Source organism: Panthera leo, chromosome C2 (genome assembly GCF_018350215.1).
Source record: "Panthera leo isolate Ple1 chromosome C2, P.leo_Ple1_pat1.1, whole genome shotgun sequence".
Taxonomy (NCBI): Eukaryota; Metazoa; Chordata; class Mammalia; order Carnivora; family Felidae; genus Panthera; species Panthera leo.
The window spans coordinates 132,209,021-132,484,825 of NC_056687.1; the positions used below are offsets into that span (position 1 = coordinate 132,209,021).

The window sequence follows — 275,805 nt, forward strand, 5'->3', positions numbered from 1 at the left end:
CCATGCAATATGTACTCTGGCGTCTTGCTGCTTTGAATCATCATGATTGAATTTCGACTTTCATCCATATTGCCACGTGAGAAAGACATTAATCAAATAACCACCTAATTAAGCCATTAATTACAACAGCATTGAGTTGAACAAAGGATAAGTACAAGTTAAGATAAATCACCTTGTTTGTTGACAATTCAACCAATATCACACACGGTGGGGGGTGCTATATAGGGTGATGATTGAGTTGGTAGAAAATAAATGTTATTAAAGGGTATCTTAAGGAATCCTATGTCCTATTTTACGTCCCTAATTTTTAAGAAATCGGTCCAGATGACTCTGGAAACTGTTCTTCCATGGCCCTTTACGCTTCCCCCACCTTTACACATTGTGGAGAAAACGTCTCCCTAAGGCGCATGCGCCGCTCCTGCCTAGCGCTGCCAGCAACAGCCGCCGTAGGCATTGTCACACCCCCGCAAACCAAGGGGAGGTGTGCCACCCGGACTCCACTCTGCTTTCGCCTGCCCAATCCCCGGAGCCTTGGCGATCACGTGCGCGCTGCCGCCGCGCAGGCCAGGCCCCGCCTATCACCCACGTACTCCCGCGAGCCCGGCCTCGGCCTCCCCATCTCCCGAGAAACTCCCAAGGGTCAGGGTGCGCCTGCGCAGTGGAACCGGTGGGCGGGACGGGGGAAATGCGGTGGCCGAGAAGTGGGGTGGCCGTACAGGCTGGGAGCCGGCGCGGCGTTGAGGCGGCTCGGTGTGCCCGCGGACCCGGGCTGGGAAGACCCGCTCTCCTCCCTCAGTCACTGAAAATAAACTTTGCTGCTCTTTTGGCGGCGTTCTCGAGTCCGCCTCCCGGCCTGTGCGGAGGTCGGCCAGGAGCCTTCGTTCGTCAGGTTTTCCCTCCCTCCCTCCGCCGGTGCCGGGCCTTGGCGCCATGGACGCCACGGCGCTGGAGCGGGACGCCGTGCAGTTCGCCCGGCTGGCGGTGCAGCGCGACCACGAAGGTCGCTACTCCGAGGCTGTGTTTTACTACAAGGTAGAGCGGGGGGATTGCTGCACTGTTTATGAAGCTAGGGGGTGGGTCCAGGTGCCGCGGCGGCCAGGCCCACTGAGCTTTGCTTTTCCCTCTTCCTGCTCTGTTGCCCTCCTTTGCAGGGGAGAGGCCACCCGGGCTCCTGCCACCGTGGGCGGGTTTGGTCGCGGCTTGGGAGCCACCACTTCTCTGGTTACAGTCTTGGATGGCCAGTGTCCACCGTTGAGCTACGTATGGCAGCAGTAGTTAGGCATGGGTTGTTAAGTAGCCAGCTAATTCTCGCTGTCATTTGGCTCTGATTTATGGCTAAGTGGGAAGTGGTCTTTGATAAACACTGAAATAATGCATGTTCGTTGAAGAAAATAAAGTTTTAAAGAAGAATAACACGTCTCTTACCGGAGCATTTATCTTTGTGCTTGTTTGTCTACGCGTATGCACGTACACACGTTTAAAAAAAAGGGAGTATAGTTGACGTGGAACGTTACATGAGTTTCAGGTGAACAACACAGTGATTCAGCTTCTCTGTACAAGACAAACTTGGATTGTACTGTTCATAGTATTTTAGCCTGTTCTTTGTATTTGAGCTTTAAAAAAGTCATTAAAGTTGCTTGTTTAATCTTATTAACGACAGATGCGTAGTATTCCATTGTGTGGATGTGCCATAATTTATTTACAGACTAATGGACATTTAGGTTCATTCTGATTTTTCAGCATCGTAAGTATTGGTGCGACTAATCTCCTTATAACTAACGCTTTACACATTTCTTGGCAGTTTATTCCTAAATTACCGGGGGCGGAATAATTAAAGAATATGACCTTCTACAGCCCACTCTCTGCTCTCCGGTCCTGAGGATTTGCAAATACACTCCTCCAGCTCTTAGCCATGGCCTCTGCTTCCTAGTGGAGGTAGCTGTATCCTCGTGATACAGTCATCTTTTTTTTTTTTTTTTTTTTTTTAAAGAAACAATGTCGGACTTTGATCATACCAGTAGTAGTAATTTTTTTTTTTATATATAAACGTGTTTGCTATCAGTAATGTGTGGTTTGCTTTTCTCAGATTATTATTTTATTGCCTTCATTTAATCCATAGTTAGAGACTTTTGGTGTGTTTCAGAATCATTCCTTTTGGACTTTTTTTTTTTGAACAATTTTGCGAAGGTGGTATGTGTTTAAAATTCAATGTGTTTTACTTTTGTGAAATAACTGACAGATATTCATAGGTTAAAATAGTGCCATATGAAACAGCTTTGTCTAAAGCAAAAGAAAATACTACATCAGTGCCTCTTATTTTGCTGTAAGATTGCATGCATGAAGAATTTTTTATCCTTGAGAAAGTCAGAAAAGTGGTTGTGCTTCTAGGAACTGTTTATGTAAACTTTACCAGATATTTAGCATTTTCTGTCTTCATACTGTTGTGTGAGGGATTCCTTAATTGTCATTTTCAAATATAGATTAAATGAATAAAAACTGATACCAGCAAGTTTTTAGTTGGCTTTATTTCTTTTAAGGCAGATAGTTATTTGAAAATCAGTATTTACATGCAAGATAATTGGAGGTATGAAATATATATTTATACATATATAACATCAGTTTGAGATAAACTATGTTGTATTTAGATAATAATAGTACATAAAATATTTAATGTTTACATGTAAAATTTTCTTTCTCCTATGAAATGTTTGAGTCACAGAATCTGAGGAAATCATCTTCCTTACCCCCCCCCCCACAGCCTTTCAATAAATTTTCATATGGATCAAAACCATACTCTTCTTACTGATTTTGTTAAGTTCAGTGAAACAACCCCTGCTCCACTAACTGTATTCAGAAAGTTTTGTTCAGTAGATAGCTGGCTTCTTTGGATCCAGACAATTTGGCAACAACCTCTGCAAAGTGCACATGCTTAGGTTATTGCTAGGAAGGTGTTGCGTGGAGAAATCTCTTTATGGTCCTTCTCGCCATAGCATTTGTAACCTGTTATCCTAAAATGATAATGGGGAGAACTAGCCGCAGCATAACTGGCTATGGGAGTATTAAAAGAACTGGAAGATGAATGCAGATTTTCTTAATTAAAATACATTGATTCCGTACAACTGAAATCTGCTTTAAAATAGATTTAAAAGGGCACCTAGGGCACCTAGGTGGCTCAGTCGAGAGTCCGACTCTTGATTTGGGGTCAGGTCACGATCTCAGTGTTCCTGAGTTCCAGCTCTGCATAGTGCTGCTCGGGATTCTTTCTCTCAATCTGTCCCTCCAGCTGGCATGATCTCTCTCTCTGTCTCAAAATAAAGTTTAAAAAAAATGTGTCACCCTTTGGCAGTATTTTACATGGAAAAAAAGATTTTCCACTGTGAGATATTTAACCTTTATAATTCCCCCCCCCCCTTTTTTTTTTAATTTTTAATCTCAACATTCAACAAGGGGCTCAAACTTAGAACCTTGAGATCAGGAGTCACATACTCTACTGACTGAGCCAGCAAGGCACCCTAAGCTTTATAATTTCTTACAATCTTTTTTTGACACTTAATATTTTTAGTTATCATTAACCTATTATTAGTATGAACCAGTAATAACCAGTATTATTATTATTATATACTTATTCTAATGCTTTTCAGGCCTAATTCATATTTTCAAGGTATATAATTTTAAGTCTGACCTATTGCATAAAAAAGGAAAGCAGAAAACATAGAAGTACAGCTATCCTGAGAAAATGTTTATAATCTCATATTTGAGTTCATAAATTTTTAACAGTATGAAAAAATTGAGAACTGAAGAAAAGGTATCGGGGGGTTATATAAAACCCACTTACTACTGTCTTAAAGACCTTATTTTGTCATTTATAGAAAGCAGTAGTGAGTTAGAAAGTGGTAGAGAAAATTCAAATTGTAATTCATTTATTAGATTCCTTTGATTTTTTATTTTTTTTATTTTTATTTTTTTTAGGAAGCTGCACAAGCCTTAATTTATGCTGAGATGGCAGGATCAAGCCTAGAACATATTCAAGAAAAAATAAATGAGTATCTGGAAAGAGTTCAGGCTTTGCATTCAGCAGGTTAGTAAAGGACTACTAAATGTCATTTTTTTCCTTCTCTCATCACATCCTTTCCCCCTATGTTTCTCTCTTTTTTAAATTTTTATTATTTAAGTATAGTTGACATATGTAGTGTTTTATTAGCCCCCTATGTTTCTCTTTCCTTTTCATTTTCATCATTGCGTCTTGATCTTCACTCTTGCTGCTCATTTCTTTTTTGGTAGTCATGTCTTTATAAGTCATAATATGGAAATAAGTGATAGATCTGTGAATAGGAAACTTAGGGATAATATAGTCCAGTCTCCTCTAATTTCTCAGGAGTACAGAGGTACTGAATTACCTATATTTAAATTGTATCAGTGGCAGAGTCAGGATTAGGACCCTGTTAAAGTCTACTTTTTAAATATCTGTCACATGCCCTCTCCTGATACTAAGATTAAATGACTTCAGTTGACCCTTGAACAAACAGGGGTTTGAACTGTGTAGGTCCACTTACACACAGACTTTTTTTATGGTACTGTGAATATATTTTCTTCCTTATGATTTTCTTAATAACATCTTCTTTTGTCTAGCTTACTTTATTGTAAGAATATTGTATATAACACATATTTAAAATATGTGTTTATCAACTTGTAAGGCTTCCAGTGAGCAGTAGGCTATTAGTAGTTAAGTTTTGGGGGAGTCAAAAGTTACATGTGGATTTCTGTCAGTGCCCCTAACCTCTTCATTGTTCAGGGGTTATGTCTCCAGTGTTGACTTCAGCAGCGTGTTCATAATCTCTTCTATATCAGTATCCTCAACCTCAAGACCTTAACTAAACTCTTTTTTTAAGCCATATCTTGGAAACCAACATGTAAGTTGATACCTGGAACAACTTGTATTTACTTTTATAGTAAACAGCATGGCAAATGCTGTGACACAAGCACACAGGCTTACTGATCACAGTTTTGTTAGAGGTATGTGGCTGCTGTCAAAATCTGCTGTTGACATGGTAGAAAAGGAAGTGATAACCTACTGATATTTAGCCTTAAAAATGGATTCATCTCACTAAGAGCTCTTCTTACCCCTTTTCTTCTGTGACCCTATAATAAAACCACAAGCAGCTTAGAGGAGTCTTTATTCAGCATTCCGTGTTGGACTTTGTGCTGTTTTCCATCACTTGTTCTCAGTAGATCAGAGCAGTTATTAGCACATGGTTAGGAAAAAGTAGATCCCATCATTGGATTTCTTGTTAGGATAATCCTCTTAAGGACGAGGTAGTTTAGTTTAAGACAGTGCCCAGAAATTGCATGTATTGAAAAGTCAACTGCCTGTGTATTAGGGCCTCAATTAATACAAAGTTCTGCTGATTCATGTATCCAAAATAACATGAAATTCAAAGTAACTCTGTCTTCCCAGCCAAATGAGTTTATAAATAAGATATTTTTAAATGTGATATTCAGGCATGGATTGTGACAACTCTAATCTCTTGAGAAGTAAAGGTTTGCCAGTGAAACAGAAGTAAAGTTCAAAAGGATTTTTAAATAGCATACCTTAATAGTTTCGCTAGCTTTTTGACCCTCTTTGTTCAACAAATGAAGTATAATTTGTAGAGAATCCAATGGATTAATTATTATTTTAAGCAAAAGAATACCTTTTCAGGTGAACATTTCAGACAATGTGTAAAACAAATTTTGCTGACAGGGGACTCTTGAGGGATAAGTTGATTTCTGGGTGGGGAAGGGTAACACAGTTTGAAATTCACCAGTATAGTATAAAGAGCTCAAGATTTAGAATTAAAAGATCTAAATTGTAGCTTGTAGCTGCAAAACCTTAGGCTAGATCAGTCCATCTCAACTGGGAACAGTTTTGTACCTCAGAGGATTTTGGGCAGTGTCTGGAGAGATTTTTGGGGTTTTAGAATAGGGAGAGGTGGGAAGTATACTATGGCAACTAGTTGGGTAAAGGCCAGAGATCTTACTAAAGATCCTCCGATGCAGAGGACAGTCTACAGCAAAGAATTATCCAGGTGAAAATGTCAGTCATGTGTGACTGAGAAACTTTGGGCTAGATGTTTTAACATTTTTGAACTTTGGTGTCTTCATTTTGTAAATGGGATGAGTATATGCTTCAGAGAGGTGTTAAAGTCCTAAAAAGTTGCCACCATACCTTTAAGAGAGAAAATGTGAAGCTTTTTTTTTTTTTTTTTAAATAACAGCTTTATTGAGCTGTAATTCACTTACCATAAGATTCACCTTTTTAGAGTATACAATTCAGTGGTTTTTTAGTATATTTCCAGAGTTGTGGAGCCATCACTGCTAACTGTAGAACATTTTTGTTGCCCCAAAAGAAACCTCTTATCCATTAGCAGTCACCCCCTCTCCATTCCTCCCACCCACTGTCCTCTAGCAGCCACTACACTAACCTATTTTGTATCTCCCTGGAGTTGCCTATTCTGGACATTTCCTGTAAATAGAATCATCCAGTATGTGGCCTTTTGTGTCTGACTTCTTTCCTTTAGCATTAATGTTTTCAGGGTTTATCCATGTTGTAGTATGTGTCAACACTTCATTCCTTTTTATGGCTAAATAATAAAGCCATTGTGTCAATATACCATATGTTGTTTATCGATTCGTCAGTTGATGGACATTGTCTTGCTTCTACCTTTTGGCTGTTGTGAAAAATACTGTTTGGAACGTACGTGTGTGTGTTTTTGTGTGGACATAGGTTGTTAGTTCTCTTTGATATATACCCAGGAGTGAAGTTGCTGGGTCATGTGGTAGTTTTATGTCTAACTTTTTGAGGAACTGCTGAACTGTTTTCCGAAGTAGCAACACCATTTATTTCCACCAGCAATGTATGAGGCTTCCATTTCCTTCACATTCTTACCAACATTTATTATTTTCTGTCTTTCTTAATTTTAGCCACCCAAGTGGGTATAAATAAATGTGGCATCTTGGGTTTTGATATGCATTTCCCTGCTGACTAATGTTGAGCATCTTCTCATGGGCCAGTTGGCCATTTGAATGTCTTTGGAGAAAGGGTTGTACAGATCTTTTGCCTATTATGTAAATCAGGGCTTTCCAGAGAAACGGAAGCAATAGGATATAAAGATATTTAGTATAAGGAATTGAATCATAACAGAGCCTCATTATGGAGGCTAAGAAATCCCATCATGTGCAGTCTGCAAGCAAGAAAGACCTAAGAAAGCCAGTGGTATAGTTTTGTCCGAGTCAAAAAGCCTGAGAGGCAGGGGAGTTGATTGTGTAAGTCCCAGTCCCTGGGGCAGGAAAAGACTTAAAAAAAAAAAAAAAGAGAGAGAGAGAGAGAGAGAGAGAGACAGAGAGAAAGCCATCATTTGGAGAGGGTAAATTCTCCCTTCCTCTGCCTTTTTATTCTTTTCAGCTCCTCAGGGGATTAGTTGATGCCCACCCACAATGGGGAAGACAGTCTCCTTTTACTACCAATTCAAAGGTTAATTTCATTTAGAATCACTCTCTTAGATGTACCTAGAAACCAAGTCTAGACAAGTATCTAGGCACCCAGTAGAGTTGATACAAATTGATAAGATTAATCATCACACTCATTTTTAAAATTGGAGTTGTCTTTTTATTATTTAGTTGTAAGAGATTTTTTACATTCTTGAAATAAGTCCCTTATAAACCTTTATATTAAAAACAAACAAATACTTATTTCAAAGAGCAGTAAAAATATATGATTATTTAACCTGGACTCAGATGAATAGGAAACAACAGGAACTTTATCATCAGGGCCTAAGATACTGTGCCACACAATTATTGTCTGTACTGCAAAACATTGTTTTAATTTCCTTAAATAAAATAGAGTTTCTTTAGAATCAACATTTTCCAAATTTTTTTGTTTTGTCTTTGGGGCAGGGCAGGGGTATGTGAGGAGTACTCCAGGTGTTTTATTTTTTAAAGGAAGAAAGTGCTGGCAAGGATAAATTCAGGGGAAATTTTTTTTTTTTTTGTAAATAATACATTTTTGATATTTTTGGTCTCTGGCATGTATTGTGTGATGAATTACAAAGGTAGGGATTTTTTTCTTTTTAGGCCTTAAAATTCAGATTGAAAGGGGAGAAATTAGTCAGTTTTTAGGGATCATTATTTGACCTTGTTTTTAAAATGAAAAATTACAAAGTTTTGATAAAAAATGTCTTAAATGTATTAAAGTGGTGTGTTTCCTGGATATATATAAATACACATAAATGTAATATTTCATCTATATGGCCCTTTTCCTATCCTAGTTCAGTCAAAGAGTGCAGATCCTTTGAAATCAAAACATCAGTTGGACTTAGAGCGTGCTCATTTCCTTGTTACACAAGCTTTTGATGAAGATGAAAAAGGCAATGTGGAAGATGCCATAGAATTGTATACCGAAGCTGTAGATCTCTGTCTGAAAACCGTATGTATAGCTACTAGTTAAATTTGGTGGGATTAAGCGAAGAGATTTCTTCTGTTACTGGTGAATTTTATTTAACCATTCCTTTAAGAAAAAAATTACTGTATCGTTAAGAAATATAATTAAGTCACTCCTCATTAAAAGATGATGAAGAGTAGATAATTAATGATGGATTTTTAACATTTTGTTAAAAAATGGAGCTTTAAGATTGAATCGTTAGGCAATGTTGTTGTTGTTTTTAATTTTAGGTGTTATTTTTTAACCTGTTTAAACCCATGTACCTAAAATTATTACAGGAAGAATTCACCAGCACAAATCCATGAATTTAGAATAAACCTCCCCCCATTTTTTTTTTAATTTCATACATTAAAAAATAAGTGGTTTGGGAGAGCTTTGTTGTGTTGCAATGTAAAATCTATATGCTGAGGGGCTTTTACTGCTTCCTGTGGACCCTGTTTGGGACAGTTAGCTTTAAGGGACATCTAGGGCATGAGAGAGAGCAGTGTAGTGTATTTGATAGGAAGATGAGGTGGAATGATAGAGAGTGGTGTTCTCAGTATTGTCAGAGGACTGGCTTTTTGTCCAGGGAAACCATCTTGCCTGATTCTGTAGGAACCTGAGACTGGGGGTGAGTGTTGGTCTCCTGAGGCTCCTGCTGCTCAGCTTTCCATGACACCATGTTTGTACAGTTGTGGCTCATTTACCACATGACGTGGTCTTAAAGTTTACCTCAGTGACAAGTTTTCAGTGCTGTTTTAAATGACACCTTTAAGGATGAAAACAAATGGTCATCTTGGTTTATTCTCTCATTATTTGAAGAAATATATTGCGTTGTAAATTATCTGCTTAGAAATATGGATCAAACAAAGAAAAAAATTATGCTTCAGAATGTCTGTCTCTCTTTCTCTTAAGTCTTATGAAACTGCTGATAAAACTCTGCAAAATAAACTGAAACAGTTGGCTCGACAGGCACTAGATAGGTGAGTTTTGGTCACTCAAGTTCTTATCCATGGATGGCAGTGTACTGTGTTACTTAAATTTGACAGATGTCTCTAAATGTGTTGTAGAGTTCATAGTGACAAACGTCCATCTTTAACCTGAGGTCTAGAGCAAGTCGACCTTCTTCCTCTGGGTGAATTTATTTCTTTTTATTCCCTGCTTTCAACTCAAGAAATAACAAATCAGTCAAGACACTTCTTATTTAGTGTTTGCTATGTGTAAAACAAAATGATTATGATATTGATATGATTATGATATTGAAGTGGAAGACTTCCTTCTGTTGTGTCGTATCAGATTTCCAGAGAGCCTTCCAGAACTACTATTAAAGTTAGAGAAATTGACATTGAGCTGGCCTGCATCCATCTACATACCCCCAAATTATCTAGTATCTGTAGCTCTTTCAACTCTTTGCTCAGATGTCAACTTTCCAACAAGGCTTTGCCCTAACCATTTCATTTAAGATGGAATCTCCTCCAGTACTTTCATCTTGCTTACTCTAACTTTTTCCCACAGACCTTACCACTTTCTAAAGTATATGACATTTACCAGTTTTATCATGTTTATTATGAATGTCTGTGCCCCTTTGAACGCCAACCCTCCATGTAAACTGTGAGTGCAGAGAATTTTGTCTGTTTTGTTCAATGCCGTAGCCACCTAGCTGAGTGCCAGACATATAGTATGTGCTCAGTGGTATTTGAGAATGAATAGATTTGCGCAAGAGAACCATACCTCTTAAAAAAGAGTGTTAGAGATGAAGGTAAAGGATGGAAATTACATTTATGTATGAATAAAATTACCTCTTTTTGAGGATCTTACTAGGTAGCTATACCACCCCCAGCCCTTCTTTTTTTTTTTATTGAGGTATAAGAGTCATCCTTCTTTTTTGTTGCCATCTAACATTTAGTTTTTCTCTCCAGATTCATGAGGGTATGAGCACTTGACACATAGTTATCTTCTCCATTTTCACTTCACTAGTCAGAATCATAGGTGATGTTTATTACCCATGTGGATAACCCATCCGGTATCCTCTGAGTGCACCCTAAACACAGAGGGGTGGGTCGGTCATTGGCTTCTTTGAGGGTCTGTTCAAAATTATGGGTCCTCTTCCTAAGAAAAATGTACATAAAATTTTTTTCATGTACATTTCATGTAATTTCAGAGTGTTCACAAGATTCCTGAAGCTCCTATGTGGACCTCAAGTTAAGAACTTCTGTTTGAACCTTTGACAAAACAAAGCCACAATTTCCTTGGATATCATGTGACACATTCCATGATCAACTCTTGCCCTGGTCTCATCTCCTCCTGCCTCTCATTTGTACTTTTCACAGGGGCGTCATCCATTCTTTTGAAGTTATCTTTAACTTGTTATGCTATTTCATACTCCTGCACATCTGCACGTGCTCTTCTCTCTACTTAGAATGCTCCCTCACTCCCCAGGTGGACTTCTGTGGCTCACACATCCAGTTCAGAAAAACCTCCCCTGACTCACCCTCATTTCTTGGTCATTAAGTTAATGTCTTCTGCTGTGCGTTCACTCGCATGTAATACTTCTAGCATCTGTCACTTTTGATGCAGTTGTCTTTCTTTCCCCACAAAATTCTGAACACCTTAAGAGAAGAGATTGCATTTTATACATTCTTATATCCCCCTTACTTTGCATAGTATCTGACATGCAATAAGTGCTCAATTAATGTTCTCAGTAATGTTATCAATTAATGTTTATCAGTAGCGAAATACTGAATCTTACTTTGGGAAGTAGCTTAAGTAGTGAACTGTTGACTGGTATGTATGAATCTTACTAGTTTTACATTAGGAATGCTTGACTGGTTCTTGAAGTAAATTTTATTTTCTGGAAAGCTTAAAAACTAGAACAGTTTTTCTGTACCTTTTTCTATTATAGAGCAGAAGCATTGAGTGAGCCTTTAACAAAACCATTATGTAAAATCAAGTCAACAAATATCAAACCAAAGCCACCTCCAACGAGAGCACATTTTCCACTAGGGACTAGTCCCTTCCTTGAAAGACCTCAGCCCTTTATAAGTCCACAGTCATGTGATGCACAAGGACAGAGATATACAGCAGAAGAAATAGAAGTTCTCAGGTAAATCAGTTTATGATTCATTGTAATGAATAATTTTGTTAACATAATCAACACAGGTAATTTTTATCAGGTTCGCTGAGTTGTATTCACATCTTTGTTATGGTGTGTTGTGCTTTTATTCAGGTATAAATTATATTGCCATATAGCCATAACTTGAAATATTTAAAATTTGTTCTCATATATTTTAGTGTTAGCATTTCTAATAGGTCTTTCTGAAAATCCTAATGTACTTGAAAATCGAACACTGAGGGGCACCTGGGTGGCTCAGTCGGTTAAGCGGCCGACTTCGGCTCAGGTCATGATCTCGTGGTCCGTGAGTTCGAGCCCCGCGTCGGGCTCTGTGCTCCCAGCTCAGAGCCTGGAGCCTGTTTCAGATTCTGTGTCTCCCTCTCTCTGACCCTCCCCCGTTCATGCTCTGTCTCTCTCTGTCTCAAAAATAAATAAACGTTAAAAAAAAAAAAAATTTAAAATCGAACACTGAAAAGGTTAAACAATAAAATAGAGCTATGGTAGACCACTCATACTCTATGCAACTGGTAACCAGAGCCCATTAGGGAAAACAGTTGTCACCATGAAATAGTTTAGACCTGGGTCAGCAAAGGGAATGGTCTTTAAAGGGTTATAAAAAAGAAAACGAAGAAAAAACAGAATATGTGACAGAGACCTCATTGCAAAGCCAAAATGATGTACTGTCTGGTTCTTTACAGAAAACATTTGCCAATCCCTGGTTTAGGAAGCCAACTCAGAGTCTGGAAGCAGCTTCAGGGGATATTAAAAATGCAAAACAACAAAGTTGTGGAAATCCTTGTGATTGTGTTGTGAGCCAGTGTAGATGGGCTAAAGCCAGTGTGGCTTTTCTTCAGTTGGAGGAGATCCAAAGTGCTCATAACTGTGCAAGTCATGTAGTCTCACTTTTAATTTCCTAAAATTGAACTGAAAGGCTTCCTTCATTTGCAACAGCCACCAGAAGGCAGTTTTCTTTTTTTTCTTACTGAAGATTTTCATTCTTCTACTAATGTGACTCATTTAGCCTAGAACAATTGCACATGAACCAATACAACACACAGGACAAGGAAGGGTGGTTTTGGAGTTGAGAGACCGTAAGTAACAGTCCGACACTGAGGCCACTCAGCATCCATATGCTCCTTTCTACACACATTTGAATTTCATGCTACAACAAAACAACTCTACCATTTCTACCTAACAGAATTCAGCTATCCTTTATACAGGTGAAAAGTTCTCATCCTCTCAAAATGAGAATACACAGTCATTGTATCCATTGCTCACTGTATTATTAACCAGTCCTCAAGGTCAGTCACAGTCTCACTGAATATTATTACCTAAAGACTAAATTGTGAAGCTACCCTGAAACTACTTCTAAATAAAATGAGGGAAAGAAACAGAAGAAGAGAATAGTTGTTACATACAAATAAACATATACATAAAATATGCAAAGCTGCTACAAACCACATTTCTTTAATTCGTCAACGACCATAGCTTCCTTCTTGCACTACCCATTGCTCATGCTCATAACCAGAAAATCTGAAGGACATATTTTTCAGAATTGTAAATGCCACGTTTTTTAAGTTCCAAAATAACTAAGTGATCACTTTCTCCCTTTGGGCTTAGGATAGAAGCCTAAGTTTTGTGTCCTGGTGTCAGGGATACTTTTGATACCTTTAGTATAGGCTTATCTTGAGACCATGGTTTAGTTGTGAAAGGTGTTAGTTTTAAAAGGATAACTCTCACTGAATTGAACTGAATCAGTTATTTTTTGGTATTCAACTATTTTGTGAAAATGATATTAAAATAAAGATATCAACAGTATGAGATTGTCACTTTAATTTTATTACAGCACCATACCTTGTCATATAATTTTAAGGCGTTTAAATGAGATTGGTAGTTAAGATAAACTTGAACAATTAGATTTTTTTTCTTGTGCTTTATAGGACAACATCAAAAATAAATGGTATAGAATATGTTCCTTTCATGAGTATTGATCTGAGGGAACGTTTTGCCTATCCAATGCCTTTTTGGTAAGTAAGTACTGTTGTAATTTCTACTTCCAAGATCATTTTAATTTTTCTGTAGTTTTTCCATACTCTGAAATCCAACTTAATTCACAGCCTTGAAATTATAATTTGTAATAAAAATTTGGAAGAGAGGTACAGCTGTGAGAAAAAGGTAAGGCAACATAGCAAGAGTATCTCTGTTGTCATTTGCCTGGCAATGGGTACGTACGAATCTCCTTTTGCCTACCATTACACTAGCACAGTACCTGGCACAGAGTAAGCCCTCAGTAAATGTTTGTCAAATTGGTGTTTGAATCACAACAACAAAGTCAGTAAAGAAATTGAATGGAAAAGTTACAGAATGACAGTGTCATTGTTTACTGAAATCCAGTTCAAGAAAGGGTTAATTTTGAAAGTGTTGGTTAGCACAGCCTTCCAGCACTGTGGCAGCTTATATTAAGAGCCTTAAAAATGTTATTTGGTTCATGACTCCTGGCTTCTACTAATCCTAAGGAAATAAAGATTTGGCTAAATATGTGTATAATAAGAGCATTCATCAAAACATCTGTGATAGCAAAATATTATTGAAACAAACTATCCAAAAATATGGAAATGCTTAAATTAATGGCTCATCTATGTTATAGTAAATGTTTATGCTACCAATAAAAAACGCATCTTTGAAAGATGTAGGGAAAACGCTTGCAGTATAGTAAATTAAAAAAAAAAATTTGGATGTTGTATGTGTATTTTTCCTTTTTATGTATTTATAGAGATGTAGAAAAAAGATATAAAGGTACACATCCAGTATTTACAGTGGTTATCTTGATGGGAAAATTGGGTGATTTAATTTTTTAAAATTTTTCAAAATTTTTGCAATGAGCTTGTTATACTTACCAGAAAAAAATCAGAGTTGATTATTATATACAGAATATGTAAAAGGCTCTATAAAGAACAAAAGGGCTCTTTCTCATTTTCTAGTGTTTTGTTATTCTTAGATGGGCAAAAGTTAGATATCTCCAAGCCAATGGGTTATCAACCTAATTTTTTGCACTCAACCATGTGATGCTGGTTACTGATTAGAGTCTGACACATTTTTGTATCTGAGAGGTTCTATAGTATTGATCGATGTTAAGGGCACACAAATTCTAGAGCCAGACTATCCAGTTTCATATCCTGTATGATGCTGGGCAAGTTGTTAAATCTGTCTCAAATTTTAAAATAATAGTAGAATCTGCCTCATAGTGTTACTGTAATTAGTCAATAAAATACAAAGCACTTACTGCTGCTTGTTATATTGTTAATATAATAAGGGTTAACTGGTAGAAAAATAATTACTTTGTTAAATGCTAAATTATATTACAAAATTTGGTTGTACATTTCAGACACTTCAAAGTGTTTACAATACACAAGAAAACAAAAAATGTATCCCTTTGAACAATAATTTCACTTCAGGAAACCATTTCTGAAAAGTGTTTATGGATGTAGTAAAAAATTTATATAAAAGATATTCATCAATATTGTAATTGTGAACGTGTGAATCAGTTATTCTAATATATTCTTAAATGGTTATGTCCAAGTAGAGATGTAAACTTGCAGTTCCAGTTTTTGTGTAACAAGTTAAGATAAATCATGTTTTTAGTACTCACGCAACAGAAAGTCTTTAAGACAAATACTATACAACGATGAACAACATGTTTTCAAGAAATTAAATAACATGGGAAAATGCTTATAATTGAGACACTAAAATGTAACACCATGCAAATTCCCTTAATTTAGGCATAACACTGGTCACAGTTGGAATTTTACATGTTTTGTATAAGATTACTTGCTTAATGCCAGGCTTCCACAGTGGATTATAAATTTCATAAGGACAGAGAACATGTCTACTTTAATTAAGTTATGCTCCAGTAATCAGCAGAAAAAGTAACAGTAAATATTTCAAAATTCACAGGTAACAGACTAATGAAGAAGGGCTCCACAATTTGTAAATCTTTGGCTAGAAAGGTTGAGTGATTAAAGTTATAAGAAAACATTGAATTTGATAACTGTGGGGACTTTTGAGAGATCGGATATTAAGGAATCTTGGATTTACTCTGTATTCTCATATGGCAGGTTAATACAAAGTAATTAAACTATGGATTTGAATTAACTTTATATTTTCCCCTAAAATTTTGTGATGGCTGTCTTTAAATTCTTCTTAATCCATTCAGCTCATTTTTCATTAACAATCAGCTACTGTTAACTACTCAGGTACCAAAATGTTACCTAGAACACCAGTGGTTCTATGAGACGATCATCAAAAAGTTTGAGAAGTGTTATATATGATAGTCTAAGAAATTTACATAAACCTTGGTTTATTAAACATTTACAGATGTCCTCTAATGAAAACAAACAATGTAGGAGTTTGTAGATCACACCTGATCACAGAACCTCCTTTTGCCTAGTATCAACACTTTCTGCAAAAAAGCATATTATATTTGCTTCAGTTTGCATATCATAAACTTTGTATTATCCTAGAAATCTTAAGAAACCTGAAGACTGTTACCCTTCTTCTAGAAGAGGTTTAAGGAAAGGTGTTTTTTATTTTGTGCTATACATTAATTTTAGAAAAATTCTACACAGTGTATTCCCAACGCACAGTGAGTTAGAGGGTAATGGATAAGAATGGTGGCTTTGGCACCAGAGACCTGGATTCAAATACCACTTCTGCCACGTTTTAGCTGTATGACCGTGGCAAGTTAATCACTTTAAGCCTTTTACAAAATTACTTGCTTTAATGGAATTGTTTTAAAGGTTAAATGAATAGCATATGTAAAATACTTTAGCATGATGCCTAACACATGGTTATTACTTAGTAATTAGCTACTCTAAACATTAGCCTTGCAGAGAAGAGTTTGTCGAGCCATGGTAAGGATCTGTAGCTTCCTAGGTCCCTTTGATTTGAATCAGTTTGTATTGTAATTAATGGCTCCATTTTATTGAAACTGAATTCCTTGAATATAACAATGCTACATTAAACTTTTAAATTATATTCTTAAAGCAGTATTTTAGGATGGTACAAGCATAGCTATGATCATTATACCTCCCCCCTAAAAAATCTCTAGGAACTTTAATTTTGTTTTTGTGTTATTTTTAAAGATTAATTTTGTTATTAGTAGTAGTATTTAATTTTTATTATTACCTCAGTGATAGATGGGGCAAGCTACCGTTATCACCTAAACAAAAAGCTACATTTTCCAAATGGGTACGACCAGAAGACCTCACCAACAATCCTACAATGATTTATACTGTATCCAGTTTTAGCATAAAGCAGGTAAATATTTTATATAATTTTATATGAAAGCTAAGATTTTGAAGTAATTTAAATGTAGATTTGGGTCTTTTCTTAGTTTTTATTATATACTGAGGTGCATGAGTATAATTGGAAAGATTATTCTGCACACTTTGACTTAGACATACTGGGATAATATAAGTAAGTGTTTTGAGCAGTTACAGATTTTTATATAGACCCTGTTTATCAATATGTTCTTACAGATGAGAAAGTTGAAGATCTGAACATCACCTTTGATAAGAGAATATATATTTTTTAAAAAGGGAGATATTAGGCTCATTAAAAACACTTCAGTGGTAGAACAACAATATGGCTTTATTGCAAGCTTTATTAATAAAAGTTTTGCATTGACGTACAGATATCTTCCAATTGGTATAAAAACAATGGTCCTAAAATATTATGATTCAAGAATCTTTTCATGTGCATGTTCACTTTAATTGGTAATATGATAATAAACCATTTTTTAAAATACCTTTAAATTATCATTAAAAATGTGTGGATTTGGTGAAGTATGCTTTTATCCACGTAAGAAATACATCATTCATATGTATTCTAAATTAACTTTATTGAAATACCTTAGTTTTTCTAGGATTCGTTTGAAGAAAATTTGTGTGAGTTGGCAGCATAGCATTTCTATTTATTATTTTAGTATTCAAGCAACAGGATACTCCGTATAAAAAGTTGGTGCTTAGGTGCAGTGATTAAATAATGTTGAAATTACATGAATGAACGAATTGATATATTAATAATTCTTATTAACAGACAATAGTATCAGATTGTTCCTTTGTGGCATCACTGGCTATCAGTGCAGCTTATGAAAGACGATTTAATAAGAAGTTGATTACCAGGTAAAATTTTGTATTTGTCCCTTTAGCCCTTTTCATGTAATTGTTTCTGAACTAGAAATTAATAGCTTAGGTCTTATCTGCATAGAAAGTGAAGAAGGCATTTCACTTAGAATATGTTACCTTGTGTGTTAAGCAGATGATTTGTGAATGTGGAAAGGTTCCCTAAAATAGTCTAAGAACATATGCATGTGTGTTAAATATATATATATATGAAATAAGTATATTTTGAAGTAAATGAAATTGGTAAATTGGTAAAATAAAATTATGTCATATGTATAATTATACTCTATGGTAGCCACTAGCCACATGTGGATATTGAATACTTGAAATGGCCTAGTCTGAATCAAAACGGGTTGTTAAGTGTAAAATGCATCAGATTTTGAAAACTAAGCACAAAAAAATATAAAATTGGAAAATATCTCAAATTTTTATAGTAATAACACATTGAAATCGTATTTTGGATAAGTTCAGTTAAATAAAATATATTAAAATCTCACCTTTTTAACTTAATATCCTACTGAAAAATATAAAATATTTCTGTTGGCTAGAACTGCTTTAGAGTGTCCTGAAATGTTGCCAAAATACTTTTTTTCTCAATTTTTAAAAGTTTTATTAGCTTAAAATCATTCATTGTAAAAATTAAGCGTTATAATTTTTTCATGCAGCTTGTCCTGAGTGATTTTTGTGTAAGTCTTGAGATTACAAAGATGAATTAAATACAGACCTTAGTTTCAAGCTGTTTACCATCTTGGATAAATAGATCATATAAATAATTAATATGTAGTGTAAAAGAAAATTGATACTGATACAAGTATCTTATTGGATAATTTTGTGTAACTTTATCTCTGTCAGAGTTGTAGTTAAGTAGTTCTGGTTAACTGAAATGGTCTTTTCTTGAGCCAGTGGTAGAAGATTATTTTAACTGGCTTAAAATATATCCACTTAATAGAAAATTTATTAGAGTACATAATTAAAAGCTTAGTATTTTTCAGAGTATTGTGAAATTTATTCCCTGTTGTGTGATCTCATAAGATACTTTCTTTGTATTAAATAAGCATGAAATTCTTTTTCTAGGCCTATTATAGAAAAATATTCTCAAGTTTATTTTTATAAAATTGCCAAGACATCTGTCTAAATAAAATATAATATCCTGCTTAGTAGTTTATATTGAATATTAATTTGGTATTTCAATATTTATTTTCCTTACAAAAGCATAATTTATCCTCAGAATAAGGATGGTGAGCCAGAATACAATCCATGTGGAAAGTATATGGTAAAACTTCACCTCAATGGTGTCCCAAGAAAGGTGAATAATGTCTCTCCCCATCCCCAACCCCTTCTCTCTCTCCCTCCCTCCCCCACCTTTGAATATTGAGTAGAATCATTAAGAAATGTTAATTTGTATAAACATTTAAAAAGATTTTGAGTCTGGTTTTATGCATATTACTACCGATAACATCATATGTTAATAATTAAAACTAAAAATCAAGAAACCATTTTAAAAATGGTTTTGGGAAATTTATAGAAAGTTTCAGAAAGTAACAATGAGCTAATGACTACCAATGCTTAAACTTTAATCTGATAGTTTTTAATTGATTAAAAAAGAAAAGGAAATCAGACAAAACTAAATCTGTTAGGTCACCAGAGTTTATATGTATAGTCATAACTTCAGATCTAAGAAGTCTTTAGAATTATGTTTTCCTTTATGAAATATATACGCAGTTTTAAATTACACTAGTTTCTTTAGGGACTGTGAACCTTTGTGATGGCCTGGCATTGTTGGGATTCTCTAGCTCTTGTCTACTCTGAAGTCTGTGGATCAACATTAGCATTTCCTGGGAACTTACTAGAATTGCAGAATTTTAGGCCTCACCTTGAACCTACTGAATGAGAATCTGCATTTAAACAGTCCTTTCAGTTTGAGAAGCTGAGTTGTTGTTCAGTGGCTCAGTAATACTCAAATTTTGGTGTGTATAGAAGTAGGTGCAGGGCTTGTTAAAACAGATTTTTGGGCCCCACCCCCAGAGTTTCTGGTTCAGAAGTTGTGAGTGGGGCCATAATTTGCATTTCTAACAAGTTCTCAGGTGACACGGATGCTGCTGAGAACATCCTTTGAGAACTGCTGCTCTAGCTGATTACTTAAAATTATTGAGAATGGTTTTTCTGAACTGTAATCTTTAATTCCTTGTTTAAAGAATCTTTGAAAATGTAGTTGCATGATTCTCTTATTAGTGTTAGATCGAAATTCTTCCTATCCTTGTTTCCCAAATCACTTTATAATGTGAACTAGAAACTGTATTTGTGGTGATCTCTTCCCCTATTTAAATATATTTTTTAGCCATAATATTCTACTTTTACAACTGAACATGAGTCTTTTTCTAGGTTTAGGTTAAAGTTACAGATAGTAATAATATTTTTACCTTAATAGTGAAGCCCTTTTGTAATTATTTTAGATATAATGTACATTTCTAGAATCTGTAATAATTTTGATGGTAGATCCATTTAACCAGTTGGCTCAAAGGTATCACCTGATAGGGAGATTAGCCTGTAAAATTGAATAAAGACATATATGTATAACATTTTATAATTGACCAAATTCTAGAAATCTGAATCTATCATGATCTTTATAATAGTCATGTTGTGCCTTTGTTTCATCTGTATGAAAGGTATTTTTTTCCTTGATAGGAAGGATTTTAAGATATTTTGTACCACCTAAGGAAATTAATGTTCTCTTTCTCCAGGTGATAATTGATGATCAATTACCTGTTGATCATAAGGGAGAATTGCTCTGTTCTTATTCTAACAACAAAAGTGAATTATGGGTTTCTCTCATAGAGAAAGCATATATGAAGGTCATGGGAGGATATGATTTCCCAGGATCCAATTCAGTAAGTAACAGGATGATCCAGACAGACTTACACTATCCAGTATGACTATTTTGAGAGATTATGGAGGATATGTTTGTTTAAAGGAAAATAAAACAATATTAACTCCTGAAAAATGCTGATCCAATTCCCCTATTAAGGAAGTACTTATTTTCTTTTACAAGGATAGAGCGTTATAAAGACTCAGTATTCAGGGAAGCTTAAAATATATGTCTCCTGTTCTGTTGGGATACAAGACCAGTTAGATACAGTGTACCTTTCCAAAGAAGTCTCTTCAGATCAAAGGATGTGTCATATTGTCATCCTTACATATATATATATATATATATACACACACACACATATATATACATACATATATATACGTATGCATATATGTACGTATATATATACGTATATATATATGTATGTATATATACATATATATACGTATGTATATATGTATGTGTATATATATATATATATATATATATATATATATATTTTATAAATTCACATTCAAGGAGTTTCTTGTTTCTTAATTTTTCCCAATCCTAACACTACTTAGCCTATAAAACAAGGTGTGTGCCAGTGTCCTTTAGTTGTATGAGGTAAACTGGGCTTAGATTAGTCATATTAGTATAACTTTGAATTACGGCACTAACCAGCCTGGAGCCTTAAAAACGGTATTTAAGCATTCTTAGCCTCTTTGCTTGTCTAAAATAGGAGGATAACACCCACCTCTCAGAATTGTAAAGACTAAATGAAATAATGTATGCAAATCATCCATTGTTCATAGCTGGTTAGTTTCCCTGCCTGGTACAGGCCTCCTTCACTCTCTGGTTCTTACAATGTTAGGCAGAGAATGTATAGGTGATAGGTAAATGAAATAGGATGTTAAAATTTTTTCTCAGCCTGCATGCTCAATTGTTCTGTCCTTCAAATATTTTCAGTTTAGCTTTCCAATTCAGTGCCTTTTAATTTACCCAGCGTAGCCTAGAAAATGAGAATATATGTAAATCATTAGAAAAGTGACTCTCACAAGTGAGTCACTTTAGTGAGTACTAAATGGTGAATGACAGTCACCATCATTATTAAAGCAGCTTTTTCCTGTTACATGTTTTTGAGTTTTCATCATACTTACCGGTAAAATAATTCTTGCATTCAGGGAAAGCAACAGAGATTATAAGAAATAGATAAACTTGTGCTTAAATCCAAGTAGGAATTTGAGTTAAACAAGAAATTTATTAGTGGTAGAAAACAGCTTGCTACCCTCTGATTTATTCTATCGAAATCATTATATCAAATTAGTGGGATTTAAGAGTCTGGCAACAACATAGACACTCCTGAAAATGTGTTTATGTTACAGAATATTGATCTTCATGCACTGACTGGGTGGATACCAGAAAGGATCGCAATGCATTCAGATAGCCAAACTTTCAGTAAGGATAATTCTTTCAGAATGCTTTATCAAAGGTAAACATACTCATATTCTCTCTCTCTCTCTCTCCCTCTCCCTCTCCCTCTCCCTCTCCCTCTCCCTCTCTCCCCCTCCCTTCCCCCCCCCCTTTTTTTGGTAGTAAAAGAGGCTATTTTAAAACTTTATGCCTTATTTATAGAAGAGATATTGCAGAAGAAACATTATTAATTACTTAGAGAAATTGTGATTTTATTTATTTTGTTTTTGGTTTAAGTAATCTCGACACCCCGCATGGGGCTTGAACTCAACAACCCTGAGATCAAGAGTCGCATGCTCCACCAACTGAGCCAGCTAGGCACCCCGGGAAATTGTGTTTCTCAAATAGAGTTCACTTTATGTACTTGCTACGGCCAGCCCTCAGTTATCCTCACTGATGGTTACAATTAATCCAGATTATAAATAATCCCAAAACATTTGAATCTGGAATATGTCATATGGACAACTTGTTTTGTACTTCCTAAGTACCTACAATTTGAGGGAAGGTGGAAAAAGAGAAGTCTGAGAATATAAAGAGGAAGGTAGCTTAAGCCTTAAAAGAATGATCCACATGTAGGGACTGGAAAATTGTCTATACAATACACATTCATTAGTGAAACTAGAAAACTTCAAAGATCTCACAAAATGTATTTCACATCTTCAACTTTATTTGTAAATCATTTGAAAACTTAGCATTTACTTTCCTTCACTGATAAGTTTCTACCTAATAATTGACTAAAACTGGAGGAGAGTGGGGCAGTATGATAACTTATCTGCTACATTGTAAAATACAAATGTACTTCCTGTTCTTTGAAGGGTGTCGGGAATAGCCCATTTTAGAAAAGATTTCAAATTTGTGGAAATTTTCATGTAAACCTTTAGACTAAAGGAAAGATAGTGTGATCTGCGGTTACAGAAATGTTTTCTTTAATTATTTCTCTGTCGGGGTCATTCCAGATTTCACAAAGGGGACGTCCTCATCACTGCATCAACTGGAATGATGACGGAAGCTGAAGGAGAGAAGTGGGGTCTGGTTCCCACACACGCATATGCTGTTTTGGATATTAGAGAGTTCAAGGTTTTGCTTTACATTTTTTCCTCCTTTCTCTTACTTAATAGTAAGACATTGCAAGGATCCCTGATAGTATAATAGACTTTTGAATACTGACAAGTCAAGGTTTGGATGAAGTTTTAAAAATCATTCTGCCTATGTTCCATTAAATAATTTGACCTCACCATTGGAAATTATGAAATCAAAAGATGGGAAATGTAATGACAAGGACAGATACTGATGACAAACAGACCTGCTGTATGCCTCTTTTTATTCATAAAAGTAAAGGGTTGAGATAAATACACAGCCCTCAAGGTTCCGGGCTATACTCTGGCATTGGGGTCAGTCATAGTGTTAGGCTGTAGAGCATGGTAGATTTCAGTAAGTATTTGTGAAAGGACAGAAAATAAGAGAGTGTCTGTGAATAAGAAACATACCATTGGTTTTGCAAATGTTTCTCTTCCTAGTTGCCCTCACGTATTTCAGACCCTGGCCCTGTGCTCTGGTGTTGGAATGGTTGACTTCATTACTTCTCAGGTTATTGATTAGTTATTTTCAACTGAAAAATAGGTCTGTTCTATGGATTAGAAAATACAAAGATTATTACAGGAGGATTCATTTTCCCTGATGTTATATAGTACCTGAGCTATGCAGTCACTGGAAAGTTTAACTAGCCATGTGTTCCACTTTCCCCTGTTTCAACTTACAGAAGGAAGTAGTTATCAATCAGTAATGACAGTGTTCCACTGTGTATTTATTAGATTGATCTTCTTAGATGACACAGGCAATTATATGCAATTATATGAATTATGAAGGCAATAGGGACCTGCTGCAACATTGTTTTTCAAGTCTTTATAGTCTCAAGGCTTTCTAAATCAGCCACTCTTGTATCCCTAACCATACTGTGTAGAATTATGTATTCCTTTAAAAGCATAACATTTGATGACTTAAAGCAAAAAAATTAAAAATATATGAAATTGAATAAGTTGAGAGCTTTGTGTTTTAGAAATGTGATTTTCCACAAACATCAGTCAAAACATTAGGAATAACAGTTGCTGTTATTTAGTACTATGTGTATGTTATTTTATTGTTAAAACATCCTGATAGGTGATCAGTAGTGAGGTAATAGTAAGATAATTAAATTTAGATAATGAAAGTCAATATGGAAGTTTAATCTTGAATTTGAGGAAATTTTCTGGGAAGATTATATCATTTACAAGGCTATTTTTCTGATTGTTCAGAGGAAACTAGACAAATAACATGCTTATGAGAGAAATAGGCATCTGTGGTTTGACCTGAAAACAAAACATTTAAAAATTTGCTGAATGTCAGTAAAGAATTTCAAATAATAGCCTTTTTAAAAAATCAGAAGCATTATTCACATAGTATCAGTTCCACATGGCAGTTATTTCGTAGAGATTAAGGCATTTTAGAGCCTGTGTAGATGGAGTAAACTGTGGCCCCAAGACAGGTTTATTCACTCTGTTCATATGTGTGCTTTATGGTCATATCTTAATTCTGTGCAAATCCCTGATCAAGAGCGGTATTACCCACCTTGAGCAGACATCTCACCTTGTGGAGTTGACCCTACTCTCCTTTTGCTTACATGAACTCTTTGTAGTCAGTGTTGATCTTTATCTAAAGGCTTCTTCATGTGTTAAAATTTTTAGGGGTTTTCTCTAGTATCTTTGATTGGTTATACATTTGGTGAGTTTCCTGGGTTCATCATTTTCATGTTATTTTTGCTGTCTATATTTTGAGATCATTCCTTAGTTCTGACTTGTATTTGAAAATATTTCCAGGGGTGCCTGGGTGGCTCTATCAGTTAAGCGTCCAACTCTTAATCTCGGCTCAGGTCACAATCTCGTGACCTTGAACTTGAGCCCTGCATTGGGCTCTACGCTGACAGCGCGGAGCCTGCTTGAAATTCTCTCTCCCTCTCTCTCTGCCCCTACCCTACTCGTGTTCTCCCTCCTCTCTCTCTCTCTCAAAATAAACTTAAAAAAAAATATTTCCAAAAATATTTCTCTCACTGAGGCATTAATTTCTAGAACCTCTGTTGTGCAGGTAGACCTAATCTTAAACTAAAGCTACTGCCAATCTTCTATCATTTGTGAGTTTCTTCATTAAATAAGATTTTATTAACACTTGTGTGAAAATGTTATCCTTTTTGTCTCTAACCAGCTTGAGTTTTCTAAGATCTTTTCTAAGATCTAAGACTTTAGTCTCAGCAGTCCTTTGGGTCATTTTTTTGGTCTTCCTCCTTAAGGTGATATTCCATAGTCTACCATGAAGATACATCTCGGTCTCAGGCTGCTGTCTCTAAGTGCAGCAAGTCTCACCAAGGGATTTCTGAATCCATCCACGATGTTGCATTTGCTGCCACGTGGAAATAACTTTGAAAATGGGACGTTTCATCATAAACCAGATCCAGATCCTTTTTTAGTCTAACATTTCTTCCCCTATTCAGGGCCTCTGACTTGTAGGCTCTCTTTTCAAACAAAATCTACAGCTGTATCTTAGTGTCCTTGAATGTCAGTGATTGCTCAGACCTGCCCCAGAAAAGCTTAGCAGCAATTTCCTCTCTTTTATATTCCTTTTTAAAGAAGTGTTAGACTTCTGGGGCACTTGTGGCTCCGTTGAACGTCTGACTCTTGATTTCCAGCTTGGGTCATGATCTTATGGTTTACGGGATTGAGCGCTAGGTCCAGCTCTGCACTGGTAGCGCTTGGGTACTGTTTGGGATTCTCGCTCTTCCTCGCTCTGGCCCTCCCCCCACTTGTGCACTCACGCGCTCTCTCTCAAAAACTTAAAGTGATAGAGTTCTGAAATAAGGCACATTTCCTGTTTATGTAGAACTAGGTTTAATGAAAAAATAGTAGTAAATTAGAGTTAAATATCTGTGTGGCAGGGGCAAGAGTGGACAAGTGGTAAAAAAAAACACTGAGAAAAGGAATTTGAAGATTCCTGAGAGGAATGAGTCTTATGTCTAGAAATCACATCTATCCCAGGCTATGATTTGCCACATTTAAAAATAAGAGATGAATGTGTTTTTCAAAAACGTCCCCCAAACGGTTTATGACTTCATTAGAAAATTAATACGATTTCCTAATTTGACTGCCTGAAATAAGACAAATACTCTTCTGGATTTACAAGCTCTTTGGATTTTCTGAGTCCATGTAATCAGTTCTGTAGACATACCCAGTACTTGTTGAGCACTTACCATAACCTTAACGCTCAGTTTTATAAGCTCAGTGGAGACTTTTGAAAAGGACAATAGTGTTACCATTTCAGGGAGTGTACAATCTCACTGGGGAGTCAAGGCTGGTACATTTGCACAAGTAGGAAGCAAGATACAATGGGAAATTATTTGTTTTAAACTAAAGTAATACGGAGTGTTAGCACTAAAATGTTTAAAGAAAAGGTAGTAATTAATTGAGAAGAAAACTGATTGCTAAATATTTTGCATACATTACTTCATTTAATCTTCACAAGAGTGTTCTAGGAAACATTGTAGTTTTTATTTTATGTGTGAATAAACAAATGCTCAGAGAGTAAATGATCCCCACCCAAGGCCCATAAAACTGATAGAGCTGGTGTTCGGTCCCATTTCATTCTGACTCCAAAGTCCATGTTCTTTTCTTCTTCACTGCTTCAGTCTGCACTGACAGAGGGTCAGTGGAGGAAAAAGCTAAGGAGGACCTGACAGGATCTGAAGGGAGGGTGGTCACAAGGGATCAGAAAGGGCCTTCTGGGGAAGGGAGACAGCATGGTAAATCCCTTTCGAGGTAAAACTGAATAAGGATTATTTGTGGGAATTTTGAGAGGAAAGACTAAGTTAGAGCCAAAGATACATGGGGTATGAATACTGGAAAATAAAGTGGGGCCAGAGCAGAGTAGGCTTTGAAAGGATGGGAAAGTCTTGATGCTCTAAGGCAGCACCATGCAAAAGAGCCTCCTACCGTGATGGAAATATTGTGTATCTGGGCTGCGCATTAACCGCTAGCTGCACGTGGTCCTTGAACACTTGGAATGCGGCTTGTGTGACTAAGGAGCTGATTTTTAAATTTAAAAAAATTTTAATTATCACCTGTGGTTAGTGACTACCATACGGACAGCATAGCCCTCAGGAATAGGTAGCCATTTACAGTTGTTGTTTTTTTTTTTAATTTTTTTTTTTTTTAACGTTTTATTTCTTTTTGAGACAGGGAGAGACAGAGCATGAACAGGGGAGGGTCAGAGAGAGGGAGACACAGAATCTGAAACAGGCTCCAGGCTCTGAGCTGTCAGCACAGAGCCCGACGCGGGGCTCGAACTCACGGACCGCGAGATCGTGACCTGAGCTGAAGTCAGCCGCTTAACCGACTGAGCCACCCAGGCGCCCCAGCCGTTTACAGTTTTTGATCAGATGTGTGACCTTGTGAAAGTGTTGATTAAAGAATATTTCAAGTGGATTTGGAAGGAAAAGTGTTCAAATATAATTAATTAAAAATAGGGTAAAACTCTTTTGCCACTTTATCTCTTTTTTATTATTATTTTATTATTCTGCTTTTTTATTAATAGGGGCTGCGATTTATCCAACTGAAAAATCCTTGGAGTCATTTACGTTGGAAAGGAAGATACAGTGAAAATGATGTAAAAAACTGGACCCCAGAGTTACAAAAATATTTAAACTTTGATCCTCGAACAGCTCAGAAAATAGACAATGGTAAGTATCTTTTTAATTTTAATACCATTTGATCTTTAAATAACACGGTTTCATAATATGAAAGGTATTTATTCAAGTCATTTATCATTAAGATATTTTATGGATTAACAGACATCTAATTTTCAGGAATATTTTGGATTTCATGGGATGATCTCTGCCAGTATTATGATGTGATTTATCTGAGTTGGAATCCAGGTCTTTTTAAAGAATCAACATGTATTCACAGGTAACTTTTTTGCACATTTCAGAATATGCTTTATGGTAGTCTCTACTTTTTTCATATATAAGGATTCATTTATGAAGGATTAAGTTATATATATATTATATCATTTATGAAGACCAGCATTCTTTTTGCCATGCCCACAGATGACTGCCACGTGATTATTTTGTTTATGTATTTCTCAGTTATGCCAAAATATTTTTAAACAATAAAACAAAAATCCTGATAACTTAGTTGTATTAGAGACACAAAGCTTTTAAAAATAGTGTTCTACTTTAGCTCAATGAGAAATTAATTACTACTTTCTTTGTTGACTTTATCTTTTAGTACTTGGGATGCTAAGCAAGGACCTGTGAAAGATGCCTATAGCCTGGCTAATAATCCCCAGTACAGACTGGAGGTGCAGTGTCCACAAGGGGGCGCTGCAGTTTGGGTTTTGCTCAGCAGACACATAACAGACAAGGTACTGATCCCTTCCTTATATATCTATCCCATACAGAAACTTTAAAGAATGTAATTAGGCCATGTGAACAAGATATGTAATTTGATCACCAACCTGTTTCATTTATGTAAGTGGCTTGAAAATAGTGTAGTATTAGGTAAATGTTTTCCTCTAAGGAAATTTATATACTTACAATCTTGTTCAGAAATCATCTTTGAAGAAAAATGGGAGTTTATGCTTTTCAGTGAGGGTTTTGAGGTTGATTATATATGCTTTAGGTCTTAAGAGTATTAACATTAAAATACTCTGAAGGGAGTTTGGAGATGTTAAATCATTAGGCCTGATTCTGTAAAGGGAAACTACCATAATCTTAATAGCCTTAGTCTTGTTTAATGTATTACTTTATACAGTGTAGTCATCCTTGAAATGAATTTAATTCAGAAAACATTTTTTATAGCACTAAGTAGCTTAAATGCTCTTAAAATTTGAATTTTCTTCCCACTTACGAGCATTGTGAGCCCGTTTTCCTAACTACATTGGATTCTTTGTACTTTTAGGATGATTTCGCCAATAATCGAGAATTTATCACAATGGTTGTATACAAGACTGATGGGAAAAAAGTTTATTACCCAGGTATGTTTGGTAGACAAACATTCAGACAAACAACTGAAATTTTATTTACCTGATTAAATTTAAAATGATACGCTTTATGTAGATAATATGCAGAAATAATAATGCTGATAGACTAACAAAAACCACTCATACAGACGAGGTGGTATTTATACTACTTTTGTGTTTTGTTTTGATGTGTTTTTAATTTAGAGACCTCAGGAATTTGGGATTCCTATATTATATGTTGCTGTCAGAGTTTTATTTCTAAAACTAATATCTTTTTCTCTGATCAAAAATTCTGTGGTTTTTCCCTGAACTCCTGGATAAAATCTAAGCTCTTTGGCATGGTTTATAAGCCTTTTGATATTCTGACCTTAACCTTCCTGTCACCTTTTATGTCATGCCGCAGCTTTTCACAGTACCCTCAGTGAGGTACTGGCTACTCCTGAACATACCATGCCCTTGTTTCCCCTCTTTTCATACAGTTTCTTCTCCTAAGGATCTCTCTCCTCCGTGTCCTCTACCCATTTTTTTTCCTTTTACCCTAGTTTGTGTAATGAACATGGTTAATATCCAGCTTATATGTTACTTCTCTGTGATAACCTTTCTGCCAGGCAAAGTGAATCTTTCCCTCTGCAGGACTCCTGAAGCATTTAACATGCTGTATTGAAACCACTTTGCTTTCACATTTAAAAAAAGTTTATCACATATTAAATGATAGGAACTGTTAGTTTATGTTCTTGTTGGAGAAACAGATAATAAGAAAAATACCAGATAGTGATATGTGTGTAAAGAAATAAATGGGGTCATGTGTTAGTGACTGGTTGGTTGCTTTGGTTAGGTGGCCATGGAGGGCCTCTTTGGGAAAGGATAAGAGGAACCCTAAATGACAAAAGGAATCAGTCATGTAAAGAAATCGAGGGAAAAGCATTACAGGCAGAGGGAAGAACAAATACAAGGACTCTGAAATGAGAAAAAGAAACAGAAAAAAGACCAGTAGGCCAAGGGTGGTGTGATATCAAGAAGTCAAAAAGATATGCAGGCTCAGATCACATGATGTTCTGTAAGCCACAAGGATTTGGATTTCATTCTCAGTGTGTTGGGAAATCTTTGGAGGGCCTTGATCAGGAAAATGACTTGATAGAAACTTTTTTTTAAAGAACATTCTCTGTAGAATATATTGGAGGGGGCAAAAAAAATAGAAGCAGAGAAACAAATTACATGATTTTGTATGAGAAATAATGGTGGTTTGAACTTAGTAGAGAAAGAGTGGACAGATTTGGGTTTCAGTAGGATTATCAGGACTTGAGTTGATGTAAGGGGCAAAGAGGAATCAAGACTGATTCCTGTTTTTTGGCTTAATTCATAAAAAGCTGCTGTAACATTTACTGAGATGGGTAAGAGTTGGTGGGGGTGGGGAGGGACCAGTTTTGTTGTGGAGTAAAATCAAAAGTAAATTTTGTGGTTTTGTTACATTTAAGATATCTATTAGATATGCAAGTGTATAAACTAAGTAAGCAATTGGATTTGGGGGAAGAGTTCTGGGATAAAGTCCTGCCATTTGAAGACAGGACTGTATACACTACCAATGGAGAGAGTTGTAGGTACAGAGATGAACACTCGGAACCTGACCCTGGGATTCAAACATCTTAAAGTTGAGCAGAGGAAGGTTACTGCAAAAAATTAGAACAAAATACCTTATGAAATAGAATAAGGTTTCACATGACCCAAGGAGAGAGAATATTTCATGAGGGAAAGAATGAGCAACTGCATCTGTTGCTATTTTAGAGGTCAGGAAATTTAGGTTAGAGAAGAAACAAATGGACATAGCATCTTGGCAGTCATTGTTGACCTTAACAAGAACAGAGTTGGTGGATAGGTGGACTTATAAGCCCAGTTAGAAGTGAATTGAGGAGAGGCTGGGAGGTAAGGAAGCAATTATTGACAGTTCTTTTAAAAAGGGCAAAGAAATGGGCATTACTGGGAGAGATGAGATGGAAAGTGGTTTTGTTAAGTCTTAATTTAATCAGAGGAAAATGATACTCGTACCCATTACCCTGTGAAGGTCATGAGGCAGGCACTGATTCCTATCAGTCAATATCCCTAGATATCCTGGAATGGACAAGACAGTATGTCTAAGAATTAAAGTTAAACTAGCCAGATTTTCTATTCATATGTTGGCCACTATACAACCAAAAAAACAAATACTGTGGCTATATATTCTTAGCATTAAGATGTTTATATATAGGCTTTCGACTTTCAAAAATATTTTTGTTACTCTTTTTATTTGGATTCTTTTTGTTTTTTTTAAAACAATGCTCCCTCTTACATATAATGATACTGCCTTTTCAGAAAAGAGTACTTTCTGGTTTATAATTTTATTTTCATCACAACACGCTGAAGAAAATTTTTAAAATACTCTCAAATTGTTTCTCATTTCACAGAAGAGTAAACTGAGACATAGAAAGGTTAAAAACCTTGTCCAAGATCACAGATAGGCCCTTTTTCTCTTCACACTAGATCACACCACTGTGAGCATTAGAGACTTTGCCTGTTACAGATAGATAGTAAAATGTTAGTTATTTCAATAGATTACATTATAAATATTCAGTGTTCCTAAATAAGCTAAGTGATATAGCATTGATTTTAAATGACATGTAGTAATTGACATGCATGAAATGATTTTATTGCATTGGCCCTGATTGAGGAGACATCAGAGAATATATTGGGTAACATTGTTTGTAATAGAAAAATACTGTAAATAATCTGTCAGACTGAATAACTAGATGGGGGTATAAATAAGTTATTCATATAATGGAATATCATGCAGGCAGTTTTAAAAGGAATAAACCGTATCTGTGTAGAACAATATGAATCTTAAAAACATGTTGAGTGCAAAATGAAAGCTTAAAATAAGACCTATGCTGTCCTTTTTTTAGATATATGCCCACAGAAATAACATTCACTCATTCATTCATTTTTAGGGATGTGTGTGTGTTAGCGTCTGAAAAGCCCACTAAATCCATCAGAGTGGAACAGAATAGGACTAAGGGTGGTGTTTAAAAGGGACTTTGTTTTATAAAGAATCTAGTATGACAAAAAGTGTTATTCAGTTATGAATGGTGGGGAATATATCTGTTGGTGGGAAGTATATTTTTATATAGTTCTTCGCATCTTAAAACATTTCCTCAAAACAAAACAAAGCAAAGCCAATCTTGACTTTAAAATCCCGTTAGAGAAAAATGCTACATAAGGTTTACTAGGGATTATTTTATACCTCATTGAATGTATTCCAAAATATTCCTTTTACTTACTAGAAATTATTTAAAGTTTTAAAGTGTTTAATTACAAAGTTTTAAGTTGAAATTTAAATTCTCTAGTCGCATTATATTTTAAAGATTGAATCAGTTGGGGGGGGGTCCATCCATTTAATTTTTTTCCTATCATGAATTATAAAACTTAAATTTAAAAACTACAGAAACTAAAGCATAAACCTACTTTTCTGTAGGTGACCCACCTCCATATATTGATGGCATTCGAATTAACAGCCCTCATTATTTGACTAAGATAAAGCTGACCACGCCTGGGACCCATACCTTTACATTAGTGGTTTCTCAGTATGAAAAACAGAATACAATCCATTACACTGTCCGGGTGAGTAAACCAACATACAGTGACAGAACACGATAATATAAGGTACATAATATGCTTGGCTTCATAAGTGGGATTAGCTATAGAAGAAGTTTATATCTGAAAATTGATTGTCCTCTATAAATTTGTGTGTTTATCTGTATATCAGTTCAGTATTAAATTATGCTTCCTGCAGAAAGTAATGCTTTTGAAAAGTAATGTTTTTATTTTGAGTGAACATTTTAGTTTTCAGAATAATAATTTAGTCCTAAGGTAATGTGGTATGTTGGACTAATAAGTTCTATTTCAGATCAAGCAGTTAAAAACTTCTTTAACCTCTATAATACTTTCATTGAGTTAAAAAACACAACTTTGAACTTAGTGAAAGGAAATCAATTGCTTATAAACATACTGTTCTCATGTAGCTGGGAAGGTTATTTTAATTTTGTTCTGCATAGGCTGTTTTCCCATACATCAGTAAGGGAGCTCAATTTGAATAGATTTTTAGAGACATTGGGGAACTGCTTCTACCCCTTTATTCTTCAGATGCAGAAACTGAGGCCTAGCGAAATTGTCCTGAGTCAAACACACAGAAAGCCAGGACAAGAACCCCAGCTGTTCAGTTCCCAGTTCATTAAACCGGACTTGATAACTAGGCTGTGTACAGAATCATGGCTTTTATGTATGCCAACTAAGTTTTCAGTCTTCCAATATATTCTTTTATCACTTTGGTATTTTTATAAGTATACACTATCAGTACAATAAACTTTTTTATTTTTTTCAATCACTTTTTTTTTTTAATCTAGGTATATTCAGCCTGCAGCTTTACTTTTTCAAAGATTCCTTCACCGTACACCTTATCAAAACAGGTAAGAGAATTCTTTCTCTGGGTCATAATCTCAGAAAAATCTTAGAATTCCCTTGCCTTTTTCTCCTTTTCTCACTTTATCTTTCACATTTAACAATTAAACATTCTGGACTTGACAGTAACACAAGGGAAATGTAAGTAGCCTGCAGTCTGGGTTGGAATACGAGATCTTCAGTGAACAACATTCAGTGATTCTGTGGGAAGAACTAAAGTTCAAAGAAAGAAGATTATGTAGACTTTGGTCATTAGGGAAGGGTTCATCATGTAGACAAACCTTTAAAGTAGAATTTGAGACGACTACTACTGCAAAAAAAAATTTGGTTTTGCAGGGTGTGCTAGATGTGTAGCAGAAGATTCGAGGGAGAATTCGTGGCTCCCTTGTCAAATGTTAATTGACCATACATTTTTGGGATTGTTTTGATAACTGTAGCTTTATAGCATAGCTTGAAAGCAGAAAGTTTGATATCTCCTGCTTTTTCTTCCTTGGGATTTCTTTGGCAATTCAGGGTCTTTTGTGGTTTCATGTAAATTTTAGGAGTGTTTTTTTTTACTTGTCATTAGAGTCCTGATAGGGATTGCATTGAATTTATCGATGGCTTTTGGTGGTGTTGACATTTTAACAATATTCTTTCAGTTCATGAACATAGAATACCTTTCCATTTATTGTGTCATCTTCAATTTCTTTTATTAGAATATAGTAGTTTTCAGATGAGAGATCTTTCACCTCCTTAAATTTATTCCTAGGGATCTTATTGTTTTTGATGTTACTGTAAATGGGATCAGTTTCTTTTTCAGAAAATTTGTTAAAAGAAATGTTACTGATCTTCTGTATGTTAATTTTGTATCCCGCAGCTTTACTGAATTTGTTGATTAAATCTGACAGGTTTTTGGTTGAGTCTTTAGGGTTTTCTATATATAAAATGTCATGTGCAAAGAGAGACAATTTTACTTCTTCCCTCCAATTCTAATACATTTTCTTTTTCTTGCTTGATTGCTCTAGCTAGGACTTCCAGAATTATGTTGAATAGCAGTGGTGAGAGTGAACATCCTTGTCTTGTTCTCCTGATCTTAAAGGAGAAGTTTTCAGTTTTTCACCATAGAGTATATGTTAATTGTGAGCTTGTCATATATGGCCTTTATTATGTTGAGATATGTTCCATCCATGGCTCATTTCTTAGAGAAGAGTTTATATCATGAACAGATACTGAATTTTCTCAAATGCTTTTTCTGCATCTGTTGAGATGATTAGAAGATTGTTTTCTTTTGTTCTATCTTTTATTGATGTATCACATTGACTGATTAGCATATGCTGAACCATCCTTGCATCCCTGGGAATAAATCCCACGTAATTGTGGTGAATGATCGTTTTAATGTGCAGTGGAATTCAATTTGCTAAATATTTTGTTGAAAACATTTATATCTGTGGGCGCCTGGATGTCTCAGTGGAGCATCCAACTCTTAATCTCGGCTCAAGTCATGATCTCACTGGTTCATGAGTTCGAGCCCCATCTCAGGCTCTGTGCTGGCAGCATGGGGCCTGCTTTGGATTCTCTCTTTCTCCCTCTCTGTCTGTGCCTCCCCTATTTGTTCTCCTTCAAAATTAATAAACTTAAAAAAAAAAAGAAAATGTTTATATCTGTATTCATCAGGGATATATTGGCCTATAGATTTCTTTTTTTTTTGAGAGAAAGAGAGAGAAGAGAGAGATAGCACATGAGCAGGGGAGGGGCAGAGACACACACACACACACAAACATACAGAATCCAAAGTAGGCTTCAGGCTCTGAGCCATCAGCACAGAGCCCCACACGGGGCTCGAACTCCTGAGCCATGAGATCATGGCCTGAGCCCAAGTCAGACGTTCAACTGACTGAGCCACCCAGGCGCCCCAGGCCTGTAGATTTCTTTTCCAGTAGTGTCCTTTTCTGTTGTTGGTATCCCGATAATGCTGGCCTTGTAAAATGAGTTTGGGAGCGCTCTTCGATTTTTTTGGAAGAGCTTGAGAAGCATTGGTGTTAATTCTTTTTTACATGTTTGGTAAAATTCACCCGTGAAGTCATCTAGTCCTGGGTTTTTTTTCATCAGGAGATCTTCAGATTACAGATTGTCTCCTTACTAGTAGTTGGTCTATTCAGATTTTCCATTTCTTCTAGGTTGTCTAGTTTGTTAGCATATAGGTGTCCTGTTATGAGCCTTTGAATTTCTATGTTACCAGTTGCAGTGTAGCCTTTTTCATTTATAATTTTATTGACTTGGGTCCTTTTTCTTGCTTAGTCTAAGGGTTTGTTAGTTTTATCTTTTCAAGGAACCAACTCTGTTCATCTTTTTTTTTTTTTTCCTGTTTTCTATTTCATTTATTTCTGCTCTGATCTTTATTATTTCCTTCTGCTAACTTTGGGCTCAGCTTGTTCTTTTTCTGGTTCCTTAAGGCATAGAGTAAGGTTATTTGGGATTTTCCTTGCTTCTTTTTTCTGTTGCTGTTTATATATTTATTTTGAGAGAGAGGGAAAGTGCATGAGTTCAGTAGCAGCAGAGAGGGAATCCCAAGCAGGTTCTTTGCTGTCAGTGCAGAGCCTGATGTGGGGCTTGATCCCGCTAACAGATCACAACCCTAGCCAAAATCAAGAGTCAGGTGCTTAACTGACTGAGCTACCCAGGTGCCCCATTCTGTGTCTTTTTATTGGGAATTTTAATGCTTATGTTTACATTAATGATAGGTAAGGACTTACTGTTGCCATTTTATTGTTTTCTGGTTGTTTTATAGATCCATTCTTTCTTGTTTCTTATCCTGTTGTCTTTTTGTGTGTGTTTTGAAGTCTTTTGGTATAAAATAAGTATGCTCTGACTTTATTGGGTTCTTTTGTGTAATTACTACAGGATTTTTCCTTACTATTACCATGAGGCATACATAAAGTGTATTAAACTTATAATACTTTATTTTAAACTGATAATAACTTAATGACCTCAGTGGAATTCATGTTTTATACTTTTACTTCTCTTCCTCTTCACATTTTAGGTTATTGCTGTTACAGTTTACATGTTTTTAATATTGCATAACTAATAACAGATTATTGTAGTTATTATTTTTACTACATTCAGGGTTTTTTAACTTTTAAACTGCAGTGCTAAGTGAATTATGCATCAACTATTACCATATTCCAGACTCTAACTATGACTATATATTTACTATTACCAGTGAGATTTACACTATCTTTTTATGTTTTTATGATATTAATTAGCATTCTTTTACTTCCACTTAATGAACTCCCTTTAGCATTTCTTATAAGGCAGATCTAGGGGTAATGAACTCCCCCAGCTTTTGTTTAGGAAACCCTTTTATCCCTCCATTTCTAAAGGATAGCTTCACCAGGTATACAATTCTTGGTTGATTGCTACCTTCTTTTAGTATTTGAAATATGTCATCCTGTTCTGTCCTAGCCTGAAAAAGTATCTGTTGAGAAATATGCTAATAATCTTATAGGAAGTCCTTGTACGTAATCTCTCTTTTCGTTTGCTGCTCTTAAAACTGTCTTTGACTTTTGACAGTTTTAATAATGTGTTTGGTGTAGCCCAGTTTGGGTTTAGCTGTCGAATCCTTGGGCCTCATGGACCTGGATATTCCTCTCTCTCCCCAGGGTTTGGGAAAGGTTTGCTCTAAATATACTTTCTCTGCCTTTCTCTCTCTTCTCTTTCTAGAATTTGTGTAATGAAAATATTGTTTCTTTTCATTGTGTCCTATAATTCCTATAGGCTTTCTTCACTCTTTTTCATTCTTTTTTTGTTTTGTTCTTCTGGGTAGTTTTCGATGTCCTGTGCTCCAGATCGTTGATTCTTTCTTCAGCACTATTGAGTCTACCTTTAAAACTCTCTATTGATTTCTTCAATTATTGTATATTTCAACTCTAGGATTTGTTTGGGTGTTTTTTTTTTGGTTTTTTTTTGGATGATTGCTATTTCCTTATCAAACTTGTTCATTCATTGTTTTCTTAATTTTGTTTTCTTATAGTTCATTAAACATCCTTAAAGATTATTCTCCATTCTTTGACAATTCATAGATTTCCATTTTCTTAGGGTTATTGGAGAATTATTAGTTTTTTTAGTGATGTCATATTTACCTGCATTTTTGTGATCCTTGGTTTCTTAATGTTTGTGAATTTTCGCATTTGAGTAATCAGGCTCCTCTAGAAGACTTTACAGCTTTGTTTGGGCAAGAACAGTTTTCCACCAGTTAGTTTAGTTTGGGTTTCTGGGTGTGTCTGTTGGTATTGGCCTTGGGCAGATTGGGGCCTGCTATGATTGCCTGTTTTTGGGCAAGGCAGCTGTTAGAACTCTGAGGACAGGGAGGGTGGTTGTGCTACTAGCTGAGAACAGTTGGGTAGGACTGCTGGCTTGGTCCCTACCCAAATGAGGCTGTGGATCTGGCTTCACAGCTGCTTACATTCTCTGGTCAGGCTTACGTACTACTTGGGACTACTATAGTCAGTAGTAGATTGTAATAGCAGTGAATTAGTTTCCCTGCTTTGGCTGGGCAACAGGACAGGACCCAGGCATTGTGCAGTTCATCGTGCGGGGACCCAAATCAGGCCAGAATGTGCACTGAATTTCCTAGTCCGGAGAGGCCACCAGTGTTGCTCTGCAGACAGGGCAAGCCACAAGCTGTGCTTTGCTCGAGTGCCACTGTGAGCAGGCGTGTTGGGTTTGGCGGCTTCCCATGTGCTCTGGTTAGATTCCTTAGACAGCCTGAAGGTTGTATTCCGTGATGAACGGGGCTACAAATTCCTCGCCTGGTGGGCTCAGCAGGAGATGCAGCTCTTTGTCGTCTTAACACAAGCCCACCTATACACCACGTTCCATAACCAAATCAGGCCACAGGCTTCGCTCTGAAAACTATCAGTTCTTGGCTAAAGCGCCACTAGAGCGCACAGCATCCAGTAGTTGTCACCAGCCCTTCTGATCAGATTGGGCTGGAAGGCACTCTACAGTAGTTGGAGCTGTGATTCAGCTCCTTGGGTGGGTATGGGCAAACCAGGCTCTAGGGCTGGCAAAACTCGTTCGAGTGTCCAGATCAGGCAGATCTGCACCCCGCCAAGTTCCCTGGTCAGAGTGTACCCTGGACTTGGTTCTGCATGAGCCGATTACTACTTGGACACCGCAGGTATGAATTCAGTCTGCCAAGGTCCATGCGCTGGTTGTTGCGAGCTCCAACCCCTCCGCTGCCGCAGATTGCCCTGCAGTCCTCATGGTGGAAGGTCAGAGTAATTCATAATGCTGGGGGATGCTGGTTGGCCACTGGCGTAATCGGACTCAGGGGAGACCTGTCCACATGGTGCGGTGCTGGCCTAGAGACAATGGGGTCCACAAGTATTATTTCTCTTCGCCTTCTAAGGCAGTTTGTCCTGGTCTCTGTGGTGCACGGAGGTCCTTCAGCCTCACCCCCATGTTTAGGATTCTCTCAGTGGTGTCCTATTCTTGAATAGCTGTTTGTTGTCCTTATGAGTGGGAGCAAAGGAGGAGGAACCTTTGTTGCCATCTTGGTGACCTCATTCCCTTTCTAAAGTCTTTAAAGTAGAATTAGAGAATGAGAAGTTTTATTAATACAAAAACTTTGTTTTATTAGATTAATGGAAAGTGGAGTGGTCAGAGTGCTGGAGGATGTGGAAATTTCCAGGAAACTCACAAAAATAACCCCATCTACCAGTTCCATATAGAAAAGACTGGGCCATTACTGATTGAGCTAAGAGGACCAAGGTTTGTGATTAACGTTCTTAACTTAATATCTTCTTAAAAATGAGTTTAGTGGAACACAGTAAGGTTTTGAAACAGACTTATGCATATACATGCACTTGATTAATGAAAAAGATGGCATTGCAGAGGAGTGGGGGAAGGATGGTCTGTTGAGTAAATGTGCTGAAATAATTGAGTATCCGTGTGCCAAAAAGGTCATTAGACAGCTTTCTCACATCAAATCTATGTTAATGACTACAGGACAAAGATTTATAAGTATGCTACATTAGTAAAAAAGAAAAAAAAAATCAAGTTTAAAAAAAATAAGAACTCAAATAGGCATGACGTAAGAGGAACAGTCCCAAATGGCTAATAAACCATTATAAGAACCAACCATTTGTAACAACCCACGTGTTCATCATGGCATTGAAGATTATAGAATAGTCCTAGAGTCCTGCATGACAATGAAAATAAATTACAACTACCCAGAATAAGATGGAGAAGTCTTAAAAACAATGCTGAGCAGAAGCCACACATAACAAAACGTCAGCTGATTCCACTTCTGTGAAGTCAGGCAAAACTAAACTATTATCTAAAGATGCACACTTAGGTTATCAAACTGTATAAAAGCAAGAAAGGAGGAGGTTGGAGATTGGGTGAGATAGGTGAAGGGGATTCAGAGGCACAAACTTCCAGTTATAAAATAAGTCAGAAGGATGAAAAGTACAACATAGAGAATACGGTCAATAATATTGTTATGTGGTGACTACAGTTACCCTGGTGAGCATGACGCAGAGAACTGTCTTGTATTCCTGAAATTGATATGTCAACCAAACTTTTTTTTAAAAAAGCAAGGAAGTGTTAAATGTTTGCTTTATGGGGACGGGATTTGTAAGGAAAGGAGTGTACAGGGACTTCTGTGGTGCAGAGAGGGTTGTATTGATTTAGGTAGTGGCAACCCGTGTGTGTATTCATTTATAGGTTATTTAGGTTATTCTGTGTACGTTGTGTTCTGTTTTTTCTTTTAATTTTTTTTTTTTAATGTTTATTTTGGAGACAGAGAGAGACAGAGCATGAACGGGGGAGGGGCAGAGAGAGAGGGAGACACAGAATTGGAAGCAGGCTCTGAGCCATCAGCCCAGAGCCTGACGCAGGGCTCTAACTCAGACCACGAGATGGTGGCCTGAGCTGAAGTCGGACGCTTAACCGACTGAGCCTCCCAGGCGCCCCTGTTTTTTCAACTTAAAAAGGTTTAAAGCACACAGAATAAGAATAGTACATATTTCTAAATAAAACAATTTTTGCCTTTTTTACAAACTACTTCAAAAACAATCCTTTCGATGTGGTTAAGCTATTTTTCTACAGTTTGATAGGTGAAATAATGTATTTAGTTGCCCTTTTGTATTTGTCAATAGAGTAAAAGTGTTTGACAGTGTGCATTTTTTCCTTTGCCTATTCACGTCTTTTGCCCATTTTTTCTCTTGGAATTGTCATGTTTTTCTTAATTGTAAGCATGAATAAGGATCTTTGGCACATATTTGCAACAAATATTTTTCCCAGATTGTGTTTTGTTTTGTTTTTTTTGCATAGAGAAAAATTTCCATTTTAAAGTAATCAGACCTGTCTTTTCTGGTTTATTTTGCTATGGGCAGGAAATCTCACCCCAATAGCAAATTTTTACATTTTTCTAGTTCTTTTATGGTTTACTGTTAACATCCACATAGAATGTATATTTGGTGTGAATACAATTTGACAGGGTTTTTTTTCCCTAAATTTGTCACTTCATCACCATCTCAATCCTGTCTTTACTGATTTAGAATGTCATGTTTACTATATGCTTATTACTTTTGTAAATTTAGGTTTTATTTCAGGGCTTTCCCTCTCCTTCCACTTTTTCTGCATACAAAGACAGTATTTTACCACTGAAATTCCACAGTATTCTCTTGAGAGCCTGTGGTAAAAACAGTTTCTTCTAAAGTAAGTTTAATATTAATCTCCATACCTTCAATTTAAAAATATAAATGGTATTTTGTATAATTAAGAGTAAAAATAGTATGCATTTCAGAGTGTTGCCTGCTCCTAAAGCTTTAGAAAGCATATGCTTGATTTAATAGTATATCTGTACTTTATTTTTAGGTATGTGTTTGATACTACTTAATAACAGTAATTGGTTTTTGTTGTTGTTGTTGGCAGGCAATATAGTGTTGGATTTGAGGTTGTAACAGTTTCCATGGTGGGAGACCCTGGTCCCCATGGCTTTCAGAGGAAATCTAGTGGTGACTATAGGTAATGTCGGCATTTTGATTGCATCTAATTTGTACTTTACTTTCTGTGGCTTCATCTTCTGTAAACTTTGTTCTCATTTTCCTTGCATACAGGTGTGGGTTTTGCTACCTGGAATTAGAAAATATACCTGCCGGGATCTACAATATCATTCCTAGTACTTTTTTGCCTAAACAAGAAGGACCTTTTTTCTTGGACTTCAATAGTGTTATCCCCATCAAGACAACACAACTTCAATGATGCAGATTTCAGCATTTACTGGATTTTATACTTACCGAACATCAACTCTTCGAATGAAGACAGAAACCCTCAGAACAGAATTAAATCTCTAAAAATGTCACAGTGGGATCTGGTGCTTGGGTCACAGTGTTTAGAAATGTATGTAGTCAGAATTACCCTAAATCACTTAGAAGTCCTAGTTCCACGGTTTTGTGTGTACAAGGAGTTGGTTTGCATTGAGGGGCCACATCTTATAAAAGCACGTGCTGATGATTAAAGGTTCGACTCTGCACTGTGAGATGCCTTTGCTGAAAGAGCTGTGACCAGATAGCAACAGGACATATCCGCTCACATGGTGGAACAGTAGGCTGACATAGATCCTGAAATATTTATATTTGTCTTTTGGCAGAGCATGTCGTAAGTTAAACTTGTGTTGTGACTCTACATCTTGGGCAACGAATTACCAAATGAATCATGTCGCCATAACAGATTTTAATTCTGTACTATGACTTTCAGTGTTTGTGGCCCAGATGTTATGAAAGAATAAAGCTTTAAGAAATATTTTAACTTAGTTAACAATGAAGGTCGTTGAACTTAGGTACCTGTCTCCCATTAATTCATGTGAAGAGAACTGAGATAAATTCATTATTGGAATGCTTATTTTTTATCAGGCTGACTGAAGGTAGTAATCTTAAAAACTGCTCTTACGGTGACACTGAAGAAAATACGATGGAAAATTTAATATATGGTAACTGTGGTTGCATTTAGAGCAACTGCCAAGGTACTACTGCCGTGTATAAATTCCCAGTTTACATAAAAATCCATCAGAGCAGAATGATGCTCAAGGTTTTAAACATCTGAAAATAAGGTGGAATTTTTCATTGTCTCTGCTTTATAATTATCACAACTTATTTTGTATTTCTACTTCCTTTAATTGAAATAAAATCTTTATACTTATGGAAACTGCATAGTTTAACCTAGAGAAATTATTAAAGGACTTCATCTAGTACGTTCCATCTAAATGAAAATTCATACTTCAACAAATCTGTTTCGTATTCAGGACAGTGATTCCACTTTGGTAACTATTTTGTGCTTTCAATTTTAGATGGATTAATTTTCTGTAGCCCTTTAAAAAGAAAAATTTGTAGCATGAAGTGTATTTTAAACACATGACTGGAACCTTTTGTATTCAATACAGTAAAACCTTCGTTTGCAAGCATAATTCATTCCAGAAACATGCTTGTAATCCAAAGCACTTGTACATCAAAGTGAATTTCTCCATAAGAAATAATGGAAACTCAGTTGATTCATTCCACAACCCAAATAAATTCGTATAAAAATGATTATAACACTGTAATATAATACAAAATATAAAGAAAAAAATCTGCACTTACCTTTGAAAACCTTCATGGCTGGTGTGACAGAGATGAGAGGAGGGTGATTGTGTAGGACGACTTTCGCTATAATGGAATCACTGCTATCTATTGGCTCAATGGAAACTTTTTCTTTTTGTGTGACTTTAACAACCTATCCAATGACATTTGCTTTTGTCTCCTTTTGACGATTTCGTGGAAATGTGACATTGTGTTGTCGTTAAACAGATTCATTGCTCACACTGCTACAGCCTTATTCAAGTGGTGCTTTTCTACAAAATTTTGCACTGTTTTCCACATTTTACACATCTCCCTAATTTAATTTGAAGTGAGGGATTCCTCTTCTCAGCAGACGAGATGCAGACGTAGACTTCTTATAAAATCTTGCAATTTCGGCCACTTGCATACCTTGCTTCTACTTCTCGATGACTCCTTAACTTCCGCCGTAATGATCTCCTCCGCCTTACTGCTTTTCTTTTCAACCTTTTTCCGCATTCGGGCCATTGTATATGCTCACACGGATATGGACTACAGTATTAATAAACTCTTGTCATATACTGTAATGTTACTGGCAATAAGGAAAGGTTCTACATCCGCAGGCAGCCTGACCTAGAATGAAGCAAAGCATTCCTAAGTTTACTCTTGTATGGAAAAGCAAAGGACTGTCCGCAGGTGCTTTGAAGTGACAAAAAATACACTAGGGCCAGTTATAGGCACCTCCCAACATTCTGAAAAATCATTGATTTCTGCTGAACACTATGGCCTGAGACTGAGTATGGGAGACGATCACCCACAATCCCACAGAGAGAACGAACCACCGCTGGCTCAGTTGTGATCATGTGACATTCAGCATCGCATACTACTATTGCAAGACCTGGCTCGTGTATCAACTTAAAATTAGAAATCTTTGCTCGTCTTGCAGAACATTCACAGAACAAGTTACCGCAATCCAAGATTTTACTGTATATTGTACAGGGTGGAAAATGAAATAAGACCGAATCCCTGCCTTCAAAATTCTAATAGAGGCCTACGTATGAGCAATACACTATTGAATTCTATAATAGAGCTCCACGCATGGTGCTACAGACATAGCAGACCAGGTGTGGCTGGACCAACACAGAAAACAGATCCTCAACTAGATGCACATGACAATCACCTGGTGGAGCTTTTAAAAGCTCAATACCCAAGTATACCCCAAATTAATAATACTGGTCTCTAGGGTTAAGACCAGGGAGTTTTTAAGCTTCCCAGGAGACTCAAGCGCAGCCGACTGAGACGCATTCCTCCAACACCGTCACCTTGTCTACTTTTCCCCGATGCCGTGTCTCCTTACTGCTCAGCTTTAGTAGCAGCCAAAGTAGAATTCTAACTCAAACCTTGGTAATCGGGACTTCAATTATTAGGACCCAGGACCTTAACTGGAAATGAGGACCGATGGTCACTGCGTTCCATGCCCCTCCTTGAAGCAGGCTGCTTAGAATGGAAGATTTAGGCAACATCGGGGTTTGTTCTTTGAAGACACAGAAAGGTAAACATTTTCTGAAGCCATTTTTATTACACTCAAGGAATTAAGACAAGTACAAAATAACCTTGGAATTAGGATACTGGATCAGTCATTAAAAAAGGAGAAAACACTATAGTATGAAGAGATTTACAAATGACTAAAATAGACAAGCTGTGTCAGAATTCACAGACAACTTGAAATGGGTTTGCTTTTTTTTTTCCTTTTAGAAATGCTAACTTTTCTTAACAAAAAAGGACAAATAAAATACAGTGCTCTAAATACGTGTAACTGTGAAAACATTAAAGAAAAGCAGTCTTAACACTTACTACTATTAGCATAACAGACTTCATTGCTTCTATTTAACAGCCTGTGCCAACACATGCCTACTCCCTTTCCTATCTTTAAGGAACAATTCCCTCTAAGAAATACTAATGCAGCATAACCCTTAAATAATTTATGTTTAAAGTCACAACCTACAGAGAAATTGACACCTTGTCAATCTAGATATAACAATGGCAACCATTCTTCACATGCACTTCTCTTAAGAATCAAGTCCCTTGGCTGGCAGGATAAGGTTTATGCTACAGACTCTTCTCTCCCACAGCCACAAATCACCTTCTATGGTATGTCCCTGCTACTCTCCATCCCTCCCATCCCCACATTGGCATTCACCTTTCCCACCCCAAAAAGTGCAGTTCGTGGTAACCTTTATAGAAAATGGTTCTAATGGGTATCCCAGCATATATGCTTTTTTAAAAGCCCCTTCTGAATACCAGAGGTGGTGAAAAGGAATCGTGTTCTTGGATTTTTTTTTTTTTTTTTTTAAGCCTTTGCTGGGTCAAAAAGGTGTTTTCTGAAGATGTTTTGTTCTTGTGTTTTTTCATTTAGATCCCTCCCCTGGGATGTAAAGGAGAGAACATCTCCCATTTTCCCAAATTGAGGGTAAGAGAGAGGAAAGAGGAGCAAGCTGTTGACCCCAGGTTGGCTCAGCTTCCCAGTCCCTTTCCTGGCTCTGGTTCTTTCACAGGAACTAGTTATTGCTTCCACAACACGGTCACAGGTAATATTCCACAAAGGCCGTGACCCTGGTCACAGTCCACCGCAACAACGCCTCTGCTCTGAAAAACAAACCAGCCCAAGAGCTCTTTCCCAGAAGAAAACTCTTCAGCCCTCACGGTCACAACTTCATTAGTGCAGTGTAGAGTAAACGCTTAAGATTTGGCATGTATTAAATGATTATTGGCACAATGTTCTCCATACAGCTCCATGTATAAATACGGATATGCCCTTGGGCCCCGGCTGCGGATGGGTCAGCCAATCTGCACCGTTTTTATGTCAGCAATAATCCCGTCTCTTCCCTTTGAGCACTGGAGGGAGAGCTGCTTCATCCTGTTCTCCAAGGCCTGGCCCTCGCGGGCGCTGCTGCTTTGGCTCTTGCCACTGCTGTTGCCGAGACCTCGATTGTTGTTGGCTTTGTCGCTTGTTTTATTCTCTGCCCCTTCTGCCCTGTCTCCTACAGAAATGCAAAGATTATTGAGTGAGTACTGACAGTTCTAAGAGTCACCTGGGCCCGAGCCAACTCCGCCCTCTGGGATCTCCCAGCGCTGCCCAGCCGTGCCTGTCACAGAGCGTTCTCCATCGTGGGATTACTGCTCAAGGCATCTTATATATTCCTTAGCTTTAGAGATGATCTGTCACGTTCATCTAACAGCTGGAAAACAAACCTCTCCGGCCTGTGTTCGTCAAGGGGACGGCTATGATGACAGACCCAGAACCCAACGTGTACTCTAAGAAGAGCTCAGGAGCGGAGCCGGGAGCCCCCAGGACGGCAGCTGGCGTCTCAGGGATCGATACCGACCGCGTAACAGCACATTCACAGGGCCCCGTACCACAGCGCCGGGGGTCCTGAGAGCCGGCAGAGGTCTAGAACGGTGCAGGGGTCTGGCCGCCCAGGCAGTGAGTCGTCTGGCACGGGCACTACCGGCGAGAGCGCGGTAACTCACCTCGTTCTACCTCACATTCTGGGGAGGAGGCCCCGCTGCATTCGCTGCGAGGGCCCAGCACCGGGAACATCATCCCGAACTCTGACAGAGACACGGGGCTGGGCAGATCCAGGCTGCCAGGCCTTACAACCGCAGGGAATTGGTCGGGCATCTCCGACGGGCTCGCTGGTCCTGAACTGAAGCTGGACACAGAATGGGTTTCCGAGTCATCTTCAGACACAAAGTTGCTGCAGCTGTCGTCTTCAAAGGCCTCGGAGGCCACTAGGATGAGAGAGAACACCGCTCAGGGCTCTGCCCGACAGCCGCCTGGTTCCCTCAACACCTCCAGAAGTGGCCCCTGCTGGCCAGCAGCGCCACACGGCAAGGGGCCTGCAAGATCCTTGCCGCCTCGCGCACCCGCCGGAGCCTGCGTGACCGGACTATAAAACAACTTGAAGGGAAGCGGCTGGATCCCATGGATAGTCCGTGTCCTTGCAACAACTTTCTAGCTCCTGCCCTAGAAGTCAGCGTCTGCTACCTGAAGACACGACCTAAAAGTGGAAGATGAATTCAGCCACAGATCAGGGGCTTTTCTCCACCCCGGGCCCCCTCACAGAGCCACACGGACACGGGAAGGCAGCTGGCGCCGTGTGATGCGTACTGAACAAAGCCAGTCAGACTTAGCAGCTTTCATCTTCCACACGGTAGAAGCAGGAGCTGCTAGAAGCAACAGTCCCGTGTGGAGTGTCTGTTGGGGTTTTGTGATCTTCCAGGTAACGTGCATAAAAGACACACTCGGGGCCTAACTAGCTGGGTCACCATTTGCTGCAAAAGGATAAAACTCCTTTACAATGAATGCTCTGTGGCTGGTGCCTCGCTTGTTTTGTGGATCAGAATAACCAAGGCCCAGAGGACAGGTCATTCTTGTGGTTTGAAAGCCACTTCAACCTTTAACTGTTTTCCCCTCAGCCTGCACACGAGCCTGCTTATTAGAGCTTTCGTGTTCGTCTTCCCTCCTCCCTCATCTTTAAAAACAGCCTCGGTAGCGTCCCCTAGAGGACTACCATAAACGAGAAGTACTGTAACGCTGAGGACAGAAAACAGGCTCCCATCTGAATTCAGATCCTGCCTCCGCTACTTGCTGTGTAGTCTTGGTCAGGTTACTTAACCTCTCTGAGCTTCATCTTCCTCTCCATATGAAAGGATGAGTATTAGAGTACCTCACACATCACTGACCCTCAAATTTTAGTTTCCTTTACCTTCCTTTGGGCCTGGCATTTAAACATTTGTTAACTGGATTTAAAAATTCCTGAGGAAGGAAAACTTTGGAGAGCACCAAGAGGAATGATTCCACAGACAAGGAAAGACAGACAGTGTTCAAAGACAATCTGGAAAGGTTTTCTTAATTCACACAGGGAAAACTGGACCATTTTCTTACACCATACACAAAAACACAAAATGGATTCAAGACCTACACGTGAGATCTGAAACCATAAAAATACTAGAAGAGACCACAGGCACTAATGTCTGACATTGGCCATAGCAACACTTTTCTAGATAGGTCTCCTGAGGCAAGGAAGATAAAAGCAAAAATAAGCTATTGGGTTTACTTCAAAATTAAAGCTTCTGCACAACGAAATAAACTATCAACAATACTAAATGGCAACCTAATGAATGGGGGAAGATACCTGCAAATCACATATCTGGTAAAGGGTTAGTATCCAAAAATGAAGAACTGATACAACTCAACACCCAACAGACAAATAATCCATTTTAAAAATGGGCAGAAGACATGAACAGACATTTCTCCAAAGAAAACACACAGATGGCCAACAGGCACACGAAAAGACGCTCAACGTCATTCGACATCAGGGAAATGCAAATCAAAAGGACAATGAAGTATCGCCTCATCCATGTCAGAAGGGCTAAAATCAAAAACTCAAGAAACAAGTGTTGGCAAGGAGGAGAAAAAGTGCACTGCTGGTGGGACTATAAACTGGTGCAGCCACTGTGGAAAACAGTATAGAGCTTCCTCAAAAGGTTAAAAATAGAACTACCCTATGGTCCAGCAATTGTACTACTAGGTATTTACCCAAAGGACACAGAAATAGGGATTTGAACAGATACACGCACCCTGATATTTACGGCATTATCAACAATACCCAAATTGTAGAAAGAGCCCAGGCGTCCGTGGACTGATGAATGGACAAAGAAGATGCGCACACGCACGCAACGGAGTACTGAAATCTTGCCCCTCGCAACGTGGATGGAGGTCGAGAATATAACACTAAGCAAAAGACGTCAGACCATATGATTTCAGTCATACGTGGAATTTAAGAAACAAAACAAATAAGCAATGGAAAAAAAAAAAAAACAAAAGAGAGAGAGCCAAACCAAGAAACAGACTCAACTATAGAGAACTGATGGTTACCAGAGGGGAGGTTGGGGGGGGGTGCTGGGGATTAAAGAGTACATTTATCATGATGAAAAATAAATGGGGGGAGGGGCACAGCAAACGTCTGTATCAGTTTCCCAAGGAGTGGCCCTGGGGAAAAAAGGTCTCCACAGTTAGACACCAGTGAGAGCCACCGTTCTCAGACTGCTTACTGGGTGCCAGCCTCCCGTCTACACAGTGGGTAGCAGACACTCATAGTCCCCATTTTACAGGTAAAGAAACAGACATGGCTAAGCCCTTGCCCACATCATGGACTACGGGGAAGCCAGGATTTGAATCAAATCTGATTGCACGGTCCCTATTCATAGGCAACTCCTCTTTCCTGCAGTACTTCTCAGAGCCCTGAATGTCCTGATAGGTACTCCGAACGTCAGGGGTGAAAGTGTAACATTTTCTGAACTTAGGCACCACAGAATCCTGACTCCGAGGAACACTCAGTAGCACCCTGATGAACACAGTGTTCCACAAGATGTGGGAAGCCACCAGAAAGAGCCCTGAGGCGTGCCCAACTCTCAGGCCCTTCCACGATCGGCGAGATGGGCCTGGAAGGAGACCACACAGGCTGCGTCATCTCCCAGGCGCACACGAGCCCCCAGCTCACCCGAAACGGCGTCTGGCTCAGGCTTGCTCCCCGACAGGTCCTCCACAGACGTGCTGCTGCCCTCGGCCCCCACACCGCAGCCCCGAGGCCCCATGGCGCTGGAGCGCCGCCGCTCGTGGATCTCGTCCGAGATCATCTCCAGGTTCTTCAGGGCCGTCTTGTACTCGCCCTTCGCCAGAGCCAGTTTGGCCTGCAGGTCGTCCACGGTCTTCTTCAGTTGCTGGTCAGGAGAACAGAAGGCTCAGTAAGTGGAGGCAACCCCTACCGGCCTCAGGATCGAGGTCAAGGTTCAAGCACACTCTGCCCAGCACTCACTCCACTCCCCCGACCTCCCTGAGACATGACTGCTGAGCTGATTTTCTCTTATCCGGCTCTCCACACGCCAGCCCCAGCTCCCATCCGGGTGACAGACTCAAGCCAATAACCAGAAACTACCGCTGGCAGAATAAACCCCATCGGAGAAACATCAGTGGGTGGCAAACACACATTCCAGCCCTTGTACTGTGGTTTTTCACCCTGGAGTTTGCATCTGAATCCCCTGGAGGCCTTTTTAAAACTCTGCCGGCCGGGCTCCACCTGCAGTTTCTAATTCGGTAGACCTGGGGTGGGGCTCTGGAATCCGCACCTCCTCGGGGATGCTGAGGCCCCTGGCCCCCGGAGCCACTGAGAGCCAGCACCCCAGCACGAGACAGCAAGCGGCTGAACGGCAGATTTACAGGACTTCAGAGGCCACTCCCTGAAGACCCGACGAAGACCATTCAGACGAGGACTGAACGCTCAGTCAAGGACGTGTCTCTCCCCACCCTCCTCTTGTGGCAAATGCGCCATTTGAAAGCTCACTACCACAAAAGTGGGACTTCGAGGGCAGAAAAATCCCATCAACGACAAAGCCAGAGAAGGCCACACCTACCTCAAGCTGCACGTAGTACTTTGCCTTGAGTTCAAAATAAGGCCTGTGGAAGACACAAAGGAGAACCGTAAGAGTAACAGAATAAGATGGCCACAGTAGACAGCACAGGGCGGATAAGAGGCATTAGCTATGGCTGGCAGGCCACCCGCCCGGGATTTAGCAAACCCTGACAAGGCCATCAGATGAAGAGAACGCACCCAGCTCTGGAGCCAGGGAGATACATGAGCCAGTCACTGCTGCTGGACTCACCCGGGGCTGAGCTGACAGAAGGCCCGCCTCAAGATCTGCGGAACCCACACATGGGAACGCTTATCCTGAGCCTTTGTACCCTGGCTCGCTTTCCTCTCTAGGAGGCTGTTCAGGGCCACACAGGGTGTGCCCAGCAGCTGAGGCAGCCCAGATGTCCTCTCCTAAGGAGGACGTCGGCTCCCCCGAGAATGAAGGCTAGATGGGGCGGGGGAGGGGACTGCCTCAACACATTCCCTTCTCTGCTGAGGTCACTCGGGGAAGAGAAAAGTGTCATCCCTCCCTCACCGAAATGAGGGGGTCTCAGACCGGTCCTCTTGAATTCTGTCCAGGACCGGAGGTATCAGATGGTCACAGACCTGGCCAGGTCATGGGCAAGAGAGAGGACAAATGCCAACATTCTACTAGTCCTCCGGCTCTGGGTCAAAAGACCCTGGCTATTTTTAGGAACTTGGGTGTCTGAGCATTAAGAGTAGACCAGCGCTTTTTTCTCCAGCTGTTCACCCGCTACAAAGCTCTTTTGCTTAGAGACCCAGCAACTGTGAATGAAGCAGGGAGCATGTCCCCAAGATGATTACTATTTAAAAATATATAGAAGGCAAAACTAAAAGGCAACTGACGGAATGGGAGAAGATATTTGCAAATGACATATCAGATAAAGGGTTAGTATCCGAAATCTATAAAGAACGCGTCAAACTCAACAACCTCCCCCACCCCCCAAAAAAAAAAATCCAGTGAAGAAATGGGCTAAAGACATGAATAGACACTTCTCCAAAGAAGACATCCAGATGGCCAACCGACACATGAGAAAATGCTCCACATCACTCATCATCAGGGAAATATAAATCAAAACAACAATGAGATACCACCTCACACCTGTCAGAATGGCTAACCTTAACCACTCAGGCCACAACAGATGTTGGAGAGGATGCGGAGAAAGAGGATCTATCTCCTTTGCATTGTTGCTGGGAATGCAAGCTGGTGCAGCTACTCAGGAAAACAGTACGGAGGTTCCTCAAAAAACTAAAAATAGAACTACCCTATGACCCAGCAATTGCACTAGTAGGCATTTATCCACGGGATACAGGAATGCTGTTTCAAAGGGGCACATGCACCCCATGTTTATAGCAGCCCATCGACAATAGCCAAACTATGGAAAGAGCCCAGATGTCCATTGATGGATGAATGGATAAAGAAGATGTGGTATATATATACAATGGAGTATCACTCGGCCATCAAAAAGAATGAGGGGCGCCTGGGTGGCTCAGTCGGTTAAACGTCCGACTTCGGCTCAGGTCACGATCTCATGGTCCGTGAGTTCGAGCCCCACGTCGGGCTCTGGGCTGATGGCTCAGAGCCTGGAGCCTGCTTCCGATTCTGTGTCTCCCTCTCTCTCTGCCCCTCCCCCGTTCATGCTCTGTCTCTCTCTGTCTCTGTCTCAAAAATAAATAAAACGTTAAAAAAAAAAAAAAAAAAGAATGAAATCTTGCCATTTGCAACTACGTGGATGGAACTAGGGGGTATTATGCTAAGTGAAATAAGTCAGAGAAAGACAAATATCATATGACTTCACTCATATGAGGACTTTAAGAGACAAAACAGATGAACATAAGGGAAGGAAAGCAAAAATAATATAAAAACAGGGAGGGGGACAAAAGCATAAGAGACTCTTAAATATGGAGAACAGAGGGTTATTGGAGGGAATGGGTGCGGGGGATGGGCTAAATGGGTAAAGGACATTAAGGAATCTTCTCCTGAAATCATTGTTGCACTCTATGCTAACTTGGATATAAATTAAAAAAATAAAAGTTAAAAATAATAAAAATTAAAAATAAAAATACATAGGAGGAATAGTGAAAAAAGTTTGCAAAAACCCCCATCAAAACGAGTCTCGGGTCATCTCATCAGCTCTTGGTCCACACAGCTCCTCCCCAGTACGCTGACAGGTAAAATGAAGGACAGGGCTCGTCCACACTGGCTGCCCCAGAGCCAAGGGCACAATCAGGGTTTCCCAAAGGCCAGCCCCAAGCCCCAGCCAATGAACCACGCAATAGTTTGCTTCTGAAATTGCTTTTTCTTTGTCTCCTGGGTCGGTCGTGCCTGGAGCAGCACTTCCTGCCTCTGGGGGTTATACAGAACTTGGGGGGCAGACACAGCCCGGGGCGGGAGGCTCTGATGAGGCGGGTCCCTGAGAACACGAAAGGAGAAGAAGCTGCACGAGGAGGACAATCACACACAGCGCTGGGGACCCACGTGGCCAGACTCACTTGGACTTGTTGATGGCTCTCTTGAGTTTCTTCTCCAGCTGCCGCATGCGGCCCATGGCCGCGTTGTACCTGGCCGCGGTCTCCTTGTGCACCAGCTCGCTCCGCGTCTTGGTCTGCTCCGCCTCCATGACCTTCAAACAACAGCAGATGTCAGCTGACCAGACTGTCCCCTGTTGGAGTATTACTTACATCATTCTTAAAAAATATTCCTCGAGGGATTTAGTGGACTAAGATTAAACTAAATTCCAAACAGGAGAGGATCACATTTCTCATCGATCTGTTCCGGCAAAGTCCTATCAGGTGAGATTAAACAGCCAAAACTGGCTGTGGCAATGACTGAGAAAGAAAACAAGGAGAAAGAAAAATCAGAGAAAACTGAAACATTCTGTGAGTCAACCGATGTCCACTTTCTCCTGCTCCTCCCTCCTGGCACTAAGTAGCCACCATGGACTCCTGGGTTCCTGCCTCGGGACAGGGGCTGACGGGCTCGCAAATGGGCCAACAGCACCGGCAGAGACGTCAAGGGACGGTCACGCCTAGCACAACCAGGCATGACCGCATCAGAATAGCAAGGCAATCGCAATCTCAGCTTGTTGGCCCTTTCCCAAATATCCTGCATTAGCCAATGGACACACCAGAACCCAGGATCCAGAGGAGTCAAACGTTACATTTAAACAAATTAGTACCAAGTCATTCATATCAAGAGTTTGAGGTTCACAGACATTCGTGACCAGGAGGAGACCAGTCAGCATCCTGGCAGGAAATTCTGGAGGAAACATTGTGTTGAGCCTGTTGATAAAAATGAGTTTTAAAACCAACAATCAGGAGCCGTCGATGGCCAAAAACAAGGAGGCTGAAAGCGCATTCCCTAACACACAGAAATGTTAGTTCTTACCGAAAGAAAAGCATCAGAAGGAGGCCTGCCTTGAGGAGAGAGGATGAAGGAAATGAAAGGCAGCTGAGGCCACAGGCCCAGCTCACCAGTTCTATCCCATCTTCCTGTTAGAGCTCACACACGTGTCATAAAGTCAACCGGTTGGCTGGGTGGCTCAGTCAGTAAAGCTACCGACTTTGGCTCAGGTCATGATCTCATGGTTCGTGGGTTTGAGCCCCACATCGGGCTCTGTGCTGACAGCTCAGAGCCTGGAGCCTGCTTCGGATTCTGTGTCTCCTTCTCTTTCTGCCCCTCTCCCACTCATGCTCGCTCGCGCTCACTCTCTCTCAAAAATAAATCCTTAAAAAATTTTTCACTTAAAAAATTAAAACTAATTAAAGCCAACTGGAGGCAGGGGCGAGGTCAGGCTACAGGCCCATACTTATTTTTACTTGAAGAGCATCAGAGTGGAGCCCAGAGGGCCCTCAGGTCATGGGTCCACTCCCTCGGACCCCAGCAGGACAATTTTAGGGAGGCACCACCATGCCTTTAACTTGAGGCTGCTGACGCCCTACTATCCCCTCCAGTCAATAGCCAGGCAGCCCTGAGAGCGTTTGTTTATGCACTTACTCATAAGAAGGATTTTAGGGGCGCCTGCGTGGCTCAGCTAAGTGTCCGATTCTTGATTTTGGCTCAGGTCATGACCTCACAGCCCATGAGTTCGAGCCCCGCATCCAGCTTTGTGCTGACAGTGTGGAGCCTACTTGGAATTCTCTCTGTCCTCCCCGCCCCTCTCTCTCTGCCCTCACCCTGCTCGTGCTCACTCACTCTGTCTCTCTCAAATGAATAAACTTAAAAAAAAAAAAAAAAAAAAAAAAAAAAGATTGTTTAAAGTGTCAGAAAAAATTATGAAAGACTCAAATGAGCATAAAAAAAACTGGGTGTCCTGTCTAGTGTATCCTTCCAGGTTATCCTGGGTTTTATGGTCTCGGAGGTATTTTACAACCCTGTACACGTTGTAGAAACTAATAGTAATACAAATGATTCTTCTCCCTAGAAATGAAGATGAATTATGTCCCAGTAGAGATGGATCTGATTATTGATTGCCCGTAAATATTGACCAGTTTTGTATGTTTGTAAATTCATTTCAACATTCCTGATGTGTGTGTGTGCATGTGTGTGTGTGTGTGTGTGTGTGTGTGTGTGTAATTCTCCTTTGAAATAACTGTAACATCTCATTAGTGTCCTCCTTAATGAGGGAGTTAAAATTTTGAACACTTTATATTTACCAGTTATGCTTTTCTTTTTTAAAAATATACATACCTTAGCAAAAGGCTTCAATGCTTGAGATACTTTTAAACAACAGAATTAAAACCATGTCAAAGCAGGGAAGTATGAGGAACTGAGCTAAGCGGGCAGGAGGGGACATGCTCCCTAAAATGACTTCTCAACCAAGCCCAAGGGGCTAAGAAACCCCTTTTCCTTGGCTTCAAACACCAAAGATTTCACAATTTTGAAACGAAGTGCACAAAAACTTGGCCACTTAGGGAAACCGCAGTAACTCTTCAGCCTTGTCTTAAATGGTAAGTGCTAAGGATTTACCGGTGTAACCTTCACCGCAAACCCCAAGTTTATCAGGCAGATGAAGACTTGTACTGGTGGAGAACTGTCCCATTACAACAGGAGGCGATACAGCGTTCCCTTCAAGGACCGGGCAAAAGCATTTTAAATAGACCGATTCACAATAGCTGTGATTTGTGGCTACAGAACAAGAAGGGTCCCCACCAGAAGCAGGATCCACACCAGCTGCACACAGGCCCTCGTCTATCTCAGCCCCTGGTCTGCAAAAAGAAGCCAAGTCTGTCTGAAATTAAACACTCAGAAAGCTCCGAGGACTTGGAGCCAGTGAAGACTGAGGAAGAGACGTGTCACGGTCCCCCGCTTCACCCCTACCAGGCCATGTCTGCCGTATCCCATCCCGATCTGCACTCCCACAGAAAAACCACCCCCAGCTCCTGGAGGAGACCCCCAACCCCCCGAACTCCTCCTTCCACCTCCAGGGAGAAAGACACCATGCATGTTGCCTTGGCTGCATGGTAACCAAGGAGCACCCCCATCTGAAGCCCAGCATCAGGCACGAGAGGTCTGCAATGGCAGGGAAAGAGAGGGCAGGGCAGCATGGGAACAGGGGCTCCGCTAGGAAGGCTGAAGCCACAGGAAACAGGGTGAGCCACGAAATAAAGCAACAACTAAGTCCCTTGGCACCCCAGGGCAGTCACGGGCCGGGCCGAGCAACCCAATGGGCAGGTGCAACTCAGAACTGGGGTGCACACCGCCATCACCCTGGGCCTCCTGGGGCCACCCCTGCCCTCCTCCAAGCCTGGGATCGATAGCTATTGGGTCCTGACTCTAACCTCTGCACAGAGCTGCCCCCACGTCTGCGCCGTGCTCTTGCGTTTTTGCCACCTTCCCACTCAATTTGGAGCCACACACGGCGCTCATGCACCTGCCGTGCGCACGGGGCACGCTGCAGACCAAACCTCGGGCTGACAGCCCAGCAGGGATAGATCTGCCCGGCAGCAGCGGCCTCCGTTCAAGGCAGCAGGGGGTCTGGGCTGTCAGGACGGCCACGGCAGCTCGGAGGTGGCACTCGAGAGAGGTCTTCAGGGCGGGCAGCTGGGGTCAAGGCTATGAAGGGAGGAAGCAGGGCTGGCTGAAACGGGGTCAGCACGGACAGCCCTCCCCTGCCTCGCACACGTCCCCCAAGCCCCATCTGCCACCCCCACTGGGATGTGCGTGAGGACTCAACAAAGGAAGACAGGCAGTGCTGGGCTTCCCACCTCCTCTCCTGGAGCTGGAAGGCTCTGGAAGAAAGGAACTGTTCAACAGGAACAGTCTTGGACTCCCTCAGGGTAGTTGAGAACTCTCTCCCCAGAGAGGACCCAGTCCTGGAGGTGACCCTCTGGCTGTGTCCACTTCTGGGTGTGTCCATCTCAGGGTCTGTCCCAAATGCTCAAGAACCGACCGTCCACCGGGGCCCAACGGCAAGGCTTGGGGCCTGGTGGCCCCGAGTGGCTAGAACCAGCACCGAAGGGTCCGCTCCAGGATAGGCATGGGCAGGCAAGTGGGCAGGGGGCCCTGGGGAGAGCATGCAGGCCAGCAGCCGCCTGTGCTCAGGATCTGGGGAAAGACACAGGTCTCTGCCCCTCCTCCTAGGTCAGCAGGACAGAGAGAAGCATGGGGTCCGAGAGTGCCTGACTGGCCCCCTCCTGAAAGCCCAGGGCAGGCAGGCAGCTGGGTCCGAACGGTCTAAGGGACCCTGCTCACAGCTGCTCAAACAGCTGCGGCCATCCTGCCCGGATCCCGAGCAGGTGTGCCACACACCGAGCTGGTGTGCCAGCTGCACTGGGCCCAGCCTCCCCCTGACCCCACGCCTGCAGAACCACCCGCACCGGCCAGAAGACCTCTACCTGGCCTGGCTCCTCGTGGCCTCGCGTTCCCCCTTTCTCAACTCCTCTTCAAGCCCCAAAGCGTTCCACCCTCGCTCCACCACCCCTGACGTCCCAGAGCCAAGATCAGGGTCCTCCCAGGGAGGGCGGTTGCGGGTTCTCAGAACCTCGGTCAGCTCCTCGGGCTGTTTTCTGATTCTGCTGCCTCCCTGGGCAAGGGGGCCCACGGAGATGGCTTCTCACCACCATGCGGGAGGCAGCCCAGGGCAGCTGGCCTCACCGGCTTCGCGTGTGCCACCCCAGGCCTTGGATCCCCGCTGCCAGGCAGTCTCCACGCACCCAGACCTGGGGCGAGATGCTGGCCCTGTGCCCTTTCCTCCCCGGAGGCCACCTGCTGCCTGCTCACCCACAGTTAATGCCTCCCCATTTCCAAGTCACAGCCCCTTGCCCGATCTGCTCTCTTTCAATAGCTATCAATCGGAAAAGCCAATTCTGGGGTACCTGGGTGGCTCAGTCAGTTGAGCGTCCGACTTCGGCTCAGGTCATGATCTCACAGTTTGCGGGTTTGAGCCCCGCGTCGGGCACTGTGCTGACAGCTCGGAGCCTGGAGCCTGGAGCCTGCTTTGGATTCCGTGTCTCCTTCTTTCTCTGCCCCTGCCCCACTCACACTCTCTCTCAAAAATAAACATTAAAAAAAATTTTTTTTTTTTTTTTTAAAGAAAAGCCAATTCCTCTCCCCTCAGATGCTGGGCCTCCTCTCCCATTTGATGAAAAGCTATCCCCTTGCCAAAAAGGCTGTTTCAAGGCCAAAATGGCCGAGGCTGTAGGGGCCTCTGCTGCCCAAGGCCCCAAGTGGTGAGCAGCAGGGACCCTAGGCCGTGTGTCCTCTGGAAAGCCACTTACATACAGGTATGGCCTGCTCAGCCACGCCGCCTCACCCACTGTGGCTTTTAAGGCCCTTCTTGACCCCAACACCGAGTGGAGAACTGTCCCTTTGTCCCTGTCTGGCATTACATGTGGCCTAACAGAGAAACCGGGACTCCTGGCGTTGCTCAGGGTCTCCTAGAATGGCTTCAGCCATGGCTTTAGGTGTAACTGCCCCATGTCACCATAAGAAGTCTGAAGGGAGCAAAGGGGACACACTGATGGGCTTGGGCAAGGAACAAGGGCACTCACTCCAGCATTTCTCCAATTGCCTGGGGTGAGGGAATTACGCAGCCCAAACCACTGCCACTTTCTCAAGACGGCGGACCTTTCTGAGCTCTCTGACTAGACCATTAAGTGGCACTGCCCTCGGAAGAAGAGGGTGAGATAAAGCTAGCTCCTTCTGAAGGAATGGGCTTCCTGGAGCATCCGGAAGTCAGACAAGGCAGGAAACAGTCTGCACTCGTCACTGTCTTCACCACCCAACATGCAGCAGGTTGGGTGTGCCAGCCCCATGAGGTCTGGGCTAAATCCAGACAGAGACCCACAGCCAGGCAGAAAGTGAGGGTCTGCACCCCACCCCCATCAAATTCCGCATGCCCCGTTCCAGGTTAAGGTTCTCAGCAACGCAGGGCCTTGGTTGGGGAAGGCTCTGCCACCAGAGCCTTGTCTCTTGCTGGTTTCAGTTTCGAACTTTGCTTCTCTCTCAGTGGTTCAAACCTGTGCAACCGTGAAGGAACCTGGGAAAACAGAATGGCGGCTCCAGGGGGGAAATCCCGGCCTGTGACCCGGAGCACCTGCTAATCTGCAGTAGTCATCCCCACCGCCTAGAAACCTCCAGTGGCCTCAGGGAGGGCACACATCAGATGACCCTTCCCAGGCCCTTAGGAGCCCGTGTGACCTCACTACCTTCTTAGCCCCACAAGTTATGCACTGCCCAACCCCAAGAAGCATCATTCTCAAAGACGATGGCATAAACGGTGCTCCCAAGAGTTGTGCAACGTAGAGGTCCTGGGGACACCTCTCCTTGACCAGCCGCTCACCATCCATGCTAGGGCCCTGGGACTTACAAAATGTATGCTTCTGTTGTTGTTGTTTTAAGCATACACTTGATTTGTTCCTTTCTAAAGAACAGATTAAATAGCTTCTGAAACGATTTATTAAGGCTGATTGTGAGCTCCAGTTGGGGGGGGAGGGAGGGCAAAAAGGAAACGGCTCTTTTGCTAATTTCTTAGAAGAAGCTACCCCCCCCTTTTTTTTCTTTAAGTGTTTATGTTTTGAGAGAGAGAGAGAGAGAAAGAACAAGATGGGGAGGGGCAGGGAGAGGGGGACAGAGGATCCAAAGTGGACTCCATGCTGACAGCAGAAGCCCGACACGGGGCCGGAACTCACAAACCGGAAGATCATGACCTGAGCCGAAGTCAAACGCTTAACTGACTGAGCCACCAACCCCCCCCCCCCCACCGGCTCCCTTCTTTTTGTTTTGGTCCTTTCCACATCTGTCAGCCTGTGGCTTGTAAACTTCCAAGATTTCCAACTTCTACTTGGGTTTTTGACGGGCTGACCCAGAAAAGCTAGCTCGGCCTGTGTTTGGCTCTCTGGGCATCATGTCCACGAGGGGGCAGGAGGCCCAAAGCCACACAAAGCCAGGCCCGTATCTCAGGCTTCAGAGGGAGGCGGTACAGTCGACGCTGATTTGACTGGAAGTCATTTATTTGCGTGTCAGGCTTTCTATTTAGGGAAGCACAAGGCCATCTTTAATTATCAGATCCCCTGGGACTTGAACTGTGGCAGGTGACATTGAAAAAGGAGAGGCTGTGGCACCAACTCCTGACTTTCCTAGCCCCACAGGTGGCAAGGCCAGGGGGAGTTGCGGCTACCCTCCCCCACTGCCTCCTCTCCAACACCCCTCTGTCTAAGGCCTTAGCTGCAGCCGCCAAAGCCACATGTCAGCTCACCCACCCATCCTGCGGCAAGCCAAGTCAGCCTGGGGGGGCGGGGGGTATCGAGAACACTCGGTGCGACTCCTAGAAAACCCAGTGGAGTTAGGTGAAGGTATCAAGTCCTGCTGAACCGAGCAGCTGTCTCGATTCTGAGCAGTGTGGTCAGAGCGCAGGTCATGTGAGCTGGTAAAGACCCGAACAATAATGGCTACAAAACCTAGGAGTCAAATTGGGGTCAAGATCATACACGGCCCACTTCCTGCTCCCGTGCTGCCTCCTCGAATCCCAGCCGAGCCCAAAGGCCAAGCCGGAGTGGCCACTGGATTCTGGTTTCATCTACCATGGCCCCCACCCTCCCGCCAACGTTATAGACACGTGCAGGCACGCGCGCATACACACACACACACACACACACACACACACACACACACACAGTCCAGGCCCCACGTGGTTTGGGGCCGTTAATCAAGGTTTTCCACCTTGGATTCTAAATTCAACCATTCTCCTGGAACTTAGTGGGAACAGACCCCGGAAAACAACTTGGTTCCTCTGGGAAGGCCAATCCACAGTCAAGACCTTCAGAGAGAGGATCCGAACCAGACAAACTCAAGTGACCAGGGAAGGAACAGCTGTACCCATTACTGGGAGACTCACTCCAAGTATGCCTTAGTACCAGGCCAGCAGAGACCCCAGGGAGAGACAGCCTGTGACTTTCAGAGAGTGTTTTTAGGCACCAAGCCTCTGCTGGGAGAAGCAGGGCACAAAGAGCTCGTCAGAACCAGTCTGGGTCGCGGGGCGCCTGGGTGGCTCAGTCGGTTAAGTGTCCGACTTCAGCTCAGGTCACGATCTTGTGGTCCGTGAGTTCGAGCCCCACGTCGGGCTCTGGGCTGATGGCTCAGAGCCTGGAGCCTACTTCGGGTTCTGTGTCTCCCTCTCTCTCTGCCCCTCCCCCGTTCATGCTCTCTCTCTGTCTCAAAAATAAATAAACGTTAAAATAAATAAATAAATAAAAGAACCAGTCTGGATTGCATGGACGAGCAGTGTGAAGGATGCTCCCACCCCCCACCCACAAAGGGGAGGCACTGACGCAGATGCCCCCCCCCACACCCACCTGCAGACACAGACACATGCGCACGAAACACGCCCCCCCCCCCCCCCCCCGGCACACATGGCTGTGACTCATACCCTCTGAGTGGCATGATTCAGCATCTCCTGCCAGGCTGAGTCGAACTGCCGCTTGTCATCCTCCAGCAGCCGCTGTTCAGCCAGGGAGATGGTTTCCTTGGCGGCTCGGAGCACCTCTGTGGCCCTCTGGAAGTCCTGCGTGGCTTTCTGAGCTTCTAGCTGGGCCTGTGCAAGAAAGAACCCTCATGAGGCCTCAGGAAACGGCAGGGGCTCCCTCTGGCCTGTCACACCCTCCAAAAGATGAGCTTCCTGAGGGTCTGGGGCTGCCCTGTCCATCTCTGCCTTCCCACGTGGGGACAAGCCGGGCACCTGCAGGGCCTCGCAAATGCTGGATAAGGGGACAGGCAGCACATAGAGGAGCAGACGATTTCCAGAGTCCAGGAACCAAGAGATCAGATACGGATGCCGGGTCAGTCAGCTGGAGACGGCAAACCAGCCCCTCACGAGCCAGGTGAGGCCGGCTGTGGCCTTTCATACAGCAGCTCTCATTTGCTAAGGATGCCCCACGGCAGACACAGCAGTTCCCAGCACCATCCCTGCCCAGATCCGTGGCTCCCTGCCAACAGGTCAGAGCCAGAGGGGCCCAGGGGATTGCAGTCCAACGGCCTCCTTCATTCTACAGGTGGTAACTGTGGCTCTGAGAGACCCGGCCAAGCCACCCGACACGGGCGAGCAGCAGAGCTGTGACCCCAGTTACTCAAAGTCCCACTAAGTGCTGTCACTCTGCCAGACAGGCTCTCGCCCAATTCGCACTCACCAACAGCGACGGGCAGAGGGAAGGACGGACACAAATCGTAGCGGGCTGTATGTTAGAGCACCACCAGCCGCACGTGCCTGTTGAGCACCTCAAAGGTCCTTAATCCACGCTGAGTGCAAAGCACCCCAGACTTTATTTTAAAGGTATTTTTCTGTACTATTTTTTTTTTTAAGTTTATTTGAGAGAGAGAGAGAGAGAGAGAGAGAGAGAGAGAGAGAGAGAGAGCGCGCAGGGGAGGGGCAGAAAGAGAGGGAGAGAGGACCCCAAGCAGGCTCTGCACTGTCAGCACAGAGCCTGACACAGAGCTTGAACCCACGAACCGTGAGATCATGACCTGAGCTGAGACCAACCAAGAGTCAGACGCTTAACCAACTGAGCCACCCAGGCGCCCCTAAAGCACCCCAAATTTTAAAGACTTAGTACCAAAAAAGAATTGTTAACCATCTCCGTATTCAGAATGACTACATGATGAAATGATGGTATTTCGGATATCGTTGGTTGAATAGACTGTCTTAATTAATTTTACCTGTGTCTTTCGACTTTTTTTTTTTTTTTTTTTTTTTTAATGAAACTACCGGATAATTTAAAATTACATTGTTGGCTCACTTTCTATTTCTTTTGGACAGTAAACACTTCTCCCCCAAGAGTGGCCCATGAGATTGCATCAGGAACCAGCAACAAAACCCTCCGGCCACCACTCTGAATTTCCCAGCAGAGCACAAGCACACGCTGGCCCGTTGCAGCCGCCTACCCACCACCTATGGTTAACCAGATCAGTTCCACAAACCCCGGGGACATCCACGGGGTAGTCCCTGGGGCTCAGGAGCAAGAGGAACAACCATCCCCATCCATCCCCAGAGTGAGTCTCACATGACTTAGAGGAAGTCTTCGGGAACCACAGGGCGAAGACGGTTAAGGGGAACAAGACAGACCCTGGAACACAGCAGCCCCCGAGGCACGGAACAGCTCTGTGACCCTGTGGGTGCCGCTCTCCACCCTTCAGCAAACGGTGGAGGTGGACTCGTGCTGTGCACCACACCCAGCCTGACCTTCCAGGATGACAATCTGGTCGGGGAATAGAAACAGGCACGGAGCGGACATCCAGAAACCGTCTTCAAGAGCTGCGCACGAAGACTGCTACTGGAGGGAGGGAGATACAGACAGTACCGGGGTGTGAAGAGGAAACTGGTTCCGGGAGAGGGAATCCAGGGCTCCTTCCGAAAAGAGAATGAGCAGGAACGGAGGACTGGAGGACAAGATGACCTGAAAAATTTAGCCTTGGTGGGGGGGCCAGGAGGAAGGAGCCTCAAGAGACACGGTATCTGCAGGAGACCTTGACAAAGATGAGGATCAAAATTTCAAAATGGAAGGGCACACGTATCTCGAGGAGCCCTGGGTGACGTATGGGATTGCTGAATCACAATATCGTACTCCTGAAACTAATATAGCCCTGTATGTTAACTCCGCTAGAATTAAAATTAAAATACGTACGTTGCTATCAAAAACGACACAGGAGCACCTGGGTGGCTCAGTCGGTTGAGCGTCTGACTCTTGATTTCACTCAGATCATGATCTCCGGGGTCGGTGGGGTAGAGCCCCGTGTTGGGCTACATGGGCTTCTCTCTCTCCGTCTCTCTCTGCCCCTCCCCTCCACCACTCACATGCGCTCTCTCAAAATACGTAAGCAAACTTAAAAAAAAAAAAAAAAGTTTCAAAAAACATGAAGAGCATGGGCCTGAGCGAACGCCCGGCTAATGCTTCAACCAGTAGCCCAGGGGCCTGCCTGCTGTGACCACTGCGTGGCCCCAGGCCACACGGCCACACAGGCGTGCCTCAGCCACACATGGGGACAAGGGGCCTGCGTCCTACAGAACTGACCAACTGAGCACGCGTGGATGCTCTCGGCACATGACACGTCACTCCAGACCCCAGGCCTCTAGGCCAGTCCATGGAAGTCCCATGAGAGGACAGCCCCGGTGGCTCTCCCACCCCCTTCTGCCTAGGTGCACTGAGGGACAAGCGGGGAGGCACTGGGACCTGGCACTTCAAAGCTACCCCCAACCTGCCCCACAGACCACCTATGTGCTTTGAACCACACCAAGAGACCATCAATCCCACAGGATTCTAACAGTTCCCTAGGTGGGATTTGTACTTGTGTTTGTTTTTTCCAAGGAAATGTTAGTATTTCTCTTTTTTAATTTTTTTTAAAATGTTTATTTATTTTTGAGACAGAGAGAGACAGAGCATGAACGGGGGAGGGTCAGAGAGAGAGGGAGACACAGAATCCGAAACAGGCTCCCGGCTCTGAGCTGTCAGCAAGGAGCCCAACGCGGGGCTCGAACTCACGGACCGCGAGATCATGACCTGAGCCAAAGTCGACGCTTAACCGACTGAGCCACCCAGGCGTCCCGGAAATGTTAGTATTTCAATTCAGCACCATTTAAGGGTAAATTCTCTTCCCCGCCACCCCCCCCCCACCCCCGGTCTCCCCATTTGAATTATGAAGCTTTTCTTTCTTCCAGCAAACAAAAGAGCGAGCTGAAATGTGGCTGCTGTATCACAGACCCGCACCCTTTACGCCTGCTATCTTGCATCTGATGAGTTCGAAATAAGGGAACCGGATCTCTACAAGGAAGGAAAAAAGGAGGCCCGTCTGAAGGGGCCTTTAGAAGAACATGCTTTCTGTCAAGTCTGTGAGTTTCTGAATTTTCCTCAAGGCTCTTTCTCCCACGTGGTGGTATCGGAAATGTGCTGGCCTTGTCATATCAAAGATCTAGTCAGAGGCTTCAGTCAACACTTGACCCACAGAAACCGAATGGCATCTCTCCATCTCTTCCCTACCTACTCATTTATTCAAGTAAATGGTGGGCGGCTCTTCAGGACCACAGTCTGTTCTCTCCATCTTCCCTGGTGAGAGAGCCTTTGTGTCTTACGGCGAGGCAATGTGCCAGCTAAAGACCTTACTTCCCAGCTGTCAAGTTAGCTAGGACTCCTGTTACTAACTTCTAGCTAATGAGATATAAATGGACACTCTTGGAGCCTTCCAAGAGGGCTTCTTTGTCTTTCCATTTGTGTTATCAACACAATGGCTGGTGCTTCAACTGCCATTTTGGATTATGAGGCAACTCTCCTAAGGATACAAGAAAAGTAAGTTAGGTCCCTGCCCTGGATTGCCTACCTCCTAACTTTTTAAATGACAGAAAAAAATATAATAAAGGCTCATGTTTAAGCCAGTTTTCTGCTACATTTGGTTAAATCTAAACCCAAGTGATCACATGTTCCCTTCTATACAGCTGGGCTATTCTGTAAACATGACAGAAGGGACTACAGCAACTAGCATAGACTGGCCAAATCTCCCTCAACAGCTTTCTGGCTGCTCACAGCCCATTTTACTACTAATAAGCCCGAGGAACCAAACTTTTGGGGATTCCTAAAGAATCCCAAAGTTCATAGCTTCTTTGTAAGGCATTTCATAAAACATTTTCTAAAACCACATTCACAGGCAGGTGCACACGCAAGGCGGGGAACATTCTATCGTACCCTTGCTAGTAGGATATACTCCATTCAGTGCTGCTGAGATACGTCTTGGAACCTGATTTCTGGAGACAGGGGGCCCACACCAAATCAGGGGTTCGAAGTCAGTCAGGAAAACAGACACGTTCAGTACAAACTCCAATCCAAGACAGATCATGACCGTAACAGAGGTGGAAAGCGCTATGGGAACACAGGGAAGAAAGAGAGAATGATTTATCAAAGGTTTCCTAAGGAAGATTCATCCAGGGAGAGGGTGAGACACCAGGCCAGGTCATGGAAATACAGGAGGCACCCATGAGTTTACACACATACCTACCTGGGGAGGGCTTACCTCCGAGACAGCTCGTCACAAGGGGACACGTGACCACCAAAATCAGAAACTGACTTAGCAATCCCACCAAGAGCTGACTATCTGGTTCTCACCAATGTATGAAAGAGGACACCCAGAAATCTTTGGCACGACCAACACCAACAAGTTTTATCTTCAAACTCTAAAAAAGAAAAAAAAGGCCCTTTCAAGCTCTAGTTACAAATATATTACTCCCCGGTGTATACAAATCAGGCAGTGGGTCTCATGACAGAGGAACCCAGTTAGCAAACTGGCTGAGGCTCTACTTAGAAGAGCACCGACGAGGAAAATGTTGGGGGAGCTGGGTTTTCACTGTCAGACGCAACATAGGAAAATTTGAAATATCTTCATGACTCAGGGATACTAATGACTTTCATGGAAACAGCTCACTGGAAAGAATTTTAAAAGGCTGCTTACGAATGAATTTGACAGTGACCTTCATTAGACTCTGGCCTGGGGCCAGCTGTGACTATGAAGCACTCACACGTATGGTCCCCTGTGTCATCAACAAGGCGGGGCGGGGGTGGGGGGCATGAGGGAAGAGGTCCACCGTGGTTGAGGCTGTTGGGAGAAGAGAGAGGCTGCACTGGACTTCCACCCCGGCCCATATTTGCTCTCAGGAAGGAACAAGGGTATCTGGACATTCACGTGGTTGCAACAAAGGTTCAGAGTAGGAGGAAGTTTACAGACCACCCGGTTCAAGACCTTCATTTTCACTTTTCAAAAGACAGCCCAGAAATGCAAGGCAACTTGCTGAATGTCACACAGCTGTTGAGTGCTTGGCCAGAGCCAGGAAACCAGAGCCTCTGACCCCTAAACAGGGCTGTTTCTCTTCCGCCAGGCAGTATCTGCCAAGGTGTAGACCTCTGGCAAGGACACAATCATTGGAGAGTTGGACAGCCTACCTGTAACTAATACACAGCAAGAAGAGCTGCTCAGGGGGCCAAAGATGAGACGGGAATTCAAGCTGTCGTGTGGGACTGCTGCCTCCCACTATGGCTCATGCAGGTGTCACTAACACACCAGCCAGTCAGCTAAGGAAACCGGAAAGATGAAGGAGTCTTGTCACATGGCTTCCCAAAGCCATACTCCAGCTGGGGATGGCCTTAAGTCACAGAGGAAGCCCCCACGATGAGACCAGTCTTGTACCCGACCACTGGCAAACCCCTAAGGGTGGATATAGATGGTTATAGGTCAGTAATCATAGTTACTGTTTGGGCATTTCTGAGTCCGATAACGTATGAAAGGTGTTCTGAGTACAGTGCCTCATTTCAATCTCAAAATTATGCGATGAGGGTAGTCCAATGATCATCCCTATTTTATAAAGGAGACCAAGGCGCAGAAAGGTTGAATAAATTGCTCCACATCACCAAGGGTGAGGTCAAGGTTCAAACCCTGAGCCTCCATTCCAGATTTCTATTAAATACCACCTGCTGGGGCTACAAACTCCTCACAAAGAGGTCAAGCTAAGTTGGGTCTTACTCCTTCACCCTAATCAAGGCCACACTGGCCACTGCTACACAGATCAAAGAAGGTAGGGGGGTTACCGGGAGAAACCAGGCCAACCACCAAGGGGAGCACGCTGTTCCCCCCCGCCCCCCCGCCAAGAGCAGGCAGGGAACAGGCTGCTTCGTCAGAGCAGAGCGTTCACAGTGTGGAGCCAGCGTGCCGACCGCGGGGTCTGGGAGCTGATCCTGAATGCTGGGTTTAACTTCTCCTGCGGCCCAACGCTATTCCCCTATCTGCTGTTGGGAACAACTTGGGTCCCACTCACAGGGAAGCTGGGGGGGGCGGGGATGGAAGAGACACAGGGAAGTGTGGGCCCTCCTGGAAGGGCAAGTTACAGAGCAACGAGGTTTCCAGAGGCCGCTGGATACTTGGGCATGAAATGGAAGCGGGGGGCACGCCCACTTCCATCTAAACAAGGTCAGAAAGACATCAGCCTGCAGGGGGGAAGCAGAGGCTGCCTGAGAATGAGGTCAGCACCGACCCTTCAGCTGACATGAGCCGCAGGTCACTGGGGAAAGAGAGGCCTGGCCTATTCCTGCCGGGTCGGTGCTCTGACTGGGCTGGCCCCGAGCCCCACAGGCGCCAGGGTACGGTCGCTGCACTGAGCAACCACCAGGAGGACACCCTCTGTCCCGGCCTTTTGTCTTTTTTTTTTTTTTTTTACACTTGATACAATTTTGCCCTTGCCCTTTAGAGTGAATGTTGTATGTGCCGCTGAAAAGAACCCATCTTCCAGCTAGAAGCTCGTGAAGAAAAGTCCCGGATTCCTCTCCAGGCCACCTGAGGAAATCAAAACGTTCGAAAGCAGGATCAAAAACCGGGCTGGCCTCAGGGAGGGAGGCATGTCTGGGATGAACATCAAAGGGGACAACAGACAGCGACAACAGCGGCATCCGTTCTCGGTTCGATTCAAGCTCTAGTTTTTTGCGTCTATCCCGAGCAATCCCACTCATCAGCAGCTGACAGTCTGAGTCTTTCCATTCAGAAATTTTCCTCTCCTTCTTCTCCCTTTTCAAACTTCTGGGGGGGGGGGGGGGGGGCACCTGGGTGGCTCAGTCCATGAAGCATCTGACTCTTGATTTCAGCTCAGGTCATGGTTCGTGGGTTCGAGCTCTGTGTCAGCACAGAGCCTGTTGGGATTCTCGCTCTCCTTCTCTCTCTGCCCCTCCCCTGCTTCTTTGCACGAGTGCATGCTCTCTCTCAAAATAAATAAACTTTAAAAAAAGTCAAAAACAAACAAACAAAAAACCAAAAAACAACTTCTGTCGGAGCAAAAACTACTGTCTGGCCAGAGGTGGGTGCCGGGCATTTTGACGAGGCCATTCAGCCCCTGAGGATGTTTTGGATACAAACATTTTAATCAGAGTTATCCCAGAGTAGACACATTTTCATTTGAAAGCATTTTCTAGAAAAAATGCCATTAAGCCCATTTAGGTCCTTGATCATTTTTCAAACCCAGTGTTCCTAATTTTTTTCATTTTTCTTTAGTCGAAGTTATTTTAATTAGGATCAGTTCTTTCCTATTTCAAATCCATAGGTTCGATCCACTGAATAGTTTCATCCATATCAACCTTTACTAAATGCAGCTTGTGCCATGGAGCTTTTCATCAGTTCTACCCAGTTCAGTTTTCCTGGATCGATTTTGTACACATCTAAGAATCAGTTGAGCATACGGGACAACAATTCTCACTCAGTCCCAACTGTTATCAGGTACAGGTTGAGCCATTATCAGTTAACAGCAAATTGCCTAATACAGGATATAGTAAACGAAACGATAGAGATTCTAAGTTAAGTGAAAGGTCCATGGTATGTATATCTGAAACCCATGAGGAAGCTGTGCGCAGTTCCGGGAGATATAATGGAGGGCCTGAAGCCATTTCAGGGGACAGGCCCCAAAGCTCTTTAACAGATCCCGGGTCAGAGGAGACTCAGGGGATCAGAAAAATCAAGGTCAAATAGTTTTGCTCTGTCCTGGAGACGAGCTGTTTAATAATAAAAATTAAAAAACTATTACCTGCTTCAAAATAGTACAGGTAGGGGCGCCTGGGTGGCTCAGTCAGTTAAGCGGCCGACTTCAGCTCAGGTCATGATCTCGTGGTCCATGAGTTCGAGCCCCACGTCGGGCTCTGTGCTGACAGCTCAGAGCCTGGAGCCTGTTTCGGATTCTGTGTCTCCCTCTCTCTCTGACCCTCCCCCATCCATGCTCTCTTTCTCAAAAATAAATAAACGTTGAAAAAATAAAAAAATAAAAAAATAATAATAAAACAGCATCTGCATTCCTGCTTTAGATTATAAATAATCATACATTTAAAAACCATAATATGGGGCGCCTGGCTGGCTCAGTTGGTTAAGCCTCTGACTTCAGCTCAGGTCATGATCTTGCAATTCATGAGTTCCAGCCCTGTGTTGGGCTCTGTGCAGACAATTCAGTCTGGAGCCTGCTTCGGATTCTGTCTCCCTCTCTCTCTGCCCTCCCCTGCTCTCACTCTGTCTCTCTCTCTCTAAGAAACATGACAAAAAAAATTAAAAACCCATAATGAACCTGGAGGCTACGATGTGACTAGATCTTGGGTATGGGAAGGCCCAGCCAACCCAATAGTGTGCGGTGACTTAGTTTCCGGCCGGATGATCCCCTACTCCCCGTGGTCACGCAGGGCCTCACGCTGACCAGAGGTGAGTCGAACTCAAGGGTTTCAGTTGGGGGCTTTGGGGAGGTTCCTCCAGGATTGAGCCCACCTTGTCTCCTCTTCTGTGCTGGGCATCAGCCCGCAACTCACCTCTGGACGCAAGCATACACATCCCAATCAGACCAAAGGGCTTCCGGATCCACTCGTGTGCCCCTTGTCCCTCTGCTTTAGGGTGGCACCATTGTCGTCCTACCGAATCTCCCCAGTTCAGCCAAAAGCTCCCGGCAGGAGGAAGGCACATGCCTTGTACTTCCCCAGGCCACCAGGGGCTACTTAGTCCAATTCGGCATGTCAGAGCTGGTCGGCCAGCGGGAGGTCTCTGACCCCTTCACATACTCCTACCCCATTCAACTACCAGCGGATTACGAAACCTGCTAACCATGAGCGGCACCTCCCTGCAGGACCCCAAACCAAATCCTTTCTGTGGGTGCAGGGACACGACAGGTGCCTAGCCGTCCCCACCCCAGCTAGCAAGGCAACATCCGTGTTCCTCTACGGGCTTCCTCTTGCTCTCGCACACATGCTGGCTGGGCTGGAGCAGTGTCCGCTGGCTACAGAATTACAAACCGTCGAGGTCTGGGGCCAGGCTTGAGGCAGAGGCCCGAGGCAGAAGCCGGCAGCAAGGCCCAAAGTCAAGGTCCACGTGACCCAACACGGTCCCAGGAGCCACCATCACACCTTGATCCCTGGTCCACAAACCACCGAGTCTTCAGGCTCAAGGAAATGGAAACGGTGTAAACCAATCCTTTTGCTTTATCGAAGAAAATTCAAGAGCCTAACAAGTTAAAATGGCCTGCTCGAGGGCGTAAGTCACATACCCCATCTCTTAAATTCTTCAAACGCGGAGGGTTTCCCCAAATTCAGCATGGCTGCACCTTCCTCTCTGCAAGTCCACTCAAATGTATTTCCCTCCCCACCTCGGCCCCCCACACTGTCATTCCCAGGACCCAGGAAGCATCAGCATCACCCCATCCCAAGGCCAGATACACACACACACACACACACACACACACACACACACACACACACCAATCAGGGGAGCCATGTCCTCCTTCCCAGGGAAACACGACGCAGACCCGCGCCACAAAAGGCCACGACACGTGGCCTGATCACTGCCCTGCATTCTGAGGGAGTGAAGAATGCTGTCTGTGCTGCAGCGCGGGGGCTGGGGGCGAACCAGAACCCCGCACATGGAGAGAAACCTCGTACTCTGTAACTACATGACAGTCTTTCTCCCGCCAGTCAGCTGCTGCCGTGTATCCTGTGAGGATGGAGAGGCCGAGAGGTGGGCGTAGGAAGAACTGGGGTGTCAGAACTGGGGACAGCATCTCCCTCCCTTCGGCCACAGCAGGGGAGCCAAGGGCTAGAAGCCATGAGGTGCCCCTGGGGCAAAGCTCTGATCCCCTACTTCTCTCCTCTTCCCCTCCGGTGGAGAAGCCAGGTGGCTGGTCACCCTCACCCCTCCCCACCTCCACCCCCGCTCGCCCCCCCCCCCCCCCCCCCCCCCCCCCCCCCCCCCCCCCGCCCCAAGGCATAGCTCTCTCTACCAGCACGTGCACACACAGCTGCTGGCACTTCCAGGGGACTTCCCTCTAGAGATATAGTGCCTCAAACAGCAAAGGGGACAAATGGGCCCCCCCTGCAACTCTCCAACCCCCAGGGACCCCAGCTCTTAACAGACCACGGTAGCGACAAAAGAAACGCTCCAAAGCCCTGCACAGAGCTGGCGCTGATTCAACAGGACAGCTGGGCCTCCGTGAGGCAGCACACTACGTCCAAAGAACTGGGAGCAACGGGGTCAAATCCTAGCACCCACAATGGCCATTGTCTTGCGTCTACAACCTTGAACAAGTAAGTCATCAGAATCCTAAGACGGGAATGCCAAGCCGCCTGTTAACTCCCAGGGAGCTGTGTTTTCAGTATTGAGGATACACAATCACAGCAGGACTCACAAGGTCATTCTGGAATGCAGTGTCCGGCTTAAACAGGTGCAAACAGTCACTCAGCAGGCGAGCTGACCACCGAGCTGTTTCACTTTTGCCGTCATTTTTATTGCGCATGTTTGCGAGTTTCCCAAAATAAAAAGTTCACAAAATTGCTTCTCGGTGCCCTTCTCAGTCAGCTATCACTTTGCTATTTATCTACTCCATAGTTCTTTCTATCCACTCAAAACTATGTCACTGGGTTGAGCAATAGCAGAACGCAAGGGCAAGGGGAGGCCCATACTGTCCAGTCAAAACAGAACAGCTGTTCCAGGACAGGTGCTTTAAACTAATAGTGAGAAAAACTTTTGATACAGCTGGGGAAATCTGAAAAAGGACTGGGTACTGGAGAATATTACAAGAACTTTAATTTTCTTTGGTAAGAAAATGTGATCTTTTACAAGTTTTTATCTATTAGAGATAAAATACTGAAGTATTTACGGTAGAAGTAATAGGATATCTGTGACGTTGTAAAATACGAAAACAGGGGTGTCTGGGTGGCTCAGTTGGTTAAGCGCCTGAGTCTTGATTTTGGCTCAGGTCAGGATCTCATGGGTAAGTCTGAGCCCCACAGAGGGCTCTGCGCTGACAGTGCAGAACCTGCTTGGGATTCTCCCTCTCTCTGTGCCCCTCCCCTGCTTGCTCTTTCCCTCAAAAATAAAAATAAATAAGAAGGAGGAGGAGGAGGAGGAGGAGGAGGAGGAGGAGGAGGAGGAGGAGGAGGAGGAGGAGAAAAGAAGAAGAAAACAGGAGAGTGGAGAAGATATGATTGGCAAGATGTTAGTTTCTGGGGATGCATACAGGGGGTTCACTGACTACTCTCTCCCTTTTGTATATACTTGAAACATTTCATAATAAAAAATGGTGAAGAAATTTTTTTTTTTAACGTTTATTTATTTTTGAGACAGAGAGAGACAGAGCATGAACAGGGGAGGGGCAGAGAGAGAGGGAGACACAGAATCTGAAACAGGCTCCAGGCTCTGAGCTGTCAGCACAGAGCCCAACGCGGGGCTCGAACTCGCGGACCGTGAGATCGTGACCTGAGCCAAAGTCGGACGCTTACCTGACAGAGCCACCCAGGCACCCCGAAGAAATGTTTTTTGAAGGCTTGCCTATTTACCCGCCACAGAATCACAAAACTCAAGAAAACACTACTCACTGAAAGGATAGAGAAACCAAAGACATCTGTCAAAGGTTGTCCTCACTAAAGGCAAAATTTAAGCAAAAGAATAAATAAAACCACAAAAGAGTCAGTAAGACTGCCAAGGAGGGAAAGTTAAAGAGTCAGAATGCTGTCCAAGTGGAGACAAGTTTCCAAGACTGAAAGGGCTCCTGATCCCTCAAAGCCCATCCTGCCCATGTGCAACGTTTAAGTTGCATCAAAATGTGGGGATCCAACACTGGCCCCCCAACATCCTGCTAGTGGCCAAACCACTTGAGTGATCCAGAAGTTCTCATCTCTCTGTCTCTTCTGCTATGACTTGAAGGCCTCAGCTCTTTCTCCGACTCTGGCAGAGACAGAGAAGAAAAAAAATACATATACCCACTGGCAACAAAGCACACATAAGGCGGGCTGAAACCGAACTGCAGGCATCTGGCTAAGTCCTGTCCCTCCCTGCGTCTCTACTGCCCTGGGAGAGGAAGGACAAAGGAGCTGGGGCAGGGGTGTTTATTCAATCCTGCTGTGTGCCAGCTGTCCCCCATCACGGAATCTATCCTACAGCCCCTGCTGGTTAAGTCCTGTTGTACCCATTTCACATCCAAAGAAACGGAGGTTAAGAAAACTGGCCCAAGGTCATGTGCTAGAAAGAAAGGACAGGAAACTCAAACCCAAGCCCTCTGACTCCAGTGGCCCAGAGAGGAAAAGCATAAACACAGAGCCCTGGATTACTCACTTCTCCAGCAGGGACACTTCCAAAACTGATTCCCTAGATCCGGATGAGAAATCACAGGACCCCGGGGGCCACCCTCAGTCCGGTAAACAATCTCCACCACACCATCTGCACACCAACTTTGCCGAGCACTGTGGCCAAGATGTTTTCTCTGTAGAGCATCCAGAGGCTTGACGAGCCCTGCCCAAGCTCCCCTCCCCTCAAAGCTCTGCACCAAGGAACAAACGTGCCCTAAGGGAACCTCAGCAGATGTTGTCCAGCATCGGCTCTTACCCAGATTATTTTACAAGCTTTCCAACTCGTCTCCTAGCTTCCAATCTCATATAGCCGTTGAAACTCTGCATGGCATCCACGTAGTCTCACACAATAGCACTTAGGACACCTGGTCATCTGTCCAAAGTGTCTATCTGATGATGTCACTCCCTGCCTAACACTCTCCCCACCCCAACACCACCAGCCACAGCCCAGGTTCTCACTTCCCATCCACCCAGTGATGCCCGACCACTCACCATTCCTTCAACACTCCTCGTTCTTGTATGTCCCATGCCTTCCGCCAGCAACACATGCCCTTCGTCCTTGTCTCTACCTAGGGAACTCCTATTCATCCTTTAAAACCCATCTCAAATACCCCATCTTCTGTGAATTCTCTTTTCACTGCAGCTGGCTGGACTCATTTGTTAAACAATCATATCTTCTTTCTTATGACACTTCATAGGCAAAAAAAAAAAAAAAAAAGTCCTTGTCATCCTTCAGCCTCTTCCTTGCAGTGAACAGTCCTATTCTTCTAGGACTTACAGGTTTCCCTCTTTTCTCAACCTCCACTGATTAATTTCCCAACACTTGATGGAGAAGTCATTCAGGTTGACCCGCACTGCCCAAAAGCAGCTGGGTACGTGAAAGTTTGCACAATGAAACCTTCCTGAGGGCAGGAAGTATGGTTTATACCTTACCACTCACAAAGACCAGCACAGAGATGAACACACATCCCCACCCAAAGCTGCTCTCCCAGGCACTCTGGTTATACTGTCCACCCCTGGCTCCTGTATCCCATTTTGCTAAGGAGGGCCATGATCCCACTCTGCTGACATAGGCAGGAAGACTAATTAGCAGCCTACAGTTGACTGGTTCGGGAGACACCCACCATTCCCAAAACAATAAAGACTCCAACTCCTTCGAATCACATTCGGATCACTAAGAAACTAACCTAAGGTGATACGGACAATAAAGGACAGAGTGACATCATTAAGCGCACCACAGGGAGGCTAACCCTCTGGATTCCAGAGCCATCCAGAGCTCCCCTCGTCCTCCTCGCCCTCCGCCCGCTGGCTACACATGCCACATGCCAAGCTTTCACAAGCTACCTGTGCTCCGCTTGTCTCCATTTGGAGGCTGCTTTCTAAAACGACTAAAATAGGGGTGCCTGCGTGGCTCAGTAGGTTAAGGGTCCAACTCTTGATTTCAGCTCAGGTCGTGATTTCGCAGTCATCGTACTGCACCCAGAGTCGGGCTCTGCCCTGAGCACAGAACCTGCTTGGGATTCTCTCTCTCCCTCTCTGCCTCTCCCCCACTGGAGCATTTTTGTTCTCTCTCAAAAACAAGTAACATTTAAAAATAAATAAAATAAATGGGTTCAAAGTCATGAACATTCCTCCTGCCTCGGAGACAAGAAATAATGAATGGGAGTAACTGTTGACGGCCCCTTCCCTGCCAGCTGGGATCCGTAAAAAGAAGTCCTCAACTGGGGAGCCTCCTTGTATCAGCCAGCACTGGTCTCCCATGAGCCACCGGTCCACAGCTGCTGGGCCTCACTCCTGCAAGGCTGCCATGAACAAGGCAGAGGACACCCCCATTCTAGACAAAGTGACTTCCTTTAACACTAACTCACTTGGCAACCTGGAACAGATGACTGGAAAGAAGGTTCTCAAAGTTTTCTATTCTTGGTCTGGAAGCCTGGGAGAAACCCACCGAGGGGGACTGAAGGGAGATGAGGGAAGAGAGGTAACAGTAGGACAGCTCAACCCCAGGGCCACTGCCACGGGCTGAGTGATGAGAGACACCTGGTCAATGCCACAGACCCAGAATCCTTGGAGTCGGTGCTATAGCAGAAAAGGCCCAGGACCCACAGAGTGTCCCTTCTGCACAATGCATGGAATTTCTATGACCTCTGCAGCACCATCACCAGTGGTGACCCGGGGAGCCTCTGAAGAACAGGGACTGTGTCACTGAATTTTTAAATTCCCCAAACCTAGCCCTAGTGGCCCGTGGCTGCAGTTGTTCAATAAATACGTGTTTCATTAAGGTACCAGGTTGGGTACCAATGATAAGCCCCAGACAATTCCCTTGTGGTCAATCTTTTAATACGCCTCGTGATTCTTTTTCTTCTGTGGCTCACACACTCAGATTAATGTCTCTCTGGGTGCAATTCTCCTTGGAAATGCCCATTTACATGATGTGAAAACTCACCTGAATAATGGCCTAACTGTATATACTAAATTGTGCTAAATTGTGTGGTGTGAATGCTATTCTCTCAAGATCAAAATAATTCCCCCTTCCACTCCACCTTGCCTCCTCCAAGCTAAAAAGATACGTAACCCAGGTCCCAGTGGGTCTCCAGAAAATTTGTTCCTGGGTGAAATTTTACCCCCTCTGAATCCATAGGACCAAGTTTCTATACTCATATCAGCAGTTTGCCACATCACAAGATAGTAGAAAAGCACTTTGAAAACTGCCCAGTATTTGAACACATGGATGACACGTCTCTTGAATTATTTTGCTCTTCATTTGGGTCTTCTCGAAATTACAAACTCCCAGAAGGCAGTGACCACGTTCTGTACCTCTGTGAGTCACTATGACCAGAATAATGAAGAATCTGCACTTAGAGACTATTCCAAACCCTTCTTGAGCCAAAGACCTTGGCTGCCTCTTCCCACCTTCTCTGAGTTTCGGGCTTCCCTGGATCATCTGGCACTATTCGTTGCCAGGTACACTTAAGTACGGCCAGGGGAACAACCAATTCACTGAAATGTCAACCCCCCTCCCCTCCAGCCCATCTTCTGTCTCTGGGTCAGCATGACTTGGCTTAATTTTAACTTCTACCTGCAGTAAGATCTCCAAAAGAATTCAAGGTCAGGGGGATGCAGATGAAAAGGAGGGCTTAACATAAACTGGAGTTAGCACAACACAGCTCCCTGCTTGGCTCAGTAAATGGAAAAGCTGGGGGTCTCCTGCAGTACAAGGCAAAGACGTCAACGAGGTTAAGGCCAGCAAACCCCAGCAGGAGCTGACGGTCAGAAAGTGACGGGGACACAAGAGCACAGGCATCCAGGGCCCCCCTGGCTGCTAGAGCGGTGCCACTTTGAGTCACCTAGGAATCTGAAAAAGACAGGAACGGCCTTGTGACAGGGCCGCAGCGGCAGCTGGGTCCCCAGCTCAGGGCAGCGCTAGCTGGCGTGGCGGGGGTGTTCAAGTGAGCCGGGTCTCCCGGCAAACCCTCTCCTTTCCACCTGCGATTGCCAAGCAAAGCTGCTCTGAGCACTGGGGCTGTCTCCCAGCTCTAAGGGGTCAGAAACAAATTGCAGCCAATAAAACTAAGAAAAAGGATAAGACACCCCGTGGAAGAATCCAAACGTCCCAGGGCCAAGACGATTATGCCTTCAGCCTGTGTAACTCAATTCCAAGCATTCCTTTCGTCAGGCATTCGTTTCACCTTCACTGTGCACCGCACACTGTGAAGGTCTGCAAAGGATAACAAGCAATTTCTGTCTTCGGGGAACTCAGGTTTCCAGGGCAGGGTTCACAGCCCTGGGCGTAGAGGTGAGGAACGCAGACTTGGAACCCAGATTGCCTGGGTCAAATCCCGGCCAGGCCGCTCATTGGCTGGGTGACCCCAAGCACTTCAATTCTCTGTGCCTCAGTTTCCTCATCTGCAAAATGCAGGGGACGACAGAAGCTAGCTCATGGTGTGGCTCGGAGGAACGCGTTAACACACGCCAACTGCTCAGAACAGGCACGCGGTAAGCCTTCCAGAAGTGTCAGCGGTTACATAGGCGAGCGGCATGAGCACTATTAGCTCATAGTTATTAACCCACAGGACGTGGGTGACCTTTAAGGGAAGCTGGTGAATACCTTGAAACTATGTTTGTAATTCATGCCCCCGTGCGCACAGGTTTTCCGAGGATAACACCCGTAGCCTTCATCGAATTCTCGAGATCAGACAAGATCGGGCGCGTTCAGGGTGGTATGGCCGTAGACTTCATCGAATTCTCAAGAAGCAAAGCTGAAGGAAAGCTTAGTGAAGGAGGGGACTGCAGGACAACTGCAGCAGTTACCTGTGCCCTCATGTTAACTAGGCAAAGGATAAAAGCCAAGTAGAGCTGCCCAAGAGAACTTTCTGCAATGACAGAAATGTTCTCTATGTGTGCTGCCCCCAAAATAGTAGCCATCGGCCTCATGTGGCTTCTGGGCATCTGAAATGTGGCTAAGGAGACTGAAGAACTGAACTTTCAGTTTTATTAACTGGCCTTTAAGTAGTCACATGTGGCTAACGGCTGCCATTCTGCACATCACAGAGCCAGTCAGCTTGGGGTGGAAGACACCACAGGCAGAGAACAGAATACGCAACAATGCAAAACGCTGGATCATGTGCTCCAACCGTAGGATGGACCCAGCAGCGGGGGCGGGGGGCTGAGGGTGTACATGGGGGCGCAGCACCGAGAACACAGGTGCCAGTGCACGAGCCAGACTGAAAAGCCCTGTGTCCGCACTCAGATCCGGGCCTGACACTGGACACAGGAATGCTGTACTGGTCAAGGTTTTCCAGAGAAACAGAACCAAAAGGACGTGCCCACCAACGTCCGTGCTGCTTCCCTTTACTGCACTTCAAGAACACTGAGGTTTTTACAAACTGAAGGTCTGTAGCAACCTTGTGTCCCGCAAGCCCATCGGCGCCACTTTTCGACAGCTCCTGTTCACGAGTCTGTCACGTTTTGGTGATTCCCGTAATATTTCAGACGTTTTCATTATTATTATATTGGGTTGCTGCAATGTCACGCTAGAACTCGAATGGATGAGGACGTGCTTTGCAGGGATGAGCAACGAAAGTGGTTCCTTGAGATGGGAACTACTCCCGGTGAAAATGCCGTGAACATCGTTCAAATGACAATGAAGGATTTAGAGTATCGCGTAAACTTAGTTGACGAAGCAACAGCAGGGTGTGGGAAGACTGACTCCCAACTTTTTTTTTTTTAATTTTTTTTTTAACATTTATTTATTTTTGAGACAGAGAGAGACAGAGCATGAACGGGGGAGGGGCAGAGAGAGAGGGAGACACAGAATTGGAAGCAGGCTCCAGGCTCCGAGCCATCAGCCCAGAGCCTGACACGGGGCACGAACCCACGGACCGCGAGATCGTGACCTGAGCGGAAGTTGGACGCTCAACCGACTGAGTCACCCAGGCGCCCCCTGACTCCCAACTTTGAAAGAAATTCTACTGAGGGTAAAATGTTATCAAACAGCATCACACGCTGCAGAGAAATCATTCGCGAAAGGGAAAATCAACTGAAAAGGCAGACTTCACTGTTGCCTGAAGAAAGTGCCCCAGCCACCCCAACCTGCACCAACTACCGTCTGATCATTCACCAAGACGAACCCTCCACCGGCAAAAAGATTACAACTCACTGAAAGCTCAGATGACGGTTAACACGTTTCTTTCAAGCAATAAAATATTTTTAAATTAAGGCCTTTTGTTTTAAGAGAGCAAGCAAGCACATGAGCAGGAGAGAAGGGCAGAGAGAGAGAGAGAGAGAGAGAGAGAGAGAGAGAGAGAGAGAGAGAGAGAGGTGGGGGGGGAGGGGGAGAGGAAGGGAGGGGCAGTGAGAACCCCAAGCAGACTCCACGCTAAGTGCGTAGCCTGACACAGGGCTTCATCCCGTGACCCCGGGATCACGAACTGAGCTGAAATCAAGAGTTGGATGCTCAACCTACTGACTGGGCGATTAAATTAAGGCATGTGCTTTTTTTTTTTTTTAGACATAATGCTATTGCACTTTTAATACGCTACGGTACAAGATAAACAAAGTTTATGTATGCACAGTGGAAAAAAAAAAAATCACTTGACTTGCTTTACTGTGCCACTGCAGTGGTCTGGAACCAAGCCCGCCATATCCCCAAGGTATGTCTGTTTGTAAAGAAAAAGGTTTTAGGGAATCAACTCACGTAACCATGGGGCTGGCAAGTCCAAATCTGCAGGGTGGGACAACAGGCTGAGCACTCAGACAACAGCCACTACTTCAATCAAGTCCAGAGACCATCTGCTACAGAACTCTCTCTTGCTTGGGGCAGGTCGCTCTTTTGTTCCATTCAGGCCTTCAACTGATTGGACGAGCACCTTCCCCGTCCCCCTCCATTATGGAGGGCAATCTGCTTTACTTCAATCCCACCAGTTTGAATGCAAATCTCATCCAATAAACACCCTCACAGAAACGTTCAGAATGATGTTTGACCACGTACCTCGGTGCTGGTGTGGCCCAGCCAAGGTGACACACAAAAGCAACCATCCCGCCCGTACACCAAACTTTTTGGGAACTATCAGCAGAACTGACTCTGGCAAGATTCAGTTGGGAGGCAGCGGGGTGGGGGTGGGGGGGGGAGGTAGGGGAGGGGTACCAGGAGGCAGGGACACCAACTGAAAGGCTATTTCAATCACCCCCGCAAGAGACAGCAGGGCTTCTACCAAAGAAGCGTCAATAGGAAATGAGTCATTTAATTCGTATTTGTTAAAAGAAAGTAGGAATGGATTCTGTGACTTGACAAAACACATACACGCACACAGTTACACCTTCGTGGGAAGCTACTACGATTTCCTCCTAGGTCTCCGACACAATATAAAGGACAGGAAGTCTCTCCACATACCACGAAGGGAGGGAAGTGACATAGCAGAGGAAAACAGGGCGTAACATTTCCCTACTCCAGAGAGTCCTTGGTCTGCTCTGGGGGTCACACCTGCTCACCTCTAACTCCTTCCGACCCAGAGTCTTTCTACAAGACAGACAGGTAAACCGCAGCACAGACGTGGCACAATTGGTTGGCTGCCTCCCAATATCTATCCTCCCCTCCACCCTAACGTACAACTAAAAAACCACCCTAAGCCAAGCCTCCCTTGCAGCTACCCATGACTATGTGACTGGGTTCTGGAAGTAAAATGGAAGCAGAGTGTTGTCTGAGAATTCCAAGTAGACTCTTTAAAAGAGAAGAAGCATATGTCCCTTCCCCACTCCTCTTTCACCCCTTCTGTTCTGAAATGCAGATGTGACGGCTGGAGCTCCCAGAGCTACCCTGGACCATGATGTGGCTTGGAGGCTGGGACTCACACAGGACTGAGCAACACGTAAGTCGCTAGGTCTCAGATGACCATGGGGTCAGAGCACCAACCTAGACTGCCTCCTTCGGGTCCTCCTTTTAAGCAGGAGAAAGTATCCTAATGTGTGTAGACTACTGTTTTTGAGTCCTTGGTTACTTGCAACCAAATGCAACTCCTAGTTGACATAAGAGGAGGCCATTATTTTGTGCATAAGGCAATGTAAATTTCAGGACTTCAGGCTGTGGAGCTTTATATCTTCTTACGGCCTGAGGTGTTGGGATAAGCCAGAAGAGGAATCTACATAAACTCAATACAGCGCCCTCTTCTCATGATTTCCTTCCAACTGTTCTCAAAAGAACCCACTAGAGATGCCTTCAATCACCTTGGTTGAGTGCCCAGGCCGGTGTGAAAACACACTTCCCAGTCTCCTCTGTGTAAAGACAACCTTCTCTTAGTTGGCCTCAGCCTGAGATCAAGAGACTTAAATTCAAAGAATAAGAGAAGCTTAGAGGAGATCGATACACCATGACTTTTAGAAATAAAAAAGGCCCACCATCTTCTCTGCGGTACGATGTTTTGCCACAGGAATGTGCTGAGGCTGGTAACGAATTGAAGAACAAATGGTCTCCTCCTTACTTCCATTCAACCTACTTCCTCCAAGGGAAACATACAAAGCAAGGCTTCCTGAACATAGCAGATCATTGCCCTAAGTGAACCAAAGAGGCACTCCTTCCCCTGTGAGAATGTAAGCGCCTCGGCGCCTAGCAAAGCTTTCAAATGAAAAATTAACACACAAACATGAATAAACGATCAAACTAACAAAGACACTTGAGCATGGGGAAGGGGAGACAGTTCAAGGGAGGCAGATGCCAGTTGGTGCCTGGATAAGTCGAGGGAAAGAGTGGCTGAGGGGCCCACATTTGGGAAGATCCTTCAGAAGAGACCTAGTTTGTGTGGCCCGTTCACAGAGCCCTTCAGAATTCTGTCTGGAGCTGACCAGCTCTCAGCAATCAAGCTGGTAAGGCTGAGGGGGGCCGTGATCGTAGACTCAGCCACTTTTCTTAGAAACCCATTGCTTCCTGGGAACACTAGGCTTAGGAGAGCAGAACTTCAGTGTGAGATGCTGTGTGCTCTCAGTTGTCCTGGATGCTCCTACACGTTCCCTTGTGCCCGCCCAAGGCTACAGGCTAAGGAATGGCACAGCAGGGACCAGAATCCCTCCACAGCAACACATGCCATGAATTCAGGGACCTGAGGTGGGGCAGGGCTGACTCCAAAAACCACCTTATCCATCTGGCTGATGACACAGCTCCCATTCTTTGGAGGGCTGCTAGGTCTAACACATACAAACAGAGGACTCCCAGTGAAATTTTATTTCAGGTACACAACAAATAATTTTTTTTAGTTACGTAAGTCCCAAATATCACATGAGATAGAGGTATCTTTTATCTTTTTTAATTTACTTTTTAATTTACATCCAATTATTAGCATACAATGCAGCAATGGTTTCAGGAGTGGATTCCTTAAGCCCCTTACCCATTTAGCTCATCCCCCTCCCACAACCCCTCCAGCAACCCTCTGTTTATCCTCCATGTTTAAGAGTCTCTTATGTTTGGTCCCCCTCCCTGTTTTTATATTATTTTTGCTTCCCTTCCCTTATGCTCATCTGTCTTGTATCTTAAATTCTTCATATGAGTGAAGTCATATGATATTTGTCTTTCTCTAATTTCACTTAGCATAATACCCTCCAGTTCCATCCACATAGTTGCAAATGGCAAGATTTCATTCTTTTTGATTGCCAAGTAATACTCCATTGTATATATATATACCACATCTTCTTTATCCATTCATCCGTCGATGGACATTTGAACTCTTTCCATACTTTGGCTATTGTCGATAGGGCTGCTATAAACATGGGGGTGCATGTGCCCCTTCAAAACAGCACACCTGTATCCCTCAGATAAATACCTAGTGCAATTGTGGGGTCATAGGGTAGTTCCATTTTTAATTTTTTGAGGAATCTCCACACTGTTTTCCCAAGTAGCTGCACCAGTTTGCATTCCCACCAGCAGTGCAAAGGGTCCCTCTTTATCCGCATCCTGTTAACATCTGTTAATTTTAGCCATTCTGACAAGTGTGAGGTGGTATCTCATTGTGGTTTTGATTTGTATTTCCTGGATGGCAAGTGATGTTGAGCATTTTTTCATGTGTCCGTTAGCCATCTGGATGGCTTCTTTGGGGGAGAAGTGTCTATTCATGTCTTTTGCCCATTTCTTCACTGGATTATTTGTTTTTTGGGTGTTGAGTTTGATAAGACAGAGGTATCTTTTTTTTTTTTTTTTTAATGTTTATTTATCTTTGAGACAGAGAGAGACAGAGCATGAATGGGGGAGGGTCAGAGAGAGGGAGACACAGAATCTGAAACGGGCTCCAGGCTCTGAGCTGTCAGCACAGAGCCTGACGCGGGGCTCGAACTCACGGACCGCGAGATCATGACCTGAGCCGAAGTCGGCCGCCCAACTGACTGAGCCACCCAGGCGCCCCCGGAGGTATCTTTTAAAAAACTATCTGAAATTCATATCAACCGAAAATCCTATATTCTGTCTGCTGCCTCCACCTCTGGTTTACATTCCATGAAAACATTCCACCATGCGGAAATGAACACACACTCCCCTCCTGGGAATGGATGTGGTTCCTTCACACATGTCAAGAAGCTTCTGCTGTGCCACAGACCCTGAGCTGGGAATCTGCAGTCCCACACACAGGAAGCAGAGTGTCCCAACACAGGGGAATGCTTCTAAAGCAGAGCTACTCAAATGTCCAGAGTCCGTAAATCCCTAAGCCTTATCACTCATCTACTTTTTTTTTTTTTTTTTTAGGTTCAGGTATTTACATTGCTTTAATTTTAATTTATCATTTTGAGTGTTTCTTTTTTAAGTTAGTTAACATACAGTGTAATACAAGTTTCAGGAGTAGATTTCAGTGATTTATCACTTTCATATAACACCCAGTGCTCAACTCATCACAAGTGCTCTCCTTAATGCCCATTATACATCTAGCCCATCCCCTACCACCTCTCTCCGTCAACCCTCAGTTTGTTCTGTCCTTAAAAGTCTCTTGTGGTTTGTTTCCCTCTCTTCTCTACCCGACCCACCCTTCCCCTATGTTCATCTGTTTTGTTTCTTAAAGTCCACATACGAGTGAAATCATATGGTATTTGTCTTTTTCTGATTGACTGTTTTCTCTCTTCTGCTTCTTAGTGTGAATAAGGCCATCGATTCTTCAGGGTAGATTTTCACAGAAGGAAAGGAGGAGAATATGAAGTCACACTGGGAGGGCTTGGAGGGGGACTGGAGGAGAAAGGAAGGAAAGCAGGGTGGGCAGACGGTATCTGCAAGGTGAGGAAAGGGAACGGAAAGGTGAGCCAAAAGCGATCAAGAGAAACACCACCATCTGTCCGGGACCAAACCTTGTTACCTGACAGCATAAAAAGGCCCACCCCCATTTACAAAACAAAAATATGTCCCATAGTCTGATTTTCTTCAGCTGAGACATCGGTCGTCCTGCCACTCGTTCCAGAGTGGTTTACAGAGAGGGGAGGGAAGGGTCGGTCCGTGTTAACGCAACAATTTTATTGAAGATGGAAAGAAAGAAGAGAAACATCCAAGGAGCCTCACGGTTTTGGATACGGTACAAAACTCCACACCTCCCACTACCTTCGAGCCGCGGTGACAAACCACCTGTGTCAGCTTCAGGCAGCACATTGCCCGCCAAGCAGCACTTACTGGGCATCAGCCATGACCCCATGAAAGGCAAAGGGGACAAGGAAGAGGCAATTGGCCCTGACGACACTCCCAACTGACAAGGTAATGGGGGGTAATACTGCTGGGCTGAGACTCTGTTGCGACCAGACCCGCACTGGTAGCTTCCTGACACCTGCCAGGCAGGAAAGGGTCAAAGCAAGCGGCCCACTGCACCACCAGAGGAGAAAACCCCAGGATCAGCAACACGCCCTGCTGCAGCCCCAACACAGCCAGCCAAGCACGAGGCGCAGTGACTCCAGGGAGGTGAGCCCTGCCGACGTAAGCCTCAAGACCTACTCTATGTCAGGAGGCTTCGACCTGGGTCACTTCGACCCTCTCACTGACCCCATCTGTGATCAAGCACCTAGGCTTCCCAAATGCACCTGCTTCTTCCCCAGAAATTCCAAGCAAGACTGCAAAGCAGGATGCAGTCTTACAGGCAAGGGAGAGTTAACAGTCCATTCTCCTCTCTGGCTGTAAATCACCAGGAGCTCTGCCTTGGGGCAGGTGCCCCATCACTCACCGCCTGCCCTTACCCTGGGCCGCAGGGATGACGCAGTTCCCAGAAACTGGCCTGTGCCCCCCCACAGTGGGAACGTGATCAGGGCCATGGGGAAGGACGTCAGTGACCCAGACCTCCTCACCCGAGTCCTACGTGGGAGCTGCCGCCCAGCGGAAATGAAAGGTGACCGGGAAGAAGGGAGGCATGACGAGGTCGCGCCCGAGTTGCAGGAGAAGCAGGAGGGCGTGCCACAAGGGGAAGGAGTTTCAAAGGGCCCCAAATTGCTTGGAAGAAGAGCCTCACAGTTACCCCCTGAGCAGAAAAGGCAGGGACACTGCCTTGAGTAACTCGACTTCGCTAAACCTCAGTTTCCCGCTCTGCAAAACCTACAAAAGTACCTCCCTCCTGCATGTGAAGTATGTAGAAAAGTGCTCGGTACTCAGAGTGCCAAAGTTCCTCTCCTCTCCCTCCTTCCCTCCATCCTGAAGCTCTGACTCAGTTCTTTCCACGCACACGCTTCCAGTAAACTGTCCAGAGTCGACTCCCAGCTCCCCCCCTCCAAGCCATCCTGCATCCTCGCCCATGACATCCCCACCGCGGCCCCCGTCGTGGCTTAACATTCAGGAGGGTGAGCGCACCCCCTTCTCCCAAAGCTGGATCCCCACGGTCAACTTCCTACTGGCATTCAGGCTATTCAGGTCAAAACCTCGGAGTTCCCAGTGACTCATTCTTGACCGCCGGTTAACCACTCCGTCTGTTAAAGCTGGCCTTCGTATTCTCTCAGACTAAGCCATGACACCAGAAGGGTTTACGCACGGACGCAAGTAATGGTCTTTGGGCTCTCAGACCAGGTCCCTCACCTGTAATATGGGGACAAACAGGAAAGATAAATGCTCTCTCCTACACAGAGCAGTACACATGGTGCCTGGCACATAGTTAGATCTCTAAAGATGATGCCGCTCTTAACGGAAGACACAATATTTGGCTTCAATGTCTAATCACCGTCTCAAAGAATAGAACCCCGCCCGTAAGAGCCCACTGTGGCTGCTCTGAGGTGTCTCAACCCAGAGTGGAGGCCGGGCTGAGGCTGTCTGGTACTCGCTCAGCTGGCCGTCATTCCTTCCCTTTCTGGCTCTTCAGCTCCCAGAAAGCTTCCTTTCCACAGCTCTGGAGCTGACGCACTTACCCCAGGTTACGTCCACACTGACTTCTCCCTCAGATCTCAGCTCTTTTGTCTTTTCTACCCACACTCTTGCACTTTGGGGCTCAGGTGCACCTTTCTGCCCAGGCTTCCACCTCCAGCCCCTAAGTGACCTCACCACCCCCTGGCTTCTTCCACACAATGTCTACCTCTGTGCCCTGTGGTTCAGTTGTCTAACCCACGAGCCTCACCCACTGGACTCTTTACTCAGCGAATACAAATGATTCTCGTTATTCACACGAGCCTCACCCACTGGACTCTTTACTCAGCGAATACAAATGATTCTCGTTATTCACGGATCCCATATTTGCAAATGTGTCTACTCACTACAACTTGTTACCCCAAATCAACATTTATGGTATCTCCAGGGTCCAGACCCACCGAGAGAAGCAAAACATTTAGTTATTCAACATGCATGTTCCCAGCTGAGGTCCAACAAGGCAACACTCTGCCTCCTTGTTTCAACTCTCATGTTGTAAACAACTGTCCATCTCTGTCTTGGAGCCACATTCCTCACATTTTTGTGCTTTTTGTTCGATTCAGCTGTTTAAGTTGGCCCCCAAGCCTAGTGCTGAAGTGCTGTCTAGTGCCCCTAAGTGCAAGAAGGCTCTGACATGCCTTATGTAAGGAGAAAATACATGTTTTACATAAGCTTCATTCAGGTGTGAGTTAGTGCTGTTGGCCATGAGTCTACTGTTAATGAATCAACAATACAGTGCATCTAGAAAAAGAAAGAGGAAATTTGCAGATTCCTACAAGAGGCTGTTCCAGTGAGTGCTAAAGTCACGTCCATAGCGCATGAGGAAGCTACGGACAAGTTTAAATTTGTGGACTCTGTTTGGTATCAATGCATGGGAGGTCTTGACCAATTTAAAAAGCACTGTGTGATGCTCAAAGCCAAGTAAATTTACAATCGTGTCACCCAGGGTCGGAAAAATGTTTGACCCTCCTTGGCTAGTGTTTTGTTATAAAGAAGTACTGTATATAATTATTTTTAAGAAATATATATATTAAGTAAGGTGCCTTTAAAGACAAACATACATAAAACAAGGCTACGTATGGGTCAGTTGATGAAAATGTGACCTGAGGCTCTCAGGAACTTGACCCTGTATTTCACCTACAAGCAATACCTCAATAGGATGCCTCTCTAATTCAGCATGGGTAGCAACTTTTTAAGTTTATTTTGAGAGCGAAAGAGCATGCAAATGAGCAGGGGAGGGAAGTGAGAGAATCCCAAACAGGCTCCATGCTGTCAGCACAGAGCCCAATAATCCCACAAACTGTGAGATCATGACCTGAGCTGAAACCAAGTCAGACCTCTGACTGAGCCACCCAGGCATCCGGGTAGGGGCTTTGGAGAACATAACTATTGTGAATAAGAACAATGGACTGTAATTACCTATGCCATAAAAATCATCTTATTTGTATGTGTTGACAGGGCTCCTGGATGATACAGACCACATTTTATGCTCCACAATGGCCAGCACAGACAAAGGGGAGATGCTCAGAAAACACTTTCAGAAACCTTTAACTTGCCAACCCACTAGGCCACTATAATCCATGGACTTACTCTATGTCTCAGATGGAGGGGGGAACAACCCCACACTTTAAATCAGATCAGTAACAGAGATTCCACTTTTGCCCCCAAACACCCCACCCCACCCCACATGCTTTTATAAGACTAAAAGGGGAATGCCAGCTCCACAGAGTTAGGATCTTTGTCCCATTCTTGACAAGTGGCTACAACAGTGTTCTACAATTAGTAGGAACCCAGTAAGTATTTGTTGAATGAAAGAAAATAAATTAGAAGGGGAAAAAAAAAAACAAAAACCAACAAGAGAGCAAGAACCCATACTTGACATATCTTCGAGTTTGTGTCCCAAGTTTGTGGAACCTGGCCCTCTACTTCTCTACTTACAGAAGGTCTTCTGCCAACAAAATCAGCATCTAGAATTCCCCAACCAAAAAAAGAGACTACAATGCTCTGTTCCTCTATGACTAACGTAAGAATTCAAGGCATTATTTGATCCACTTGACCTGTCTCATCTCGTGGCAAACATGACTCTCCATCCATGCATTCAAGGCCCTCACCACACTGTCTGTGAGGGCTCAGAGTGTTTGTGATCAGTGAACAGGCAAGTCAGAGACTCCCTCTGCATTATTATTGATCTTCTGGCACATGTTACCCCCACAAGCAACTCGGTATTTCCTTGACTGCGTGGGGTCACTCTCCTGTCCTCACATTCTTGACACTTTACCCAACACAGGACTGTTCCTTCCATCCAGAGGTTTTTGGTGTGGTGGTCTTTTGTTTTCAAGGCAGCAGATTCACCAGAGAGATAGACACAATATTTGAGAGGAAAATACATCTGGAATAAGAAGATTTTTTTTTTTTTTTTTTTTTTTTTTTTTTGGTGCAAATGTTTTACAAGTACTAATTCCATTACTATGGTAAGTTGCCAAAAATGGCTACAACATTTCACAGGTGCTTTACAGGTGGATTTTATTTTTCCCCACCTCTTGAATTTGGACTGACCGTGTGCCTTATTCTGCCCAACAGGACATTAACACATGTGATGCAGGAAGAGGCTCGAAGAGAGCTTATCCTTTTAGTTCCTGGAATCCCAACACCACGGGAAGAAGCCAGCCTGTTGGATGAGACTCATATGGTCCAGTCACCCGGGATGCCTTCACTGACAACAGGCCAAGTGCCTAACAGATGAAGCCATCTAACATCAGAAAAACTGCCCACCCAAATCATGAGCTAAATAAATGTTTTAGGCCATTTTAGGTTTGGGGTGGTTTGTTTCACAGCAAAAGCTAACATGCACAATTTTATAGATGAAGAAACTGAGGCACAGAGATTAAGTAATCCACCCCAAGTCCCACACCGATTAAATGGTAAGGTGGGATTCAAAGCCAATCTGTCTGACTCAGAGGCCAAGATTTGCCGGTTGTCCTACAGCTAAGTCACTCTACAAGTTTCAAATGCCTCTCCTCTCACCTACTTCCTCAAAAGAGGCTGAGTATAGAACGTGGACTCACATGGCCTCATAAACACAATACAGGCAACTTCCAGCACTGAATGACCCTATTTTGCATTTATGTTGCTCTTCAGGTTTGCAAAGTCTTCTGACACACTGCAACCATTTAAAAATAAGAGTTGGGGCATCCTGGTGGCTCAGTCAGTTAAGCATCTGACACTTGGTTTCAGCTCAAGTCATGATCTCATGGTTCATGGGTTCAAGCCCCGCGTTGGGTTCAGTGCAGAGCCTGCTTGAGATTCTCTCTCTTCCTCTCTCTCTCTGCCCCTTCCCTGCTTGTGGTCTCTGTCTTGCTCTCTCTCAAAATAAATTAATAAAAAACAAAAGTTGCCCAAATGTTCACCATCAGATTAACAAAATGTGCTATATCCATACCACAAAATATTACTCAGCCTTAAAAAAGAATGAAATTTTAACATATACCGTAACATGGACGAACCTTGAAGAGGTTATGCAAAGTGAAATCAGCCAGTCACAGAAGGGCAAATACTGCATGATTCCACTTGTATGGGGCACTTAGAAGACTCAAAATCCCAGAGACAGAAAGTAGAACCATGGTTGCCAAGGGTTGGGGTGGAGGGAGGAAGGGGGAGTTGGCATCTAACACAACTTGAAGATGGATGGCGGTGGGGCTGCTCCCTAATAGGAACATACTTAATGCTGCTCAGTTATACATTTCGAAATGGCTCAAATGGTGATATGTACGTTCTCTATAGTTTACCACACTTTCAAAAGAGAAACAAAAAAGCGGAAGCATTGGGACTGGCAGTGATAAAAATGACAGGCCCAGGGCCACTGCTAGACCAGTCAGAGCCCCAGGAGCAAAGCTAGCAAGAAAAGCTCAACTGTTCGGGCTCACATGGCTCCACCCCCTCGTCAGACACTGACGCCTTCTACACGCTGAAGGCCACGTGGGCTGACAGGTATGTCAAAGCAGCCTTACAAACATGCTCTGGCTCAAGGACAAAAACCCTCAAATAAATGAAAGCCAGTTCCCTGCCCCCACCCCAGCTGGGCGTGCGGGGCTATGTTCTCCCTCCTCTTGGCGGAATTTGGGCTGGATTTTCACAATCATAGGACTGGAGCTGACTCATTCCTTATCCAACGTGACAACAGGACCAATAGAGTTAACGCAAATTTTTGATGAGCAAATACAATTTCTACTGACCCAACAATTACAACTCTTCGTAGACTCTTTATGGAAAACCAAGCTCTTTAAGTCTCTTCTGCATCAGGGCTCTGGATGGATGGACGTGGGCATTCAGAGAGACAGATCATAAAACCACCACCAGGATGATCTCATACAAAAAAAAAAAAAAAGGAGACACACATCAAATATTAACAGAAGATACAGGGACTTCTTTTCTTCATTTCGTCTATTTTCGAAATTTTCTCCAACAAAAAAAGGTGTTTAATGAAGCTGAAACCTACACTCATGCAGGGATTCCCCTGTCAAACACGGTGCCTCCCTGAAGTCCTGAGACAACCTCACGGGAGAGCCGAGGCGGCTCCCATAACCACCCCTGCTTCCTAGACCAGGAGGCAGAGGCTCTGGGAACACAGTGCCTCATGATACACATTGAAGGAGATGCTCAGAGACCGTCCCTGCTGTACACAGCCAGAGGGTCTGTAAATACAGAAGGGAAGGGGGTGGGGATCAGAGAGAGGAAGAAAACAGGAAGCCCAACTGGCAGCCGCTGGAGGTGGGCCCCACCCCCTTCGCCATCAGGAAGGTCAGAGGATGCTGGTACACAAACAGACCCAGTCACCTGGCCCAAGCCCAGACAGCCCACCGTGTGCCCAGATGAAATGTGACATCCGTGCCCCGCCTCAGCCTTTGAGCATCCTTCCAGTTCCTCGGCTATACGCCAGCAAGGTCCCTTGCGGGCGAGGGGCGGAGGTCACTCTGGGCCTTCTCCGCCCTCCTTTTCCTGCCCCACCTGCAAGAAGGCAGGGGTTCCCTTCACATTCTTCTTGGCCTCTGCCGGTTGACAGTGAGTCACTCAGTCATCCCCAGGGTCTGGCTATTATTTGTGAGACCTGATGACTCAGTGGCTCACGCAAGGGACTCCGTAATTGTCACGATCACTAGCCTCACTAGCCAAGAGAAGGGATGAGAGGAAGGAGCGATGCCATAGTTCACAGCTGCCCAGCAGTGAGACTCTACCGACCCAGCTCCCTCCCACCTCTTTTCCCATCAAAGAGGATTTGGGGAGGGAAAAGAAGAGAGTGGTATGAGATCTATCCCAGATGTGTCACAGACAACTGGGGACCTACCCGGCAAATGAGATTTAAATGAACAGATTTGCCAGCTGTGTCCTATCCTTCCACTTATGTGGCCACAGGGCAGGAAAGCCGGGTGGCGGGGGGTGGGGGGGACCAGGGACAACAAAGGAAACGCTCAGAATGCCAAGGAAGGGCCGGGAGGAACACTGGCCCTGCTGGAGGCCTGTCAATGCATGGTTCACTCATTTGTTCCGTTAGCCCTCATGGAGCTTCGCTACTACAAACAACAATAACAAGTCAGAAAGAGTGCCATGGAGAAAAAGCACATCAAGGAACAAGGGATGGCGGTGGTGGAGATAGCAAGTAGCAGTTATTTCAATGGTGGCCCAGGGAGGCTTTGTTGTTGATAAAGTGACATTTGAGCAGAAAAGTGAAGAACAACTGAGTGAGCAGACCATGCAGATTCTGGGGTTAAGACAATGCCAAACAGAGGGGCACCTGGGTGGCTCAGACAGTTAAGCGTCTGACTCTCGATTTCGGCTCAGATCACGATCTCACAGCTCATGAGTTCAAGTCCCATGTCGGGCTCTGTGCTGACAGCGTGGAGCCTGCTTGGGATTCATTCATTCGTTCGTTCATTCATTCTGTCTCTCTCTCTCTCCCTACCTCTGCTCTTCCCCCACTTGTGCACGCTCTCTCTCAAAATAAACATTAAAAAACTAGACAATGCCAAACAGAAGCACCAGCAAATTCCAAGACTCTGAGGTAGAAGCACATGTGACACGAGTACAGCCAAAGATGGACACCTCCCACCTGCTGGGGCCAGTGACCTGATGGGCCAACGTCCACTGGTCCCTGAACACAAAGGTCCTGTTCACCAGCTTGGTGTCGAAGCCCAAGCTCAGGGGACCAAGTGAGGAGACCACTGCCGCAACTCCAAGGGGTTGTTTTAACAGACCAGTCTTAACGATCCCGAGGCACGGGCACATAGACAGTTCTAACAGATACTCGTGGGCTCAAGAGAGTCAGAGGGTTGGAGACTTTCAGAAAAGGTTTCACGACCTCCTTGGTACTGATCAATGTTTATGTTAAATTATCGTAAATTTCTCCTCAAACCCAAAACCCAAACCCTTTACACTGCAATTTCAGGTCAAGGATACTGTTACTCTGGGCTACATGGGGCAGGGGGGTGACCCATCCCCAGCTGGGGGTGCCCCTTAAAGACCGGTGAGACACAGGCACTTTGGAGACAGTACCTCAGGGTCCGGAGGACCTTTTGAGAAGCGTTTCACCTCCCAGAGAAAGGCAGAAAGAGGGGGCGGCTGCTCAGAGTTTGCTGCAGCCCAGTGAGTAACAGGTACCCTGATGCTGACCAACCCGGGTTAGCTGGTCAGGAAGGAGGAAGGGTTCAGGTGGCCATTCTGTCTAGGAATAAGGCAACCTATCTGGCAGGTTCCAAACAGAAAGCTCAGCTCGGGGTTCAGAGTATGAACACACATACGCAGCTAGGATCTCAGGAGAGCCACTAAAGCATCAAGGGAATCCCCTGATGAGAAATTTGAGAGGCCAGCGGAGGCAGGGCAAAGAGGAAGAACACCCAAGTCCTGGCCCCTGACCCTCAACAGGTCTGGTCTGAACATGTTCCTAGATTTGTGAGGCTTCGTCTCCCCAAGAGTTCACCCTCCCTGCTCTACCGTGCCCAACCGCACGCGTGCACACCCTGGTGCACACGTCCCCGTCACTCACTGAACGCTTTCTTACCGGCACCTTCCGTCACATAAACACACGACACGGATGGGACCGACACTCTGGACCAACCGCTTAGGCCCGTTCTGGGTGGCCACGCACACTGAAAAGACATGGTGCGAGGAAGCCAGAGCGAGCGGGGGTGTGCGAAAGCCCCGGGGCTGGCACCCAGCAGACACCGGTGAGCGTCGGGGGCTCTCTTCCTCCCCCACTCACGGGCCCGGCTAGCGGAGGCTGGGAGGGGACAGAGGCAGAACACTGCACCACTTCAATGGGGACAAAGGAGGACACACTCTGAAACCAGAGCCCGGTCCCATGCCGTCCAGCAATCGCCTGACCACAGCTTCCCTCTGCTGCCCCTTTGTTGGTGCCAGTTCCCCAGTTGCCTATTTGGGCTCTCGGGGCAAAGAACCCACGTCTCAAGAGAAGCAAATGGTAAATTCCTCTCAAACCAGAAAGGAGACGCTGCAAGGGAGGGAGTCTTCTGCCTGCTGCCTGCCAGGCGATCACCAGAGAGGGCAGAGGAAGACACCTTGTCTTCTAGACATGTCCTCTCGTCCACACCAGCTGGCCCAGCTGCCTGGGGGGGCGGATCTGGGCACCATCTCAGTATCCAGGTGGCACCCACTCACAGGGTCGGCCAAATGCCAGCACCCACACCCTATTAATAGCATCAGGAGCTGGAATGGAGCAGCTTGGGTAGGGGGAAGGAGAAAGCAAGAGGCTGTCTTCAAATGCAGTGTATACAAAGTCGTGGTGGCTCTGCATCCTGGGGGACTCGTGCTTCTAACCTTCGACCGGGGACACAGAAGTCAGAAGGCGCATCCAAAACACGGTTTGGGGCGGAGGCAGGGGAGACGGTCAGCGGGGCTACCTTACCTGCCTCGCCACCCTCCGGGCCTCCCAGTAGGGCTTCGAGTCTTCCACAGCTTTGCCAATTTTCTTCACCAGCTCGTCCAGCTTCACCGTTGCTTCCACCAGAACGGAGCGGAACTTCTGACGAGCATCCTGCAGCCAAGAGAAAACGAGGAACAGTTGAGGCTTAAGGAAGCATCCACGAAAATCCACTTTCTCTATCCAAAAGCACCAAGGAGGGCCTTCACAAAACCTACAAGCTCCTAAATTAATATCTTTGTGAGCAGCACCGTCTAAAACTCTGTGATACTGGAAATGTTCTATCACACTGTCCAATATGGTAGCCACTAGCCACATTTGGCTACTGAGCACTTGAAATTGGCTAAGGAGGCTGAGGAAATGGGTTTCCGATTTATTCAGTTTTAATTAAGTATATTTCTATTTTAAAAATAAGCACGGGGCCGCCGGGGTGGCTCAGTCGGTTAAGCAGCCAACTTTGGCTCAGGTCATGATCTCGCAGTCCCGCGCGGGGCTCTGCTGACAGCTCGGAGCCTGGAGCCTGCTTCGGATTCTGTGTCTCCCTCTCCCTCTGCTCCTCCACTCGTGCTCTCTCAAAAATAAACGTTAAAAAAAGTTTAAAAAAATTTTTTTAACGTTTATTTATCTTTGAGACAGAGAGAGACAGAGCATGAATGGGGGAGGGTCAGAGAGAGAGGGAGACACAGAATCCGAAACAGGCTCCAGGCTCTGAGCGGTCAGCACAGAGCCCGATGCGGGGCTCGAACTCACGGACCGCGAGATCACGACCTGAGCTGAAGTCGGAGGCTCAATCGGCTGAGCCACCCAGGCGCCCCCAAAAAAGTTTTTAATGAAAGTAAATAAAAATAAAAGTAAGTGTGGCCAGTGACTACTATATGAAGGTGGATAGCTCAGGCTTGATTTAAAAGCTCTATCTCCTCAGTGGGCAACTTCAGTGATGGCACCATGTCCTATGCTCCCATGGAGTCCCCAACCATATAATGTAGTCCTCCATGCAGAAACACTGATTGGAAACTTCCCACATGCCAGACCCTATGCTGGGTGTGGGGCTTGGTCCCTGCCCACAGGACATGTCCAGTCTGGCGGGTGAGGTAGGCATCATAGCCATTCCAGAAAAGTCCATGCCAGGATGAAAGTGGTACAGGTGCCACGGAACCCAGCAGCAGAGAACCTCACAAGGTCTGGTAAGGCGGGACGGGCGGTGAGAGAGAGACTTGGAAAACATCCAGAGGGCTGATATCTATACAGAAGCCCAGAGCATGAATGGTCACTTGGGAGAGAGGGAGAGGAAATACTGAACCCCGAGCAGGCAGAGAAGCCATATTCAGCCAAGAGGGGAGAGGGAACGGCACAGTCTGAATGAAACTAGAAGTCTGAAATGTGGAAAGCAGCAAGAGATAAGGGTGGCCACCCATCCTGGAGGCAGCTACAAGCAACTTAGGTCTCAATTAGGGGTTGGAAGGGAGGAACAGGCAGGCAGGCCATTCTAGGCTTAACCACAGTGTCAAAGTCAAGAAACCCAGATCACGGACTTCACGAGGAGGAAATAAAATTAAAAAGAAGGAACTCAGTCCAATGTCTAGGGCGACATATTGGAGGGTTGGGTTAGTACTTTCCAGACCCCACACCCCTCTACTCCTTTTCCCTTAGGCATTTGCCTGACACAGCCTCGTGGGGGTGGGAGGAAAGGGGCACACATCTGAGAGGGGAAATAGATACTCAGAGAAGGAACAATGCATGAACACCAGCCGTGGGGCTGCCCCAAGACCAAGCAGCCACCCAGCTAGTAAAACACATGTGCTGGGGCACCTGGGTGGCTCAGTCAGTGAAGCGTCCGACCTTCGGCTCAGGTCATGATCTTGAGGTTCGTGAGTTTGAGCCCTACGTCGGGCTCTGTACTGACAGCTCGGAGCCTGGAGCCTGCTTCACATTCTGTGTCTCCCTCTATCTCTGCCCCTCCCTCCCTCCCTCCCCCCCCAAAAACAAACGTTAAAAAAAATTAAAACAAACACACAAACACGTGTGCTCCACTGGCTGCAGAGGGCCCGCCTCACCAGCAACTATCTGAAGACTATCTCTAAGCATCGAACTGTAGGGGCCTCTTGGGCCAAGGGGATGGCTCAAGGGGGTGAAGAAGGCTCTGCCCACTTGTGTGTCCTCCATCCTACTGCACCAGGGCTTGCTAGATGGGTTTGAAAATGATGCTAGCACTCGAGCATACGAGGGTGCTGCCTTTGCCTCACATGGGCGCTTCTCAGCTCCTGAGCCCCATCCTACTTCTGACACTCGCCTTGGTCCCTTTTGCGGGCCCTGTATCATCATCTTCTTCTCTGCCTTCTCTTCTATGTGGCCAGGCCCGCAGTCACCTGCTACAGCTTCTGGAAACAAAGCACACCAGGTCTGTCCTGGAGAGGAAGTGGCGTGGGTGCACAGGGCAGCCCAGGGACTAGCCCCGCTGAGCCCTGGGCAGACTGTGTTTCCAATATGTAGGAGGCAGCATGTTGTCTGAAGCCCGGGATTTTTTTTTTTCTTTTTTTAACCAGAGAGATGGATCCAATCTCCACCAAACCTCTGTGAGGCCCTCATCAGGCAACTTCTGGACTCATCATTTTTATTACCAATTAAATCGTTACTTTCCATCTCATAGGGAGGGCAGAAAAAAAGGAATAAAGGAGAATGCAAATGTAACACAACTAATAGCTCCTGGACACACAGTACATGCTCAGCAAATACACGCAATCCCCCATTACCACCTGGCACAAAAAGAGACCCATGATCCTGTTTTAAAAACACCGAGGTCGTCTCTCTGAGGCAGGAGCAGCTGACAGGACGGAAGTAACAACCTGTCACGCCGTGTAGGCAGATGCTTTGCAAATGCACTCACAAGCATGACTGAATTCTTCAAGTCCCCACCCTGACGAGACGCAGGACCAGTGCTGTATCCAGACCACAGGTGAGAAATCGGAGGGCCATCATCAGCGTGTGACCCAGGGCAGATCACATCATCACTCCGGGTCTCTTTTGTAAAATGAGAATTGGGCCCCAAACCAGTGGCCCCTGGGCCAGTAGGCTTAGTGCCTTTGGTCTGTACGCTGGGTACTAAATGTCAGGAAAATCTGTATTTTAAAAAAAAAAAAAAAAAGTGGATTCTCAATTTTCTCATAAGAAGAATCTGATAATCTAACAACACGGGGCCCTCATTCCTACCTGGAAACCACTGGCTAGAAGTGGAGGAGATGCCCCCTTAGAAAGAGATTTCCCTTTCCAGTCCCCACCAGCCCTTTGCCTGAATCACAGCCAGCCTGCATCACCCATTGAGGTGCCCAGCCCGGCCCCCGGAGACTTTTGATTTGCCAAGAGCTATTCTGGGCATGGGTGAATATAGCCCACCAAGCCTGCCTTTCTGAGGGAGGGAGAGGGATGCAGAGCCCAGATGGGCAATTTACTATGTGGCAGACGTGACCACAAATGCTTTCATTCCATCAATTCGTGCAATCACAACCTGATCAGGCAGGTGCTATAGTGCTATTATTCGCATTTTACGAAGAGGAAAACTGAGGCCCGAAGGTAACATGCCTGAAGCCACGGAGCTGGGAAATGGCAGAACCAAGATTTAAACTCAAGCAGTAAATAGACAAGTATAAGGCAGCGTGATAAACACTAAGGCCTCAATACACACACAGTGCAGCGGACACACAGCTGGAAAGGCCACCCCAAGTGTCACCCAAGCCAGGCCCCGAAGAAAGGGGATTTCACCAGACAGGGAGGGAGGGGCACTAGAAGCAGAGGGAGGAACGTGAGCAAAGAACGGCTGGCGGGAGGGCTGGTGGGGGTTGGAGCAAGGAAGGGTGTGGGTGCTGAGTTAAGACATGTGAACTTTATCCCAGCACAGTGGGGAGACCGGGTGGATTTTTTTTTTCTTTTCACGTAAATCTCAATTTACTTCCCATGAGCCCCTGGCAGAAATGACCAAAGAATGCATTCTTCCACAAAAAGAAAAGTGATCTAGTTTACTGGAAGGCTCCACTGTGAAGCACTTCCACAGCTGTGATAACGTACACTGAATATTGACTACAAGATAGTTCTGTTGGGAGGAAAGGAAGTGAGAAAGAGAGGTGGTTTGGGGGGACGGAGGGAGGAAAGAAACGAAAATCTCATCTTCCAATTGGGATGCTGGCAGATGGTTAACTAAAACTGACAAATCAACAAGCAGCCACACAGAGCCCACCATTTAGTCATAGAAGTTAATACCTAATCAGCTAAAATATGGTCAACTGATCAAACTGCCCTTAAGGGAGGGGACGATGGGAATGGGGTAGGACGGGGTTTTGGTTTTTTTTTTTTTTTTTTTGCCTTTTTAAAAACTGTGCTAAGATACCGTGGTGAATTTTTAAGCAGAGGCATGACCAGATCAGATCTGGGTTTTACCAAAGAGTGAACAGGGCTTCTCAGGGGATGCTGGTGGGCAGATCCTGGGACCACCAGCCTGGGTAAGCGTGTGGCCATCAAAGGGTATTGCACCCAAAGGACTTGATTTGACATCAGTGTTTTCCCTCTATAAATGAGGCTGTGTTGCCAGGGATGATGATGCATGGCTGGCTGACGTCCAACCACCAACAAGCCTATTCATCCAAGACTCGTTAAAAGCTAAACACAAAGCCAGCCTTCTCCCTGAGAAGATAATGCTGACCCAGTTCTTTTACCATTCCACAGAAAATCCTAGCCATTTGAGTAACACGTCTCCACAAACACTGGAGTGTGAGGGCCCACAAACCCCCATCTTTTCTGCCAGCCCAATGCTAACAGCCTGGACTTTCTTGGGCCTCACGCAGGGCCCAGAAGTGGTCACGTGACCCAGGCCTGGCCAATCAGATTTGGATACACCTAGCTTCGATGACCCATGAGAACCAATGAAGCTTCATTCTGGGACTTTTCTGAACGGTCAGAGGAAATATTTTTCACGGAGAAGGCTGAGAGAATAGAATGAAAGGCTAGAGCAGATGGCAGCCATCTCGGCAACATGAGGGGAGAGCCTGGGAGAGGGAGGAAGTCCCAGCTGGCAACACTCTGAGCTTCCGGAAGTAGCAATGCCTTACAGTCTCACCCTACACTCCACCTTCCCCAGAGCCAAAACAGCACACACAACCTCAGCTGTCGCAACTGTTTTATGTTTTGCTTAAAGCGGTTGAATTGCATTTCTGTCATTCACAATTGAATGAAACCTTAAATGAAAAAGATACACAAGTAGGCCTGAAAGTAGTCATAATTAATGTAGATAGGGAGAAGAGGGTCAGTCTACAGTCGTATTATGGCAAAGCACTAGTGATTAAATATGGTTAAGTGCTAGAGGCTTTTAACCCTGACAACAAAGTCATGTTTATATGGAACAGAACCCGGAACTAACCTGGACAAAGCATTTCTCTAAATCCCTCCGAGTGCCAGTTGGCTACATCTTTCAGACAGCTTGCCGCAACTGACCTTGTGCTTTTTGCCTTATTTCCCAGTTCAAGAAAAGGACTGTGGTTCTCCCATTTCCTACAAGTACAGGCAAACGTGTTTCCCAAGATCAGAGTGGAGGGTTACTTCCAGGAATGTCCCCGGAGGAGAGACAGCTATTTTCCCTACAGTAAACGACCCATGCACTTCTGTATAACCTTACCTCGGGAGAGCCAGCAGACCTTTTACCAGCCCAGAAAAACAAGCCATTTACCAGGCGGGGCTGGTTCCCTCAGCTGGGATCCCTCAGATCGTCAAATCTGAAAACTGTGTCATTTCCATTAGGTGACTCAGGGCAATTTATTCAAAGAACTGCTGAGGGTGGCACAGAACCCCTGTTTTGAATGTGCGTGTCAAAAATACAGGCCAGTATCAGGTAAGAACTCCAGCGAAACCAAACTGGCCAGGGCCGGCGTGCCTTGGAGACAGTGCACCAGGTGTCACCCCACTGAGGACGAGTCTGTTTTCTGGCCAATCCGCTCATCAAAGCCTCAATGATGTCACCTGTAAGCTGAGAATGACGGCCTTTCTCCTCCACAAAGGTGTCCCCAGAACCAAGGGAGATTAAGATGGGACATCAGTTTTTAAAAATAACTGTCCTACAAATTAAAGATGACACCATACTTCAAAAGAGCCTGAGTAATGCCATTTATAAATACACTGCTGCTTGAAGAGAGATTTCACAGCCATTACCTGAGCCTCACAATGACCCTGTAAGACGGGCTGAGCAAGAATGATGGTCCCCAGCCTACACGTATCTCAGGTGAAGCGCTATGTGGCCTGAGGTCACACGCCAGTGCGTGCCAGACTTTAGACAAGGACACATACCTTTAGTCTTTTCATCCAATGGCTTTCACTTCACCTGTAGGTTCCCAAAGTGTGGTCCAGGGGACCACGGTAGGGGTCCCTGAGGCTCTGCAAGGTCAAAACCATTTTCCTAATCACACTGGACTTATTTGCCTTTTCACCTTCATTCTCTCATGAGTTTTCAGTGGGGTTTCCCAGAGACTACTTCATAGGAGACATGGCAGCAGACAGAATGCAGAAGCACACAACTCAGCCCCTCTAGGAAGCCAGACTACAAAGAGACTTGTAAGACAAAAAACCATTAAATGATTAATTTCCTTTCACGAATTTTTTTTCCTTTCGTGTGGGAAAATACTTATTTTCTCATAAAATATGTCAACGTGTAATAGGTTTATTATTGTAATTTTTAATGAATGAATTAATAATGAATGAATTTAACTTTTTTTAATGTATGTTTATTTTTGAGAGACCGGGGGGGGGGGGGGGGGGGGCAGAGGGAGGGAGAGGGAGACAGAGGATCCCAAGGGGGCTCTGTGCTGACAGTAGAGAGCCCGACGTAGGGTTCAAACCCACAAACCATGAGATCATAACCTGAGCTGAAATCAAGAGTCGGATGCTTAACCCACTGAGCCACTGAGGTTAACTTTTCTAACACAGCAAATATATATATTACCCACATAGAGCTCTCTGGGGTACTCAATGATTATAACAGTGTAAAGGGAGAGGCACCTGGGTGGCTCAGTCAGGTAGGTGTCTGACTCTGGCTCAGGTTATAATCTCACGGTCTGAGTTCAAGCCCCACGTTGGGCTCTGTGCTGACAGCTCAGAGCCTGGAGCCTGTTTCTGATTCTGTCTCCCTCTCTCTCTGCCACACCCCACTCGCACCCTCTCTCTCCTCTCTCAAAAATAAATAAACATTTAAACAAAATAAAACATTAAAAAAAAAAAAAAAGAGTGTAAAGGGAACTTGAGGCCAGAAACATCAGGTCTGCTGTGTAGACTAAGCCGTATTCTTCCCCCCGGGGCCTGCCCTGCAAAGACATCTCACAAACTGGAAACACCAGTGTATTTTCAGCAACAGCGAAGCAGTTGTTCCTGCCCAGATCTTTCTTGAATCCTTCTGATTTTGTCCAAGGAGAGGGTCCTGTTGGGTGCTACCATGTCTCCACAGCAAATGCAGCTGCTAATCCACATTTTGAGAAAGGGGGAGCTAATCTAGCCGAGCCTCCCATAGAGAAGGGAACCTGCTAGAATTTGATAAGCAAAACACATCCACTGGAAACAAAACGGCACTGGTTTGAAAGTCACCAAGCTGTGCCCTTAGGAGTTGGGCAGTTGCACACACGCAGAAAATTCTTCAATAAAAACCTTGCTTTAAGAGTACACTCATGATGAGCACTGAGAGATGAATAGCATTGTTGAATGACTATGTTGGACACCTGAAACTAATATAATGCTGTATGTTAACTCGACTGGAATTAAAATTAAAAACTTAATTAAAAGTTTGCTTTAAATAAAAACACATTTCCAGGGCACCTGGGCAGGGGGGTTCAGTCAGTTAAGCGTCTGGCTCTTGATTTTGGCTCAGGTCATGATCTCACAGTTGTGAGATCGAGCCTTGCATCAGGCCCTGTGCTGGGCATGGAGACTGATTGGGATATTCATTCTCTCTCTCTCTCTCTCTCTCTCTCTCTCTCTCTCTCTCTTTCTCTTTCTCTCTCTGCCCCTCCCCCACTCGGCAAGCGCGCGCTCACTCTCTCTCTCTCTCTCTCTCTCTGTCTGCCCCTCCCCCACTCGTGCACATGCACACACATGGGCACACTCTCTCACTCTCTCTCTCTCTCTCAAAAAAAGTATTTCCTTTTGATGGCTTTTCACTTACAGTCATGAAGTCTCCACTTCAAGCAAGATGAAGTAAAAATGTCAATCAATTTAAAGGGAAATATGGAATAAACAGTAGATACAGAACTAGGATAAGGCAAAAATTATGACGGTGGCAGAAGACGAACGAGTCAGAAATGTAAAGTCTCTGTTTGCAGGAACATTCTAGAATTACAGAACCAGGGGCACCACTGGAAACATTCTGGCTTACTGACCAGTTGTAAGGTACCTGAAATGTTTTTATGTTTACCACGTACCATGTTTTCTTTTCACCCCCTCCAATCTTTAAGAGTACTTGTGGCAGCTACTAAAACACACAAAGAAAGCACTTAAAACAGTCAGTGGGTGAAAAGGGTTAAGTGCTCTCCAGGGCCGTCAGACAGAACTTTCTGCAAGAATGGAAATGTTCTGTATCTGTGCTGTCCGGTGCAGAAGCCACTGGCCACTTGTGGCTAAATAAAAGCTTGAAATGTGGCTAGTACAACTAGCTGGATTTTTAATTAAATTCTAATGTTTCAATCATAATTTGAACAGCCACACGTGGCTAGGGTTTGCTACAGCGGACTGCACAGGTCTAGCTCCTGACCCTGGATTTCACTCCACTTTTCCACTCTGAGACCACACCTCGCTCCTCGGGCCCTGTGGTGGGTGGCCTTCTTTCCTTGCCTCTGTCCGGCTTTCCTTCCCTCAGTCCCAGCTCCCATGGGGAGTGGCTTTCACAGCCTGTGAGAAGGGGGGCCAGGACAATCTCACTTCGCCTTCAGGAATTTTGCAGCAGAGGCGAAACTGGAAAGACCGCTCCGGGGTAGAGCCAGGGCCTAGAGAGCCAGACCAGTGAGGCCAAGGCTTGAGCACGCAGAAGCCAGGAGGAAGCAGAGTGGAGAGGGGAGGGTCAGGGCAGAAGACCAGCAGGAAGCTGGAGCCAGCATTCCCCATTCCCCATCGCTGTGCAGGCCCAATCCCACATCAGCCAGTTCCATCCAACCAGAAGAGCCTGGTTAAAACAGCTCCGATGAAATGGAAACACGCACGGGAAAGAAAAGGGAAGAAAATAGGGCCTCCGAGTTGGAAGAAGCCAGCACATTGTTGAGGACCGGGTACCTGACTCCCTTCTCTTCTGACTCCTTTTCTCTTCAACCTCGAGCCCTGACTTCAGTAGCAGAGGCCAAAACCACTAGTTCCTTCTGTGGGGATGGTCCCCCCACCCCCATCCCCCGCATCAGGCAGAACCTTGCAGCCATGTTTCTGATACAAGACCCTCTCTCAGGGAACAGAGGAAGCCCGAGGAGGGAGACACAAAGAGAGGGCAGACAGTGAGCGAAAGCCAACGAGAGAACACGAGGAGGCAGCAGAGGAAGGCCCGTGGGAGATTATCTGGGTTCCCTGACTAATCCTGCAATTAACACGGCCAGACGATTCATCAATCAAGCCAAGATACTTTTGACAAGGAGGCGGAGCGCTATTAATAATTATGCTGGAACAACAGGCATAAACCAAGTCTGTCGGCCACACTGGGATGTTCGGTCTCTCCACACTTAAGGCTCTGTGGTGCTTCTCTCCCTTGGGTTCCAGGAAAGACTCCAACCTTGCAGAAATTCCTTTGACTCAAGCTGTTTTGAGCGGTTGTGGGACACAGCGTAAGGGATTCTAATCCCAGTTTGGGCACTGTGCAGCTCCGGACCCAGGGGCCGTCCCTAGGCAGCCTTGGTGACAAGATCAAGGGCTGTTTCCTCTTCTCATAGCACCGCACTTGTCCTGGGTCTGAACTACCGAGAGGTTCCTTCTACCAAGAGGGGGGAAAAAGGAAAGTAACAAAAGATGGTGGTCAATATGGTTTCCTGCTGCGAGTTCTTCTCTTCTGAGGTGAACAGAGGTCTGAGAGCTTTCTTTAGGCCCGAGTAGAACCAAGTTCCTCCTACCCAGAAAGGCTCTGTTTTAGAGCTCTGATGGGACTGTAGAATGTTTCCAGACATGCAGGTGAGCACCCAGTCACCTCTCCCAGGACATCACAGCCTGCCAGAGCGGTCTTGCCAGCCTCAACCATGCAGATTCCCCTGAAGCTCTATCCAACGTCAAGATCCCACAGGCCCAGCCATTTGGAGGCTCAGTTAAGGCAGTTGACAGATCTGGGAATGAGGAGAAGGCTCTTCCTTTCAGCTTTTTAATTTAAAATATCTTCAGGGGCACCTGGGTGGCTTACTTGGTTAAGGGTCCAACTCTGGATTTCACCTCAGGTCATGATCTCAGAGTTTGTGGGTTTGAGGCCTGCATTGGGCTCTGTGCTGACAGCACAGAGCCTGCTTGGGATTCTCTCTCCCTCCCTCCTTCTCTCTCTTCTCTGCCCTTCCCCCGCTCTCTCTTGGTCTCAAAAATAAACTTAAAAGTTAAAATAAAATAATTTCAGACTTGGAAAAAATGAGGGTAAGATGCAGACATGATGTCCCTTTACCCTGAAATACTTTAGCCCATAGTTCCCAAAGCTGAGGACACTCTCTTACATAGCCAGAGTACAATGAGGAGAATCTGAAAATCAACACAGATACCAAGCCAACTAACCTGGTCTAGGACTTCATTCAAATTGCATCAACTGTCTCACTATTGTCTTTTATAGTAAAGGAACAAAATCTTTCAGGATCCAATCCAGGATCGCCAGCTTGTATTTAGTTGTCATATTTCTCTAGCCTTCTTTAATCTGGAACAGTTCTGCAGTCTTTTTTTGTCCTCCATGGCCTTGATATTTTTGAATAATATGAGCCAGTTAAAAACGACTCACTTTCAATTCATCTTTTTTGTTGATGTGACGTGTGCATGAGCCACCAGAATGGAATTTAACCAATTACAAAAAAGTATGTTTCAACAGCCCAAGGTCCAAAGCACCACAAAGGAAAAACCCCACAGCTCTTTAAATCTTGGGGTAGAAGGATCAGTCCTAGGAGGCCCTGGAGAAAAGACTAAAGTTGCATAACAACCCCCCCCCCCCAACCAATGACACACACATCCTTAGACGGATGGGTCCCAGTGCTTTTTCATTCATGGTCAAACATAAGTTTTTAAATCCACAGGATTCTTTGTGAAAAAGGAGAGAGATTTGCTGAAACCAGGGCATTTTCCTGAGTTCAGCCACAAGTGAACTATTTCCAAGTTTACACCAAAAGCCTTAACATATCTACTCAACCTCAAGACCCACTTTTTTTCAAAAATTCACAAATCTTACATTTTGGATGCACTATCCCATTGATCCGCATGTTTGTCGGGGTAATGTTTCAACCAACAGAGCTGGAATGCGATACAAGGTCCGTTTTGTACTGAACACGAGTTTTAGAATTAGGACAATATGGTGAATTCACATAACCTTGGAAAGCTCCAGAGGTCACGCAGCCTCTGTGGGAAGCACGATTCCATCCACCACAGCGTTCCAGGCAGGCTGGCTCTCCTGCCTCCTTTGGATAACCTCCCCGCTGCCCGCAGCTCCTCAGGATGGAAAGAAAGGAGGGCACAGGATGCAACAGCACCAAAGTCAAAACCCACTGCCATCACTTTAGACATACAGAGGAATCCACCAGAACAAATGGCTAAAAACGTTAAAAGTGGTTGTTGTGGGGAGCAGAACTGGGGGTGGGAAGGAAGGAGGCAGAGGACGTTCTTGGTGAAACTTCTCAGGGGCTTTTAACTGCGTGCATGTAGCACTTCGGTAAAAATAAAAATTTAAGCCTATTGCAGCAGAGATTGACCAAAGAGCTTTTGTATTTCCCTGTCATTGAGATGGAGGGAGATTCATAATTCATTCAACATGTGGCTAGATTAAAATCAAAATCTCAGGACTCTGCTGATCATTCAGATCAGATGCTCCCATTTCACAGACGTGGTGACTGAGGCCTCAGGAGGTACAGTTCCCCTCCCAAGGATGGTGTACCCGGTATCAGAGCAGAGGTTAGAAACCTGGTCCCCTAAATCCTAGACCTCTTTCACCTGTAGTCCTGGTAGGAACCTCAGAACACTCATCCTCCACATCCGTAACATACATCCCCAAACTACTTAAGGGCATGGCCTTCAGCCTCAGACTCCTGAATTCAAATCTTGGCTCCCCCACCCGCTCGCTTGGCCATGTGACCTGGGAGAAGGGCTCAATCTTTCAGTCAGTGCCTCCAGTTGTCATCAATGTCCTCAAGAGCTGTTGTGAGAACCGGATGAACCATACAAAGCACTTAGCACGATACTGAGCATATAATAAGCTTTCAATCAATAACGATTTTTTATGTAGGTGCCATCATTCAATAAATGACCAAGGGTAGAAAGAACCAACACTTGTTGAACATTACACGCGAGGTACCATGCCAGGCACTTCATAAACGTCACCTTATTTAATCCTTAACAGCCCTGCAAGGCAGGTATCACCCTTCCCATTTTAGACACAAGAAAATCAAACCCAGAAAAGACTGCACAGCTTATGAAGAGGCAGAGGGAGAATTCAAATCCAGCCCTCCTGAACTGCAAAGCCTGTGCTTTCCACCATCACATGCTATGCTGTTTAAGCATCTATTTGCTCCACAGCAAGTTCTCCTACCCATTTTTGACCTTACGTTTTATAGCATTAAAGCGTGGTCTGCTTTAACAAGTTCCAACTTGGGGAGTAGATCCAATTTCTAGCAAATGCATGCATTACCAAGGTTCTATTTCCCCACTGGAGATTATGGCAAAACCAGGGGCAAGGAAAGAAAGCAGCATGTCAAGAGCTGCCCAAGAAGGTTTAGAACCTTCCTCCTGAACCTGTAAAGTGCCTGCCTCAGTACTGCACTTTTGGCTTGAGGCTCCGTTAATTGTTTCTAATAGGCATTGAAGCCATGGCATAATTTTCTCTCGCACAAAATTTGTAAGACGTCGGCGAAGTGGCACAGAGTTCCCTAAAACAAGACCATTGCCAAAACAAGGTGCATTGCCAAAAACTGCACCCTTTTGCCTTTGCTGTTGCTGGTTTGTTTAAGGATCACTGAGAATGCTAACCAAAGTCCTCACTCTCCTGGTTAACCATTAAAGCAACTCGAGGAGGCACTATGAAATGTAGCTGTTCATGAAATAAATGTAAATGGATGTCCTGCAGGCCTCAAAATGAGTCCCTGTGTATCACCGCCATGAGTGTGGCAGTTTTAAAATGTGGTTCAAAATTCCTTTTATTTTTTTTTATTTTAAAAATGTTTATTTTTGAGAGAGAGAGAGAGTGTGTGTGTGTGCGAGCAGGGGAGGGGGAGAGAGGGAGGATGAATCTGAAGCAGGCTCCAAGCTGTCAGCACAGAACTCAACACAGGGCTCGAACTCCCAAACCATGAGATTGTGATCTGAGTCAAAGTCGGATGCTTCACTGACTGAGCTACTCAGGTGCCCCTAAAACGTGGTTCAAAATTCTCTGATACTCTCCCACCAAGGGATGGAGTCTGTGTCCCCTCCGCTTGTGGGTGAGCTCATGATTGCCTGGACCTAGAAATGTGACAGCTAGGAATGTGACAGAAGTGCTACGTCGGGACTCCCAAGGCTTAGAGAGAGAAAAGGCCATGATGCTTCCACCTGATCATGTTGGATGCTCACCGTCAGGGGAGCCAAACGCCATGAGGTGGTCAGAGTGCCTGAGACAACATGCCGGAAAGGTCAGATTCAGCAGTCTGGTGGTCAACCCCGGCTGAGCTCTCGGCCAAGAGCCAGTGTCCCCAACCAGACACAGGAGTGGGCCTCCTCAGATGTCCCGTCCAGCCTTCAGAGGACCACAGCCCCAGCTGACATCAGACTGCAAATGCGTGAGACGCCTCCAGTGAGAGCCTTCTCCCAGCCTTCTCAGCCCCAGCTGAGCCTTCTCCAAGCCCTGGCCCACGATCATGGGCAAAATAAAGCAGTTGTTCTAAGCAATGAAGTTTTGGGGGAATTTGATAGGTAGAAATAGTAACCAGAACAATGGAGGAGGACAACTTCCCATTATACTTTTCTTCCAATAAAGCCAAAAACCGGGGAAGAGAACTGTAGGCTTCAAGGCGATCAGAATGCAGCAGAACCCTTGCATGCTGGCGACAAAAGGGGAGCGTGGATGAAGACAACCAAACCCCATTCGCCGTGCCTCGGCTGAGTCTAAGGTCACAATCAGACGAGTTTACATGAAGTGGGCCTGTCTGTGGTTCCAACAGCAGATGTTCCTCTCGTGGTCTCCCTGTTGGCAGTTTCTGTCAGAGCAAACAATTATGTCTTAGATAACCCAGCAAAACACAGCAAGGGAAAAATCAGGCAAGGATAGGAAAAAAATTTTTTCCCATCTTCTTTTAAGGAAGTGAAAGAGGCGGATTCTAGGGGTGCCCTCAGTTGGTTAAATACCTGATTCTTGATTGCAGCTCGGGTCGTGCGCTCACAGTTTGTGAGTTTGAGCCCCTCATCGGGTTCTGCACTGATACTGCAGAGCGGGCTTGGAATTAATTCCCTCTCTCCCTCTCTGCCCCTCCCTCACTTGTGAGAAAGGAAAGGAAAGGAAAGAAAAAGGAGGGAGAGAGAGAGAGAGAGAGAGCGGATTCTTGCAAAGATGCGCTTTGCAAATTATCATGAGACCCTTGGTGAAGGTGTACCACATAAAAGCCATACAGCTGTTACTGCTGGAAACATCTAAGTGAGGACAGGCAAGATTAAGTAACCCTCAAAGAGGAGGGCTGGGCAAAGATAACTGGGATAACTGCCAAGGGATAAGGTTCAAGAGATGTTTAACTCATCCAGCCAAAACACACACACACACACACACACACACACACACTCCACTACGTGAGAAATCCCTACAATAAACGCTCAGAAGGAAAAATAACAGCTCTATGTGAAAAGGCGACAGAGAGTCCACGGTGACCACTGTTCTGCGGACTAGGTGACCTGAAGCTTCTATCAACCACTGGGTAAGCAGCAAATCCATCAACCCCCCTAGCCTGTCTTCTTTTGAAGTGGAGATACTCAGAGGCAGAGGGATGGCATCTTGGAAAACCCTAATGATACAGTCATGTCACTAGGGAAAAGTTCGTTTGTACCATAAAAAGGGCCTATGTTCCTATGATGGGTTCCGGCTGAGCGGCCAGAAAAGTTTATGTATTATCTCGCCGGTCTTTATAGCTTCAAAGGAAGACAGATCAGACTTTTTTTAAGGCAATAGAGTCTGTTCCAACATTAGATAGCTATTTCTGTGTTCTAGCCAGCAGCCCATACTCACAGCATTTGCTAACGGGACTCCAGGGAGCGAGATTGAGAAAGACAGCCTCCAAGTGCCCGCAGTCCCCATCCACTTAAAATTCATATAATAACTCGAATTCACATAATAACTAAGTTTCAATATCTAAATATTCTTAATACTTGAAATTTTTCCCACCATTGTATCTTGGTGATTTCTGTGTTTTACAGTAAGTGTATAAATGAGGGTTTCTTGGCTACAGAGAATCCTAAAATGCCTATATGGCACTTTTCATCCCCCCATGAATTACCACAATGACAGTTTAACAATACAGTAATTCATCAACAAACCCACTAACATCAGAGTTTATCTACAATTAAGGCAGGGACTACCAATCTCAACATTTTTTCCCCACCAGCCTTCATAGTTCCTAAAATTCCTTCCATAGAAATTCATTTCTTTGACTCATAAAGACATCTCTTTATAATTGAGCTTCATTCTCTACCCCCAACCCTTCCTTATAAAAGTGATAACATATGCTCATGGTAAATAATTCAGAAGATCCCAAGAAATAAAAACTAAAAATCACCAGGATTCTTAGCAACTAGCAATAACCACTAGTCATTTCTGTGGGTACATTTTTCTAGAGGCAGCCTTCTCAAACTATATGGTAATGGATCTTTGTTTTCCCTCAACCCACCAGGAACCAACACTTCCTTAGAATACAAACAAACTAGGAAAGTGGAATGCCCTGTGACTGTCACAGCAATGTTAAACTGCATTTTTAACAAGTTTCCAAAGTCTTACCCTCAATTTCTGTATTTACTTTTTTTTTTTTTTTTTTTTTTTTTTGAGACAGAGACAGAGCATGAGCAGGGGAGGGGCAGAGAGAGAGGGGAGACACAGAATCTGAAGCGGGCTCCAGGCTCTGAGCTGTCAGCACAGAGTCCGACGCGGGGCTTGAACTCACAAGCCATGAGATCATGACCTGAGCTGAAGTCGGACGCTCAACCGACTGAGCCACCCAGGCGCCCCTGTATTTGCCTCATCTTAATTGGTAACAAGCACCTCACGGTCTATGGGCCACACTAGACCTTTTTTCTTTCAGATGCACAGATTCTGTTACCGTGTGCATATGTCATTTTACATACGGTCTACATATTGTTTTATTACCGAATTTTTTCCCACCGAATAGATCATGGTCACTTGTCTCTAACCACACGTGCCATCCTGTTTTACCGTGAAAGGCCACTCTTGAAACCCTTGCATCTTACACCTAAAACCAGCAGGATATTGTTCATCAATTGTATTTTAATTAAAAACAAACGAACCCCTAGCATCTCCAAGTAGGGCAGAATCTTAAACTTTCACAAGCTAAGACCTCTCTACGTGAGGGACTTTGAGAAGGGGAAGGAGAGCACAGGTTGTGTTCTAGCAGTGTTGAAATTGTTCCCAGCCTAGGAACAGCCTGGGGACAAATGTAGTTCTGGAGTGGGCCCTAGAGAAAGGGGAGCCGCCTGTTTTGTAGGACACGATGCACGACCATGCCAAAGGGCCGGGGGTCCACAAGGACGTTCGATTCTAACCACAAGTTAACATCCATCCATTCCGACATTCATGGTACCTGTGTTCAGGTGCTGCTTAAAGTGCTGGGGCACAAAGATAGGAAGCCCAGCCACTCCCCCCACCAGGGCCCAGGGTAGTGGGGGTGCCAGACAAGTAAATAACTGACGGGAATACAGCCTGATGAACGTGCATGAGACAGGCACAGCTTAAGACAGGCTCCTAGGCCTGACTCCCAGAAATTCTGATTCCCTAGGTCTGTGTAGGGCCGAAAATTCTGCAACTCTAACAAAGTCCTACGTCAGCCTAAGGCAGCTGGTGCAAGGGCCCCACCTGGATGGCACTGCTCTAGAGCACTGGCTCATGACCAGGGGCCGTTTTGCACCCCCGGGGCCATTCTCAAGTCTGGAGGATGCTCGTCCGCCACAGAGCAATCAATCTAGAGTCAGACACTTGAACTCAGTTTGTTATCAGCAAAACGGTGAGAATAATGTCTATTGCATAATATTGTTCTGACGACTCAGCGAGTTTACGTATACAAAGTGCTTAGAACAGGGTCTGGCACGTCCTAGACACTATTATCATTAGCTGTCATGGTTACTGAAGGGCAGTCAGGAGACAAAAACAGGCAGGGAAGACGTCCCAGGATGGACCGACGTCTCCCCTGCAAGGACGAACCACATTACAGCCCACATCTGTCCCGCTTCATTAACAGCAACGATAATATTTATTGACGGCTTCCCAGGCACCATCATTGGAATGGGGAAACTGAGGCCCAGAGACATTAAGTAACTTGCCCAAAGCCGTGAAGGGGCAATCGTGTTATTCACCCACCCGAACAGCGACTAAGCACCACAGGTAGTACCAGACAGATCCCAGGAGGGGACACACCCTAGCAAAGCAGGGCTCCCTCGGGGAAACTCATCCCCACACCCCAGTGGGCCAGCCACAGAGCAAAACCCTGGGGCTCCAGTGAGCAGAGTCCATCCCGCCGGACAAGCCCTCTCTCTGGCCCCCCACCAGAGCCAGTCTCTGACAAAGAAACGCCATGGCGGGGCGCAGAGGAGGAGAACGGAGCCACGGCCAGAGCCTGTGGCAGGCCTGGCTCCCACGGACAGCCCGTCAGAGAGGTCTCTGCATCCGGCACCCGGGGGGCCTTGGTGCTGCCTGTCCCACATGCACGAGGCCTCTCCTTCACGCAGGCTGCTGCGTGGCTGTCAAAGCACTCCCTCTTGTCCTCCCGGCCTCCCCAGCATTTGGTCAAGAATCACTCCCTCAATTCACAGACGAGGTGACTCAGTTTCCAATGAGCCAAGTGCCCCTAAACGTCACCAGACCTCAGATTCTGCCCGTGTCACCGGATACCAAGACCAGTCTTCCCTCAGCCCGCTACTTCCCCACGACTTTGGGCTTGGATTTTTTCCTGACCGTAAAGTAATACAAATTCAATGCGCATAACTAAAAAAATATATATATAGAAAAGTATGAAGACCGTGAATATTGCTCATTTCTCATCAGAACGTGTATAATCTTTTCCACGCATTTTTATGCCTATAAACACAGATTTTTAGAACAGGACCATACTGCGTGCTCTTCCGGAACCTGTCTCCATCCATACATCTTACCACGTTAATGACAAGCTGTGTCATCGTTTTAAGGCTTAGGCTACCAGCAGTGCCTGTGCCTTGTATTCATTTTACAGATCCCCTATTGACAGTCATTTAGATTCAAAATTTTCCAACATTTTTAAACGATGCTGCCATGAACGTTATTGGACCTATATCCTTGCCTAGTTATTCCCTAAGGATAAATTCTTACATGTGTGATGGCTGAGTCAAAAGTTACTGTCCCTTGACATCCCAGCAGCAGTGTGGGGGGTATGTCACTGAAGCAGGAAGCCCTAAATCCTACCATTCTGATGGCCAAACTTCAAGCCAACTTGTGGGGACAGCAGCAGCTCCAGCTCAAATCACCCAGAGGCACCTAGAAAAGTCCTCAAGTGTGTTTACCTTTACAACCAGCCATCCCACCCTTCCCAGCACGGCCCAAGCTGAGGTGATGTCTGGATGGTCAGCTCTCTTCCTTCTCCACTGCCAGGCCCCTGGGATATTAACTGACCCTCCCAGATAACTTGGGGGTCTCCAGGCCCCAACTCTGATGCCCCTCCATTCCAACAAAGCTGCCCCTGGCTCCCCAAAGGCCACACACGTGCCTCTGAGTAACTACATGCCTGAATCCAGGAAACCCAAGCTTGGAGAGGGCAGGGAGCCTGTGTGTGAGGTTGTGTGGAGTGCCCTACGCAGGACTCAACCTACGGGGAGGTGGGGGGAGGATGCCCAGTATTGTCACACAATTATCTCCAGGCCAATGCCTACTGGAACCAGATCTCACCGAAGTACAGAAGTCCCAGCGTGGACCTTCTTCAAAGCACAACTAGAGTCTCACAGGGCTTTCCCCAGTACACATGTGCACTCACTCATATGTCTGTCTGTCTCTCTCTAATACACACACACACACACACGCACACACGCACCTTGAAGGAGAAAGTGCTCAGATGTGACAACACTGTCCTTTCAGAAAAGAACTTCTCTCTTGCCCTGACTTGTGCTAACAATTCATTACAGAGAGGCCAGGCTGCTTCCAATTCACCTCTGCCTTTCCTCTCCCACCCTTGAGTTTCCAAGGACAAAACAGTTGGGTTTTTTGTTTTATTTTAAAGAGAAAGTGTTTGCTGGTTTCTGGGAGGGGGAAAAAGGCAGATTCTAGGTGCAGGCCTTATGCAAATTTGGGGAACACAGCTGGCCAGAATCAAATGCCTTTTCAAACCACCCCACCCAAGCAGTGAGAGAAAGAGTACGAGCATTTACAATTCACTGCCTTCACCTCCCTGGGGAAAGGGCAGGCTGAAAAGTCAGCTTTTGATTACTTGGAGCCAGAAAAGCTGTCCATGGGCAACTAGCCCTGATGCTGTCCTTCCTCCTCCTCTCTGACCATTTCCCAGCCCTACAACAGCCCGCAGGCAGGGGAGATCATGAAAACCACACACATCACGGTAAAAAATAAATGACTGGCAAGGAATATCGCTTGTTTTAACAAACACTTGAAAAAAGATAGCTCTGTATAACATGCATTGCAAAAGTACATCAGCACATTTACACACCGAACGACACATTTCTCTGACTCCTGCATCCACGGCTCACCCCGCCCCAAGGACACTGGACACCCCCCACCCTTGCTGGTGCTCAGTAAGCCCAGCTTAGCACTGGCTGTTCCCTCTGGCTGGAATGCTCTTCCCCCACATGGCCGTGAGGTACATTCTCTCCAGACATGCTTTCAGGGAAGCCTTTCAAACCCACCATAGGTAACAATGCATCCTCCTGACTCCAAAATACCCACCCTGCGAGGCCTCTCCCTGCCTTATTTTTCTCCTCACGGCATATCACCAGGAAACCTACTGTGTACTTTCATTATTTAACTGGAATTCTCTGCCCATTCTCTCCGTTGCTCGCTCCCCTTCGCTGTTCTCAGTACACAGTAGGTGCTCAGTAAGTACTCAATGATTCAAGCTGACTCATCAACATGTCTGGGGGTGGGGGGGAATACAGCTTCTTAATTTGAAATATCAGGCTTATATCCCAGGGCTTTCTGGTTAAAAGGTTACTCCGTCAACAGCCTGGAAGGACTGGCCCTCTTGATATAAATCAGAGTGCAAAGGGGATACAACATTGTTTAAACAATGTCAGAGGTAAACCGTGGTTGCAGGAAGAGGCAGATATCCAAGTGACAACATGGCGGGTGGCTGGCATCCAAAGGCCTTTTGGTACTCTCCGATTTCAACAACCAACACAAGAGGGGGGATATGGAGGTGAATCCGGGCCCCGCACCTCACCTACGGCTGCCCAGAGACAACCGTGCCACATTCTGAGTGAAGGAGCAGCTAACACAAACCTCATCACCAATCTGCTCCCACTGGAGTCCAAGTCAGGAGGGGTGCTGGGCGCTCCAGACCATAATTAAAAAGCAAAGGGAAAGGAAATGCAGAAGCCAAAGGCCCTCCCCTAGAGGCTCTGAAATTACGCGCAATCAATCCTCATTATTTGCAGATTCCATACTCATTAAAATTTCTAATTCCAAAATCAATACTGTCGGAGCTCCTGCAGTCATTCATGGACATGCCCAGTGGCCGCACTCCCACGGTCCGTTTAGTGCCACACTTTTTGCACTTTTGTGCTTTGTGTTGGGGAATCAGCTGTTCTGTTTTGGTTTGAAGTTGATTTATTTCGAGAGAGAGCGCGCCTGTGCGCACGAGTGGGGGAGGGACAGAGAGAGAGAGAGAGAGGGAGAGAGAGAGATTCCCAAGGAGGCTCCACGCTGTCCCCCACGTGAGGTTCAGACCCACGATCAGGGAGATCATGACCTGACGCTGAAATCGAGAGTCAGACGCCCCCTAGGCAGCCAGCTGTCTCAAAGGCCCCCAAGCCCAGTGCTGACACGCTGGCTAGTGTTTAGTGCTCCTGAGCCCAAGAAGGTGGTGACGGGGCCTTAACGGAGAACGTCCGTGTGTTTAGGCAAGCTGTGTTCAGGCATGAGTCACAGCGCTGTTGCCTTTGAGCCCAACGTTAATGAATCAACAATGTGTACCAGACAGACTGTCTTTAAACAGCAACACACATAATACAAGGTAACATATTGACTGGCTGACCAAAACTGTTGCGACCAGAGGCTCACGGGAGCGTAATACAGGGTCGGGTTCCTGTGGGTCTCTGGGCACAACACTCTGCACCCCCCCCAGCCCCACTAGGAGCAACGGTTCGGCATCCACGCAAGCGAGTGATCACGGCGACTTTACAGAGAACTATCAGCACGAAGACGAGAACCAACCCAGTGTTAAAATGGCTGTTTCCTGCCCCACATCTTTGGGCACACTCCCCTCCTCCACCCCCACTGCTCACTCCATCTGCTTCCCTTCGCACAGGGACTCTCCCTCACCACAGGCTTCAGCTCAGGTGTCTTCCAGCGACCCCCCTTCCCCCCCCCCCCCATCCCCTGCCACATCACTCTTTGACCGCAGTTACTACAATCAGCAATTATTATCTACCTCTCGGTTCCTCACCCTCGGCTAAAATTAAACTCCCCAAAGGCGAGTCCAGTTCACCCGGGTATATGCAGCGGCCAACAGAGCGCCCGCCCCGAGCCTGGTGCCCAGGGCTTGACCGAAGGAACACAGCCCCCCCCCCCCCCCCCCCCCCCCCCAACACACACACAGACACATCCTCCTCCCTCCAGGCTCCGGCAACATATCAAGTGTCAGGGTGCCCGCACGGAGGGTGAAATCTCAGTGCTCCTTAGTGAGTGTGACAGGAAACATCTAGCAGCCCTGGGGCCACATGTAGCTATTAAGCACACAAACACAACACCAATACAGTCCCCGTTGTGGGCTCTCAAGCACCAATACAGCCCCCGTTGTGATGTGCTGTAAGTGGAAAACATGCACAAGAATTTGGAGACTACAAAGCTACACGTAAAACATCTCTTTACTTGTTTTGATATTGACAGTGTACGATGTTGGGCATTCTGGGCTACACAACACAGAGCAAAATTCATTTCAGCCGTTTACTTTCTAATGTGGCCACTAGGGAAGTTTTAATGCCTTCCATGGCTTGCATGATACTTCGGTGAGTCCACCTTGCTTGTAACACCACCAAGAAAAGGTCAGCCAGCAACACAGGCCAGTTCTGACCACCTCTCTTCACTGCTGCCTAGTGATCTCCAGAGCGAGGCAGGAAACACCTGTCCTGCAGCTTCCTGTGACAGACAAATACTTAAGTGTATTCAGAAAGAGGATTGTGAAATCAGAGTGAAAAGTTTATCAGGTGAACTAATTTTATATTCAGAAGGTTAGCGCACCATATGGGGCTGTCTTGTTCATGACCCAAAAAAAGTGGAGTACGGGCAGACAAATTTTGTCAAAGAAAGAAAGCAATCGTTTGCAAAAAAAAACAAAAAAAACAAGACTATTTACAACTTGTCTACTCCTACTTGGAATGGAAGAACATGAGAGCTAGCAGGCATGTGGAAAATGACCAGCCTCTGCCACATCACAGAACCAGTAGGCCCAGTACCCCCACATCCTCATCTGGTGAGGAGGTAGACCCCCAACTTCCAGGACTGTGCTCTCCAGAAATTTCTACGATGGAACTGTTCTCTGCTCTGCCCAATATGGTGGCTACTAGGCTCCTGAGAGGCGGCTACACTGACTGAATTTTTAATCTTGTATCTTTTTAAATTTTTTTTAATGTTTTTATTTATTTTTGAGACAGAGAGAGACAGAGCATGAATGGGGGAGGGGCAGAGAGAGAGAGAGACACAGAATCGGAAGCAGGCTCCAGGCTCAGAGCCGTCAGCCCAGAGCCCGACGCGGGGCTCGAACTCACAGACCGCGAGATCGTGACCTGAGCTGAAGTCGGACGCTTAACCGACTGAGCCACCCAGGCGCCCCTAATCTTGTATCATTTTAATTAACTTAAAATTAAATAGCCACACACGGCCAGTGACTACCACACTGGACAGCACGGTTCTAGGCGGCCGTAACAGGAGGAGACACAGCTTGTGAAAACCCTTTGTAAACTCTACAGCCCTGCAGAAATGGTAGGGTTTTTTGTCGTTGAATATTATTAGAAATGTGAGATTCTGAGAGATTTCAATTGCCCAAAGAGCCTCAACTCATCAGCGATCAAAACATTTTAAATAAACATGCAGGTTTTACTTCACTTGGGGGGAGAAGGGCAGCCAGGGTTCATGGATACATACAATCAGAATAGAGGGGTTGGCGATAACCCTTCACACACAACTCAGAAAACAAGCTTTTAATCTTTTTTTTTTTTTTTTTTTTGCCACACCCAGATTTGGTGCCTCGGGGGCCTAGCCATGCAGCCAGAAGTCAAGACTGCCAGCGTATTCCCAGTAGATTATTCCTATCTCCCCCACCCTCATTCTTAGGGACCAGATGTTTCCTGCCCTTTCCGGTGACCTTCCCTGCTATTTCTCCTGCTACAGAAACGGTCCTCCCAATAGCTCCCTGCATCCCTTCAACTCTGACAGAATCATTCACAGGCTCTCAGATACATGCGGGGCTTGTTCAAATTTGCTGATGGATGGTAAATCCAACCACTACTAAAAAGGGCTGGGGACTAATTGGTAGTTGTGAAGAATGCTCATCTGTTTACACTCACGTTGGAAGATGCTCATGAAATTCAAATCAAGTTCTAGTCTCTCCCAAGATTCTTCCCAGCAGGAAAGCCCTTCCAGTCTAAACAGCTTTTCCTTACCATTAAGATAATTACATTCTACACGCAAGCAGACAATAAAGAAATGAGCAGGGAGATGGAAGGGGGGTGAATTTTTAGGACAGAAAGTCAAAAACAGCAGAAGTCTAAGGAAATACGCAATGTTTCCAAGTACAAACGTAAGGAACCCCCCGAAAATATTTAAGAGATTCTGTGAACTCATTCGTTCTTCTCTATGAAACAATGCAGCTAATTCTCCCCTCAATCCTTTCAAGCTTTTCCACAAGACACATGAACTTCAAGGCTCCACACAGCCCCTGGTTTTGGCCCCACGGAGCTCCCATGATGAAAAACACGTGAAATAGGATCCACATGTGTTCCACCCACACACTGGGCTCAGCAGCGTATTTTATTCTGTCAGACAGCGGGCTGTTGCTCAACTCCATGGAGGGGACGCCAGCAGTCATCCTCCAGCTATTAAAACAAAATCAAGCAGCCTCGTGTCAGCAGGACTGACACTACCTCACCAGGAACCAGGGACCCAGCCTTCTGTACCTCAAGTTCAGTCTCCCGTCTGTTGATGTCATCCGTGGATTGATTTAACTTCTCCAGTTCTCCCTAGTGAAGAGAAGAGGGGGGGGGGGAAGATTGAAACGATTTGTCTTTTGTTTCCAGTAGGACTGAGCTCATTCTCTGCAAAAGTACTCCAGCACAATTTGTAGGAAGAGGGACAAGTCAATATTAATTCTCAAGGAAAATAGCTGAGCCTTGGCTGGAAAAGCAAATGAAACGTCGGTATTTCTGAAATCTTTTTCTCGATGGTGTCCTTTCAAAAATGTCTTAAGGTCCTAGGAATTTTTTTCTTAGAAGGTCAAGTATTTATTCCAGGTACGTGCCTTCAGGTAAACCCACCTGTTACAAATGGTTTAAGAGTCAAATCAAAACAGTACCTTCTGCCTTACAGGAAAAACTATGCAGAAAAGACAATAAAAGAAAATAAACAAGGCCAAGCTAAAACTCTAAACCCAGTGAAATGATGTAGATCAAGGGTAGAATTCTGGCATTAACTCATTAGTGGTTATTTTTCTAGAGATGAAAATCTTTTCAAACAGCCAATTAAAGCCTCCTAGCTGTTTTTAACAAAACAAAAATAACTTTAATCCTGATCCTTAAAATAAATATTTCTAAACTAACATTTTGTAAAAAGTACCCAGCACAAGTTAACTCATTTTACTCTGCAGACAAAGGATCTTGTTAACAGAAATCCTGTACCAGGAAAACAAGATTTAGTAGTCTAAACTAGTGATTTTAATTAATAGAATCCCTAACGAAAAGATTTTTCCACCTGATCTTTATCTTGCTAATCTGCCAAACCAATTCATTTAAATGGCAACAGCTGAGTTAAATGAGCTTTTAATTGATCTGTGCACTGAAAAACCAATTAGGGCTCCAGAAATTGCGGCGCATGGTTAAAAGCAATATATATATTAAATGATATATGAAAAGAGGAGAAAAACCAGTCTTGGAAAGGGATTTGCCATGCTTTTTGCCTAGAGGGTGAGGAGGTTAAGCTGTCACTCCTAGATCTTGCCTTGGAAATTGTTTTTTAATCATCTCCCTCAGAAATGGAGGCACAGAGAGCCAGGCCAATCCCCTCGCCTTCTCCCCGCGTCAGCTTTGCGCATCAGTTGTCCCCGATTTCTGTTCACACCCCGACCCCGTAACAAGGAAAAGCTGGGTTTTCAACCATTCGCAGCCAAGCGGAGGTCTGAGCCTGTGGTGACAATAAGCCCTTTGCTAACAATGCATCAGAGGAGGCGGAAGATGGCTCAGGCCGGGCACCTCCGCCAGGTGAGGACTCGCAACCCGGCCACGGTGCCAGCCCACGCTGCAGGGGCGGACAACGCCCACGGTGCCCAGGCCCACGCGGGCCGGGCGACCCCTCCGCCCCCAGCCCCGAGACCGCGCGACGACCGCAGCTAGCCTGGCCGGCGAGGGCCGGGGGGTGGGGGAGGACCCCAACACCCGCAGGGTGCCCCCGCCCCCTTTTTCCCTTTGTTGCACATCCGCCCGAACCGCTGGGCAGGCTGCGGCGACCCCCAGGTCCGGCGGGGGTCTGCGGGGGATCCCCGCGATACAGTCAGGCCGCATCCACGCGGGCACTGCTGCCTCCCCACGAACCCGGTAAAACTGGGAATTCAGACCCTCTCTTCTCGCCCCCGAAGCTACGCAGCCACCATTCCCCCGGACCGCAGGCACCGGGGGCTGCGAGGCCAGCGCCAAGTGTAGATGCCCACCACCGCGGCGCCCCCGCGCGCCCTACCTGGATCCGGGGGTCCACCTCTTCTTCCTCCTCCAGCCCCTGTTCCATCCCCTCTTCCTCCTCCTCCTCCAAGTCCCGGGCGGACGGCGGGAGCTCTGCCGGCTCCTCGGAGCGGCTCCGCTTCAGCGCCGCGTCCATGCGGGCAGCCGGAACGCCGACCGCGCGGCGGACTTCGGAGCGTCCGGAGGGGCGGCGGTCGCCGCAGGCTCGGCCAGAGCCGACTCGCCCCAGTCCCGGCACGGTCCCGAGGCGCCGCGGCCGACACCAGGGAGGCGCCGCTCGCCGATGCGGATCCCGCCGGCCCGGGCTGAGCGGAGGAAATGGGCGCGGCCGCCCCCTTTCTGCCGAGGCCGTCAGCGCAGCGGCGCCCGCTCCGCCCTCGCCCCGGCGGGCCGCCCTCGGCGCTGTGACTGTTCCGCCGCCGGTCCCAGCCGCCCAGGTCTCCGTCACAAAAACCCCAGCTCCCTGAAAACCCTCAGGGTGGTGGCACAGGAGAGCCTTCCCCCTTCTGTCAACTTAGCGGGGGGGGGGGTATCACAAAGTACGCAACGTTGGCCGCCTGCTTTCGGGGTAGCTCTCTTCCTCCCTCCACAGCCAAGGCAAACTGTATGGAAGGAAAGTTTGGGGTATTTCCACGGCCTGAAGTCACCTTGGGAAGCTTGTGACCCTGGACCAGTTTCAAGACGCACTCAAATCCCCGTATGCCTCCAAAGCACGTTTCTCCCCTTGGGTGAACCTTGGGAATTGTATTTGAAGGGTTCCCCCAGAAACGGAAATGAAACATACGCTCACATAGACACAAAAGTACAGAGGGAAGCTAGGTGCACGCGCGTTCATGGATTCCTTGTCCAAAGGCTCCGTGGCCCCCGCTGTGCGGAGCTCCAGACCCAAATACCTGTGCTCTCACAGTTGTGGGATTGGCCTACCTGAATAGCCACCAAGCACGGAAAATCCAGCGATGATCGTGGATGTGGTTGGTTGGGTACAGCCTTCTCCAGGTGGCAACAGGTGTAACCTCCTGTTACACCTGGGCACACTCTGGCCAAGGATTTAGGAACAAGTAGGGAGCTTGAGCTCCCCTGGCAAACTCAACATCGTGAGGCGGAAGAAGGAAGGGACATTTCTGTGCTTTTATGAAATGTCAGGACCACTATGATGTCAAGGCAGCGCAAGTTCAGATGGCCTTAGCAAAGCAGACAAGGACATTGCCACTGGCCACCGCTAATGTCTCCGTCACTACAAAAATGCACAATTTGTACACGTTCTACACGGGCTTGTGGCCCATTAGCTCTGTGACTTTGGAGGGCACACTTGATTGAGAGCAAAGCTTATGGAGAGCCTATCTTTAAAGCCACCTTTGGGGGAGCCTGGGTGGCTCACTCGGTTGAGCCTCCGACTTCGGCTCGGGTCATGATCTCACGGTCTGTGAGTTCAAGCCCCGTGTCTGGCTCTGTGCTGACAGCTCAGAGCCTGGAGACTGCTTCCGATTCTGTGTCTCCCTCTCTCTCTGCCCCTCCCCCGCTCAGGCTCGCTCTCTCTCTCTCTCTCTCTCTCTCTGTCAAAAATAAACATTAAAAAAAAAATTTTTTTTAAGCCACCTTTGGAAAACTTGCTTATGATGGCTTCATCAGAAGCTACATTGGGGGTTACTCCTTGGGCAAGGCACTAGCCTGCACACGATGCTGGCACTGTGGTCTACTGTGAAAGGAGATTAGTTCTGTCTCCTGAAGGTAATGCAGGTGTATGCCCAAGGTTTGGCTCTGAGACGGTCACATCTGTTCATTGTTCTTAAAAATCAATAGAGCGGCAACAATTCTTTGAGTGAAGTCCTGAAACCCCTTGCTAAAAACATAGTTGCTTTTGATTTTCCAGTGACGGATGAAGGCAGGGACAAGATGGCCGTTAAGGGTCACTTTGGGACACAAGAACCACCAATGCTTCCCCGGTGGCTTGGAATTGAACTGTAACTGAGCAGGTCTATCCTGTGAATAAAATGAGAGACAGAGGTTGAAAACAAGAAAAGTGGGATCGATCCTGACTCTTAAATGTTTCTCGGTTGGTGGAAACCCAAACTTCCCATTCCGAACAGCAACCTCCAAAATACATTCCTATTTAAGCTTCGATCTGACGGCTATAGTGATTCAAAATGGCACTACAGACGTGGGGAAACTACTGCAGAACGTTTTCTGTTGTACGTTTAGGAGGCCTGCGCCAGTCATAGCATTAATCCCAGTAGCGTTCTGAAGTTAAAATGAAAATCAATCACAGCACGACTATATATTTATTGGTACGTAAGTGCATAGGAAATGCAGCAGGGAATGAACCGAGGGTGACAAGCTGTGGAGGTCCTCTTTGAGCCAAGATCAGAGAGAAACAAGCAAGTGAACCCTGCGTGCCTTCACGGAGAGAGCGCTCCAGCCACGGAAGCTGCGTGTGCAGAACCCCCTGGGTGAAAGAAACTCTGCCTCAGGTGCTAGAGAGCCAGGGACGCAGAATCTGAGACGAGGAGGTGGGTAGACCAAGGAAGGCCATGACATGGCAAGAAGCTTGGATTGTACTGAGCAATATGTAGTCACTCTGGTTAAAGTGTGGGGGACACAAGGAGGTGAGTTAGGCTGCTGGTCTAGCGGTGGCAGGGGAGAGACGCCCCCGCTGGTTGCTTCCCTTTTCGGTGGAATTGCCAACACAATCAGCAGCTGAGGATAAGGGTGAGCTTGGAACAATGCTGGAGGCTGGCGGAGAGACACTGAAACCGCTGTCCAGGAGAGCTGGAAAGTGGGTTGACTAGCGGGTTATATTATCATTTCCAGGCTGTACTGAGGACCCACCCGTGGTTTAGGATGCTCAGTGAGACCAGTCAGCAAGGAGGAGTGGTTTTTCCCACTCAAGCTCAGCTTCCAGACACAGGTGGAAAGTAGTGGGAACACCAGATTTAACCAGGGTTGAGCTTATTTAACCAAGTTCTTACAATGGTGGGGGCGGGGGCGGGAAAGAAGCATCAGGGGGTTGAGGGCGACTGCAGGTGTAACAACTTTAATGATGGCCCACGGAATCAAAACTGGATCAAATAGGGAACACAGGCATGAGGGGGTGAGGGAGAGATCATGAAAATACCAGGGAGTGATGATGAAATGCTGCATCAAGGGCTAGAAAGAGGGAGTGAATTTGAGGCCGTGTGGAAGTTGGTGGCTAATAACACCACCAGGGAGTTAATAATACCACCAGGCTAATAACACCAGGGAGGCGAGTTCAAGATGATTCCAGAGTTTCTGGTTTGAGTGATTGGATGACACCATTAATTAGGACCTATGTACCTATGCTACCGAGGATCACCAGTTTTTTTTAGAACATACTGATTTGAAAAGAAAACCCCTGAAAGCTCAAGTCTCTGGTGTATTTGGAAATTAGGATCCAGGTTATCTGAGGGTTGAACAGAACTCGCCTGAAGTTCTTTCTCATAACCTCGATATACCACCCTGCCTTAGCAAGCATGTTACAGTTTGTCTGATCTTCGAGGATTATGCAGGTTGTGTTTCTGACAGCTGCTGCCCTCCAGGAAGCGGAGGCCCAGGGGAAACCTTTTCTTTTTGAGACGCTCACGGATGGTTATGGGAACAAGAATTCTATCTGAACTGGGTCCAAAGGCCAGCCCGTACCATTTGTGAACTGACTTTGGACAAGTTGTTTATTCTCCCTGAACCTCAGTATCCCCACCTGTAAGATAAGGATAATAACACTGGTGTCTCCCTGTCAGATGTCACGTAGATGAAATGGTATTTACAGAATTATAGGCATAAGACAAAACTTTAGTTCATGGTGATTCTCGTGTCTCTGTTCTCTTCCTCTGCCCCATGCCTTAAGCCTAAGGGAATCAGTTATTTTACACAAGAGATTTGTTTTAATGTTTTTTAAAGTGAAATTTTGCAAGCTAAAGTGGTCAGCAACATTCACTGTTGGAACATGTACATGATAAAGTCATAGTGTCTTCCTATCTGGGGAGACACAGCTCCCACAAAAATTGTGCAACCGTATGAGTCCCTCAGTGTGAAGTTAAGGCACTTTCTGTCAATTATTTTTAAAAAAATTTTTTTTGATGTTTATTTTTGAGACAGAGCGTGAGCGAGGGAGGGGCAGAGAGAGAGAGGGAGGGGCAGAGAGAGAGAGACACAGAAGCTGAAACAGGCTGCAGGCTCTGAGCTGTCAGCACAGAACCTGATGTGGGGCTCGAACCCATGAATCGCAAGATCATGACCTGAGCTGAAGTCAGACGCTCAACCCACTGAGCCACCCAGGCGCCCCTTTCTGTCAAATTTCAATGCTATTTAATGAAGATTCCCTGCAACGCCAATTTTTTTTTTCTTTAATGCTTTGCACTTGCTTCTTAACCCCTATAAGGTGGGGAGGGGGCGGGGGATTGAAAACTTCTCTTTGGAACTAGGGGCACCTGGGTGGCAAAATCACTTGGGCATCTGACTCTTAATTTTAGCTCAGGTCGTGATCCCGGGTTATGGGATCGAGTCCTGCATCCCACATGCATCCCACATCCCTCCATGCCCAGCATGGAGCCTGCTTAGGATTCTCTCTCTCCCTCTCACTCTCCCCACCCCCACCCCTGAATGCTTTGCAACTTCTTCTTAACCTCTGTAGAATAGAGAATTGCTCTTCTGAACTAAAAAGAAATGAATCTCCAGGGTGCCTAGGTGGCTCAGTCAGTTAAGCATCTGACTCTTGGTTTTGGCTCAGATCATGATCTCATGGTTTCATGGGTTAGAGCCCCACATCGGGCAGAGCACGCTCTCTCTCTCTCTCTCTCTCACTCTCTCCCTCTCTCCCTGCCCCACTCATACCATGTCTCTCTCAAAATAAATTAAAAAAAAAAAAAGAAATGAGTGTGCATTCACACCACATTCTGGTAGCAGTGACTGAAGAAACTGACAATCAGCATCTTCTCTGGGCCAACCTGTAATCTTTACATGGTGCCTTTGGCCAAGGATTGCAAACTGGGAGCTACTGGCTGGATCAGATCCGAGGGCATGTGTGGTCTGGCTGACACAGTGCTTTAAATATTTGAGCCCACAGTTAAAACACAAGCAATACAAATGAAAACTCAGACTTCTCTACTTGGCAAGAGTCTGAAGGGGACATGAGGAGTGGGTGACCTTTTAAAAAGGGCAACCTCGGAATCGAACCTCAGAGTCCTATTGACAGACTGGCTCCTACTAGCAGGCTGCACACAGGTGAAACCCCACTTTCCCCCCAGCACCCAGGTGGGAAGCTGGTTCCCTCTGCTTTTCTCCCACTCTCTCTTCTCTCTCCACGGACCCCAAAGGATCATGGCACGGGGCAAGATGGAAGAAAATTTTAAAGTAGACTTCCAAACCCTTCAGCACTACTTTTTGGCCCCAGATGACTGGTTGTCAGAACTCAAGGAGCTACAGAAGCCAGTTCTTGGAAACGTTTCAGGGCTTCCGCAGTAACAAGGCATTTGTTTAATTCCACGATTCAGTGACATCAGTGGGTTGCCAAATTGTCTTGCACTGTGGCCACTCCCCTCTAATGAGAACCTTTATTTGTGTCCCGAATCGAATTACACTCAAGCCTCTGGGCCCAGATGAATCACAGGCCAGAGTACTTACAGAACCCAGGAAGAGACTTTCAATGTTTATCTGTGATCTTAGGGGACCTGCAGATATTTAAAATGGTGCCGGGGTTCCTAGGTGGCTCAGGTCATGATCTCGCGGTCTGTGAGTTCAAGCCCCACGTCGGACTCTGTGCTAGCAGCTCAGATCCTGGAGCCTGATTCTGATTCTGTGTCTCCCTGTCCCTCTGCCCCTCCCCCACTTGCACTCTTGTCTCTCTCAAAAATAAATAAGCATTTAAAAAAAATGTAAATAAATTAAATGGTGCTGGAATCTTGGAGACAGAAAAGGTGTTCCATTAAAAAGAAGGAAGAAGGTTCCATACCCTGGGAACTAGTAAGCAGAGCAGATTGTAGGCATGATTCTAGAATGGACTTTCAAGGGGAAAAGGCATTCGTGTGTCACTGGAAGAAAAATGATTGATCACTGTGACCCAGCTCGGGTTACCCAAGAACAAATCATGTCAGCCTTGCCCTCATTTACTCATTCCACAAGTTTATGAGTCTTTGCGACGAAGGAAACACGCAAGACAGAAGATCTTCATTGTTCAAAGATAACTGATACAGGAAAAGGCCACTTAAATAAATCTACTTATAAAGGAAACCAAAATTTCATATTAAATCATGAAAAAGGTTTATATTGGGACACTACCCTGCAAAATGAAACTTAAAATTATGAAATAAGGTGGGTTTTTTTTCTATTTTAAAAACCATTTAGTTTATAGATATTTACTGAACATCTATTAGGTGATGGTCTCTGACAATGAAGATACAGCAGTGAACAAACTAGACAAAATCCCTGCCTTCATTGGGGTTTATAGTGTAAGGGAAGATGGAGAAAATGTTTTAAATACATAAATAAGCAAAATAGTTGCAGTTAACAATGACAGTGCTATGTCGAAAGACGTCAGATAACCAAATAAAGAAGGCTGGAGGGTGGGGCTGCCTTGGAAGGGAGGTAGAGAAGGCCTCTAGGGACACGATATTCTAGCTGAGATTTGATGACAAGAAGGTGTCAGGCAGGAAAAAGTAAAGAATGTCCAGACAATGGGGGACCCTGAGGAGGGAGCCCACTGGACAGCTGATGCAGTGGCTGGAGACTGAGGAGGACGGCGGTGTTGAAATTGACATGCCAGGCATGGGCACAAATCAGATGACGTGAGGCCAGGGAGGCCATGGGAAGGAGTTTGGATTTTATTGTAAATGTGATGAGAAGCCATTGGAGGGATTTAAGTTGTGGAATGATGCAATACAATCTATATGTTTAAAGGCTGGCTGTGGCTGCCATGTGCAAATGGGATGGCCGTGAAGGCAAGGGCAGGAGCAGGAACACCAGTTATGGGCCTGCCTTGGGGGTCCCCAGTGAGAGGTGGCCACTCGGCTAGGTCGTGGTGGGGAGGCGGCGTGGAGTCCATTCAGGACATATTGGGGAAGGTAGGCCCAACCGCACTTGCTACTACATTAGATGCGGGAGTAGGCAGGTCAGAAGCTTCAGGAATGACTCTTGAGATTTTGCCTTGAGAAGACGCTGAAGGACACTGCCATTTACTGAGCAAGGCAGGGAGGACTTGAGGAGCAGGTCTGAAGTCAAGAAGTGTGTTTCTAAACACGTAAGTCTGAGAAGCTATAACCCCTCAAGTGGAGATGTTGAGTGGGCAGTAGGATATACATCTCAAGGCCAGCCAGCTGCAGGCAGATGATATTTAAAGCCCAGGGACTGTATGGGTCACTTAGGAAAGGGAGGACCCTGAAGGGAACAGGCCCAGGATGAGGCTCTGGGTACACTGACATTTTAGAGGTTGGGCCTTACAGGAGGGCCCAGGTGAGGGTCCCACCACCAGCTCGTTCTTAGAAGAGCCAGCACCACAAGAACCATCGGTCAACTGTTGAGGATTATTTCTCTTTTGGCGTAGATTATATAATGTGAAATTCTTCAATTAAGATTTGACTTTCACAGCACAGGGACAGTATAACCTGACAGAAATATCTGAGGTGCTTGTTAATTGCCCCAGGTGTCTCTTGTACCTCTGATGTTCGAATCACTCTCACTTCTTTTTGGTCCTCACCTGTTGTCTCTGATCTAACAGTGCCATGTCCTCATATGTCAATGGCTTTGCAAACGACCAGGGTAGTTCCCAAAACTGCTTTCCTATTCTTGAAATCCTGCTTATCTTGCAAGACCGATGGTTTCACTTTGCCATCAATTGTTATGGTATTTGCATTGTATCTACATTATGTTGTTAAAGTCTGACCACGGGAGAGATAATGGTGGGCGAAGACTTTGACCCAATAAGAAAGGGCAGAAGCTTGGCATTAAAAGGAAGGGAAGTGCTGTGTGGTCAGTTGAGCTCTCTTCAATGACTCTCTTCTCCATTTCTTTAAGCACTTGGCTCAACAGCATTTTCCTACCTATCATTGGCAGGTACGGCTTTGTTGACTAAGTGAGCAGCAGGGATATGCCATTTTCAGGCCTGTCCCATGACAATGTCCCACGTGTGCTTCTTTAGGCTCTCTCTTCTGTGGCTGGAAGCAGATGACAGTGAAGCCTGGAGAATGGCAGATCCAGGAGGCCGAGAGAACCTAGATCCCCAAGAGGCTGCATGGAGAAGAATGCTCCCACCAACCTGAGCACTCTGAATTGTTATCTAAGCTACAGATAAAATGCCATTGTGTTTAGCCATTTAACCCTCAGGTCTGTTGGTCATTGTGGGTGGCCTATCCTAAATAGCACCCTGCTCCACCTAACTTCAAGAAGAGGGTAATGAATACCCAGTAATGAGGAGCCCCTTACACATTTCAGCCACACCCTTAGCTGGTATCCTGCAAGTTCCTATGGAGAAGCTGAGAAACACGGGTGGTTGTTAGCCCACGTCAGAGAAGTGGTGACTGACCAGACAACCCAGCCTGAAGGCTAATGAGTCACTGTCCAAATATACTCGTTTCTTTGGGCCTGATTCTTGGCTCTGTCCTTTTCAACATCCATAGTAATGAATCAAATGAATACAGAGAAGGCACGCTTCTCAATTTTGCATAAAACACAGAACTGGAAGGGGTACACTGGAGTGCACAATCATGATCTTGGCACTAAATTTTCATTATGTTGTTGTATCATGACAACCACAGAGAAAATAATTGACGAAGACTTCGACCCAATGGGCAGGGGCAGAAGCTTGGCATTTAAAGGAAGGGTCAGCAAGTCAAATAGAACATAGTGAAATTCACTGAAGCTAAATATACGGTCCTGAATTTAGCTTGAAACACACTAGAACAAGATAGAGAAGACATGGCTTAAGACATCACATTTTTACAAAAGATTTAGATGTTTTAGGCTGCATTACCAAAAGTATTGTATCTAGAATGAAGAGGTGATAATGCCACTTTTCTCTACCTAAGGGAGACTGTCCTGCAGTTTTTCAGTCAAGTTCTACATTGTATATAAAATATGTTCAGAGGAGAGCACCCAGGACTATAAAAGGGTAAGAAATATGAATTTTAGGGTTTTTTTATGTTTTTTTTTCAATATATGAAATTTATTGTCAGATTGGTTTCCATACAACACCCAGTGCTCATCCCAAAAGGTGAGAATTTTAGTTTCAGAAAAATAATTTTGTTTGTTAAGTATGTCTAATTTTCAGTTGAACTGGCACAATGGATAGTGAGTTCCCCATCTCTGGAGGTGTTCAAATAAGTTAGCCATATAAAATTACTGATATTCAATTATTGTCAACCTATAAGAATAGCAATTTCATATGACTCAACCTGTCCTTTGGTGGAAATGGTGGAGGGTGAGTCAAGCCATTGACGGTATTTTAAGAGCAAGTGACAGAAATACAACTCAAACTGGCTCAAAGAGAGAAGAGAGGGGTGATAGTAAAGTGGGAGATGTATTGGTTTATGTCACTTAAAAAGCCCAAGGCAATTCTGGGTCCAAGTATGGCTGGATCCAGGAGTCTCTCTCTCCATCCCTCCTCCTTGCCCTCCTCTGGGTTGGCTCTGCTTCCAGACAGGCCTGCCCTTGTGGTAGACAGTTGAGCACCAGCAGCTCCAGGCATGGGTTAAATCAGCTGAACAACCCCAACCAAGAGTCTCTCCTCACCAATAATTCCTGGAACTGACTTACTGAACTGACCTGGGTCCCATGTCCATCCCATTACTGAGGCTGGGTGTGTTGGGGGTAGAGAAGAATAGAGTCACTGATTGGTTTGGCCTTCATTACAAGTTGGTCCTACAGTTGAGATAAGGGTGGAGTGAGAAGGGGTGGGGTGGGGTGGGGTGGTAAGCCACATAGCCTAAAGTAAAGCAAGGAAAGGTAGCTTTCCGAAAAAACAAAACCAAAAACACAAAACCAAAACACCACACAAAAATACTGAGTTGCTATGGGCCAGCCTGAATGATGAGGAGGACTAGCCTAGTGAGACCAGAGGGAGGAGTGTTCCAGGGAGAAAGAGTAGATGAAGCTCATGGAGAAATGACCTAAGTGGGTATGAGGAACAGACAGAAGACTAATGTTTCAGCCACCTATTACTGTAAAACCAAACACTGAAACTTAATGGCTTAAGGTCATAACCATTTTCTCAAACAGCTCTATGAAATGACTGGACTCAACTAGGTAGTTCTCTGTCCATGTGATTCCAGCTGACTGCTCAAGGAGACTGGAATATCCAAGATGGCTGACTCACATGGCCAACAGTCAATGCTGCAGGCCACGGGCTCATCTTCGACTATGGCCCAGAACTTCTCAGTTCTCCTCCACATGGCCTCTCTGTATGGTTTTTGTTTTCTCACAGCACAGTGGCTGGATTCCAAGAGAGGAAGCAGAAGTTGCCAATCTTCTCAAGGCCTCAGCTCAGAAGTCCTAGAACATCAATTTTACCACATTCCATTGGCTAGAGGAGTGGGGCCAGCATATTCAAGCATATTCAAGGGGTCTGACATTAGTATATAAGGACAAAAGGAACTGGTGGCAGCCATCCTGGGGGGCTATCTTTCCCAGCCAGAGTGATACCATAATGGAGGGCAGAGTGATGTATGATGGAGTTGGAAAGGGTAGAAAGGAACTTAGATAGGGGTCAGCAAACTGTGACCCATAGGCCAAATCCAGCCCATTGCCTGATTTTGTAAATAAAGTTTTATTGGAACACAGCCACATTCATTTGTTTACCATATTGTCTATGGCTGCTATCTTGTTACAACAGCAGAGCTGAGTGGTTTAAACACAGACCATATGGCTCACAAAGCCTAAAATATTTACTATCTAGGCCTTTACAGAAAAGTTTGCCGACCCCAGGGCTAAGTCATGCCTTATGACTCTAATTGAGGGATTTGAATTTCATTCTGAGTGATAGGAAGCCACTGGATGGTTTCAAACCAGTGAGCCACATTATCTGACCTCCATTTTTAAAAGATCAGCTCTGGGAATGGATTATAGGAGGATAGAGGTGAAAGCAGAGAGACCAGGAGCAGGCTACGGCAGTCATCCAGATGAGAGATGGACAAGTGGAAAGCTGAGAGAAGTAGATGAATTTAGCACATATACTGAGGAGAGGAAGCCCACAGGACTTGCTGAGCCACCAGATAGGGAGACGAGAGAAATCAGGTGTGACTTCTAAGCTTTTGGCCTGAGCAAGTGGGTCAAGTGGGTTCGTGGTGGTCCCATTACTGAAAAGAGAAAGACCCAGGGAGGAGAGGGTTTTTCACATACTGAGTTTGAGATGTTTGTCAGGCATCCAAAAGGCAAAGTTAAGTAAGCAGTTGAATACTTAAGTCTGGAGTTCAGAACATAAATTTGAGAATCATCAGTAAAAGACAGTATTGAAAGCCAGAAGCCTGGAAGGAATAACACCAGGGAGGTGGTATGGAGAGAGCCCCAGGATGGGCAAAAACTAAAATTCAATAACTGGGATTAAGAAGGAGAGGCTGGGGGTGCCTGGGTGGCTCAGTGGGTTGAGCGTCCAACTTAGGCTCAGCTCATGATCTCACCATTCCCGAGTTCAAGCCCCATGTCTGTCTCTGTGCTGACAGCTCAGAGCTTGGAGCCTGGTTCGGATTCTGTGTCTCCCTCTCTGTCTCTGCCCCTTCCCCACTCGTGCTCTGTCTCTCTCAAAAATAAATAAGCATTAAAAAAATTAAAAAAAAAAAAAAAAAAGGAGGAGAGGCTGGGAGGGCAGGAGGAGCCTGGAGATTGTGGTTTCATGAAAGCTAGAAAGAAGAATATTTCAAACTGGAAGGAGAGGTCCCTGTGTTGAATGCTTCTGGATGGCGGAGGAAGAGGTAGGGGTAGAAAAATGATCACCCAGTTGGGTGAGATGAGCTCCTTCTGAAACCTTGAATAGAGCAATTTCAGCGAGTGGGAGTAGCAAACATGGCTGGACAGGCTTGAGGAAAATGTGGATGTGGGCAAGTGGAAATGGCAAATATACAGAGACCTTTTTTGAGAAGTTTTGCTGCAAAACGAATGGGTCCAAACCACAGATGTCCACTGCAGGCTCATGATCCATAAAGTCCCTTTTAATCCTGAGAATCTTTGACTCCATGAAGGACCTACTATGTGCCAGCTTACTACTTGTCTGCACTATGGATGAGAAATTTCTTCCTGATGGTTCACGTGGAAGTTGGACTGAGCACAACAGAAATCCATGCTTAGAGCTTCAAGAAAAAACAAAAAGAGAAAGAAAGCTTGCAGGCCCAGAAAGTCAAGTGTAGATCTTCAAAGGGTTTCTCCAAGTTGTAGGAAGACCTCCAAACCCACAAAGCCAGCAGTTTCGTTTCTCCTGGGCGTGCACACAAGCTCTTCCTTCCACACTTGCCCAAGGAAGCTTGTTCATGCAAACTTCTGAAATTTGCTGCCAAATATAAACGTGCGACCCAAAGAATAAGCAGATTTTTGGAATCGGGGCACAAATGCATCTTGTAGAGGGATACAAGTTATCGTTTTTGTTTCAAAAATATGTTACTTTTTTCTGGGAAACTTTGAGTTTCTCAGGACAGATATCTAGGACAAAACCCACCGTGCACATAGAATCTGTTATTTTTAAAAAAATGTTTTTTAAAGTCTATTTAATCACAGACTATAAGGAAGACGTGGTGATAATTTTGTATGTAATTCTATTCCCTGATGGTCTTCAAAAGAGATCATCTGACCACAAAACCTGAGCTCTGAACCATTTGCTATTCTATTTTATAGAGGTATAGGCTGGCCCGTTAGGCTGCCTGTCTTCCTGGATCTATAAAAAGGTGTATATATAATCATAACAGGAGCCATATTTCTGTCTTTGCCCATGAACTAGTTTAGTATCCCAGATCTGCTCCTTATGAGGCTGCGCAAAGCTGAGTCTTTAACCTCTGAGTCATGACTGCCTTATTTGTCAACTGATGGTAATAGATCTACTTTGCTGTTATGTATTAAATAAGCCAACGTAGGGGTCCCTGGGTGTCTCAGTCTGTTAAGCCTCTGGCTTTAGATTTTGGTTCAGGCCTTGTGGGATCAAGCCCCATGTCTGGCTCTGCACTGACAGCACGGAGCCTGCCTGGGATTCTCTCTGCCTCTCTCTCTCTCTCAAATAACTTTTTAGAAAAAGCTAATGTGTTTTAGCAATAATGTATAATATATAATTCAAAGAGTCAATAAATAAGCATTTGTCAAAAACAAACAACCTAATGTAGGGGCACCTAGGTGACTCAGTCGGTTAAGCATCTGACTCTTGGTTTCAGCTCAGGTCATGATCTCACGATGCGTGGGAGAGAGCCCTGCATCTTGGGATTCTCTTGGGAGAATTGGGATTCTCTCTCCCTCTCCCTGTTCTCCCCCACTCTCTCTCTTTCTCAATAAATAAATACATTTTTTTAAGTTAAAAAAGCTAATGTAAATAAAGGTCTGTATACCTATTCTGAGTACAATAAATGGTAACTATCATGAAGAATAAATTATCTATGATACCAATCCTTATTTATTTATTAACGTTTATTTATTTTTGAGACAGAGAGAGACAGAGCATGAACGGAGGGTCAGAGAGAGAGGGAGACACAGAATCTGAAACAGGCTCCAGGCTCTGAGCTGTCAGCACAGAGCCTGACGCGGGGCTCGAACTCATGTGAGATCATGACCTGAGCCGAAGTCAGATGCTTAACCCACCAAGCCACCCAGGCTCCCTGATACCAATCCTTATTTAAAAGGTCAACTATATTATGAACTACTAGAAGGGTTCCAAATCTCCTGGGTTATCCTATTCCATGGTCTAGATTGTCTGCTTGTCTGTTTAGAATGATCTTGATGCTTTGGGAATCCCATAGTTAGCAGTTTGCAACCTGACTTTCCATGATCCCAAAGCCTCAGATTGCATAGGAGGGGAAAGGTTCTATCCCCAAGCTCTAACACGCCTCTGAGTCGGCTTCCCAGAAGACTCTGATGAAGAGGGGCACCTGGGTGGCTCAGTTGGTTAAGTGTCTGACTTCAGCTCAGGTCATCATTTTGTGGTTTGTGAGTTCGAGCCCCACATCAGGCTCTGTGCTGACAGCCTGGAGCCTGCTTCAGATTCTGTGTCTCTCTCTCACTCTCTCTCAAAAAATAAATGTTAAAAAAAAAAAAAAAAAGACTGATGAAGAATGACAAGAGGTCTGGGGATGATCATCTTTTCTGCCTGACTTTAGCTCACTAGCTACAAACACATAGGCTCTGGGAGATAAGGTGAGCGAAAGGGTCCCTTGCATTGGCCTTGACCTGCCCATATGGAAGCTGGCTGTCTTTGAGCTTGCCATCTTCTTCACACGAAGAAACAGCTGCAGAGGTTATTTCAGGTCTTAGGGATATTTCCATTTCAGCATATTTTGTTTTTGTTTTTCGAGGGGGGTGAGAAGGATAGCTTTCAATGATCATTCATGAATAGCAGCTGGTAGTTTTTGTGCTCACATCCCCCAGCCCCTCTGGGATTCTAGCTGTGGCCAGGCTAGGCATCCTTCACACACACTGGCAATGTCCACCTCAAATACTGGTGGAGTCCCTCAACTTTTCCTCAGGGTTTTGTTTAAAGCTTTGGTAATTCCCTCAGCCCTTACACAGGCAGCCCAAGGTTCAGAGGGGCGTTAACACTCCCATGGCAGCCCTCAACCACTGTAGGAATGGAGATTCAGTGGAAGGATGCCCCAGTCTCTGGTTCTTCAGAGGCAACATTCCGTAGGGTGTTTTCCAACAGTTCTTCAGAGGGTCCCCAGTAAGAGTGAGCCCAGCTGCCCACAACAATAACCAGTGGATTAACACATCCCCTGCTGGTTTTTTTCTCCTTTTACCCTCCCTGATCCCTCACTCCAGAATCCCAGGCTCCCCTCCCAAAAAGGCTACCTGGACCCAAGACCCAAGTCTATCTGAGGTTTTGTTTTGCAGAGAACCTAACCTAAACCATGCATCAAGGAGCATGATGGAAGTTTACTTTTCTTTAACATTCAGAAAATAAAGGGGCTCCTTTGCTGAATAACCAAAAGGGAAGCTATCTTGGAAGTGCAAGAAGTGGGAGCTCCGTTCTGACCACTGGTAGCAACGCTAATTAAGCCCTCAAGTTGAGTGTGAATATAGGCCAGGATCTGTTGGTGGCTGGGAGAGGAGTAGTCTGGCTGATTCTGGGTGTGGAAGTGTTTCTGATTCTGTAGTGCTGGTTGTGGGGGGCGGGTGGGTGCTGGAGGCAGATGTGTAAGTGGGAAAAGGCTGTGGGTTGAGACAGAGACAAATAAATATTCCAAGCAGAGCGGGGAGGCCTAGAAGCCTGAACGGAGGCTACAGAGTCAGAGAACAAAGTGGGTAGAGCAGACCTGGGAAGCAAAAGTGGTCTAGGTTAATTGCAGGGACCAAAGGTGAAGGCCAGGGTAAGAGCTTCTGTCCCATCTCAATTTCTGTGTGAGATCCTCCAGGGACCAATGTCCCTAATAATCCCATGGCTCTAAGAACAATGCCTTCCCTGGCTGTGAATCTATCTGTATGGGAGGTAAAGGAAAAGCAATGGAGAGAGGGAGACGGAGTAAAAAGCGGTTGGGCCTGATAGAGACACCCGCGTCCCAAGGGCACGGTTTTAACTCACAGGAAAGGAAGAATAAAGAAAAGGTCACCATGAGCAAAGAAGCACTTCCAAGAACAATGAACAAGAACTGAGAAATCAATCAGCTGCCTTCCTTCCTGCTGATTTTATGAGGTTGCTTTTTTATTTGGATTTGTGGGTCTACTGAGCAAATGCAGTGCTTCTGAGGAAAGAAATATTTTTCCAGGTGCTACAGCTGCAGCACAACTTTAGTTCCATGAGAAAGCTGGGGGGTAGGCTACAAGTGGAAAGTTAAACACAGAATATTGTGGAATAAACTAGAGCGACCTATGATGGAGATAGCAGATCAGAACACATCAACACATCTGTAGCATAAGAATCTCGACAGTACTTCAAATGGTTGTATTATCCCAAACTGGACAACCTCTATCCTACACCCAGACCCAACCAAACAAGCCCACCCAAGACTCTCCCAAGCTGTAAGTCTTTATCTGTGACACTATAATTTCTAAATGGCTGCTGGTCGCTTTAGTTCAATTATTATACTAACCAGACAGACCTATTACTGTAGATCATCACAGCTGTTCCTTGGTGAGGACAGTACCCAGTTTGCTGATAAAGGACATAACCTTTCATCTAAACTAAAATCTTGTTTCAATTCCTAGTCTTGAAATGGCTCTGCAATGTTAATTTCAAACACTGTGTGTGTGCTGACCATAGGAACTTAACCACCAAGACCTAAAAATGAAACTCATTGAGTACGTTAAAAAATTCCTCAGGATAATATGAAAAATTAATTTTTTTTTAAGTGAGGAACAGGATGCCTGGGTGGCTCAGGTTAAGTGTCCAACTCTTGATTTCAGTATAGGTCATGATCTCACAGTTCATGGGATCAAGCCTTATGTCAGGCTCTGTGCTGACAGCATGCAGCCTGGTTGGGATTCTCTTTCTCCCTCTCTCTCTCCCCCTCTCCCCCCATCATGCTCACTCTCTCTCTCAAAAATAAATAAATAAACTTAAAAAAAAAAGAATCTAATAATTGTAAACATCTATGCCCCCAATGTGTTGTAACCCAAATGTATAAATCAATTAATCACAAACATACAGAAAACTCACTGGTAATAATACCATAATAGTAGGGAACTTCAACACCCCACTTACACCAATGGACAGATCATCTAAACAGAAAATCAACAAGAAACAATGGTTTCGGATGATACACTGAACCAGTTGGACATAACTGATATATTCAGAACATTTCATCCTAAAGCAGCAGAATGCACATTCTTCTCAAGTGCATATGGAACTTTCTCCAGAATAGGTCACATACTGGGACACAAATCAGCCCTCAACAAGTACAAAAGGATCGAGATCATACCCTGCGTATTTTCAGACCACAATGCTATAAAACTCAAAATCAACACAAGAAAAAATTTAGAAAGACAACAAATACTTGGAGACTAAAGAACACCGTGTTAAATAAGGAATGGGCTAACCAAGAAATTAAAGAGGAAATTAAAAAGTACATGGAAGCCAATGAAAATGATAACATCACAGCCCAAAACCTGAGGGATGCAGCAAAGACAGTCATAAGAGGGAAGTATATAGCAATCCAGGCCTTCCTAAAGAAGGAAGAAAGGTCTCAGATACACAACCTAACTTTACACGTTAAAGAGCTAGAAAAAGAACAGCAAATAAAACCCAAAACCAGCAGAAGATGGGAAATAATAAAGATTAGAGCAGAAATCAATGCCATTGAAATTAAAAAAAACAAAACAGTAGAACAGATCAATGAAACCAGGAGCTGGTTCTTTGAATGAATTAACAAAATTGATAAACCCCTAGCCAGTCTGATCAAAAAGAAAAAGGAAAGGACCCAAATAAATAAAATCAAGAATGAAAGAGGAGCGATCACAACCAACACAGCAGAAATACAAACAATAATAAGAGGATATATGAACAATTATACGCCAATAAATTAGGCAATCTGGAAGAAATGGATAAATTCCTAGAAACATATAAACTACCAAAACTGAAATAAGAAGAAATAGAAAATTTGAACAGACCCATAACCAGGAAGGAAATCAAATTAGTAATCAAAAATCTCCCAGAAAACAAGAGCCCAGGGCTGGATGGCTTTCCAGGGGAATTCTACCAAACATTTAAAGAAGATTTTACACATACTCTTTTGAAGCTGTTCCAAAAAATAAAAATGGAAGGAAAACTTCCAAACTTATTCTCTGAAGCCAGCATTATCTTGATTCCAAAACCAGACAAAGACCCCACTAAAATGGAGAACTACAGATCAATTTTCCTGATGAACATGGATGCAAAAATCTTCAACAAGATACTAGCCAACTGGATCCAACAATACATTAAAAGAATCAAGTGGGATTTATACCTGGGATGTAGGATTGGTTCAATATCCACAAAACAATCAATGTGATACATCACAGTAATAAAAGAAAGGACAAGAACCACATGATCCTCTCAATAGATTTAGAGAAAGCACTTGACAAAATACAGCATCCTTTCTTGATAAAACCCTTCAAGAAAGTAGACGTAGAAGGATTATACCTCAAGATCATAAAAGCCATATATGAAAGACCCACTGCTAATATCATCCTCAATGGGGAAAAGCTGAGAGCTTTCCCCCTAAGGTCAGGAACATGACAGGGATGTCCACTCTCATCACTGTTATTCAAATAGTATTGGAAGTCCTAGCCTCACCAGTCAGAAAACATAAAGGAATAAAAGGCATCCAAATCGGCAAGGAGGAAATCAAACTTTCACTCTTCGCAGATGACATGATAGTCTGTATGGAAAACCCAAAAGATCCCACCAAAAAACTGCTAGAACTGATCATAGAATAGATCCATGAATTCAGCAAAGTCACAGGATATAAAATCAGTGCACAGAAATCAGTTGTATTTCTATTCTATACACCAATAATGAAGCAGCAGAGAGATCAAGGAATTGATCCCATTTACAATTGCACCAAAACGCATAAAATACCTAGGAATAAACCTAACCAAAGAAGTGAAAAATGTATGCGCTGAAAACTATAGAAAGCTTATGAAAGAAATTGAAGGCACCAAAAAATGAAAAAAATATTCCATGCTCATGGATTGGAAGAACAAATATTGTTAAAATGTTGATACTACCCAAAGCAATCTACATATTCAATGCAATCCCTATCAAAAAAAAAACACCAGCATTCTTCACAGAGATAGAACAAATAATCCTAAAATTTGTGTGGAAGCAGAAAAGACCCTGAATAGCCAAAGCAATCCTGAAAAAGAAAACCAAAGTGGGAGGCATCAGAATCCTAGACTTCAAGATGCATTACAAAGCTGTAATCATCCAGACAGTATGGCACTGCACAAAAACAGACACTCAGATGAACGGAACAGAAAAGAGATCCAGAAATGGACCCCCAAATGTATGAGCAACTAATCTTTGAGAAAGCAGGAAAGAATATCCAATGGAATAAAGACAGTCTCTTCAGCAAATGGTGCTGGGAAAACTGGACAGCGACATGCAGAAAAACGAACCTGGACCACTTTCTTACACCATACACAAAAATAAACTCAAAATGGATGAAAGACCTAAATGTAAGACAGGAAGCCATCAAAATCCTAGAGGAGAAAACAGGCAATAACCTCTCTGAACTCAGCCACAGCAACTTCTTACTCAACAAATCTCTGGAGGCAAGGGAAACAAAAGCAAAAATGAACTATTGGGACCTTATCAAGATAAAACGCTTCTGCAAAGTGAAGGAAACAATCAGCAACACTAAAAGGCAACCAACAGAATGGGAGAAGATATTTGCAAATGACATATCAGATTAAGGGTTAGTATGCAAAATCTATAAAGAACTTACTTATCAAACTCAACCCCCAAAAAACAAATAACCCAGTGAAGAAATGGGCAAAAGACATGAATAGACACTTTTCTAAAGAAGACATCCAGATGACTAACAGACACATGAAAAGATGCCAAACATCACTCATCATCTGGGAGATACAAATCAAAACCATAATGAAATACCACCTCACACCTGTCAGAATGGCTAAAATTAACAACTCCGGCAACAGATGTTGGTGAGGGTGCAGAGAAAGAGGATATCTTTTGCACTGCTGGTGGGAATGCAAGCTGGTGCAGCCACTCTGGAAAACAGTACAGAGGTTCCTCAAAAAGTTAAAAATAGAACTACCCTACGACCCAGAAATTGCACTACTAGGTATATATCTGAGGGATACAGGTGTGCTGTTTCGAAGGGGCACATGCACCCCCATGTTTATAGCAGCACTATCAACAATAGCCAAAGTATGGAAAGAGCCCAAATGTCCATCAACAGAAGAATGGATAAAGAAGATGTAGTATGTATATACAATGGAGTATTACTTGGCAATCAAAAAGAATAAAATCTTGCCATTTGCAACTACATGGATGGAACTAGAGGGTATTATGCTAAGCAAAATGAGTCAGTCAAAGAAAGACAAATATCATATGACTTCACTCACATGTGGAATTTAAGATATAAAACAGATGAACATAAGGGAAGGGAAACAAAAGTTATGTAAAAACAGGGAGGGGGACAAAACAGAAGAGACTCTTAAATACAGAGAGCAAGCTGAGGGTTGCTGGAGGGGCTGTGGGTGGGGGGGATGGGCTAAATCAATAAGGGGCATTAAGGAAGACACTTGTTGGGATGAGCACTGGGTGTTATACATAGGGGATGAATCACCGGAATCTACTCCTGAAAACATTATTGCACTGTATGCTAACTAACTTGAATGTATTTAAAAATAGAAAAAATAAAATAAAATAAAATAAAATAATAAAATAAAATAAAATAAAATAAAATAAAATAAAATAAAATAACATAACATAACATAACATAAAATAAAATAAAATAAAATAAAATAAAATAAAATAGAAAAAAGAGGCGGGGGATTTCAACAGAGGAGCAACACTAATAAACACTTAAGAAAATAAAAATTAACCAAAAAAAAGTAAGGCGCACAGAGATCAGTGTGCTTTCACAGAACAATTCAACATATACCTTTACATGTCTGTTTTTTTTAATTAGCAGTGGCTGTTTGCATGAAACAGCTCCCTCTTTACAAATTATCTGAAGTCTCCAGGGGCGCCTGGGTGGCTCAGTTGGTTAAGCGGCCGACTTCAGCTCAGGTCATGATCTCGCGGTCCGTGAGTTCAAGCCCCGTGTCGGGCTCTGTGCTGACAGCTCAGAGCCTGGAGCCTGTTTCAGATTCTGTGTCTCCCTCTCTCTGACCCTCCCCCATTCATGCTCTGTCTCTCTCTGTCTCAAAAATAAATAAACGTTAAAAAAAAAAAAATTAAAAAAAAAAAAAAAGAAGTCTCTGGATTATTGTCAATACGCTAGATGCCTCTAGGCCTGCCGTGTCCACCTGTGGCTTCCGAGCACCTGAAAACCTAGCTACTCTGAACCGAGATGTGCTCGACGTGTAAGACACACATCAGATTTTAAAGATTCAGCATGAAAAAAGAATGTAAAGCATCTCACTGGTAAATTTTTTATATTGATTATATGCTGAAACAATAATATTTTGACATACTGAGTTACAGGAAATATTTAAATTAACTCACCTGTTTCTTTTTACATTTTAACGTGTCTACTAGAAAACTCAGAAGTACAGATGCATGGCTCCCATTGTATTTCCACTGGACAGTGCTGGTCTAGCCTGTCTGTGGTGGGGGTGGGGTGCTGGGGGGCAATCTGTTAGAAGGGAGGTCAGGAGGCTTATCTTGAAGCTCCTTTGCAAAGTGAGTGCTGTTTTCCCCTGCAGTGCGTGTTTGGGGAGGTTTATCTGTGGGGGCTGCTGGAGGTTATTTGTGAGGCAAGGAGCTTTTCTATCCCACAGTAACCAGAAATCGTTTTTCTAACATTTCCTTGTATTTTAGAAACAGCGTGGCAGTGCATTTAACAGTTTTACTGTATAATTTACATCTCATGAAACTCACAGTTTGGGGAGTTATACTACATTTACACATTATGCAACCATCACCATAATTCAGTTTTAGGACAATTCCATCACCTTGAACATTTTTTCTCATGCCCATTTCGAGCCAATCCCTGTTCCCAGCCACCACTAGGTAACCACTGATCTGCTTTCTATATACATAGTTTTGCCTCTTAAAAAAAAAAACAAAAACAAACAAACAAAAAAAAAACTTAAAAAAAAAGTTTTATTTAATTAAGTAATCTCTACACCCCACATGGGGTTCGAACTCATGATCTCGGGATCCAGAGTCACATGTTCTTTCAACTGAGCCAGCAAGGTGTCCCTAGAAATTTCAGGTAAGTGGGATCATACAACAGATGGTCTTTTGTGTCTGGCTTCATTAGCATACTGATTTTGAGGTTCATCCATGTTCACAGTGCTTCTGTTACTAACCCCCCCCCCCCTTCTCTATTTTTAGAGGAAACACAAATTGGTGGTAGGAAATTTGGGGAAAATTCCTCAGTAACTTGGTCTGAGCCTAGAAAAGTTGCCAAGGCTAACTAAAATTGTGCTAAAAATTTCATGTCACACTGGGATTTGAGTAAAGGGCACTGCTGATCTCTCTTCTGTTTTTAAAGAAAATTGTACTGGCAAAACAGTATTCATTTCCCCATTTTACTTTCCGGTTCTTGTCTATAAACTTCCATAATTTATACATTATTATACTCATAGTGCAGATAAAGATGTGCCATTCTACATTTTCTTTACCAAAAACAATTTCTTTTTTTATAAATTATTTAAAAATTTTTTTAATGTTTACTTATTTTTGAGAGAGAGAGAACAGTGAGAGAGAGTGCAAACAGAGGAGGGGCAGAGAGGGAGCCACAGAATCCAAAGCAGTCCCCAGGCTCTGTGCTCTCAACACAGAGCCTGACATGGGGCTCGAACTCATGAACCGTGAGATCCTGACCTGAGCCATAGTCGGACGCTCAACCGACTGAGCCACCCAGGCACCTGCCTTGACATCAAATACGTTTTCTAAATAATGATGATAAATTTCCTCGCCAGAATCCACACTCTGTCACCTGGAAACTGAGCAGATGTAACTGCTTTTTATGGAATTTAACACTGTGGCAGTCATTCATGTATTCAAAGAACTGCAGGCTCTTAGGGCTGTGCTTACACTGAAATCTAACCAGATGAATCTAACATCCCACAGTTCTAAGATTTTGCAGTGCAAATCATGGTGTTTGTTTGATTAACAGACAACAGCTAAAAAGAAACATTCCAGGAATTCAATTTTCTTGGCTAATCAGCAGATACCCAAATAATGAGGATCTTCTGACATTGCCCCCCCCCCACTAAAATCATTGAAAAGTTTACCCATAATAATATGTGGACTTTAAAGAGTAGGTGGTGAGAATTTCTGATAAACACACCCTTAAAGACTGAATCACACATAAGTTGCAAAAGGAACCACCCGTGAAATTCACAGACTGTGACAAGTGAGGGTGGGAGGGGTAGAAGTTAGAAGATCCAGGCTGGGGTTGAACCTCTTTCAATCGCATTTTTATTTTTATTTAAAGTTTATGTATTTTGAGAGAGAGAGAGAGAGAGAGAGAAGAGAGAGAGAGAGAATGGGACAGGGGCAGAGAGAGGGAGGGAGAGAGAATCCCAAGCAGGCTCCAAGCTGTCAGCTCAGAGCCTGGCAAGGGGCCTGAACTCACCAACCCATGTGAGATCATGACCTGAACCAAAGTCAAGAGCCAGACCTTAAGGAGCCACCCAGGCACCCCTTTCAATCACATCTTTATTCACATAAAGTCAGAGTGAATCTGTTTCCTGTCTCTCATGCTTACTGTGGCCAGGGTGTTTAAGTCACCCACCCTACTGAAGCAGACGTTGTCAGAAGACAATCCTTCAGCATACTGGCTTTCTGCCTTAGGCACCCCCGTGTCTCCATTCCTTCAGGCTTTTGGCCACGTGCTGGGCCCACAAGCAAGACCGGCCAGGAGTGCCGGGGAGTAGCACCCCCAGGACTCCCCTCAAGAGATGAGGATAAATCCACCAGCCCCCTCAGCCCTTGTGGGACAACTGGAGTTGTCTTCTGTACAGCCTCACAGAGGGGCCCCGGCAGGACTGAGGCCCAGCTGCCCTCCGAGGAAACCTGGGAGGTTGGCTTTCCTCCCTTCCCGAGCTCACTTCCTCACCTTCTTGTTTCCCAGGATCACTTCCCAAATATACTACTGGCCCCAAATCCTTTGCTTCACTGTCCACTTTTTGGGGGAGTCCAATTAAAACTTCTATTGAAATTTCAGGTAAGTATGGACTTTAAAGGGATTATATTACTACTTTTTAGCAGAATTTTCTGGGTCATCCTGGAGAAGACCCAGAGAAAAGTAACCACACGAAAGAGTTGTACCATATTGTGGTTCTCTTCTCAAGTAGTCTTACCTGAGCTTATCACGCCTCCCTAATTATACTCTAAACACACTGCAGTCTGGACCCGTGGGGACAGGGAGCTGGACACAGTGCTCACACTTCCTGCATATGAACTGATTTCATTCTCACAACAATGGCACGAAATGCATACCATTACTGTCCTTGTTTTACAGAGGAGGAAACTGGGAGATTCAAGGAATTTGGTCCAAGGAACACGGCTAGAAAAGATAAAGCCAGGATTCTGGCCCAGGAAGCCTGGTTCCAGATCCCCAGAGAACAAGCCTCTGACACAACCCTGAGTGTGTGTGACGTATTGAATCAATGCTTGCTCGATTGGAAAGTTACTACACGTAGAGAAAGGAAAGAAGACAGCCCACTAATCCCTTCAAATGTTTGAGGGCTTTGATCTGTAAGCCCCTTTGTTGGTCTGATGAAGTCCGTGGAGTCTTTCCCAGAATAGTATTTTTAAGTGCATAAAAGAAAACACAGAGGAGTACAGAGAGGAAACCAATGATGTTAAAATTCACTTATCAAAACTGTACCCAAGGGGCACCTGGGTGGCTCAGTCGGTTAAGCATCCAACTTTGGCTCAGGTCACAATCTCGAGGTTCATGAGCTCGAGCCCTGTGTTGGGCCCTGTGCTGACAGCTCAGAGCCTGGAGCCTGTTTTGGATTCTGTCTCTCCCTCTCTCTGCCCCTCCTCCACTCGTGCTTGGTCTCTCTCTCTCTCTCTCTCTCTCTCTCTTAAAAATAAACATTAAAAAAAATTTTAAAAAGGTACCCCAAATTGTTGTCTGGCAATATATGCATTTATCCTATGAGGAGATTATACCATCAATGGGTGTAATCTCTGTCATTGGGTTCCATAAATGTGTTGAATCTCTGTCCTTAGACTGTGACAGGAACGACTGCCCTAGTGGCTGGTTTCAGGATAGGCATCGATGGTTGGCTCCAGAAACCTGAACTACCAGACCTTTTCCCTCCAAGCCACCCCCAACCCCACTAATGTTCTAGAACACAGATTTGATAGTATTTCTCACCAATTCTGAACCTCTCAGTGCTCCCTCTCCATTGTCCTCAGAATAAAGTCCAGGATGCCCAGGATGGCATTCAAGGCCCGTGTGATCTTGAATGCAGTAATTTACCGTACTCACCAATGACAGGTGCCTCCCACATTCCTTACACTCAGCCACAGTGAAGTCCCTGCTTCCCAAATCCACTATGCACTTCCCAGGGGGTCCCTGCTTCCTCTGCTGGGGATGAGGGACAGCCCCAAAGCAGAGTCCTTCCCCCTCAGCTTCTTCGTAAAGTCTTCCATGATGGCCCCTCTCCCAGGTAAAATTAATCACTCCCCCTCCCAGTACCCATTACTCTTTCCACATGCCTCCACTCTAGCATAATGAACACATCACATTATGGTTATTGTGGACATATTTGAGGGTCTACTACAACATGAACACTATCTTATTAATCTCAAACAGGGCCTGGCAGAATATCGTGCCTAGGATGAAAGTCAGTTCATGGTGGTTAAGACGGATTTGAGGGTGGGAGACGGGTAGTTCAATTGACACAAGTATGAGATAAGCTGCATAGAATGCCTCAGTATTTCCTATCAAAGGTCATGGATCTTCGGGCGACTGGAAACAAAGTTTGAAGCAGCCCGCCCAAATCATGAAGTTTCCTTAAAGACTTGTGTTCTCTTAGAATTTCCTGTAAAACTGGCTCTCTCTGGCTTACTACGGTAACATTTGTTACCAAAGCGATGTTATCAGTTTTGTCGAAATTTTTAAAATAGACACTCCTAAAAAAATCTGTCCTCTCTCATGTGGCTTCTTGCTCTCTCTGGCCTGCCAATAAACCAGTGGGGACAGATACCAGGGCTGAGAGGCAGAGACCTGGAAGGCTCTTCTTCCTGACCCCAGAGGTGAGGGCACCATTTGGCTGACTTTGACTGGAAGTCCGGGGAGAGACAACCCCCCCCCCCCCAACCCCACCCCACCACTGCCCCAGGCAGCTGGATGCTGAATATACAGCATCTGGCACACCTAGCCTCCCAGCAAACAGTTCAGGGGCATAATTATTCCTCAACCTGTCCGGTTTCTAATCTTTCTCCAGGGCCTTTCAGTGACTTGTTCTGTGAAGGAGACAGCTTGTTGGGTTTTCCCAGGATGTCTCTCTGGGATTGTTACAGTTTTCGCGATTCTTTTGTTGCTGTTTAGACTTTATCATCCCTGACATGTGACTTCCTTATCTTTACGGGGCACACTTTTCTTGGACTGAGGAGGGCCTGAGCATGTAACCAAGTTCTTCCCTTCTCTTTGAATGTGATCTATTTCTTGAAACTGTGGAATGGAGAGAGTGTGGATTTTTTTTTTATGTTTATTTTTAGGGGGGGAAGGGGAACAGAGAGAAAGACTCTCAAACAGGCTTCTCACTGTCAGCACAGAGCCCGATGCAAGGCTTGAACTTATGAACCTCGAGATCCAGACCGGAGCTGAAATCAAGAGTCGGATGCTTAATCGACTGAGCCACCCAGGTGCCCTGAGAGCATGAATTTTTGAGTCAGGCAGAGTTGGTTTCAGACTTAGTCCTGAAACTCACTGGCTATATAACAGTGTGCAAACGGTATAACCTGGCACAGAGCAAACAGTCCATAAATGTGAATTTTCATTTCCTTCCTTTTACTAGAAAGAGACAGTATCTAGTTCTGGGGTCTGAAAACCTAGCTGGTGTTGGCCCCTCACCAAGAGCTAGTCGCCATAAAATCTGAGAGCTTAAAATCAGCACCATTCTTTGCTGGAAGCAAAATTAGCTTAAAATTAGTCATGGAAAGGGGCGCCTGGGTGGCTTGGTTGGTTGAGCATCCGCCTTCGGCTCAGGTTATGATCTCACGGTTTGTGAGTTTGAACCTGCTTTGGGCTCTGCGCTGACCGCTCACAGCCTGGAGCCTGCTTCAAATTCTGTGTCTCCCTCTCTCTCTGCCCCTCCCCTACTCACACTCTGTCTCTCTCTGTCTCTCAAAAACGTTAAAACAAAGTTGTTTTTTTTTTTAATTAGTCATGGAGGGTGTGCTGCAGATGACAACTCCCCGCGAGTGGGATCCGAGATCTATGCCTTTGTCGTGATGTCTCCAGCTCCTACCCAGCACGGGGACTCGACAAATGTCGGTTGACCGAATGAGTGAATAAATGGACAAAGGGATGAGTGAATCATCCTTCTAGAATGATGAAGGACTTGAGATGAAAAACTAAATCATGTCAAAGTAATCAAATAATCTGTAATATGTGAATCTTATTTCTAAAAATCTATCTGATCCCTGAGACACTAATAACAAGTTGATGATGGAAGCACACAACGTGGGGGGTGGGGGGTGTGCAGAGGGTAGCAGAGCCTTGAGAGCAGGTGGACTAAGGAGGTGGCTGGCTGGCAGGAGTTAATTGTTAGGGCAGTCAGGAGTCAGCAGGGAAGGCACGAGAAGGAGGGGCCCTGTAATTACTATTGTTTGAGCATAAACACATGTGGTTTTTTCTGGCACATAATTGCTGTGTTTCTGGGTTGCAGTGGTAGGTTGTGACTGCTGGAGATGTTTTGGAGGAACTTCAGATGCCTAAGCTCGGCTTTGCATCATCAGATGGTTTCCTGCCATTTTGCCGTCTCTGGCCTCAGCAGCAAGCTCCCTGCCTGTCTCCCGTTTCCAGCCTCGCCCCATCGCGGTCCTTTCCAAATCACAAATCACAGTGACCTTTCCAAATCGCAAATCAGATCTTAGGAACCTCCCCGCTTAACACTTCCCATTCCTATTTCCATTGGAACAAAAACCCCAACACCTGAGTGCTAGTCCCCGCCCCTGCGGCGTGAGCAGCCCTCGCTGCCCCCTCCAGGGCCTCCCCTCACGTGTGTGACCTTGCAGGGCTCTGATGGCTCCGCCGGTGTTCCAAGCCCGTGCCCAGCTCCTGACCTTTCCGTTTGTCTTTCCCTCCGTCTGGAAAGCTCCTCCTGCTCTTCCCCACAGGCAGGCTCTTCCTCCCCTCTCAGCTCGCAGATTTGTCCATTCCCCACAGTGCCCTTCTCTGACTTTCTGAGCTAAGGAGCTCTCTCCTGTCCTCCCCGTTTCTCTACATGCTTATTTTCTCCGTGTCACTTAGGTCTACCTGAAATCATCTTACTAGTTTATCTTTTTAGGGCTGTTTTTATTTTCCCTTTCCCTGATAGCATATAAGGCTTAGGGGTTTACATCCGTCTGTCCCCGGCACAAAGTGGCCATGACAGGTGCTCAAAAATTGTTAGGTGAATAAATAAATAAAATCTGTTCCACGGAGAATAAATAAGCTCATGGAACAGAATCTCTGCCACACTGTCACCATCATTTGTTAGAAAGTGGGGGTGCAACTGTTCCTGCAGGGAGGAGGGAGAAGCGTCCGGAGCAAGGAGCTTAGAGGCTGCCCCAGTCTTCTAGGAACCTAACCTCTGAGGGGCGATTGCCCTGCACGACACAACTGTTCCAAGAAGCTCCTTAGGAGTCCCTGAAACTGCAGGAACCCCGAAGAGCTAGTAAATCTGGAAGCTGTCAATGACCCCACCGCCCCAGAATCCTGTTACAAGCAAAAATGGGTTTGCTTGGTAACTGTCCTCACAGCTGACGTGAACACCAGTTTGGATGCCTGTACTAGTCAGCCCTCTTGGGTAAGAGTAATGGTGTTGCTTAGAAAAGTTCAGTGGCGATGACAATGGAACCCGGGTATCTAAACAAAATGGGGATTTACAAGAAAGATACGAGAGGCTCATGCTTTTAGGAGGAGGGACTGGCCTGATAAAGTCAAGAAGTAAGGAAATGCAGGGCAGAGCAGGTGAGCCACCGGGGACAGGAATGCAAGCCAAGAAGGGTGCAGAGGCAGGAAGCCCATCCGGTTTCCCAGGCACAGTAGGTGGGCCCCTGCCTTCCCTCTTCCGTTCCTTTCAGGGTTGAGAAAGGGCAACCTTGTCTGAAGCAGGATGTCCACAGATTACGGAAGCAGTGCACTCTCCCCTGCCAGCTCTGCCTGTTGAAAAACGAAGAGGTGACGGCAACACCTTCGTCATTCACCTCCACAGGACGTGATTACGCCCAGGCCTTGCCAGGGCCACAGGGCAAAGTGGCCCCGGCCAGTCCGGGCCGGGCTTTGCCCAGCTGCAAAGCGTGTGTCACAAAGTCACATGCTTGCAGGGACCAGCGGGTCAGGGAAATGTGGAAAGCCAGCTGGTCAAGAGACAGCTCGGGGGGGTGGGGGGGGGGTGGGGGGGGGTGATGACACCCCTGCTGAGCGGAGATCAAGCCCAGCCAAGGCCTCCCACCCCGGGTGTATTTGTGGGAGAACCGTGTGGTTTCTTTCTTCAACATATTGATGGAATGGATTCATCAGTGGCTTTCCTGATTTTGAAGCAAGCTCTAGCGGTGTGACGCAGCTTGTGAGAGCCAAGTGTTTAACGTTCAGGAGTTTTCAAGCCAGTTGAAGTCATGTTGGTAGTTTAAAATTAGCACCATTCTTTGCTAGTGCGAAATTAGCTTAAAATGAACTATGCTTTAAATTAGTCATGGTGGGGGCGCCTGGGTAGCTCAGTTGCTTAAATGTCTGACTTCGACTCAGGTCATGATCTCACGGCTCGTGAGTTCGAGCCCCGCATCGGGCTCTGCGCTGACGGCCCGGAGCCCGCGTCACGTTCTGTGTCTCCCTCTCTCTATGCCCCTCCCCCACTCACACTCCGTCTCTTTCTCTCTCAAAAATAAAACATAAAAAAAATTAAATTAGTCATGGTGGGAGTATTTACACCACGGGAATTGACAAATGCTACAAATCAGGGCTTTTGGGTTTTTTGTTTTGTTTTAAATCTTTCCCAGAGAGCAGGTTGTTAAACCACTGCCCTACGGCTTGCATTCCTGAAATAAACTGTGCTTGGTCTTATGTATTCTTATTTTTTTAAGTTTGAGAGAGAGAGCACGTGCATACGCAGGTGTGGAAACAGGGGAGCGCCAGAGAGGAAACCCCAAGCAGGCCCCGTATCACCAGCACAGAGCACAACTTGGGACTTGAACCCACAAACTGTGAGATCATGACCTGAACCGAAACCAAGAGTCAGACGCTTAATCCACTGAGCCACCCAGGCACCCTTTATTGTAGTATTTTTTTGTTATCATTACTGGATTTTATTTTTAATCATAAATGAGATTGGTCTGTAGTTCTTTTTTATGGTGGGGGGGGGACATCCTTTGTCAGCTTTCCATGTTTCTCTATGGCTCAGGTTGAATCTCTGATTCTCAATCATCTGAGGAATATTTTAAAATGCAAATGCCCAAGTCATGTACCTGATTAATTAAATCAGAATCTCTGGGGGTGGGGCTCAAATACCAGTATTTTTATTTTATTTATTTATTTAAAAAATTTTTTTTAAACGTTTATTTATTTTTGAGACAGAGAGAGACAGAGCATGAACGGGGGAGGGGCAGAGAGAGAGGGAGACACAGAATCGGAAGCAGGCTCCAGGCTCTGAGCTATCAGCACAGAGCCCGACGCGGGGCTCAAACTCATGGACCGCGAGGTCATGACCTGAGCTGAAGTTGGCCGCTTAACCGACTGAGCCACCCAGGCACCCCCAAATACCAGTATTTTTAAAAGCTCCTCAGATAATTCCCATGTTCAGCCAAGATTGAAAACCACTGCCCCCACTGCCCTAGCCTAGGGCTTCTTAAACAATGCAGAGCCTCATTTAGTGGGTCTAAGTGGGGGGTGGGGATTCTGCATTTCCAACCAACTGCCAGGGATGCGGATGCCACCGGTCCCTGGACTACACTTCGAGTGGACAAGATTTTGAATAATCTTGTAATTATCTGTATTTCAAAGGTTAGATAAGATTCAGCTGTGCAGCCATTTCATCAATGCCTTTTCATTTTTTTTAAATTTATCTGAGAGAGAGAGAGAGAGCAAGTGAGAGTGTGCACCCATGCACAAGCAGGGGAGAGGGGCAGAGGGAGAGAAAGAGAGAGAATCCTGAGCAGGCTCCACGTTCAGCAAAAAGCCAATATGGGGTTCCATCCCACGACCCTGGGATCACGATTTGAGCCCAAATTAAGTTGGATGCTCAACAGACTGAGCCACCCAGGTGCCTCCCAATGGCTTTTTCAACAGCAAATCTCATTATTTTTTCTAATCTCTTCCATAGTCATTGATTTATTTATAGTTTCCACTTCTTTCTGTGTCAATTTTGCTATTCTGCATTTCTCAAAAAACCTATTTTTTCTAGGTTTTCAAATTCACTGCCAGAGTGACATGTGACATTTAATAGTCCCTCATCATTTTAAACACCCCTATATCTGTAGTTACAACAATTCAAATTCAAAAGTTTGAAAAATATTGAGGCAATCAACCAAACATCTGTGACTGACTGATCCTTGGACTTCCAATCTGAGATCCTTCCAAAGACCCCCAATTACTCCATCATTTCTTTGGTTTTTAAGTCGTTGCTGACTCCAGAAGATTCCATTAAACTAGTTACTGAAGAGGTAATCTCAGAAACAATTCCGGAGCTGGTCATAGTTAACCCTATAATTCAATCACTTTATATTACAGGTGGGGAAACTGAGGCCCATAGGGGAGTATGACTTATTCACTTATAATGGACAGATTAAAAGTAGAATGCAGGATGTCCAAGAATCCAGTCGGGGATAGGAGACATATCACCATTACATCATTAGTGTAGCCCCCACAATCCAACAATTTAAGAATGGTCACCAAATATGAAATGATGTATAAAGTAGGGTGTTTATCTGGCACCCATGGCCTTTGATATTGAGACCATTTTTGTCGTGTTCACACCTTTCTTCCATAACCCTGAGAAGGTGATGTAATTAAGAAACCAATGATTGGAGCTGTTGGGCGCTGTTTGTGGGAGCATAGAATGGCATAGCCACTGTGGACAGTACGGTGGTTCCTCAAAGAATTGAAAATAAAATTACCCTATTATTCAGCAATGCTACCTCTGGGGATATATCCAAAATACACGAAAGCAGAGTCTCAAAGAGATAGTTATACACTCGTGCGCACAGCCGCCATTATTCACAATGGCCAAAATGTGGAAGCAATTCAATTGTCCATTGACACATGAATGGGCAAGCAAAATGTGCTATATACATGCAATGGAAGATTATTCGGCCTTAACAAAGAAGGGAATTCTGACCTGTGTACAACCTGAAGGCAAAAGGGAGTTTTTCCCAGAGCCCGTGAGCCCACACTCATTCACCACCGATGCCCTTGGAGCTCCAGTCTCTCCCGTTGAGCAGAAAGCCAAGGCCCACCTGCTCGTGCCACTGAAACTGCCATCAGAGCTGCTGGAGCCCTCAGCGTCCCCTCGCCACCGCCTCGACCCCGCCCCAGGACCCCAGCAGTGCACGGCCCACAACCGTCTACCACAGCTGCTGTCGATGTCACAAAGAGGGGCCGGGGAGAGGGCATTTCTCCCACCCTCCTGCCTTCCAACCGACTCACACAAGGGCCTTGCGCCGGCAGAACCTAACTGGCACGGAACCCAGCTGGCAAGGAAGCTTGGAAAATGCGGTTTCCAGGCTGCCATCCTCTGAGACGCAGAGGAGAACGTGGAAAGGCAGCAATGAGGCTGAACAGCCGCAGACGATAGCCGTGTGTAGTTACCAAGAGGGAGTGATGAGGCAAGGAGGCGGGATCTGAACATCAAGTCTTGAGATTCACACACGTCCCACCAAGTAACGCTCAGCAGCCCTGACTGCGGGGCGGGCACAGATTCCATCTGGCACGGCCCTGCTTCTCTGGTCTTTCCATAAAAACCGCCTAGCCCAGAGAAGACTCCTGTGCTGGCCTCAGGAGGGAAGCTGGAGGTTGCGGAGTCCTCCCTGCCGAAGAGCTCTATGTGCTGAGGGTCTTCTGTGAGGTCGAAACAGCCTAGAAACCTGAGACCCCGTTTAGGAGCTGCGGTAGTCTCCTTGGCTGCCATAGCAAAATACCACAGGCCGGGCAGCTTGAACGGCAGGCATTTATTTTCTCACGGTTCTGGACACTGGAAGTCTGAGCTCAAGGTGTAGGACTGAGACCGGTCTCCCTGGCTTGCAGACAGCCACTTTCTAGCCTCGTCCCCACACGGCCTTCCTTATCTCGGTGCGCATGTTCCTGGTGTTTCTTCCTCTTCTAAGAAAGACACCAGACTTGTTGGATCAGGGCCTACCCTTATGGCCTCATTTAACCTTAATTACCTCTTTAAAAGCTCTATCTTCAAATACGGTCACATTGGGGATTTAGGGCTTCAAGGCAAGAACTGGGAAGGGGAGGGCAGTGGGCACCGTTCAGTCCATAAGAGGAGCCAAGTGGATATTTGTGACTCACAATAAACAGAGACCGGGCTGTTAAGTCCTGGTCAGGAATCTGCCGATCACCCCCATCCCTCTACCCCCAGTTAAAACCTATTTTGGCCTTCTGTTCATTTATACAGGCAGGCATGTACTGGAGGCATGGATGTTGACATCAGGCAGATGATTACAGAGAGACAGTGGCATACTCACAGCACTTAGGGCACAGGCACCCAGAAGAGAGCTCCCCACTCAGGCTGTTGGTGGGAGGCAACGTAGGCAAAGATCCCAGGGAAGTGTTCCCGGAGAAGGAGACCCTAGAGCCCGGTCCTGAAATAGGAGACGGACTTATCCACTTGAGAAGGGGATTCCTTTAACCAGCAAGCTGCCAAAAGCCCCAAGGGTCCCTATTTGACTAGAGCCATCCCGGAGGGAGCTTAGAGTCTGTGTACAACATTTCTACTTAAGATCTGGGCCTCTGGATCAGGAATAGGAGAATCACCTGAGAGCTCGTTAGACCCTCAGGGCCCATCCCAGACTTACTGAATCAAAATCCATAATTGAACAAGATCCCTAGGAGATTTGTGTGAAGATTAAAAGTTGGGAAACACTAATCAAATACAAAACTATTGTTTCACAGAAGGAAAAACCAAGGCCCAGAAAGAGGACATGGTCCTTTTAAGATGACACAGCATTTACAACAAACAAACAAAAAAGTCCCAAATCTAAGCCCCTGCCCCTGCCTTGCAAACAACTTTCCTACCGTGGACTAACATATTCACCAGCTCACCTGAGACTGCTACATCACATTCTGATGCTGACCTTTGTACTCAATGAGCCCTTGGAGGGCTTGTTAGTAATTCTAACTCACGAGGTGAAAACGAACTTGGGGGGCGGGGGGGCTCCCAACAATATACCTCAGTTGATGCTGTTCTGCCTCCCGTTTGGGATGGTCTTGACTGCTTTCTGGCAGGCTCCCACCATGTCTGTATTTTCCTGGGGGTTCACTATTCTCCCTGGTGTTGTTGCCACGATCGCTGCCTCTACCTACACGATATTAAGTTCATCCTAGCACCTGGGACCCCAGTGCCAACCTCAGGTGGCCCTTGTAGGCCCATCTTCCATATTCAATGTGTGTCTGTTTCTTATTATTCCAGTTTATGTCTTTATGTGGTAGCCACCACCAATTGTCTGGGTCAGGGACTATCCTTGAACTTGGTTTAAGGTGTTTTGAGACTCTTGGGGCCCCTTGTACACCTCACAAAAGCATATGCAAGTACTTCTTGAAGGAAGGTACTTTCAATATAGAGGCCTCAAATAAGCCAACAAGGTAGATCAACAAGGCACATTTGTTGGTATCTTTGGGAACAGGAAACTATAGCAACTGATACAGTCTTCCCCGAACTAAGTAGAACTTCTAAGGGAAAAAAATGCAATAACCAAAACACATATAAGCGTACCTACAAATCTCAATGGATAACTTTAACCCTAAAAGAAATACAACTGAAGACAGAATTAGAGAATTGGAAGATAGCTCTGAAGAAATTCTTCAGAGCATCATTCCAACAGCTAAAAAAGATAGAAAATGCAGAGGTGCCTGGCTGGCTCGGTTGGAGGAGCGTGCAACACTTGATCTCAGGGTCGTGAGTTCAAGTCCCACGGTGGGTGTAGAGATTATTTAAAATAAATAAATAATTCGTAAAAAAAATTTAAAAAGAGGGAAAATGCAGAAGGAAAGATAAGAGACATAGAAAATGTATTTTTAAAGTCTAACATACGTTTTGGGACACCTGGGTGGCTTGGTTGGTTAAGCGTCTGACTTGATTTCGGCACAGGTCATGATCTCACAGTCATGGGATCAAGCCTTACACTGTGCTCCATGCTGAGTATGGAGCCTGCTTGGGGTTCGTTCTCTCTCTCTCTTTTTCTTTCCACCCTTCCCCCCAGCTTGTGTGTGCTCTCTCTCTCCAAAAAAAAAAATAAACATTTAAAAATAAAATAAAAGTCGAACATACATTTTATCAGAGACTCAGAAGGAGGAGTGAGAGAGAAGGGGGTGGAAGCAATCCTGAAGATGTAGTGAAGGTCTGAAAAGGTGACCCTTACAGCACTGACCAAGAGTAAAAGGTCTGCTGAAAAGAAACAGATGGTCTCCATGTGTGTGCCTAGTGGTGGGTTCTTTCTTCCTCCCTGGAACCGGAGAAGCAGAATCAAAGGGCTGAGTTTCACCTCCAGTCTCATCCTTGGCTACAATACCCCCCACCCCTAGTTGTATTTTGTTGTTGTTGTTGTTGTTGTTGTTGTTGTTGTTGTTGTTGTTTTTCATCTGTTTCCAGCAGGTCCTTATGCTATATGTGAAAATTTTTTTAAAAATTCAGTGTTTATTTTGGATTTTACATACATGGCAGACAATCTTTAGGCAAAAATGTATAGTTCACTGAATAAGAAAGTGTTTTCTTTTTTCTGGCACTGTTGATGTTAGAGATATCTGGAACAGGAAACAAACCCCTTTGGAGTCTGAGTGGCAGGCCTGTTGCCAATGGCTGTGTGGTTTGTGCACTGCACAAACATACTGATGAATGAGCACTTTCATGCAAAATAGAAAACAGTACTGCTCTGGGCAAGGGCAGCTCGATCACAGCTTGTGGAGCACCTTGGTGTGGAAGGTGCCCTCTGGCAGACACCGTCCCTGTAGCCAGAGGACACAGCGTGACCAGGAGAGCCACGGCTGGTTTCAGATCCCACCCTCTCAAGCTGTGTAACACCAAGGTGCCCCACCAAGCTATGATCGAGCTGTACTTGCCCAGAGCAGGACTGGTTTCTATTTTGCATAAAAGTGCTCATTCATTAGTGGGGTGCTACCAAACTGTCCACTGGAGAAATGTCTAATAAAATATGAACCCCAAAATATATAAAGAACTTATCCCACTCACCACCAAAAAAACAAAGAATCCAGTAAAAAAAAAAAAAAAAAATGGGCAGAAGACATGAACAGACATTTCTCCAAAGAAGACATCCAGGTGGCCAACAGACCCATGAAAAGATGCTCAACATCACTTGTCATCAGGGAAATGAAAATCAAAACTACAATGAGATATCACCTCACAGCAGTTGGAATGGCTAAGATAAAAAAAAAAAAAATACAAGAAACAGGGGCTCCTGGGTGGCCCGGTTGGTATAGAGCATCCAACTCTTGATTTCAGGGTTGTGAGTTCAAGCCCCACATTGGACGTGGAGCCTACTTAAAACAAAAACAAAAAACGCAAGAAGCAAGTGTTGGTGAGGATACAGAGAAAAAGGAATCCTTGTGCACTGTTGGCAGGAATGGAGACGGGTGCAGCCACTGTGGAAAAAGATATGGAGGTTCCCAAAAAAGTTAAAAATAGAACTGTTCTATGATCTAGTAATCACTCTACTGGGTATTTACTCAAAAAATACAAAAACACTAATTCAAAGGGCTACATGTGTCCCTGTGTTTATTGCAGCATTATTTACAATAGACAAATTATGGAAGCAGCCCAAGTGTCCGTCAACAGATGAATGGATAAAGAAGATGTGATATAGATAGATAGACAGATAGATAGATATAGTATAATGCTAAGTGAAGTAAGTCCGAGAAAGTCAAGTACCATATGAGTTCACTCATATGTGGAAATTAAGAAACAAAACAAATGAACAAAGGGGAAAAAAGAGAGAGAAACCAAGAAACAGACTCTTGGCTATAGGGAGAAAACTGATGGTACCAGAGGGGAAGCAGACGGGGGGATGGGTAAAATAGGTCAAGGGGATTAAGAGTACACTTACCATGATGAGCACTGAGTAATGTATAGAACTTATGAATCACTATATTGTACACCTGAAACTAATATAACACTGTATGTTAACTACACTGGAATTAAAATCAAAAACTTAAAAAAGAGGGGCTCCTGGTTGGCTCTGTCGGCTAAGTGTCTGACTCCTGATTTCAGCTCAGGTCATGAACTCATGGTTTGTGAGTTCAAGCTCTGCACTGGGCTTGACACTGACAGTGCAGATCCTGCTTGGGATTCTCTCTTTCTCAAAATAAATAAATAAATGAAAAAAAAAAAACCAACCTTAAAGAAAGATGAATCCATTCTCAGTTATCTCGCAAGGGCAAGCCAAAGCTAGGTATCTGTGTGTGTGTGTGTGTGTGTGTGTGTGTGTGTGTGTGTGTGTGTGTGTATACGTGGTATCCCATGCCTTGTCAGGCAACTAATGCCCAGGTTTACCTGGCACTAGGGGGTTTCCTGTGATGTAGGACTGTCCTAGCCAACTGGGATGGTTGTTCACCCTGCTTTTGGGACCTTGGACTGTTATTACATGAAGGACTGAAATTCCTAGTGTTCTCCCTTTCTCTTCCCCTGTGGTTCCCAGGCCTTGGGCTGACCCTTATGTTTAAAGGGTACGGGCTGTGTCACGGTGGGAGGAAGTCTTCCCATGCAAAGTATGCGTCTAACGGGGATGTTCCAGGATCAGCTGCTCAGAATTCTTGGTTGACTTGGAAGGTTACTTTTCTCCCCATCCTTCCCTCCCAAAGGTGCTGCCTGACTACTACCCATTGTTTCTTACTCTTTGTTCTGTTCTCTTTTTTCTAACTCGGTCCTGCACGCCTTCAGAACACTATTTCTCTGCTCTTTGGGTCCCTGAATACAAAAGACCCCTTTCCTAATCTGACCCCTGGTCTACCTCTGAGCTTCCGGTTGTTTTTTTAAATTGCCTTCCTCCCTCCTGATTATAAAAGTATATATATTTGTTGTAAAATATTTAGAGAGTACAGAAAAGAATTAACATTTTATTGTACTACATTTCTTACCAGTATTTTTTCTAAGAATATTTTTATATAGTTTTATATAGTTCAGAACAGACTGTATAATTTTATATTTGGATCTTTTTTAAGATCCATAAGATCTGAAACATAAACATTGTATTAAAATGTTAAAAACATTTTCCTATGACAGTCACATCAGCAGGTTGGCAGACTAGGAAGGCACAGGCTTTCCTTCCCCCACAGAGATCCAGAGGTTAACTACATGTATGGACCAAAATACCTCTGTGAGAACTGTACAGACCAGCTGAAAGCTACAACACCCAAGCCCTTGTAAAACCAAGAAAGGACTCCAGCAAAAAGGAGATGCTACAATATATAAAGAACTCCTATAACTCAATGACAGTGGCAAACAACAAAAATGGAAAGGACTGGAATGGACATTTTCCCAAAGATGGTATACAAATGGCCAAGAAGCATATGAAAAGATTCTCAACAGCACTAGTCATCAGATAAATGTGAATCAAAGCCACAGTGAGATGGGGCGCCTGGGTTGCTCAGTCAGTTAAGCATCCAACTCTTGATTTCGGCTCAGGTCATGATCTCATGGTTCATGAGTTTGAGCCCTGCATTGGGCTCTCTGCTGACAGTGGGGTGCCTGTTTGGGATATTCTCTCTCTCTCTCTCTCTCTCTCTCTCTCTCTCTCTCCTCTCCCCTGCTCATGCTCTCCTCCCGCCCCCCCCCCCTTTAAAAATAAATAGATAAACATTTAAAAAACCCACAATGAGAATGTAAACTGGTGCAGCCACTCTGGAAAACAGTATGGAGATTCCTCAAAAAATTAAAAATAGAACTACCCTACAACCCAGAAATTGCACTACTAGGTGTTTATCCAAGGGATACAGGAATGCTGTTTCGAAGGGGCACATGCACCCCAATGTTTACAGCAGCACTATTAACAATAGCCAAAGTATGGAAAGAGCCCAGATGTCCATCGATGGATGAATGGATAAAGAAATACATATACAATGGAGTATTACTCGGCAATCAAAAAGAATGAAATCTTGCCATTTGCAACTATGCGGATGGAACTAGAGGGTATTATGCTAAGTGAAATTAGTCAGAGAAAGACAAATATCACATGACTTCACTCATATGAGGACTTTAAGAAACAAAACATATGAACATAAGGGAAGGGAAGCACAAATAATATAAAAACAGGGAGGGGGACAAAACAGAAGAGACTCTTAAATATGGAGAACAAACTCAGGGTTACTGGAGGGGTTGTGGGAGGGGGATGGGCTAAATGGGGAAGGGGCATTAAGGAATCTACTCCTGAAATCATTGTTGCACTATATGCTAACTTGGATGTAAATTAAAAAGTAAATAAATAATTAAAAAAAAACCAAACCCTCAGTTTACTAACCACACAGCCCATCATAGCAACCCCTTCTAGGCCTGCTCACTGCCTTCCTATCCCTTTGGATAGTTCTTCCCTACATGAATAGCTTATTCTATAATCAGCTAACAAACTGTCCTATCTCAACATCCTTGTTAAAACCAAATTTAAGCGTTTCATCCACCACTGCATTGTTTAAATACTTCTGATTTCTTGGCATGCTTTCAAATATGATTTTCTATTTTTTCCCCAAATATAAGTACTTCTAGTACTCAACACTTTGATTTTGGCCCGGTAAAGCTGATTTCACACTCCTGGCCTCCAAAAACAAAAAAAAAAAACAAAAAAAAAAAAAAAAGACTATTAAAATTGTGGAGGACTCCAAAGAATTTTTATGTGAGTTCTAGCTATCGATGTCTACCATATTGGAAATTAAAACTAAGAAATATCTAAAATGTTTGCTGATTCATTTCAGAATGACAATAAACCCACTACATGTGGGTTTAAATAACATACTTTTATATGAAAATGACTACATTTTCAGAGCTAAATAAATAAATAAATAAATAACCCACAATGAGATATCACTTTATATCCGTTAGAATGCTACTATCAAAAATATACACATTAACAAGTGTTGCTGAGGACGTGGAGAAATTGGAACCCTCGTTCCAATTGGGTAGGACTGAAAAATGGTACAACCACTATGGAATGCAGCATTGAGGGTTCTTAAAATTTAAAAACAGAACTGCCATACAATCCAGCAATCCTACTTCTGGGTACACGGCCAAATGAGTTGAAAGGAGGGTCTCAAGAGATATTTGTACACCTGTGTTTATAGCGGCATTATCCGCTGTAGCAAAGGATAGAAGCAACCCAGATATCCATTGGCAGATGAATGGATAAGCAAACTGTGGTATATACACAAAGCGGAATTTTATTCAGCTTTAAGAAGGAATGAAATCCTGTTACATGCTACAACATGGATAAACTTTGAGGATGTCACACTAAATAAAATAAGCCCGTTGCAAAAAAAGACAAAAAACGATACGATTCTGCTTATATGAGATCACTGAAGTAGTCAAATTCACAGAAACGTAAGGTATAATGGTGCTCACCAGAGCCTAGGGAGGGGAGGCGAAAAGGAAAATGGCATTAAGTGGGTACAATGTTTCAGATTTACAAGACGAAAATGTTCTTTTTTTTTTCAATTAAAAACAATGTTTATTTATTTTGAGAGAGAGAGCATGAGTGAGTGGGGGAGGGACGGAGAGAGAGAGACAGAGACAGAGACAGAAAGAGAGAGAATCCCAAGCAGGTTCCGCACTGTCAGTGCAGAGCCCAACATGGGGCTCGATCTCACGAACCATGAGAGCATGACCTGAGCTGAAATCAAGAGTCCGATGCTTAACCGACTAAGCCACCCAGGCGCCCAGCAAGATGAAAATGTTGCAAAGCTCTTTAACAATGTGAATACAGTTAACGCTACTGAACTGTCCACTTAAAAATGGTTGATGATAAATTTTGTTACGCGTATTTTTCACCAGTTTAAAAACACTTCCTATATATAATGTCCATTGACTATATTCTATTTTGTCGTGTGATGTACTTTAGTTGGCTTATCCATTTTCTCACTAGTCATTTGGACCAGGGGTCAGCAAACTTTTTATTAAAGGACCAGTTAGAGAATACTCTAGGCTTTGCTGGCCATAGTCTCTGCTGTGAGAGCATGAAAGGAAATATAAACAATGTGTACGTGGGTGTGGCTGTGCTTCAGTGCAACTTTACTTACCAAAATAGGAGAAAGGCTGGATTTGATCCATGGGTCATGGTGGCTGAACCGTGGTGTAGACTGTTTCTAATATTTAGTGTTACAAATCATGCTGCTAATAAACACCTTCGTAAAGGAGTCCTTATAGATATGTTAGCTTGTCTCGGAGGAAAGAATCCTGCAAATTAAGTTAATGCGAAACAAAGCATGACCATTTCTAAGGTCCTTGACACATACTCTGGGACACAGGTTAAAGCAGCTCTCTGAATAGCGACCTGACCCTGATTCAGCAACATCCTGGACTCTGCCCAAGAGAATACCTGGAACTAGCCTATCTTTCGTTCTAAGCGTACACCACAAGCTCAGCTCCCCTGAGTTTTCTCCACCCCTCCAGATCCTTCAGCCCCTTTGCACTTGGCAATCACACCAATCTCTCTCTTCCTCAAATTGTCCCTCAGTCTATGCGCTGCCCTTTCCTCCCCAACCCCACTGGGAGCAGATGGCAGACTAAGTGGCAGAGTAAGTGCGCTCATTTCAGCTCCTTCTAGAAACCCCACTAGAACGATAACAAAAGGGTTTTGTACAGGATAAAGTCATAAAGACATAACAGAATGGGGGGAGAGGGGACTTGAAAGCAGAGGGAGGAGTAACAACTGACCTAGTGTACCTGAGAAGCTGAATCTGAAGCCAATAGTGATGAAAAGTAAGAAAGCAACTCAGTCCGCACGGAGAACTCCCAAAGATTTTGTGCCTCAGGATCGTGGGTACAGACGGCATTGAAAATAGGTCTTTGAGGAGCAGTTATACCCCCAAGCCCCCTCCCCACGTCCCCAAGGCCAGACAGCCAAACAGTCCCCACCCCAGAGCAAGACTAGAGGCTAAACACAAAATGTGTCTCTTGGCCTAAGGGGACACACCAGGCAAAACGGAGGATGCACCACTATACCGTAAATAGTACTCCTAAACACTTTCCCAGCAAACTCTGTGAAAGCTTACGTGCCAAATGTTGAGATTCTCCCCACTCCACACTGGCTTGGCTCCCAGATCACGAGTAGCGTGGATGGTATCCACCCGGCAGGGGCTGAAAGCTTATTTTCGGGAGAGACCTAAAGATAGCAGACTAGAGGTTATACAAAGCCAACAGCCTCGTCGGATCGCCACACCGGGAAGCCCACATGGACAGCTCCCCCTCGTGCTCAGAGATTCCCAGCAGCTCCCTGTTCTAAAATATAAATGGAAAACCAAGGATCACTACACATCTGAGAAAAGCCCCTAAAAATAAAGATAGAGACCAAAAGAGGAAAGGGGAAAAAAGAGAGAAGACAGTGTGATGGTTAATTTAATAACCGTGAGTTAGATGAATTCTTTCTCTCTGCCTCACTATCCTTGACCTGGGACTACACATCTTAGACTTCTTAGCCTTCTTGAGTGTGTGGGCCAGTTCCTTACAGTAGTTCTCCCTCTCTCTCTCTCTCTCTCTCTCTCTCTCTCTCTCTCTCTGTATATACATAAACTGTATACAATTGAGACTTGAATGACATGGGTTTGAACTGTGTCCATTTATATGCAGATTTTTTACAGCACAGTACTATAAATGTATTTTCTCTTTACTATGGTCTTAACATTTTCTTTTCTCTAGCTTACTTTATTGTAAGAATAGAGTATATGATACAGATAACATACAAAGTATGTGTTAATTGACCATTTATGTTATCAGTAAGGCTTGCAGTCAACAGTAGGGTTAAGTTATTGCAGATATTTTACTAGCCCTTGTGTTGTTCACGTGTCAACTGTATGTATCTACCTATATACCTATCTATACATAGGTTCTGTTTTTCTGGAGAACTCCGACTAATACACAGGGACACTGTGTATTTAGGGAGATAGCCTAAATTACACCTCAAGGAGAAAAATTAGAATTCAATTTTATTTTCCCTAATGAGACAAATTAAATATTAAAGAATATGATTTTGTCTGATAGGGTTGAATTTTGAAGGGTGACAAATCATTGTACAGTCTAAGATTTTTTTGCCAACCGCCAAAGAACCAAGTTTTGTGCCTTTGGGGACAAAAGTGTCCCTGAGGAGAATGCATGCCCTGGAGAGATAGAAGACACTGCATCCATGAAACAAGACTAAGTTGCTATTTTTAAAATGAACAATGAAAGAATACAAAAGGGTTCCTGGAATTTAAAAGTATGAAAGCAGATGGGGTACCTGGGTGGCTCAGTCAGTTAAGCATCCGACTCTTGATTTCGGCTCAGGTCAGGATCTCACACTTGGTGGATTTGAGCCCCACATCAGACTCTGGGCTGACAGTGCAGAGCCTGCTTGGGATCCTCTCTCTCTCTCTCAAAATAAATATAAACTTTAAAAAATATATAAAAAATAAATATATGAAAGCAGAAGTTAAAAACTCAGTGAAGGATTGTGAACCAAATCTCCCAGAAAGCAAAACATGAAAAAAGAGAGATGGTGGAAAAAGAGAGAACAGACTGTAAAATTATAGTATTGGTAGAGAAAGTTCAATGTTTACTAACAAGAGCCCCAGAAAGAGAAGGAGCAATGTATATGTGTGTGTGTGTGTGTGTGTGTGTGTGTGTGTGTGTGTGTGTGTGTGTCTGTGCGCGCGCGCACGGTGGTAGCTGGGAGTTGGGGGGGTGGATCATTAAATAAATGTTTATTTTTGAGAGAAAGAGACAGACAGAGAATAAGTAGGGGAGGGACAGAGAGAGAGGGAGACACAGAATCCGAAGCAGGCTCCAGGCTCTGAGCTGTCAGCACAGAGCCCAACACGGGCTCGAACCCACAAACTGTGAGATCAGGACCGGAGCTAAAGTCGGACGTTTAACCACCTGAGCCACCCAGGCACCCCGGGAGGTCATTAAATAAATAATTGGAGTAAATTTCCCCAAACTAAATGACCTGCAATTCCAAATTCACAGCAGGGTGGATGGCCCAGCTGAACAGATGAAAACCCCTCCCAATCTGGGGCACCTCACTGTGATTCCAGGGCATGGGGAGCAAAAAGAATCCGTAAAACACCCAATCTCTCTCTCAGGAGATGTCCTCTGGCTCCTGGTGGGTGAGAATATTAAAGGTTGAAATGGCACTTGTAGCAGATTTGTCATAAGGATTTTAGTTCATTTAACTTGCAAGTTTTGGAAAGGAGTTCTGAGGATGCTAGATTACATTTTTGTTCTTAACTTAAAAGCAGTATATTCTCATTACAGAAAACATGTAAATTTCAGAGAAGTATAAAGAAGAAAAAGTATCAGCTGTAATTGAACAGCCCTGAACTAAATACTGTAACCATTTTAAATTGGTTCCTCCCTAGGTGGGCTTTTAAAAAATATATATATCTACCTATCCTTTTACAATATTTACTATTAAACATAACTGAAACCATTATTCGGTGCAGTTTTATATTCCTGCTTACATTATGAAATGAGCATGTTCAGTGCTCATTACAATATTGTAATTTTTGGTTTAATTTATATAACCAATCTCCTATTTTTATTTAAGCTGTTGTCACCTTCACAGTGTTCTAAAAAAAATTTTTTTTTGACGTTTATTTATTTTTGAGACAGAGAGAAACAGAGCATGAACGCGGGAGGGGCAGGGAGGGGGAGACACAGAATCTGAAACAGGTTCCAGGTCCTGAGCTGTCAGCAGAGCCCAACGCGGGGCTCGAACTCACGGACCGCGGGATCATGACCTGAGCAGAAGTCGGATGCCTAACCGACTGAGCCACCTAGGCGCCCCACCTTCACACTGTTCTAAACAGTGTTTTTTATGACCATCTTCATATATATACTTCTAATTATTCCCTTAAATTGGATTCCTAAACATGGGATTACTGGATCAAAGATTATGTACAGATTCTGCTACACAATGCTTGTGTTCTAGACTTTCATTGTCCAATACAGTAGCCACTAGCCACATGTGGCTAGTTACATTTATATTTAAACGCAATTGTAAAATCGGTTCCGCTGTTGCACTGGCCACTGGCCTTAGTCCTCAGTAGCCACATGTGGCTAATGGCTATCATATTGGATAATGCAGATAGAGATCATTTCCATCATTTCAGAAAGTCCTAGTGGACAGTGCTGTTTTAGAGAAGTCATACTTTAGAGAAGTCTTTAGAGAAGTCATACCTCCATAAGCAGTCTCTCCATTCCTTTACCAGCATTATTACCGTGTGTGTGTGTGCGTTTTTAAAAATGTTTACTTATTTTTGAGAGAGAGCATGCATGCACGCGCGCATGGGTCAGCGGAGAGGATAAGGCAGAAGGAGACAGAGGGAATCCCAAGCAGGCTTGTGCTGTCAGCGCAGAGCCCGATGAGGGGCTCGATCTCACGAAGGGTGAGATCATGACCAGAGCCAAAATCAAGAGTCAAGACACTAACCAACTGAGGCACCCAGGCACCTTGAGTGTGAGCGTGTTTTAAATTTTATTCATTTGAGGGGCGCCTGGGTGGCTCAGTCGGTTGAGCGTCCGACTTCGGCTCAGGTCATGATCTCACAGTCTGTGGGTTCGAGCCCCGCATCAGGCTCTGTGCTGACAGCTCAGAGCCTGTAGCCTCTTTCCAATCCTGTGTCTCCGTCTCTCTCTGCCCCTCCTCCAGTCTCACTTTGTCTCAGTCTGTCTCTCAAAAATAAATAAATATAAAAAAAAAATAAATTTTATTCATTTGAAAGGCAACAAAGGGAGTCTCAATTCAATAACTATTTCTAATTAGAGCTGACCGTTTTGTTAGAAGTTGTAAATTGTCTCATTTTGCCGGTCACAATGGTTTTCTAGACGTGCTTGGGAAGATACTCTAAACGAGCTCTGCGTCACGTTCTCATCTCCACGGCCATGCCCTAAACCAGGGCATATGACGCCTCTAATGCGAAGTGTGGAAATATTCTTTCCAAGTGATGGTGACAGTGGTCACACTCAGGTTTTCCATAGCCTCTCTTCCTCTTTTTCTTTCCTCGGGTGCCGTGTGTTTGTGCTTGGTTTCCTAGCTGCCCCACTTTGGCCCAGTGAAGTCCCCTACCTCTGTGTGTGCCCACAGTCCTCCTACTCCTATACTCCAGCCAGGGTGACCCCACAGCACCCTGTTTCCAGTTGTTACCTACTGAACACTAGCTACTGAAATGCCACGTGTGTGAGAAGGGCAGAAAAGTGAAAACGTAGCTAATTTTGTGTTTAATGACTCATTTGGCTTCAGAAGCAGAGCCTATTTACGTTCATATTCAATATTTGCCTCCCAACAGCAAACACGGTCCCGCTTTACTCTCTCGGTGCACATGATTTCTTTCACAATTTTCCCTTTCTTGGTTGACGACTGTGAAATAGGAAGCTGAATGCTGTCAAAGATAACTATGAATAATGTGTGAGGCAAATAAGTATCCACGCTGAGACCCTTCTCTTGCGTTGCCTTAATCCCTAGCAACAGTAAAAATGAATCCACAGAACCATTCAGGGATGGGGGGGGGGCGGGCCTTGCAGACCCTCTCAGAACCTATTACCTAAAATGTTGCCCAAATTCAGTTGAAAGCAAACCACCTTCCATAGGTAAGGTATATTGAACGCTGGATAAAAGCATCCTTGCTATTCCCACAATGAGGCCAAAATTGATCTTATGGGATAAAGTTGACCTAGAAAACACATTTGTAAGCATTTGCCTTCCTTTTCGATGACAATAAAAATGGACATGCTGGAAAGGCCAACGGGATTATTTAGCGTCTGGCGCCCCCTTGCGGCCTCTTTTGAGGACCCTATGCTTAAAAATGACAGGCTTCTGGAAGAGAAATTGGGGTTTAAGAAAAATGGGAGGTTATTTTCTTGGGGAATACAAACTAATAGAAATAACTAGCACTTGGCTGGCACATTTTAGTGAACAAAGCACTCCCAAGTGGATGATCTCGTTAAACGCTGACAGCAGCCCTCAGCTGTAGGTGGCAAGAACTCAGCCTTACGGATGTGAAAACTGAGGTTCTGTAAAGCTGGCGACTTGTGTGATGCAAGTCCTGGACTTGAACCCAGATTTCGAAACTCCAAACCATGTGATATAATTTTATTAGTATTATTTATGTAGTATATCAAAAACTCAAAACATATACCTACTACTGTATAGTATACAGTATACATCGTACAGCATAATATATGTACTATACTATATATAGTACAGATACGAACTATATAATACTATGATACTTCTACTACTTTCTATAGTACTGTTAACTAGTACTCACTACCTTTCTGGAGCCGTTTTCTGTCTGTGAAAACAAGGCAATACTTGGTGCACTCTTTGTAGTCTATGACTTAACAAATGCCGTTAGTTTTGCTACTAAACTGTGGCTTTGCTTCCCTGGGTCCCTGGCGCCCAAGATGTGGAAAGCCCTGCTGCTCTACTGTCCTAACCTGCAGTGAAATGATAAGAGGTTTGCCTGGGGAGAATCAACAGGAAGGCACAGAGGCAGTGGGACTGTAGCCATGTTTTTATTGTGCTTAGCCTTATTTTTGTTGTTTCTTAATCCAATCCATTAGCTCATGGCTAAAACTCTGATGGACTATGTCACCTCATTCATTTAAGTAGTATATTTCATAGCCAATGTATTTTAAAGTTTTCATTTTTTTATTTTTTTTATTTTTGAGAGAGAGAGAGAGAGCATGAACAGGGGAGGGTCAGAGAGAGGGAGACACAGAATCCAAAACAGGCCCCAGGCTCTGAACTGCCAGCACAGAGCCCGACACGGGGCTCGAACTCACGGACCACGAGATCATGACCTGAGCCGAAGTCGGCAGCCCAACCGACTGAGCCACCCAGGCGCCCCAAAGTTTTCATTTTTAAGCAATCTCTATACACAATGTGGGGCTTGAACTCACAACCCCAAGATCCAAGAGTCACATATTCCACCAACTGAGCCAGCTAAGCGCCCCTACAACCAATGTATTTTAGAGTGGGGTAACTGAGAGGTTACCTATGTCATCAGGCCAACTTTAAATACTCCAAGTGAAAACTTTGCAGCCTTTCCTTTATGGGGTAGGACTTTGGGGCCATAACTGCTCCTGTTAGTTAGTCTTATTCATGGGTGTCCCCTCAGCCAACTACTAGTGAAGGTAGAGAGGCCTTTTCTTACAGCCAGGGTCCTTACTAGCCTGTTCAGCTTTCTTGAGAACATCGCTCCTGTTTCTCGGCATATGATCCGCCTCGGACCAGCAACCTCCAGTAGGTGTGCTTCTCAGCAGCTATCCCCATTTTACAAATGAGGGTAAATGATGAGGTCACGATTCCAAGTGACTTCTGATAAGAAAAGCCCATGCTTATCCTACGCCCTACACAGCTCCCTACTTTCTACTTTAAATACCCTGATTTTATTCAGCTCAGCCACGGAAATCCAAGCAGCACTAGTCATATCTCATGGAGGGAAGGACTTTTGTGGAAGGCGCATCCTGGGGCTGAAGCTAGGAGTGGGGTTCACTTGGAGAAGGCTAGAGGAAGGAGCCCTGGACCGGAAGTGGGGACCCTGCGGCTGGTCGTGGCTCTCCTCTACCAGATGCTCTGGGGCCAGGCCTGACCCAAGATCTAGGAGAGGGCCCATGAACCCTGCAATAGATCCATCTTTACTAGCTGATTAAAAGAAAGAAAGAAAAAAAAACACTGCAAGAGACAAACTCTGTACAATTCCTCATCGGTTTTGCTCTCACCTAGCATAGCCATCTTTTAGCCCTCAAAAGAAAGGGAGAGAGTATATGAAGCAACAGACCAACAAGAGACCGGGGTTCCTCTTGCATCCCCTGCCCCATCCCCAGAAGCCCCTCCCAAGAAGTCGGGCCCAGACGGCAGGATGCCAGCCGGCACTCTGCCTGAGCCCCAACGCCTGCCCCGCTTCTCTCCAGGAGCCAGGATTGATTCTAGTTGTACAGACCAGCTAGGACTATTATGCAGCCCATTCCCCACTGGGACCTCCCTCCTCAGATGTGGCAACGGTGAAAGGGCCTTAGCTTGCTGCAGGTGCAGACCACAGTCAACGTACTTTACACAAATGTTCTCATAGACAAGCTCTCTGCAGAGGGGAAGCAGGAAGGCTTATAGGATCTTTTGTTAGCGAGCCAACAGCGCTTGGATTTTATGTCATAGGGTAAAAGGCATTATTTGGAGATGCTTGGGAAACAGGTCAGCAGACTAATTTAAGGATTTCCCCATATCCCACTGCAACACTAGCTGTGTGATTTTGGCCATGTTGGTCAATTACCTCCCAAGCCACTGCTTCATATCCCAGTGGGGACTCGGGTCAGTCCATCCACTGTATTCCTGGAGAAACTGCATCGGGAAGATGGCCTTCCCCTCTCTCCCTGGGGCAGTGTGGCCAGGGCCTGGTTCAATTACAAAGGGTCTCAAGAATTAGGCAGGGAGCCATGGTGGGTTCTCGAGTCATAGCAAAAGCTGTATTTGTGAAACACTGGTCTTGAAGAGGCACATAAATGAACTGAAGCGGAGAAAAACGGGCAAATAGGAGACACTGGAAAAAGAGAACAATCCTTCAGGCTAAAAATACATCTGGATGTGTTATTTCGGTCTATTTGGCCTCATTTTTCCACAGGGCTGCCTGACGTGCTGCCTGGGGGCGCACTTACAGGCTCGCAGTAGTGACGGCAAGGATCTCTTTAAGCACTTATGCTTTTCCCTTCGTGGAATTTCAGTCAGACAGCCTGGCTGCACTACATTATACCATCAAACTTTCTTTACTTTTCAGGCCTGGAAATTTTATTTGCATTGTTGTAATATACACACACACTTGCTACCTTTTCATATAAAAATTATATATGCTCATTTTTAAAAAGTTAAAATATAAAAATATACAAAATAGAGTTACTTCAAACTTTCCTCTTCAAGGGGAGGCACAAATGCCAACCTTGTGAAAGGTCAGGACTTGTGACCCAGGCCCAGGGTCAAGGGTGTTGGGTTCTTAGGACACTTTCGGAATTTGCTCTGAAGAAAAACCCTCGGCACACACAGGCCTTCTTTTTTATTCACCGTCTCACGAAACACATACTCATTCACCACTTCTTCGTAACCTGTGTCCATAAAGAGCTGAGCCAGGAATTCTGTAAGGAAGCAGATCAACAATGCTCATGGTCTTTTGTTTGTTTATTTTTGAGAGAGAGAGAGAGAGAGAGAGAGAGAGAGAGAGAGAGAGAGACAGAGACAGAGAGAACGTGCAAACATAAGCAGGGGGAAGGGCAGAGGGAGACACAGAATCTGAAGCAGGCTCCAGGCTCCAAGCTGTCATCACAGAGCCCGATACGGGGCTCAAACTCACAAACCCTGAGATCATGACCTGAGCTGAAGCTGGAGGCTTAACTGAGCCGCCCAGGTGACCTTGTGACGCTCATGGTCTTGATACTACGTTTGCTCTGAGGTGGTAAAGGGGGCGGGGGGGGGGGGCAGGGAGGAGGGTTATGGTATTTTTTTAATATAACAAAAACTCCAGTGCTAAAATTTAAAGAAGGTTTTGTTTTAGAAAGTAACACACTCCTACTTCTCATCTCACACCCAAATAGAAACCCCCAACTAAATAATTTCATCAGAAAAGTTTAAGGACAACCTGGAGTATGGCCACCTTGCCCTATTATTATGAATCCCCAAATACCAATGTCTGAGTAAAAAGAAACAATATTCAAAGTGGCTATATTCATATAAAGTCTTCATGTGTTCAGTTTGCTTGCACCAAGCACCTCACCTATCCTAACACGAAGGAGGAAATTCTGTAACCAGAGTGGCGGGGAAAATCCCTTTGTAGTGATATACCCTAAGGAAACTTTAACCCAAATAATACATCACTACATGTTCACTGAAACCAACAGAATGGCCATGTAGTGAAAGTGAAGACCCTTAGAGCCCTGCTTCCGAGGACATGCTCTGACGTACTCTGCAGACATCACTACATCTTCTCAATTATTTACAATTGAGATTTCAGTAAACAGGAGCATGAATATTTTTAACTTTCCCCTGACATTTTCTGGCTTTGCAGTTTTAATGGTAATCACTCATTTCTGATTTCCTTCTACATCCAAAAGAATACTTTAAGAAATACAAACGGTTGTAAAAATAGAGTTTAAGAAGGTAATTATTTTGTGGTCCAAAGGATTAAGTAGGCTTAAAACTAATAGTTCAAAATATCTAGTATAAGACTGAAATAATGTTCGGGGGTTGGATGCTTTTCTTATCAAAATGACTTTTTAGGGGCCCCTGGGTGGCTCAGTCAGTTGGGTGGCCAATTTCAGCTCAGGTCACGATCTCGTAGTTTGTGAATTCGAGCCCCGCATCAGGCTCTGTGCTGACAGTTCAGAGCCTGGAGCCTGCTTCAGATTCTGTGTCTCCCTTTCTCTCTCTGCCCCTCCCCTGTGTGTGCTCTGTCTCTCAAAAATGAATAAATATTAAGGAGGAATTTTTTAAAAATGACTTTTTAAAGACCCCTATAGTAAATTTGCATACTTAAAACCTTTATACAAAAAGGTTTCTTGCCTTTATAACCTGGGAAGGTAATCTCCAGGCATTATACTCATCTTTTTTTTTTTAAGTTTATTTATTTGTTTTTAGTAACCTCCACACCCAGTGTGGGGCTTGAACTCACGACCCCCAAGATTAAGTCACATATGCTCTTCTGACTGAGCCAGCTTGGCGCCCCATCCTACCTGTTTTCTTTGTGACTGGACGAAGTGAGGATCCCCATTTGGCCTCCCCCTTTTCCAGCACATTTCCTGGCAGGGCAGCCACGTGGCATGTCAGAGTCTGTCCACTAACCTGGGCTCACTAACTAGACACTGTCACCAGAGGAGGCCTGTGAGCTCATCACGGCCAGGGCCTCGTCCCTGTCGTCCCAGGTGCTGGGTGGTGCGCGTCGGAGACTGTTCCAGCCGGGACCTTGCGCTACGTGCAGCCGCCCCCGCCTCCGGCCAGTACCCCAGTGATAATGCAAGCAAGTAAACAATTAAAGACAAATTCCATTAATCTTACCATCAGTAAAAAAATACGATCTGGTTCCGTCTTGTCTAGCATAAAAGTTTTCTCCAAGTTTGCTGCCAGCTTTAAACCTAAGCATGGCATGATCATACAGCCCATAGTCCCGAAACAAGACACTTTTGCCTGGTTTTAATACCTATGAAACAAAAGCAGGCGGCACGTAACTCTGGGGAACCCAGGCAAATAAAACTTATTCAAATAAAATAAAATCTGATTGATTCAGGGATTAAAATATCTTACATTTGTGATAATTATGAAAGGAACCAGACTGAACCATCCATAGTTTGAAGGAAAAACAGCCTCCTAATCAAAGGTATAGCAAGACCTGCGGGGCCCCACGCATTAGAGGGATACTTCTTGAGCACCTACAAGGTCCAATGTCATATCAATTAAAATGCTAATGACGTTAAATCAAAGTCTTATCTTAAGGCACGTTCTCCTGCCATTTTATCAGCCATCTCCTAGTATATGATCCCGAAGTCAAAGTGACCCTTTAAAAAAATATGTCCTTTTGGCTTCTTACTGATTCTAGCTGGCTTTCCTCATTTTAAGTCTCCACTTGGGTTTCACTGTGCTACAATTATGCATAACTTGCCCACCATGCTAATAACAGAGTGCACTCGGCAGTTTATCAGACAGGAGGGAGAAAGGAGAGATTATCATCCTCGTGCAAGATGAGAAAATGGACACTACATAAGTGATTTATGCACGATTCACACCTCGGCCACTAAGTGGGGGGTAGTCAAGACGCACATTTGGGTCAAAAGGCATCATATTGTAGAATCAGAGACACCTGTTAGCCCTGGAGGGGGATTGGGGGAAGTGTCATTCCAATTCCATTCACGCTACTGACAAGAAAAGCACGGCTAAGGGGAGGAGGGGTAACTGAGTATTCGTCCTACATGTGCCTTATAACAGGTCCTCAGGCCAGTGCAGCAGTGTAGGGAAGGGGATCATGGTCAGGCCCGGCTGGGAGTCCCTCACTAAAGTCTTTCAGAGACAGGTGTCACAGAGTAGGTGTCTCGAAAATTGGGAGTAGGCACCGGCAGGGTGTGGGTATTATAACTCCCTCCATCTTATAAAGCAAATAGCATACGCTTTTCAAAATGAAGAGAAAGTGGTATGTACTGTGACATTTCCTTTTTATGTGAGAATTCTTTCAAAATGCATGAACGCTACTAAATAAGAGCGGACTTAAAAGGCATTAATTTTATTAAACCCTATTCTGTATTTTTTTAAAAGTAGGCTTCATGCCCAGCACAGAGCCCAACGCAAGGACTGAACTCACAGCCCTGAGATCAAGACCTGAGCGGAGATCAGGGTGCCTGGGTGGCTCAGTCAGTTAAGTGTTCAACTTCAGCTTGGGTCGTAATTTCACGGTTCGTGGGTTTGAGCCCCATGTCAGGCTATGTGCCGACAGTTTGGAGCCTGGACCCTCCTTGAGATTCTGTGTCTTCCTCTCTCTCTGCCCCTCTGCCCCCGCCACCGCCTCAAAAATAAATAAAACATTAAAAAAAAAAAAAAGGAAAAAGGACCTGAGCTGAGATCAAGAGTTGGACACTTAACCAACTGAGCCACCCCAGGCACCCCCAATTAAACCTTATTCTGATTCATCACAACAATAAGATGATTTTTAAGACGTGACATATTAGACTTTTGATGCAGTTTGATGTATTTCCTCTTGAATAGGGGTATGAAAGACTGTCCCTGATACTTCCAAGTGAGCTGCAGTTTCCTCATTTAGTAAATTCTAATCAATGAGGGATGCATTCTAAATAGCATCAGTAAAGAGCCTCTTGGGTAAAAACATCCTATCTTAGTCTAGAACGCCAAGTTTTAAAAAAATGTGAATTGTGAAGAGAAAATTCTGAAAAATTTAGTTTATAGGAAAAAGGCTTATTCTTAATTGCAGAAGAAGGAAGGCTCCATTGGACAGTGGGAAGAACACTCAGGAATTTGGAAGTCTTGCTTCATATCCCAGTTCTTCCATAACTAGTTGAATAACCTTGAGCAAGTAATTTCATCCCTGTGTTTTCTTGTCTATAAAATAATAAGTTCAATACTAATGCTTCCTTTGATCATGGCTAGCAGGCATTTTTCACCATTACGTTCTTTCATTCTCTAAACAACTCCAAGAAGTAGGTTAGGGGTGGGGAGGGAGGGGAACGGGAGGTCTATTATAGCCACTTTTACGGCGAGCAAGGCTCAGAGTCAGAGTGACTTGTCTGAGATTTCAAGGCAAGTTGGTGGCACTGGCAGACAAATATCGAGGTCTTCTGATGACAAATTTTGTCTATTTTTACTTCATTCTATTCCCAAAATGAGGGAATTCAACCTTAAGGTTGTCTTTCAGTTGAAACCTAGTTTTAAAAATTCTCAGTGTTAACATTCTACAGTAATTACATCTATCTTACCACAGCTTATTACTGTGGTTGTTCATGAAGGCCTCAGAGCTGCCCACCTTTGGGTCTTGTTGTCAGAGGCTGAGAGATTGCTTCTCCTTCTGTAATTTTCAGATGAAGCACATGGTTTCGAATTAATGACTCAGGCACTACGTATGATGGCAGAGAGATCGCAATCTGCTACTGTTGTGAACTCATTCCACATCAGCTGAAAAAAGAATTCTATTGGGGGTAAAAATAGAAAGGACTGCTGAAATGGAATTTGTTACCAAAGAAAGATTACAACAGGGGCCAGGTGTGGATTGAGACAGCTCAACTGAATAATAATAAAAAAATTTCATTACTGTTAAAATATAAATAATATACTGTATGTTTCCACTAAAATTTTTCTAAATAGTTTACCCTGAGAGAGAGAGAGACAGTGCGAGTGGGGGAGGCAGAAAATTCCATTAATTTTATTAAATCCTATTCTGCGCTGGTAGCGTGGAGCCTGACGCGGGGCTCAAACTCACGAAACGGCGAGATCGTGACCTGAGCTGAAACCAAGAGCTGGACGCTGAACCGACTGAGCCACCCAGGCGCCCCTGTATGTTTCTATTTAAGTCAAGAATAGGCATACCCTCAACAATACTTGGCTTTGTCAGACTTCTTTAATTTGGTTAACCTAGCGGTATCTCATTGGGGTTTTATTTTACATTTCCTGGGTTACTGAGATAATCTTTTCATATGTGTGTTCTCTTCAATAAAACGACTATTCATATCTGCCCATTTTTCTATTAATTTGCTTGTACTTCTTTCACAGGAATTTCTCACGTATTCTGGGTACTAATCTTTGAACAGTTTATAGACTTTAACTCACTTTTCCAAAGTTGTTGGGTTTTTTTTCTTTGTATTGTCTTTTGAAGAACAGAAATTCCTACTTTTGTTATAATCATCTTTATGCTTAGAATGCTTTGAGTCATCTTTTGAAAAAACTCCACACTGTGAGGTCATAGAGATTTTTTCCTGTATTTTCTTCTGAAAGGCTTACATTTTTGTCTTTTTCACTTAAGTCTTTAATTCACCCGACAATGATTTTTGTATAGGATGTGAAGGAGAAGTACAATCATTCTTTCCTACATGGACACCCAGTGGTCCCAGCATCACTTACTGAACAGTCCCTATTTTTCTAGTGATCTTCATTGTCACTTCTACCATATATCAAATTCCCATGTATGCGTGGATCTGTGTTTAAGCTATCACATTCAAGTTGTCCCTCTGCTAACATCATTCTATCTTAATTACTGTAGCAGTAAGAAGTCTTTTCATCTGGTAGGGTACAGATTTCCCCTGTTTTGTTTTTCTTCAGAAGTGTTTTGATCTTTGTTCTTTCATGTAAACTTAGAACCACCTTGTCAATTTGCTCAGAAAACAAACAAAAAAACCCTACCCAAAACCTCCAATCGATCAAGCAACAACAAAAAATAAAATGTATAGGGGGCACGTGGGTGGCTTAGTCAATTAAGCCTCCGACTCTTGGTTTCAGCTCAGGTCATGATCTCATGGTTTGTGGGTTTGAGCCCTACATCAGGCTCTGTGCTGACAGTGCGGAGCCCGCTTGGGATTCTCGCTCTCCCTTTTTCAAAATAAATAAATACACACAAAAATTTTTTTTTAAAAATTAAGAAAATAAAATGTATAATATTAAATGGAAAAGTAAGATTGCACAATGCATGCTACTCTTTGTTAGGTGTGAAGAGCTCTGTGACATTAAGCAGAGTACATTCATCTTATACTTTTATAGTCTCAATATATTCTAATTAGACAATTACATTATTTGCAAATGACTTTTGTCTTTCATCCCTATTTTCCCCCCATCTTTTATTTTCTTTCTTGTCTTTTTGAGCTGATTAGGACCACCAGGATAATGCTGAAAAGCAAAACTGATAGTAGGCGCTCTCGCCCCATCGAGTTCCAGATGCTCTTTATTCTGTCCCCAACTCCTACTTCTCTCCAATCCCTGAAACCTTTCATCAGTGAAATCACTAGTATCCACCTCTTCTCAATGTTCCTTTCACATCCTGGTGCTAACAGACTGTTCCTGAGGACACTGTTTTCCCTGCAACCTCTCAAGTCATGGCTGTTTTCTCTCCTCACCTTTGTACCACTGCGCTTAGAGATGAGCCTGGCGCCCTCCATGCTTCTCATTGCTACTTTCTCATGTATTCTCTTTCCTCCCTAAAATCCCTAGCTCTGAATCTCTTGTCATCAGATTATATCATCTGCTATCCCTTAATATTACTGTCATCTATTAGTGCCAGGGTCATTTCCCTGTTTCAGGATGAATGTTTCTGATTTATTCTCCTCTCCTTAATACTACTCCATTCTTAGTTCAGAGTAATTTCAATATATGTGGATTATCCCTCCAAATATGCTGGCCTCTTAATGACCTGAACTTTTCCAAGGTCTTACCCTTCCAAACCACTCACTCCCATGGTAACGTCCTGAAGTCTTGTCAACACTAAAAAGCATAACTCCTCCAGTCTCTCAGTGTCATACGAGTCACCTTAGTCATCCCCCCCTGCCCCATCTTTCCAGCTCTCTCTCTACTTTCCCATCTTTCATCATCCTTTATCCTCACCTGGACCTTCAAATCAGGTGATCCTACCATCTTTTCCCTGATGCCCTCTCTTCCCTCTTTACTCAGCTTCAGTTCCATGCCCATTTGTGGGTATATGCTGGGTTCTCATCTGCTCAGATACCAGGGGCAGGGAAAGGGGAAATAAGGAGAAAAAACCTTACAAAACCTCACGAGCAGAGAGCTGAAACCACCGTGGCAACATCTGAATTTCTTAAAATGTTGTTTTAAGTGAGAATAATTACTCCCTAAAAGGTTTCCAGTGTCTTGAAGTTTGTTTCGCTACTTAAAAACATTTAAAACGTCTACTTTTTCAACTTGCTGAATGTTCTTCCCTCCCTTTTATAAAGCAGACTGACTGAGGCCTCTGACTCGCTGAACAGGTGAGGCTTAACAGGCTTTCCACATTGTGTGCCCTTGCCATTTAGTGGCCCCCAGGTGACCTGCATGCTTACCACTGGTCACTTGTGTTGGTTCCCAAACTTGCTTACACCAGCTGTACTTAGATTTAGAATTATATATGAATATATAAACAATGCAATGCAAGTAAAGAGCATTTTTATTTTCTCTGAAAAGTACACTGAAACTTTTGGAAAGACTTGATAGAGAAGCACTGAACTGCTGTTAGACATGGGAGAACCAAAGGTGAGTCTAGGTTAAAAATATAAAAAAATTTGCCCTTGCGTTAAGTTTCCAATCATTTTTAAGTCTTTGCTCCACTTTTAAAGAAGCCAAAACTCTACTATGTATGTGGTTCATAAGATGGTAAGAAAGATGGTAAATAGCCCCATACTCAAAAGAAAGGGCCGTGGCTCTACATCAAAAGAGTGATAAAAGAATAGTAACATATTTTAAGTCATAACAAAATGTTTAAGGTAAGAATGTACCCTTTTCATGATTTTTTGATTTAGTTGATCTTTAATCAACATTGTTGCCACAGATAAGAGAGCTTCTACCGTAGTTTACAAAGCAGCCTCATTCATGATCTCACTTGCATCTCACAATAACCCTAACAGACACCCCCATTTTACAGCCAAGGACACTGAAGCCCACAGAAGGAAGATGACGTGATTTGTCTTGAGTCACATGACTTAAGAGTGATGCTTTACTTCCTGAATGCTACAGCAGCCTCCTGATGGCCAGAGAAGTTTGGGTTCTCCTCATTCTGGCAACAATGATGATAGTGACAACAACGGCTGATTTTTGAAGAGCACTTACCACCTTCTAGGCATTGTGCTAAGCACTTTATACATATTGCGTGTATTTCATCTCAGTATCTCAGTATTATATAGGTAATGAAACTGAGGCTCAGGGAGGTAAAGAAACTTGCCTAAGCAGGGAAGCCAGGTATCGTCTCTAGGCACTCTGATGCCGGACTACATTCTTGACCCCGAACCATATCTTCTTCTCCTTTTCCAGCAGGGACTATCTGCATGTTATTCCATGCACAGAGCCCAGATAACTACAAAATCATCCTCGCTCCAAAGCTGGCCAAACTGAAGAGCAGTGATGGCTACCAGACAAACCAGAATTCAAACTGAATGTTTTAGGTAGGAGAACCCCTTCGATACACTGACTGCATGGCCTACACCTAGTGAGAACGAGGGGGCTTTGTGAACTAGACATGAGCCTCAGAGGGGAGGTAAGCAAAAAGATCAGGATGTCCAACCTCCAGGTTCCAAATTACTAACCTGGTAAATGTTTTGTAAGACAAGGTGCATCTTATCAGGGTGAACAGCAGAGAGGACAAATATCAACATGACAACATCCACGGACTCTGGGGGCACATGTTCCAGAAGGTCATCTTTGGTTAGATCACACTGGAACACCTTGCATCTTTCTGTGTCATATAAAGGATTTTGCTAGAGAAGGGGGAAAAAGAAAAGAATTTTAATGCAACACCCATGTTGACACACAGAGAAAAATACAGCATCAAAAGGAGATCCGATGGAAAATGGATCTATTTCCACTTGTGCACTGCTACACAAAAATCACAGATCACTTTGTTACTGGGTAAAACTGAGTAATGTGCCATTTGCACGCTAACGCCTGTAGCATTTGATGTTACTAGGAGGGGCAAGATTTCATTTTAACAAATCATCTTTAACTGACGATAGAACACTGAGGAGCTATCTCATGTTCAAAGCTGCGCATTCTAGAAGCATAGATTTCTAGAGGGATAAGTCAAAACTGACCCGTGCTTCCTTAATCCTCCTTTGAAATCACCCATTACAAGCCTAAATCCTCTAAGAAGTCCTTCCCGATCCACTCATGGAGATGCTCCCACAGTTCTGCATATTTTCCCTTGAGACAGCAAGCGAAATAAACCAAATTTCTTCTTCTTCCCCGCCCCACCCCCACTTTTTTTTTTTTTAAACAAGTGTGTTCCTGTACATTTTGAATGGGGGGTTTAAGAGCATTATCAAAAAAAATACATATAATACTCTTATAAATAAAGAGTATCATAAAGTCTAAGATCTTATAAGACATTATAAAAAAATAACAAACCTTTCTTTAAGAAAAAAACTTTTTAATGTTTTTTTTTTTGAGAGAGACAGAGAGAATGTGAGTGGGTCAGGGGCAGAGAGAGGGAGACACAGAAGCAGAAGCAGGCTCCAGGCTCTGAGCTGTCAGCACAAACCCGACATGGGGCTCGAACTCACGAGCTCTGAGATCATGACCTGAGCCAAAGTTGTACGCTCAACCGACTGAGCCACCCAGGCGCCCCACAAACCTTTCTTTAACATAAATAAGGACTCGAATAAATAAAAAGTTCTTGGATGGGAAGATTCAATATTGAAAAGACGTCAATTCTACCTATAAATCTGCTTCTAAATGCAATGCAATCTCAATAGAATCCCAATAGATTTCTAGAAACTTGACACAAAGGCAAATTTGATTCATCTGGAAGCAAAAATCTTTAGGAATAGCCAAGCCAATTTTTAAACTGAAGAACAATGAAGGAGGAGGTACACTACTGGACTTCAAAACATACTACAAAATGCAGTACTGAAACAATGAGGTTTGAGAATGGGGACAAATAGACTACGAAGACAGATCAGAGTCCCCAAAACAGACCCACGTATATAGGGGAATTTAGTATCACATATGACAAAAGACAAGTGACAAAGATGACATATCAAAAAAGGTAGACAATAAAAGTGACAATTATCAGGGAAGAAAAATGAATTTTCTCATTCAACTTATTGTGCTAGAACAACTAGCTATACACTTGTGCTAAAGGACAATTGGTTACCTAGGTGACTTAAAGGTTCTGGTTTCAGTTCAAAGACGTACAGTAGTATAAAAATGCAGCTCCCATCCTTACAATAAGAAAAAAGATGGACAGACAGCCAAGTAATGGCTTTTTTTGTGAACCCATCAAAGAATAGAGGCCAACGAACCAGCAGCCGTCCCCCAATCTGGAGACAGATAAGTGCCTTCAGGGAGAGACAGGACCGAAGCATTTGCTTACCTGAGGCAGAAACCCCCAAACTGGAAAGATAAAACTAGAAATTTGACAAACTGCTGTAGACTGAGTGCGGATGTTATAGCGTGAAGCCTCTGGGCCTCTGGGGGTGGAAGTAACAGGAACATTCCCATCTTTTTATAGGTGTTTCTTCTAAGAACATCATGGGGCTCTCACAGAGAAGATGGTGCTCCATCTAGTACTGGACTTTCTCATCTCCTTTAAGGAAGAAAAGATTCAAACTACAGGGGAAAGGTCTCCTGGAGCCTGCAGCCTTAGGGTACTAGCGAATACCACTACCAAGAGGGGAGGAAACTGCTCTGCCCAGACCCATTCTTAATTTTTTTTTTTTTAAGTTTATTTTTTTAGTAATCTCCACACCCAATGTAGGGCTTGAACTCACAACCCTAACATCAAGAGTTGCAAGCTCTTCGGACTGAGCCAGCGCCCCCCAGACCTAGTCTTTTTTTTTTTTTTTTTTGGTGGAGGTGCTGGGGATTGATAGACCTAGTCTTGATCTGAAGGGAGAATGGCCTCAAGACCATCGAGGAGGACACCAGGTAGATACTGAGGGACGAAAGGGAGAGGAAAGCTCTAGTCCTAGAGTGCAGACACACTTGTGAAGGCCACACCCCTGAGACACAGGCCCACTATACAGTTCAAAAACTGAGAATCAGAACATTAGATGACAATCCCTTCTCCCACACCTTACCAAGTCTCCAGTGGTAATAACAACAGTGGATTGCAGCTGGGAAAGTTGTAAGAGAGAGGATCTTTACGAGGAACAGTATGAAGAGCAGACCCAAAGCCAAAAGGGGTGACATAAACCAAGTCACCAGAGGACTCTGAAGTCTCTGGTGGCCATAGCAACGATAAACCTCACAGGTAACTATAACAGTAACAGATTTCAAACACAGCTCAACTCCTGTCTAGATTATTACAAATCCTTATGACCTCAGTATCCATAGCCCTACATAACATACCTGACTTTCAGTGAAAAAAAAAGTACAAGACATACCAAATGGCAAGAAAAAATAGTCTGAAGAGACAAAGCAATCATCAGAACCAGACTCAAATATGACACAGATATAGGAACTAGAAGTTTGGGCATTTAAAATAACTGTGATTAATAAGTGAAAGACTCTAATGAAAAACATAGACAAAGTTTAAGATCAAATAGGTAATTTCAGCAGAGAAATAGAAACTACAAAAACATCGACTAGACGAACTAAAAACCAAAAACACAGCAACAAATATGAAGAATGCTTTTGAAAGGCTATCAATAGGAACATTTACTACCTAAGAAGGAGTCCGTAAACTTGTAGATAGGATGAAAGAAATTATACAAACTGAAAATGCAAAGAGAAAAAAAGTTAAGAAGACAAACCACCATCCAAGAAAACAAACCGCCATACAATAGCAAATGGTATAATACACATGCCATTAGAATCTCAGAAGAGAGAACAGAGCTGAAGAAATATTTGAAGAAATAAGGGCCAAAATTTTTCCAGATTAAAAAACATGATAACCAAAGCTTTAAAACTATGTAGAAGGTTAGAGGACTCTTAAACAAGACTTAAGACCTTAGAGCCTTGAAAGGAAAACATTAATAAATTTGCACATAGTTTAAATCCTGCTGAAAGACAAACCATAAAGCAATGCTAAATAAACTAGAAATGTTTGTAAAAAATGAAACAATATCCAGAATATACCCTAAAGATAAAGAAATGACAGAAAAATGAGCAAAGGTTATGAACAGACAATTCATAGTATAATACAAGCTCCACCTGAGGGATTTTTTTTGTGTTTTGTTCACTACTTAGTCCCAGTGTGTGGAACAGTGACTGGCACATACTAGGCTCTCGATAAACACATATGGAATAAAGAAACTCACAATCAGAAGAAAAACTAATGCTTATTTACATATATAAGGGGTAAACAAACTAAAATATGGAGTATTACTTTTTGTCCCTAAGATTAGAAGATACAAAAAAGACTGATATCAAACGTTGAGAATATAGACAGAATAGGAGCTATATATTAAAATTTATATATTAAATTACAAAATATACATCAAATATTAAAATTTAAATGTGTGTACCGTTTCTCCAAGGAATTCTTCCATCACCAAAGAGAAAAATGCACACACGTGTTTTGGGGAGTGGCACATAGTGCCACATTAACCCTATTTGTAAGAGTAAAAAATCAGAAGTAATTTAAACAAACAGCAACAGGGTAACTGTTAAAGTACGGTATATCCATTCTGTGGAATACTACAACAGCTAAGTAAAATACAGTAGACCTGTATGTACTAAGACAAAAAAAAACCAAAGTACAAGATAGGATGTGGAGTGAAGAAAGCAAGTTATAGTACAATGTGATACCGCTATTAAAAAAACTTCTAATGGATGGTACAACTGTAAAAGGTTGATGGAAAGTTAGATGTTTGCCCAAGTATCCCCCACATATTTGTTAATAGCAAAAGGTAAATACTTGTACCCCTTAGGAAGGTACTTTTTAGGTGGGAATTAGGTAGTTACTACCTTAACCCAGAGATCAAAACTAAAGCTAGCATTACCAGACATTAATGCCTCCTGACAGGATGCAATATCAAAGATACAACATTACTTATTACAGTATTTTTGCCACAAATATTTTACCTGGTTTAAATCTAACTTCTAGTTTACAGTAAAGGAAATACAGAGGATAAAGGAACAAGTTGAATGATATGAATAAACAATCAGACCAATATGGAATGTGGGACTGAATTATAGAAAATGGCTTGCTCTTCAAAAGCTCAAAGTCAGGGGCCCCTGGGTGGCTCAGTTGGTTAACCGTTCGACTTCAGCTCAGGTCATGATCTCATGGTTTGTGGGTTTGAGCCCCATGTTGGGCTCTGTGCCGACAGCCCGGAGCCTGGAGCCTGCTTCAGATTCTGTGTCTCCCTCTCTCTCTGCCCCTCTCCTGCTCATACTCTCTCTCTGTCTCAAAAATAAACATAAAAAAAATTAAAGAGAAAAAATAAGCTCAAAGCCAGTGGGGAAAAGGTCAAGGGGAAGGGCAGGGATGTTTTAGGCTAAGGAGATTTAAGGTACATTAAGAAGTACAAGATTTAGTCCTCGATTAAATACATCTATAAAAGACACTTGGGACTACTTGGGTAAATCTAAATCCATTCTGAATATTAATGACATTAGGAGATTACAGTTCATGTATTGCACCATGCAGATAAAGTCCGTATTTTTTGAATATGTATGCAGACATATTTCAGATGGAAGTGTCTTGACATCTATACTTTAAAATAGTTGAGCAAAGAAACAAGTCTATAAAGCAAATGTACAAAATTCTGGCAATCATTCAATTTAGGTAGAAGCATATGGGTATCATTTTGGTAGTTCTTTCTACTTTTCTGAATAAGCTGTGTTTCTTTTCTTTTTTTTTAATTTTAGAGACAGAGTATGAGCAGAGGAGAGGTGCAGAGCCCCAATGCAGGGCTCAATCCCACAACCCTGGGATCATGACCTGAGCTGAAATCAAGAGTCAGATGCTCAACTGACTGAGCCATGCAGGTACCCCAAAGCTGTGTTTCTGTATGTATGATACAGGTATTTAAACAGGAAAAACACATTCATGATGGTCATAGCTGGTTAGCTTCAAAGAGAGAACTGGAATTAATAAACAAATGGGCAGAGAGGCAGGTCAAAGAAATCTAAGAAAACAGTAATATAACAGAAACATGGACAAGGCACTAACCTTGACATACTCAACTGCTCTTGGAGAAAAGTCACAGGCATAGGCAAAGATATTCAGATCTTCTTCTAAAAGCGGGAATAAACAGTTCCCAACACCACAGCCAGCTTCAAGCACAGTCAATTTTTGATCTTCAAACTGGGGAAAGAGATGCAAAGTCGTTTGCATCATCGAGAAACAAACCAAACTACAACATGTCTCCAAACAGGAGAAGCAAGGTTTCTGCCCCCGTGGGTCAGACAGTAAACAAGTGAACTGAGAACCTAAAGCTAATACTGATACCTTGCTTGTCGTCCAACACTGGGCAGCTTAGTATAAAGAAAACACAGCAGGGGTACCTGGGTGGCTCGGTCGATTAGGCATCCCTCCCCCCCTTTCTTTTTTAATGTTTTATTTTTTTGAGAGAGAGGGCGAGCAGGAGCCAGGAAGGCGCAGAGAGAGAGGGGAACAGAAGATGCAAAGTGGGCTCTGCAAAGACTGCAGAGAGCCTGATGTGGGGCTGGAACCCACGAACTCTCAATCATGACCTGAGTTGATGTCGAGTGCTCAACCAACTGAGCCACCCAGGCACCCCACAGCATCCGACTCTTGATTTCTTTTCTTTTTTTTTTTTTTAATATATGAAATTTATTGTCAAATTGGTTTCCATACAACACCCAGTGCTCATCCCAAAAGATGCCCTCTTCAATACCCATCACCCACCCACCTCTCCCTCCCACCCCCATCAACCCTCAGTTTGTTCTCAGTTTTTTTTTTTAATTTTTTTTTTTAACGTTTATTTATTTTTGAGACAGAGAGAGACACAGCATGAACGGGGGAGGGGCAGAGAGAGAGGGAGACACAGAATCGGAAGCAGGCTCCAGGCTCTGAGCCATCAGCCCAGAGCCTGACGCGGGGCTCGAACTCGCGAACCGCGAGATCGTGACCTGAGCTGAAGTCTGACACTTAACCGACTGAGCCACCCAGGTGCCCCTGTTCTCAGTTTTTAAGAGTCTCTTATGGTTTGGCTCTCTCCCTCTCTAACCTCTTTTTTTTTCCCCTCCTCCATGGACTTCTGTTAAGTTTCTCAGGATCCACATAAGAATGAACACATATGGTATCTGTCTTTCTCTGTATGGCTTATTTCACTTAGCATCACACTCTCCAGTTCCATCCACGTTGCTACAAAAGGCCATATTTCATTCTTTCTCATTGCCACATAGTACTCGATTGTGTATATAAACCACACCGACTCTTGATTTCAACTCAGGTCATGATCTCATGCTGGTGAGATCAAGCCCAGAGATGGGCTCCATGCTGAGCATGGTGTCTCCTTGGGATTCTCTCTCTCTCTCAAATAAATAAACATTAAAAAAAAAAAAGAAGAAAACACAGGATAATAGCTAAAATAACAGGCTCTGGGACTAAACTGCTTGCACTCAAATCTGGACTTCTTCCCTCACCATGTTCTATCATTAGACAACTCTCTTAAAAGAGCTTTGTGCCCCATTTTACCTGCAAGTAGGGATAACAATGATGCCTACTTCACACTGTTATTGTAGGGCTTAAATTACACAACATGTAGAGTTCTACAAAAGGGCCGTGGTAAAGTGTTTATCATCTTTATTATGAATCTGAATCTGTCACTGAAGTCACCCAGCATGAATTCAATATTTATGACTTTCAGACTGGCTTTAAGAAACAGAAAATGCCCTCGAAAGCTCTCTTTCCTACATACAACCCAGGACCTACTAAATCCACTGGAGACCCATAGGAAGGCAATAAACACTCCTCTTCACATTTGAAATGAAAAACTCAAACAAGGTTCAATATTAGTTTACCTCTCTACATGATCTGAGTTCCTCAAACTCTCTGGTGGTCCAGTGTCTATCTTTGAAGAAGTTAGTGCTATTTCTTTTGTAAAAAAGGTCCCAGTTCTTCTGAGCCTCTTTTTCCAGTTTTTGCTGTTTAAAATCAGACATTAAAGCCTGGTCTCTTTTCAATTTCTCCTCTTCTTCAGCGCTGAGAATTCTTGCCTGCAGCCCTTTCCTTTGCAAAGAAGCCATCCCATAAGTTGATGGTAATATATTTAACACTGCTGAAGATTCCCCAACCCTGAATAACCTGAGTAATCCAAGCTGATACTGCAGACATAGGAAGGATTTGTCCAAATGTGGTTCTTCACGTTGGGCTCAAGCCTCGGGCAGCACTGGGTGCTTTGCAGGAAAAAGGAGATTCCGGTTAGTGGTTCTAGGACAGTTTTTAAGACGCTGGTTAGTCGCTTTAGAACGGTTCTTTCACCAAACAGTTCAACTCACCACATACTAGATGCTGACTCAACACAAAAACCCTGCCCACTCTACAAGAGGTCGGTCAGAAAGAAGCCCAAGACACAATCCCTACCTTCAGAGGGCTTACATTCAGTGGCCAGCGCTCTCACGCACCAAACTCTAGTTCAAACCAGAATAAGTTAACTATTATAATAATAAATCGGTTTAGGGACGCCTGGGTGGCTCGGTCCGTTAGGCGTCCCACTTCAGCTCAGGTCATGATCTTGCAGTTTGTGAGTTCCAGCCCTGGGTCGGGCTCGGTGCTGACAGCCTAGAGCCTGGAGCCTGCTTGGGATTCTGTGTCTCCCTCTCTCTCTCTCTCCCTCTGTCTGTCCCTCCCCAACTCGTGCTCTGTCTCTACCTCTCTTTAAAATAAATAAACATTAAAAAAATATAATAATACTAAATCGGTTTGGTTTAGAAAAAGGACACTCCCAAGAAGTGACTGAGAAATCTTAGGGAGGAAACATCAATTTTTAATGCCCGTGAAAGGGTGACTTAAAACAACCACACCAGCTTCCCGAAATGGCGACGGGTGGTCAAGTGGGGTGATCATTTCCCAAGGATCCGAGACGCAGTTTCGGGGGGGAATTTGTAGTCAAGCCCGGCAGCCTGAGATTCTGATCACACACCTAAGAGGCCGTCTCACGAATCGGAGGGTAGCGCCGTTTTCCAGGGGCTGAGGCTCTCGTTCCTCCATTAACGCGTGAAGGATAAGAGGCCAGTGACGCGCGGGGTAGGGTCCGTAGGGCTCCGGACGCTTGGGAGAAACTAGGGCGCCCGGGCCGCCCGGGCCTGCGGAGAGCTGGCCACACTGGCTGTCAGACCCGTGTTCATCTAGTTCGCCGCGCTTGGGCTCACCGTCATCACTTCTTACATTCCCCTGGACGGGTAGGGACGGACGCACTCAGCCCTCAGCCCGGACCCGGCCTCGGAAGCCGGATCAGGGAGCTTCGGTCCGGGGACAAATCCCCCTCGAGGACCTCTCCCGGCGGAATCCTTTGGCCATGGCACTGCCCCCGCCACTTCCGTCACGAACGCAGAAGTCCCTCCCCGACGCCGGAAGTCGCGCGGCCCTGCTTCCGCGCAGTCCTCCTCCACCCCGCCGCAGAGGCGAGGACCTGCTTCCGGCCCCGGGTGGGCGCCGGCTCGGCTCGCCGTGCGCCCCCGAGCGCTGTCCCGGGAGCTTCGTTCCCCCGGACGCCGGCGCCGGAAGCTCGGACCGCGGCCGCGCCAGGAGAGCGCCGGTCCGGGCGCTAGGCTCGTGGGGGGCCATGAACGGAACCGCGAACCCGTTGCTGGACCGCGAGGAACACTGCCTGCGGCTCGGGGAGAGCTTCGAGAAGCGACCGCGGGCCTCTTTCCACACCATTCGCTGTAAGCCAGCCCACCCCTCTGTTCCCTTCCGCCGCCTCTTGCCAGCCCGACTCCTTCTTCTCTTCCCTCGTCCCTCCAAAGCCCAGGGAACCTCCTGCCTACGTCAGCTCCCTTCTCTCTTCGCCCAGATCCTCCTGGACCTCGATTCCACCCCCTCCTCTCCCCCTCCCCCCCTCCCCCCTTTTCCAGCTCCCCAAACCAAACGCTTCGCCACTCCCAACTATCTATCTGCCTTGTGGTCCCAAATACTTCTTCCGAAGGTTATTGGCTCCTTTGTTTTTCATCCGCCCACCCAGCCCTGCTTTATTCGAAACTTACCCCTCTTTATTACCAAAAGACTGTGACCCCACATCAGACTCCCCTTCTCCCTGTAATCCGTCCCACTTTCTGATGACCCCAGCGGGGTCCTCCACGTTTAAAGGACTCTTCCCGTTTGCCGATGAGCCTTATCGACTCCCTCCTATTACATTCTCCTCTTCCCTGTGTTCCTTAGCCTTCGTTCCTCGTTCGTCTTTGTTCTGGTTACCCTGAGCCTGCGCTTCATCCCCTTGGCAGCCAAAGAATCCGCATCCTCTGTGCGCTCCATCCGTCTTCCTCCTCCAGCTTTCTGTACCTCGTTTGACTCTGCTGTCTTTTGAGGTGACCTATACTACCCCGACTTTAACTCAGTACCAAGTCCCATGTGAGTGAAGAATAAAATTGGAATGCGTGAGCCTTGATGAAGCTTGATGTATGCTTGGAAGCGGGGGAGAGGAGGCATCAAGAATGTCCAAATAGTCGTTATGCTGGACCTTCCTTTTCTACATGATTACAGACTCTGTGGAGGGAGGGCATGTCCACTCTATGTCCTGGGTAAAGTTTTGGCTCTTAGGGATGGGCTGGCTGAGCATCCTTCTGTGTGATTCACAAGCTTCTGGTATCCGTCAGCCCTAATGCTGGTTAAGACTTGTTTTTGTCTAAGGAGCTAATAAATGTGACTCAACACATTGGAAGAGGGCGTGTTAGATAATGAAGTTCCATATTTCTGCGGTCACTTGCCAAACCATTATTGTGTCTCCTACTGACAGCAGATCAGCTCTTTCAGAGGGAGGATATTGGGAATGTGATAAGAGCATCGTTTTCGGAGCAGTTTACTAAATTGATGTTTTGGTAGAGGGAAGAGCAATGTGGAATTTAAGTGAGACACTTCATATATGCACGTGGCCTGCAGTGTGAGGCCAGTTTATGTCAGAATGGAGTAAGATGGCTATTCGTGGTGCACGTTAGCAGCAGTTGAGAGAGATGGGCAGGATTAACCTTTGGAGATAGAGTTCAACCATCTATTCTGTACTTTTATAAGAACTTGAGTGTGGGAAATCCTAATATTGACAGTTTCTATGCAAAATGAAATCAGCTTATATGATACTGGGGCTTTCCTGTTTCATATAGGGTGTTACAGTCACAGAATCTTTTTAATATGCTCTGTTGCTTTTGATCTTGTACACAACAATCCTAACAAAACCCCTCTGGCTAAGAAGGCATTAATTTTCATGTGTCACTTGGGAGAAGGGAATATCTTTGCTTAATAGAATGGTATATGAATTCTAGCTTTTTTTTTTTTTTCCCCCTCAAAGTAATCCAGCAGGGATGGGAGGCAAAGTATGTAGGAGGTATAGAGAAAACGAGATTGTCCCTGAGTTCGTAATTCTTCTTAAACCTGGGTGACAGTACACAGGGGCTCATTGTACTATTCTCTGCTTTTTTTCCACAATGAAATAGGTTTTTTAATTCTACATTGTATTTTTCCATTTATCTGACTCACAAAAAAATTTTAATTCTTAAACAAGAATGACCAGGAGGCATAGTATAAGTAACCGGCTGGATAAATATTCTTTTGCTTTTCCCTTTAGATGACTTTAAGCCAGCATCTATAGATACTTCCTGTGAAGGAGAGCTTCAGGTTGGCAAAGGAGATGAAGTCACAATTACCCTGCCACATATCCCTGTAAGTTTATGCACTGTGGAATCACAGTGAATCCTCATATTCTATTTATTGCAATTTGAATTTTCCTACTATTTAAAAATTTTTAGATTTCTAAAATTCCAACATAAGGAAAAAGGGAATTGGGGGGATGGGGTAGGGTGGAATTCATGTTTCCCAAGTGCTTGAGTAAAAATGATTCTTTGCCATTTTTCCCAAGCTCCCTTTTCCCCCATCTGCTACCAAGTAGACAAGGTTCCTGTCTGGATACTTAGCCCCTCTAGCCGCTCTTTCAGATTGGCCTAGCTTTTCCCTCACACAGCTCCAAAAAGCAAAGCCCCCGACGCCACGTTGGCTTATAGCAACAACAGTTTAGGTGTGTGGCACAGCCAAACCAGGAGTTAAGACAGGCAGGAGCAGAATTGACACCTTTCATATATCAGGCAAAGGGCGGACTGCAGACTGAAAGTTGCAACCAAGCACCAGAGGATCAGAGCATTCAGCTAATTTAGGGATGAGGAACCCAATTAAAAGTTAAATTGAGAACCCCTACGGAGAGACTTTTTTTTTGAAGCTTTGTCCAAAGTAGCACTATAATCACACAGCCTGAAGGATCAGACAAAATGCTCATAATGAACAGGTGTCATTGGATGTCACAGCCCTGTCCTGGAACATAATAAGGTCTTGGTAACCAGTAATAGGATGAAAAGACTCTGGACAAGAAGCTTCAGGCTGAGTAGAAATTACTTGTCTGCCAGTTCCAACTGCTATTTCATTGCATGTTGCCTTTAGCAGATTACATCATCTCCCTTTGGATCTTCGTTTGCCAAATGTAAAATGAAGGGGTTAGATAAATGGTCTCTAGGGTCCCTTCCAACTCTAAGTTTATACCCTATGAATAAGGAGTCAAGGAGCCAACCAATTTTTTTTATTCCATACAATCAAATCCTATATATGTCAAATATTAATTGAGCACCTACTATGTGTTGGCCTGTTACTAAGCACTGAGAATACAATCTCGAACAAAACAAGCACTTTTCTTGCCCTTGGGGAGCTTATGATCTGGAATTAAATAAATATAAAAAGCACAGCCATTTATTTTAGAAAATCAGGAAGGTTTCTCTAAGGAAGTGACCTTTGAGCAGATTTGAAGGTTGAGTAATTGAAAGAGAGGAAGAGGCAGGATGTTGCAGGCAGAAGCCTTGTTAAAGCCCTGCAAGAAAGAACATGAGGATCTGAGAGAGGCCAGCCACCTTCTACTCTGGATCCTGCAGAGCCTAGGGCTAGGGGTACAGGGTGAGGCAGAAGGGCCAGGTATCTGGTTTAGAGATTTTATTCTTGGGTCTCAGAGCAACAGGTTAGCAGTTAAAGGGCTTAGGCAGGTGAGTGGCATGATGTACTTACTCTGAGCCAAGCAGAATAATGAGCTGCCCTTAGAGAATACTCTGTTGGTTACTTGGCATGAGGGGAAGCCCTGGACTCTGAAATTACAAGGAAATACAGAAATCACGTATTAGTTTTACTTCTTGCAATGAAAAGTTCTACTCAGTATAATACCAAGTAATGGTTAATCTGTTTTTACCAGTTCATACCTCACCATTATTTGTAACATGTTTTGAATCTTTAGAAAAATGTACGGTAATTTTGAAAATTTATATTACCTTTCTTGATTACTGAGAAGTAGTTGCAGTTATAGATTCTTGCTGTATATTATATCCCTTTTCTTTTTGCCTAGGAAGCCAGAGGAGTTAAAATAGAAATCAGTTCATTCTATTCTGTTTGAGTAGCTCTGATACTCATGAAGCCACTTGTAAATTCGTTTTTAATGTTCATAACTGGTGTCTCTGGTTTGATCTTTTACTTTTGTGGCATATAGGGATCCACACCACCAATGACTGTGTTCAAGGGGAACAAACGGCCTTATCAGAAAGACTGTGTGCTTATTATTAATCATGACACTGGTGAATATGTGCTGGAAAAACTCAGTAGCAGCATTCAGGTCAAGAAAACAAGGTACGTGAATGACCAGATACAGATTGATACAGGTTTCTAGATCTTTGCATTATTTCTTCAGTTATTTTAGAAGGATATGAGCATCTGAGTATTCAGTGTCCTGTCGATAATATCAACAACTCTACCTGTGTAGATAAGTCAGTAAAATATCACTTCCTCAAATGCAATAAAAAGAAATAAAAGCTTTTAAGACCTGAAACGTGGAAGCCACAGGGGAAAGGGACGTATTTTATAATTAAATCTATTTTATTAATCTCATGATTGTTCAAATAGTATCACCTAAGGGGATAAGATTTAAACTTGTAGACTTGTAATTAGATTAAAAACATTAATTTTTCGCAAGATGCATTTGAGGTATTTATAACACTAAAATAAAGTTTTGCCTATTTTTTAAATTTTTTTTAATTAAAAAAAATTTTTTTTGAATGTTTATTTTTGAGAGAGAGACAGAGACAGAGAAAGAGAGACAGAGCACGAGCAGGGGAAGGGCAGAGAGAGAGAGGGAGACACAGAATCCCAAGCAGGCTCCAGGCTCTGAGCTGTTAGCACAGAGCCCGATGCGGGGCTCGAGCCCACAAACTGAGATCATGATCTGAGCCAAAGTCGGACGCCTAACCGACTGAGCCACCCAGGCGCCCCAAGTTCTGCCTATTTTTATAAATAGTGAGTTCTCTTTAATCTTTAATTCAACAGGCTTTACATTTGTAATACAAAGCCAATTAAATTTTAAAGTCACAATTCATTCTATGAATAGAAGCAACCCACTGGTTCTGTTTTTTACATTGTGATACAGCAATTATTGTAATACAGTCCTAAATTCTAAAAGAGAGTGTTATAGTCTGATATTTTTCTGTTTATGCTTCTTCATTTACTCATTCCAGAAAAAAAGTAGCTACCATTTATCGAGGGGTTACTGAATACTATGCTAAATGCTTTCATGCATTATCCTATCTAACTTTACAAATAACATTTAGAAAGGTACTATCGTTATCTGTAAAAACAAACAAAAAAAACCACACACACACACACACACACACAGACTGCGGATTCATGAGCCTGTGAACTGGAGTCCAGCATCAGAACAGAGCCCTTAGCCTGGGCATGCGCGTCCAAGCCCCCTGCTCCTCTCTTGCCTGGGATAGATTTGTATTAATTACCTCCCCGAACCAGGTGCCACTGTTAATTCCCCAACAGATGATGTTTGTGGGCGTTTCTCTCACTACTCGGTGTCATCTGTGGACTAGCAGCATTTGATCACTTGGATGCTTTTTAAAGTGCAGAATTTCAGGACCTGCTAAGTTGGAATCTGCATTTTAATGAGATCCTCAGGCGATTTGTGTGCACACCAAAGTTCAAAAGCCCAAAGTGGGCTCATCCATTTACAAAAGAAATTGTTAGTGAATAGAATTTTCTCCGGTTGGGGTGGGATGCTTTGTTTGTCCGCCTGCAAGAGCTGGCGCGTGACAAGATGAGCAGGCAGTAAACAGATCGTGGGAAAACTTGCAAACTAGCCAGCATTTCAAGAGCTGGTTTTATGTAGTAACTCATATACTTGTGACTATAACTTTATACCGTATACAAGTCAAGTAGTCCTATTGTCTGCTGGTAAAATGGGTTCTCACGATCACGTTGTGTCTTGCATATCGGTTTTATTCGCTTGTTATAAAATGTGAGCTTCTTGAGGGCTGTTTTATTCATCTTTGTATCTCTGGTGCGTAGTGCAGTACCGGAATGCAGTAGGCAGTTGTTGAATGAGTAGTTCATGGGATAAAGTGACAAACATCAGTATTTTGAAGTAGTGTGTAGAGAAGCACGATTGTGCAGAGACCTCTAGGTACTTGGTTACCTGAACAGATTTGAGGAGCACTGTTTTTGGCCCTGCAATTTAATGTCTGTTTTTCATTTCAGAGCTGAGGGGAGCAGTAAAATCCAAGCCCGAATGGAACAGCAGCCCACTCGTCCCCCACAGCCATCTCAGCCACCACCACCTCCACCACCTCTGCCATTCAGAGCTCCGACAAAGCCTCCAGTTGGACCCAAAACTTCTCCTTTGAAAGATAACCCTTCACCTGAACCTCAGCTGGATGACATCAAAAGAGGTAGGGAGCATTTTCTGGAACTGATAGCCACTGGGAGTTGGGTGTTGAGGCTTTTGTGGCGATCACGAGGCTATCACGTTGACATCACATGGGCACTGGTGGCATGGGTATTCTCTGCCATTGAAAAAATAATCTGCAGAGTTCACCATTCCAGAGGTGACGGAGGTGGGGCTGTTACCACTTCTCATTTGACAAGGGAGGTCCAGGCAAGTGACTTGAGTTGTGGCTGTCTTTGCAGCTTTCTGTTCAGAGGCCCAGGATTTAAACAAGCATGACTGTCATCCAAAAGTCTATATGCCGTGCCTTTAAGGTTTTGGGAGAAGAGAATTCCAAGGTGTCTGGGTAAAAACCAGGTGTGTCAGTGTTAGTATAGTATCTAGGTCAGAGGGATATTTAAAATACCAGGACCATTGCTTTGTACTAACAAAGTGTGTAAACATAAGAGCGCCACGGGACCTGGAAATGGACATGGCCTAGAAAGACCTAGAGGTCTGGTCAGGTTCTCACTTTGGCTTTCTCCTCATACAGGGAGGGGGTGGTTTTCGTTGTCCAGACTCTCAGGAAGTTATGAGGCTGTCGTATTTCAGATTTATAAAGTTTTATGAAACACAATGAAATCTGTAGCAGTAGTAAACAGGGAAAGATAGAGTTGTACTTGAGAAGTTTGCCTCTTCTACCTTATAGAAGTGCTTTCAGTAAACAATCATTCTCTGCGTGGTGCATGCTTATTAAGCCTCCTGTTTTGTTTTTGTTCTTGATTTTGACTTTCCTCAGGGATATTGGAATGTTATTTGTTAAAGTTTTCACTTTAGTTGAACAAGAATTGGACTATGAGTGGTTAGTGATTGACAGTTACGCCTAAATGAACCATGCGTGTTTAAAATCACATGGTATGTTTGGACAGGAAAATCTGGCATCTTTCTTGATGTATCCTATGATGTATCCTTAATGTATTCACCGACATTGAAAGGGTTAGGTAAACATGTTTTTCATTCCCTGCTGTACTTCTATAAAAAAAAATGTAATACCTGACAGGCATGGCTGTCAGTGAAATATATACAGAGGGCAGAGGAGGAATGTTGTTTCCCCATTTTCCTTCCGTTACCATGGTTCCTCCTGCATGCCTCAGTTCCTTTGTGGGACAGGAAAGCTGAAAAGGACCTCAGAGGCTGTCTGCTGTGGCCTTTTATTTTTTCAAAGTGTCTTGGAAAAAAATCATTGACTCCCACCTGGGTCTCACTGCTGGTTAGAGGCAGATCCAAAACAAGCACCCAGATCTTCCAATTCCTAGTCAAATATTTTTCAACCCTTTAGCATAATATTTCTCTTATTTGGTGTTTAATCCCATAATTCACAGTCTTTGTTTTTTTAAGTAGATAAGGCAAATAGGCTTAATTTACACAGAACCATCATTATCTGAAACAGTTTTCTTTTTTGTTATTTGGGGTGAAGTTAATGTTTCCGCTGTCTCTCTGAAGACAGTTTTATTTTGTTCATTTTGGTCTTAGTCGTTTTTTTTATACGTTTTTAAGGAATAAGAAGCAGGAATTTTAGTCATTCCTCATTGCTGTTGGTTTTGCCAATTCACTATTTACAGAAGGCAGCTTGCGGCCTTGAGAGTGGTTGCTGGCTAACCCCCGTCGTGTCATTTTATTCCAGAGCTGAGGGCTGAAGTTGACATTATTGAGCAGATGAGCAGCAGCAGTGGGAGCAGTTCCTCAGACTCTGAGAGCTCTTCGGGAAGCGATGATGACAGCTCCAGCAGCGAGGGTGAGGACAACGGTCCGGCGTCTCCTCCACAGCCTGCACACCAGCAGCCCTACAACAGCAGGCCGGCCGTTGCCAATGGAACCAGCCGACCACAAGGAAGCAACCAGCTCATGAACACCCTCAGTAAGTGTGCTCTCCCTTTTCTGGCTCAGAGAGGGGTGGCATGTCAGACTAGAGATGCAGCTTCTATATATCTTACACCCGAGTCTGTAACCAGAAGATATTTAAGGCATAAGAAAGCATCCTGACAAAATTTGGAGCGGAAAGAAGTAAGTTACCAAACAGTTAAAAAAAATAAAAGGGGCGGGGGTGTTGGGGAAGCACAAAACTAGAAAATCTGTTCTTTTTTTTTCACCCACTGGCACAAATTAGTTTTTGTGAATTCTCGAAAATGCTGAAACACGAACAGCTCGGCTCTTTGTTTTTGCATTTACCAGGCTTTACAGGCTTTAGGGGCGATGCCCTCCACTATAGTGTCCCCTGCTTCTAGGTCTTTTTACAGTCCCAAGAACACAGTTGTCCGGACTGTGGTGTCCTGCAGCCCATAGACTTTGGAACCTGAGCCATTAGGGTATATTTGGAAACCAACTAGCCTTTGGCAAGAGGAAGAGGAAGGACATTGCTATATCTGGGTGGCTCTCCGTGCAGTTGATACTAAAGTAAAGGAGAGAAAAACAAGAACAAAAACAGATTTCTTCGTATTGGAGATGGGGAGAGTGTTTGCTCCCTATGCCCTTCTCTCTCCAGTATCCTAATGAATGCTTTCATCTGGCATGATTGCCTTTGAGGAGGTTGGAAGGTCTGGAGGCAATAGTTGGTAAGCTAACCTAGTTAACCCTACTACAGTGGACCAGGCGAAGGTAATTCTCAACCTCACCACTACAGACATTGTGGGGCAGATAAATCTTTGTCATGGAGGCTGTCCAATGCATTGCAGGATGACTAAGAGCATTCCTGGCCTCTACCCGGTAGATGCCCTTCTCTCTCCCTTGTCCCCAGTTGTGTCAACCCCAAATATCTCAAGACATTGCCAGATATCCTCTGGGGGGCAAGACCACTCCTGCTGGAAAAACGCTACTTGAGTGAGTTGAACACTGTTAGGATATCAGTCGAGGATATTGTCTGCTATCCCATTTTCTGGGCCTACATTCTGGATGTCAGGGGATACTTTGGTGCTATTCTCAGTTGGCCAGGAGTAGTAAATTTCATATTGGGAATTTGGTATTCCTAGTGGAATAGTGCCACATAGCTACTGTGGCTTTGACTGAGTTCTCGAGTTTGCCCAGTCAATGCCAAATTATTCTCTCCTCCTAGAAAGAAAGAGCAAAAAAAAAAAAAAAAAAGGCACAGTGGGTGTTAACTGCTTACCAGTATCTTAAAATCCTTTTAGCTCTTTATTGCACACCAAGTCATCCTGATCTGCAGCTCTTCAAGTGGCAAGACCTTAACTTTATGTAAGCAATTTCAAAACTAGATTTCCAGCTCCAGTTCCACTGATATGTTAAAGCACATCATCTTACTTTTTAAGAGATCGTGCTCAACTTAGCTGATTGGGAGTTACCAGCTCTTGCCAGGCCCCTGTTGCCTTCCTTAAGTTTAGAGCGGTAGTTGTTCCATTCTTGGGTGTCAGACCTCTTAATTGTAACAATTATTGAGCACCCCAAAGAGCTTTGTGTACGTGGCTTATATCCACTCAATATTACCATTAGAAATTAAAACTGAAATATTTAAATTATCCAGTAATTCATTTAAAATAACAATAATAAACTGTCACATGTTAACAAAAGTATCATTTTTATGAAAAACAAATTTTTCCAATCAAAAAATACTTAGTAAGAGAGTAACATTGCTTTAAAATTTCGCAAATCTCTTTACGATCTAGCTTAGTGGGAACCTGGGTTCAGCCTGTTGCCATAAGTTGTCTAGGTTGATGTATATGAAGAAAATCTGACCTCACACAGGTGTGTAGTTAGAAGAGGAAGTACCCTCCTGAAAGGGTCTCAAGGACCCCGGGGTCCTCCACACAAACTGAGAAGGGCTGGTCTAGGAGTAGCAATCCAGTCGTATAGCGGTTCACTTTTGCTATAATCTGAGTGCTATCAACTGGGTTCTGTTGCTCTATCGGATTAAAACGCTGAGCACTTCTATTCTTTACTCCTAACACCTGAATTCTGCACACTAAACAAAAATCTGAGGCTAAAGTAATTGAAGCTCTTCAGTTGAGAGTTGAGGTTTAAAGTAACTGAACAGGAGGGGATGCTGGATTAGCAGGTTACTGGTATAAACAGTATTCGGCTTCCTTGACGGGAAGCCTAACTCGGTGTTATTTTAGCAACTTCATGTGAACGATTCTAGATGGCGAATCGGTTTTTTTTATACTTATTTGCTATTTATTAACACATTTAAAAGCTGTCTGGCCTGCTTCCCCCTGTTCTATCCTAGTACGTAGCATCGCTGTGCTTTGCAGATATCAAGAATAGCATTTCTTTAAAAACATTGACTGTGTCAGTTTTGTCACTGAGCCAAATCGGTTTTCCTCCCTAATTAAGTTGAATTGGCTTGTTTTACTATAGTGCGATAACCAAGGCGGTGAAACAAAGAATTGTGGGGAAGTCATTTTTAAATTGCGCACTTTTGGTGTGATTCTGTGGTTTTTGTTTTGTAGGAAATGACTTGCAGTTGAGTGAGTCTGGCAGTGACAGTGATGACTAGAGCCAGATCTTTCGAAATCAGCGTCTCGGTGCACAGATCTGCTGCCGGACCGGGCTGCGCTCACATGGAGCCCATTGCCGAGAGGGACATGCTGTGGATCAGTGACTGTAGCAGGAGTTCGAGGCTCTGGAGGTCTCAGATACTCAAGTCTTTAACTTAGTGGTGATGGGTGATTTTCTCATGTAATTTTTGAACAATCTCATGTTGCAAAGTAGATCTATAGAAGAACTAACAATTCTATTGCTATTTGGTTAACACTGTTAATGAAAAAAGGACAAATGTACCCTGGTCTAGGTTACTCAAAGGCCATCATCTTAACCAGGCCAGTGATTCGCTTTTAAACCTCAGCAGCCACCAGTTTGGCCAGGTGGTCTGCACCAGTGAAATGAAACCTGGTCTTTGAGGGGTAGGGGAGAGAGGGAGACCTCAAACTGCAGCATTGAAGTATTTGACAACCACTTTAAACTGTTGAGACAAAGTGGTGAGGAAGTTTTGTCTGACCCAGCTTGACGAGCCTGTGTAGAGATGGACTGGAGGAGGGAGTCCTAGAGCGGCTGCTGGGCAGGACCCCGGAGCTCCGCGAGTTCAGCCCCCTCACTTACAAGTGAGGAAAGAGAAGCACACAGCTGGTTCGTGGCCCGTCTCCTGCCCCTGCCCCAGCTTTTCCTGCTGCTCCCGCCCTTGAATCTCATTAACTGGAACCGGAGATTCTTGTTCATGGGACTTCTAGTTGTACGTCAGAGATTTTATTGGATTCCCAAAGATGAAGTGTTGGGTGCTTCTGGCTCAAATTCTGATCCAAAAAGTCCCTAGATACACGAGGCTGGCTGAGCAGATTAAACCAGCAGCCACTGTGCTGACACATGAGATTCAATTAAATTGGGGCTTTTAGTTCCACGTAGGTCCATACTGAGTGTTTCCCGTTCAGTGAATTTTAGTAAGGGGAGGTAGGAGTGGGAGAGAGGTGTAGTGAAGGAACCTTTCTGAGCAAAAGAACCAGCAGCAGGCTTCCAAAAACCAGAATCTAGATAGGGGTTCTGCAATATGAAACGAGCACATTCTTAGATAAGGTATTTCTCTTCATGCTTTTGTACCACTGTTTGTGCCTGACTCCCAGACTGATTTGTATTTTTGATAAACTAGAAGAAAGTCACAAGATTGCCTTTTGCAGTGTGCAGTTTCCAAATGAATCTGTTGTTACAGGAAACTGGTCACTAGTAAATGTTCCATATTGAGTGAATGTGTGATAAATCATCCTGTGATTGGTATGGAGTAGCCTGTTTCTAGAATTTGAATGGATACAATTTGAATGTCCTGAGAAATTTCCATTTGCTTTGGTTCAATGGGTGTTAAGAACATTGAAAATGATTTTCCTTCCTTGGGTGTTCCACTCAAAGATGGCCTCTGCTTCCCCAGCTAGTGGATGGAAGCAGTCTGGACCTGGAAAGGAATTAGATGATTCGTGGTGGGGGCTTTGGTGAGAGTTGCACCTTATGGAGTCCCCTGTTTCATGTGCAGTGACTCCAGTGAGCTGGAGATGTGGGTCGGGAGCCATCATCCGGTGGCACACTCGCACCGCCATCCCCCCCACGTGTAGGTAATGGGGACACACTGGTACTCGGCGGTGGGTTCTCAGCCCATCGTGAGGTTTCGGTGGATTTAATGGCAGGTAGGAACTTCTTCATAATGAATTGATAATTGCTTTATAATTCCTTGCTAATGACAGCTCAGGGAAGGTAAAGGTCATGATTGGGAGACTTGAATTGTTACTGGATGTGGGAATTGTTTCACTGCTTTTAACTTGCTCAAGCTGGGGCAGGTTCCAGGAACTTGAACTAAAAATAATCTATTTAAGCCTCACTCTCTTTTTTTTCCTCCTAAAGTCTTGATTTATACAGATAGAACTGTGGTTTTTCACATGTCGGGTCAAGATGTTTGTTTCTATAGGAAATGCTTGCATGCGGCACTGGGTTTGGTGAGTCGAGCTCTCTGGGCTCGTTTCCTCTGTCGCCCGTCCTACCTGGCCCTGCATGGTTAGCCTCCAGCTGGCTCCAGTTTGTTCTCTGCACGAAGCCTTCGGTGGTTCCCTCCCCACAACCCCCACCGCCTGCTCTCCAGCTTTACCCACCAGAATAAGGAATCTTGTCTTTTTGGAAATCAAGAATCTGGCCCCACAGACTACTACTTCTGAGTTACCTCGTACCAGCCTCATTGGACTTACTCTTCGTGCCTCTGTGCCTTCTCAGTCCCTCCCTCCCTCTCCCTCGCCAAGCCCCAGTCCTGACACTGTGTAGGTGCCATCTTCGCGGACTCTCCCTCTGTTCTTTTCTGCCCACTGGAGTGCTGTCTGTACTGACCTTCCTCTTGCTTGAGCTCTGGTTGGTGTGAACTCCTTAAAAGCAGGGACCGTCATTTTCATCTCTATTCCCTGGGGTGTCCACAAGAATAAACATTCAGATGCTTATAGCCTGGTGGGGAGGAGGCAGAGAAAACCAACCAGTGGAGTACAGAGGGCAGACGTGGAGCAAACATTCCAAGCATTTGGAGACAGCTGAAAACTATTTGTGATTTTCATGGTTTTGGAAGTCTCTAACTGAATTGTTAAAATTGCCTTTTCTCTGTCCTATACAACTTCTGCCATATCGTAAGTCATTAGGCAAGATATAAAGACTTAAATTCAGGGTGCCCAGGGAGCCATGGCAAGCCGCAGTAAAGACGTGAATTGGGGAAACAATATAAACAAACGAGATCTGTGATGATGCCACTCATTATTTTATTTCTATAGCAGAATCATTTTTTTTTCTGTGTGTGGTATTAATATGTATGTGCTTCAGTGGTGGGAAAACTTGAAAATTCCAAAATCCTTGCTATCCTAATCGAGAGGCTGGTTAAGTAAGGTGTAAGTATGGTGTGTGTGTGTGTGTGTGTGTATGTATGTGTGTGAGTGAGAGAGAGAGAGAGAGTGTGAGTGATGTATTTATTAACATTATTTTGAAAGATAATAGTATGTTCTCTTAGGTACAGCCAAATTGGATGTTTCCATTTGGCAAGGAAGGTAGGATTTCTGAAACTCAGGCCTTAACCAGTAGGTTGGAAGACAAGACCAATTGAAGCGTTATGAAATGTGTGTTTTTGTTGCTTATGTTGTATCTGTCTTGGGTTGTCTTATTCTTTCATGATTTTTGAAATCTTGTGCCTAAAAGTTTATTTTGCGTAATTATGAAGTAGATGTGCATGTTTACATTTATGTAAAATGTTTGCATTTATGTAAAATACTTGCTGTGTAAAGTTTTTTTTTGGTTTATTCTCTTAAAGATCACTATATTTAAGTAAAAAATGAAGGTCAGCAGTATATGTCTTGGTGGGTTTAATTTTTTTACTAGGAATCAATGAAAAATGTAAGGTTCTATTAATCCTTTATGCTTATGCCTGCTTCTCTAAATGAATTCCTTTTTAATTTGGTGTTTATGCTCATTAGGATGAACACCTCAGCTTCAAAAGGTGTGAAGTTCAAAACTGGAAGGATGTGAGCCACATGGCATCTGAGGCCATTACCCGGTCTGGAAAGGCAGACTTGGCTTTGACTCTAAGAACCATGCGGGGGGTTAAACTGAATCTCTAGACATATCCTAGTTCTTTTAGCACACCAAATTGCTTCCACCTGGAATGCCACGCCCCCCCCCCTCCCCCCAGTACACTCACTGGCTGGAAGTGATCCTGCCTCCTGCTTCCATTCCACACACAGCAATGCCCACAGCAGTCTTGCAAACTTCTAGGTGGGCAGTGACCATATTCCTTCTTAATTCTCTGGTGTTTCTCACCTAATGGGTGCTCAATAAATTTGGATTGAATACAATTATGCACGAAGAGAACTAGCCTAGGAATCCTCTGCTGCTCATTCTGTAACTGGCTCACATTTCCTCAGGTGGAAATAGGAGTTAGATTTGAACCAGGACTCTCAGTGGGGAAGTGGTGGTGTCCATTCCTCACTCAAGGGAGTGTGGTCCTCAGTTAACTGTTGCCACACAATGACACGTAACAAAGCATCCCAGAATTCAGTGGCTTAAAATAAGCATTTATTTTGCTTACAACTCTGGATTGGCGATTAAGACTGGGTGTGGCTGGACAGTCTGGTCTTGACTGGACTCCATATGCCTGGCAGTTTGCAGACTCAGCTGATCTAGGAGGACTTGGCCAGCACGGCTGGAGCAGTTCAGGCAGGCTCCTTGTGCCTTACCCTCTAGCAACCTAGCCCAGCACATTGTCACGGCAAAGGCAGAGACGCTAGAGTGAGAGAGGAAACAACCGCCTCTGTCACAATTGCTAACGTGTCATTGGCCAAAGCAAGTCACAGGGTCAAGTTCAGAATCAAGGGGTGGGCAAATACAGTGCATTCTGCCAGGTGATGGGAGGAGTTGCAAGGTGTAGGTACAGAGAAGTGTGAGAATTCGGGCGATCACTGCAATCAATCTACTTCCTCCACGTACGCCATGTCTCTACCATGGTTGACAACACTGGACCATATAATCACTAAGTCCTTCCTCAACTTGGCTTTTCTCCTGGCCAGTTAAATAAGAGTCCACGTAGGGGTTAAGGCCAGTTTCTGTCCATGGTTCCTGCAGAGGGCACCCAAACCAAGCAAAGGCTCCTCTGGACTTGGCACTCTGCCCTATTCAGAGTAGCGTGCTTCCTTTCCAACCTTTCCAACCTAGAGCACCATTCATTGCCTATTGCTAAGTAACAAATTACCCTAAAACTTAGTGGCTAAAACAACATTTTATCTCATGGAATCTGTTGGTTAGGATTTAGGACAGAGCTTGGCAGGGCAATTCTTTTGGCTTCAACTGAGGTCACTCAGTGGGACTCAGTTGGCAGGTGGGCAGGACTAGAGAATTCAAACTGGCTTCACTCACATGTCTGGCACCGTGGTGGGGATGGCTGGAAGCAGGCTCATTAGGACTGTCAGCCAGAGACTCTCTAACACAGCAGTCTCAAGGTAGTTGGTCTTCTTACGTGATGGCTGCTTTCTCCTAGAATGAGCATCCCAAGAGCTGCTTGGTTGTTTATGACCTAGCCTGGAAAGTCACACAGCGTCACATCCACAGTATTCTATTGCTCCAACAATCAAAAGCCCACCTGGATTCAAGAGGGACACAGATCCTATGTCCTTAATGGAAGAGCATGTAAAAAGCCACCTACCCAAAGTCCTCCCGCCCCCCCCCCCCCGCCCCCAGTGTATTTGGTCTACGGCCATTGTTCTCAGATGAGATGTTTCCCCAGAGTAGTGGCTCCTAAAATGTGGTCCCTGGTCCAGTACCATCAGCATTCCCTGGGACCTTGTTAGAAATACAATCAAGTCCCGCCCCCCCCCCCCCCCAAGATCTGTTGAATCGGAAGTTCCAAAGTGGGCCCCAATAATCTGTGTGACAAACCCTTCAGGACATCCTGATAAACCCTAAAGCTTTAGAACCTCTGCCCCAAGGAAACAGACTCCCTTGGTGAGCCTCAAGTGATGACTATGGTATGACTGCTTTCAACTTCCCATCCCAGGCGTTAGACTGAGGATAACCTGGAGTGGTGCATGCAGTGGGGTATGGTACTCTATGAACTGGAACGTCAAAACCCAACATCTACAAGAGGTATTAAGGGAGTGGAAAGATGGCAAGATACTTCCTCATTGTCCCTGAAGAAATTACAGGAACCAAAATGATGACATATTCAATTCTCTTGAGGTAATAGCATCTTGGCAGATTTTCATGATTACATGGGCCCCCTTTCCCATCTATAAAGGTGGTAGGACAAGGGGGAATAGCTTATTTCTTCCTTTAGTGAGGTTGTTTCTTGTAAACTTGTCTGACTCTAACTGTCTGGGCTGAAAAGCACTCAGGTGAGCCCCCCCAGAGAGAAAGCCCCTCTGATAAAGGCAATGTGAGTTCACTTCCTCTATGCCCCAGGGTAGGGGTGGAGACAGTCCTTAACCCATTACTTTTGTGTGATTTGCAACCTCTTGGAATGGTTATAAATGAAGATGCTGGAGAGGAACCCACACTCCTGGAGCCTCTGGGCCCATGGGTGGCAACTGGGGGCTGCTGAAGTGTAACAATCTCCCTGATGAATTGCCAAGATACTTGATCTGTGAGCTCATTGTTACCAAATGCAAGATCTGAGTTTCACTGAAACTGGTTCACAATAGAGGAGGGATTGGGGGAGATAACTGAAGTAAGGCAGTCATTGGAGCAGAAGTCGCCCTAATTATGAGGTTTGGAGGTTCGTAAGCAATTCGACCCATGTGTCCTCTATGCCCATATTAGAGTGATGGATGACCAGTATGTCCCATGATGCTCAGAAAATTTGTCCTACCATCTTTCCAAGCACTGCTTTCTAAGTACTAGTTACCAAGTTTCCTCTAAAGACCTTACTTTGCTCACAAATTTGTCATTCAGCTGGCTTTGCAGGTGGATAAAGACTTCTGGGGCCAAACCCCATCCCTGTGCTTCCTTGGTTGTTAGGAGCCTGTGGGCTGACTTGGATCTTTGGGGATCAGTTGAACGGAGCTTGGGCCTCCGTTACTGGTGAAAGGGTTAAAAACCAGTCCAGACTGAGAGAGGAAAAGTCGGCCCTGTTTCTGGCATTCATCAGAGTGCCACAGCAGACATTGATAAAGCCAGCTGCAAAGTTAACGGGAAGCAATCTTCCTGCCAGATCTGCCGTATCATGATCACTCTTTTGAGGGACTACTGCTTGCCTTTCAGGGACGGCCCCAGCCTTGCTTTTTATTCCTGCAACCTGAACAAAAATCACGGTGAACTTTTGTGACAAAATTTTGCAGCGTGCAATCCTATCAATAAGATTGAAACTTTCCACTCTTGCCTGGAAGACCTGAGCCACGTGAGTCACTTTGACACAGAGAAGAAGTTTCAGTTTCTACCGTAGATACAGAAATTCTGATAGGGATTTTCAGGCATAACATTCCACGCTTTTTTTCCCAACTAACTTTGTAGTTTTCCAAGGAATCAGGACCCGGGTCCACTGCCTAGTCCAGGCTTCATCTTGACCCCCGTTATACACTGCCTGCTCTGCTTTGAGCCTGTCCCCACAATGCTGCTTTCACTTTCTACCTATACTCCACCTCTCCCCCCAGATCCTATCATAATCTGGTCTTTCTTGGTTTGGTGAAATGCCCCATTGTTCTCTGGTGTTCGGTGTCCCTCTGCAAGTCAGCAAACCTAATTTTGTTGGTCTACAAAAGTTTTGTTGGTTCATCCCTGGTGGTATTCATCAAATGGGCCAAGGTGCTGCAAAGTGTGAGAACCACGGCTCTTTTTCACTGATTTGTAGTAAGGGCTGTGGTCCAAACTGCCATCAAAAGTGGACTCATGCAACCAGCCTCAAAGGGGGAAGAAAGAGACCCCAGGTCCCAAAGAGGTGACCGATTTGGTGTGAGTCACCAAATAATCATGACACAGATAAAACCCAGCCCTCCCTGAAGAGTTTCTAGGTGTCAGAAATTTTAACCATATAATTACTAAAATTCAACACAACCCTGAAAATAAGGTACTATTATTCCCAGTATAAAGATGACAAAAACAGAAAAGTATATTATGCAGGATGATTAAACAGTGCACTGGTGACAGCCAGGCTTCAAACCCAGATACGTGAGTCCAGTCCTCTTCCTTTTTTTCCCAAAAGCAAACTACACCACCTCTTTCACTACCTATGCCTCCCTGGGAGAGGCAGCCTCTCTCGAGTGGACCTATCAAAATCAGCCAAGAGCTTTTTGGGGGTGAGGAATCTTCCCAAATGTTTGCCTCAAGTGGCTCAGCACCTATTCCTGCCAAAAGGAAAAGTAAAACCAGAGACGGCCACTGTGACGGACACTGTGTACCCAGCACCCATTCACCCCATTTCTGCTCCCCACTATGTCATCCAGTAGCCACCCTTTCCTTACACAGCCCAGCTACTTCTGGAGAGTCGCCAGGGAGTGGGCTACGAGTGTTCTTGTAGCTTTTGCCCATGTGGGTTCAGGAACCCAGCTGTAATCCAGTTAGCAGGTGGCATTCTCCTGACGATAGGAATTGGTTCAGGAATGGGCATGTGACCCCAAACAGGCAATGAGGCTCAAGGTAAGATTTTGGGGTGGCTTCTGGAAAAAAATGTCTTGGGAGCCACTGGAATAGATGTTCTCTCTTCCTCTGGATATCGTAGGGTGCAGATGTAAGCCTGAAACTGTAACAGTCAGCTTGTGACCACCCCAAGGATCAAACTAACAGGAGAGATGCAAATAGCAGAGAGGACAGCTCAAGCAGAGAAATGGAGTGGGAGCCTTGATTGAACCATGCCTGATCTCCACCCTACCTCTGGAGTTTTTACCTTATATTGGCCAATAAATTTCACCCTGTGGTTTATATGATATTTAAGTTGGATTTTCTGCCACCTACCAACAAAAGCATCTAAGCTGGCATAGCCTTTTTTAGCGACCCAACTGCACCTCGGAAGACCCTATGATATTTTCAGCCACTCCATGTGACAGCCTCAGGAGCAGCTGAAGGAATCCATCACCACTCCTAGGCAGGCCCTGTCACCACTGGAGGATAGCGTCCCCACCCACAAGCTGTTAAAGCCAAAAGAAAATTTAGCCCTTGTTACAGTTTCTTCCGGGTAAGGAAATGGAGGCTGTGAGACGCGACAAACCCAGCCTGAGCCCGGGTGCCAGGACTCCGGGTTCACCGTCCTTCCCTCCACACTGTGGCCCCTCAGTTCCCCACAGGACCAGCAAGTGCTCTCTGGAAACATCTAGCTACCTATCCTGTGGCCGCCTGGCCTGCTTATTACAGGTGCCCCTGTTCCTGGGGAACCTGCTCCCTCCACCACAGTTAGCATTTCAGGGCAGGGCTGGGGACAGCCCATCTTCCTTCATCTTTCATTTCTCCATTTCACAATTCCACAGGGGGAGAACTACTATTATGATATACATATATATAAACACGTGGCTTTGAACCCTTTTATTTTCAGGGCCTTTCAGAACCCCCCTTGCAATACTTGGAGACAGACCCCTCTAATATTGTGGGATCTGGTTACAAGAGCATAGGTGGAGGCTCACACACCAAATGTCTACGTATTTACATTATAATCAAACTAACAGAGTGTTCTTAAATATGTTCTCTCTGCTTACCTGTCAGTCACACCTTCATAAAGACCTAGAAGGCTGGGTTTGAATACGGACTATTTAGATTCCTCAAAGTTCTGTGGCAGCACGAGGAGAGCAAGGCCCAGCCCGCACTGAGAGGGGCCTCGTGTGTATCTCTGTGGCAACTCCAGCCCGCCTATCCGAGCCCCGTCTGCAACCTCTAAACACAGCTTGTCCCTGGTCACCCCTCGTGCTTACAGGCGTATGCAGGTCACACTCAGGCAGGCAGACTTGGGGAAGAGGCCTCAGGCTCAGGACCACTTGGGTGAGAGCTGTGGTCTCCTGGGTACCTGGAACACGGTCTGGGAGAGGGGTGTCCAGTAGGCATGTCGCCTTGGCCTCACAGACTCCCTGCCCTGTGGGGAGGGTCATGGCCAGAGGAGGGCCAGATTGGTACCCTCTAAGGCAAGAGACCCAGGACAGGGCCCCTCGTGCCAGATCCAAGGGCAGTGCCGGAATGCCATCTCGTTCTAAACAGGGTCCTAAAATAAGGCTGGGGTGAGGCTAGGTTAGCCAGACCAGGCTCTGTGACTTTGGCTAAGTCCCTCCCTATCTCTCAACCTCCGTTTCCTCCCTTGTCTCTGAGTGGGACTGCTCCACATTCTAGAACCCTCTGCAGAGCCTCAGAAACAGTGAATTCAGACCCCTCATTCCAACCAGTAATGCTGGGACTCTGGTCCAAAACCCCCAGGGAAGAAAAAGCCACAGTGGGGAAACAAACCGCTTATATTTCTTGATATCCAGAGATCCCAGCATGAAGGTGCAGCTTTCATGGGAGCAACATCACCCCCAAGGTGTGCAGTAGAGCCTGGGGGAACCCAGCTGGCCAGTGTGCCCATCTCTGGTGGGCTGTCACCTCACACTTGGGCTGATCCCATCTGCTACAGACCCACTAGTGATGGCCCGCTGAGCCGGAAGCTCTTGTCTGAAGCCCATCCCTAAAGACCTCACCTTCAGGTTGATCCCATCTGCTACAGACCACTAGTGATGGCCCACTGGGCCAGAAGCTCTTGTCTGCTGAGTTCCCAAGACTCAGGCACGTTAAAGTGCTCTGTACAAAAGCTCAACAGCGTCCCTCCATCTGGTAACAAACAAGGAAATCCCATTTGAGGTCTGCCACTGGGGAGACATCTTTCCAAAACAAAGCTCAGCCCCACTCAGGAAAGATGGTGGTACAAGGCAGCTCACAGTCATGCCAGACTAACGACCCTGCAGAAACACGAGGGGCTCAGGCACACGAGGGCAAGGCTCTGCACTCCAGAGACACAATGGGAAGGTCACAGGGTGTGCACAGGAGTCAGCAGGCAGCCAGGAGCTGGAGCTCAGGACAGAAATGGTCTCTGCCTAGAACAGGTATTCAGTCGTAGGGCCTCATACGGGGAGACCCGGGGTGGCATTCTCCTAAGGACCGGAAACACCAAAAGCCTGCCCAAGTGTAGGCTCAGGAAGTCACACCCTCTGGTGGTGAATCTCCTGGACAAGAGATGGACATAAGGGGCATTCACAAGACAGAGGTCCAAGTACTGAGAGCCACGAGGTCAAGGTGGTGCTGGGGATGGTGAAACTATAGAAGCTACCCTCTTGGGAAACAATGAGAAGCAGGAAGGCCACTGTTCTGTTCACAAGCTGAGCACCCAGCTGGGCCTCCGCCCTCTCCCAGGGGCAGAGCACCGGTTTGGTGGCTTTCTCAGGGCTTTTTCACAGTTGGGTCCCTTCTTGGGGGAGCTGCATCCACATGAGGCTGTGCTGGGCTGTGGCCAGTTGAGGGGTTCCTCAGCGGGTGCAGAGCTTGGAGCCACTCCAAGAAGGCGGGTTCATTTCCCTGCTTTGTGGTTCATAGGCCTGGAGAGACCTGACGGCCGGCTGCCCCGGGTGAGAATGCCCACATTTCTGGAGGTCAGAGGAGTGGGGAGGCCTGTCCACCACATGACCCAGATGGGATGACGACAAATTCAAAAAGCCCTGCAGGTCTAGGCGTAGATAACAGTTGTGAGCCAAGTCCACGGTCTGGGTTGGTAACATTCCGAAGAAAAAGGGCACTGTAGGTCGGCAATTTGGCTGGATGGTAGCAATGGGAAAACGGTTCCCAGCGGGGGCATGTGGAAGGTTCTCCGGTACCTCAGATTAAGACAGGGTGCAGTGGTCCTAAGTTCTTCCGGTTGGACCGAGTTAAAAGCATGTCTTAGCAGCAAGAGCTCGTCCTTATTTTTGTCACACGACGGTGACGGAAACCGGACCGGGGGGTGTGAAGTCAATTTGATGAGGGTGGAAAAGCTGCTGCCGATCCTGTGGGATGCAGCCTGCCTTCTCCGCAAAGGCCCTTCACGTGAAGTAGCGGCAGGACGTGGAGTCGATGTAGCAGTAGGGGGTGCACTGCAGGTCCCCATATGACCTGAGGGAGGCAGATATGGGTCAGGGTGCGCGCAGGGCAGCGGGCACGATGGCTCCTGCCCAGGCCTCAGGACCAAGGCATGTTCTGAGGCCGCCTCTGGTGACTTCTGGTCCACCCTCATCAGACAGCTGTCACTACTGCTACCTCACTAAGGGCCTCAGGGTTTGCCAGAGAGTGCTCTCATTCTCATTTGGGGTAAGAGGCTTGGGGCAGTTGAGTTCAGGCCTCTGCGGCTTTGCCCCTTGAGCCCAGCTGAGGGATCTGGGTGGAAAGAGTTGGTAACCATGTTCTTAACACAGCATCTCTGAGAGAATCACTCCCTTCTCAAGACCTGAAAGGTTTCCAGGCGTGGTCCATTGGTCATACTGTACTGATGCAAATGTTCTATTTCTGTGCGGTCCAGGCCGGCAGCCTCTAGCCATGTGTATCTACTGAGGTCTTAAAATAAGGTTAGTAGGAATGAATAATTGGATTTTTAATTTTAATTAATTTGAAGTTAAATAGCAATGTGTGGCCGGGGGCCACCAGATTGGACAGCACAGCCTATACCTCTGTAAGCCCAAGTGCTAACGTATGATGGTTACACATTATACCCATATTCACAAGCATCCCTTGAGGCTTCTAGAGATTACATGAGTAACCACAGTGAACCAGTGGGTAAGCCCCAGGCTCTATGCAGTCCTGTGTTCCATGTCCAGTTATCTACACTGACTTGTCTCCATGAAGCCATCAACCAGCTCAGACCTGCCACCTCTCTGGCAAGTGCCAGAGGATAGGGCACTTCAGGGACAGGGCAGTACATACAGACACAGAGATACAGTCGGGCCCTGGCCAAGCCTAAAGTGCTTGGAGTTTTGGAACTACAGATCTGTAGTTCCCCCAGCCTGGTTCGAGACGCTGGTGTATATTTGGGGGTGGGCATTGAGGAGAATGCCTTCCATTCCTTGGACAGAGGACAGAGGGGTGGACAGAGTCAGTGGACAGAGGGGTGACAGAAAGACAGGACTGGTGTCTATTTCCCAGCCCTGCTGAGGGCCTGGGTCCAAGCTTACCAGAGGAATAGGGCTGAAAGCAAAAGCTGAAGAGACTGGACTCCTGAGGGACCTAGGAGGTATGAAGGGCCAGCGATCCATTGCGGAACCAACAGAGAAGCAGGAACTAGGGAGGAAAGCCTTCTCATTTTCCCTACAACACTATACAACTCCACATCTGTGAGGATTAGGGGGAATGTGGTATGGTTTTGCATTTCATAGGCCCAGTGTCCTTCAGCTGGCTTGGGAGATGTCAACCGTGGAGGTCAATGTGAACACCCACTGGAGAGTCCCAGATAGAAGTAGAGGGGTCCCTGAAGGGGGTACTAACTTCCCGGGGTTTTCTTGGAACAGTCATGAGCCAGCAAAATTAGATGTTAATGCTGGTGTGATCTCATCTGCACCTATAGTCCTGCCCTGGGGGTCGGAGTTGTTGCAGAGAATTCAGGTTATACAGATGCTTAGATTCTTGGAAATGCCCTGGTACCTCCATCCTCCACTGGGCTTCCTCCAGACCCACTTTCCAGAAGACTAATGTGGTCATGGTAGCCACTGGGGTTGGGAGCTGCTCACCCAGGGGCAACAGCTGAACGTAGAGATTGCTGATTGCCAGGGGTCCGGGATGGAGCCGGTGACTCTCTGTCTCAGCTCGGCCTCAGAGGCACTCAGGCACCCTAAGAGGGCACGTGGTCATTATGTGTGTGTTGCCTGTCTCCCTTATGTGAGCAGGGACCATGTATTGTGCTATTTGTCACCATACCTCAGTGTCTAGAAAGTACCAGGAACATAAGCAGCATTAAAAAAAGTATTTGTGAAGGAAAGAGGAGGAAGCAGGCAGAGAGGGAGGCAGGGGTGTCATAATAGCACACGAGTGATTCCTACCCAGGGAGATAGGTCTCGCAGGTCAGGTGGCCAAAGTCAGAGCCGTCGCAGTCCTCCACTCCCTTGTGCTGGTGACCATCTCCACAGTAGGCCCGGTGACAGCCTGAGGGACACAGGGGAGTGTAGCCCTGAGAGGGTGCTGGGGTGGGACAGGCCTACCTTAGCCTGTAAGGACTGTGTGGCCTAAAGGATCCACCCAGAGCATGCACCCTCTTAAGCGGACTCCCATAAAGCTTCAGATGCATCCGGGGACTGCCCCCTCAGCCCCCCCAAATCCCACGCCAGAGAATAAGGAGACCCAAGCTCCAGCCCACTCCAGCTACTTGTTAGCCAACAGAACAAGAGCATGCCCCTTGGCCTCCCTGAGCCTCAATATCTCTATCTCAAACCTGGGGCGTGGACACCACCTCCCCTTCACAGGACACACCGTGGGTTCCCATGGAGTGAGAGTCAGGAGACTGCGCACTGGGCACAAGTGATGGCCACGGTGGCTCTCGTCTACAGAGAACTTCCACGACCTTCTTTTTACAGGGTTCCTTCCTGCTGTGTGATCTCCTATTTGACTCTGTCTGCACCAGGGGCAGAAGGGACTCCAGGCAAAGCGGGCATGCCGGGGATCACCATCCCGGGAACTGTCCCGGCAAGTACAGCTACAGAGAGAGAGATCCAGCCATTTCTCGGTCCTTGTGCCCATCGCTGCTCATTTACACATCTCCGGCCCTCAGCCAGGCCGGCTCCTCACAGCAAGGACTTAAAAATCATTCAGTGAAGGGACGTTGAATCCTTACTACACCCAGACGACCTGGCGCACATCAGCTCGCAGCATCTCTAAAGAGCTGAGCGGTCAGTACCGACACAGCCAATTTTCAGTGGAGGAAAGTGAGACTTGAGCTGTGAACTGCCCTCCATTCCCCACTCACTGAGAGCCTCCTCTAGGAACATTCGAACTCTACTCCGTCTGGCTCCAAATCCCCCACTTTACACACCACCTCCTGTTTTTGTCACGTGATTAAAAAAAGAAGAAGGAAAGCAAACCCTCCAGTGCGGTGCCGCCTGCCTGTCCCCGTAGCATCCCATCAGCCTGAAGTCTGCTTCCCCTAAGAAGGACTTTGTCACCAGGGCTCCATCTGGTAAAAGTCCTGATGCAAATTCTTGGCTTCTCCCTTTCATCTTTCACTCTGTATCAGCTTTATCTTTTGATAAAGAACGTGAACTGGAACGTGGGTTTTGCCAAGAAGTAGGATTCAGGGAAAAGGAGGGACTGGTGGCTTCTCTAGGGGCAAGACCCTTGACACTAACCCACCATGATATGCGTGGGCAGTAAAAAGTCAGCATTTGGCCTGAATGGGAGGGCCGTCCCCACAGCAGCCCAGGGGTACTCCCTCTGGCTTGGAGATCACCCCAACCCACCACAGCTGGCATCCAGGGGCTTGCCCTCCCTCATCCAGGCCCTCCCCGAGGCAGGCACCACTCACTGATGCAGCTGTCACCCACGTCATCATTTCCGTCATCACACTCCTCCCCGGGCTGCAGGACTCCATCCCCGCAGGAGCCACGGTGGTCCACAGTATAGTCCACAGGGTGGAAAGGGGTCACCTGGCCAAAGAAACACAGGACAGTTACTAGGGATGGCATGACAGGTTGTTGGCACTGGGATGGAGACCCTGGGTCTGGGCGGGGGGGTTCCTCCCGGATGGGAAAGGCACCCCTCTCCCATGGCCCAACGCTCTGCACTTGGCGGGAAGGCTGGGCCAGATCAGGACAGCATCCTGGCCGTGTGGGGATGGGAGACCGTCTGGAACCCTGGCTCCAAGAGGAGGTCCTATGTGGTGGGCAGGGGGCACGGAGAACTGCTCAGAAGCAGAGAAGAGGAGGGTGCCCAGCCCTTCCACGGAAACAGACTGCAGAAAGCTCTGCGCTAGACCCAACCCGTGGCCCTTCTTTCCTCGGGTATGTCCTGAGTGTCTGCCTCAGGGTACCTGGATGGGGAGCCAGCCAAGGCTGTCCTTGAAGTACAGAGATCTCTGATCTTTGCGGAAGGCAATGGCATTTTGGGTGTTCAGCCTCTCGAGCTCCTCCTGGTTGTTGACCACAAAAATCTGCCAGAGAACACACTGGTGAGGATTCCAGAAAACACTTCTATAGGGGTCAGGGGAAAAGCTGGAAGAGGACACAGAATCTCCATCCTTGGGCTGGTTAACAGTGGGATGGGGAGTCTGCATATCACACGCCGGGGATCCTCCTGAAGTCGGGAGGGATGTCCTGATTCCCCCATCTTCTCAACCCAGTTCCTAAGGTCTGGGTTTGCAATAAGAATGTCCACAATTTAAAATTTTTCTAACATTTAAAATGTTCCCAGGACTTAAATAAAAACATGATGTCATCTAATCAAGTAATTCAACATCTGGAAAGGAGTCTTAACAAAACTGTTATACTCAAAGGTGTTCATTACGGTTTTATTTACATTAGTGAAAAGCCTGGGAGAACCGTACAAGTACCCAACAACAGGGCCCTGGTTAAATAAATCACAGCACAGCCACACGATGGATGGATGATTATGCATCCATTCAAGTGATGAATTAATGTCCAGGGTTACCTCAGAATAATCCAAGGGAGGGTGGGCAGTAGTGAGTGGGTATAAAGAGGAAACAGGATTAACCAGGAGTTGATACGTGTTGAATTTGGGTGAAGGGTACATAGAGGTTTATTACACTATTTGTTCTGCTTTTGCATTTACTTAAAATTTTCTATAATTTTTTGTCCTTAAAAAAAAGACAAAACAAAAAAAAACAAACCTCAAGTTGGACCCACAACCAAATGGACAACTTGGTTTCCTAGATTTTTATTTTTCCCTTATTTTCCAATTTCCTATAATGAGTGCGTACCAGGTATAATGAGGAAATCAGTTTATTAAAAGGCTTTTACAAGCTCTTGGAGGATCAGGTGAGAGGTCCCCATGGATAACCACCAGATTTTCTCCCAGGAGCCTTACCACAGGAACATGAGGGGAGCTGGACCCATACATGGATTCCCTGTAGGAGGGGTTATTCACATTCGTAGGGGTTCCACAAAGACAACTTCCTGGAGGCCCGGGAAATCCTCTGTCCCCTTTGGGTCCCATCACAAGTTGTCCTAGGAAGCAACAGAATGCTGTGTTACTAGAGCAAAGGAAGCGAAAACCAAACAGCCCCAGGGAGATGTGAGCAACCTTTACAACAGAAAGAAGGTCAAAGTCCAAGCATCTTAGGGTAGGCCCTGGGGAGAGGTCTAAAGAGACTCTTTTGATCCAAGATATGGAGGAGGTGATGTTCTCTGTGGGTCCCTTAACCATACCGGGTGTTGGGGAACCTTCCCCAATTCTCTCCGTTCCCTTTCTCTACACTTTGGAAACCAGACAGACATTCTACTTCCCAGATGACCTTGCATGCAAGGTCTGTGATGGGAGAAGGGTAAGCATCTGAGAAAGTCTGTCCTGATAAAAAAAACAGAGCTGGTGAGAGACCTAGCTTCCTCCTTCTTCCTGTCTAGAAGACAGACAACATGCCTGGTGCAGCAGCAGCCACATTGCAACCCTGAGGTAATAGGTATGAGAAGAGAAGCCAACATACAGGAAAGACCAGGGGTTCATGGGGCATGGGACCCTGCTGGTGACACTTAGAAGCTGAACCAAAGTCAGCCACTGTTGACCTCTCTGGACCTCCTCGTATGAGAAAAACAATCTCCTTTTTGTTTAGACTATTATTAACAGGGATCTAAGGAACACAATGCTGACAACTTCTATTATTTTTTTATTCATTTTATTTTGTTCTTATTTGTGAGATCTTTACGAAGGAATTTCTAAAGGTGGGTTTCTTTCATTCCTTCTGGAAGAAAATGGAATGCCTGAAAATGCTCCACCTACTTATTCTCCCCTGGTACTGAGGAGAGTGTCGTGAACGTATATTATTAGGAAATGTATTCCCTGCAATGTGGGTGATCTGCTTGGGCAGTAGTCTTCACCTAGACTTTTAAAGGTCTTAATGTCCAGGCCACACTCCAGACCAATTCCATTAAGAATGCAGAGAATAGAACCCAGGCATCCATACTTTTAAAAGCTCTCAAGATGATTCCAGTGTATACTAAGGTCGCGAACGCTGGTCTAAGGAAACGGTCTTTGCACAAGCCATTTCCCTACTAGATTATTCTTCCTTCACCCTCCATCCCTCCTTCCTCAGGTGCCTTCCAGCTAGCTCCTGATCTGGATTCAAATATCACTTCTGCAGGGAAGCCTTCTGAATCTTCGCACTCTGGCACGTTCACTTGGATAATGTCATAGTTCCCTATGCCTTTTCTTCACAGCACTTATCTCTGTTTGCGATTTTGTGTCTTGTGAGATTATCCGATCAAGGTCAATCTCCCCCAGTGGAATATAAGCTCCACAAGGGCAAGGTTGATGCCCATTTTCATTCACAAGGGTGGGATACACAGTAGGGACATGATACATGCTTGATGATGGAATGAATGGATGCAGACTCACTGGAAAGAAAAGGTGTTCGGAAAAGGCTTAAAAACCCCGGTTGGCAGAAAAGAACGAGAGCAAGAGCCATCCAACAGGGAGAGAGGAAAGAGGAAACACAGAGACTGACGAAGGAAGGAAGGAAGTATGCCTCCTCCTGGAAAAGTAAGGGGAAGTCTGGAGCCCAGTCACTGGTTTCAGGTTGTATAACTTCCCAAGGCAGCCAGCAACTAGGGACACAGCTGGCAGATTCCAGAAGGGCAGAAAGTAAAATGACTCCAGGGGAAAGGTCTGGTCAGGAACCCAAAGAAGCAGCGTTAGCTAGAGGAAGAAACCCCAATGGGAATACCCTCCCCACAACCTTGAGCCTTCCTGAGCTGGTGGACAGATATGTCCAAGATCAGAAGAATGCCGGTACGAGGGCTGGGGCGGGGGCGGGCATTGCCAACATTTCATACCAGGTTGTGGTAGTTGCTTGAACAAGAAATAAGAATACAATGCTGTAGGAGGAGCTCCAGTCCCGTGTTCTGATGTTTTCAGCACAGCCCAGAAAGACACAGACTCCACCAGCCCAGGAATACTCTGGGTAATTATCACCCCCGGGGAAACTGAGGTGGGAATGCTCTGTAACCAAGGATGCGCGAGTGGCATCGGAGAAGGTTCTGTGACCCCAACAACTCCTCCAGAACCATGGCCTCAGAGAGGGTCAGGCGTTGGTCCCACTGTCCGGCCAATAAGTGGTGAGGCTGAGATTTGAATTCATGTATGACTTCACACTATGCCATCAAAAGACAAAGTCCAAGAATACTGATGCTTGCAGGAAGCTGGAAATTCCCAGGTACCACAGTGATTCACTTATACCCGGTCTGGGTGCAGGAAGGACTCACTCAGATTTGTAATTTGGTTACTTCAAATCACATCCTAGAGGCATTTTGCCTTGATTCCCTCGGCCACCTCCTAGCACCTCGTTCTCTGTAACTTGGGTGATAAAAAGTTCCCCCTCCACCTCCCCCCAGCACTGTCCTGCCCCACAGCTCTGGGCACCAGAACCAGAGGTGGCCTCCAGAGAGGGTGACAGGATGTGGCAGGGAGCCCGCTTCCTGCCACCACTGCAGTTTCCCTGCCGCTTCCTCTCAGCTGTCAGAGGGCATCTGTTACCCCTGCCTGTTTCCTGCCAGGATCCACTGAAGGGCACAGCAACTCGAACTGCCCCACCTCGGCCTCTCAGAACTGGTCCAGCGGGCCTGCCTGATCCATCGTCCCGTGGAGCCAGAAGACCTGGCTCTCCATCTGTACCCAGACTGCCTCCCATCGCTGCTGGCTGTGCAGCGGGAGCAGGCCTGACATGGGAATCGGCGAGGAGGCAGAGGGACCACAGAATAGTCTCCACATCACCCCCAGCTCTTACTCTGCCTCAGCAGAGGCTGCATGGCTAAGTGGGAAGGGTCTCTAGACCAGGAGCCACAGACTGATTCTGGGCCGGGCAAGGCCACCACCGGTCAGCTCTGTGACCTCCAGGAAGTCCCTTTTCTCTGAGGTTCAAAGTTCTTTTCTATAAAGGGAGGGCTGGATAAGACCAGGGTTGTTTGACTTGTGGTTCAGAGCCCAAAGACATTCTAAGATGGATCTGGGGCAGGGGTTCTGGAACTCTGGGAAGCAGTGTGCAGAATCTTGGGCGCAGATACGACACGTATTTGTCCTGAGTGGGTGTGGGACTTTTATCAGACTCCAGAGATAGTCTCAGGAATCACTTCTGGGGCCTGTTCCCATTCTTGACGATTATCCAACTGGCCCCAGGTCCAGGTTATCTTTTAAATTCCTCCCTCCTCTTCTTTCCCTACCCTGCACCCTGCCCTCCTCAAAAAAAAAGTTTCCAAAGAGCAGGATGATTGCCCCATTTTCTTTAGCCCCTTCACTCTGGGAGGCTCCCCAGAAAGGAAGTGACTCATAAGAAGGCACAGGAAGGGGACCTGAGTCAGAAATGGACTGCATCCTGCTTGCCTGCTATGCAATCACCCGGGGGGACAGCCTGAGAACCAAAATGGCCCATGTCTGCGAGTGCTTGTGGTGCACAGCCCTGCCCCGCCCACCTGCCAGGTGCCATGGGATGGTAAAGCTGACCGGCCATCGACACTGCCTCGAGGACTTGCTATCTAGAAGGAAGATGAAACACATCTGCAGAAAAGTTATCGGTGAAGGGCCATAGCAGAGAGGCAATATGTACTTGGGCCCAGGGAAAGGAGACCTATCCTGTTAGGGACCAAGGAAGGCCTTACTGAAGAGAGGGCTTTGACAGAAGAAGACGGTTTCATCGGGTGGACCAGAAGGCTGGCCTAATGACCTCTCTTTGCATCCACACCGCTCCCCAAGAGCCTGGCTGTCTCCTCAGTTTTGTGAACTGCTTAAATACCTCAAGGGCCAAGAGAGTCCTCCCCAAAGAAAACTCAGGCCTCACGCCATGCTCTCGGTCCCTGGGGCTGGCAGCTCATGATCCTAGGCCTTGAGAAGAACATTACTCATGCCGGAAGCGAGGAAGAGGACTTCAACTGACCCTTGAACAACATGGGTTTAAACTGCATGGGTCCTCTTAGATGCAGATTTTTTACAGCACAGTACTATAAATGCATTTTCTCTTGTTTGTGATTTTCTTAATAACATTTCTTTTCTCTAGCTTCCTTTCTTGTAAGCTTACTGTATATGACACATATAACACACAAAGTATATGTTAATCCACTGCTATCAGGAAGGTTTCCAGTCAACAGCAGGCTATTAGTAGTTAAGTTTGGGGGGATTCAGGAGCTTATATGTGAATTTTCAACCATGCTGGGGTTGGCGCCCCTAACCTCCACATTTTTCGAGGGTCAAGTGTAGTTGGGAGGACCCCCATAGGGATTGTCAAGTCAATTCCCAGAAACAGACTGTGGGGCATGGACACATGGCCCAGGATGCATCTCCAATCTAGTTCCCTTAACAGCACAGAAATAGGTGTGGCAAGATAACTTATTGTCGTACTAACTGACATTTGTTTTCTCACTTTTTTCTCTCCCAATTTCAAGGAGGTAGCAAGATTTTGTGCTTTCTTGCCCTTGCCGAAAACAGGTACTATGTGAAGACTTTTCTCAGAAGAAAAAAGCTCCTGAGACAGGTGGCAGTACATGAGGAATATGAGAAGCAAGGCGCTGGAGGTCAGAAGAGGGGAGATGACTCCAGACATGGAGAGAGAGGGACCCCCTGTGTTTTGGAGATAAGGTAAGGAAGGTCTCAGAAGGAATAGCTATGGGACTTCTTGGGAAACTGAACCACAGGGACCAGGCTTGGAAATGTTCCGATACCCAAGCATGAAATGAATATGGCAGTCACCAGGCACCCTTGGACCACGTGGCCTGGGATAGCAGGCATCTCAGAGGTGAACAGGGCAGATCAAAGGCTGGAGGGAACTCCCCTGATGTTTTTTTGCCATAATCCCCAGGATCTTTGCCCAAATCTTTTTAGGTGGTTAGAGGAGTGGAGAGAACCTCTTAATACCTGAGATGGAATTTTCCTGGCATCCCGGAAGGTTAGAATCTCAGAACCAGCTTTAATTTGGTTTAAAGGAGCTAACAAATTATGACATTTCTAGACCATTGCATTACATGGTTGTGAATATATTCCCATAGACCCAGGGAGGAAAAGTACAATGTAGAATTTTAAAATGCCTTCATTTTAAGTTAAGAATAAAACTGTAATACCAATTGCTTTGTTTCCTTGTGTATAACTGAGAGCCAAGAACCCTACATAGTAAAGAGTCTTCTCAGACCTAGAGATGCTGTGTTTATGCAGGAAATGTGCTCTGAAAGGCCATATTTGGAGCTGACGAGGGAACAAACTAACAGGTTTAGCACATCAAATTAAACAAGGTAAACAAGCAGTGTATCTATGCCCTCTTCGATGGCAGACTTTGATTTCTTTTCAGGGTTTCTTTGTATATTCAGTGTAAACCAACAAGGACGCTTTCACAACACTACATAAGATAGAAAAATCGGCCACATCATCTTTACTTCTAGGATTAAGTAAATTGCTTGGAGCCATGAACGGCTTTTCTAGAAAAAGGTGTTAGTTGATGAAAAATGTGCCTGTTACTTTTCACTTGAAGTATAAATGACATCACCAATGTAATTATGTTTTTGTGGGTTTTTTTTCCTCCTCTATTTGTTCTCCAAAATGCTACAACAGAGTCAGGATATTGTTTATCTCTCTTGTGTAGAAGTTGAATGAGCCAAGCTATGGAGAAATTATAAATATATTAAAAGCATCTCTGGTAGTTTCTAACTCAAAACACAAGGCAGACCTCTGCTGTGCCCTCTCTGGGGAGGTTGGCCAGGAGGGCAACACTGTGGATCAAGTGAAGCAGTGTGGCTCTTACCTGTGGATGGGGGGCCCGGGGGCCTGGGGGACCTGGACGGCCAGGTTGACCAGAAGGCCCAGGCTTGCCTGGTGGGCCCATTACTCCACTATCTCCCTTCTGCCCCTGACAGAGAGAAAGGCAGAGCCTGTTATGACAACATGACATGGCAAACTTCTTTCCCCATTTATGTCTAAATCAGGGACCGCCTTGCACTTTGGAGCAGAAGCCCAGAGCAGGATTCAGCCCCAGAAGCCTTGACCCCCAAACTCCTAAAAAGCTCAGGGCAGGGGCACCTGGCTGGCTCAGCTGGTAGAGCGTGTGACTTTTGATCTCAGAGTCATGAGTTCAAGCCCCACAGTGGGCATGGAGTCTACTTAAAAAAAAAAAAAAAAAAAAAAAAGCTCAGGGAAAGTGACATTTGAGATTGTGATGGTTACAAGTTTGTAGACATTACTTCTTGCTCTATTCTGGAAACATGGCACTGATTGCTGAAAGGAACCAATCCAACCCACTCCTCTCACAGGGCAGAGAAGGAAACAGAGGCTCAGGAAAGAGCAGAGATGTACATTAAGTCACCTAGCATTGAGGCAGCAGACTTGGGCCTAGCCTCAGGGCTCTGCTTGCTCACCAAGACCATGTTTCTTTTACCACAAGACCTGTTTCCATCAAATGAATTTCCGTTGCTCTCAGGATAAAGACCCAGATCCTTATTTCACCTACAAAGGCCTGTATGGCTGGCCTTTCTAGTCACGTTCCAGCCTTTTGGTGTTTTTGGTCTTCAAGGGCATCATGCCTTTTTTTTCCCCCCTCCTCTCTGCCCCAACTCGCTCTCCACTCCTCTGCCTGGTTAACTGCCTCCCAGCCTTTAGCTCTCACGTAAAATGTCACTGCAGCACAGCCTTCCCTGGCCTTGCCAGACTAAGTCAGTTCTCCCGGTCACAGGCTCTCAGAACTGGGCCTCTTTCCTTCCAGGCTTTTATCCAGGTCAGAAATGCACCAATATTTGTGTGGTCCTTTCATCAACGTCTCTCCATGAGACATAAGCTCCCTCTGGGCCCGAATTTGTCTTGCTCACCTCTCTTCCCCAGATTAAATGAGGGAGGAGGAAGATACTGAAAACACAAAGGGGAAGCAGTTCTGGTGATCTGGAAGTCAAGAGACCTGGATTTTCACGTTGGCCATGAGACCCTGGGTAACTCACGTCATTGCTTTGTGCCTGTTTTCTCATCTGTAAAATGGGGCCAGTAAGCACACACCTTCGCAGCTTTGTTGTAAAGCTAACAAAGATCTCAGAGGTGAAAAACCGCTTTGCACAGAACCAAGGGCTAAGGAAGCCAAGCTGATGATCACAGCAGCTAGTTTGCTTTCATCTTTTTCACATGGTTAGAAAAGGCCTAATTTCTTAAAGAGAGCCACACCTGTAGCTGCAGCCATTCCACATAGGATGTTCTCTTTGCTGCCTCTTCTGAGAGGGTCAAGAGCAAAGATTTCCTCCTTAGGGCTGCTCTTAGGAATGATCCTAGAAACCAAGATCTGTAGATTCTTCCCCTCCACAATTTGCTTACTGTGTGTTCGTATGCTGGTGCTAAACTGGACAGTGATTGATGCACGACATCTTTGACCTGGATCCCCTTTCTACACTTGTGCCTTGGCAAGCTTGCCCATGTAATGAAACATAATCTTCCCCAAGTCTGGGAAGCAGGCAGGCAGGGTACTCCTTTTCAATCACAACAGTGACATGTGGCCTGCTGCCTTGTCAACATGGCTCTGGGGAACCTCTTGACAATGTCCAAGGACTTCTTAAATTCTTTTGTTGTATTTATTTATTCATTCATTCATTCATTCATTCATAGGAGTTCTTAAAGTCCTAATATGGGACCTATAAGGGCAGAGTTTATTTCCAATTCCATCCTGATGGAAGGAGTTCTTAATCCTTGGCCCAAGCTGAAGCTTGGTAACTAAGATGGGTCCCAGAATAGCAAAGGAGGTCACACCATCTTAATATAGCCACAGTTAAGGCTTGTTTTTCTAAAAGCCACATCATCTATGAGCACAGGAAATGCCACAGCTTGAAGGGGCTGGAAGGTACTCCTTGATTCTGACACCAGCAATAATGGATTATTCTGCATAACTGTCATTTGTTCAGAACAAGCCATATCTCTATGAGCAGGACTCACTGAGCAGTGCTTTCCAGGAAAGGCATTGTTTATTCCTTTACTGCCATAAAATTTGGTGATCCCTCTCAAAGAAGCTGCTCTGTCTCCTTAACTGAAGATTTGTATCATAGAGTCAAGAGCTGTTTCCCTGAGCCTGGTTTAAGGCAAGCGCTGAAGCATGAAGGTGAAGAGAGAAGGTGTGTGGAGGGAAGCAGGTCTCAACTCTCTAAGTTCCAATGCTGGCTTGGAAGTTCACTTGGCTGGGGATCACTCTACTTCCCTGGCCCTTAGGTTCCTTGTGACTAGACAGAGATGAGGTGTTCTCTAAAATCCTTCTGGCTGTGAAATTCTAATCTCCTGAAGTCCCTTCTGGATCTCTGATTCCAGGAGTTGGATAGACTTACATTAACCTCCAGAAACTCTTAGCACCACTGGCCTGACAACACTTGGTGTATAAGACTCTATGCTAGGAAACTAATTCATGATTTAAAAAAAAAAAACAACAGGGGCGCCTGGGTAGCTCAGTTGGTTAAGCGTCCGACTTCTGGCTCAGGTCATGATCTCGCGGTTCGTGAGTTTGAGCCCCAGGTCGGGCTCTGTGCTGACAGGTCGGAGCCTACTTCAGATTCTGTGCCCCTCCATCTCCCCGTCCCTCCCCTGCTCATGCTCTGTGTCTCTCTGTCTCTCAATAATAAATAAACGTTAGGGAGCCTGGGTGACTCAGTCGGTTAAGCGGCCAACTTCAGCTCAGGTCATGATCTCGTGGTCCGTGGGTTTGAGCCCCGCGTCGGCCTCTGTGCTGACAGCTCAGAGCCTGGAGCCTGTTTCAGATTCTGTGTCTCCCTCTCTCTCTGACCCTCCCCTGTTCATGCTCTGTCTCTCTCTGTCTCAAAAGTAAATAAACATTAAAATAATAATAATAAATAAACGTTAAAAAAAAAAAAAAAACCACGATGGCAGGCTCCCAAAGCTAACAACCCAAGTATCTGCTGACTAGACAGGCAGTGAGGGTTCAGAGCACACTCAGCTTGTTTATAACATCTTGTAGGAAGGATGAGCTCATTTCTCTGAGCTCCCACACATGGCGCTGGTGTAGTTTGAAGAATGTCCCAACCGAATCATTCTCAACAGTGTCAAGAAATAGCTGTCTTGGCTCCAGCCTTCACCAGGAAAAGACAAATACCACCCCAGAAGGGCACTAGAAGCACAGAAGCCTTCTAGAACTTCAAGCATAAAGCCTTCTGCATGGGATGAGCAGTAGGGAAGAAAAATATTTTCCCTTTTTTTTCCCTCCTTTTTCTGAGCCTAGGTTTTAGGACATTGGTATCTGTGGCATCATTGTGAAGTCATGGACATGCCAGCCATTGTAAAACCTCGAAAACTGAACTGGACCATTACGACTTCAAAAGTTATAATGGAATTTGTATTATCTGGGGTTGGAGCCTGTGTCATTCCTAAGTTCACTTGGAAAAGACCAGAACTGGCTCCACACTGTGATCATTGTTCTGAACGTTGGCTACATATTAGAATCATATAGAGAGCTTTAAAAAAAAAACACAACAACCCATTCTAAAGCCCCATGCCAGGTCAGTTACATCAGATCCTCTAAAAAATAAGGCCTAGGTGCTGGGGACAATAGGAGGCAAACTTGGAACTACAACCACTGCACCTGGGGCAGAGAAATCTGTATCGAATCAGCCCCCTAAGTGATTCTGATATAAGCTAAAGTTTGAGAACCATGGACCCAGCCTAAGAAAAGAATAAAAACATAAGAATGGAAAAAGGTTTGTGCCCAAAGATATTCACCTTTCAGCATCTGTATATAATTTTAGTTAGGCCTCTCTTGTCCAAGCAGTCTACTGCTTTACTCATTTACAAAATGCAATGCAGACATTTAAAAGAGCTTAATAAATATGTGCAGGGATGCGCAAAAATGTGTGACTTTAAGTTGAAGTTTTAGGATACAACAACTAGATATTGGGTATAAAAGAAACAAACAACCAGAAAGTTCACAAAGAAATAATACTGGAAGGAAACACACCAAAATGGTAACAGGGTTATGTCTGGGTGTTAGGTCTTCAGATGATTTCCCTTCTACTTTTCTGAATTTTCCAAGTTTTCTGTGATGATCACATATTACATTTATAATGGAAAAAGAGGTGAAAGTCTACAAACAGACAACCAAAAAAGTAAAGGAATGATGCCTGTCCATTAGAGAAAAGACAAGAAGCTTCTCCGAGGCACTCAATACAGCTCTAAAGGCAGCTCAGGCAAATGTGCCTTCATCCTTCCTCTCCCTCTCACGTCACAAGTGCCTGCTGACCAGGGAGCGTTCAGAATGAACAATTTCCCCAAGCCCTTAATAGTGCCCATAAAGAGAGTCACTTACAGTTCAGGGGCCCGAGTAGGGAAAAACCACTCTATTGTTGAGACTCAGAAGACCTTTCAACAGCAAGGAAATATTTGGATATTCCCCCAAACTCCATTTGTGTCTGGAGCATTGAGGCAAAAAGCAAGTTTTCTGGGTAAACAACAAGATCTGGCTTCCATTCCCAGTTGCTTTGGTTAAGGTAGACCTGTTCGTATGAAGCAAAGATCCACTCCTGCTTCTGGCCTTGGACACAGTTTGAACGGAGCATTCTAGCCCATCTGCTTCAAACCTCGGTTAGCCTAGAGAGGCAGGAGCTCCTGGAAGTGGTGCTCTTTCTGCCCACCAGCCTAGACGATGTTGGGGACTGTGCCTATGCTGATTGGCTCCACCTGTCTGCCTCTCTATCCCATCTGCCTACATCAGGAGGGAATGACCTCAGGGGCTTGGTAAGCACTGGGATCCTTACCTGCTTGCCTCGTTTTCCTGGTCTTCCCCTGGGTCCCCTGTGTCCTGCTATCCCAGGCTCACCCTTTGGACCCATTTCACCCTGGAAAGAAGAAAGAGAAGGAAGAGAGGAATCTGTGCATGTGGAGCAGGCACTCCTCTGCAGGTCCGTCTGTAGACAGACCAATCATTGGTCATGAGGGCAGTGCACTCGATCGTTCCAGACCTTTTCCAATCGGACAGTCTGAGAGACTGGGAAAGTGATGAGGTCATGTGAAAGGTGGATAGATTTTTCAAGGAAGAGAAAGGAAAGATTACCCTGGGTGGGTTACTTATTCTCCAAGACAGACAGCTCCTGGGCGCCACATATTTTGGTGTCCCAAATCACCATCCCAAACAGCCAAAGTAGGAGATTCTTGCATTTCCGTGATATGTATGCCTGTGACGCTGCAAACTGCCAGGGGAAAATGCTTTCTCTTTTATTTGCAATTTTGCGTTGTACTGTGTTTCGCTTTTATCACAAATTCAAATCTGTGAGTTTTTGAATGATTGGACACAGTTTTGACAACTATCATCTTTGGGAAGTTTCTGCTCACGTAAGGACCTTTATGTAGGGTTATACACTTCCCTACTCTTCTGTAAAAACTGGTTTCAGTTCTAGCTCACTTTCATTTGATTCAGATGAAAACCGTGGGGAAAAATGTTCCAGACATATATTCAAATGCTCAATAACTGCAAAAGGCATGGAAGCAATACTTCTTCTTCTTCTTTTTTTTTTAAACATTTATTCATTTATGAGAGACAGAGAGCACAAGCAGGGTAGGGACAGAGAGAGAGAGGGAGACACAGAGGCAGAAGCAGGCTCCAGGCTCCAAGCTGTCAGCACAGAGCCTGATGCGGGGCTCGAACTCACGGACCACGAGATCATGACCTGAGCCGAAGTCGGACGCTTAACCGACTGAGCCACTCAGGTGCCCCTGGAAGCAATACGTCTAACTGAAAAGCCTTACTTTGAGCAATCAGAACCAAATGCACCAATTGAAGAATTCCATAGTTTAAGGCCAACCTTTTGTGAAACCCATTTCTCCACTATAGTTTCTTTCTTTCCTCGTGTACTGCTAGGATTCGAGGCCCACTTCCTGTTTATTTGGGTGACGGAGCCTACAGGACACCATTCCTACCTCCAGTTATCCTTCCACAGCCCAGAACGCACCACCAACAAGCTAACTTTAGCAACAGCAACCCGGGGAGTTTCGGTTAGTCAGCATCCAGTGTCCATAAAGAGCTCCTCCAGGCACTCAGAACAATAAACACCCAGTGGGCTCTTCACATGGAAGTCAGGGGAGGTATAACATAATAGAAAATTTCAGGAAATACTAATAAAGAGTAAGGATCAAGAATACAGCTCTGAAATGATCGGTCACTCGGCCAACGTAACAAATTGGCCCCTACCCAAGTCATCAACTCTTGCCACATCAACAACTGTCCTTAAACCTCTGATTTCCTGCCAACCTGTCGTGTCCTCCAGCATCTGGACAGAAAGGGAGTGTGGGAGAACAGCATGGATTCTACATGGCTATGCAGATGTATGCACCATTTCCCTTGGTTGTTTAGAGGAGGTCAGGGGGTGTTTTGTTTGGCTTGGAAAAACAGCAGCATAAACAGTGTAAGTTTTTTGTTTTTTTTAAAGATTGGCAGAAGGAAGTGTGGGCACTCTCTTCATCAACTGAAAGCAGACAGTAAGTTCTTGATCTAATTTCTAAGACCTAATTACCATTATCATATCATCTCTGTCTTAAAACAGCCTGCCATGAAAGGGAAAGAGAACTCTACATGGCAAGCCTAGTAAATGGTGCCAGCTGTCATACTTAATTCCACAGTAATTTATTATTCTGATGTTCACTGTTGCACTGAATGAAAACCTAGCCTAATATTTTTAAATCAAATTAGTTTTTTCTCTTTTAATGTTTCCTTTAATTTGTTTATGTAATTATTTTTAATCCAACACTCCACCTAGGGAATAGCAGGAACAGTTTTTTGACAGCTTAAGGCAGTGATAAATAATAATAAATTAATGGCAGATGACTGACACTATTTAAATATGCTTGGGGCACCTGGGTGGCTCAGTCAGTTAAGCATCCGACTTCGGCTCAGGTCATGATCTCACAGTTCATGGGTTCAAGCCCCATGTCGGGCTCTGTGCTGACAGCTCAGAGCCTGGAGCCTGCTTCAGATTCTGTGTCTCCCTCTCTCTCTGCTCCTTCCCTGCTCTCACTCTGTTACTGTGTCTCTCAAAAATAAATGAACATTATAAATAAACAAATAAATAAGCAAGCAAGCTCTACTGACAGCAGGTCAGATAAAAATTGTTAATTCAAGTTGGAAAAAGAAAACTTTAAGATAAATTTGAAAGACAATTAGAATTCTAAGAAAGCATGCATTTGCATGTTTGAAGAATACTATTCTCTGAGGCTCAGGTGAAAATGACCATCTCCCAGGCCAATGCCTTAAGCATGAGGAACCCCTGTTACAAGTTACTATGTTAGATACAGTTGTTCTTAAGGGACATTTATGCACGCTCTCTTTATCCCAACACCCCCTCTCACCACCCCCCTTTCTTCCTAGACCCTGGCCCTAAGTAAAAGTTTCCAGAAATCTATTAGTCACTTGCCACTTCCACAATTTTTGTCATATCGGCACACCGCTCTACTATTAGTGGCTGGATATTTTTTAAAGTCAATTGAATGAACTCCCATTTTTATTAAGACTTGTTCCCAGCAAGATATCCATGAAATCCCACTAAATAGCTAACTATTTAAATGAAAAAATGCAAATAAAAAAGAGTTGTTGTCACCCAGTTAAAATAGCTCTGTGTGCCTCTGACAGTACACGTACTGCCCTCCAAGAGGGTCTAGGTTGAGGGTCTTCAACAAAAGCATTAGGCCAAAGATGCCTGTGCTTCGCGCTGGGGCCCTCGACCACTGCAGCTCAGATCTGATCCAACTGTCTGACGCTTGCTGCTTCTGAACATTATCATGGCCCTCTAAGAGCAGGAAATGCAAAGAAAGTCCTCTCTACCCAGACGGGGCATCCTTTCCCTCCCACTGAACTGGAGGGAGGTCTCAGACCATGTGGTCACCCTCTCACCAACATGCACAGCAACCTGCTCCCCTTCCAAACCAAAACCTTCCACGACATAACCCACTTTCCCTGCCCAGAGCTCTTTTTGTGGTGCTAAGAAGGTCCAATTTATTACTGAGGCCTATTATTACTACTTCTAAGTACTTACTTTCTGCCCCAACATTCCAGGAAATCCCGGGAAACCCTGTGAAGAGAGCAACACACATAGTGACTGCCTCTGAGATAGTGCTTGAAAGGGCTATGGAAGAGTGTGGTCAGCTGTTCTCAAGATAGAACCATCAGTCAGTCAGTCAGTCAGTCAGTAGGACAGCCCACAAGATGGCGGTGGGCAAGGGCTGCCATTTCCTCTGTAGTTTATCATTCCATGCAAAGGCCATTACCTTTTCTCCTTTGGGACCCAAGTCACCCCTTTCACCTCTGGATCCCTAGGAGGAAACCACAGGAGGGAATCAAAGAGTTAATACCCTGGGGTAAAACTGGAGAGTTTCAAAATGAAAGCTCCCTAAGCCAACACACTCATTTACAGGCAAAGAAGTAGGCTCAGGTGACTTGCCCAGGGAAGGAATGTTTTGTGGTCTACCTTTTATTTGGACCACAAAGACCCTTGCGTTAATAAAACACAACTCGCAGAAAATTCTGGGTCCCAGATCCTCTCTCCTCCTGTGGGAAATTTGTCCCCAGGTTCTGGCTGGATTTTTTTTACTTGGTTTGGTTTCTGACAGATGAGAAAGTTGTGTGGTAGAAGCTTGGTCTACAGACAACACCAACCATCTCCCTCCAGTGCCCTGCAGGCAGGCTGTGTTTCCCCTCCACCAGTACAGACTTCAGCTACTAATCTGCTCCACGTGAGGGGCCTCTACCTCCACTGGGAGCTCCTCCCTAATCTACTCGCCCTGCCTTGGGAGGCCCCTCCCTGCTCTCCCAGCCCAATGACAAAGGACAGGGGGATATCTAGGAATGGTCACTATAGGTGCTAACTTAAGAGAAACCTGGGCCTGTCTTCTGCTCATCACTGACCCCAGAGTCAATAGCCCAGACCAGGCTCTGGGAAGCCATGGGAGTCAAGCACTAACCTTTTCCCCTCTGGATCCAGGGTAGCCCTAAAAGAAAGCAAAAAGTGCATTTACCATTAGCCCTATGTACCCCCAAAGGCCTGAACAAAGTTTTCCATCTGCCTTGTTCAGAGGCTTGACCCTCCCTGCCCAGGAAAATAACAGGAAGGACATCTGTATGCCCCTGCATCCCAGGCATGATGTCCCCCAAAGGGCTGGTAAAGACAAGCACTCTGGCACTGGGCTTTCTGGTATCTGTGACATTCCCCAAGCCCAGGATAGCAGCCCCACCCAGCCCCCATCTTTGTGGACAGCAGCTGCTCCAGAGCCTTAGTGAGAAGAGCCGGGAATGTCCGTCTGGACCAACACACTGACCTTGAAGCCCATTGGTCCTCTTGACCCTGGTAAGCCCATCATACCCAGGTCACCTTTTTCACCCTGGGGGAATCAAAAGAAGATGGGGAAAACGACCAACGGTGACATTTACTAGAGAAACAGAACCAGGAAAATCATGGGCAAGATCATGATGGAACTAGGGGCATTGGGGCTGGCTTGTGAATCTGAGGACCCCACATGCTCCCTTGCTCACTCCCAGGGGTTCAAGGCTCCATAGTTCACACTTCGTTCTGGTATTTGAGATTAAACGTAAAATGAAATTGCCCAAGGCAGAGCAGATCTCCAAACTGAATGCTAATATGCTACAAATGCTTGATCTTTTCCTGGAGTAGGTTTTGAGAGGGCGGGGAGAGAGCATGGGGGCCTCGGGCCTCACAGGACTAAATGTCAACACCCCAGAAAACTTCACCTGTTTTATGCTCTGCATAGGGAGGGCCTTTCAGGCATTTTCATATATTCTCACCCCAGGTTTGCAGTCAAACAGTGAACATCAGCCTCTGGGCATGCATTATGGAGACGGGGGTTAAGACTCATGGGTGGGCTCTGTTGCCCCTCAGAATGGTTTGTAGTTGGAACTTTCAGCACCCTCTGTGCTAAAAACTCTATACCAGTGCTAAAAAGTAGAAATATAAGATGAGCCACATACTTAATTTAGAGTTTTTTTAGAAGTTACATAAAACAGGTAAAAAGTAAAACAGGTGAAATCAACTTTAATATATTTTATTTAATCTGATTATCATTTAAACATATAATCAATATAAATTAATGAGATATTTTACAATCTGATTTTTAGAATAGATATTTTAAATCTGTTGTGTATTTTATATTTAAATCATATCTCAATTCAGGCATTAAATTTTCATCCAAAATACTCGATCTGTATTTAGATTTCATAAAATTTATACTGAAACAGCAGAGTCACACATTCAAGTTGCCATAAACATGCCTACGTATTTTCAAATAACTGAACTGAGTAAAGGTTTTTAAATTCAAACTTACATTAAAATAAAAAATTCAGTTCCTCAGTTGTACCAGCCACACTTTAAGGGCTCAGTAGCCACATATGGGTAATTGCTGCCATAGTGGACAGTTCAGACCTATAAAGTAGATTTTTGGAAAAATATCCTTGGGACTTTTCCTAAGAGGACTGGGAACACAGTTTTCTATCCTGTGTAATAAATACAGCTGGTGACTGAATCAGAGGAGATAGTGACATTCACCTGCCCGTCCCTGATTTCTGCAGGTCAAATCTGCACCCAATAGTCTCTGACCAAAGGGAGAAGAATATAAACAAAGGTATGGGTGTGGATGTGTCAGCTTTCCATCATCTGTCTGAAGAAGGGATTTCATCAGCATTTAGCTTAGCTAAATGCAGGATTTCAGTCTTTCCAGCTGGCCAGTGCCCATCACCCTCAACCCCCAAACTCCCGCACAGCTTTCCAGACACAAGCACCTCATGGGTCATCTCAGGGAAACCAAAGAATTTCAGGCTACCTCTGAGGACAAAGGAGAACCGGGGTTCCTGTGAAAGAGGGGAGTGGCCCTTCAATTCTCCCCCCCACCCCCGCTCATAGGAGCAGAGCTGCTGGACGGGCCAAGGTCTTATATTTCAAGTAAAGGTCCCCAAGTGTTTGGGGACCTCTGGGCAGCCCTCATCCTTTCTTCATCCTCCTCCTCTTAAGGAAACAAGTTTCACTATGTGCCAAAGGCCGGGGGGCTGACATCCCCCCTCATGTTCTGATACCACATGAACCCTGAGAGTGTGCCATACTTACCCTGGGTCCTTCAGGGCCGACTGGCCCAGGCATGCCAGGAACACCCGGGGGGCCAGGTCTACCCTTCAAAAATGAACAACAAAAGTCAGGACAACTGGGTTTGTCTCCTTCCTTCCAGGAAATGAGATTTGTTTTGGGAGCTCAGAGGGGACTGTGGGGCCCTTAAGCATAGCTTCTAGGTCCTTTATCCCCACCCTCCAATGACTGATAGCCTAGAAGGTTGGGTCACTTACACATAAGTTAAAGAGTTTGGTGTTATATTATGTCAACACATAAGCTCTTATTCTACTCAAGACATGGAAGGTGCAGGGGCGGGCGGGGGGCGGTGTGGCAAAGCATGGTGATAGAGAAGGGATTCTAAACTTCTTGGCTGATGACCTCCACTCACCTGCCCACTCACCCAAATGTTCCTTGCATTCCAACAGGTTCTCCCCAAGGATATGGCATGGAATGGGGTGGGGTTTTGTTTGGGGTACAGCAGCAGATGCTGTTGGTATTCCCTCAAGATCTTTTTCACTTGCTCACTGTGCCCATCCCCCCAGTGGCTACCTGCCTTCCTGCCACAACACATTCCTGCAACCTGTAATTGTGGAATTTGCCAATGGTCAATTGGAGCTGCCCGGCAATTCATGCACCTCTTCTCCCTGCGGCCAATAACCTAGCTCCCTTACATCAGGACAGGACAAGCTCTGTGGTGCTATTCACACACCGGAGCTCCCCTAGCAATGAGGCTAAAGACGGACTTCATCTGACACCACACCCAAGCTGGGCTTCTTCCCCAGCACCATCCGGCTTCCCCTCCCCTCAGGATCCTTCTGAGAGAACTCCCTTAATGTGTTCACTTCTACATGGCACGTGTGGTCTCTACCTCTGCTTCTAGGGAGGCCAACCTAAGCCAGGAGCCATGCAAGAGCAAACCTTACAAGAGGAAGTGGGGGTGGGGACCTGGGGTCTATCTCAACCTCTGCACCCACTGGCTAATTTCACAGTTAGCCTAACTAGACATGTGGAAGGCTCAACCCCTAAACTGGAGATCACAAATGCTAACACGTGTCCTCTTTTCTACTCTTGCCTCCCACTTTCATGGCAGACATCACTAACTGATCACGGCCCTCGTTAGTTCTGAGCATGAAGACCATCCCAGAATGCCTTCCAGCCCAGCGCTTCAGATAACCACTGTTCCTTGGCTGGAGCTGCGATCTGTGTCCTTGAGGGATGTAATTTTGCTTGCAAAGGTCTGTTTGAGGCTTTTGTTGATAGTGAAACCATCTGAATAGAACATTTAACCAGAAAACTAATAATTTATATTTAGAATCATAAGCACCTTGTTTGGCCACAGTGTTACACCGCCTTCTATCACTGAGACCTACAGTTTCAGTGCCAACATCCATTGACCACATTGAGTGGCTGCTGGTTTACTCTTTCCTGACCTGAATGAGAGCCTTGGTAACATGTGTTTGGTTCACTCAAAGTCCCTATGACCTTAAGTGACTCCTATGTATTTCAGCTGGGCCAAAAGGCAAAAGCTATTGGCTTCTGTTTTGCACTTTATTCCAGTTTAATCAAATTGACAGTAAGAGTCATTTAGTGCCACTGGTTGGGGCCCTGGATGATTTCCCTAATGGGTGGCAGAATGAGATGGTCTGAGGTTGGGGGAAATTTGGGCAGGCTTGGCAGCCTCTGGGAGAGGTCCAGATGCCTGGCAGTAGCAGGCTCTCGACCAAAAGAACAGGCAGAAAATGGGGCACCTGAGTGACTCAGTCGGTTAAGTGTCTGACTCTTGGTTTCGGCTCGGATCATGATCTCACAGTTCGTGGGTTTGAGCCTCACATGGGGCTCTGTGCTGGCAGTGTGGAGCCTGCTCGGGATTCTCTCCCTCTCCCTTTCTCTCTGCCCCTCCCTTGCTCATGCTCCCTGTCTCTCTCAAAAAAAAAAAAAAAAAAAAAAAAAAAGAACAGGCAGAAAAAGCTCACTGTCCTCAGAATGGCAGTGCCATCATTGTCCACCTGGATACTGGAGTCTAAGGAAGCGTATGGCTGGTGGCCCCTACCCCTAAGAGTACTTGTGGGTGCGTGCACACGCACACTCACACACACACGCGCACACACACACAGAGAACAGTTGCCCGTGCAATGCTGACAGAATACATGAACCGTACCTTTCTTCCTGGTAGGCCAAGCTCCCCCTGTGGATGGAGAAGACAGGTAAGCAGAGGCTTCTTTGGAAGAGAAGTTCTGGAAGCACAGAGCTTAGTAGGGCTGACGGCTGGGCATGAGCATGTGGCTTGGTTGCTTGGCCATTCACAGCACCCCTGCCATGTCAGTGGGCCAAGCTGAAATACGCCAGTGGGATCTCACACCTGCAGCAGCAGCCCCGCCATCACGGAGCCCATCCTCACTCTCTCAGGCAGAATTAACACATTCTTTGAAATCTCAACCAGAAAATTCTCAGTGGCATCCCCAGGAAACAGGCTGGAATTACCAAGAAGGGGTGGACTGAAGAAAGCAGTGGCTCATACCTTTTCTCCCTTTGGTCCTATCTTGCCAGGAAGTCCCGGTGGACCCTATGCAATCAAGATAAGAAATGAAAAGGTCCCATCAAAACAAGGCAGGATGGGTGGGGAGGGGAGCGTGACTAAGAGGGAGGCTCTTGGTGCATTGGGCTCCTCTAGCAGCATGGTTCCCTCTAGCAGACTCGGGGCTCCACGGTCCCCATGAAGGACCCTCTTGTGCCCTCCAACCCAGTCTCCTTGTCCTCTGGTAACTTTCCCTGAGCTGTGCTTCCAGGGGTGCCATGGTTACAACTAGGGAGTCTTGAAGAAACGCTGTTTGCAGAAAACAAGATGCGTCACCACCTCTCATAGCTTTTCAGCTGCTCTCAACCAAGCCCCCCTGGGGCCCTGACAAGAGGGAAGATACTCTTTGCACACAGGAGCAGGCAACTTAGAAATTTCTGTGCTGGATCTATGGGCACCAGGTGCAGTGAAAGCCTTCTTTAAGACGTTAAGAATGTGGGCAATGGTGCGTTTTGTCTCATTGCCCAGTCCCAGGAGTGAGGCTGACTCCAGCTCAGGGACTCTAGCACCCACTACACTAAAGCCTGCCACACCCACGGCCAATATGCAGCTGCTTTCTGTTCACGCGTCTATGAAATGCTCGGTTGACTGTTTTCCAAATTCCCCAATACGGCAGAGAGGAAATCCATCAACTTGTAGCAGGCCGCAATTTTATCCCCATGATCTGCTGGTGAACACACCTACCACAAAGCCTGTTTGAAAGATGATTCCTTTGAGACTTGTCCAAATGATAAACAGTCCCCTCAGTGGTTCCCAAAGCTGTCTGCACATTAGAATCCCCTGAGGAACTTTTGAAAATCCTGACCAAGCCAACCCAGATCAATTACATCACAATCTCAAGGAAAGGGGCATTAGGCATCAGGAATTTTTGAATCTCCCAGGGATTCTTTTTAATTAAAAAAAAAAAAATTTTAATGTTTACTTTTGGGAGAGAAAGAGAGACAGAACATGAGCAGGGAAGGGGCAGAGACAGGGGGACACAGAATCTGAAGTAGGCTCCAGGCTCTGAGCCGTCAGCACAGAGCCTGAGGCGGGGCTGGAACTCACGAACCATGAAATCATGACGTGAGCTGTAGTTGGCTGCTTAACCGACTGAGCTGCCCAGGTGCCCCGAAGCTCTCAGGGATTCTAATGTACAGCTAAGTTTGGGAACCAGACTTTGATTTATTTTCCTGTTTGCGGGATGGGAAGAGGCAAAGTCATCATTTCATTTCCCTTTCCACTCTCCCCTTCTCTCCTTCCTCTGCCTCCACCTTACCTCTTCTTTCAAGCCCCCCTGCTCCCCCTAACTTTCCCCCCCTCCCCGCTTCTCTCCCTCCTCACTCCTGGTCTCCCCGCTTCTCTCCCTCCTCACTCCTGGTCTGGACACCCTTGTGTGGAAATAGGGCTTCCTGGGAGGGTGGCTTCACCCCCACTTCCCCAGCCACTTGCCCAGTGACCTGCTGGGGACTGCGCTGGCCCCAGCACCTGGCCCTACTTCAGGGCTGTGAGGGCCAGCTTGGATTGATAGCCCAGCGTACAGGGTACACAGTCCTTGAGGATCCAAGCCTAGGGGGTGCCAGGGCTCCCAGAGAGTGTGACTCAGAGGGGCAGAGGTTCCCTGCTCCCCAAAGTCTAGGAGCCCATGGTGACAGGGAGCCCCAGGGCAGTGTGCCTGCCACCCGTCCAGTCCCCTTGCAAGGATGAACGCTGTTCCATTCTCTCATTTCTTATTTTCAAGCCTGTTTTTTCGATTTCTTAAAATGGGCTGGAAGGATTTTACCAGGCCATTGTGCTCTAGCTCAGCGCTTTCCAAATTCTGATGTGCAGATGTTTTACTAGGGGGGCTTGTTAAAATGCAGATTTTGGGGTGCCTGGGTGGCTCAGTGGGTTAAGCTTCTCCATCTCCCAGTTTGTGAGTTTGAGCCCGTCGGGGTCTGAGCTGACGGCGTGCAGCGCTTCGGATTCTGTGTCTCCTCTCTCTCTGCTCCCCCCCACTCGCTCTCTCTCAAAAATAAACATTAAAAATGTTTTTTAATGCAGATTTTGATTGAGTGGGTGGGGGTGTGTGAAGGGGAGGAGAGAATGAGATTGTGCATGTCTGACAAGCTCCCAGAGGACGCCCTTGTTACTGATTCACAGACCTCATTTTGCTTGGGAACAGCATTTACACTATGTTCTAAGGAATGGAAGTGGCTGCAAATGCTCCCACTACCCCCACCCCACCTAGCTGGGCAGCACATTCTCTGAATGACTCAAGTGGATCACGTGAGTTAGAGGTGTGCGAGCAGGGCTGGAGAGGGTGTGAGTTCAGCAGAAAATCCCCCTTTCCTTCCCATGCCGTGTGGCTCTCAGGCATTCTGAGATCCACCAGTGTAGACTGCCGGAGGTGGGAAGATAGAAATCCACCTGGGAGGTGCTCCTCGGTGTCCATCTTGCTTTTCTGCAGACTTCCTAGCCCCTCTGTGGCAGCCTCTGGCCATTTCTGGGTTCAAAGTCCTGTTTTGTGTTCTTTATTGCGTTCGATAAATATTTATGGAGAGATCACAAGAACCCGTGCACTGGTACAGACCGGGCACAAAACAGACGATATCCCTGCTCTAGGACCACGGGTCGGAAAACCTTTTCTGTAAAGAGGCAGATAGTAAATATCTTAAACTACGCCTCTGATACAGCATCTCTGTCACAGCCGCTGACCTCTGCCCTTGCAGCACAAAGGCAGCCAGAGATAATAAAGTTTAATTACAAAAACAGGCTGCTGCCAGATCTGATTGGCCATAGTGTGCCAGTCCTCGTCATAGAGCTTATACTTTATAAAAAGACCAAAGAGACCGACAACAATAACAAAATAAGAAAACCGTAATGAGAAAATTGTGTGGAGAATTAAAATAGGTCATCGGGATTGAGAATGACAGGGAACGGTACTGTAGACTGGCTGGTTGAGGAAGGCATCTCTAAGGAGGTGGCCTATAAACTGTTCTGAGTAATGAAGGAGCTGGCCATGGTAAAAATCAGAGGAAAGAACATTCCAAAAAGCCTGAGCCACGAGCGCAAAAGCCCTAAGGCTGGAACAAGCTTGATATGCTTCAGGACCCAAGAGATATGCGTTGGGTGGACAATGTTGGTATGATACACTGTAGGAGATACAGGTGGGGTCCTCTTGCAGGGCCTTAGTCTCCTGGGATGGGAAGCCATAGGAGGGGTCACCCAGGAGGGGTGACAGAATTCCTAAGGCACTTGGGCAACTGACTACTGCCTGTACCCTTTTTCATCTCCCCACGGCAGGCCCCGAGCCCCAGGCCAGGGGGCGGTCCTCCTTGCTGGGCCCCCTCTCCCAGGCAAGCCAGGGGAGCCAGGGTCTGTGAGACAGGGTCTCTGGAGGGTACTCTTGTTTGCCTAGAAAATCCTTTCTCTAACATTTCACCTGTTCCTCACTCTTTCCTTTAGCTTTAGTGGGGTGGGGGGAGGCTGCCTGGTCACAGTGTCTAACGAGGCTCAGACTAACAAGTTCCCCATTACCTCCGCTTTCCTGCGCCAAATGCAGGCACTTCTTGGTTTACGGGGGGCGGGGGGGGATTGGTCAATGGTCACATAAGGGGCAACCAATTGTCGTCAAGCATCTGATCATTATAATAATAATAATCATATCCATCTAGACAGCAGCTCATCTGGTCCCCTCACCACCACCACCCAAATCCAGTACCGTGGGGGTAATTACTGTCTCCGCTGTGTAGGTGAGGATATCAAGGCTGGGAGGCCAGCATTCTCCCAGAGAAGAGGAATCCGTATACTTGCCTCGTGGCTCTGGAGCCGGAGGTGAGCTAGGGAAAGAAAAGCGGCCCCCATGTCGCGTTGAAGAGGGCAGCTCTAAGAGACTCTCCCCAGTGGGTTTTACTGCTCTGAACAGAAGACAGCAGGACAGGGTCTGGTGGAATGCACCAACCTGGGGGCCAGGGGGCCCAGGGGAGCCGAGTGATCCTTGCACACATGAGGACTGTGTGGTCTCCAGTTCCAGGATGAAATTCTTCATGTCTGGGGAGAGAAGCTTCAATGCAAGCAACACATGGTCATGGGTCAGACGTGGGGGACGGAAGAAGGGTCACTACCCCTGGACACAGATCTGCCTCCCAATCCAGTCCCCAAGATTAGTGGTTCCCTGACACCCCAGTGGGTGTCCCAAGAAGATGACCTTCTGGGCCCCAAGTTCCTGTTCTCTCCTGAGACATTCCTGGCTTGAATAGATTATAGAGATAGAAGAGCCCCTTTGGATGGAGTTAGGAAGCTCATTTCAGGGGCCTTTGCCTAATGTCTAGGCCAGCACCGTCCAACAGAAATGAAATGCAAGCCACCTAGGTAGCTTAAAATTTTCTGGTAGCCACGTTAAAAAAAGGAAAAAGAAGGAAATAAAATTAAGTTTAATAATAGATTTAACCCAACATGTCCCAGATATCATTTCAACATCTATTCAATATTAAAACATTACTGAGACGTTTTACCTTCTTTCTTCATCCCAAGTCTTCAAAATCCAGTGCGTATTTCATACGTACAGCACATCTCAACTCTAACGAGCCACATGAGAGGTGTTGAAGACACATATGGCTAGTGGCTACTGCATTGGGCAGTACAGGTCTAAGAATTCTCAGAAAAATTCAAGAATCCCAAGTCGCAAGACTCTTCTGGCCTGTTGTCTTCCCAAATCCTGTTCCCTCTCACACCTCAGTATGACTATAGGGGGACCATTTCCTGTGCCCCCTCATAGAAACAGGCTATGTTAAACATGGGCTGTGGAAGGGAACTTCATAAATACTTGGGAAGAAAGGGGAAATTCTGTTCTGAGCAACTGAAGGGAGCCTAGAAAGTTATAAATTCACCTCATTGTTCTCAGGGAGATGGGACGCTTTTCCAAATCCAATTTCCTGCTGACAAGAATCTCCCTCTATAACTTATTTATGACAGCGGGAGAATGGACACACACAGGAAACTGCAAAATGCCCATTCTAGAGTTCAACCTGCTGTGTGAGAGTAAAGGGTTGGATCCCTCGAAAAGAATCTGGAGGCTTCTCACTTCAAGTGTGGGGAAGTTGGGGGCGGGGGCTGTGTGGTGGGCACTGGGGAGCCCGTGTGTCTGTTCTCTCACAAGCCCTGAGGTACTCACCAGGCTTCGGCCTCCTCTGAAGAATGGTGGTGGGAACAGCGGGGGTGGAGGGGGCGTCAGGAGGCAGCATGCTCTGTGGCTGCCACGCTTCTTCTGATCCAGGCCGGGAAGAGCTGTGCAGAGAGAATTGCTGCTCATAGCCCCGACAGTGTCGGGACCTCTGTCATGTCCCCTGAACCCTAGGGAGACCCATGCCGCAAACTCCAGATTTCTGAATGGGATTTCTAACCAGTTAGATGTGAGTGCACCGTCTGTTTGCCACTTGATGTAGCCCTCCCCCGGCCTTTGCTGAACGAAGATGGTTAAGCAGCTGGTATGGACACCATGACCATAATAAAGTCCATGTCTCCTTCTTCGTGGACTGACTTGTCACTTTGTAGATGTGACAAGGAACGAAAAGTCCAGACTCGTAGTACACCTCCAACAGAGGAGGAGAAGGAAGTGTTTGTTAATTACTTTGATGGTGCCCCTCAGAGGGAGGCTCAGGGAGGGGGCATCCAGGGCCCAACGTGGCATGGACTATACAAGACCCGGAGCCCTGATTTAAAACACATACTTGATCCTAGACTCTACACACACATTTGGTGTCACCCATGCTCACAAAAGGGTTACAGTCTAATGACTCAATACACGGGTGTGAGGAGATGAAGGCGGGGGCCCTGGACCCTGATAGCTTTATTGAACACGGGGCCTTGCCCATGTTCGATGTTAGGGTATGTTCAACGTTGAAGTATACCTTATAGAAAGGACATAGATCATAAGCACACAGCCCAACAGATTTCTGCAAAGTGAACACACCCTAGAGGCTGGCCCCTGGATCAAAACACACAACTCCCCATCATCCACAAGCCCCATAAACTCCTGTCCAATCTCTGCACACCTCCCTCGCCACCATTCTGACTTCTAACCCCAGGGACTCATTGTATCTATTCTGGAACTTTATATAAATAGAATCCGACAATATGAATTCTTGTGTATGGCTTTTTTTGCTCAACACAGTGTTTGTGAGGGTCATTCGGGTTGTCGTTTGTAGCTGTTAGCGCTGAAGAGAGTTCCATTGTGTGACCAAACCACAATCTACTTATCCGTTCTGCAACGGCTGAACATTGGGTCGATAGCACTCCACACCCCACCAGAATGGCTAAAATGAAAAGGACAGGAAATAACATATGTGGGCAAGAACGTGGAACAAACAGAACTCTCGTACATTGGCTGGAGGCGGGGGGTGTAAGTTGGTTCAACCTCCCTGGAAAACTGCTTGGTATCGTCTACTAAAGCTGAATCCAGGCAACCCCGACAGCCCAGCAGTTTCACTCAGGGGTGTTTAGCAACAGACAAGTGGGCATATGTTCACCAAAACACATGTACTAGAATATTCACAGCATTGATATCCATAATCACCAAAAGCTATACATTTACAGTTCCCAGTTTGGGTCTCGTGAGGGTACCCTCACCTTCAACCCTTACGTCGAGCCTCTGACTTTGTAGAACTTGGGCAGGTCACCCGCCACATGCCTCTCGGGCCCTGAACCCAGTTTCAGTCTTCTCTCTCAGGGGCCTGGGCTTGCCTACTGTCTCCACCCTGTGCTCCAGGACCTGCCTGCGGACATCAGGCAGCTGGTGGGTGCTCCCCAGGAATGGCTGCTTCGTGCGCTCCCACATACTCCCTCCCTGATGGAGGAACATTCCACTGGCCCATGCCAATGGTCCTCGGCCCTCTCCGAGCCAATGCCTCTGTTTGTAAAGACCCTTTTATTACCCGGAAATGAAATGCATAAACAATACACCATACATATGCAATTTTAAAAATCAATATAATCTTGCAGCAGCCAGACGTGGAGGTGGCCCGTCAGGGCCATGGAAGTGGTGAGGACAAAAAAGGAAGCAACCAATGCACACGTCACTGGGGAGAAAGAAACTGGGGGCCAGCGTGCCGCAAGAGTGAATGAGGAGGAACAATCGAGGGTGGTTTTGAGGTGGCCGGGACCTGGGACAACAGTGAGTCAGAGTATGAGACGGGAAGGTCAGAGGAGGCACTGGTTTGTGGGAAACCTGTCAGATTTGGTATTAGATATTTGTTCATTCCAGTACATGCTTTGTCAGGCACTGGGCCAGGCCATGATGAGGGGCAGAAAGATGTCTAACTGGTGCCCCTGACCTGTAGACACTAAGGCCTGAGGGGCTGCCAATGCCCTTCTGCTCATATCCCACCCCTCCCCCCTGACACCTAGCCCATCCTGGAGACTCTTACTCACTAACCGAGAACTGGCAGGTGCCGCCTCCACCAGGAAGCTTTCCTTGACCTCCCAGGCCAATGTTGAGGGTCCTGCCATGTTTTTCTCTGGGTTTGCCTCTATGTTAGCTCTTATCCATGGGGTAAAACAGTTTCCTTGTATTTTCCCGACTATAGTACTTTCTGGGAGGATGGAAGCCAGCTTTTAATCCCCATGTTCTAGCACAGTACAATGACATACACTAGATATTCCACAAATGTTTGCTAAATTGATAATAATAATAATTAATAAAACCCAAGACACTACATGCGTAGGCACCACTGAAGTGCTTCACATATAGAAATTGACCTAATCCTCACAGCAATCCTGAACGTCATCGTCACCCCCATTTTATAGATCAGTTAACTGAGGCAAAGACTAGCAGTCTGGTTCTAGTGTTCTTCTCTTGATCTCCACATTCTTCCACGCGCGGTGGGAATGTGGGAAATAAAGGTCGGGAGCTCGGAAGAAGGCAAGGGGCTCCCATGACAACTACCTGAGATACAGTACGAAGCGCCTCCAACCAACCCCACCCCATCGGCAACACGCCTGTGGTTGAGTGAGACTGCCTCTTTGGACTCATTGCGAGGGAGGATACACACCCAGGGGAACCACGTGGCATCTTGGTAAGAGGGTGCTAGAAAGGATTTACTCTAGGATTTGGGCTTTCACTCAGTGATGTTGGGGGAGACTCTGAGGAAGTTGAGTCTGGCTTCGCTCTGGACCAGATGCTGGCAGGGAGCGAGAGCTCGTCTGTGATTATCTTAGTTCTTATCTAGAAGAAGAACAGAGCAGAGGGAGACGGAAGCTGTGGTTAGTAAAGCAACAGCACTCACGCATATTAACAAGGATCGAGGGATGGCTGGCCATTTTTGTGGTTGGATGGTGGTCTTTTGTCTGTGTCTGACATGATGACGCAGTGGCCTGGTTTTGTCTTGGTCCATCACAGTCACAGACTGGCCTTGTCTGAGGCTGTTCTACGACACTGATTCTGTTCAACAGAACACCATGGCCCAGCTGTGAGTGGCAGATCCATTCTACCTGTCATGGGCCACTTCTCTCTCTCTCTCTCTCTCTCTCTCTCTCTCTCAGTGGTAAAATACTATAGCTATGTTGTTATAAAGCATGACATTAACGCCAATCATATTCCTCTTCAAATTCCTCCAAGTTTCTTTGCTGAACTGTTGGGTAAGCTGGGAGTGGCAGGGTCCATTGTTCCACCCTGCCTGGGGCACGTGGTGAAGGTGGCAGACACGCACCAGCACTCCAGGACCATTTCAATGCCACCCCAGTGGCAGTTTCTCCTTTGCTGCTCTTTGTGTGCTTTGGCACACAGCTAAGGGCTGAGGTTGTGGTTTTCCACAAAGTCTCTCCCGGCCAAGAGCACCTGGCAGGCTGGCAGGTTCACGTGGCTCATTTGCACTCCTCACCATTTATTTTTCCAGACCATATATGGTCTCCAGTGCCTCGCTTCACCCCACATTCTTTGTGGTCTCCCACTAATGAAAGAGTCTATCATTTGAAGCAATTCTCTTATTTCTTCCTGGAAACTGGAGAACTCTTCAGCGCGCATAAGTTGCTTTTCCTGCCGAGGCATCTGCGTTGTTCACCTCTCCCCATCCCTCCTCGCCCTTTCCCCCTTGACCTTGACTTCACTTTCAGCAGGTGAAGAGCATCTATTTCTGCCCACCCCCCCAACTCCCTGGAGATGTTTGTTTTTAGCACAGTCTAGTTTATTTACGGCTCATTCCAGCTCAGAATATTTCCATCAGGTGGATGTGTTTGGGAACAGCTTCCCACCCCTCCCTCCCCTTCCAGCCAACTAAGCCAGGACTTCACATGTCTATTTTGGTGTCATCCGACTGGCCTGTGGGTCTCTTTCAGGACTGTGATGCCTCCGTGGAATCATGTCTCAGCCCAGGGTCCAGCTTGGAAAGGCCCCAGCAGGCTCTGTGGTAATGGAAACAATCATGCACGTATGAACACGGGGCCTGCAGAAACCTGGGTGCGCCACGTGGCTCTGACCCAGGCAGCTGCCTGGGAAATGCCAATTACCATGGAATTTCAGGACCACTTGCCCTGACTTAAAGCCACTGAAGTCCTACTGTACGTGGCCACTGCAGTGCCAAATCACGGGTAGAAATAACACTGGGTCTAATGTAGGCTTTGGGCAACTGTTTGGTTTTTGTTTCTGTTTTGTTTACTGTTATGGATGCTGGCTTTGCCCTTTTCACTCAATACCCACTTGACTCTTGGGCACTTCCTTGGAAAGTGTGATTCACTTAACTTACTCCTGGAAATATAGGGAGTTGGATCAAAGAGTAGGAGTCTGGGTGCAAGTGACTAAGTGGCCCAGCACAACTCATTTCTGAGACTTGGTTTCCTTACCTAAGCCCAACCCATCTGCAAATTCTGTTTTCATACATATGACACCAGGGTCACCACTGTGTCCGTCTGCATCTCCCACTCACGAGGCCAGCCCATCAGTAGGGTATGAGAGGCAGCCTTTCTGTTTCTGCCTCCTGTGTTTGTATGAAGCAGTCCCCCCCGCTCCGCATTCCCTACCCAATCAAGAAAATGTGTCATTAGAAGTCACCAAAGGATGGACACCTAGGTGGATCAGTTGGTCAGGCATCTGATTCTTGGATTCGACTCAGTTCATGATCTCTCAGTTTGTGGGATTGAGCCCCACATCAGGCTCTGTACTGACAGCACAGAGCCTTATTGGAATTCTCTTTCTCTCCCTGCCCCTTCCCAACTCAAAATAAATAAACTTAAAAAAAAGAAGCCACCAAAGGAAAGAAGTCACATAAACATCCTGCCTTTGTAGGGTGAGAAAATTTCAGATACAGCCATATACTAACTATTCTGCCACCGTTTGTGAAGCTGGGAGACTGCTTAACTTCTTATTCCCGGCTCCTTCCACTTTCGGGCCTTTCCCTGCCTGTTAGAACTTGTACTAGAAGGAGGAGAGAAGAGGTGAAGGGCACACATTCCACTCAGCTTTCTGAATGTGAGTCAGATGTCTCCACTACAGTGAAGTTCTAGTGATAGCTGGCTTCAATCTGCTCCAAGTTTTTCCTGATTCACATATTCCAGAGAAGGCTGCACCCTACAACTTTCCTCCAACCCCCACACACCCTGAAAACCAAATTCTGATCTTAAAAGTTGAGTGTATATGAACTTCTCTAAAAGACCATGGTAGGAATTTGCCATCTTGCAATTTGCCCCTGAATGGGCAAGGGGAGCAGGTGAGGACACAACCCACAAAGAAAATGACTTGGCAGTGACCACATGACCTAAGCCGGTCAGCCTGGAGAGTAATGGAGAACATCTTGGCCACCCAATACCAGGGCTGGCCCCGACCACAGTACATGACATTACTTCAAAGCCACAGGAGCAGCAGCTGCCAGCCTGCCACCTCAAAGTCAAGGTCACAAGAAGGGCACACATAAGTGCACACACCCGAGTGTGTATACCAAGGTCCCCACCAACTCCACTGCCAAACCCCTTTATGTTGCATCCAACACTGGTCGAGAAGTTTCAGATTAAAGACTGTTAAAAGCACCCAGAACAAGTCTGCCTTCCAAGCCTTTTTTCTAAAACAATGCACACATCATATATGCAGGCGCACACACACACACACACACACACACACACACACGCATGCAAACTCACCCGAGCAGCAAGCTGAGTAACAGAGCAGTCCTGAAATGGTGAGCAGGTGAGTGAAGCTGAGTGATGGAACCGTCATCGTGGGCAAGGCCCAAGGAGGGACTGGCCAGGGAACACAGGCTGGTGACAGGCTGAGATCTGTCACGCCTCTGAGCACTCCCAGCTGGGCATTTGGGGTGGGAGGCAGCCAATCCCTGCTTTGGTGTTGCTTCTGCCCCAGATGCCAGGGGTCCAGGGGCCAGTCCTGAGCTCCGGGGAGCAGGAACAGGTAGGCAGTGCTCTGGCCTCACCAGAGGCTACCCTGGGGGCGGCTTGGGGGAAGAAGAGGGCCCCTGTCCCAGGGAAGGAGGCGAGGCTGGGAGCCTGAGATCGGATCGCCCCTGCCAGCCAAGAGGAAATGGGAGTGTAATCCGTCTAAAAGGCTGCTTCTCGTTCAGCTCAGAAACTGCCCCTGTCAATACTGTTCTGGCGAGCCTCAAAGTCCACACCCACCATGACTGTCCTGGGGGAATAGGCCCTCCTTTACTTCAGGGAAGACCTTTGTCACCAGGGTCTTGGCTCTGACCATGTCTGTGCCAAGGTGCTGCCAACAAAGCTAAACTTAATTTTTAAAATTACAAAAATTTTAAAAAGGTATATATAGATATATCTAGATATAGATATTCCCAAGGGCCTGGTGGGGCAAACCTTTTTAGATGAAGCCTGCCTGTAAAATAATAAAGTGGCATATACCAGATACATGTGGAATCTATCTGATAACAAGCATGCACACACACACACACACACACACAAAATTCTAGATCATAAAAGACAAGATTATTAGTACTTATCAATAAGCACCATTGTTTTAACCAGCTTAGTAAAAATCTGCACTGCAGGAGTCCTGACTGCAGGAGTCAGAAAACTTTTTCTGGAAAGGGCCAGACAGTAAATATTTTAGGCTCTGTGGGCTGCATGGTGTCTCTCACAACATCACTCTACTGTTACACATGAAAGTAGCCACAGACGATAAAGGAATGAACATGGTTGCATTCTAATAAAACTTTATTTACAAAAATAGGAAGCAGGCTGGATTTGGCCCCCCAGGCTGTAGTTGACTGACCCCTGAGCTATAGGCTTCAAAAGAAAGGATATTCTTTGGATTCATTCGTTCACTTACTGTTTCATTCATTCAGAAACACAAACTGAATGCCAAAAGTATGCAAGACCCAATGACTAGACACAGTTCCTGTCCTTGGCATATGTCATTCAGTTTTATGGAAAGAATACAGGCACTGGAGTCAGGCAAATCCAGGCTGGAGTTACCCAGGCTGCCACTTACTAGCTTGAGGAAGTTATTCACTCTGAGTCTTAATTTTCTTATCTTTAAAATGGATAAAGCAAAACCCACTTTGTTAGTTTGTTGTGAGGATTAGAGCAAAGGATTTCAGAGTTCCTGGAATAGAATAGGGGCTATTTTATTGACATTTTCAGAGATAACTATTATACAAAGTACAAAAAGAGAAGTGGCTAACACAGGGCTAGGGGATGTCTAAAGGGATTTATAACAAGAAGTGATGGGTACCGGTTGGCAGAGGGATATAAGTGAGAAATCAGGGAAAGCTTCCTGGAAGAGGTGAGCTGAGCTTTGAAAGCAGAGAAGATCTGCTGGTACCAAGATGAAAGGAGTAAGGGAGGAAAGGGTTAGGCTCTGTTCCTTCTCTGGAACATTTCCCTCTGTTCTCAAAACACAGAGTCTAAGACATCAGAAAGAGCACAGAGGGCATGGGGTGCTTGGTCCTAAATCCCAGACAGTTGCAGAAATGTCACTGGCATATTGTCCCAAATGCCCCTGCACTGGGTCACATTCCTACAGCTCATTTTTCAAATCCCGTTCAAAAACTCTTAGAGATGGAAGCTTTTCCACTTTTTAGCACCACAAGCATTTCCTTTTTACCATTCAGCATCAAACTGTTCCTGAAAAGGTTTACACAGGTCAACTACTCAGCTGCACTTTGACTATTGTAAAAATAAAGGAGACTGACCTAGCTGGTCGCTGAGGTCCTGCCCCACCCTGCTGGTGTTCGAATCTCTATTTTGAATGTAATGACTCAGGCCCATGAACATCTCTTTCTCTTTTCCATGTTGCTCTCCTTCTGCAACTCTCTTCTCTGTCCATTTCATTCTGTCTCTATGTCTCCCTATCTCCGACTTTGTCTCAGTCTCTCCAAGCACTCTGGGCTGAATGCCTAGATGTGTGCCTGACTAGTGTTAACTGCCCTGCAGCCAAGCATGGCAGCCTGGGATTAGGATTGGGCTGGTCTCCAGCCCTGGTGCAGCCAGTAACTTGTTGTGTGACCTTGGCAATTCACGTCCCCCCCTGGGCCTTGGTTTTCCCAAATATAAAATGGGAGCATTGGACCAGCTGAGCTCTAAGCCCTTTCCAGCTCTGGCTTCTACCAGGGGTTATGATTTCTGAGACTTAAATGGTCCTTCATGAGGGCCCTGGAAATGGATGGAAGATCACTCTTTCCCCTTCTCCCCTGGTGAGCCATCCCCTGCCCTCGAGGCAGCCGGCCTGCTGAGCTCCCTCAGGTTCCTTGGCCCAGGCACCAGCTCACCACAGCAGAGTGGCCTGCAGAATCTAATTCATAATAAAAGTTTCCGGGGCCTTCCTGCAGCTGTCAGCAGGTGTCATATTCACAGTATTTTGTCTTAATTACAGCTCTGGTATTTATCAACCGGGCCAGAAGTCCACTTCTGGAATGCCGCCTCCCTGGGCACTGTTCCAGAAGCTCCTGTCCCCCTGCTGCCACATGCAGTCCTGTTCCCCAAGGATCTGGGCCAGAGTGGAGTCTTTTTTGCATCTTCCCCTCCTGTGGCTCCCACCCCTGCTGCACAGAGAGATCCTGAGGCCTGGATAACGGAGCATCCTCCCCAAGGACCCAGAGTTCCCAGTGTGAGGCAAAAACACCTGCATGTTTAAAGGCACAGCCCAGGGTTCCACCAGCCCCAGGGTACCTCAAGTCTGATGTCCCATCCCCAAACCTGCATGCGCAGAGAAGTAGACTGGAAGATATGGGATCTGCCTTCCCACCGGCAGAGACTCTCTGTTTGACCAAACTTTGTTCAGCTTCTCGACCTGGCCTTGAACTTGGGCCTCTGTGTCTGCCCTTGTAGAGCTCAGTTTTAGCAAGAGTCCAGCAAAATCACTTTACAGTGACTCCCCACCCTTGATATCTAACTACCGTTGGTATCTGTCTGACCAAGTTCCTCATTCCCCCTACCCTTGACATCTTAGCACCCCGGCCCGCCTTTGGCAAGAATTCCATTGAATGGATTTAGCAAGAATCTCCCAACCCCTGATGTTTCCTCTTAGTAATTTTCCATCCACTGAGCGCCTCTCCTCAACAGCTCCTTGGCCATAAATCCCCACTTGTTCCTACTACATTCAGAATTGAGCCCATTCTTTCCCCTGCGGAGACAAGTTTGCACCTAGGGCAATAGTCTTGAACAGAGTCTTCCTTCCCATGTCAACAAGAGAATAATTTCTTCTTGAACACCACCTCCAAGAGAGGCCTACAACAGATTCTACTTCATTTACTGAACACTAACCATTGTCAAGTCCTTGCTACGCCACATGGATACAGAGGTGAAGAAGCCTGAAGTGTGGCCTCTGGAGGTCAAAGAGTTTTCATCCTACCTGCTAGTGAACTGTTTGGTCCAGCTTTCCTGGAATGCTATGTTAAGAAGGACTCTGAGGAAGGAGGGTCACCATGTACTAGTACTGGCCTCCCTGAGACGAGGGGAAGGAGGGGCGCCTGTGCTGCAAGCTTGCAGACCCTTGCTTAGCAAAATCCTCCTTGCGAAACAAGGACAACACTGGGCTCGGCACCTCCCGCGCGTCGTGGCTTTTAATCCTCACAGTAGGACTATCCTCATTTTACAGAGAAGGCATCACTTGGTCCAGGCCACACAGACGGCACAGAATTGGGGTCAGAGTTCAAAAGGGGTCTTGCACACGGCCTTGTGAGACGGTGCCCTCCTGCTGGCCAACTTACCCAGCCCTGGAGGGACGGCTCTCCACGCTGCCACCTCCCACTCTCCTGCTGTTCTCACTGCTCTCCTGGGAGGGCAGGGCGGCTTTCCCACTGCCCTGGCCCTTCCCTCGCCAACAGGCTCATTCCACTCTTCACTCCCAGTCACTGACTTTACGTCCAGGAGAGCTGGGGCTGTGCAGAGAAGGCTAGTACTCCCCCCAGAGGTGTGCTCCTCCTTCCAGAGGCACTTCCCCAGCCCCCTGCAGTGTGAACCGCTAGGGGCATGGGACTATTCTTGCCAATGGTTCTGCCTCGGTGCGGAGCACTCAGACCTGAGGGAATGGTGGAGCCACAGAAGGGGTCCACATCCCTGAATGCCAGCGTGGACAGGAACTGCCCCCAGCCAGGAACCCTGGACTGTTAGGCGAGCATAAATTTTGATCAGATGAAGCCATTAAAATGTCACTGCTTGTTTATTACAGCAGATAGTGTTACCCTACCCTGGTAATGAGGCGCCAACAATAGGAACTAGGCTGTGAGCATTCAGCATCCTTCTCTGATACTAATACACACAAGGTGTATCAATACATCTTGTATTAGTATTATCATCCTCATTGTTAGACAAGGCTCAGAGATTTAGGGATGAATCTATGGTCACACGCAGCCAGTAGGTAGTAGGCCAGGAATGAAGCCAGATGTCTGACACTGGAGACTTCCGGAGATTTGGTTACCAGCACAACGCCATGACCTCTCTCCCCGACTACCAGCCAGACAGAAGGAGCGGGGAAGCGCAGAAAAAAATGGCAGGTGTCATCTCAGCCAGCTGGGGTTGGAGAAGCTTACTGATGGCCAGTTCCACGCTTTTCTAATCAAACCTTACAATCAGTCATCTTTGGGCCTCAGTCTCCTGGTTTGTAAACTCACATGAATAGACAATCCTAGTTGCTCCCTATCATGACCACAGAGAGGATTCAATTAGTGTGTGAATGGGCTTCAGTCAAACATCAACCTTTTCTGTTGAATAGTTTAGTCTTCAAAGTGGGCAATGAGGGGCACCTGGGTGGCTCAGTCGGTTGTGTCTGACTCTTGATTTAGGTTCAGGTCATGATCTCATGGTTTATGAGATCCAGCCCCAAGTCAGGCTCTGTGCTAACGGCCAGGAGGCTGCTTGGGATTTTCTCTCTCTCTGCCCCTCCCCAACTTGTTTTCTCTCTCTCTCTCTCTCTCTCTCTCTCTCTCTCTCTCTCAAAATAAATAAACTTAACAAAAAAGTGTGGGCAATGAATCCACAACTCATTTTGAAATCCATCCAAAGAAAAAAACAAGATGGACAAAGGGATATGTGATACAGTAAATATAGCAAAATGATAATGATTGCATAATCTCTTTGGTGGGTGTATCTGTTTGCCAAGGCTGCCATAACAAAGTACCAGGGTGGCTTAAACAACAGAAATTTATTTTTCACAGTTCTGGAAGCTAGAAGTCCAAGATTAAGGTGTTGGAAGGTTTGGTTCCTTTGGAAGCCTCTCTCCTTGGCTTGCAGATGGCCACCTTCTTCTAGCTGTGTCCTCACATGGCCTTTCCCCTGTTTGAGCATCCCTTGGTATCTCTGTGTGTCCAAGTTTCTTCTTCTTATAAGGACACCATTCAGACTGGATTATGACCTTATGACCTCACTTAACCTCAATTACCTCTTTTAAAGGCCCTGTCACCAAGTACGGTCACATTCTGACGTGCTGGGGTTAAGGCTTCGACATATGAATTTGGGTGTGGGGTACACAACTCAGTCCATAACTGTAGGCATACTGGGGTCTCCTGGACAGTTTTTCCCACTCATTTGAATGTTTGAACTTTTTCATAATGAGAAAGAATAAAATATAAAAAATTTAAATAGGAAACAGAGAACAAGTAGATACCTCCACAAGGATTAGGATTGGGAGTGTGTCAAAGTTAGGGCACCAGCGTTGCCTGGAGAAGCCTGCAGCCATTCATTATGAGAACTTGAGCAGGGAACTGAATCCCCCTGAAGGACATGTTCTCTTCTGCCCCATCCCCTGCCAATAGGGATGTGTCGAGGAGGAAGGTCTGTCTTAGGCAGATGAAAGAAAATCCTCTCATATTTGCTATTTTATATTAAGTCATATATCAAAGGTGACTCCTTTGTGCATAGATTCAAGGAGACAACCCATCCTCCTTTCTTCCCACAAGGGAATTTTTTGACCTTATCTAAAGGAAGCCATCTGTTTTTTTTTTAGTTCAAGTTCTAATTTGACAAAATGGCATGTGGTAAACAGAAAGGAAGAAGGAGACAATGTTATTAGGAGCCAAGGGAACATCAAGACACCTCCCCAAGACTGGCTGCGCCTTGGCTCTGAATTTAATTACAGTGTCCAGCATAAAGCAGCGAGCACTATTAAATCTTCTGCTACGGCTTGACAGGGAAGGCCAAGTTTGTAGAGTTATTCAGGAGATCTGGCAATAGGTCAGAGACAAAAAACCCCCCGGCTACATTGGCCCAAAGGGTTGGTTATTTCCAACACCCACTGACAATTGGGGCCGAGTGGAAAGACCCTGTGTTTCTAGCCACTGTGTCCACACCTTCATTTTTCCATGGTGACATTGTAGCTCTATTGACACTTGTGATTCAAAGCCACATAGCTCACTTAACCCTTCCCCTGGAGCACCCCTCCCCATCCTTGCCCCCAATGCCTCCCGTATTTGTTGTCCGAGAGTCCTTGGCAGGTGGGGAGGAGGGAAGCATGGTAACTGGGAGTCCCCTGGCTCCCGCCCAGCACAAGCATTTCTACCTACTGGTCTCACTGAATCACTCAGATCCCTGGATTCCAGAAAGTGGGGGACCTTAGGCTGACCCCTTTGGACTCAACTGAGCAATAGAGCTTCTCAATTTAACAAGTTGGAAAGATGAGCCCTAGACTTTCTGCAGCACTAGAACTGTGTGACTCTACCATTCTGAGATCTCAACTCCCATTGCTTTAAACAGACTTTTAAAGACAGAAAAATCCCATCCCGTGTGCTCCAGATGAGAGGCTCTGTTTTGTGTGCATAGCTGGAATTGAATCGGTAATACATTCATGTGATTCAAAATTCCAAAAGTACAAATGAACATACATGAAAACTTTCCTACTTCTGTAGCAGTTCCAATTATTTATTATCGCTCATTTAGTTTTCTGTGTATTCTTTCAGGAATATTCTATGCATATACAAGCAGATAAGTAAACAGAATAGATCCCCACCCCCCTTTCTCAAACGGTTACCTGAATATACAACTATACATAGGCTACTCCATCTTGGTTTCTTCACAGCATTTCTAAGAGCTTATTCTCTAGAACTACAGAAAACGCATCTACATTCCTTTCTATGGCTGCAGAATATTCCTTCACTTGGAAGACATTTTACCTGAAGCAAAAAACAAAATCATTCTTTAAACTACCTTCACGTAGCCTGAAAAAAATCAACTATGAAAATACTCAGTAACAGGCACTGAACACTTACTATGTGCTAAGCACTAGCCTCCAACAACCTTAATGGTTATTCATATTTTCTCCCTATGACCGATAAGTAAACTGAGGCTCACAGCAGTGCCCAGGTAAGGGACAGAGTCATGACTTGAACCTAGATCAGCTGTCTCCTTGTCTTAGTTGCTCGGCTCTCCTACAAATTCCAATTACTTGCGCAGCCTGAGACACCCCGGGCGATCTGCTTCACTCCTCATTAGAGATTTCACTTGTGTTATTTTATTTAAATGTTTATTTATTTGAAAGAGAGCACGTGCATGTGAGCAGGAAAGGGGAAGAATGAGGGGAGACACGGAATCTCAAGCAGGCTCCTCACGGTCAGTGCAGAGCCAGACACAGGGCTCGATCTCAAGACTAGGAGATCATGACCTGAGCCGAAATCAAGAGCCAGACACCTAACTGACTGAGCCACTCAGGCGCCCCTCATTTGTGTTATTTTCGTGTCACAAATAGACTGTGGGTTCCTAGAGTTAGTCTTACGAATCTTCTTCAATATAATAGTCCAGTACATAGTAGGAGGTGCCATAAATATTGGTCGTTATGTTGATGGGAAGTGTATCAAAAATTATATATCTCAGGGCACCTGAGTGGCTCAGTCGGTTAAGCATCTGACTTTGTCTCAGGTCATGATCTCGCGGCTTGTGGGTTCGAGCCCTGCGTTGGGCTCTGTGCTGACAGCTCAGAGCCCAGAACCTGCTTCAGCTTCTGTGTCTCCCTGTCTCTCTGCCCCTCCCCTGCTTGCACTCTCTCTCTCACTTGCTCTCAAAATAATAGTAAATTTTTAAAAAATCATATCTCAAGTAATTGTCACAATTAATTTAGAGATGGAGACAGATTTAAACATGCTAATAATAAGAGAATTTGAATCAATTCAAGTGGATTTTATTCCCCCATTTAGAAAAATAAAGTTGAACAAAATGCAAAGTGGTCGCAGATAGGTATTTGGTCAGAAAACTGAGCATCTTGTCAAATCAGCCACCATTTGCTGGCATTCTATTTGAAAATTTCATACTTAATAATCTTCCTCTTACTGCCTGGGAGAGCCCACACCGGGCAGGCCTGGTGACTTGGCATCCACTGTCCATTTTGAAGGGGGGAAGATTGTCAAAGATTATCATTCCACAGTCCCCTTCTCCTGACAGGGACGAATTGGATACAGGAAATGGTTTGTCTTACCAGCCATGCTCCACACAGGACTGCACAGTTTCCAGAGGGTAGACACTCTCGGGACTCCAGTGCCCTGCCAGGGTTCCCAGAAAGCTCACCGCCGTCTGCGGAGGGAGGGCGGCCTGTGGTGGACTGTGCCCATCGGCAGGCCTTTCAGCTGAGAACTCAGTGTGCTAAGGCACTGCCCTTAGGTGTGAGCCCGTGCTCCCCACGTCTAGCAAGCCCAGTGTCGCCCCTCAAGACACAACGGCACCCAAGTACATACTCGGCCAGCTTAGAGCTAGGAACTCCCATGCTTTCTCCTTGGATCCTCACAATGGCCCCTCAAATTACCTTCCATTGCATCCCACTGTCCAGGTGAGGAAAACTGGCTCTGACATTCAAGGTCGCCTGGAGTGCAGACATCCAATTCCAAAGCCCAGGCACCGAGCTGGCCCCTGCTCTGGCTTTAGATGGGAACTCAGAATTCTGAAACGGACCCTTCGGCATTATGAGCAAATCTCTCCAGGCTCAACAGGAGCAGAGGGGATCACAGCAGAAATGAGGCATCCCAGAAGGAGGCAAGCAGCCTGGAGTCCAGCCCTCTTAACACTATTTGGAATACCTGCTGCAGCCAGCAACTGAGCTTAACTATGTTCCAGGTGCAAGGCTCTGTACCTATTAGCTCATTCAGTCCTCACTGCCATCTAACGAGACAGGTACTCTTATCATCCCCATTTTACAGAGGTGGAAACTGAGGTGTTGAGCTATTAAACCGCAACCATTTGGCCAAGATCACTCAGCTAGTGAGTCATGAAGAGGTCACTCAAGGCCAGGGCTGTCTGAATATGAACCCCATGCCCTTCAGGCACATACCTGTGGATTCTCAGGTGCCAGGGCTCAGAAGAGAAACACGTGCCAAGACCCCTTTATCGCGTAGGTGCTAATTACAATAAGTTAGCAAGCAACTCGTTAGCCACAAAGTCAGAGAAGTCTACGGCTGTCAAATCTGGTCCATCCCTTCATGTTACAGATGAGGAAACAGTCTCACAGAGAGCAAACAGGTTGGCCAATACTACACATGTGTCCTGGGAGTTAGTAGTAGGTCCAGAGAAATAACCCACGTTTCTTGAATTCTACCTCAGTGCCTTAGCCCTGTGCTACAATACCTCCCTAAGCACATCACTCAACAGGCCAACGTGATTGACTAGATGTGCCTGCGCCTCCTTCCAGTTGGACCCAAACAAGAGAACCTTAGCAGCAATCACTATGGTGGCCAGCTCTAAGCCTGTCAGGAAGGTACACTCTTTCAGGGCCTGCCAGCGGAGAAGGCGCAGGCCAGAGCAGGGGGCCCAGGTAACTGAAGGAAATTAAAAAAACAAAACAAAACCCATTTACCTCAGATACTTTGGGGAAAGCATTTCCAGGGCCCAAACTGTCCAGATAGCCATCTCAGCCTTCCACTCCTCGCTTTCCATGGGCAGGCATGGAGAGTGAAGGACGGTGCCACCCAGAACGACACCACTCCCTCGGGCCCTCATGTTCCTTGGACACGGAAGGCATTCTTCTTTTCCGGGGTTAACTTTCCCTACCATGACCTTGCCAACACAGCTCTACTAAAGATGGGCGGGGAGGGGAAAAGGGCTGTTGTTCTTGCTTGGAGCACCCCTCCCCAGCCCCCATGCTGAACACGAATCTCAATGGTTCAGAGTTTGGTTTCCGAAGGACAATAGAGACTTTGGAAGGCTTCTGGGGGCTACTCTGTGAGGTTCACCCAAGTATAGATGATCTCAGAAGCGAAACCAGTTCATTTGGGGCACAAAGGGGCAGCCCAGTTTCAATTTTCAATGATAATGACCCACCCCTTCCTATAGGAGACAAGTTCAAACACTTGAACAAACCCCCAGTCACAGTAAAGTAAGAAAGCCCCAGGAGGACAGGTAGGTCTCTGCGGTTAGGGTGGCCATCGTCACTCCATCCCCCACCCACCTGGAACCCTGAGAAGCCGCATGCTAGGCCTGAGACCCCTGGAAGGTCCCTCCTGGAGCACGTGTCCCCAGAGAGAACTACAAGCTGCAGCAGGAAAGCTCGTGGGGGCTTTCTCCAGACTTCTCAGACACACCAAGAAGGCCAGGTGAGCAGCAGGGCAGCATGAGTGGGGAAAGGAGTGCGGAGGCCTGGGAGGGAAGGAGACTGCCCAACTCACATTCATGTTTCCTTCTTGGTGTTCCTCTCTTTTTTCAGCCCCCAGCTGGTTTACGGTGCAAAGCCCTCAGCAGCCACGAGGCCTCTCCGTCAGCTGTTGCCAGCTCCCAACACACGCCTCACGCTTGTGCTTATGTTGGTTGCTGTGGAGACCTAAGTGTGGGCTTGAATGGAGCTAAATGCTCCTGGGCTGGGAGATGGAATCGGGCCAGGTGTATTTTTAAAGCGATCTGGGAAAGCCGGTCATCACGAGAAGAGCCTTTTTTCCCTGGTCAACGTGTTCCTGCTTTAGGGACTCATTCACAAATGCTAAGTAATAGCTGAGCCCCTATTTTTGCCTTAGCTCACTGGATATTTTAAGCAAAAAGTTATGGTGTGGGTTGTATTTGCAACTTTTGCCTTTTATAACGCAAGTGCATCGCAGGGGAAATCGTGCCCTTTGGCACGTGTACAGACACTGTGAGGTTCTGGAAATAACGACAGAAATAATGACACACTATACACCAGGCACTGTAGTTTAAGTACCGTATGTTCCTAATTAGCCCACTTAATCTTCACAACCCCTCTGTGAGTTAAACCCTACTTTTGGCCCCATTTTATGGATGGGGAAACTGAGGCACCAAAAGGGCAATTTGCTTGCCCAACATCACAAAGCTAAAGAAAACACAAGATTTGAAACCTGGTAGCAAGGCACCAGAGACCCTACCCCTAATCACTAGAATATTCTGCTTCTACAATGTTTTGAGAGTCAGAAAGTTCTGATTCGGAATTTTGGCCCTAGTACTATGTGACCTCAGATAAGTGACTACCCCTTCCTGAATGTTAGTTTCCAGCTTGGTAAAATGGGGGTACTACTGGCTCATGAAAATGTTGTCAGATTAGAAGTTATATATGTAGGGATGCCTGGGTGGCTCAGTAGGTTAAGCGTCCGACTACGGCTCAGGTCATGATCTCACGGTTCGTGGCTTCGAGCCCCGTGTCGGGCTCTGTGCTGACAGCTCAGACCCTGGAGCCTGCTTCGGATTCTGTGTCTCCCTCTCTGCTCCTCCCCCACTCATGCTCTGTCTCTCTCTCAAAAAAATAAACATTAAAAAAATAAAACAAAAAGAAGTTATATATGTAAAGAGGCTAGCAAAGAGAAAGCACTCAATGCAAGGTAGCTGAATTAGTATAGCTCTTTTTTTAATTTTTTTTTAACGTTTATTTATTTTTGAGACAGAGAGAGACAGAGCATGAATGGGGGAGGGGCAGAGAGAGAGGGAGACACAGAATCGGAAGCATGCTCCAGGCTCTGAGCCATCAGCCCAGAGCCTGACGCGGGGCTCGAACTCACAGACCGTGAGATCGTGACCTGAGCTGAAGTGGGACGCTTAACCGACTGAGCCACCCAGGCGCCCCGAGTATAGCTCTTTTAAAGTATCAATGGCAGACACAGCTGCTTCCCTGCCCATAGGCCACAGCACCCATCAGGCTCTGCGGGCTTCAAGCTCCTACCACAAACACTTGTAACTATGCCAGAGGGCTCCTCCAGTCAAGAAATATGCTAGGGGCAAGCATGTCCCCAGGGGTTGGTGGGTAACTATCCCAGTCTTCTGTCTCCCTGCCCTCCTGTTCTCCTAGAACTGCACCCCAGCAGCAATCCGCTCATGATCTCCCTCCGTGCTGCCTTCCCTTCCCTGTCTCATGTCCCCACTGCCCTACTGGGATTACCTCCTACATAAACTACTGACACACAAATCCTTGTGTTGGGATCTGCTGTTAGAAGGAACCCAAACGAAGACCAGTATATATGCTGGTGCCTTTGATTCTGATGCCACTTAACCCTCGTGGGACGCTTTACCCAGTGGAAAGGTAGCTATGGTAGACTGAACAAAGAGGTCCAGACTGGTCCCTAGAACCTGTAAATATTACTCTATGCGGCAAAAGGAACTTTGCAGATGTGATTCAACTAAGAAGCTTAGGATGGGGAGATCAACTCAGGGGACCTTAAATGCAATCACACATGTCCTTTTAAGAGAGAGGCAGAAAACTTGACAGAGAAGAAGGTGGCAATATGACCACTTAGGATGCTATGTTACTACTGGTTTTGAAGATGAAGAAAGGGGCCAGGAAACAAAGATGGCAATGAACGTTGCTTTGAACTAGAAAAAGCAAGGAAACATTTGCCAGAGAGTCTACGGAGGGAGCACAGCCTTGCCAACACTTTGATTTCTGCCAAGTGAAACTAATTTGGCATCCAACTTCCAGAACTACAAGGGAACAAATGTGTGTTGTTTTAAGGCACTACATTTGGGGTGATTTGTTCCAGTGGCCAAAGGAGACTAATACAGTGGCTCCGAGGCAAACTTGAGCAGTGGCTCTCAAAGTGTGGTCCCTGGACCAGAGCATCAGCAGCACCTGGGATCTTATTAGAAATGCAAACTCTTGGGCCCCACCCCGAATCTACTGAAATTCCAGAGATGGGGCCCAGCTGGCTGTGTTTTTACAAGTCCTCCAGGTGATACGGACGCTGGTTACAGTTCGGTGGTTAACTCAAGTCAGCCATTAGGGCACCCAGTGAGCTTTAAACACTATCAATGCCTGGGCACATGCCCCAGAGAGTGATTTATTTGGTTCGTTCAGTCTGGCCACTGGGCTTCTATAAAACATCCCAAGTGATTCTTATGTCTAGCCCGGGCTGAGAACCAGCGCTACAGTTTGAGAATCGCTAATCTGCAACATTCACTTTCAAACTGAACTCTGCAGAGCTTGGGAATTCAGGAAAAATGCCCTGAGACTTCTAACGGCGGAGGAGGAGGCAGGGAGATCTGGGTGGCTCAGTCGGTTGGGCGTCCGACTTCGGCTCAGGTCATGATCTCACTGCTTGTGAGTTCGAGCCCAGCGTCGGGCTCTGTGCTGCCAGCTCAGAGCCTGGAGCCCACTTCAAATTCTGTCTCCATCTCTCTGCCCTTCCCCTGCTTGTGTTCTGTCTCTGTCTCTCTCACAAATATGAAAAATAAAACTTAAAAAAAAATTAAAGGCGGAGGAGGAGGCAGGGACATCTGGGTGGCTCAGTCGGTTAAGCATCTGACTTCGGCTCAGGTCATGATCTCGGGGTTCACAAGTTCGAGCCCTGTGTCAGGCTCTGTGTTGACAGCTCAGAGCCTGGAGCCTGCCTTGGGTTCTGTGTCTCCCTCTCTTTCTGCCCCACTCCTGCTCACACTCTGTCTCTCTCAAAAATAAACATTAAAAAACTTTTTTTTTTTTTTTAAATACAAAAATAAAGGAGGAGGAGGAGGAGGCAGAGTCCAAGCCAGCATGACTGCTGGACCCAGAGGTCAAAAAGTCACGTGCCCAGATGGGGCTAGCTAGGTAAATGCAAGAAGTGGACCAGGCTTAAGACAAGAGGGTGCAGTGGGGGTCTGAGGAGCTGGCACTGAGCAGCCACCAGCCACTGCATTCCAAACAGTCCTTGTCATATCAGAATATGTCTTGTGGGTCCGCACTGCCAGGCTGTCCCATTTGTCAAGAATTTTGTTGTTTTTTTAAGAGACATCAGAAGCACCTTTTAAAAATGTTAAATCACTCTATTTTAAACGTTAGCAATGAAGGCCATGAAATACTTCTCTATTTTAAAGGACTACAACGTGAAGTCTGAACATGCTACACAGGAAGACTGGATTCCATCCTTGGGCAGCTGGTGTGGGCCTCCATCCCTGCCGCAGGTGTCTTTCATTCACGTCTTGGGACCAGCGGGCCAGCCTGGCCTAGTGCGTTTCAGGGTGATGCCTGAACTCCATATGGGTGGAATGTGCTTGTCTGCTCACTACTGCATCCAGTTCCAGGTACATGGCTGGCACTTATTAAGTGTTTGTTGAGTGAATACTTACAGTAATTCTGGGAGACAGAATTTTATACCTATCTTACAGAGGAGGAATTTGAAGCTCACTGCAGTGAAGTGGCCTTCCCCCAACACACGCTAATAACCAACTAGCTCAGGATTCAAACTACTGTGCAGGGCAAATACAAACAGAGCTGTGAAAATGCTTTGCAAAATGAGAGGTTTGGGGATAACTGGTACCAATTATAAGAGCAGTACGAGTCAGTACTCACAATGTGAACCACATTTCAAGATGATGGGACGCCAGCTTATTTGGTCCCACAGGAGCCAGAGGGGCTTTCTATTCATTCTGGGGCTGTGCTGCTGTTGTGTGGCTGTGGCAGTGGCGGTTGTGGATCTGGGGGAAGCAGGCGTGAGCGAGGTGGATGGTGATGTGGGGGCATGCCTCTGGATATCGGAAGGGAAAGCCTCCCATCTCATACCCAGCTCTCTCTGTACCTGAGCTGCAGCTGAGTCCACTGCTTTATTCAGAGGCTTGGGGTGAGGTGAAGGGGGAGGTTGGGACCCATGGGGAGCCCTCTAATTTAAGAACCCTCTCTGATTGCATTATCCAGAGGAAATATGAAAAGCTAAATCAGAGGAGATGGTTAGGAAGTGCATTATGGAACATTAAACAATAGCTGATCACCATCAGACACAAATAAATGGCCCATAATCTACTGCCAAGAACATGAATGGTTCCCAAGTGGTGACCTGGCTGGCTTCCAGGCAGGGCAGGGCAGAGCTGGACAGCAGGTCTTTTAGGCCACAAAAACCCTGCTCGGGGTCACACCCCAGTAGCCAACAGAAGATTCTGGTGCCCAGACAGTATTCACTTTTTTCCACATGATCGCATGACTGAATTGGGGTCTTCTCACCATCTGGTGTGGGAGTCCCGCCTACCTGGGAAATCCTGTATTGGGGGAGGCATAGGATAGGTGGGCTCACAGTACCTGAAGAGAATGTCCGTGAAGTAGTATTCCCCTCATTCCAGAAGGTTTCATCCCCCAAAATACCCTGGTTGAGGCTCATCTTACTAGATCATCCTTTAGTTTAAATCCCCATGAAAATGCAAATACCTTTTTATCAACAATAGCCAAACTATGGAGAGAGCCCAAGTGTCCATCGACTGATGGATGGATAAAGAAGATGTGGTATATACAAAATGGAATAGTACTCAGCCATCAAAAAGAATGAAATCTTGTCATTTGCAAGAATGTGGATGGAGCTAGAGTGTATTGTGTAAGCAAAATAAATCAGAGAAAGACAAATATATAATTTCACTCATATGTGGAATTTTAAGAAGCAAAACAGATGAATATATGGAAGGGGGAAAAAAGAGAGAGGGAAACAAACCACAAAAGACTCTTAAAGATAGAGAACAAACTGAGGGTTGATGGAGGGAGATAGAGGGGCCGTGGGCTAGATGGGTGGTGGCTATTAAGGAGGGTACTTGTTAAATTTTTGTTTTGTTTTTTACATTTATTTATTTTTGAGAAACAGAGTGAGTGAGACAAAGCGTGAGTGGAGGAGGGGCAGAGAGAGAAGAAGACACAGAATCCGAAGCAGGCTCCAGGCTCCGAGTAAGCGGTCAGCACAGAGCCTGAGGCGGAGCTCGAACCCACGAACCGTGAGATCATGACCTGAGCTGAAGTCAGATGCTCAACCGACTGAGCCACCCAGGTGCCCCAAGGAGGGTACTTGTTGTGATGAGCATTGGGTATTACACGTAAGTGATGAATCACTGAATTCTACTCCTGAAACCAATACTGCGCTGTACGTTAACTAAGTAGAATTTAAAAACAAACAAACAAACAAACAAAATGCAAATACCTTCAAAGGAGAGAGTAAGGTAGGTAGGCCCTACACACTTTACTATAAAATAATCTTTAATCTTTTGCTAAGACCTTTAGGCATGGATATGCTGAGGAGAAAGTAGGAGGGAATGGAGAATAAAGAATCTAGAGGAGAGTTTCTGAAGGGTAGGAGGGTAGTCTGCAGGACTTTAAAAGCTACTATCACTATTTGTCCATGGACATCGATCTAAGTTAGTAAAATCCGTGGACTTAAAGTCAGAGGATGGGATTCCCATCTCCAGCTCTCTTATTTTATACCAGCTGTGTGATCTTGAGGAAGTCACTTAACCTCTCTGAACCTTCACCTCCTCGGCTGAAAACTGGGAGTCTCGCCACACCCATCCCAGAGGTGCTATGAGAATTACATAAATCGAAGTGTGTGCAAGGTCTGCCCTTCTATAAATATTGTCCTTGGGTCTGTGCCACCACATTCTAGAAATTGTACAACCACTGAGCTATATCTGTGAATGGATATTGGAGCTGAGTCAATCCACAGACCCATAGCGAGCCCAGCCAGGGCCTGCCAAACCCAGGCTAAATCAGCTGACCTTGGTTGGCCCACAAACTACGTGAACTTCAGTGATAAATGATTGTTATGTAAGCCACTGAGTGTTAGGATGCTTTATTACTCAGCGATAGTTAACACAATATCCCAAAATTACGGCTCCTGACACTTAAAATTTTAAGGCCATGTTCAAGAGAAATCATTCTAAAACATACCTGACACTTATCTGCCTTTTTAAACAAAATTAAGTGTACACAATTCAGTCTTCACTGGGCCATTCATGCTCATAATAGTGAGAAACAGTTACTGTGTCATAAGTCAATGGTGCCCTCAGGGGTTACCTACAGAACAGGGGCTCTAGAAATAATTCCGGTCTGCTATTCTTTTTGATCTCAGAACTATTCCCTGCTGATTGGCCATTTTTCTTGTAATCACTTTGGTCAGCTTTTTTTGTTGTTGTCATGGTGTCCATCGTAAGCATGAACTCACCCTCCCCAACCTAATGTGCCACACCACCCTTCCAGAAGCCTGCTATCTAAGCCTGCTCGAACGGTATCCAAAGCGACAATTAATAGACTTGGAGGAAGAGTCAGAACTAGTTTTCTGTGTATCAAATGCATGTGCTTTAACACTGGGCGTTCTGTCATCAATTCTGGCCTCTTTGAGGCTTTTTGCGCCCTTCTGTGGTTCTCCTCTGGGACCCGGCAGTGGAGTTTGCTAGGTAGTAAGCCTCTCTCTGGTCTAGATAGTTGGTGCTGTGTCTGGAGTTGTGGGAATACAGTCCTTCCTGGAGACAGTGAAGGGCTGGCTCAGCTTTGAAGGAAAGTACTGCCCAACAGGCCTGTAAGAGCTCTTTCTCCATCACACCCTTGCTGGGCCATTTAGCACATGCTGCCTGTGTTTCAACAGCGGATGTTCACAAATTCCCCCAGAGCAGAGGCAGCATCCGACTTGTCTCTGTGTCCTCTGTACCACTTAGCCCAGTGCTAGGCACATAGTAGGTGCTCACTAAGGTATGGTGGGTGGCCCTTGTGTCTACGAGCATAGGGCTTGTCTTCCTCAGAAGAGTAAGAATCTATAAGATTCTGAACATAGAATATTTTACACCAAATTATTGGAAAATATTTTCAAAGGATTAAAGTGATCCTGTGTCAAAGAACAGTTCTCATTTCAGGGCAGAAGTTTATTTCTGAACTGTGTTATGAAGAAGCCATGGTGACTAATTGTGGGAACAAGGCCAAGAGACTCTACAAGTGAAAGCAGGTATTTTTTGCTCTATTGAACTGTTACCTTAGTGATTCTCCCTAGGTGCACTCCCATTGTTTGTTTGTTTGTTTGTTTTTTAAGTAGGCTTCACGCCCAACATGGAGTACAACCTGGGGCTTGAACTTGCAACCCTGAGATCAAGAGTCTGATGCTCAACTCACTGAGCCAACCAGGTGGCCCCTTCCATTGTTTTACCAAATGTCTAAGGACCACATTCACAACCAGAAGATCTGGATTTAGAAATTCATCAGGCAGGGGTGCCTGGGTGGCTCAGTCAGTTGAGTGTCTGACTTCAGCTCAGGTCATGATTCAAATCTCTCACGGATTTGAGCACCGTGTCGGGCTCTGTGCTGACAGCTCAGAGCCTGGAGCCTGCTTCAGATTCTGTGCCCCTCTCTCTGCCCCTCCCCCACTCATTCTCTCTCTCAAAAATAAGCATCAAAAAAATTAGAAATTCATCAGGAAGTGCCAGTGGATGTATGAGCTAGCTATTCCACGTTCCCACCCCTCCCTCTCACTCTGTGCCCCAGAAGCTAATTGCCATAGATTGTATCCAGAGGCTCCCCCTGCCCCCTAGCTTCAGGCTGGGTTTGGCCAATGGCAGGCACTGCAAGAGGAGCTGAGGCACCTGGGTGGCTCAGGCAGTTAAGCATCTGACTGCGGTTCAGGTCATGATTTCACAGCTCATAGTTCAAGCCCCGCGTCAGGCTCTGTGCTGACAGCGCAGAGCCTGGAGCCTGCTTCAGATTCTGTGTCTCCTTCTCTCTCTCTGCCCCTCCCCCCCCCCCACACTCTCTCTCTCTCTCTCTCTCTCTCTCTCTCCCCTTCAAAAATAAATAAAATAAAATAACAAAAAAAAGAGGTAGCTAGATTGGAGTAGAGAGAAGTTGGGGTACTTCTTGTCTATTTTCTCCCTGCTTTGGGTCCTTCTGTGGTCATAGCTCCTGTTCAATGGCCCCTCCTCCAAGGTTCCAAATCTTCTTAGGATCAATTTCCCTATTTCTTCCTCTTGCCTTTCCTTTTTCTTTTCTTTTCTTTTTAATATTTATTGATTTTGGGGAGAGCGCAAGCAGGGGGGTGGGAAGGGGGCAGAGAGAAGGGGACAGATGATCCGAAGTGGGCTCTGCATTGACAGGCTGAGAGCAGACAGCCCTATGTGGGGCTTGAACTCACAAACCATGAGATCATGACCTGAGCCGACGGTGGACACTCAACTGACTGAGCCACCCAGGTGCCCCTCTTCCTCTTGCCTTTTTTTTTAAATTTTTTTTTTAATGTTTATTTATTTTTGAGACAGAGAGAGACAGAGCATGAATGGGGGAGGGGCAGAGAGAGAGGGAGACACAGAATCGGAAGCAGGCTCCAGGCTCCGAGCCATCAGCCCAGAGCCTGACGCGGGGCTCAAACTCACGAACCGTGAGATTGTGACCTGAGCTGAAGTCGGACGCTCAACCGACTGAGCCACCCAGGCGCCCCTTCCTCTTGCCTTTTTAAGCAAAAGCGTGGTAAAGACTTCCCGAGTTACTAATTCCTCAACTTTCCCTGTTGGCTCCCTTAACCCCACTCACACCTCTGAAAGTGGTCCCTTCGTTCAAATCTTCATCTGAACCATCTGAAGTGCTTCTTTTTCCTGTTGTTACCTTGACTGCTACAATCTATACAATGTCCTACCTAAAAGATGTCTACACTGCACCAGCAGTGTCTCTAGGGCAAGGAGTTAAAAAACAAAAAATCAGAGGTTCTTTTCTCTCTAGTTTTCAGAACCTAGTAGCCATCTGAGTCTATCTAAATTAAATGATATAAAATGAAGGCAAGCCCCATTCTACAGATGAGAAGAATTATTATTCCTCCATTCACTCACTCATTCATCAAATATTTATTGTGCACCTACCATGTGCCAAGGCCTGCTCTGACCCTGGGGAACCAATGATAACATACAAGACAGTCCCTGCCCACATGATGCTTACAGTCGAATGCCGACTGTCTCCCAGAAGTCAGAGCCCATCAGAGGCAGGGCTAGAACCAGAAGCCAGAGTTTCCTTAAGTCTGGAGCCTTCAGCAGATTCTCAAAGGACTCTATTACCTAAATAAGGTTAAGAACCCACTGGATCAGACCGAATGAACTATCCAGCTGCCCCCCCTTAAATAGAAGGATCATGAGCCACCAGCTCCCAGAAGTGTGGCACTCCCAGCTGGAATTTGTGGGGGCATATTGTCATACAGGCGTGGTGACACAACCACCCACCTTTCCTACCCTCCCTACTCTTCACCTCCCAACAAGTTCCCCTGTCCTCTCCTTCAGCTTCTCCCATTTTCATAATTACCCTGTGCCCTTCTCCGAGCCCTTCCCTCAGGGCCCACAGATGCGGGCAGGCCTGGCCGCACAACACGTTGCTGAACTGATTTTATGAACAGAGAGGGGCTGGGGTCTGGATTCTGAGACATGTCCTCTCTGAGAGCCTGTGTTTTCAGCAAAGGCAGTGAGAATGAAATGTCTGCCTGCGTGAAAGTATTTGTGAGATTCAAGTTGGAGGGCATGACTGAAACCGCCTCTGCTGGGGGAGAGGGGGGAAGCCAGGGGCGGCTGAGGTGAATTGAGGGGGGCTATAACGGGACAGGCAGCAAAACTGGGGGGTCTGCCTGGCTCCCTCAAGCCCTCCGGAAACATTTGAGTTTCCTCAGAAAGGTTTAAATAGGCCATGCCAGTAACACAATACTTCCCCTGCTCTGGGTCAGACAGGACGAGGGCAATCTGGTGCCTGCTGCCCTCAGAGAAGTTTGGCAGGTCAGCTTAAAAAGCCCTCTTCCCCAAATCACCCAGCCCTACCTCTGACAGACACAGTCCACTCTAGGCCAGGCCAGGGGCACTCTGGAACCCTCCACATCCCCTCAGAAATCTCCCGTCTCCCACGACCTCCAGCTGCCCTATTTGGGCAGAAGTCTCACCGCGGGAAGAAGGCACAACAGGAAAGCAGCCAGGGCTGGAAAAATGGGAGACCTAGTCCTGAGGCTGCAAGGCTCCCTGCCCACGGGCGAATCACTGGATTCCCCTTTTCCCTGCTGGGACAGGAAGGGAAGAGCTCAGCGGAAGCGTATTTGCTCCAAGACATCCCCCTTGAGTCAAGCCCCCTTCAGAAGGGGTTGGGGATGTGTTCACAGAAATGTCTGGGGCTCACTTCTCCCTTCCATGCTCTCCTCTGTGTCTCTTTTAAGCTCCCCACGATTCCCAAAGTGAAACCACGCAGCAAGTGGGGAGAAGTGGGAGAGGCAGAAACCATTTTTAAAAGGGTCTCTGGCTTTGAGCAGCTGGGTGGGGGCCACTTGGAACAAGGACGGAGCGAGCTTCTGAGACAGCTCGGGTGACAGGAAGCTGCTGGGGTGGCTGTCTCCCTCCAGCTTCCTTCCACCGAGAGCAGAAGGGGGAAAATATCAGGACACGCTGCAAAATAATCTTCCACCCTCCCCCCCACCCTGCCCCCAATGGATGGAAGAGAGGAAAGTGTGGTCATCATTTACCTGCTGAAATTGGGAGGACGCTGTTGATGAAAGTAGGCTGAGACACGATAAAGCGGAAGAAAAGCTGCAGATAGATTCCCAAAGTCACTGGATTCAGGACAACCATGCTGGCTGGGGTCTGGCAAGTGTCAAGTTCTCTGGGCAAGGCTGCTCGGGAAGCCTTGCTTATCTCTGCCTTTGTCTTCCTCACTGCTGTTTGCGCCTCTCTCTCCCCCCTCCCCCTCCCCCTCTCCCTCTCTCTCCTGTCTCCCTCTCCTTTCCCCATGCCTTTACCAAGAAAGAATGCCAACCATTTCCCATTAAACCTTCTCCGTACTACACAGGGTTATATTTATCTCCCGCACTGAATCAAATGCCCACATTAAAATACTATGTCAGAACTTCTGTTTTGGAGACTGAGGTGAGTGGCTACTGAAGAGGCGGTGAAAAGGCAGTTGAGTCTCAAACGTTCACTAGAAGCAGTCCTCAAAGGCAGTCAGATCCCCAATTACCCCCCAGCAGCTGCCTGCTCGGAACGGAGGTGTCCAACAGCACCACAGAATCACTGAATTTCCACAGACACAAATCCCTCTGCTGTCAGCCTGTGACACTTTTACCCGCTCGGTGACAAATGCAAAGTTGACCTTGGATAATTTTTCTTTAATCGTCCAATAAAACGGGGGAGGTGGATTTTCTCAAACAGCTTTCTCCAGGAGAAAGTGTTTGTTCTCCCTGCAGAAGCAGCACCCTTCTATCTCATCCACAGCAAAATAAGTGAAAAGACAGAAAGTGAATGATTATCAAATTACACTTGGAGAAAGAGCATCAATGACTTGATCTTTGGCAAAATCCAAGTAAAAAGTGCTGCGTCCTTAAATGAATACCCCTTATGAGTTTATGAAGCCTGTTACAGAGATCCTTAGATTATTAAAATAATGATCTACAGAGTTGCCCAGTTGGCTTTAATGCACATAACGTACCCCCCGGGGCCCCGTGGGAGTTTGTTTGGGAGTGGTTTGGGAGTTCCTGGCCTCTGGGGTGGGCGTCCTTGGGGAAGAGCACCTTTCCTCATCTCTGGGGGAGGCAGAGCGTAAGGCAAGGCTCCCCGGCTTTCGCACCAGTCTCGTCCGCCTCCCAGCTCTGCTGTGACAGCAGCCGAGTGTTTGCCATCTCTGAGCCTCAGTTTTCTCATCATAAAATGGAGGCGGTGTTCCCTTTAAAGGTATGCCGGAAAGGTTAAATGAGGTAACACGGATGGATCACAGATGAGGTAAAATCTGTGTATGCAGACAGCAAAAATGAAATGCAGGGAGCTGTGGTGGACTGGGGGTGATGATGGCCACTGAAAATCCGTCCCGTCCCTGTGCACGTGAGCCACTCTCCCTGGCAAGAGCTGGAGTCTGTTTCCACCCCCATTCAACTGGGCTGGGCTTGTCATTGGCTTTGACTAGTACAGTGTGGCAGAAGTGACACTGTACCACTTCCAGGCTGAGGCCCTAACGGGCCCGGCAGCTCTGCCTTTGCCTTCTAGAAGCTGCCCCATAAAGCTACCACATAGGAGAGTCTGAACCATCGGATAGCAGCAGGGAGGGGGAAGCAGCCAGCCCCTGTCTGGCCATCTCAGATGAGGCAACAGCCACGTGAGGGAAGCCAGACCATGTGGGTCACCAGATGACGATGGCAGTCACAGCTGAAGAACAGCCCAAATGAACCCAGCCCAGAATATGGATTCATGAGCATATAAAATGGCTGTTGTTTTAGAATGATTTATTGTACGGTCATAGGTAACTGATAAGGGGCTTATAAGGAAATCTTTTGAAAGCTTGAAGAATATACTTAGGTTATATTCAAAATTAACAGGACGGGGTGCCTGGGTGGCTCAGTCAGTTAAGTCAGGTAATTTCAGCTCACGTCATGATCTCATAGTTTGTGGGTTCAAGCCCCACGTCAGGCTCTGAGCTGGTGATGCAGAGCCTGCTTGGGATTCTCTCTGCCCCTTCCCAACTTGTGCACGTGCTCTCTCTCTCTCTCTCAAAATAAATAAATAAACTTAAAATTTTTTTATTTTATTTTTTATGTTTTATTTTATATTTGAGAGAGACAGAGAGAGACAGAGTATGAGCAGGGATGGGGCAGAGAGAGGGAGACACAGAATCTGAAGCAGGCTCTAGGCTCTGAGCTGTCAGCACAGAGCCCAAAATGGGGCTCAAACTTATGAACCCTGAGATCATGACCTCAGCCGAAGTCGGACGCTTAACTGACTGAGCCACCCAGGTGACCCAAACTTAAAAATTTTTAACAGGACAGCTTCATGGTACCCCCATTTAGCTATTCCCAAACTATTTAACAGAAGGATCTGTGATTGTTGGCTAAACCCCACTAGGAAATTCTCAGACTTGTTCTTGTTAACTTTTGAAACCTATAGTGCCAGCAGCGGTCTTTGGAGAATGTGCTACCTGGGAAGAAGGTAACTCTTGAGTAACCTGCTGCCAGAATCTGAACTTTCACCATCTAGCTCAGATCCCTCCTGTGAAGCAAGAGTGATTTCTTCCTTCTCTCAGCACACAGTTCTCACCACTGCTGTTGGCATAAAGTGGGTCAATATGTCATGCCTGCAACGCCTGCTATTGTTTTTGAGCTGCTTCTAAACCACCTTGCATTGCTATTTAACTTGTGTTAATGTCTCCAGAGATAGAGGACGGTCCCATAGCTCTGTGTACCTCAGGACAGTCCTTGCCACCTAATCCTCAACAATGTCAGTTAATTTGATCAAATCACACCACCACAGGATGAAAAGAAAAGAAAAGAAAAGAAAAGAAAAGAAAAGAAAAGAAAAGAAAAGAAAGAAAATGGCATAGTTTTATGCTCCAGCCACACTAAACAAACTGCATTACCCAGCACCCCTTTGTGCCTTTGCACAGACAGTAGCTGGCTGGCCCAGGCCTGGTACAAGAAAGGACTTTGGTAAGTATGGGGAGAAAGTGAGAGGGAATGTGGACAGCCAGCCACGCAGAATTAGAGCCTGCATAGGAGAGGCTGCATATACACATTCAGGCCACTGGGGGGCGAGTCACCTCTACCCTCTGGGGAGGCCCCAGCACAGAGGTATTTATAAGCCCCAATAGTTATGAAACAGCTCTTTGTAAATTTCCATTTCCCATGTACTGTGTATTTTATGAGTCTATTTCTTATAGGGTTACCCTAACTGACTGAGAAGTTATCTTTCTTCAAACTCTCCTGGAAGGGCTCTCAATCTTTCAGAATCTAATAACACAGGCTATTAGATTACCTAGAAGGAAATTATTTGAGATTTGTGAAAGGCTTATACCAACAAAGCCAGTCAAAGCTAGAGCTTTCTCTCACAGGCCTCGTAGGTAGGAATGTATGGTATACAGATAGGCAATCTGATGGTACTCATCAACACATGACATACACATGTGTCGTTTGATTCAGTATTCCACAGAAATACTCATTCAACTGCCCAGGGGTTGAGGTGCAAGGATGTTCGTTACAGCCTCAGGTCTGAAACAGCCTAACTTTCAATGAATATGAGATTGGTTGAATAAATCATAGGACTTCTTTTCAGTGAAACATTATACAGTCATTACAAAGAAGAAAGTAGTCTTTGCAACAAATATTGCTGGAAAAATCAGCAATATTTGGGAAGAAATGGTAAGAAAAATCAGTCTTCCGTATGCAGAACAAACAAAAATTATTCTTAACTCTTACTTTACCCCATACATAAAAATTATCTCAAAATGGACCATAGACTTAAGAGAGAAAATCATTAAACTTCTAGAAGAAAACACAAGAAAATCTTAGTGACCTTGGGCTAGGCAAAGATTTCTCTTCAAATTAAAATTTTTTTCTTAAATAAAAATGGCATATATTTAAGATATACAGCATGTTTTGGTACACATATATTTTGTGAAATGATTACTGCAGTCAAGACAATGAACATATCTGTCAACTCATATAGTTACCTTTTTTCTAGTGAAAACACTTAAAAACTACTCTCTTAGAAATTTCCACTGCACCAAAACAGTATTGGTAACCGTAACCCCCATGCTATATGTTATTATTCATCCTATATAACTGAAACTTTGTACCCTCTGACCAATGTCTCTCCATTTCCCCCATCTTCTCCAGCCCCTGGTAATCACCATTTGACCCTTGGGTTCTATGAAAAAAAGTGTTTTAAATATTAGGACATAAAATGCATGAAGCATTTAAGAAAAATGTTAAACTGGACTTGATCAAAAATTTTAAACTTCTGCTCTATGAAAACCAATGTTAAATTGAAATGACGAGCCAAAATGAGCACCTGGGTACCTGGGTGGCTCAGTCAGTTAAGCGTCTGACTTTGGCTCAGGCCATAATCTCGTGGTCCATGAGTTTGAGCCCTGCATCGGGCTCTCTGCTGTCAGCACAGAGCCTGCTTCAGATCCTCTCTTCCCATGCCCCACTCATAAACGTGCTCTCTCTCCCTCTCTCAAAAATAAACAAACAATAAAGAAGAAAAGAAAAGGCAGGGCAGGGCGCCTGGGTGGCTCAGTTGACTGAATGTCTGATTTCTGCTCAGGTCATGATCTTGCAGTTTGTGGGTTTGAGCCCCACGCTGGGTTCTGTGCTGACAGCTCAGAGCCTAGAGCCTGCTTCAGATTCTTTGTCTTCCTCTCTCTCTGCCCCTCCCCTGCTTGCACTCTGTTTCTCTCTCTCTTTCTCTCAAAAATAAATAAACATTAAAAAAAAAAAAAACCTCTCTAAAAAAGAAAAGACAAGCCAAAGACGATAAGTAAATATTTGCAAAACACATATATGATAAAGGATGCATATTCAGATTATCTAAAGAACTTTACAAGTCAAAAATAATAAAGCAAGCCAATTAAAAGAAAAGGGCAAAAGGTGTAAATAGATACTTCACCAAAGGAGATACGTGAATGGCAAATGAGCACATGAAAAGATATTCAACATCATTAGTCATTAGAGAAATGTAAACTAAAACCTTAATGAAACGCCACTACATACTACTAGAATGGCTAAGTTTAAAAAGACAGACATTTCCAAGTGTTAGTAAGGATGTGGAGCTGCTGGAACTCTCACACATTGCTACTGGGAATGCAGAATGGTGCAACCGCTTGGGAAAACAGTTTGGCAGTTTCCTTTAAAGTTAAATATGCACTTACTCTACCACACAACAATTCTACTCATAGAAATGAAACCGTATATCCACCCAAAGACTTGTACGTGAATGTTCATAACTACTTTCTTTGTAATAATGAAAAACTAGAAACAACCCAAATGGCCATCTACTGGTGTAACCAGTTGTGTGTAATACAATACTACACGGCAGAAACAAGTCATCGGGATGAATCTCAAATGCATTATGCTAAAGCCAACACCACAAAAGGCTACATACTGCATAACTCCATCTATAAGGCATTCTGGAAAAGGCAACACTACCGGATGGAGAACAGATCAGTGGTGACCAAGAGTTAACGGTCGTGAGAATCAGCTACAAAGGGAACTTTTGGTGGTGATGGGGGATGTTCTTTATCTTGACTGGAGTGGTTGTTTGCCTCCTTTGTCAAAACACGTCAAACCGTACTCTTAAAAAGGGTGAGTTTTATGTGAATTTTCCTGCAATAAGCTTGACTTTAACAAAATGAGGCAAAGATAGTTTACATTTATGCATGGACGTGGAAGGCTGTCCAGAGAATATTGCTGACTAAAACTGCAAAGGTACAGTGCATCTGACCAAACATCTGAACAAACAAGCAAATCTATTTATCAATTATGTATATGTGCAGAGAGAAAGATCTAAAATAATACACATTTCACACTTGGGGATGGCAGTATGTAGGATAAGAGATGGAGGGAAATTCCCTCTTTACTCTTATACATATTTGTATTGGAAATTTTTGCAATGAGTGTAACTTAATTTGTAACTTAAAAGATATATTTTTTAGCAGAATCAGAGTCTTGGCAATCTTAGGAGTAAGGAAGGAAGGAAGGGGGGGAATAAAAGGTGTCTTTTCTCCATGTATGAGATCCAACAAGTCCCTGCCGACGTGCTGAGAGGAACAGATAGAACATTTTGATTGGTC

The 275,805-nt window shown here is 45.2% G+C and overlaps 5 protein-coding genes and 3 long non-coding RNA genes across 17 annotated transcripts; 4 read left to right on the top strand and 4 right to left on the bottom strand.

The window, feature by feature from the left end:
* Positions 1–677: 677 nt before the first annotated feature.
* CAPN7 (calpain 7) lies at positions 678–42,418 on the top strand. Of its 2 annotated transcripts, XM_042955283.1 has the most exons (21): positions 678–1,032; positions 3,970–4,078; positions 8,304–8,461; positions 9,371–9,438; positions 11,358–11,558; positions 13,508–13,594; positions 16,757–16,883; positions 17,664–17,749; positions 18,962–19,055; positions 20,491–20,637; positions 21,983–22,089; positions 23,027–23,147; positions 27,684–27,828; positions 27,955–28,054; positions 28,376–28,511; positions 29,048–29,123; positions 32,611–32,756; positions 33,539–33,601; positions 39,217–39,347; positions 41,517–41,609; positions 41,702–42,418. In XM_042955283.1, the coding sequence occupies exons 1-21, from the start codon at positions 931–933 to the stop codon at positions 41,844–41,846; spliced, it is 2,442 nt and encodes an 813-aa protein (XP_042811217.1). In that variant the 5' UTR covers positions 678–930; the 3' UTR covers positions 41,847–42,418. The 2 variants fall into 2 exon arrangements, with proteins under 2 accessions (XP_042811217.1, XP_042811219.1); XM_042955285.1 differs by lacking the exons at positions 28,376–28,511; positions 32,611–32,756.
* A 2,313-nt stretch (positions 42,419–44,731) lies between these two features.
* Positions 44,732–122,638, bottom strand: SH3BP5 (SH3 domain binding protein 5). 3 transcript variants are annotated; one of them, XM_042903775.1, is made up of 9 exons: positions 122,481–122,638; positions 119,787–119,849; positions 95,007–95,135; positions 61,539–61,703; positions 53,164–53,294; positions 50,651–50,693; positions 49,741–49,960; positions 46,706–46,966; positions 44,732–46,215 (listed from the first exon to the last, which is right to left on the bottom strand). In XM_042903775.1, the coding sequence occupies exons 4-9, from the start codon at positions 61,560–61,562 to the stop codon at positions 46,013–46,015; spliced, it is 882 nt and encodes a 293-aa protein (XP_042759709.1). In that variant the 5' UTR covers positions 61,563–61,703; positions 95,007–95,135; positions 119,787–119,849; positions 122,481–122,638; the 3' UTR covers positions 44,732–46,012. The 3 variants fall into 3 exon arrangements, with proteins under 3 accessions (XP_042759709.1, XP_042759708.1, XP_042759707.1); XM_042903774.1 differs by lacking the exon at positions 122,481–122,638 and adding an exon at positions 122,347–122,406; XM_042903773.1 differs by lacking the exon at positions 122,481–122,638 and adding an exon at positions 121,555–121,942.
* Positions 122,639–171,366: 48,728 nt separating this feature from the next.
* METTL6 (methyltransferase 6, methylcytidine) lies at positions 171,367–190,540 on the bottom strand. 5 transcript variants are annotated; one of them, XM_042955124.1, is made up of 6 exons: positions 190,213–190,540; positions 188,029–188,403; positions 186,212–186,346; positions 180,681–180,851; positions 173,965–174,106; positions 171,367–172,052 (listed from the first exon to the last, which is right to left on the bottom strand). In XM_042955124.1, exons 2-6 carry the CDS (start codon positions 188,251–188,253, stop codon positions 171,871–171,873), a joined length of 855 nt encoding a protein of 284 aa, XP_042811058.1. In that variant the 5' UTR covers positions 188,254–188,403; positions 190,213–190,540; the 3' UTR covers positions 171,367–171,870. The 5 variants fall into 5 exon arrangements, with proteins under 5 accessions (XP_042811058.1, XP_042811057.1, XP_042811059.1 ...); XM_042955123.1 differs by lacking the exon at positions 190,213–190,540 and adding an exon at positions 189,379–189,461; XM_042955125.1 differs by lacking the exon at positions 190,213–190,540 and adding an exon at positions 189,150–189,286 and having other exon boundaries at positions 186,227–186,346.
* EAF1 (ELL associated factor 1) lies at positions 189,524–215,323 on the top strand. 2 transcript variants are annotated; one of them, XM_042955121.1, is made up of 6 exons: positions 189,524–189,894; positions 191,784–191,878; positions 193,731–193,867; positions 195,776–195,966; positions 197,626–197,859; positions 214,472–215,323. In XM_042955121.1, exons 1-6 carry the CDS (start codon positions 189,525–189,527, stop codon positions 214,489–214,491), a joined length of 1,047 nt encoding a protein of 348 aa, XP_042811055.1. In that variant the 5' UTR covers position 189,524; the 3' UTR covers positions 214,492–215,323. The 2 variants fall into 2 exon arrangements, with proteins under 2 accessions (XP_042811055.1, XP_042811053.1); XM_042955119.1 differs by lacking the exon at positions 214,472–215,323 and adding an exon at positions 200,402–201,647.
* Positions 193,319–195,782, bottom strand: LOC122229718. Its single transcript, XR_006207115.1, has 3 exons — positions 195,025–195,782; positions 193,516–193,585; positions 193,319–193,335 (listed from the first exon to the last, which is right to left on the bottom strand). It is a non-coding gene; the product is annotated as an uncharacterized LOC122229718 (long non-coding RNA).
* On the top strand, positions 205,426–209,025 carry LOC122229716. The gene is made up of 4 exons (XR_006207113.1): positions 205,426–205,444; positions 205,999–206,180; positions 207,201–207,336; positions 208,654–209,025. It is a non-coding gene; the product is annotated as an uncharacterized LOC122229716 (long non-coding RNA).
* Positions 209,030–270,481, bottom strand: COLQ (collagen like tail subunit of asymmetric acetylcholinesterase). 2 transcript variants are annotated; one of them, XM_042955117.1, is made up of 18 exons: positions 269,720–270,481; positions 241,864–241,976; positions 240,652–240,753; positions 236,673–236,717; positions 236,313–236,339; positions 234,155–234,217; positions 232,359–232,421; positions 232,005–232,031; positions 231,312–231,356; positions 231,080–231,115; positions 227,813–227,893; positions 222,853–222,942; positions 220,757–220,763; positions 216,933–217,072; positions 215,920–216,039; positions 215,416–215,536; positions 213,941–214,043; positions 209,030–212,027 (listed from the first exon to the last, which is right to left on the bottom strand). In XM_042955117.1, the coding sequence occupies exons 1-18, from the start codon at positions 269,982–269,984 to the stop codon at positions 211,958–211,960; spliced, it is 1,518 nt and encodes a 505-aa protein (XP_042811051.1). In that variant the 5' UTR covers positions 269,985–270,481; the 3' UTR covers positions 209,030–211,957. The 2 variants fall into 2 exon arrangements, with proteins under 2 accessions (XP_042811051.1, XP_042811052.1); XM_042955118.1 differs by lacking the exon at positions 269,720–270,481 and adding an exon at positions 247,815–247,953.
* Positions 256,468–259,657, top strand: LOC122229717. Its single transcript, XR_006207114.1, has 3 exons — positions 256,468–257,231; positions 258,387–258,646; positions 258,757–259,657. It is a non-coding gene; the product is annotated as an uncharacterized LOC122229717 (long non-coding RNA).
* Positions 270,482–275,805: the final 5,324 nt, after the last annotated feature.

Coding starts and splice junctions, on each gene's coding strand:
- METTL6 (XM_042955124.1), bottom strand. CDS start 188,253: ATGGCTTCTTTGCAAAGGAAAGGGCTGCAGGCAAGAATTCTCAGCGCT. Junction 186,347..188,028: donor AACTCAGATCATGTAGAGAG/GTAAACTAATAT, acceptor CTCTTTCCCCAG/TTTGAAGATCAAAAATTGAC. Junction 174,107..180,680: donor TCTTACAAAACATTTACCAG/GTTAGTAATTTG, acceptor TTTGTTTCATAG/GTATTAAAACCAGGCAAAAG.
- SH3BP5 (XM_042903773.1), bottom strand. CDS start 121,692: ATGGACGCGGCGCTGAAGCGGAGCCGCTCCGAGGAGCCGGCAGAGCTC. Junction 119,850..121,554: donor AGGTGGACCCCCGGATCCAG/GTAGGGCGCGCG, acceptor TCTCTTCACTAG/GGAGAACTGGAGAAGTTAAA. Junction 46,967..49,740: donor TGAGCCAGACGCCGTTTCGG/GTGAGCTGGGGG, acceptor CTCTCATCCTAG/TGGCCTCCGAGGCCTTTGAA.
- COLQ (XM_042955117.1), bottom strand. CDS start 269,984: ATGGGGAAAGGAGAGGGAGACAGGAGAGAGAGGGAGAGGGGGAGGGGG. Junction 241,977..269,719: donor CGTCCTCCCAATTTCAGCAG/GTAAATGATGAC, acceptor CTCTCTGCACAG/CTCTTCCCGGCCTGGATCAG. Junction 227,894..231,079: donor CTGGAATGTTGGGGCAGAAA/GTAAGTACTTAG, acceptor TCTTCTTTCCAG/GGTGAAATGGGTCCAAAGGG.
- EAF1 (XM_042955119.1), top strand. CDS start 189,525: ATGGCACTGCCCCCGCCACTTCCGTCACGAACGCAGAAGTCCCTCCCC. Junction 195,967..197,625: donor GCTGGATGACATCAAAAGAG/GTAGGGAGCATT, acceptor ATTTTATTCCAG/AGCTGAGGGCTGAAGTTGAC. Junction 197,860..200,401: donor CCAGCTCATGAACACCCTCA/GTAAGTGTGCTC, acceptor TTTGTTTTGTAG/GAAATGACTTGCAGTTGAGT.
- CAPN7 (XM_042955283.1), top strand. CDS start 931: ATGGACGCCACGGCGCTGGAGCGGGACGCCGTGCAGTTCGCCCGGCTG. Junction 27,829..27,954: donor AGCTCAGAAAATAGACAATG/GTAAGTATCTTT, acceptor TCTAATTTTCAG/GAATATTTTGGATTTCATGG. Junction 33,602..39,216: donor CGTACACCTTATCAAAACAG/GTAAGAGAATTC, acceptor TTGTTTTATTAG/ATTAATGGAAAGTGGAGTGG.